The sequence below is a fragment of the Eschscholzia californica genome, unplaced genomic scaffold (assembly GCF_041429995.1).
Source record: "Eschscholzia californica isolate CP2 unplaced genomic scaffold, dmEscCali1.0.p SCAF_3, whole genome shotgun sequence".
Classification (NCBI taxonomy): domain Eukaryota; kingdom Viridiplantae; phylum Streptophyta; class Magnoliopsida; order Ranunculales; family Papaveraceae; genus Eschscholzia; species Eschscholzia californica.
In genome coordinates, this window is record NW_028238420.1 from 57,643,766 (window position 1) to 57,892,915 (window position 249,150).

At 36.6% G+C, this 249,150-nt stretch overlaps 36 protein-coding genes, 1 long non-coding RNA gene, 1 other non-coding gene and 4 pseudogenes across 61 annotated transcripts; 19 read left to right on the top strand and 23 right to left on the bottom strand.

The window, feature by feature from the left end:
• Positions 1-661: 661 nt before the first annotated feature.
• On the bottom strand, positions 662-4,643 carry LOC147552353 (ras-related protein RABA5a-like). Of its 3 annotated transcripts, none has more exons than XM_086672414.1 (4): positions 4,140-4,643; positions 2,349-2,484; positions 1,769-2,203; positions 662-1,322 (listed from the first exon to the last, which is right to left on the bottom strand). In XM_086672414.1, exons 3-4 carry the CDS (start codon positions 2,106-2,108, stop codon positions 985-987), a joined length of 678 nt encoding a protein of 225 aa, XP_086528540.1. In that variant the 5' UTR covers positions 2,109-2,203; positions 2,349-2,484; positions 4,140-4,643; the 3' UTR covers positions 662-984. The 3 variants fall into 3 exon arrangements, with proteins under 3 accessions (XP_086528540.1, XP_086528539.1, XP_086528541.1); XM_086672413.1 differs by having other exon boundaries at positions 1,769-2,212; positions 4,140-4,569; XM_086672415.1 differs by having other exon boundaries at positions 1,769-2,226; positions 4,140-4,435.
• A 1,523-nt stretch (positions 4,644-6,166) lies between these two features.
• LOC147552354 (uncharacterized) lies at positions 6,167-8,166 on the top strand. Of its 2 annotated transcripts, none has more exons than XM_086672416.1 (3): positions 6,167-6,475; positions 6,639-6,934; positions 7,561-8,166. In XM_086672416.1, the coding sequence occupies exons 2-3, from the start codon at positions 6,727-6,729 to the stop codon at positions 8,136-8,138; spliced, it is 786 nt and encodes a 261-aa protein (XP_086528542.1). In that variant the 5' UTR covers positions 6,167-6,475; positions 6,639-6,726; the 3' UTR covers positions 8,139-8,166. The 2 variants fall into 2 exon arrangements, with proteins under 2 accessions (XP_086528542.1, XP_086528543.1); XM_086672417.1 differs by having other exon boundaries at positions 6,327-6,548.
• Positions 8,167-8,300: 134 nt separating this feature from the next.
• On the bottom strand, positions 8,301-16,429 carry LOC147552355 (scarecrow-like protein 21 pseudogene; annotated as a pseudogene). 4 transcript variants are annotated; one of them, XR_015238850.1, is made up of 3 exons: positions 16,393-16,429; positions 11,333-12,695; positions 8,301-10,218 (listed from the first exon to the last, which is right to left on the bottom strand). The product of XR_015238850.1 is annotated as a scarecrow-like protein 21 pseudogene, transcript variant X1 (transcript). The 4 variants fall into 4 exon arrangements; XR_015238851.1 differs by lacking the exon at positions 16,393-16,429 and having other exon boundaries at positions 11,333-11,469; positions 11,562-12,542; XR_015238853.1 differs by lacking the exon at positions 16,393-16,429 and having other exon boundaries at positions 11,164-11,334.
• LOC147552356 (uncharacterized) lies at positions 16,205-18,001 on the bottom strand. The gene is made up of 4 exons (XM_086672419.1): positions 17,679-18,001; positions 17,479-17,528; positions 16,616-16,697; positions 16,205-16,475 (listed from the first exon to the last, which is right to left on the bottom strand). Exons 1-4 carry the CDS (start codon positions 17,899-17,901, stop codon positions 16,429-16,431), a joined length of 402 nt encoding a protein of 133 aa, XP_086528545.1. The 5' UTR covers positions 17,902-18,001; the 3' UTR covers positions 16,205-16,428.
• Positions 18,002-23,302: 5,301 nt separating this feature from the next.
• LOC147552357 (Nucleoporin, Nup133/Nup155-like protein) lies at positions 23,303-30,277 on the top strand. 2 transcript variants are annotated; one of them, XM_086672421.1, is made up of 8 exons: positions 23,303-23,821; positions 24,918-25,042; positions 25,146-26,993; positions 27,396-28,111; positions 28,497-28,649; positions 28,914-29,250; positions 29,333-29,400; positions 29,601-30,277. In XM_086672421.1, the coding sequence occupies exons 1-8, from the start codon at positions 23,622-23,624 to the stop codon at positions 30,156-30,158; spliced, it is 4,005 nt and encodes a 1,334-aa protein (XP_086528547.1). In that variant the 5' UTR covers positions 23,303-23,621; the 3' UTR covers positions 30,159-30,277. The 2 variants fall into 2 exon arrangements, with proteins under 2 accessions (XP_086528547.1, XP_086528546.1); XM_086672420.1 differs by having other exon boundaries at positions 23,344-23,821; positions 29,330-29,400.
• On the bottom strand, positions 29,404-32,341 carry LOC147552358 (pentatricopeptide repeat-containing protein At5g66520 pseudogene; annotated as a pseudogene). Its single transcript, XR_015238854.1, has one exon. The product of XR_015238854.1 is annotated as a pentatricopeptide repeat-containing protein At5g66520 pseudogene (transcript).
• LOC147552359 (pentatricopeptide repeat-containing protein At4g18840 pseudogene) lies at positions 29,404-34,528 on the bottom strand (annotated as a pseudogene). The gene has a single exon (XR_015238855.1). The product of XR_015238855.1 is annotated as a pentatricopeptide repeat-containing protein At4g18840 pseudogene (transcript).
• A 1,058-nt stretch (positions 34,529-35,586) lies between these two features.
• Positions 35,587-35,658, top strand: TRNAW-CCA (transfer RNA tryptophan (anticodon CCA)). The gene has a single exon. It is a non-coding gene; the product is annotated as a tRNA-Trp (tRNA).
• A 1,943-nt stretch (positions 35,659-37,601) lies between these two features.
• Positions 37,602-47,420, bottom strand: LOC147552361 (putative DUF21 domain-containing protein At3g13070, chloroplastic). Its single transcript, XM_086666959.1, has 14 exons — positions 46,136-47,420; positions 43,994-44,091; positions 43,794-43,887; positions 43,436-43,513; positions 43,144-43,247; positions 42,546-42,627; positions 42,186-42,325; positions 42,024-42,102; positions 41,881-41,944; positions 41,692-41,783; positions 41,461-41,526; positions 40,669-40,785; positions 39,905-40,084; positions 37,602-38,590 (listed from the first exon to the last, which is right to left on the bottom strand). The coding sequence occupies exons 1-14, from the start codon at positions 46,709-46,711 to the stop codon at positions 38,291-38,293; spliced, it is 2,070 nt and encodes a 689-aa protein (XP_086523085.1). The 5' UTR covers positions 46,712-47,420; the 3' UTR covers positions 37,602-38,290.
• Positions 37,764-38,168, top strand: LOC147552362 (uncharacterized). The gene has a single exon (XM_086668629.1). The coding sequence runs from the start codon at positions 37,764-37,766 to the stop codon at positions 38,166-38,168; it is 405 nt and encodes a 134-aa protein (XP_086524755.1).
• A 17,893-nt stretch (positions 47,421-65,313) lies between the features above and the next one.
• LOC147552363 (histidine kinase 2-like) lies at positions 65,314-72,928 on the top strand. 6 transcript variants are annotated; one of them, XM_086672426.1, is made up of 15 exons: positions 65,340-66,075; positions 66,535-66,677; positions 67,016-67,294; positions 67,417-67,896; positions 68,395-68,670; positions 68,818-68,987; positions 69,082-69,294; positions 69,420-69,606; positions 69,851-69,902; positions 69,987-70,216; positions 70,355-70,453; positions 70,572-71,236; positions 71,364-71,858; positions 71,961-72,389; positions 72,546-72,928. In XM_086672426.1, exons 3-14 carry the CDS (start codon positions 67,193-67,195, stop codon positions 72,208-72,210), a joined length of 3,219 nt encoding a protein of 1,072 aa, XP_086528552.1. In that variant the 5' UTR covers positions 65,340-66,075; positions 66,535-66,677; positions 67,016-67,192; the 3' UTR covers positions 72,211-72,389; positions 72,546-72,928. The 6 variants fall into 6 exon arrangements, with proteins under 6 accessions (XP_086528550.1, XP_086528552.1, XP_086528554.1 ...); XM_086672427.1 differs by having other exon boundaries at positions 66,069-66,207; XM_086672424.1 differs by lacking the exon at positions 66,535-66,677 and having other exon boundaries at positions 65,314-66,075.
• Positions 72,929-73,384: 456 nt separating this feature from the next.
• On the top strand, positions 73,385-74,321 carry LOC147552364 (PLASMODESMATA CALLOSE-BINDING PROTEIN 5-like). Its single transcript, XM_086672436.1, has 3 exons — positions 73,385-73,564; positions 73,666-73,923; positions 74,058-74,321. Exons 1-3 carry the CDS (start codon positions 73,498-73,500, stop codon positions 74,090-74,092), a joined length of 360 nt encoding a protein of 119 aa, XP_086528562.1. The 5' UTR covers positions 73,385-73,497; the 3' UTR covers positions 74,093-74,321.
• A 1,943-nt stretch (positions 74,322-76,264) lies between these two features.
• LOC147552365 (uncharacterized) lies at positions 76,265-78,490 on the top strand. Its single transcript, XR_015238856.1, has 3 exons — positions 76,265-76,486; positions 77,837-78,091; positions 78,245-78,490. It is a non-coding gene; the product is annotated as an uncharacterized LOC147552365 (long non-coding RNA).
• Positions 78,491-78,721: 231 nt separating this feature from the next.
• LOC147552366 (glucan endo-1,3-beta-glucosidase 4-like) lies at positions 78,722-81,069 on the top strand. The gene is made up of 3 exons (XM_086672437.1): positions 78,722-79,176; positions 79,588-79,842; positions 80,528-81,069. Exons 1-3 carry the CDS (start codon positions 79,110-79,112, stop codon positions 80,560-80,562), a joined length of 357 nt encoding a protein of 118 aa, XP_086528563.1. The 5' UTR covers positions 78,722-79,109; the 3' UTR covers positions 80,563-81,069.
• Positions 81,070-84,597: 3,528 nt separating this feature from the next.
• Positions 84,598-86,679, top strand: LOC147552367 (CASP-like protein 2B1). Its single transcript, XM_086672433.1, has 3 exons — positions 84,598-85,249; positions 85,360-85,492; positions 86,309-86,679. The coding sequence occupies exons 1-3, from the start codon at positions 85,020-85,022 to the stop codon at positions 86,561-86,563; spliced, it is 618 nt and encodes a 205-aa protein (XP_086528559.1). The 5' UTR covers positions 84,598-85,019; the 3' UTR covers positions 86,564-86,679.
• Positions 86,680-88,783: 2,104 nt separating this feature from the next.
• Positions 88,784-91,939, bottom strand: LOC147552368 (uncharacterized). The gene is made up of 2 exons (XM_086672429.1): positions 91,572-91,939; positions 88,784-91,223 (listed from the first exon to the last, which is right to left on the bottom strand). Exon 2 carries the CDS (start codon positions 91,098-91,100, stop codon positions 89,034-89,036), a length of 2,067 nt encoding a protein of 688 aa, XP_086528555.1. The 5' UTR covers positions 91,101-91,223; positions 91,572-91,939; the 3' UTR covers positions 88,784-89,033.
• A 4,079-nt stretch (positions 91,940-96,018) lies between these two features.
• Positions 96,019-97,905, top strand: LOC147552369 (uncharacterized). Of its 2 annotated transcripts, XM_086671701.1 has the most exons (3): positions 96,019-96,168; positions 97,267-97,424; positions 97,615-97,905. In XM_086671701.1, the coding sequence occupies exons 1-3, from the start codon at positions 96,107-96,109 to the stop codon at positions 97,659-97,661; spliced, it is 267 nt and encodes an 88-aa protein (XP_086527827.1). In that variant the 5' UTR covers positions 96,019-96,106; the 3' UTR covers positions 97,662-97,905. The 2 variants fall into 2 exon arrangements, 1 of the variants encoding a protein (XP_086527827.1); XR_015238564.1 differs by lacking the exon at positions 96,019-96,168 and having other exon boundaries at positions 96,178-97,474.
• A 5,046-nt stretch (positions 97,906-102,951) lies between these two features.
• Positions 102,952-105,996, bottom strand: LOC147552370 (structural maintenance of chromosomes protein). Its single transcript, XM_086671554.1, has 5 exons — positions 105,191-105,996; positions 104,049-104,267; positions 103,870-103,959; positions 103,500-103,598; positions 102,952-103,367 (listed from the first exon to the last, which is right to left on the bottom strand). Exons 1-5 carry the CDS (start codon positions 105,782-105,784, stop codon positions 103,137-103,139), a joined length of 1,233 nt encoding a protein of 410 aa, XP_086527680.1. The 5' UTR covers positions 105,785-105,996; the 3' UTR covers positions 102,952-103,136.
• Positions 105,997-107,032: 1,036 nt separating this feature from the next.
• Positions 107,033-109,243, top strand: LOC147552371 (Tetratricopeptide repeat (TPR)-like superfamily protein). Its single transcript, XM_086672430.1, has one exon. It carries the CDS (start codon positions 107,449-107,451, stop codon positions 109,069-109,071), a length of 1,623 nt encoding a protein of 540 aa, XP_086528556.1. The 5' UTR covers positions 107,033-107,448; the 3' UTR covers positions 109,072-109,243.
• Positions 109,244-111,345: 2,102 nt separating this feature from the next.
• Positions 111,346-113,428, bottom strand: LOC147552372 (desmethyl-deoxy-podophyllotoxin synthase-like). The gene is made up of 2 exons (XM_086672431.1): positions 112,307-113,428; positions 111,346-112,133 (listed from the first exon to the last, which is right to left on the bottom strand). Exons 1-2 carry the CDS (start codon positions 113,366-113,368, stop codon positions 111,510-111,512), a joined length of 1,686 nt encoding a protein of 561 aa, XP_086528557.1. The 5' UTR covers positions 113,369-113,428; the 3' UTR covers positions 111,346-111,509.
• A 1,093-nt stretch (positions 113,429-114,521) lies between these two features.
• Positions 114,522-117,092, bottom strand: LOC147552373 (desmethyl-deoxy-podophyllotoxin synthase-like). The gene is made up of 2 exons (XM_086672432.1): positions 116,126-117,092; positions 114,522-115,323 (listed from the first exon to the last, which is right to left on the bottom strand). The coding sequence occupies exons 1-2, from the start codon at positions 117,038-117,040 to the stop codon at positions 114,697-114,699; spliced, it is 1,542 nt and encodes a 513-aa protein (XP_086528558.1). The 5' UTR covers positions 117,041-117,092; the 3' UTR covers positions 114,522-114,696.
• A 3,143-nt stretch (positions 117,093-120,235) lies between these two features.
• LOC147552374 (desmethyl-deoxy-podophyllotoxin synthase-like) lies at positions 120,236-122,228 on the bottom strand. Its single transcript, XM_086672438.1, has 2 exons — positions 121,164-122,228; positions 120,236-121,054 (listed from the first exon to the last, which is right to left on the bottom strand). The coding sequence occupies exons 1-2, from the start codon at positions 122,070-122,072 to the stop codon at positions 120,434-120,436; spliced, it is 1,530 nt and encodes a 509-aa protein (XP_086528564.1). The 5' UTR covers positions 122,073-122,228; the 3' UTR covers positions 120,236-120,433.
• Positions 122,229-122,523: 295 nt separating this feature from the next.
• LOC147552375 (desmethyl-deoxy-podophyllotoxin synthase-like) lies at positions 122,524-124,684 on the bottom strand. Its single transcript, XM_086672440.1, has 2 exons — positions 123,474-124,684; positions 122,524-123,364 (listed from the first exon to the last, which is right to left on the bottom strand). Exons 1-2 carry the CDS (start codon positions 124,380-124,382, stop codon positions 122,744-122,746), a joined length of 1,530 nt encoding a protein of 509 aa, XP_086528566.1. The 5' UTR covers positions 124,383-124,684; the 3' UTR covers positions 122,524-122,743.
• Positions 124,685-125,290: 606 nt separating this feature from the next.
• LOC147552376 (desmethyl-deoxy-podophyllotoxin synthase-like) lies at positions 125,291-127,506 on the bottom strand. The gene is made up of 2 exons (XM_086672439.1): positions 126,243-127,506; positions 125,291-126,166 (listed from the first exon to the last, which is right to left on the bottom strand). The coding sequence occupies exons 1-2, from the start codon at positions 127,152-127,154 to the stop codon at positions 125,543-125,545; spliced, it is 1,536 nt and encodes a 511-aa protein (XP_086528565.1). The 5' UTR covers positions 127,155-127,506; the 3' UTR covers positions 125,291-125,542.
• Positions 127,507-127,616: 110 nt separating this feature from the next.
• On the bottom strand, positions 127,617-130,509 carry LOC147552377 (small ribosomal subunit protein uS10c-like). Its single transcript, XM_086672441.1, has 3 exons — positions 130,202-130,509; positions 130,044-130,103; positions 127,617-128,068 (listed from the first exon to the last, which is right to left on the bottom strand). The coding sequence occupies exons 1-3, from the start codon at positions 130,418-130,420 to the stop codon at positions 127,757-127,759; spliced, it is 591 nt and encodes a 196-aa protein (XP_086528567.1). The 5' UTR covers positions 130,421-130,509; the 3' UTR covers positions 127,617-127,756.
• A 1,070-nt stretch (positions 130,510-131,579) lies between these two features.
• On the top strand, positions 131,580-136,647 carry LOC147552378 (transcriptional adapter ADA2-like). Of its 4 annotated transcripts, none has more exons than XM_086672443.1 (14): positions 131,580-131,754; positions 131,990-132,075; positions 132,666-132,721; positions 132,925-133,103; positions 133,515-133,580; positions 133,663-133,788; positions 133,871-133,946; positions 134,474-134,537; positions 134,619-134,665; positions 134,775-134,891; positions 135,390-135,612; positions 135,683-135,893; positions 135,967-136,287; positions 136,370-136,647. In XM_086672443.1, the coding sequence occupies exons 2-14, from the start codon at positions 132,023-132,025 to the stop codon at positions 136,565-136,567; spliced, it is 1,737 nt and encodes a 578-aa protein (XP_086528569.1). In that variant the 5' UTR covers positions 131,580-131,754; positions 131,990-132,022; the 3' UTR covers positions 136,568-136,647. The 4 variants fall into 4 exon arrangements, 3 of the variants coding, with proteins under 3 accessions (XP_086528569.1, XP_086528571.1, XP_086528570.1); XM_086672445.1 differs by having other exon boundaries at positions 131,620-131,754; positions 133,871-133,931; XR_015238857.1 differs by having other exon boundaries at positions 131,647-131,754; positions 135,971-136,287.
• Positions 136,648-137,568: 921 nt separating this feature from the next.
• On the top strand, positions 137,569-138,210 carry LOC147552379 (uncharacterized). Its single transcript, XM_086666904.1, has one exon. The coding sequence runs from the start codon at positions 137,569-137,571 to the stop codon at positions 137,923-137,925; it is 357 nt and encodes a 118-aa protein (XP_086523030.1). The 3' UTR covers positions 137,926-138,210.
• LOC147552380 (putative protein FAR1-RELATED SEQUENCE 10) lies at positions 138,179-141,136 on the bottom strand. Of its 2 annotated transcripts, none has more exons than XM_086666902.1 (4): positions 140,935-141,136; positions 139,506-140,554; positions 138,986-139,429; positions 138,179-138,903 (listed from the first exon to the last, which is right to left on the bottom strand). In XM_086666902.1, exons 2-4 carry the CDS (start codon positions 140,502-140,504, stop codon positions 138,250-138,252), a joined length of 2,097 nt encoding a protein of 698 aa, XP_086523028.1. In that variant the 5' UTR covers positions 140,505-140,554; positions 140,935-141,136; the 3' UTR covers positions 138,179-138,249. The 2 variants fall into 2 exon arrangements, with proteins under 2 accessions (XP_086523028.1, XP_086523029.1); XM_086666903.1 differs by having other exon boundaries at positions 139,506-140,587; positions 140,935-141,101.
• Positions 141,137-141,313: 177 nt separating this feature from the next.
• Positions 141,314-144,442, bottom strand: LOC147552381 (uncharacterized). Its single transcript, XM_086668630.1, has one exon. It carries the CDS (start codon positions 144,440-144,442, stop codon positions 141,314-141,316), a length of 3,129 nt encoding a protein of 1,042 aa, XP_086524756.1.
• An 8,581-nt stretch (positions 144,443-153,023) lies between these two features.
• LOC147552382 (phytochrome C-like) lies at positions 153,024-158,430 on the bottom strand. Its single transcript, XM_086667229.1, has 4 exons — positions 155,433-158,430; positions 154,451-155,267; positions 154,066-154,362; positions 153,024-153,624 (listed from the first exon to the last, which is right to left on the bottom strand). The coding sequence occupies exons 1-4, from the start codon at positions 157,480-157,482 to the stop codon at positions 153,390-153,392; spliced, it is 3,399 nt and encodes a 1,132-aa protein (XP_086523355.1). The 5' UTR covers positions 157,483-158,430; the 3' UTR covers positions 153,024-153,389.
• Positions 158,431-161,843: 3,413 nt separating this feature from the next.
• LOC147552383 (uncharacterized) lies at positions 161,844-165,222 on the bottom strand. The gene is made up of 5 exons (XM_086669992.1): positions 164,990-165,222; positions 164,738-164,796; positions 164,540-164,626; positions 163,272-164,047; positions 161,844-163,135 (listed from the first exon to the last, which is right to left on the bottom strand). The coding sequence occupies exons 2-5, from the start codon at positions 164,788-164,790 to the stop codon at positions 162,096-162,098; spliced, it is 1,956 nt and encodes a 651-aa protein (XP_086526118.1). The 5' UTR covers positions 164,791-164,796; positions 164,990-165,222; the 3' UTR covers positions 161,844-162,095.
• Positions 165,223-166,584: 1,362 nt separating this feature from the next.
• On the bottom strand, positions 166,585-169,004 carry LOC147552384 (pentatricopeptide repeat-containing protein At4g16390, chloroplastic pseudogene; annotated as a pseudogene). Its single transcript, XR_015236966.1, has one exon. The product of XR_015236966.1 is annotated as a pentatricopeptide repeat-containing protein At4g16390, chloroplastic pseudogene (transcript).
• LOC147552385 (Heavy metal transport/detoxification superfamily protein) lies at positions 166,585-175,270 on the bottom strand. 2 transcript variants are annotated; one of them, XM_086666189.1, is made up of 6 exons: positions 172,102-172,447; positions 171,745-172,000; positions 171,567-171,667; positions 170,808-170,867; positions 170,610-170,694; positions 166,585-170,519 (listed from the first exon to the last, which is right to left on the bottom strand). In XM_086666189.1, exons 4-6 carry the CDS (start codon positions 170,817-170,819, stop codon positions 169,873-169,875), a joined length of 744 nt encoding a protein of 247 aa, XP_086522315.1. In that variant the 5' UTR covers positions 170,820-170,867; positions 171,567-171,667; positions 171,745-172,000; positions 172,102-172,447; the 3' UTR covers positions 166,585-169,872. The 2 variants fall into 2 exon arrangements, with proteins under 2 accessions (XP_086522315.1, XP_086522316.1); XM_086666190.1 differs by lacking the exon at positions 170,808-170,867 and adding an exon at positions 175,187-175,270 and having other exon boundaries at positions 171,745-173,688.
• Positions 175,271-181,658: 6,388 nt separating this feature from the next.
• On the top strand, positions 181,659-184,686 carry LOC147552386 (heavy metal-associated isoprenylated plant protein 7-like). Its single transcript, XM_086666188.1, has 5 exons — positions 181,659-182,108; positions 182,218-182,383; positions 182,980-183,182; positions 183,977-184,067; positions 184,177-184,686. Exons 1-5 carry the CDS (start codon positions 182,100-182,102, stop codon positions 184,527-184,529), a joined length of 822 nt encoding a protein of 273 aa, XP_086522314.1. The 5' UTR covers positions 181,659-182,099; the 3' UTR covers positions 184,530-184,686.
• A 6,179-nt stretch (positions 184,687-190,865) lies between these two features.
• LOC147552387 (uncharacterized) lies at positions 190,866-191,929 on the top strand. Its single transcript, XM_086671868.1, has one exon. It carries the CDS (start codon positions 190,997-190,999, stop codon positions 191,756-191,758), a length of 762 nt encoding a protein of 253 aa, XP_086527994.1. The 5' UTR covers positions 190,866-190,996; the 3' UTR covers positions 191,759-191,929.
• Positions 191,930-194,855: 2,926 nt separating this feature from the next.
• On the bottom strand, positions 194,856-196,518 carry LOC147552388 (Galactose oxidase/kelch repeat superfamily protein). Its single transcript, XM_086671009.1, has 2 exons — positions 196,240-196,518; positions 194,856-195,976 (listed from the first exon to the last, which is right to left on the bottom strand). Exons 1-2 carry the CDS (start codon positions 196,267-196,269, stop codon positions 195,029-195,031), a joined length of 978 nt encoding a protein of 325 aa, XP_086527135.1. The 5' UTR covers positions 196,270-196,518; the 3' UTR covers positions 194,856-195,028.
• A 3,821-nt stretch (positions 196,519-200,339) lies between these two features.
• On the top strand, positions 200,340-208,058 carry LOC147552389 (disease resistance protein RPM1-like). Its single transcript, XM_086668631.1, has 2 exons — positions 200,340-203,020; positions 205,913-208,058. Exons 1-2 carry the CDS (start codon positions 200,340-200,342, stop codon positions 207,954-207,956), a joined length of 4,725 nt encoding a protein of 1,574 aa, XP_086524757.1. The 3' UTR covers positions 207,957-208,058.
• Positions 203,230-204,574, bottom strand: LOC147552390 (glucan endo-1,3-beta-glucosidase-like). Its single transcript, XM_086666905.1, has 2 exons — positions 204,502-204,574; positions 203,230-204,361 (listed from the first exon to the last, which is right to left on the bottom strand). The coding sequence occupies exons 1-2, from the start codon at positions 204,569-204,571 to the stop codon at positions 203,397-203,399; spliced, it is 1,035 nt and encodes a 344-aa protein (XP_086523031.1). The 5' UTR covers positions 204,572-204,574; the 3' UTR covers positions 203,230-203,396.
• A 1,038-nt stretch (positions 208,059-209,096) lies between the features above and the next one.
• On the top strand, positions 209,097-214,727 carry LOC147552391 (acetyl-CoA acetyltransferase 2). Of its 2 annotated transcripts, none has more exons than XM_086666962.1 (15): positions 209,097-209,416; positions 209,959-210,009; positions 210,476-210,574; positions 210,662-210,835; positions 210,921-211,026; positions 211,486-211,624; positions 211,759-211,836; positions 211,921-211,986; positions 212,474-212,559; positions 212,830-212,929; positions 213,339-213,449; positions 213,580-213,621; positions 213,779-213,865; positions 214,139-214,242; positions 214,484-214,727. In XM_086666962.1, exons 2-14 carry the CDS (start codon positions 209,979-209,981, stop codon positions 214,226-214,228), a joined length of 1,209 nt encoding a protein of 402 aa, XP_086523088.1. In that variant the 5' UTR covers positions 209,097-209,416; positions 209,959-209,978; the 3' UTR covers positions 214,229-214,242; positions 214,484-214,727. The 2 variants fall into 2 exon arrangements, with proteins under 2 accessions (XP_086523088.1, XP_086523090.1); XM_086666964.1 differs by having other exon boundaries at positions 209,097-209,409.
• A 2,126-nt stretch (positions 214,728-216,853) lies between these two features.
• LOC147552392 (E3 ubiquitin-protein ligase UPL1-like) lies at positions 216,854-233,182 on the top strand. Its single transcript, XM_086666906.1, has 16 exons — positions 216,854-217,274; positions 219,163-219,258; positions 219,345-219,551; positions 219,803-227,797; positions 227,875-228,192; positions 228,546-228,747; positions 228,836-229,125; positions 229,210-229,502; positions 229,637-230,765; positions 230,870-231,016; positions 231,100-231,180; positions 231,364-231,589; positions 231,692-231,831; positions 231,999-232,105; positions 232,196-232,364; positions 232,762-233,182. The coding sequence occupies exons 1-15, from the start codon at positions 217,242-217,244 to the stop codon at positions 232,296-232,298; spliced, it is 11,367 nt and encodes a 3,788-aa protein (XP_086523032.1). The 5' UTR covers positions 216,854-217,241; the 3' UTR covers positions 232,299-232,364; positions 232,762-233,182.
• Positions 233,183-234,351: 1,169 nt separating this feature from the next.
• On the top strand, positions 234,352-237,446 carry LOC147552393 (protein NOI4-like). Its single transcript, XM_086666909.1, has 3 exons — positions 234,352-234,621; positions 236,555-236,740; positions 237,152-237,446. The coding sequence occupies exons 1-3, from the start codon at positions 234,616-234,618 to the stop codon at positions 237,194-237,196; spliced, it is 237 nt and encodes a 78-aa protein (XP_086523035.1). The 5' UTR covers positions 234,352-234,615; the 3' UTR covers positions 237,197-237,446.
• A 227-nt stretch (positions 237,447-237,673) lies between these two features.
• On the bottom strand, positions 237,674-242,570 carry LOC147552394 (Rubisco methyltransferase family protein). Its single transcript, XM_086666907.1, has 12 exons — positions 241,272-242,570; positions 240,136-240,299; positions 239,938-240,021; positions 239,789-239,846; positions 239,349-239,402; positions 239,160-239,231; positions 238,979-239,059; positions 238,700-238,872; positions 238,509-238,611; positions 238,210-238,341; positions 237,998-238,120; positions 237,674-237,912 (listed from the first exon to the last, which is right to left on the bottom strand). The coding sequence occupies exons 1-12, from the start codon at positions 241,644-241,646 to the stop codon at positions 237,823-237,825; spliced, it is 1,509 nt and encodes a 502-aa protein (XP_086523033.1). The 5' UTR covers positions 241,647-242,570; the 3' UTR covers positions 237,674-237,822.
• Between the last annotated feature and the right edge of the window lie 6,580 nt (positions 242,571-249,150).

Below are 249,150 nucleotides of genomic sequence, written 5' to 3' on the forward strand. Positions count from 1 at the left end.
ATTTGAAGACGAAGGGTCATCTTCAGTGGAGCGGATTTGTTGGTGAGATGGAGACGACCCCTCCTCTTCCGCCCAATAGGTATGTTGCTAGTGCTTTTCATCGCAACAACAATTGCTCTTTTTAACAAAAGAATTTTAGAAAATGGACCGTAAGATTTTGAAACAAGTCTTTTATATTTAACGTATATGTTTTTAACTATCAAAACAAATCTGAACCAGTTAATAATACTTGTATTAGTAAGGTCTCAAACTCTCAATTGATTAGAGAAGTAAACAATATATGACTAAAATACATTATTTATTTTAGATTTCAGATTTAACATCAAAACAAACAGTACTTTGGACTCTCAAAGTTTCCGACTAACGCGACTTTTTTCCAAAACCCGTCCAAGTGAACAATTGGGAGTTTTGTCCATTCCAAACCCGTTTTTCCGCCCTTCCAGTCCAATTACCAGCCATAACTCGCGCAGTTGGCCCGGTGCCTAATGTGCGAAGTTAAGGGAACCAAAATTCACAGACATGGCACAACACACCCGTGCTGTGTCTGGTTGTTTTTTGGGCAACCACTGCCCAATAGCCATCACAAGATTTTAGGTTTACTTGAGTCCGAAATTCAGATAAGGGTAATGTGAGAGAAAAAACAAACACAGCACCAGCGAGATTTAGCCCCAATTGAATTTAGCGAGATTGATCAATAGTTAATTTGCTGCACTATTACTTGATGTCATTTACATTTGCTACTCAAATTTCATCTTCAGCCATCCTTAAGACAATTATCCAACAACTGAATAGCCTCAAAAGCTAAAAAGGACATCAATTTTATCTGACATTTCGTAAACAGTATGAAAAACTCCGGTACATATTCCTTCTTTACATGAAAATACAACCTAGAAGGATCGAAAGGAATAGCAGCGTCAGGTTTTACCGAACAAGTAGTGTGTGAGAGAAGGCCAACTGAAGCTACCAAGGTGCTTGTGAAGCTCTCTAGGATGAACAGCATTTGCCTTTCTCAGCCTGCGACTCTGCTTCTTCATTCGTGTTTCCCTGTAAAACCACTGTCTTCCCATTCCCCATCCATCCAGTATCCTGTTTCTTGTTCCCTTGAGAGAGAATAACTTTCCTGCTTAAGATGTTGTAGATTTCTTTAACAACAGTCCGGAAGGCAGCGGTGACGTTTGATGAGTCGAGAGCTGATGTTTCCATGAAGAACAAACCTTGTGCCTCTGCCAACGTCTTGCCTTCATCTGTAGATACCTCTCTTGCATCTTTCAGATCAGTCTTGTTGCCAACAAGTATTGTAACCACATTCATGTCTGAGTGAGCTGTTTGAAACAAATGTCACTCTTAAATTATTGTTCATAATTATTAAGCAAACAAAAAATTGAAACGATCCCATAAAATATACGGCCATCAACTAGTCGATTTTCTAATTCTACTGAGCATATACAACTTAATCCCATTCTCACTAATTAACATGCAATATGGCTCATTCCAAGAAATCTAATTATTTCAGGAATGTCTCTTGGAGATTTCCCACTCACCATAAAAGCTTAGATGGTTAAAATTTATATACCAATCATTATGGGGATCTTCTATAAGAGCTGACTCTAATTCACCACACAACAGGAGTTCGGGAACACATTCTTTTGTAAATCCTCATCTATCCAGTTCTTCATTCGTAAATTGCATACAATTTCTCATCAGAAAAGTTAGTTTTGGTCAATGTTTTGTTAGGATCAAGATTAAAGAGAGATAAAAAAACACTTACTGTGCAGTTCGTTGAGCCACCGACCGATACTATCAAATGTCTGGCGCCTACTGATGTCGTAAACAAGAAGAGCTCCAACAGCTCCTCTGTAATATGCTGATGTTACAGCTCTGAAGCGCTCTTGGCCTGCTGTGTCCCAAATCTGAGCTTTAACTTCCTTTCCATCAATATCCATCTTCTGAGTTTGGAACTCTACCCCAATGGTGGATTTCGAGTTTGGGTAGAACTCATCCCTCGCAAATCTTGCGAGCAAGTTTGATTTTCCAACGGCAGAATCCCCAATCAATACAACCTTGAAAAGATAATCCTCAGTTTGTTCCTCTTCAGAATAGAAAGCCATTTGGTTTAGTCCCTTTCCTTTATTTACTGGCACTCTTTACCGCAACTTAGGGACCATAGCCAGTATAAATACAGGTTTCTGGCCACTTCAGCAAACTGTTTCCCCTTGTTAAGATAAACTAGTCAGGGAGCAGAAAACAGTCGAGATGAAAGAAAACAAGATAACTAAATAAAGATAGAAAAGATCGAGCATGAAACCAGCCCAATTAATAGATATAATCAGATAAGTTTAAGAAAATACCTCCTAGCTTTGAAATTGTTTAATGTAGCTAGCGTCAATTCGGCGTAAAACTACGAATACCAGCCAGATCGTTGGGGGGATACTCTACAACCTCATGTCAAGCTCCAATTCAGGTCTCAAGAAGAGATCAGGGCTACTGCATAACAAGAAATATTACACTTTCATATAAGAGTGGTTTAAAATTCAACCTCTACAGTAAAACATTAAGAAAATATGTACAAAAATTCTTGTGCCTCGTGCAATTATAAGTACATAAACTGATAAAGATGAGCTATTTTTCAGTTTAAAAATGTGAGTAACATACAGGTAATTAAAGTACCAAACCTGAGATCTGAAAATTCAGAAAGAAACGTATCATCACTAATCACTATACATAAAGAAAGACAGACAGAAAGAAAAGGAATCTTGATATTCTGGAAAAAAGTCACGTTAGTCGGAAACCTTACATTACTGTTGCGTAATGTGATAAAATAAGTCTGTTTTTCTTCTTCTCTTTTTCATGTCCACTGCTTTTATCTCAACTTTTCCTATTTTTCTTGATGACATTTTTGCTCCAGATTGCCAAAACAACTATTCATTTTATTAAATACAGAACACTCCAATCTATACCAACTGCTCTTATATGAGTCAAAGCTATAACACTAAATGATTACTCTTTCGTTCGTTAAAATATTTCAATTTCGTCATGCAACTCATACGACATCCGGGGCACCAGCCCTCACTACCTTAAACATGAACTTCCACATACCGACTTAAGAAGGAAAATAGGAAACTCAAGAAACCATCTCCTATTTCCAGGTTCAACCCATTGCATACAGTCCACACATGAAATGTGTGCTACTTAAACCTAGCCCTCCATAATTAACCACTGAAAACTTTGTTTTGCTGTCAAACAAGTATTTATTCCTAATCTAGCTTATCAAATCCATCCAAATGAATTTCCTATGCAATGACATCGATGGTATCACATTCTTCTAATACCTCTAACCCTATCAAAAGTTGATTCAAAATGAATAGTAAAAGTAAGCCTTCCGAAAGGAAAAAAGGGAGATAATCCTTAGCCCATTGTGTATAACATGATAAAATCACGTTCCATTCTAATTACTAAAACAGTTTTTGTTCCTTGCCAAAAATCCAACAAGAACACCCTAAAAAAAACCACTTCTTAGGTTTATTTAGGAGTACAGTGTTTCAAAATTTTAAGCTTGAGCAGTAATACAGAACAAGAAAGGTGTTTACCTTTTGACCATCTCTTTGAAACATGTAGGTCCCAGGATTGAACCCTAATACACCCTATTATGCTTAAAGATGCAATCTTTTTCAACAGTTTGCACTAGAAACTGACAAACTCTTGTAAAATTGCTTTGGAACTTAAAACTAAAGACCAAAAGTAGAATGGGTAAACTAGATAACTCCTCATTTCTTCCCTAAATAAGGTCTTCATAGTATAAAAAAAAAACCCTAAATAAGGTTCTCTGTCTTAGTAATCTTGCTAGAAATTTTACCAACAAACAACAAAATTGAATCTCAAGATTCAATGAGCTAAAAAGCTGTTGACTTTATTGCTAATCTTTTGGATCAATCCCGATTTCATTTGCATTAGGGATAATTAAACAACAACTAATATAATTTTCCCCATAACTAGTCATTAAAACATCATTCTTTTAATCAAGGTTAATTCATAAGAAGAAAAACCCTAATTTCTTCCACGAGAACAAAAAAAAAAAACAATGGAATCCAGAAATTTTAACTAAAAAATCAGAAATGAAATAGAAATCATGATTTACCAACCTTTTAGTATGTAAAGAATGCTTCTATGATCAAATCACAAAGGGGGTATTTTATTGCCAAGACAAGTAGATCGATTAAGAATCTTAAGATAGAAACAAAGACATTTTCTCAACAATATAGAGAGAGAAAGAGATTAAATCGTATATTTAAGAAGAAGAAAAAAAACAGAAGGAAAGGTTCGCGATTCAAGAAGGGAAGTGATGATTTTAGGGAAACAGACAGAGAGGATAGAGAGAGAGAAAGAGAGATGTGAAATTGGGCTTCAAAATTTACTAAAATTTATCTGCACCCCGTCTTCTTTGAGTATTGATGTTACACTATTTGTACACTCTCCCTCGTACACAAGAAATTGACTTTTCAACTTCTCAAGGAGAGATTCTTAACAAAAAAAAAAAACTTCTCAAGGAGAGAGAGGCACATGGACTTGTATTCTAATTGGTGGTGCATCTTTTCGAAATATCTACAAGTTGTGGGGTCTGAGCCATAGATAGCATAGTTTAGCTCAAGATTTTTCCCCCTATTTTGTAAAGTTCCAACAAGAGATAGAGTATTTTTTTGGTGCACTCGATGGATACTCACTCTATAATTTGGATACTCCAAGTTGGGTGACATGTAAGTGAAAATTTATAATTTAGTGAGTTCGATCACATATAAATGAACAACCTTAATTTATTGAGTTTGAGTTTAAATAAAGTGAGTTGGGATTTTGGCCATTTATGTTGGTTTTTAAGGGTTTAACTCAGACGGTTATCATGCTTATCACATCTTGATGATGTATCAAAGCCTCGTTATGACAATCTCAGTCCATATCTCAAAAATAAAACATTTTACAGTAGTTTGTTTCATGGTCCTCCTCGAGTTCTTTATACTAACTAATCTAGAGTTCTTTCTAATGACTTTCAGGACAACTTTATGTCGATATGTATTTATTTTACCCTCGATATATATCCATGTAATATGATGTAAATCAAGATTGGGTAACATGATGCAATATATCAGTGAAAAACAAACTTCTTTAGGAGAGAATAACTCTGCTATAGTATTAATGTCATTGTCGGTGTACCTAATTTTTAAATCAATACGTGGGCCAGGTGATAAGAGATTATCTTCCAAGTAAGGCTATTATGGAACTACGGTAAAAGAAATAATTTTCGTTTTATAAAGCCATTTGAACAAGCTCAATCACTAGATTTGTTGTACAATTTTGCATACATATCGTTGTCTCATTAAAACACGTAAAATTGACTTGTGCAATTGAAGTGTAGAACCCAACCAAATCTCATTTAGATCCAATAGGTTCCCCTACTTTCTCTAGTTTAATTTAAGAACTAATTAGTTTGTCATTCTCAATCAAATACTTAGTAATATAGTCTTTATAATTTGTAATTGATGTCTAATCTAATAAATAAACTCCAACAACTACCATGAGATATTGAATTTATGATACTTATATTCGACCAAACTTTAATTAGGTTTGGTTGGAATAAGATACGTTGGATGGGTGAACCATATAAAAACCTAAATAAAACATACTACTCATAAGTGGGAACAGAACCAATCAAGGGGTGGGACACCATATTTAAGATGTAACCCGTGATACTACTAAATGACACCAAAATTCATGTCCCATCACTAAATGTTTGTCTACTTAAAGTGATGATGGAGCACCAATCTTTTCCCACAAATATTGTAAGTGTACGGTCACTTTAATTGTCTAACGGGTGTGGAAGCCACGACGGTCTTATTTCAACCGTAACTAGAAAATCTATTGTGAATAAAATCTACATAGTACAAATATGTAGTAATCTAATCGGATTTCTCTGGACTCTTCTTTCTCTATATCTCCGAAATGTCTTTTTCAATTCTTTTGTCTTCAACCGCGCAGTTATGTCTCTATGGATAGAAGTATTATTTTGGTAGGTAAAATAAGTGGATGTAAGGCTCAACACTTTAACCCTAATGGGTTTTTTTTCTCAAGTTGGGGTTTGGACATATAAGCTCACACCTCCAATCAATGTGGAAAATCCGTACATGCTTTTAATTTCCCCGTCTCCGAAATGAAAAATCTAAACATGTTTTTAATTACCAATCACTTTCAATTCTCTCTACAAAGATTTGTTTTAATCACCCTTTGTCTCATTTTCCCTCTCTATACCCCATTTTTTAACGATTCGAAACTAGGTACGTAGTCACCAAAATGTTTATTGAGTCTCATATCACTAAAAACTTCAACAAGTTCACTTTCTCTCTCTCTCTCTCTCATTATCTCTGTTTATTTTCTCCCTCTATCTCTTTCTAGAGTAGATGAACTAAGTTTACTTTATCTACAAAAGCAGGTATATTCAGTTGGTAGCTTTTACTTTTTTTTTCTTGTCATTTCAATTTGACTCAGTTTAAATGCTCTGTTGGGTAGGTATGAGAAAATGATTTTGACATTTTAGTGAATACCCAAGAACATTAATGGTGATATCTACTCATATTGATTTACTTCTTTTACAGGTTTAATGAAGAAGATGTGATGGTTTCCATCTAACAAGGGAAGGTGGGAGAATTATTTAGAGAGAGAAAGAAGAATAGATAGAAAAAGATGTACTCTATATGGTTGTATTTGAAAGAGAGCACTAATTGTTCCTGTAAATTGATGGATATTCATCAATTCTCAGTTGGAAAATTAGATTGGAGTAAGGATAAGAAGGAGAAGAATAATAATGGGAGGGACTTCATTCTGATTAAAAGAGAAAGACTATCAAAGAGCACTAGTTTGAAGAGGAGTTATCCTCACGAGGGGTATTATGGTAAATTCTTCTAAACTCCGTACTAGTTTTCCCTATTATTTGGAAGAGTTTGCCCTCACTCCTAGGGTTACAGAATCCCAACCAGCTTAGGTGGAGAGAGGGAGAGATTTGAACCCCACTTCTCTCTTTAAATCATTCCGGCCGACAGAAGCTAGTGTTTTAGAATCTTGAATATCTTGATTTTTGGTGCTATTGCGTGAAACCCGACAATCACATGTGTAGATTTCATTTCATGTGTTTGGGGTGGTGTAGACTTTTCGCCCCCCCAACCAATTTTGTTTTGTTAATGATGAGTTTCATCAATCTAGACACTTGATTCCTAAGTAATCTAAGTCGATTGCAGTTGTAGAATCTTTGAGCAGGTCGATTTTCTAATACAGATTTAAAAGTTTCCTATCGACCTTGACAATCAAAAATTTGTTAAGAGTAATCTCACATTGATCGAAGGAGGGGGTGGTAGTCAGTTTATAAGCGTGAAAGTTCGGAAGTGAGTGAGGCACTGAGGCCCGACACCGCTGGGGCCAAAGAAGGCCCAAAATCAAACCCACAAGATGCATGTTTATATATTTGAGAGTGAAACTAAATTTTACTTCCCACTAAATCTATGATATAATGATTATAAACAGAGTTGACCACAGGAGACCCATCAAGGAATGTTATAGAGAGGATTTTTCAGAGAGCTTCCACAGTAAAGCAAGCCGGAAGCATCGAAAAAGTTCTCAGAGTGAGAAACTCAGTCGAGACAATCAAAAGATTCGAGGAGTACAGAGAGACGGTGAAGAAAAGAGCTTGTTGCAACTCCCTTATTCACCATCCACGAAGTATCGTCGATGGAAATGAATTGTTAAGGTTTTACTGTACAACTATGACCTGTTGCTCGAAAGAACAAAACATGGTTTCTGAACTTTGTCATAATCTTAAATGTAATGTCTGTCGAATGATTCAAACTGGGTTCGATAACGAAGAAACGAGAAAGATTGGGATTCGATTTAGTGCAGATATCGACATGACTCCAAACAGTAAGGTAGCTTTCGGGGAAAATGGAGATTGTGAGAAAAGGGCAGTGGTAATTTGCAGAGTGATAGCTGGAAGTGATAAAGGATTTGATTCAGTTAAAAATGGAGGATTGTCTTCCAAGTTAGAACCACTATTTGTAATGAACCCTAAAGCTATTCTTCCTTGTTTTGTCATAGTTTGTTCATAAAATTTTACAAGTTTCAAGTTTTGTTCAATCTTAGAACCACCATTGTTAGTTTCAGAGGAACTCTAATTAGTTCTCTGTTATATCATGTAATAATCGAAGTTCATAGGTCAACTTCTATATCGCAAAAGAAAAGAAAAGAAACCAACTGATTCAGTCCATGTATGACAAACAATGATTTATCATTGATGAAGATAGTGATTTAATCCTTCAAATACAGTCTATTTAGGGTTAAGATCTTAAGTTTATTATAGTACCATTTCTGCATTTCACATGCTTATAAACTTCTAACAACACAACCTATAAGAAAGTTACAGGTTTTACCTCTATAAACTGCTGAAACGACTAAGTGAAGCGAGCATTTGCCGCTACCTCTAAATTCAATGCCAGGCACAGGATGCAACTAGAGCTTTATTCATCCAGCCAAGATAAAGAGCTCCGTCTCTCTCTTCAAGTCTATATTTGTTGCAGTAGCTTTCTAGAAGGTTTTTAATGGTGTCATTAAAACCAGAGTTCAAAGGGTACGGGGTGAAACCAGCCATCATAAATCTTGATCGCCATTTCCCTAGTGGCTCATGCCGTTCAACCCTCTCGGCTCCCTCACACGCAATAATGTTAACAACATCCCTGGCTAGGCAGTGTTGCTCAACATTGATCCGTTCTTTATGGTCCCTAGGAAGAGCCTCGTCAATTGACTCAAAAACAGCCGAATAATAGCTCAGTGTCTCGATTACTCGCTGAACAAATGGAGCGGTGTTGGTGTTAGATTCTTGTTCGACGAGAGTTACTACTTTTGGAGACAAGCTCTTCACTAGTCTCAAGAGTCGGTCTCGGTGGTTATGAGTACTTACACTCTCATCGGGCATGTGGTGGAGCATCATTGCGAAGTTCACTGCCAGAGCTTCCCCCGGCCGGATAAGAAGATGTTTGAGCTCTATCTCGTTAGCAGACATTCCACCAATATCAAACTCAAAAGGAACCTTGCATGATTCAGCAAACTTTGATAGCTTTTGTCCCACAAGCTGAAGTCCTCCATTACGAGCATAAGCTGAGACGGAATCATCGATACCAGTGATACGTACATGAGGGGGCCCACCTGGCCGACCAGCCAAAACATGGATAAGGATGAGCCATTGGGTTCCTTGAGCTATTTGGAAATCAATTATGTGGATTCTTTTCTCATCCTTCAAGGCTTCCACTATAGCACCATTAGCAGACATATATCCGAACTTGAAATATGGGCATACTTCGTACAACATGTGCATGTAAGAGAGGAGATCGGCGTTAACAGGTTCTTTGCATCTTAAAGCTTTATAAATAGAACTTCCAGAGGAAGCCAGCCTCGCCACGAGCCCTTCCAATATATATGCACCTAACCTCTGGATTGGTTCCCCTGAAACTGACACCATCTGCTTCAACTCAGTCATCAACCAATTTGTTATCAAAATATCATTGTCTGATATTGCTTTGGCACAAGCAATCAGTGCCTGTTCCAAATTTCCTCTCCGAATCACCTCCATTATATGTTTCCGTTTCTTTTCTTCCAACAAAGATTGGTTTTCTTCACCATTGAAAGTGTTATAAACATCACTCTCTGCATTATCTGATTCACTAAGTATCACTGACTCCAATTCTTTAAATTTGTGAGACAACTCATTGACATCAGTAGTAATGGATGATGCACTAACTGGAGATTCATGGTTATTACTGTCAGGGGAATGACGTTGATTCGAAGGATAAGTCAGAGAATCTTGCTGTGATAAAGGACTTCCATTAGGTGAAACACTGATGGTAGACGGTGATAAGTGGATTTGTTGGCTTCTCTCTTCAAAGGATAGGTATTGCTCTAAACTCTGATGGTCTTCAGTTAAGTAATAGAGCTCATAATCTGGCATAGGCTGATAGTATAATCCATTTGACATACCTGAATTTTCGTGATTCTCCATTTAATAAGAACCTACTGATTAACAGGGTGTGCACATGAAATCGCTGTAAGACTGGTAATGTTTTCGGGTCAAACTAACTTGTGATCTTAAGCTGATAACTCATTTGAAGATATCAAATGGATTATGGGTGATATAATCTGCAAACAAGAATAAAACCGATCAGAACAAAACTGATGATGAAGAAAGAAGACACCACGAAAGAATATAAACACTTAGTAAGATCATAAAATGACAAGGTATGAAATCGAAGGCTAATCCTAGTACTTCCTATATGGATGTTTTAGTACCACAAGAAGAAATCCCGATTTCGTTTCAACCGCTTGAAACCGAGGATCAATAAAATTAGGTTAATATTTCTTTCTTAGTATGTAACATTATATAGGGGCAATTGGTTGATTGTTTTATTTAGAAATACGCAATCCATAGATACCAAAAACTGCATTAAGTAAAGCTCTACAAAAAGAAAATTTTATACTAGTGGAAGAACAAGAAAATACAAGATCATTTTCCTATTTACAGAAATTTACATTTACAACACGAATTCTTCTACTCATTTGTTCTATTTCTTCTCGTGTTCGGCGTGGAAAAGCAACTTCAAGAAAAAAACTAAACAGAGAAGTAAATGAACTAGTTCCTAAAGTAAGCAATTTTAACCAAGTAAACACATAGCTACATCAAATACAACAATCCTAACATTTTCAAACCCTAAATTTCAACTTGGGCAGGTGAAAGAACCCTCCTAAGTGAGCATCACTTTCAAGAGAAAATTTGAAAATTGGGGAAAAAATTGGTGCTCCAAGTACACCATCAACCAATTTCACCCAATTAAGCTTTTTAAGCTTGTAAAATTGAATTCATCCTTCACAAATCACAGAAAACATAAATTGCACAAATCTCACACAAGTAGTCAGATTGGGTAAATCTCAAACCAACTCATTTTCAGAGATCAAGTATTTTTTTAGAGGTAATGAGTTTAAAGTTCACATAATTTGAAACCTTGAAGCTACTAAAAATCGCAAACAAATCTCAGCTCCTGTCTTTTCAGTTTGAAAGACTCAACTTCTGAAAAATCTATCACCTACCCATTTTCAGAAACTATGATTTCTCTCAGAAAACCAGATACCCAAATCTTCAATTTCAATAAAATTGTACTAAAATCACAAACGAATTACCACCCAAAACTCTAATTGAAGAACAAAGTGCAATGAAACATTGAAAAGTAGATATGAAATCAGTAGGTAGTCGACAAACCTTTTTCCAAACAGGGACCTTTTTCTTCTTTGATCAGTGGAGTCTACCTCTGGATTTTAGTACTAGTTTTTTCAGCTTCAAAGTTTGAAACTTTTGAGATAAAGACCAGTGGAAAGTGTACCAGCTAGCAGATATTTCTTGAGAGAGAAAAAAAAACATCAAAAAAAGCGCTTACAGTAAAAAATCATAGCGCCCTGGTCAGATAAATAGATGGTCCATATGAATTAACTTCCGGTGGTCTCTAATCAATTTTAAGGGGAGGAACAAACATACACATATTTTCAAAAAATAAAAATATTTGACCTAATTGTCAATAGACGTTCAAAAACAAAAACTTAAAAGTACAGTCCTCCAAAATAGAAGATAAAGATGAATGAGAAAAAAGAAAATATAGATAAGAGATGGATATCGACCGACTCCTCTCAGCCTCTAAATTTTCTATTTCATATCTTTCTCCTAACTTAGTCAACTTAATAAATTCTATACCAAATTAACAGTATATATCTTGCAAAATATTTATCAGAGAATATCAAAGAATCCAAATCCTTAAACAGTGCTCAGACTTTATACAATAAAAATTGACTATATGGCCAACTACCTGAAAAAAAAAACAATTCTTGTTTGAATTCAACATCTTTGACTTTTGAATCTTTTTGTCTCAATCCTATGCTATGAATTAAATTCTATTAGAGACACTTAGATGGAGAGGTCACCTCTGCTAAGTTATAGCATCTCCCATCCATAACTAAGAAAACTCTCTTTTAATTTTACTTGTCAAACCTCATTAAGATTCTCTTTCTTACGTGACAAATCTTTCATTGATGACAGCTAACTCTGATTCATTTCTAGTATGAACCTCCCATTGATAATAAACCGCAAAGAGAAGATTACAACAATTCACCTCTTTTCCATGACATGTACTCGAATTCAAACAAAAAAATTATGGTAATCTTGGTTGTGAAAGTGAGAAGGGGTAATTTTGACAGTAGTGATAGTGTCTGCCCATCGGCCGGTGTAATTTTAGCCCAACATTGGGGCATACTATCATTTTTTTGATGTGTTTTAATCAAGACAGTTGCTCAATAGACTTTTCTTCTTAATTGGGTACCAAATCCATTCATTAAAACAAATACTTACTGGCTTCACCAATGACCAACCTGGTGGTAGGGTAGGGCTTAGAAGAGGACCTTGACTTGTTAGACTCTGCGTTAAAAAAGGTTTCAACACTGTTCTCTCTCTCTCTCTCATTCATTCTCATTCTACCTTTTGAAAGGATATTTCCTCAAGAAAGAGGTTTCTTTTGCAAATGGAGACCCACTCATTCCATATCTGCAACTCTGCAAGTTTTTTTAATGTTCACATTCTGCATGACCCACAAGAAATGAATGGTATATTAATGTAGAAAACTGCTGCAAGAATTGACAAAAGCTAAGATTACAGTATTTGAATTGAAGAATTATTTCTTGGTTCCCACTTAGCCATCCATATTTGAGGCATCCCGCCTTGTAAACACCCAAGTTAGTAGTAGTAGTAGTAGTAGTTGTAAGTGATGATTATCTGATGCGAAACCGAGGTTTCATGTTCAAGGGAGTTAGTCCAACATTGCCTAGGAAGACCTTCATGACCTAGGGTATAAAACTCGACATTGTCATGTACTCTAATAGATAGGCCTATTGGGTGAATCTGGCACTTAGATTGGTCAGGTGAAGAAGTTTGGGATGGTGCCTAAATCAAAGACAATATGGTTGGTACATAGACAAGTGTTACATCATAATGATACTTACGACTTACGAGTCTTACCTACTGGCTACTAGTGTACATCAGTAGTGTGTGTGTGTATATATATATATTACCCTGGAGCATGCCATATAAGAATGGCTGAAGAAGAATATTTGCATATTATAATGCCATGATGGAATTTGAAACAAATTTATGACTTTTTAAGTGAATAACTTCAGTAAAGGAAGGCTAGTTAGAACATGCAAAATCCTCAAGAAAGTGTTTTGAACTGACAAAATGGTCTCCATTAAACAATTTGCATGCCAAGAGTGAGCCAGACAAGGTTGAATACTTGAGTCTGAAATAAAAAGTTTTAAAAGAAAAAAGTTTTTCTCTTTCCTACTAGGTAGTCATTGTGGGTAGTCAGACAGATAGATGAAGAAAAGATGAGGTTGCACTTTGTAAAAGCTCCAATTAACAAAAAAAAGAAAGAAATTGAACAAGTTGACCGACTCCGACAATGGTATTGAAAGACAAAATTAGGATGGGAAGAAAAAGTCTTCATCTTCTCCTAAAGCCTTTTAGGATAGGTCTTGGGATTTAAAAACTATTCTGGTCTGGGGCAGATGTCAAGACCTCATCCTGGCTTATTTAACTTAACGGATTTCCATCGACAGGTAACACTGACATTTGAGGTATTACTTGTTAGGATAATCCCACATCAGTTGTGAAAGGGCCACGCAGTCAATTTACAAGTGTAAGGTTAAGTTTCACTTCTCGTGCTATATTTTGTGAAAGAGGCAGTGTCAGTTATAGGTATTAGCGGAAGTCTCGCCTATTGAGCTAGCTTTGGAATGAGAGAGGCCTCAACTGCAAACCCTTCACTCCCTGTACGGTCGATCTCCGCCCTAGTGGGTTGCCTGGTCTAAAGTCTATGAAAACGTCTACTTTTAATATAGCACATAAACACTAAATTGTCAAATTAAGTTCATGATTTCATGCTTTTTGGAAAAGTGAAACTATCAAAGTTGAAAGACGTAAACCTGAGCCATATTTCTAAAAAGAAGAAAGAAAGAGAAAAGATGTAAAGTCTCCCATTAATTATGACTTCTTAGGATAGGTTCCTATTACTATATGGAATTGCTATTAGTAGTCCTTAAACTTAATCGATCAATATCTATAGTTTCTCGTTTCAGAAATTTGTATTCTTGTAAGAATAAGGAACATATAAAACAGGGATGTTTACTGCTTTAGCCCCTTGATGGAAAAATTAAACATTAACTTTTTACTACTATATTCTGAAAGTCTAACAAAAGCAGTGTCGAATGGTAGGATAAGATCTTAATCACATTGCCTTGTATAGGACTGTACCACCAGATCAAACTGTTACTCATTTTGTGCATGAATTGTCTAATCTGATTCGGATATATTGTTCTAATACAGATGATTTAAACCAACTATATTATATGACAATTTCATGTCATGTTCAAGGGACTCACTCCCACATTGCTTAGGAAGACCTTCTTGACTACGCCTATTGGGCGGACCTGGCGCCTAGATTGGTTAGGCGAAGAAGCGTCGATCAATGGTGCTTAAATCAAAGACAATGTGGTTGGTACAGAGACAAGTGTAACATCATTACCCTGGTACGTATCAGTGTGTGTGTGTGTATATATATATATATAGGTGTTATCAAAAGGTTTCTTCATGTTCAGATAAACAAAATGGTACAGAACGAAATATAATATATTACCCTGGAGCATGCCATATAAGAATGTCTAAAGAAGAATATTTGCATATTATAATGCCATAATGGAATTTGAAACAAATTTATGACTTTTTAAGTGAATAACTTCAATAAAGGAAGGCCAGTTAGAACATGCAAAATCCTCAAGAAAGTGTTTTGAACTAACAAAAGGTGTCTCCATTAAACAATTTACATGCTAAGAGAAGGCCAGGAGGCATGGTAGACTACTTGAATATGAAATAAAAAGTTTTAAAAGAAAAAGGATGAGGTTGCATATTGTAAAAGCTCCAATTAACAAAAGAAAAAGAAATCGAACAAGTTGACTGACTACAACAATGTTATTGAGAGACAAGTTTAGGATTGAAACGAAGTGTTCTTGGGATCTAAAAAACTATTCTGGTCAAGGGAAGATGTCAATACCTCATCCTGGCTAATTTAACTTCACGGATTTCCATGGACAGGTAACACTTACATTTGAGGTATTACTTGTTAGGATAATCCCACATCAGTTGTGAAAGGGGTAAGTGGTTAGTTTACAAGTGTGAGATTAAGTTTCACTTCTTGAGCTAACTTTTGGAGTGAGAGAGACCCAAGACCACCCAACCCTGATACTAGGGCACATGATACGACAAGTCTCGGCCTAATAGTCTATTGAAGCTAAGAAGTGATATGTCAAAGGGAAATTGTTAAAGTAATCACACATCTTTTCAGGTATGAATGGAAGTCTCACCTATTGAGCTAGCTTTTGGGAGAGGCCCCAATACCACCCAAATCACAGACCCTTCAATCCTTGTAAGGTCGATTTCCTTCCTAGTGTGTTGCCAGGTTTAAAGTCTACGAAAATATCGACTCTTAAAATAGTATATAAACACTATCTTTAACAAATGAAATTGTCATATAATTTCATGATTTCATGCCTTTTGGAAAAGATAAACTATCAAAGTCGAAAGACGTGAACTCGAGCCATCTTTCTAAAAAGAACAAAGAAAGAGAAAGATGTAAAGTCTCCCATTATGACTTTTAGGATAGGTTCCTATTACTATATAGATTTGCTATTAGTAGTCCTTAAACTTAATCAATAAAAATTTGTAGTTTATCATTTCAGAATTCTTATTCTTGTAAGTTTAAGGAACATATAAAACAGGGATCTTTTACTGCATTAGTTCCTTAATGAAAAAATTAAACATTAATTGATTACTACTATATTCCGGAAGTATAACAAAAGCAGTGTCAAATGGTAGGATAAGATCTTAATCACATTGCCCTGTATGGGTCTGTACCACCAGATCAAACTGTTACTCGTTCGGTGATATTAGACTAAATAGAGTGTAAGCTGATCAAGGGTTTGTTCACATTTTGTGCATGAGTTGTCTAATCTGATTCGGATATATTGTTCTAAATACAGATGATTTAAACCAACAAAGTACATTCAAGATTATATGAAAATTTATATGGACTATACTTTGTTTCGCTCTAGTATAAAGTTATAAGATATAAATGGATTTGTATGTCACATATAAAAAACAATACTTCTCAATTAGAAGATATACGAAACTGGAAAAGTAAATATTACAAGGGAAGTGGTCGATCATACTTTTTAGGAGACTATAACAAGACAAATCCGAAGAGGTTAACCAGAGAAGAATCTTTTCCATGATTGCCATGGGAGAAATCCACCTGCAAAACAAGTTCAAGACATGAGTGTGAATCAATTGTGAAACATATTGTACAAGTAATTAGTTGCTAGAATTTTTTTTCTCACAAACACCACATAATACTGACGTCACATTGTAGGATCAAGAAATGTATAAACATACCACAACGGGGACATCGAAAGTAGTATTTTTCCCTTCGAACAAGTCCCGATCCTTTACATGTTACACATCTTTGTTGTGCAACCTACATAGAAATGGTAAGCCTTTGACAATAAATTCAGACATAGAGCAGAACAATAAGCAACGATCAAATCAACGAGCAATCTTTTTGGCATTGATGTTGCTGACTTGATTATTATGCAATTTGCCACTTTTAGGCCATTGCCATCATTATACAAATAATCATTCTAAAAAAGAAATTTATGCTAATGAATTAGGATAGAGATAGACATCTTAAAGGTGTCAACTAAGATAGGCATGAGCTTCGTGATAGACCCATAACAGTAACGATAGATTGAGCCCCCTACTTGACCCTCTGGGTCATCCACTATTGTTTCACTCTTATTCTAGATACGAGAACTTGATGTGAAGTGATCCATATAGAGGGTGAATATAGCAATATTACTCGATCCATAAAGTCTACCAATTCTAGTACTTAGGTTTGCCCAATATATTACATCTCAATCCTCAAGCGATCATTTTAAAGTTACCATCTAATAATTGTTGCCAGGTACAAAAACTTGTGTCTTATGTTAAGTTTGCGAACCTCCAACTCAAAACCAATTGGCACTGACCGGAGGAGAACCTAGATATTATATTCTTAGTTACTAGAGTACCCTTTTTCCATATGGGACTATTCTCACATCTTCATTTGAACATATGAGCATATATACTAGCTTTTTGAAGTTCAGTTAATTAAACTTCAAACTTTTCATACAGAAATTTCAGTAGCATTTCATCTCCAATATCTTAACATTATAAATGCTAATCATTTTTCGCAAATTAAGCATAGATTGTAAACTCACAATTCGTTTGCGAAATTCAATTCCAGCAACCACAAAAGGTATAACTCCAGCTAAACAAATCCAAAAACAAATCAATTGATACTGAATTTAGGTTCAGACTGAAGTTCTTCTATCAGAGACAAACTAAAAACGAGAAACTAAGCAAACTATGAAGATTGTGATGAAATTAAAGATAGATAGAGGAGAAATAAATTTCAAACCTAGTGCACCGATGACGATTTCCCATGTGATTTGTGCCTGAATCGGATCAGCATCAGCAGCAACTTCATTAATTGCCCGTATTCTTACCGGAAAGTTGTGAGCTCCTTTTAGAATCTTACTTGTTTTGTTTATACGAATGAAATTAGGGTTAGGGTTCGCAAGAATTCCTATTCTGCAGGAGTTTCTGAAAAATGGAGCAGTTGAAAGGAACGAAGTTTCCATATCACACAGTAGAGAGAGAGAGAGAGAGAGAGAGATTAAAGCTGGTGTGAGACTCGCACTGCTTTTTCTTACTCTCACTAATCGTTGGATAGTCTTTCCACAAAATGCCGGGAAGGTTTTTTGGCGCCTAAATTATGCCACGTCAGTATTTCTGAGCTGGGAAGTTGAGATGGGAAAAAATGGTATATTTAAAAAAAAAAAAAGATGGTGTACACCACAGACAGGGGTTAGTAAAAATCGAACCAATCGGCGAACCAAATCAAGTCGAACCGGACAGATCGGTTGTTAGGCCGAAACCGAACCTACCGAACAATGAGGGTTTTTATCACAACACAATATTGCTCGAACCAAAATTAAGAAACCCGACCGTTGCTCACCCCTACACACAGACACAAATTACTACACATGGTTATTCATATAACACTGCGTAATTCGTCTTAAAAGAAGAGACTCATTTCACCTCGACTTTTTCCATATCTGATTCTTCATATGAAGTATAAGAGGTAACTTCCGGTTGATGGTTCCTTAACCCTACCAATACGATGTTTCCTTATTCATCGATAGCATCACACGGCTAGGTTTCAGAGATAACTATGGGAGAGCTAGAGATTACAAACAGAGAATCAGAGATAGTTATGGAGAGACAACTAACGCGATTGAGCAAGGGATTAAACGAGAACAACAAAGAGATTAAGCAAGGGATTGAACGAGAGACGACTAAAAATCGATTGCCAGATAAACAGAGAGATCAAGGTTGTGTTTGATTAACCATTTTTTGGGGAAAATAGAAAAAGTTTCTACATTATTAAAAGTTTCCATGTGTTTGATAGGTATTTTGGAGAAAGAAAAATTGAGACTCACGTGACCTAATTTTCTCTTTTTTCCCTAAATTTAGGGGAAACTTTTACCCACGTCCCCCCTAAGAATGTGTTTCTCCAAGAGAGGATCTCTCCACAAATCTCTCAACAAATCACTCATTCTTCTCCCACTTTAAACGACTCTCTCCTCCTATCTTTCTACTATCTCTAATCTTAGATCTAATCCTAGGAATGGAATCTCTTCTCAAACAGTTTGATGAATACTTGTCTTTTAGGGATGAAATCAAATAGCTAAGTTACTTTCTCTCTCTAGAACTTCTTTTTAAATGAACACAGTTCGATGGCTATGATATTACTAGAGAGAGAAAGTGAAAGAGTTAATTTCTACAATTAATCAGTGGTTTAAATGATGCTTCAAACTTGTAAGTAATTGATTCAGATTTCAATTTCCATTCAGTATGTCAATCTGCTTGAAGCTTTGTTTTAGTGTATAAAAATCCCTAAAGAACAGAACAAAATCAATGATGATCTCTTCCATAACCATTATCCCCTCCATCTCTCCATTATAACATGTTTTCTTCTTGCTTCAATCAATATTTCTAACTTACTGTAAATGTCAAATAAATAATGATCTTTTATTAGGGACTTTTTATTATCAGTGTAATAATAATTTTATTCTAGTTTCTTGTGGGTTTTTATGGCACTTTGTGGTGTTCTGAACTTCTGCAAATCAGCTAATTCAACAAAAAAAAGGTATTGACGAGAATTTTGTGTAACCCAACCAATAGGTAGAAATTGTGGAAATGATTTTTGAAGAATCATTTTCTTGAAGAAAATGTTTCTACGAGAAACATTTTCTCTTTATTTTTCCCTTTCCCCCATTTCTTATCAAACACAACCCAAGAGATTGAGCGAGGGAGATAAAGAGATTGAGTGAGAGAGACTGAGAGATTGAGCAAGATACAGAGAAAGATGGTGGTGGTCGTCGGTGTCAAGTTGTCCACCAAATTGGGGAGAAGATGGTGTGTGATAACAGTTAGACTTGGTCCTAGTAAATGGACAGGGTCAAATGGTATGTCTATCTTATTTAAAAAGATTCTGAATCGGCTGACTTGTTTTAAAAGTTAGGCATGTTTTAATTTTTTAATTTAATGATGTGTTTGGATGAAGGAATTATAAATCTACTAATTCACTAGTCCACCGAATTTATAATTCCAAATATTTATATTTATTTGTTTGATAATTAATAAGAATTATTGTACCTTAATCATGAATCTGCTCGACGTAACTTGATGTGGGAGGAAAATGAACCCACACCCAGTATCATAAGTGCAGTTATATTGTGGAGTAAACAAGGCTACAACCCGTTCTCATAAAAAAAATCTGATATGGGTGGATCTTTGTTCCACCTGTTCAGATCTCTAAGTCAATTTATCATGTGGTTAAAATTTTCTTAAATGTGTTGACGTTAGAAAGTGTTTTTTCAGATATCTTTAGAAAATTAACTTTGTAACCTCCAATTTAATTCCTTCTTAATTCCATCTGATATGGGTGGATCTTTGTTCCACCTGTTCAGATCTCTAAGTCAATTTATCATGTGGTTAAAATTTTCTTAAATGTGTTGACGTTAGAAAGTGTTTTTTCAGATATCTTTAGAAAATTAACTTTGTAACCTCCAATTTAATTCCTTCTTAATTCTCATTGTAATGGTGACTTGGTGGTAGCGTGTGTGGTTGGGGGTAGGGGTGTTAGAATACCTGCAAAGATGGGAAATGATAGAGTGCCCAGCAATTTTGCCCATTAAAATGCCCAACTTTCCTTATTTAGAAATAAAAGCGGTCCCCACCGTAGTCAAACTTTGAAAAACTCTTGTCTCTTAGTGATTCCACATCAGCTGGGCAATTTAATGGGCTAAAAACTGGGCACTCTAGCATCTCCCTACAAAGATATTCCGACACTCAAAGCAGTTTAATGCGCATGTTAGACATCAATCGGTCACGAGAGATTAAAGACTGAATCTTTTTTTTCAAGCCAAACATGTGTAATACTTATAGGTTCGGAATTCAGGGGTGGCCCTGGGCCAAAGCGAACAAAGCGTCGCTTCGGGCCACCGGCTTTTAGGGGCCACCGAGACATTAATTTCTGTAAGAAATATATAAGAAGTCCAACTCTCTAACAAAATTATATGGGCCCCATTTAAAAAACGTTAAGTAAAAAGGGCCACCAAATTTGATGATCTTTAAATAGATGGTGGGCCCAATAGTTTAATTGATTTATGTGAAAGTAGAGTAGAAAGTGTTGATTCAAAAACTGGTAGAGACAAGTTATGGTTACGAGAAGCTTATCTAATTTAAAAAATGTTAAGTAAAAAGGGTCACCAAGACATTAGGTTTCAAGTTCCACAATTACGAGAAGCTTTAGAACAATTGGTGGAGACAAGTGATGATTCAAAAACAGTTTATGATGCCAAAAATATATTAAAACAAGACTTTGAAAAATTCCTTTTGAACATAGTTATTTGGCATAATATATTGAATGGAGCCATTCGTTCTCTTGAAGATTATAGAGAAGTGAGATTTGAAGAAGGCATGGTTGAAGCTAAAGAGATTGCCATTAAAATGGGAGTTGAAACAACATTTTGGGAAAAACGTATTATTCAAAGAAAGACACAGTTTGACGAGAATGCGTGTGAAGATCCATCAATGTCACTTGAAGAAGCATTTAGAGTTAATTATTACATATACATATTAGATCAGACTTTTTCTTCACTTAGAGCATATTCGAGCAAACTAGAAATACAAAGAAATATTTAGTTTTCTGTTTGAGTTAAAAAAGTTAAACTCCCAAGATGATGGTAATTTGAGATATTAATGTGTTCGCTTTGAAACCTTTTTCAAGCATAATGAGTCATATAACATAGACGAACTAGACTTAGTTTCTGAACTGAAAATGTTGAAGCGTCTTTTACCAAATGAGATCAAAAGACCAACTGAAGTACTAGATTTTTTGAAAGATATGAAAGGTTGTTAACCGAACACATGAGTTTCTTATAGAATTATGTAAACGATACCAGTTATTGTTGCCTCTGCAGGACGAAGCTTTTCTAAGTTGAAGTTGATTAAGTCTTATATTCGATCTACTATGTCAGAATAAAGGTTAAACTGGTTAGCTATTATATCTATTGAGAATGATATAGCTGACAGTCTTGATTATTCGACGATTATTAGTAACTTTGCATCGAAAAATTTAAGAACAAAATTTCAATGATTGTAATTATCAAAAAAATTATTTTGTTATATAAATATGATGAAAATATTTTGTGGTACTTATCGTTTTCATGTAAATACATTTAGACGTTTTACAATTTGGTAGAAAAGGCCACATTTTCAGACCTCGCTTCGGGCCACCGAAAAGTCAGGGCCGCCCCTAGTTCGGATGATGGTGAAAGATCGACAACTGAAATTTTGCAATGGTAAGACACTGACTTGATGATAGGTATGTGGCACGGTTATCATTAGTGGCTCCAATTAGGAATGTATATTTTCGACTCTATTTGGTCTTTTGTGCGACCACCATTCAGGCTAAGCAGAGCTCAAAGTGTCAAGCTTATTTCAGCAGACCTCCTTCTTCTGTCTCTCTAGTCAGAGTAGGGCTTAGGGTTCGAGTTTACTCGGATCCACCTATCTACTCGCCTTCATGGCTATGACATAGTTTCAGGTGCATGAAAGACTCATACCGACCTCCCTACAATCTCTCTGGTCAGAGTAGGATTAGGTGGTAGAGCTCATTTGGATCTATCTCTCTATTAGCTCTATCAAATGCTCGCTTTTGCACATCTAAGATTTTAACTAAACAAAATGCAGTGCCTATTATAAGGGGGTAGCCACCGCAACGGTAACTTTTAAAGGCCAGTGCTTTGGGGAAAGCTAAATAGTTTCCGGGGTGTGAAATTTTAAAGGGAATATGTAGAATTTTAGAAATTTTCCGGGGAAATAAATTTTAAGGGGAAATAAAAAAGAAACACTCCACCTCACCTCACTCTCTCTCTTCTCCAACAAGGTCGCCGGCCGGAAAATTTTCCGGCCGGCGACCATTAAAAAAAAAAAAAATTCACTCTTTTTCCCTCCTCTCTCTCTCTCTCTCTCTCTTCTTTTTTTTTTTTTTTTTTTTTTTTTTTTCTTCCTTCTCTCTCTCTAGAACAAATCTAGAGAGAGAGAGATCTGTTGAAGGTCCGTTTCGGGACCTTCAACCAGATCTTCTCTCTCTCTAGAACAATCTAGAGAGAGAGAAGAAAAAAAAAAAAAAAAAAAATTTTGAGAGAGAGAGAGGAGGGAAAGGGAGTGATTTTTTTTTTTTTTTGTAATGGTCGCCGGCCGGAAAATTTTCCGGCCGGCGACCTGTCGGAGAAGAGAGAGAGTGGTGGGGAGAGAGAAGATGAGGTGGAGAAAGAGAAGTGAGGTGGAGAGAGAGGGAGCTGAGGTGGAGAAGCTATTTTGCTTTCCCCTAAATAAAATTGTCAACCAAAATTGACTAATTTTTGACTAAGTCTTCACACCCCGGAAACTATTTTGCTTTCCCCAAAGCGCTGGCCCTTTTAAATTGTGAGACAGTAAAGTGTCAAAATAGGACGATCTTCCCATTTCCCAATCATAAAGCAAAAAAAAAAAAATGGAAAACTTAAGCAATAGAGTTTAATGTATAACTACACTACGTTGGTCAAGTGCCTAAAAGGCTCGAACTCTCATTTCCCGCATCATTGACAAGCTCAAACGCTTCCATACATCAAATACACATAGCGCGCCAAAAGTTTTACTTCCCCATTTTCTCATTCCAGTGTTACTCCTCCTTCCATGATATTACCAAAACCCTAAAACCCTAATCTATCATTTCCACTTCTCAGTCATGTTTTCCCCTGCGAATAGGAAACACAATTTCAGTTCTCAGAAACCTCGAAATCTAGGGCACGCAATTTCCGATTCACCTGTTACTCCGGTTACTGAGAATCGAAAAAACTCGTCCTCTCCTCATGATACTTCAATTCCAAATCGACCACAAACAGGAACTCCTGCGCCATGGGCTTCTAGGTTATCTGTTCTTGCGAGGTAAAATTACTCAACCTTTTCAATTTTCAGTTCTTTATTTGAAATGATAATTACTCGTCAAATGCTTAAGCTCAGATCAGTGTGGTTTCGATAACATCAAGTGCTTGTTATGTACTTATAACTTGTTCTGAACTAACTTGAATAAGATCAAAAGATGTTTTAGAATTTTTAGCCAAGTGTTTGTGATTTTGTAGTATCGCCTGGCATTTTTGTGTGATTTCTTTAGATAGAAGCTGGATTACTGAGATCTCTTTAATTTGGAGAATTAATGGTTTACCTTCCATTTTGCATCCTTATAAGTTTCAGTGTTTGAATTCAAGTAATAGAAAAGTTATAGAATGTTGTTTAAGATCTGGTCTTTTTTTTTTGGGTTCATTGTTATGTTGGTGAAAAATAGAAAAACAGAAAAACAATAGAATAACCTAGCTTACTCTGAGCCCGTCCGAGGTTCTTAGGATTTGAACTGCATTGTACAGGAAGATACCTGTGCAAATTTCTTTTTTCCTGACATGTATAGCCTTATTGAATTGAAGCTTACATAAATTTTTTTTGTAAAAGTCGACATGTCGTAAAGAGGACCTAGAAGTTCACCATCAAGGATTAATACCACCCACCCAACCAATTTGGCTTTATCAAATTGGAACATATTTACACAAATGGTTCAAATGTAAAGTTAATCTAGGAGGAGAATTGCCTAAAATTTCATCTAAGCAGGAATTGGGGGCATGTCATAAAAGTCGAGAAGCGTGGTTGAGTGTGTTAGGACAGTAGGATTTAGGAATGTATTATTCAGTTCAACTAATAGTATTGATCAGGCTCTTAAAATTGTCTTGACGTATCCATTGTAGCTTGTATTGCTTGGAAGTGTGAGATTTAGTTTGTTATTGTTGATTGTAATTTGGAAGGGAACCCCAACTGAGCAAATAACTTCTCATTGCTTCGGGGCGGGCACACATTTATCTTAGATCTAGTTTAAAGATTTGAGAACTTCTCTTATATTTATTTATACATATAAATGAAGGGTTTCTTTATTTTGATTTTATTTTCTGATATTCTTCGACCTCATTGATTTCTAATATACTCCGGTATGTGCCAGAATTCCGCAGGTAAAGGAGTCAGAAAAAGGGGCTGATCCAGATCTAACTAAGCCAGTATATGTTGGAGAATTCCCAGAAGTAGTACGTGATGCACAGTCCAGTTTTCCGCACAAAAGTGTTTCTGGTAAGTAGTTAAGTATTCAGTTGTTTGAAATATGGACTAAACTTTTTTGCTTTCCCATGACTAATGTTTCTTAAGGGTTGATCACCTATATTTCATTTGGCAGGAGATGCTGGGATATCAGGTGGAATGGACAAAGAGACAGCCTTGTCTTGGATTATAATTGGAAACCAGCTCTTTGTTTGGAGTTATTTGTCATCTTCCACTTCAAAAAAATGTGTCATACTTGATTTTCCTTCATCTGTATCAGAAAAAGTGGGATCAATTTCTGACCGTGGTAATACATGGATGCTTTCGATTGTCAACTGGGATAGCAAACGTGGGAACACAGGCAAGGTGGCACAGCAGTGCGATTCTGCAGGGATAGTAATGCTCAACCAGAAAACTGGAATTATCATATACTGGCCAGACATTTATTCCAAAGGTGGGGCTTCACCAGTTTATTGTCTCCCTTCCTTTGATGATCCCGATGCATCTTTTTCACCCGGTTATGGAAAAGCTACTCCCAACAGACAACAACAATCTAGCAGGCTAGAAAATGCTTCTTCCGGAGCACCTGTTTCTTTTAACTCGTTAATTGTTTCTGCGATTCCTGGTACATGGCGTATGTCTCTTGCCCTAGCATGTAGTTCCGATGGTGAACTCTGGAAGTTCCACTGCAGCCCGTCTCTTATATCTTGGAAAAAAAATTCTTTGAGCTTAAACAACTTATCCAGTCAAATTATTGAGAATGGTCAACCTCTAACTTGCAAGGGGTATCCAAGGTCACTTATCTGGCGCTTTCAGCTTCTTAACCCAACGGATTCTAATCGTCAGTTCTTTCTGCTGACCGATCATGAGATACAGTGTTTTGATATTAGCTTTTCACCTGATCAGGATGTTTCTAGGCTGTGGTCACATGAAATCATCGGCATTGATAGTGACTTGGGGATTAAGAAGGACCTTGCTGGCCAGAAGCGGATTTGGCCTTTAGATATGCAGGTTGATGAGTGTGGTAAAGAGATAACCATTCTCATTGCTACATTTTGCAAAGATCGAGTGAGCAGTTCTAGCTATACACAGTACTCAATCCTTTCAATGCAGTATAAACTTGGAATGAATAATTATTTCGAAAATAATGAGTTTGTACATGAAAGGGTCTTGGAGAAAAAGTGTCCTGTCCAAGTGGTAATCCCAAAAGCTAGAGTAGAAGATGAGGACTTCTTGTTCTCCATGCGACTCCGTGTAGGAGGCAAGCCTTCTGGATCAGCAATTATACTTTCTGGTGATGGAACTGCAACAGTCTCCAATTATTGGAGAAACTCCACACGACTATACCAATTTGATTTACCCTGGGATGCTGGAAAGGTTCTGGATGCTTCAGTTTTCCCTTCTATAGATGACAACGGAGAAGGTGCATGGGTTGTCCTAACAGAACAAGCAGGAGTATGGGTAATACCTGAGAAGGCTGTTCTAATTGGTGGGGTTGAACCACCAGAGAGAAGTGTCTCACGTAAAGGGAGCTCAAATGAAGATTCTTCTGAAGAAGAGAGAAGAAACCTGATGCTAGGGAGCAACATTACTGCTAGGACAAGCACAGAAGCACGGAATGCTGGTGACGGAGAAAAGATGGTATTCAGTGGAAATGTACGCCGGACTGTTCAGGATGAAGAATCCGAAGCTTTACTTGGTCGTCTATTTCATGATTTTCTTTTGTCGGGGAAGGTTGATGGTTCATTTGAGAAGCTTAGAAATTCTGGGGCTTTTGAGAAAGACGGTGAAACAAATGTTTTTGCTCGAATAAGCAAGTCCATTGTTGACACTCTAGCTAAGCATTGGACCACAACACGAGGAGCTGAGCTTGTGGCGATGGCTGTTATATCATCTCAACTTTTGGATAAAGAGCAGAAGCATAAAAGGTTTCTACAATTTCTTGCTATATCGAAGTGCCATGAGGAGCTTTCTTCTAAACAGAGTAAGAATCTATTGCTCATTTCTTGTCCTTTTATTTGTCAATGACAGTTCGGATTGGACCATCTCTATTCTCTGAAGCTCGTATGATGCTCATGATCAGCATTCCCATCAATTTTTTACTCTTAGTTCCAATAGAATTGATTTTTGACCTTGTCTAATCTGTTGATGTTCATCTTCACTTTTGTGGCCATCCTAACAATTAACTTCAAATGTTTGTTGTTCAATTTAAAATTTGAATTCTAGTCTATCATCTATACTGTGCTATAATTTATAATTAACTAGTTTTTCTGTAACTTCAGACTGAATTTTTAACTAGTTTATGTTGATGAAAACTATTGAAATTTCAGAAATTACTTATACTGTACTACAATTTGAAGCATGTGCCTTGTTTTTTTCAACCCAGGATACACATTGCAAATTATCATGGAACACAGTGAAAAGCTTTCAGGGATGATACAACTGCGAGAATTGCAAAATATGATCAACCAGAAACGTCCTGATGGGATGGGCTCTCCTTATTCCAAGCCTCCTAATGAAATGGCTGGTTCTCTGTGGGACCTGATTCAATTAGTTGGTGAGCAAGCCCGTCGAAATACCGTACTTCTCATGGACAGAGATAACGTTGAAGTATTTTATAGTAAAGTTTCTAATCTTGAACAAGTATTTTACTGCTTATCTCATCATCTACAACATATAATTAGTGAAGAGCATCCGTTGAGCGTTCAGATTCAACGAGCTTGTGAACTCTCGAATGCATGCACAAGTTTAGTTCGGTCTGCCATGCATTACAAGAATGAGAACCCTACTTGGTATCCACCTCCTGAGGGCTTAACACCATGGTATTGTCAACAAGTGGTCCGTAATGGTCTGTGGAGCATTGCTTCTTTCATGCTTCAACTTTTGAACGAAGTAGCAGATTTATCAGCAAAGTCGGATTTATATTCTCATCTAGAAGGGCTGACTGATGTTCTACTTGAGACATTTTCTGGTGCTGTAACAGCAAAAATTGAACGTGGAGAAGAACACAAAGCACTCTTAGATGAGTATTGGAAAAGGAGAGATCTGCTTTTGGAGTGTCTGTATCAACTAATCAAAGGTTTCGCAGAAGCTAGATACCAGGTAAAATTTTGTTCGGATACAATTCTGATAGTTTGGTTATGATGTATCAACGTTATTTTGATTATCTGCGATACTGGTTACTTTACTCTTTGAACTTAATTATTTGACGTTGTGATTATCAATTGAACATCTGAATCTCGTAATTCAATTTAAGGGATGCTTTTGGTGGAAGGGAAATATTGGGGCATAATCTAGGGACAGTCACTGTTCGCAGATGATCTCTGGGCTATCTGCAGATACTCTGCCTGTCTGCCGTTGTTTAGATTCTTTTGTCTTTAGAGAAGCAATGAAATCCTTGCTTTTCTTCTTTTTATCGTTTATATTGTTTTACTCAATCTCTTAAATTCTTCTATGACTGTTTTTCTTAAACTATCGTAACTTGCAGGATTCTTCTGAAGGCCTTGAAGAGCCAATGGAAGTCATTCTTAGGGATCTTTCATCACCTTTGCTTTCAATCGCAAGACGACATGAAAGTTATCTCTCTATGTGGAATCTATGCTGCGACCTCAATGATACGGTGCTTCTGCGAAGTCTTATGGTGCGTAGCTGTTGATCTCTTGGATAAACGTTATCTTCTTTTGCTTTCTGTTATCGCAACATATTATAATTCAAGTAGCTTAAAAGTTATGTTTCTGTTTCTTTGGGTCAACCAGTTGAAGTTTGAAATGCTCATGCCTTCTAGAACCTTTTCTTTATAGCATTTAGCTGAAATTGAAACATGATAATGTTCTTGACGACAATGGTTATTCGATGTATTTGCTTTCTAACTTTGTTTACTGTATTGAAAAACTTTATTATGCAGCACGAGAGCATGGGTCCCAGGGGAGGGTTTAGTTACTTCGTCTTTGAAAAATTGTATCAGAGCCGCCAGTTTGGAAAGCTATTAAGGCTTGGAGAAGAGTTCCAGGAGGAGCTATCAATTTTCTTAAAGCAACATAAGGATCTCCTATGGCTTCATGAGATGTTCCTGAACCAGTTTTCTTCAGCTTCTGAAAATCTTCATGTGTTAGCACTTTCTCAGGATGATAATTCCGCTTCAGCATCTGAGGAAGTTTCAGATGATTACAGTATCAGATCAGAACCTTCTTTGTCTGATCGAAAGCGCTTGTTACATCTCTCTAAAATTGCTGCGATGGCAGGTTTATTACTTACCTAGTCACTTGTATTATTTGATTAGTTTATATCATCTATGTAACTGTTTGCTCTCTCTCTCTCTAGCAGGTAGGGATGCTGATTTTGAGATGAAGGTAAAGCGTATAGAGGCTGATTTGAGGATTCTGAAGTTGCAGGTGTGTTATAATACTTGTACGCCAAAAGGTTTATTAGTAAAAATGAGTTACAGTCCATTAACTGCATCTAGAAATTATACATGTTCCCGTTTCGATTGAAAAAATGGACCGAGAAGATTAGAGATTACTTTTCTAAATAGAAAACTACAACATCAATTATTATTCTTTGCCTTTAAATGTGACTTGTTTCTCTCTTTCAGGAAGAAATAAAAATGCTCCTTTCCAACAATGCCGAGATACCAGAAATAGGAAATCAGCTTCTCCCTCCTGGAGAACTGATCGAGCTCTGCCTTCAGGCTCAAACCCCAGAACTATCATTACGAGCTTTCGACGTATTTGCCTGGACCAGTTCTTCTTTCAGGAAATCCAACAGAAGTCTTCTGGAGGAATGTTGGAAAAATGCAGCTGATCAGGATAACTGGGGAAAACTATATGAAGCATCCATAACAGAAGGATGGACTGAAGAAGAAACGTTACGGAATCTGAAAGAAACTGTACTCTTCCAAGCTTCAAGCAGATGTTATGGGCCAGGGGCAGAAACTTATGAAAGTGGGTTTTATGAAGTAATGCCACTTGAAAAAGGCGAAGAGTTATCAAAGCCAAAGGAATCAGGATTGACTGTAGATGGGCTCTTAATGCAGCACAAAAGTTTCCCAGAGGCAGGCAAACTTATGGTGACTGCTATTATGCTAGGTAGACAGGGAATGCCTGAAATTCCAGTTGAAGAAGAAGAAGAAGGCCCTACTTCTATGGAATGACATTGTATTCTGAGTTCGCTCTCGATGTTTGTAGGTTCACTGATCAAAGTGTTCTTTTTTACTTAACATTTGATCTACATTAAACTGTTTCAGATCAATACAAGAAGTTTAGAAACAAATCAGAGCAATCACCAAAAATCGCCACACGAACAAGACCCATTTCTGAAATGATGAAATCTGCTATTATCTCTCACAATAATTTCCCGCTCATAAATTTTTGATAACAACTTGGTAACAGAGTGACAATCGTTACAGACACGAAGGTTCTTCACAATACGAATAGGTTTTCCTTGCTTCACATTAATCAAACCAAAAGCAGTTGCTAATCTCTCGCTATGGTTAGCCAATTCAGCTTCCTTTTCCTTCTTTCCTTCAACACATAACAGAACTTGGCTTAGGTCAGGAACGTATCCTGCGCATTTAAGTCTTTCTTCCATCTCCCTCAACTTGGATTGGATTCCTTCTTGTTGAGGATGAGATTTATCTGCCACGACGAAGTCATGAAATTTACCATTATACTCTATCGAACTGCAACCTGGGTCTTTCCTAACTCCTAGCTTCTTCATTGTCTCTCTCACTCTAGAAACCTCGTTCCACCGCCCTGCTACTGCGTATATGTTAGAGAGAAGAACATAGCACCCAATTGCTTGAGGATCCATCTCAATAATGTGCTTAGCTGCATATTCCCCAATCTCTATATTCCCATGGTTTCGGCTACCGCTAAGTAAACTCATCCAAACAACCGTATTTGGCTTCTCGTTCATATTCTCTATAACATTCTTTGCCTTTTCAAGATATCCAGCTCGACAAAAAAGATCTACTAAACAACCGTAATGCTCGATTGTGGGTTTTATCCCATATTCGTTTCTCATAAGTTCGAAAATTTTGTAACCTTCATCAATTTTACCAGCATGACTACAAGCATTCAACAACCCAATGAAAGTTATAGGATGAGGTTTCAGTTGATTTCTTCTCATTTCTTTGAACAACTCAATAGCTTCATCTGCCATACCATGCATCCCTAACCCAACAACTATGGCAGTCCAATGCCCTAACTTCCTCTCCGATATTGCTCGGAAAACTTCCAAAGCACTCTCTATGCTTCCACATTTTGAGTACATTTCTATAACTGAAGTTCCCAAGACACCGTCTAATTTAAACCCATTGCTATCAATATAGGAATGAATCCATTTTCCTTTGTCAAGAAGAGCTAAGCCTGAAACTGCAGAAAGGACGCTAACTAATGTTGCATAGTTCGGTTTCGGGCCCAATTTTAACATGATCTCAAAGAATTCCAGAGATTTCATAAACTTCCCGGTACATTCATATCCTGAGATTATCGAATTCCATGTTATGGCATTTTTTGTGGGCATTGAGTCGAACAATTGATGAGCAGCACTATAATCCCCTGATTTCATATACCCATTGATCATTGCATTCCAAGAGACTAAACTTCTATTTGGCATCTGATCAAAAAGTTTACGAGCAATCTGAAGCATCCCACATTTTGAGTATCCATCAATCAAAGCAGTCCAAGAAAAAGAATCCTTATCAGGCATTTCATCGAATAGTTTCTGCGCATGTTCAATTTCACCACATTTCACGTACCCATCAATCAAAGAATTCCAAGAAACTAAATCCTTATCTTCCATTCTATCAAAAACTTTTCTAGCAGAAACAACATCATTGCATTTTGAATATAAACTAACCATACTACTTTGAACATATAGATCAATTTGAAACCCTAATTTCAAATTCAATCCATGGATTTGTTTTCCTTCTTGAAGTGCACATAATCTAGCACAACCTTTAATAACAGTAGGCAATGTGAAATTATCAGGGGCGAATTTCGATTCACGAAGTAATTCACAAAACAGAATGATCCCATCATTAGAATGATGGGTTTCTATATAACATTTAATAATGCTGTTCCATGAGAATGAATTGGGTTCTTCCATTTGATCAAATACAGATCTAGCATACTCAAGATTTCCATTTTTTGGTTCTGAATATAAAGCTAAAATTCGAGAAGAAATCGAAATATGTTTGAATATACCTGTTTTGATTGTTGAAGCATGTATTTGCTTAGATTCATCAGTGGTTTTGCAGGATTGGAGAAGATAAAGATGGGTTTTGTGAGGAAGATATGGTTGAAATGATTGAAAAGCTGAAAGCTTCAGCATTTCTGAAGGGTGTCACAAAGTGAAGAAGTAACTAACAATAACTGTCAAATGGAATGGTGAGTATTGTTTGGCTTTTGTCCCTCTATCTAAATACAGACTCAAAATCTGAATTAACTCGAGCCAGATTTCATAATGTTTATTTTCCAGTTTAGAACTCCTACTCCCGAACTCTTTGTTATTTTTGCCTCCACTTATATCACAAAAAAACCATTATCTGAAAGTCCGAAAATGACGATTTTGCACCTAACATTAAGGGCGGGTGGTGTTTGGAGTAAACAAAAAATTGCTACATTTTTTTTGGTTTCCACCCAAAAATTTGTGCTGGGGAAAATTTCTTTGTTTCCCATTAACAAACACAACCTAAATTATTCGAAAAGTTCCACTTATACTAGATAGGTTGGTGAAAGGTGATAATATGCTACAACAAAATTTGGTGCTTCCTTGAGCCATCCACCATTGAATTTAAAATTGAAGGTCAATAAGTTCACCCAAATCTTCCACTTCTGGACACATTAATGGTTCATCTTTTTTGAAACTTATTTGATCTCTAAGCTCAGCCAGTATTTCATAGATTTCCAAAGACTTAGGGTTTGACTCATCACCTGAAATGAACTCATAAACTCCATTATCAACTTCAATTGAACTACCCCCAGGAACAACTTTCTGAATACTCCCATTTCTCATCATCTTCCTCACATTCATCACCTTCTCCCAGTTTTTGGATTCATAATATACATTCGACAAGAGAACGTAATTCCCGTCTACTTGAGGTTCTAGTTTCAAAAGATTCAGAGCAGCTTCTTCTGCCAATTCTACATTCTTGTGAATTCGACAACCACCAAGGAAAGCTCTCCAAACAACTGCATCTGGTGAAAATGGCATACTTTTAATGAGTTCTTTTGCTTCTTCGAGTCGTCCCGCTCGGCCTAAAAGATCAACCATACATCCATAATGCTCAACCTTAGGTTCAATTCCATGAATTTCACTCATGGATTTGAAGTACTTCCAACCCATATCGACTAAACCAACATGACTACATGCACTTAAAACTCCTATGAAGGTAATATCATTTGGTTTATATCCGCTTGATATCATCTTTGAGAAATGATCAAGTGCTACCTCTGCAAATCCATGGTTGGCAAGTCCTATAATCATCGAACTCCAAGTCAAGACATCTCTAGAATCCATTTTATTGAAAACTTCAAGAGACTTTGTGATATCCCCACATTTAGCATACATATCAACAAGAGAGGTCCCAAGTTTTATATCTACTTCTATTCGATTCCGCTCTATAAATTCATGGATCATCTTCCCCATGTTTAAAGCACCCATATCGCCACAAGCCGATAATACACTAACCATTGTTACTTTATCAGGCTTAATATTTGCTAACTGCATTTCATGAAACAATCTTAGTGCCTCGTCGGATTGTCTGTTTTTCGCATAAGCGGAGATTATGGAGCTCCACGAAACCAAATCTCGTTCATCACTTCTATCAAATAACTGTCTTGCTTCTCGTAATTTCCCGTTTGTAGAATACCCATGAATCAATGTATTCCATGAAACCAAGTCTTTCTCCGGCATTTTATCAAATAACTGATGTGCAAAATCGATTTCACCAGCCCTTACATATTCAGCAAGCATAACATTACAAGAAACTAAATCAGGTTTAGGCATTTCCTCAAATATCTTCCGTGCAACATTCAAGCTACCAATTCTAGCATAAAACTCAATAAGAGCAGTTTGTACAAACAAATCTAAAACAAACCCTAGTTTCCAAACATGGGTATGTACCCTTCTACCATTTTGATCATTTATAGATCGTCCACAAGCTTGAAGAACAAGAGAAAGACTAAAACTATCCAAAAAAACACCTTCTTGAAGCCTCATTTGGAAAAAAAGAGAGATGGATTCTTGTGGGTTTTGAGCATTTAAGTAACCACGGATCATAGAGTTCCAAATGAAAGTATCAGGTGAAAGAATTTGATCGAAAATTGAACGTGTATATAATAAGTTTTTTGATGAAAAACAAGAAAACGATTGGTTCAAAAATTTTGCCAATATGAAGTTATTTTGATCAAGAGATGTTTTTAGGATAAAAGAATGGATCTGAAGAAGATGATTGAGTTTGGTTGAATTGTGGATGAGGGAAATAATTTTTTGATCTAAGGATTTGATGAATCGCATAGTGGAAGAAATCACACATTTCTTGTCCAAAATTTGAAATTAAATGTTAGTTGGCAACGGCTATGTTTATTTGGCCCAAAATGGAAAGAAATTTTGTTTTGCTCAAGCTATATTACGAGAAATCCACGTTAGTCGTTATACAAACATTCATACGTGATGAAAGAAACCTAAAACGATAAAATCCAATAACATAAAAGAAGCTTAAAACCCGACAAACTTAGTTGGGCTTTAGGCCTGGTCCAGTAAGAGTTTGAACTTGGCGGGATTATCACATCTCATTTGATTTATCATGTCATTGTAATGACAATGGTAGTCACTTTCTAAAAAATAATACTACTTATATTTGACATAGGACATCTTTATTTTGGATCTAAAAGTTGACTAATATTTTTCTCTTCATGTTTTTCTCTCTCCTCTTTGTCTCTCACTCTTCCTTTCTCTGTCATATCACTCTCGTTCTCTCTTACTGCCTCGTTCTCTTTCTCTGTCTTACTGTATTTCTCTCTCTCACACACACACACAGTTTCGGCGAATGAAAGTATTCACTTCGCCAGAACTAGACCTCGATGAGGGTTTTGAGGCTGGTTGGCCACGAAATGTTTCGTAGTCGACCAACCACAAACCTTTCGTACGCCACGACGTCTGAAACTCTCGAGTAGGGTTTCGAAAACCCTCCTCAAGGTTTAGGATGTAGGGAGGGGGAGAGACAAAGTAACAGAGAGGGGGAGACTGAGTGAGAGAGGATTTGTCCCTCACTGATGAATCAGAAGAAATCATTGAGGATGGGATTTTAAGTTATAACCACCGACGTCCTCCGAGAGTAAAGGTCTGGGTAGCCAACAAGCTCATGTACGACCTCACTATATTGCGTAACAAAACTTTCTCGTGTCGTTGTTATTGTGCCTGAATTTCTTAATCTACTTTCACGATTAGATATACATTTGCCATTAAGATCATACATTTTGAGACCGCACACAGTATTTTATTCTGTTTTAAATTGCACACAACAATGAAGTTGGTTTCAAATAATATCATTACAACAACACAGACATCCAATTGGATCTGTGGCGCAATGGTAGCGCGTCTGACTCCAGATCAGAAGGTTGCGTGTTCGATTCACGTCAGGTTCATATTTTTTTTTTATCTCCCTCTGGAAAAAAAACCCTTTATGTGTCATTCAAAGATTTTCATGGCATTGTAAAGTTTTCAAAAACCAGTAAGAAAAGAGTCAATGATTCTGAGAGTCAGGATTATCTGATCACTCAACAATTAATAATCTAAGAGTCCTATACCCACTTTCTCTCTCTATAATCCTTCCTTCTCTCTTCCCACCTTTCAAAGTTCAAACTTGAAAAGAAAAAAGAATAATGGAGGGCGCCTTGTGTTGCAAAAAAGAGAAGAATCTCTCTCTCACACAATAACAAGCAACTTCAGCTTTCACAAATACATGCCATTACCATCCAACTTACTCCAAGACAAAAGAGAAAGTGCAAACAAAGTGATTTACTAGACATCTAGAGAGAGAGAAAAAGTAAGGGAGATTTGGACATACACCCCCATGATTATATGAATATTAGGACTACTCTCCACTTTCTGAAAACTTTTGATATACACCCCCACGCGAACGGAAACCATCAACTCAGAGTTAAGTTAGGTGTGTGCGACACACACGCGCCAATCATGACGATTTTACCCTTTTGTAATTGTTGAAATATTTGAGAGATTTTGATATACTCCACCACTATTCTATAAATTTTTTGACTGCATCCCAATATTTTGAAAAAACAAAATTCCACCTAATTTAGTCTTTAAGCCAACCAAGTACAAGTCAAGGAAACCGAGTACCAAATAAAAAAAACATAGCTCTTCTGTTGAGATTATTATAAACTAGAAATCTTTTTGTTTAGTTAGTCTATTTTGCTTCCTGTTGTTATGGATTGGGAATGGAAATATCTTTTTGTTCTTCTTTTGAATCTTAAATGTTCATGGAGTTCTTTTGTTCTTCTTTTGAATCTTAAATGTTCATGGAGCTCTTTTGTGGATAATAAACATATGGTACTTATCTCATCGAAAAAAAACATATGGTACTGTAATTTGATATTATGAAACTTGAATTGTTATCCGTTTAGTCTCATTTACTTTCTTTGTCTAAGTTTTGCTCGTTTGCTTCTTTCATAGGAGACACGTTATAATACAAGAAATTTTCTCGAGGTGTTTGGACACCATTACTTTTCAAATTTATATAAAAGGACATTTGAAGGCCAAAGGTGTCTCTGATTTGCAAATTTGGCAACATATTTCCTGCACAAAAAAAAAACGGGTGTGTAGTCCAAAAATTTATATGATAGTGAGGGTATATGTCAAAATATCTCAAAATATTTCAAAACCTACAAAAGGGTAAAATCGCCATGGTTGGCGCATGTGTGTCGCACACGCCTAATTTAACTTTGAGTTGACGGTTTCCGTCCACGTGGGGGTATATATCAAAAGTTTTCAAAAAGTGAGGGTGTAGTCCTAATATTTATATAATAGTGGGAGTGTATGTCAATCTCCCAAAAAGTTATATATAACACTAGTGCTTTCTCTCTCATCAATTTGTGATTTCAATCTAAACATCATCAACTCCTAAAATTATTCTCTCTTTCTCTTACTCTTCCAACTCTTTGTCTAAGCAAAACAACTCCATCCCCACCCATTTTGTCCTTTCATCAACAAAATGAAATGAGAAAGAAAAATAATGAAATAAAAAGCCCACCAAATATGCAAAAGCATCTCCTCTAAAGCCACAAGGGTTCCCTGGAAACAAGCAGACAAAACAATCACCCAACCTTTTATTCCCCACAAAGAATCACTTCCAAACACTAAATTCCACCTTCATTTGGACTCTCTCTCTCAACCTTTTCTTCCTTACTAGTACTTTTTTGCCATCCTTCTCACATCCACCAACCTAACCCCTCTCTTCTCCCTTCCCTTACATTAGCTACCCAACCATTACCTTCTTGGATTTTGCACTTTTACTGCTGATTCTCCCCAATATTTGATCATTAACCAGAGGACCCAATTTTAAGATAAATTTAACAGAAAGGAAACAAAACACACTTCCTATATATACTTCATTCCACCAGTTCATTCCTTCCTAGACCAGACCCTCTCTCTCTCTCTCACTACATTTTTTACTTTCAATACAAAGTTTTCTACAACTACTACTACTACTACTATTACTACCAACACAAAAATGGGTAGAGAGAATAAGGATCACCCTGTTGTTCATTCTTCTATTGCTCTCCTTCAAGAAAGGTTCAGACAATTGCAGAGAGTGAAAGAGATGAGAGAGGAAAGAGAGCTTCTTAGATTCTTCTCAGAGTCTGAAAGGATCAAACCGATAACGACAACACTTGATGATGGTGTGCCACCGTCTAAGCTGTTCTTCCATCCTGACTTGATTATTCCTCCTGGACCGAATCAACAAGATTCTTCTTCTCACTTCTTTAGAACTGAATCACATGAAAAGTGTGTTGAATTTCTTGCTGTTGATACTCCACTTTTGATGAGCCTGTGGCCGAATAATAAAAACAGAAGCATCGTTCTCGCCTCGAATAACTTCGAAGACTCAGATGTTGATACTTCTCTTCATCTGTAATCAGAACAAAACAAGTCCTAAATGTTTAGTTTCCCATTAGTCTTTCTTCTTCTTTTTTCCTTTTTTTTTCTCTGTTCTACTTCTAGATGTAGTACGAATGGAAATAGTGGGGAACGAGGTAGCTACTGTTTAATATTATTAATATTATCATTATTATCATCATGGCAATCTTCATGTTCACCATTTACATATCGATCACAGATACTGTCCTCTAGTCTCTCTTGGCCTTCAGTTTCATCCTTGCCGTTCGTATCATGTTCCATATCAGAGTCACTTTTATATAAATCCTCATTTACACTCGACTTCCTTTTCATGATCCTCGGAACCAATCGAGCAACCTCCTTGGTTTCCAATTTAACATCGTCTCGGTTTATGTGTTCAAATCTGATAGCACTAACCTTTCTTGCATTTCCGGCCAATACCTGGACCAAATAACAAAATGAAATGAACTCTGTTCATACTACACAGAAAACAATCGTTCAAAATAACCAGATTCTATCTGCCGTTAGCACTCGAATAAGAAATGTTAAAGCTGCAAAAATATGGCTTGAAGCTACGAAAATCTTTCACTAACAAGTCAAAAAGTTTAATATGCATTCTAACATTTCCCTGATAAACCCAGAGAATGCTCCAATGACTAACTTGAAAACATATATGATAAAGAAGCAGGTGTAAAAATGTTCCTAGGCAACAAAAGAATAGAAGATGCTTGGGTAATTTCCTAGTTTATTCAACAGAATATTGTCTGGTTCTTCAAAATTTGAGCTGAAGAAAGTTTACTGATTTTTTATTGCATCAAAACCAATAAAGTAACAAACATCTTAGAATAAGAATTCTCCAAATGCTGTTTTCAAGTAAAAACAAAGGAATGACTGCATCCACTAAGTTGGAAAACCAATCCTGGGTATTAATTAAAAAAATGAGAAATGGTTAACCATAAGCAAAGTATTTTATCTTTTTTCTTTTTGAGAATCCATTAGCCATAGAGAGAGAAACCCCTTAAGCATAAACAAAGAAGGGACAACCAACATGTGAATTCATAACTCTTGTGTTGAGAGTTGAGACTGTTTTTTCTAAGTCCATACTTTTTCGTAGTTTATATGAAAGATGGTTTAAGGTCGATTGTGGTGGCCAACCACTACAATTCCATATGAGATTATAAGTTAAGAATCATAGAATAGAGGTAAGATCTAAGAAAATATGCAAAAGTACTTAATAGTCAACAACCTATCTTGGGAAAGCTAATTAACTATAGAAACGAACTTCATCATAGTTCATGAAACATCTAAGGTCTTCTTTATAGTTACATAGATTAAAATACAAACATTATCTTTAAATGCATGACCTATTTTTTCACTAATTGAGGTTGGATAACTAAAACTCGTACCTACAGCCTGAAAAGTTCTTGTTAGCATGACAATTTTTTGCCTAGATATTTAGAAGATTTGATGCTGTATTTGGGTATTAGGTGCAATTTTATCCTGACTAGGTACTTCCAGTTGAGGATAAGAAAGTTAAAAAGAAAACGTGTGATCTTATGTGAGTTTTGCTATAATTTATTTGAGAATCCAACATGCTACTATATGTTTATATATGAATATATGATAAGTTAACTTTGACAAAATCGGTAATGAAGATATGGTAGTTATATGTGAAATCTCTAAACAAGGTCAATATCAATATGAACTTTGTTCTTATCTTTTCGGAATGGAGCTATATCAACATGACAACATTACCTCAAGTTTATAAATTTGATGCTTTTCCTTTGGAGTCTTCCGCTCTTTTTCTTCTTCAGCGTGGTCATCATTGTTATCTCTGTTCGCTTTTTCAAGTACAACCTTGATACTTTCACCTGTCCTCGGGATATATCCAAATGCCTCACAGACAAAACCTGATACAGTCTCGTACTGTTGACCCTGGAACAGGGCAAACGAAAAGCAAATGGATTTCAATATGTTCACCAAAAACTACCATATGTAGTTATGCTCCCTCCACGAGAAAAAAATAAGACTGCGGTAATTTTGTTTTCCTCTCTTGGTCACATCCAAAATCTGATTCAAGATTTGAATTGACTCGAGTGATTCAGAATGTCTGTTTTTGTCTCACTCATGATGTCTGACTTGTCTGGATAAATGATTTGGGTTGATTTTGGGTCCACTTGAGTGAGACGACTCACTTTCAGAAGAGTTAAACAAATCAGATTCAGCGAGAAAAACGCACCTATGACTAGTAATGGTAAAATTCGACAATCATATATCGCGTGGAAAATTGTGAGACATAAACCCCAGCGTAGTTAGACATGACCCGAAGTTCAGATGTCTAATCAGACGAAAATAAAATTATACACAGGAAAAAAGAGACTCGAATAGGACAACGATTAAAGGTACGACTATCAGTAAGTTGCACCAGCACAATCGTAGTACTCTTTTGTATGTCAAACTCATAAACCAACCGAACTATAGAACCATCTATCTATAGTTAAGGATGAAAAATGACAAACCTCAGGCATTTTGACATTTAGATCTTCTGAAAGTTGATCAATTGATGTATTTGCGTCTACATCAAATATACCCTCTGCTCGCATCACAACGTTCCCAGTTTTTCTCTGGATCTCTTCCTAGACAATGATGAATAAAAATGATATCAGAACTGAAACCAACAACATCAAATAAGTGCTATAACACGTGGCAAGAACCAAGCATTCTGGAAAACAAGTGGGCTATAATGTCTTTAAGCATTCATGGTAATGACTACCTTCTCCAGTGTAAAGGTTGATTTCTGCCTTAATAAGTTACCAAAATATATAGACAGAGATTATACATGAACGAATGCATCCATGGTTCAAAAACATGCGGACACCATGTTAACTCCCTATAAACTACTTTTTGTGTACAAAGCAAAGGTTTCCCCTTACCATAAGGACAGGTAGGAAAAGTCAAGGCATCTTGTCTCGTTTGTACGGACAGGGCTTTCTGTGACATCGTATGTTGTTACTTACCAACAAGGAGGCTTATCCTAAAGGATGAAGCAATGATTGAGGGAGATTGGCTAAAAATCAAAGTAAAACTATATATTCTTTAGCCGTCAATATTTAGCCTCGGACTGTCAATCTTTGCACCAAGGGAAAACTGCAAAATACTATAGCACGCAAACAATAAGCAATACAGTGTCATTTTTTTCGTTATTTGCTCACAATTTCATTGTTAACATGATATTTGCATAGTGATTGCAAAGTCATTTCTTATTAAATTCAATTATTAATTATGGGAGACATAGGTTCATGTTTATTTACCTTCGAGTCGTTCTCATCAAAGATTTCTCCAACAATTTCTTCAACAACATCTTCCAAAGTAACTATCTGCTTCAGCAACAAAAGATTGTATAAGACTAGACCACTGGAGTGACCCATGTACACCAATTTCACTAGTGCAAGGATGCCAAAGAAAACCTAATGGATATAAGTACGAAGATGAAAAACAGGAGTACCGCAAAATGGGGGTAAATTACAAAGGATATTACATACACCAACAGTTCCACCATATTCATTGAGAACGACAGCCATGTGAACTTTCCGGATGCGAAATTCTCTGAGTAGATTCCAGACTAACATTGAATCTACAGTAAATTAGTAAACAAGCTCAGGTACAGAACCTTAAGAGAATTTGAAAACGAAGGTACAGTATATAGGATCAAAACTACAATTAAATATTACCAGGCACAAAATACGCAGGCTTGTGTGCCATGTGTCCCACTTTAGAACTCTCTAGCAACTCACCCTTCAGAAGAGAGCACATAATTCAATGCGACACACAGTAATTAGAGAACTTAGTTTCAAGGAGTAAAAAATCAACGAACCCTTTGAGCAATATCCAGCATATCCATTGCATACGCTATACCAACGATATTGTCAATACGTTGCTCAAAAACAGGCACCCTGCAAATATAAACATGCACATATTAGCATATAATATGAATATGGAGTTAAAACTTTTGTAACTACTTAAGAATTTTAAGTACCTGGAATATTGATGAGTCACCCATAGGTTATGGAAGTCAACTAGTGTCGCACTAGCGTCAATTGCAACTACATCAACCAGAGGTGTCATCACCTCCCGTACATGTGTGTCTTTTATCTCTAATACATTTTCGATCATATCCTGGAAGTCAATGATTGAAAGTATCAGCGCAGGGAATCTCATGCAGGAGCTAACACTAGAAGTTGGAGGACATTAGATTGCAGAGAAACCAGACACATTTAAGAAATTCTAGATGAGGGAGAGCAATATCATTATCATCTCTGATGTAATTCCCTGGGATATTTGTTTCAATTTTCTTATCAGATGAACCACCATATCTTTGAGAAGCATAGCATGTTACCTGCTCTTCCTCCTCTATTGCCCCACTCAACTCTGCTCCTCGCAGCATCAACTTCAACTCCTCTTCAGTAACATATGGTTCACTACAAGATAAATTGATGTATGAAAATGTTAGTTGTAAATAGCCTCCTAAGAGCATCTCAATAATGTCATCTAGGAAAGAGGACCTCAATTGAGATTTGACATAGAACAATTAGAGTTTTCTTTTTGAGTTTTGCATTGGAGATGCTCCAAGGAAAGCGTTCCAAATGGTTATTTAGGATCCCCAAACCTCTACTTCAGAAAATATTTAAATGTTATCATTTTTTCCATTAGGGAATATAGCTGTGAAGGTGCATATTACCCTACAGATTGTAGTAATGCTATCTCAATTCGAGGGTTTAAATGAAACTTGTTCATTCACAGTTTCCTCGATGATGCACAAGAATAGCAAATCTCCAAATGAAAAATAAGAAGTCACACCAATGGAACCGACTAAGCTGTGAGGTCATCAGACAATAGAAAAACAAAAGGTCAAGAGTACATCCCACATTTGAATGTCAAATATCTCCTCCACAAAACTAAACCAACTAATAGATCTCACAGTAACAAGAATGTACCTTCTCCCTTTCAGACCAAGCATTTTCAGCATCCCCATTGACAGAAAGGTAACCACTCTTCCCACAGGATACAATATCAAGGAAAGCCATGCAACTGGCCTGACCTAGAGATATGGAAGGAAAACTTTGGCAAGTAAGTACATGAACACAATACATCCACTAGTTAAACTCCGTACAGCTAAAAGCAAAAGAAAAAAAAGCCAAAACACGAATTAGATGTCGCAATCATACATCTTAATGTTATTTGTATAAGCATTTTACAATTACAAGAAGCAGCAGCTATCAATCTTACCACAATCCGAGCAACCTCTGTTGCATGGTGAACAGCTATACTTTTTGGAGTAATTTCCGTGAAGAGCAAAAGCACAACCTGAATCATTTGCATTGGATATGGTCTCATATTTTCAACAGCGGAGGAAAGCAATAAAAATAAAATTGACATTTCAGATGAAATATAGTAGAACATATACATATGTGTGTGTCTGATATTTTCAGCGACCACTAATTTCGGTATCTTATTATTATCAGAGTTAGGCTCCAATATTCCCGTCTTTGAGCTTCAAAGACAGTAATGTTACAGATCTAAATCTCGAAAGCATGTCTTAGAACTTTAAGCATCTTCCAATCAAAAGGAAAGAACTCTAACGTACAGTCATAACTCCAGTGGCGGCGCTAACACCAGCTTCACCAAAAATTGCTGTTGCAGCATCTGTGACCAGTGCAGTTGCCCCGATATTGACAACACTGAGTAGATAAATCAAAATACGAGTAAATTCCACTGATGTTGAACGAGAGCATTTACGACTAAAACGTTTGGAAACTAAAGTTAAAATATGTATAAAAACAGTACGTTGTGCCAATGAGAATGGTTGTAAGAAACCGAGTAACATCAGTTCGAAGCATTCTAAAGACACCACCCTCTGCCTCTTTTTCAGCCAACTCACGTATCTGATAAGAAGCAGTATACATGATTAATAACTGTATCATCATTGACCCTCCATAGTATCAATTAGGGTGAGAACTGAGAAGAACAAACTTTTTCAACTAAATGCACATATAACTCAAGAAACATATCAGCAGAAACTCCGAGATATATTTCTAGTGGTTGCATCTTAATATCTTCATTTCTTTTTCCACTATTTTATTCTGTTATTTCACTACTTGAGGATAGCCAAATTGAAATAGAAGAGAATATTAGAAAGCAAGCTATCCAAACCCTGCACACTAAGCTGTTAAACTCGGACTCTGCTCTGGACCGGCTCAGTCAGGCCAGAGCCGAGTCAAGTGCAAGTGAGATAAAAATTCTGATGTTTTACTATATCATGACATAAATCTGTTTCTTATCTTAATTCTATGCATGAAACTCAAAGTTAGTGATCATACCTTCAACGTAAACTACATCACTACGAATGATTTAGGGAACAATAAAATAAACTATAAATTAAAATATTCATATCATAACATAATCAACTATTAGAAACTCAATACGTAAGCCAATAACCAACTATTTAGTAATAAACTAATAACTAGATAATAAGTAATAAACTAAAAACTACTAATAAGTAACCTAAACGGTTAAACATCCACATCATCATCATCATCTCTTTCATCACCGTCACCATCGATGTCATCACCAATTTCTTCTATGTTGACTCCACTTAATGGTACATGTAGTTCAAAGTCATCAAAATGTCATCATCTTCGTCTACGAATTGATATGTAGAAGAATGAATACATGATTGCCTTGTTTGTGCTCTTGTTCTTGGGCCAAACTCACTAGCTCCAGTTGCATCACGAACTTGCGAACAAGTTAAGTCGTCACCCGATATAACATAATTACTGTCCTTCGTTGGCTTGATCCATTCGTCATCATCATCCCGATCCGACAAGAAAATGGGGCCGTCTGCCCCTTCAATATCATACTTTATCTTATTAGTATATCTATGTTATAGTCTTTTGCTGTATTCCACACATTGAATATCTACTATAACTAGTAGTTTCCAAAATTTTAATGAGTAAACTGGTAGTTTCCAAATTTTAGATGTCTTTACATGTTTCAAGAATTCAAAACAGCATACAGTATAATATGTATCAAGTCAGATTTAATTCCAGAATACTTTTAAGATTCCGAGTCAGACCAAAACTCGGCCGAGTCAGATGGCAAAACCTAGATTCAGGAACTCGGACGAGCTCGGCTCGGACAGTTAAACTGTATAGCCTGCAAAGAAAGTACAAACATATAAACCACCGTCAAGACGGAGATCTAATGCAAGATTTGCATCTGACCATGAAGTCTATAAAAGCTAGGACCGTATAACTTCAGCCAATCGAATCCAACCAAGAGCGAAGAGGTCTTCAAAATCATACTCATCAATCATCTTATATTCATTTAACACGTCAAAGTATGAAATCCAATAAAAATAACATCTATCTCTTCCAAAATCAAGACTACTCGATTTTCATGGCTAACATCTTTCTTATACCTAGTCATTTGGTAGCTAACAGAAATTCTAACCTTGAGTTCATCCACTCCATGCATAAATGTTAATTCCAACATACCATGACTTTTCCAATTCTTCTTCACAACGTCAAGCCATGTTTTTCTCGAAAGTCGCCTTCCATCTTTCTAGCCCCATAGCTACACCACAACGTAGCGGCCACACATTTGTGAAACTCCTAACACAAGTTTCTAACCGAATCAAAATTCGAAAACATGTGTTTCTAGGCTATGCTCGGTAGGATGCAATCTGAAGTTAAATGAAGTTAACGAAATGTTTAATCATATTCTCTTCACTTTAACAAAAAAACTCATACTCTTCGTCATTATCAATGATAATTAACAATTCTCAAGGTGGTATAGTATCTACATTATAGTCATTAACAAATGCAAATGCAAATGCAATTACAATTCATAAGTGCTAGCTAGAGAAGAACCTTACTCAAAAGTATTATGAAAATAAAATGAGATTAATTTTTATCAGAATTTCCATACCTTCCAAGGCCATAAGGTAGTAATAGAGGTCTCTGCCATGGAGAAAAATGCAGAAAGACCCAAAAGCAAAACCAATATCAAACCTTGCTCTTTAAAAACAGCTAAAACCTGCAAAATTTTCGGCCAAGCAGCCTTAAGAACCAACCCACTCTGCCCTAAAACTCGATCAACAAGCACTCCTTCCATCGCCAAAACCTTTCTACACTCAAACACTAAAACCCCACAAACCATTGCTCCCAATAAGAAACAACCCTTAAACAAAACCATTAAAAATTCCATCTTTTTATCCCCAATTGAGTAACAAACCCTTCCATTGTCCTCTTTTCCTAACTCTAAGTTCAAATAAACCCTACTAGCAGACAATCTTCTTTCACGAAACTTCTTTCCGAACAAATTTCTTGGATTACAACATGGATTACAGTAATTGTTCGTAATTGGAGTTGTATAACGAAGAATTTTAGGGTAAGTCTTAACTGAGAGTTTCAATTGACGATTATAGAGAGAGAAAGTTGAAAACTTGGATTCACGGATTAAGCTCGAAGTGGGTAAAATCAAAGTTTCTGCTGCTAAATCCATGAAGTTTTATCTATGAATTGAAAATCAAATACCCTTTTGAAAAGAGGAAAACAAATTGACTGGGGCGGGAATTTCGAGCAATTAAATCCTATATGGAGTAAATGAAGGAGGTTTTTATGGGTTGGGATTTAAGTGTGATTACTGATGGATGATCTTCGTCATCTTCTCGGACTAACCATTTATTTCTTTTTGCTCGGTAGGAAACCCAAAAGCCTGAAAGCCCGTTATCGGACAAGTTCATCCGAGTCTAAAGAGGCTGGCCGAAGCCCGAATCCAATCACGAGTAGGACCCGCCCGACTAGCTAAAACTACAATCTACGTTAGTCATTACATGATATTGATACATAACGAGATGTGATAAGGACGATAACCACCTAATTTAAACCGACAGAAACTACATATTAGAGGTTAATCTAACTCCCACGCAAACTTCAGCCCAAATTATTTGATCATTTGTCTACCCATATCTTTATTATATTTTGACATATCTATACAATTTGATATGTAAAGGAGAAGGAGGAGAAGGGGAAGGAGAAGGAGAAGGAGAATGAGAAGGAGAAGCAGATGAAGACGGGGAAGATGGTGGTGGTTAGTGGCGGAGGTTGGTTGTTGATGGGCCGTGGTTATAGGTGGTTAAATGTTGATTTTATTCTCACTGTTTGCTAAAATAAATGATTTCATTCAAGATATAAAATCTCACATTAACTTCAACAAAAAAATGTACTGCCTCGGGCGCTTTTATATGGCGAATGTTCGTGGGGTTCACATAGGAGGAGAACACTTTTAGGAATGGGGCCGCCAACTCGAGTAAAGTTTCTGAGGCACAAACTATAAACCCATCTCACTCACTTGAAGCAAAATTGCTCCACAAAATATCAAACAGTTGGGCCGTAACTTGGGCCAAATGAAAATTGATAGGAAGTTGGCGCCCTCTATTGTTGTTGCTAAATGCGCCCTTTACCACATGATTCCCCTGAGAAATATTTGGCTGTAGAGATGTGATCATGACCTAGGTTTTTTAGGGCATTCTAAATTTAACTCTTTTTTTTTGTGTGTTGAACTAAATTTAACTCTCTTCATTCTTCATTAAGCTCTTCATTCTTCATTAAGCTTACTGCACAAAAGTTAGGTTAGAACCTATTAAAATAGAAGTGAGACCACAACTTAGCTTAACTTTGAACTAGAGACATGCTTTTAGTTAATATAAAACAAAATCTTAGGGGTATGGTATTAAGTTTGTATTTCCTTCATTTTAAAGACAAATTAAATGTGTTTATGGAATAGAATTGAAATGAGATTTTTTTTCTAAAAGTCCAAAATTTCTTCAATAGGAACACAAAAATTTCAATTCATTTATTGGTGTCTTTGACATGCTCAAGAAGGTCATGACGTTTGTCTTGACAAGTTAAAGAAGGTATATACCAAATAAAAAAGCAACCAAAAATGAAGTAAAATCGAGCAAAGCCAAATCATTTACTCTGTTTGCAGACATATGATACTCCTAATATTGTCAAGGAGAGCTTCTTGTGTTGTTGTTGTTGTTTTAATAACAAAGATAACTAGACTTCTTCACAAAAGAGCATTAGGTTCCACAAAGCATAATGATTTTGTAACCAACTACCATCAATTATTGTGTGAAAAATAATTCAATGAGCTTGAGTTCATATGAAACTCTAGCTAGATCTTAACCTAAGATAATAAATATTCTCAACAAAAAAAAAGAAAAAAAAAAAGAAAAAGAAAAGCTAATATAATAAATATAGGAATATTCTAAATCTTGGAACATTCAAGCTCTTAATTAATGAGCCATAAAGCCTCAAAGAAGGGAGGCAGAAAATGACTCGCTAACATATTGTTTTTGACAAATGCTAAACGAAGCTGCATAATTGCTTCACATAGCTATTTGCTAGACACAACCATTTCTTTTTTATTAAATTGCTAAACAACACCAAAATTAGTTTATTGGTTTTATCTAACAAAGTGTTTTTTTGAATCTTAAATTGCTAAATACAACTAAGTTGTAACTCTCCAAAATTACTTACTAGACACAACTTTTTTTTTATTAAATTATTAAACAAAATAGAATTTATTTTATTAGTGTTATTTAGCAAATATTATATTGAGAATCTAAAAAACAAACATTACAAAAATTTAGACCCGATATATAATAAATATAAAATAGATCGAATATTTTTTAAAGAATTACTAATTTGACACTAACACAATATATTTTGTTCTATATAACCTTAACATTACACGAAAACCTTAACATTATGTATGATTTTATGTATAAATCAAACTTCTAATTTATAAATACCCGTTTGATATAATGAAATATACACTTTTAAGGTTTAAACCAAGCTTGACTAAGTCATAATCCTCTCTTCACCAAAAGAAAAAGAGTCATATAGCCGTTTTTTTTTTAATTAGTCGTATAGCCGTTTGATTTAATGAAATATATACTATTAAGGTTTAAATCAAGCTTGACTAAGTCATAGTAGTTAGGATTATTTTCTCAAAAAAAAGTAGTTCGGTCATATTTGATTTTTTTTTTCTTGTAGTGATGGGTTTAGCAATTTAAGACAATATTCAATTAATTTTATTTAGTTATTTTGTATAATAATTTTTTTAGAGTTTTGTATAGAAAGAGGAGAAATTCAGTTACACTTGATTTTTGGTGTTGGTGTTGATTAGCAATTTAAGACATTATTTTAATTAGTTGTATTTAGTTATTTTTGTCTAATAGTTGTCCTTAGCAAAACTGAAGTTGCATATAGTAGCATCCTTGTTTTTATACTACTATAATTTAAGATGGTATTTAAATGGTCAAACATATATGTTACTTTATTGAATAAAACACTGATTTCAAGCACAAGTTATGACAAGAAAAAAAAAATCATGTGCCTTAAAATTAATCATGGAAAGAATTGTAAACTTCATTAATACAGAGAAAAAAAAATTGTTGAAAAGTCATTAATATAGAATTTGAGAAAGTGTGGGTTTGTGAAGATATATGTACTGTAGTGGTGGCCAACGGGCCGTGTCGTGGCGACACGGCCCGTTAGACAGTCGTGGCGTGTTAGACACGCCACAGTCACGCCAGGCACGGCTTTGAGCCGTGCCGTGTCGTGCCTAGATTACAAGGTCTTGGCACAGAAACGCCCCATGACAACGACCCAGCCGTTGTCGTGCCGTTTCCGTAGCGGTCTTATTCGTTTCCGTGTCGGGTCGTGGCTAATGGGTCAGCTGTTGCCAAACGTAACAAAAGAAAGAACTAAATAATTTTCAAGTGAAACGTTGTGCTATTTGTTTAAAGTCTAGAATCTATATTTATTTTATTACTTAATAATTTTATTAACTATTAATTTTATCAATTAACAACTACTTTTAACAAAATAACAATAATGTTTTGTAAATTAAGTACCCGTTTCTAACGGGTTAGCGTGTCGTGGCGGGTTAGGAACGTCATGGGCCGTGGCGTGTCATGTTTCCGTTCCTAATGTGTCGTGGTTGACGGGTCTAGGAGCTTAAAATCTCAGACCCGCCACGACCTGCTTGACCCGTGACGGGTCGGCACGACACGGCACGCGACATTCCGTACCGTGTCGTGTTGTCTTATAAACGGGTTGTGCCAGTCCATTTCTTTGCCGACACGATCCATTGGCCACCACTAATGTACTGTAAGTCTATAGTAGAAATTCAATAATTTAATATTATTCTGCTCATTACAACTATGAGCTTATTAAACTTGATCACCGTTAAATTAAATAGTTGTCAATAATATATATTGTATGTCACAGTCACAATTTAAATTAACTATTTAAAACATTCTGTAATTCAAAAGTCTGTTCAATTCTGCAACATTATAGACTAATAACAAATTTTTTATTGTTCTTTGATCACTTCAAACATACACCCCTGTTATATTACGAACACAAAAAATGAATGAATTTACAACCTTAAGATATTGAAAAGGAATAATATGTCACTTGAATGTGCAATTAAGACCATCAACTAATATAAATGAAATAAATGTTATCACCCTAACAACATTTGGTTGAAGCGTTAGAGGTTTAGGCTTCCGCTTTCTAGGTCATGGATTCGAAGCATGCTGACAATACAAAAAAAACAGAAGCGGAACTATGTGGAGACGGGGCAGTTGCCCCGCCTGATCTCCACATATAAAAGCTAAGCTACCAATATTCACCATAGTTTATTTTAGCTCTAGTAGTGGAGTCTGTATGCTTCCAACCCAAATACACGGGTTCAAATCCCTTTGTGTGCCTCAACCTTAAATTAAGTGATCAATTGCTAGACAAAATCTTGTTTGTGTTTGGGTACACTCTTGGTTCTGTGTTTTTTCTACTTCAAGTGTCATTGAGTAATTATAACACGAAGACCTTAGATTAATGATTAATAAAGTTATGTGTCCTTTTTGTTCTTTAAGATGGTAGAATAATTGATAAAGATCTATCGATATTTTGGTACTCAATTGAGTTATCCAATATTACGTTAATTTGTAAATTTAAGTCAAAAGATTACTTCTATCGTTTTATTTAGATTATTAAGACAAATGTAAGAACCATGATGTGAAAAGATGTTATTAAAAAAAATTGTCTTGTGTTGTATCTTGTAAGGCCATACGTATTATATGTCGAAGTTTACTTTATAAATTTTAGACTTGCCCTGTCTAGTATGAAATTCTGGTCCCGCCCGTGTGAAAAATAATGTTATTACTGTTTTGCTTTCTAATTCGTGACCAAGATAGATATAATGTTAAAAAATGTTAAAACTTTAGTATCACATTATCTCCTTTTCTCTCCTCCACTTCATCCCACCTCTCCTCTTCTTCATCTGGTGACTTCCTCATTTGCTTTTCTAGGTGTCGTTCCTCAGAATCTATGACTTGAACACCACACCATGTTTTTTTTCTCTTACCGTTATACAAAACCCTAAATCACTGTCTCTACTTCACTTTCTTTTTCAGGGAAATGTTGCAGGCAAAAAGTCATCGGGTGACAACCTTTAACTCTATAAAAAAAAGTTATTATGTTTTTTTTTCGTTCTCCTCTCTCACTTCACTCCCACATTTTAATCCAACGAATGGGGAGAAGGGCGTCATCCTTTGGAAGAATAAAGAGCTGGAGTGGATCGAGAAAAGATCAAAGAAATTGGTTCAAAGTTGTTGGCCCACAACTTTCTGACGGTGAAGATGAATTAAGTGGAGAGAGTGACAGATGAAGGGGGGGTAGTGGTTGGGGATTTGGAGGGACATGGCAATGTCCCTCAAAGTCTGTGTTATTGGTTGGGGACATTTTAAATGTCCCCAAATGTCTGTGTTATTGGTTGGGGACATTTAAAATGTCTCAAAATGTCCGTGTTATTCGTTTGAGACATTTCAAATGTCTTGAAATGTCTGTGGTATTCGTTAGAGACACGAAATTAAGGACATTTCAAGACAAATTGGTTTTGGAGACATGTGAGGACATTTTAGTGTAAATTTGGAGAGCTTTTGGAGAGAAAATGTCTCTCAAAATATGGAAGACACTTGTGGACATTTCATTAAGAAAGATAAAAATAATTATTATTATCAAATTAGATTAAATAATTTATAATAAATAATATATAAAAATATGAATTATTATAATACTTTATTATAGTAATAATGATATTATTGCCATTACTATATTATACTATTATTATTTCATATGATTAAACGAAAGCGGAAAAATATATTTTTGAAATAGTGGTACAAATATATTATTTCATATGATTAAACGATAATGATAAAATTAAATAAATAAATGTCCACCAATTGTCCATAAATGTCCTCAGATATTCACAGACGTCCACAAAACTCGAAAAATATATTTTTAAAATATGAGTACAAATATATTATTTTGTATGGTTAGACAATAATGATAATACTAAAATAATAAATGCCTACCAATTGTCATCCATGATGAGATAATAATAATAATAATAATAATAATAATAATAAAGTAACAATATAATATCCACTACACATTTTGTCCATGGATTCAATATGTTGAAATGTCTCCAAAACATTTTGTCTATAAACCAAATGTCTTAAAATGTCCATAAAGACATTTTGTCCATGAATCAAATGTCTTGAAATGTCTATAAAGACATTTTGTCTACAGACAAATGTCTCGAAATGTCTTAAAATGTCTACGAGACATTTTGTCCATGAATGTCCTTCTAAATCCCTATCCACCCCATGGAACAAATTGAACTCTAGGATGCTTATGGGGGTCATGTCAGTCAGTTTGTCAAGTGTTGGGAACTAAAGCAGAATTGATCCATGAAATACTCATTCAAATACTTAGGGATGTCAACGGGGCGGGTTTGGGACGGTTCATCCCCTTCCCAATTCCATCCCGTCAGTAAACGGGTTTTACCATTACCGTCCCAATAATTAATCGGGGTGGATATTCAATTACCATAACCGTCCCAATTAAAAATTGCTAAACCATTACCGACCCGTCCCGCCCCGTTTAATATAAAATGAGTCGGGTCAGGTTGGGTTCAAAGTATTTTGTTTCACAAAAGTTATTTTAGTTTGAAGTAACATAACAATTGTTAACAAAATTTTGTAAGACTTTGAGTTTATCAATCGTAAACACTACAACTACTTAATAATATAAAACATAAAATAATTAAATTGATAATATAAGATTAAAGTTTTAGAAACATAACCTTAAATAAAACAAATATTTAATATATAACATACTAATCGGTTCGGGGCGGAGTTTACTATCTAATACCAAACCCGCCCCGAACCCGATTAGTTTTTTTAACTTCATACCAAACCCGAACCGTTTAATTAACGGGGCGATAAAACCCGTCCCATTAGGGGCGGGTTTGGGAAAAAACCCGCCGGTTCGGGCCAAATTGCCACCCCTACAAATACTAGTCTAATCTCCGAGTAGTGAGAACGTCAAAAATGCAAATAGCAAAAATGAAGAAGAAAGTGAACATCCAACCTCCAATTTGATAAGTGACAATAATAACCACTTTTTATGAAGAGAATTTATGGGACAATTATTTTCTTATATAGTGGATTAATTAAAAATATAAATCATATATAATTGATGATTAAAATTTTAAGCCCTATAATAGTAGTCAATTTTAGTAAATCTGGTAAGGAGTCAGGATCAGAACTACTCGAATAAAGACGAATTCTCTGGTTGGATTCATCCAAATGAGATATTATATGTTCTTCCTCTCACTTATTTTTCAAAGTTGGAAAATAGGGTCTCCTTAAAACCATAATAACAAATATTTTATATCACAGCCAAAAGCTACAGAGAAAGAAAAGGTCATCTCATTCAACATATAATTTTTACTTATTTGTTTTTATATAGTAACTTAATTGTTCAAACAAATTATTTGTAATTAGATTGTAATCATCGCAATTCACGGTTAGTCATAGTCTAACTTGATGAGAGTGTTGCTATGGCATATAGAGATCATTGGCTTGAACGACCTATAAATGTGTTTTTACAATTCACTCTTATAACTCGTTTTGGTAGAGTTTCGCGATGAAACTCGACAATTCGTCATTTGTGATGGTACTCGTTTTTTAATATAATTAAATGTGCCCCCACAAAAAAGAATTTCTGGGTACGCCACAACGCGAGACGCTTATTTATCCGGTCAACCACGAGACCCAAGAAACCCCTTCTAGCTATCTTTCATTTTTCTATTGTTGCTTAGTCGCATTTAAGTAGATTTAAATTTGTAATCAATTATTAGTTGTAATAAATGTTGTTTAATCGAACTTATTTAGTAAATTGAGAAATTCAAATTTTCGGCCTCAAGAGAGACTGGAGGTGGAGCTGAATTTTTGAGGCTGAGTCGAGGTTGGAAATTTTGAGTGAAAAAATTGTTTTTTTCGACCCCAGACATGCTGAGGTTGGAGATGCTCGCACAACTCTCTCTCTCGCACTCTCTTTCCCTCGGGCACTCAAAGGTAACTCTCCATAGTTTTTTTCTCTTTAGCTTGGATTTGTGGGAGATTGGCCCAATACTACCCAGTACTACATGATAAGAGCATCTCCAATGCAACACTCAATCTTAGAAATTCCGAGTGCCACTTAGGATTTTTAGAGTTTTTTCTTAAAAACCATCTCCAATGCAACACTCTATTTGGATCTCTAAGATGACCTGTCGAGTGTGGAATAGAGATATCTCAAGAGGACACTCTATTTCTAGAGTGTCCTCTTGAGATATCTCTAATTGTCCACATCATCAATATTTAATTTTCAACCAATAGAAATCGAGTCTTCTATATTTTCTAAAATAACTAATTATTTATTTACAAAAATAACTATGACACATAAGTAAATAAGATAAGTTTAGAGTTTTGCATTGGAGACACAAAAAATTTGAAGATCTCTATTGACGCCACCTAAGAGTGAGAATCTCAATTGGAACTTGATACATAAAATGAATAGAGATTTTTTTGAGTTTTGCATTGGAGATGCTCTAATCTGGAAAGAAGTGCTTCATCCTAAATTTAAGCATTCTAATGAAGTTAATGAAGACTTTAAGTTCCTTAAAAACAAATTTGAAGAATATACTTCAAATTTAATATAATAACATGAAGATAGATAACTAAAACAAGATTATGAACCATTTCTTTCAACAAAAACAACAACAAAAAAAAAAGATTATGAACCATTCCAATTGCCTATTTTTTCACACAATAATTTAAGATACAGTCAAGACTCAACCAACAAACTTTTAATAACATATTATAAGATTTCCTACTAAAAGTAAAGTGTGAACTTGTTCATCAAAAAAAAAAGGTGTGAACTAATAAGTGAATTTTCTTTTCGTTTCTAAATCGGTAGGGTCTTCTTAGTATGACAAAAAGTCCGTATAAAACAACATTATAGACGTCGATTCTTACGTCAAATCTTAAAACAATTAAGTATAAATATCTGCCATGTTCAAGTAAGCTATATCTATATCCTATTATAAAATTATGTTCCTTTAAGAACATATATCCGGAAAACATGATCGAGTGGTTTAGGTGAGATTTAACGTAAATCCAAGTTAATATTTTTATGGGTAATACTAATACATGGACCTATTATCAAATAAATTTGGATTAGTTAGGAGTAATTAATGGTTAGCACAATAGAAGAATTAGAAAGTCCCCGTATGATTCTTGGATCCGAATATTGTATCCAACAAATCCTTAGAATATATCCATTTGGATGAATGATATTAAAATTTAATCAAATTATTAGATAATATATTACCAAAGTGCAGTGATTTATAGGTAATAAATGACCTCAGAAAAATAAAAAATTAAAAAATAAACCCTATAATTTTATATTTTATACTTCGGTACATCCCTAGAATGTTTGGCCTAGTTTCTCCTGAATTAACGTGGATAAATGAGCTTATGTTATCCAAAAAAGGAGAAATTTCAAAAAGAATTTTGGATTTGGGAACCCTAGGATTAATGTCTTAAACAAACAAATTTAGTATTAACAAAGTGATTACTGGTGTAACTTTTAATTATTAAAGAGAATAAAAACTTATTATAAATTAAACTTTAAAATATCTAATAGAGAGGACTATAAAATTATTCGCTTTTATTTACACATGCTGCAAGAGTCATTACAAGGCATTGATACAACACGACGAGATAATATAAAGATACATCGAAATTCATTATTTGAATAAACATTATAATATCTTGATTTTAAGACATCCGAGGTCGTAAAAGACCATAAATTTTGAAGGTCATCTCAAGGAGCCTAAAACCCATCTAATGTGTATTACATCATTTGTGTTTGAGTTCGATAAACCATGAATATCTACTTATATGAGATCGAATTTGGACAACCAGTTTACGGAGTGAGTGCCCAACCACTACACCAATAGGTGGTTGACGAAATTATTCATCATTTAAGTCTCAAATGATACAAATATCAATTAGCATACTCCCACTCTCAACAAAAAAAAAATTGCGTACTCCCACCGTCTCAAATTAAAAGTCTCATTTTAAAAATGTAATTTTTCTCACAAATTTTACTTTTTAATTTTTATCAATATTAACTTTTAGCATCTATTTTGGAATTATCTCAATTCACTTACTATAAGCAAGCAATTGTTGACAATCAAAGTTTATTACGATACCGATTCGTTACTTTTAAACAAATTTAGTGTGAGGAAAGCGAACTAAGGTAATTTTCTAAACTACTAGTTCATCATTATTAGTTTGGCATTAGATCCAGACAACCTAATGTTAAATGTATAGACGTTTAAAATTCTGATTAGAACATTAAGGGACACCATAGTCCAACTTTACGTGTCTATAACGGAATCGGGCAATCAAGCTACACCAGACTTTCCCACTTATTTTCTCGTGGTGATTAAGGTAGTGCATTCTCCATTTCCATCGCCCTTTATCCTTAGAGAGAGAAAGAAAAAGAAAACAGAAACCCCTAAACTAAGGGTTCGACTGAAATCCTTGATAGAGGGAGACCACTAGAATCCTTGATTGAGGACTTCAGTTGTCTATCTCTCTGTACGATTGAGAGAGATAAAAAAAAAGATAGGAGAGAAAGAGAGCATAAATATAATACGGTAAAGAAGATGCTGGAAAAAATCGAGAATGTGGTGGAAGCATAAGAGAGGAAAAAGACAAATGACTTATGAAGGTGTCGGCAGTTGTTCGCTCGATCAACCCACGATGACTACATCTGAAATGACGAAGGAAACAAATATGTAGAGAATTGTTTTTCATGATCGAGCTAAAAATGAAATAGAAAATCAACTACAGGAACAGTAAAAAAAAAAAAAAAAAAAAAATTGAAAATTTTGAAACCTTGAGGGCAAAAAACTACAACCGTTTTTATTTCAGGAAATTAGGTCGGAGGCTCAATTTCATGTTTTTTTTTGTCAAAAAGACAAGTTATCTTTTTGTCCTTTTAGGTCCTAAATATAGTTGGGAAATAGGCTTGAAGGACAATTCTAAAAGCACTCCCATTTCTAATGCCGAAATTGCCCTTGAAATCTTAGCTTGCGAAGCTTTGCAAACTGGTTTGCAGTGCTTTGCAATCTGGTTTACAGAGGTTTGCAAACTGGTTTGCAATCTGATTTACAGAGCTTTGCAAGCTGGTTTGCAGAGCTTTGCAATCCCGTTTGCATTGCAATCTGGTTTGCCTTGCAATGACTTTGCACACACTTTGCAATCTGGTTTGCAGAGTTTTGCAAACTAGTTTGCACTACTTTGCAATTTGATTTGTCTTGCAATGCTTTGCAAACTGGTTTGCAATCTGGTTTGCTAACTAGTTTGCACTCTCGTTTGCAAACTGGTTTGCAATCTGGTTTGCAATAAGGTCAGTTTCGTCTTTTCCATATATTAAATTATTTACAAAAATGTTATAGGGAGCTGAAGCCTATAAAAAGTTGATAAATTTTTTTTAACCAAAACTCAATTTTTTTTAGGAAGTTTCCGTCAAATTTCCATTTTTATTTTGATGAGGCGGGAACGTCTTTCACAATTATTGGTGGTGAATGTAAGCAAAAAGTAAGGGTATTTTGGTCACCGTACAAGTAGGGTGCGTAAAGTAATAGCTCGATTCTGCCGTATATGATAGGGCAGGAAAGTAGGGGTGTAGACTGCATGAGGTGAAGTCCTCGATTTATTACTTTTTTATATTCGAGGCTTGTCACATCATTGGGATAGGATAGGTAATTTCCTTAAAATTCATGTGGTTTTAGGTATTTAAAGAGTGAGTTCATACATTGCCGAGTTTTTTACGAGGAATTGGGAGGTAAACGGGAGACGAGGAGAAATAATATCACGTGAAGGTCAGGTACGGATAGGTGATAGGACTGGTCCTACCGTTGTTAATAGTCTCTTTCATCATGATCTTCATCATGGTTCAACCATAGGAGGGGCTAAAGGCCCCGCCAAAGTGTTCCACGCACACAGATTACACATTAGACCTCTCACAATTTTTGTTTGAACTGGAAGCTTACAACAGTTTGATGGAGGCCTTTAGCCGCACCCGAATCATATTACTATGTTGTTTAGTCAACGGCTATGATCTATCACCCGTTCTTGATCTAGAAATTGTTTCCGGGTGCCCCATCATATTGGGTTTTATGATTTGCCCTCAAATTTGACTAGCTTCCCACCAAAATGTAATGATCAGAATTCTATTCATAATTTTATAAAAGACAAACTGGTTAGTCTGGAAAGACGAATAAATGAGTTTTTCTAGTTTGTTTACCTTGTTGTGTTCGGACAGAGAAATCATGTATCTACGTATTCACGAGTCTAAATGAATTTTCTGGGTTGTTTGCCTGTTTGGTAACTAATTACTGATAAAAATCTCCAGATTTGTAAAGAATTGATTTTTTTTTGGAGGGCTTATTTAAACTTTTATTTTGAAGAAATCACCTTTTCGCAATTGTTTGTTCTTTTAAAAAATCTTTCTCTACGAAAAATGTTTCTTTTGTAAACTCTTCCCCCAAAATAATTTTTACGAAAACTGCTTTTTTATTTAGAAAAGAAGGTTTTCGTAAAAAAAACTTTTACTAAGAAAAAGAAAATCGTTTGTGAAAAAAGTGTATTTTTAAGAGAAATACTTTTTGGGTGGATTTTAAATAAGTTTGATAATCCAGAATCCTATCAAATTTTAAGGAGTAAGGTAAGATTTTGTCTAATACAAATGTTAGATTTAGGAATTCTTGATATTCAAGAGTCTAAGGATTTTTGGTAGCCAAAAAGATCGAGGAATCTTGTTTCTACCAAATCCTATTTTAAGTAGGTATCCTTAGAAATTCTGCATCCAACCACACCATTATAGAAAAAGAACGGTATCATAATTGGTATCATAATGGGCAAAAAGAAAAAAATGATCTAGTTTGAAATTCTATCTAAGATTTACCCTTAAACCATTTTGGATATTATCTGGGCCCACACAATCCATTGGCCCTTATACATAAGAACGTTTATTGGCTTCTAACAATACCGAAATGAAGAAACACATACAAAATTCTTTTCTCTATAAGTTTTCTCCATCATGAATCTTCAATAGTTATAGCTTTCTGAACATTTGAGAATGGATAAAAGACCAACTCCAAATACAAACAAAGAAACTAAATATGTCGATACCCCCACCATTTTGCAACTAATGAAGAAACATATATCAAGGTCTCCTCGAGCATGGCTAGCAAAAAGTTAAAACAAAGAAGCAAATGAGTCATCCAATCAAAGAAAATAACTGACAACTTATTAATCAACTCTTCAACTCTTGACGGCATATAAGAAACTAACATTTATACATATGATAAAGACCTCCATAATATGAAAAGTGGAACCAAAAACCTCTTGGTACCCTACCAAAATTTTCTTGAAGTTTTTGTAATATCCTTCCAAGGATAATGCTTTCTAGGGGTAAATTTATCCCCTACAAAAACACAACAAACACTCCCGTTCACGATCTCTCTAGATTTTCCAATATGTCTAGTTCTTTGAAACCTAAGAGGTCACTGACTCGATTCATGAGAATGATTTTCATTACCCTTACGTAATACATCTATAAAATTTATGATATAAATAAAGTAGAGATTTTGTTGTATCTTATCAAGACCTTCAAGGGTCTTGTTATGATCATTAGGACATTACATAGACACTTAGAAGTCCGAGTACATGTACTTATGGCTTAAAAAAACATTATTTTAAGGTCAGCGCTTTGGGGAAAGCAAAATAGTTTCCGGAGTGTGAAGACTTGGTCAAAAATTGGTCAATTTTGTTTGACAATTTTATTTAGGGGGAAAGCAAAATAGCTTCTCCACCTCACTTCTCTCTCTGCCACCTCATGTATTCGCCTCATCATCGTCTTCACCGGTGAAGGTCGCCGGCCGGCGACCTTCAACCATAAAAAAAAAAATATATATATATTTCCTTCTCCTCTCTCTCTAGATCAGATCTAGAGAGAGAGGAGACCTCCATTGGAGGTCCGAGCAGACCTTCAATGGGTCTGTTCGGACCTCAAATGGAGGTCTGCGAACAGACTTTCAAAAGAATGGAGGTCCGAACAGACCCATTGAAGGTCTGCTCGGACCTTTAATGGAGGTCTCCTCTCTCTAGATCAGATCTAGAGAGAGAGGAGAAGAAAAAAAAAATTATGGTTGAAGGAGCCGGCCGGCGACCTTCACCGGTGAAGATAATGAGGTGGCGAATACATGAGGTGTTAGAAAATATTCCCTATAAAATATGTTTCTCGGAAAATTTTCAAAATTCTACATATTCTTTTTAAAATTTTATACTCCGGAAATTATTTAGCTTTCTCCAAAACGCTGGTCTATTTTAATCATTATGGTATAATCAAAACCATGTAATGTGTTTAAACAAATAAATGTAAAAGCCAAACAGGAGGCCAAAGTGCAAATTTCCCGGCAGTTTCATGTGGTTGGACTGAATCAATGTCCCACCACTTTCATGTCTTTTCCAATTGACAAGGCTCTAGTGACCATATGTACGATATATCACTTCAATTGACACAATCAATTATATTACTACTTACTTTAAAAGTACACATGGACCGTCCCTCCTCTTAAACCACACACTTGCTAATTATTGGGCTAATCCTCCAGTAATGTATTTGGCGAGGAGGTTAGTTTGGGGTAGTAGGTAGAATCATCTTTTAAGCCCAATTTTTTTAGACGATCAGATCGTAAGCAGACCGAATGGTGGTGCTGCCGACTACAATTGGTCGGCCCATATAGAGATGGAAGTGAGACAGGCAATTGGAGTCTGTCATCATTCAACCCGTGGTCTGACTCTAAAATTCGGGCCAAATAACATTATTCTAGAGACATTACCAACATTCATACACTAAGGGGGGGTAGTGGAGCAAGACTTTCGCGGACTCTTGAGAGTCCGCGAAAGTCTGAGGCATTCAAATCTAGACATTTGAGAGTCCACGAAAGTCTGAGGCATTCAAATCCAGACATTTGAGAGTCCACGAAAGTCTGAGGCATTCAAATCCAGACATTTGAGAGTCTATGAAAGTCCGAGGCATTCGATTGTAGACAAAATATGTCCCAGACTTTGGTGGACTTCATAGTTTGATGAATTTGTGAAGGATTTGGGACAAATTTGGAAGCCAAAATGTCTTTCAAAAAACAAGAGACATTTGAAGTCCATCATGTGATCAAAAAACAATAATAATATTAAAATAATAAATGTCTACCAAATGTCCACAAATATTCACAGATGTTTACAAAAGTCGAAAAATATATTTTTGAAATGTTAGTAAAAATATATTATTTCATGTGATTAAACAATAATAATAATATTAAAATAATAAATGTCTACCAAATGTCCATCAATGTCCACAAATATTCACAGATGTCTACGAAAGTCGAAAAATATATTTTTGAAATGTTAGTATAAACATATTATTTCATGTGATTAAACAATAATAATAATATTAAAATAGTAAATGTCTACCAAATGTCCATCAATGTCCACAATATTTACAGATGTCTACGAAAGTCGAAAAATATATTTTTGAAATGTTAGTATAAATATATTATTTCATGTAATTAAAAAATAATAATAATATTAAAATAATAAATATCTACCAAATGTCCATCAATGTCCACAAATATTCACAGATGTTTACGAAAGTCGAAAAATATATTTTTGAAATGTTAGTATTAATATATTATTTCATGTGATTAAATAATAATAATAATAATAATATTAAAATAATAAATGTCTACCAAATATCCATCAATGTCCACAAATATTCACAGATGTCTACAAAAGTCGAAAAATATATTTTTGATTAGCACAAATATAATATGCATTACACATTTTGTCAATGGACTCAAGATCTTAAAATGTCCCCAGGACATTTTGTCTATGGGTCAAATGTCTTGAAATGTCTATAAAGACATTTTGTCTACAAACTCTCAATGTCTTGAAAATGTCTATGAACACATGTTGTCTATAATAACTCATCCGAAATGTCTTGAAATGTCTACGGGACATTTTGTCTATGAAAGTCTGTGAAAGTCCCGCTCCACTACCCCCCCCTAAGTGTGTGCAGACATTTGTGAAGACATTGATGCCATAACATAATTATTCCTTGAGTTTTGGTTAATTTTAGGGTTATTTAGTGTATAGACCCCAGTTATTTACCTATATTAGGGATCCACCCCCAAAACGATAATGCTTTAGGGGTTACCCCTCATTCTCTATTTTTTCGTCAAAAGCCCGTTAAGTTGCGAGCGTGCCAATCACGTGAGCTTCCTTTGACAAATTTGCCCTCTCCATCAGCTTTATTGTTGGGGGTCTTTCCCTAAATAGTTGTTTTACAGTGGGGGTCATTCACCATTTTAATACTACTTCCTATTTTTTCATAAGAAAGTTGTGATTTTAGTGAAAACAAAGTTCAACTCTCTTTCAAGTGAGTAACTAGGTCGAGGTTTAACCTGGGTTTTGGAGTTCAGCTATAATGGAGTTCTTTCTAGAAAAGAAGGTTTCAGATAAATGACAGCTAAAATTCAGAAGTTTTTCAATTTTTTTCTCAAATCAGACTGTTTTTCGTGTAATGTAGTTGGTATTTCAATCTGTTCAAGATCAAGATCAAGAGAGAAAGATTAAAATACCAACTACATTACATGAATAACAGTCTGATCTTGAGAAAAAGAGAAAAAGATTTTTAAATTTTTTCAAAAGCAAAGAACTTTTGCTTAATTGCTTCAAATTCAAGATCAAGTACTAAATTGAAGAACACAAATTTACAAAGAAAACATTAAAATTGAACATAATGACTCAAACCTAACAATTATCTCCAATTTTAGTTAGCATTTATCTGAAACCTTCTTTTCTAAACTCCATTATAACTGAGCTCCAAAACCCAAGTTAAACCTCGACTTAGTTACTCACTTGGAAGAGAGTTGAACTTTGTTTTCACTAAAATCACAGCTTTCTTACGAAAAGATAGGAAGTAGTATTAAAATGGTGAAGGACCCCCACTGTAAAACAACTATTTAGGGAAAGATCCCCAACAGTAAAGCTGATGGAGAGGGCAAATTTGTCAAAGAAAGCTCACGTGACTGGCACGCTCGCAACTTAACGGGCTTTTGACGGAAAAATAGAGAATGGGGGGTAACCCCTAAAGCATTATCGTTTTGGGAGTAGATCCCTAATATAGGTAAATAACTGGGGTCTATACACTAAATAACCCTTAATTTTACTAACATAGTTTTCTATAGGACAGTAGATCAAATCAAAATATCATTATATTAGAGTTCTCTTCATCTAGACAAAATATTGGACTGACACCAATACTTAGAAGCATTATGTCTCCAGAACGGGGTAGCCAACTTGGCTGATGATACAGAGGATCTATTTACATAATTAAAAGTACAAAATACAGAAGAAGCACGTAAAGATTTAATATTCTTCAAAATGTAAATAGATGTCCAGTTGCTTGGGAACGACCATTCGCTTAGCCTTTGACGCGAGCTAAGATATTTGTTGTCACCCAAAAAAAGCTACCTTGTTTATGTTTTCAACAATGGCCCACTCGACTGGTTCTACGCCATTGCTTCTCCTTTTTCTACTCTTATGCATTTTAGTTGATGCACTGGTGACAGTACAGTTTTTGGTGGAACATAGTGATGCTTGCCAAAGTTCTAAATCAAAGCAACACTTCAAACAAATATCTTTCGATGATCCTAGTATTTGAACCATAATTTTGACCCAACCATTTTATGTTATGTTTGTGCTAGTTTTATACATAACCAACGACGAGGTATCCTAGTTTTTGGTTCGCGAGGAACGGAAGTGATAGGATTTTAGTGGCGTACATAAACTAATACTAAATCGTTTGATTAATTATGTTATCTTTTTCTTCATACATTGAAATCATTTTTGTATTCTGACATAACATGCATTTGCTTAGGTTTGTTTAATAAATGATACAAAAAATATACTCAATCCACTTCCAGGGACTCCCACTTGAACCGCATGCGGGATACACCCTTGTTTTGTTTCCTCTCATATGTCCAGTCACGTGGAGAGAAAAATCTTCCTTTCTCTCACATGTGGTTCAAGTGGGAGTCCAAGAGGCGGGTTGTGTAGCCTTGTTGTAAACGATGCATGAAGTTTCTGGAAGGCTAGCCTAGTATTTTAACTTGTGATATACAAAATGATGCTATGCTCGACCACTTTCTCGGCTGAATCCCGGTCGAGTGATGTGGTCGGGCCAGATTTAGAGAGAGAAAGCGAAAAGCTCTCTCTCTCTAAATCTGGACCGTCCACATCACCTGATCGAGAAAGTGGCCGGGCATAGCATCAACTCTGTGTGACATATGCTAACATTCACGAGAAATTTATGTAATCTTGTTCTTCATCTTTCCTATCATCTTTATAACTCTGATAGAATATTATTGCTTTTAAAATGAAGAGCAAGTACGGTGGTCTATTGGTATGTCAGTTAAGCGTGTCCCACTGAAGGTGCATGTTAGCAAGCAACCACCCATTATTTCACCGATTAGTCGGCGATCCTTTTCACGATCTTTTTGGGGGTAAAAAATCTGTATCCATTTTGATTCTCACAGATTTCTGAACTCAACTTTTTCAACTCTCAATATCTCATTCATCATCCTACTAGAGTCCTATATTATAGACTAGAGAGAGAGAGAGAGAGAAAAAACAAAAAAGAAAAACACATCTTTAAACGAGAATGGAATTATAGAGTGGTCACTTTCATCTCACTTAAAAGCAAAAGTTTATTCATAAAAAAAAAAAAAAAGAGTTAAAAACCCAAGAAATATTTTGGATGCTCTTGAGTTTTGATAGGTTTGTTTTTTTCCTCTCACCCATTAAACCCTTTCTCTCTCTCTCTCTCTCTCTATAGTCTCTAGAGATGATGAGATAATGATGTACCCTAAAATAAACTCAAATAATATACAGCTTGAGATATCAATCTTCAAGTCAGACATAATAGAGATACAGTGAGTGAGTGAGTCTAGGAGAGATAAAGAGGGAAGAACATCTTTTTATCTCACTATCTCATCATATTTTCCAGTTGGGTGGGTAATCAGAAAACAAACTGGGTTTCATTTCATTCAAGCTTTTTTGTACTGAATCAATTTGAAGTGGGTTTTTCTTTATTTCTTCAATAAAGAATAAGGGTATTCTTGATAATTGTTGTTTGGGGGACCTTTGGGTGGTGGGTTATTTGTAGTGAGAGGTTTTTAGAGAGAGAGAGAGAGAGAGAGAGAGAGAGAGTACAAGAAAACGTGCAAGAGAAAAGCAGAACAGTCTACTGTATTTCTTCCAGGTACTTCATTGACAGAGCTTCTTATGTGAAATTTCACACAGAAAAAAAGTATAGTTTTGATGGGTTTTTTTGGACAGGACAGACTTTAATTTACATGAGAATGGAAAGATTTGAAAGATTGTGTCTATTTTGGTGGGCTAAGATCACTATCTTTTCTACTCTCTGATGAGTAATTCCTGTTTTAGTGGTCTAAATTTCAAAATCATCTAATTACCTATTGGGTCAAGTTTGTAACTAGGTTTTCTTATAAATTCATTGCAACTTGATATGGAGTTTTTCATCCATTGTTAGTTGTTATCTCAATCTTAAAAGTCTCTTTCTTGATTATATGTTTGTGGGTTTTAGTTATGATGGCTTTAAATTGCTTCTCTAAGGGTAGGTTTAATGATGGTTGGAAGTGGTGGAAAAAGCATCTGATCTTGTTTGTTCTGATTGAACATGCTTTGTTCTTGCCATTAGGTTTAGCCATTGTCCGGGGTTCTAGTGGAAAACCCAAAACTTCAGATTTCTTGAATGATAAAGTTAGAAGCTTTCATAAGAACTTCAATGTCTATCAGAACCAAGTTCAAACCCTGCCCCTTCTCTTCAAGAAATCAGATAAGGTTTCCCAACATTCTTCTTCTTGTCTTTGTTTTTTTCTCCTAGTTTTGGTCATATAATCTATTTTTATAGACTTAAGTTGAGACCATGAATGAAGAATGAAAGTTAACCAGAGAAAACCCAATTCTTTGTGTTCAAAAATCTATTATTCTAGCTCCATATGCTTTCTTGTCATTGAGTCCATTTTTGTTCTTTACTGTTAGATTGCTTCTTATTACAAATTCTTTACTGAAGTTCTGTGTATGGGGTAGAAAAGGGTTCCTTAATTTGGGTATTTTTATCTAATCATATTTGTAATCTTATTAAATTTGCTAATTAGTATGTGTATCTTTCTTCACAGGAGAAATCATTTGAGTGTATAGAGCAACAACCATTCTCAATTTCACCAAAAAATGGCTTTACGTGTTCTCTGAAGGTAGTGTGTTCAGAGAGAGAGGCAATCGTTAGTCACGATGGGTTGGCGGAAAGCATAGAAGAGAAAGATCAATGCCTTGTACGAGACGACTATACTCCGAAGATGTCTAGCCAACAACAACCATTCTCAGAGGATGAAAATTTGGCTAGTGGGTTCTCTGAAGCTACCATTTCTTCTTTACCTAATGATTGGATATGCGGAAAGGTAACCCCATGAATTGTTTGTTATCAAATTCGACTTTTGGTTTTTGATCATCTATATACTATTCTACTCTCTAGTAGGTAGAGAGATTGAAACTTATTTGCATATGTTTAATCTTTAACCAGAACTTATCGTATACAAAAGCGAATGAGACCTTCAAAGAAGATAATTGCATTAGTCGTGCTACATATTGGATAACTTTAGTTTTGGGCTTCCTTGTTGGTGTAATGCTGGGATTTAAGGTTCCTTACTTTGTTAAAGCATTGTGGGTTAATCAAAAGCAGAGGTCATCTCAGAAGGAAAAACAGTCTCAGAGGTCTCCGCCACCGAAGCATATTTCTCTATATTCTGTAAGAGGTACTGGAAAATTGAGGAAGAAGCTACTTGTTCTGTATATGGTGTGTGGGACAATTGGGTCTTTTTGGTTGTATTGCAACATGAATAACAATGTAATGTTGTTGAGGAAAGAAATGCTTGCTAACATGTGTGATGAGCGAGCCCGAATGTTGCAAGATCAATTCAATGTGAGCATGAACCATGTCCATTCCTTGGCCGTTCTCGTATCCACGTTTCACCATGGGAAAGATCCTTCTGCACTTGACCAAGTAAAATTTATTTCTTTATCTTCATTTTTTTTGTTTCAATGCACATAAATACTCGGTGTATTGGTTTTGCTCCTCTAAGTGGCATGTTCGGTCGAGTAAATTTCGTTGTCAGTTGTTTCCCTCAATGCACATAAATTCTAGACTCCATGTTATGCCCCGCCAGCCCTTTAAATGTATGGGCTTAACTAGCCAATATCGGTTAGATGGTTTCTAATGAGGACCTATCGTTATATTATATCCATGTGATTATTAAATAAGGGGATTTGTAAGGGTTCCACCATAATGATGTAACTGTAGTTTCAAGTACATAGTTAAAAACCATTTTCCGCATGCTTGACCTCATACATTTGAGATAATGTCGGTCAGCTTCATATAGAAGACCACATGGATGAATTATTTAGACTGATATGGAATTTGGGACCTTTGGGTTAATGTTTGGCTAGAGTGACGTTTTGATGTTAATGCCACTTAACTTTGACAAATCTCTTGCGTTCACAGCAAACATTTGCGCAGTATACAGAAAGAACGGCTTTTGAAAGGCCACTTACTAGTGGTGTTGCCTATGCTAAAAGAGTTCTTCATTCCGAGAGAGAGATGTTCGAGAAGGAGCAAGGATGGACAATAAAGAAAATGCATACAGAGGACCCATCTCGAGTTCAAGATTATCTACCCGAGAAGCCCGACGCTGCACCAATCCAAGATGAATATGCACCGGTTATATTGTGTCAGGAAACAGTCTCCCATCTTGTCTCCATTGACATGATGTCTGGAAAGGTATGTTTATAGTTTATACTATACATGCAATACCCATGTAGTATGAAGTTGATGTACCGACCAATTTGACGCAAGCAGTTGCCTATGCGCTGACTTGACCATAAAATCTTACCCCTTTTCTTTGAATTACAACCGCTTTCTTTGCAGGAAGACCGTGAGAACATCTTGCGAGCAAGGGCAACTGGCAAGGGTGTCCTGACTTCTCCTTTCCCGCTACTAAAGTCTAATCACCTTGGCGTGGTACTCACGTTTGCCGTGTATGATACCAGTCTCCCAGCAAATGCTACACCAGAGCAACGAATTGCAGCAACTGAGGGGTGAGTTGTGAAACACTTACATTGTTGCACATAAGCTCATGTTGCATGCTAAATGTCGAGTTTAGTTCTATTCTGAGAATCATTTATTAAACAGATATCTTGGTGCATCTTATGACGTCCCGTCATTGGTGGAAAAGCTTCTCCACCAACTTGCTAGCAAACAAACAATAGTGGTCAATGTCTATGACACTACTGATAGCTCCGAACCCATCAACATGTATGGTCCAGATGTTACTGATACAGGTTTGTTCCACGTTAGCAGCCTTGATTTTGGGGATCCAACACGAAAACACGAGATGCACTGCAGGTTAGACTTCGAAATTTGAAGATTATATAAATAGACACTCATACATACACGATTGGTTTGTTAGTGAAATTAGGAACTGTTGGATCGTAAATTGTCTGATTTTCTGTTTATTGGTGTTATTGTAGATTCAAGCAGAAAGCTCCCCCATCTTGGACGGCATTATTCGCATCTCTTGGGACTTTAATAATTCTATCACTGATAGGCCATATCTTCCATGCAGCTATAAACAGAATAGCAAAGGTGGAGGATGATTATCAAGAGATATTGGAACTCAAAGTCCGGGCAGAAGCTGCTGATGTGGCTAAGTCGCAGGTTTTTTATTTTTCAATCAACTCAGATGGAATTCTTTGTTTGGTTTTTATCGGGTTGATTTAGCGGGTCATACCGATATTACCTAATCTTATCCCATGTTCTCACTTGATTTCATGCCAAGGGCCACACAATTATATCAAAGTCCTGGTTATGTCGATTGTTGACTATTATGTTCCTTTTGTTGGCTTACTTGTCTTAACTCCTCTCCTAATGTTTAAACAAATCTTTGTCTTGTCTTTTGTAGTTCCTCGCAACCGTTTCTCATGAAATCAGGACTCCTATGAATGGTGTTCTAGGTCTGTGAGAGAGTTCTGAGATGTGTTTCTTTTGTTACTTCTTAAAGTATCTACAACTTCTAACTAGAGCTTTTAAATATTCAGGAATGCTGCAAATGTTGATGAATACAGATCTCAGTGACACTCAACATGATTATGCACAGACTGCTTATTCTAGTGGAAGAGACCTCATAGCACTAATAAATGAGGTTCTTGATCAAGCTAAGATAGAATCAGGCAAGCTTGAACTTGAGGCAGTGCAATTTGATCTCCGAACTGTCCTGGATAATGTATTATCGCTTTTTGCTGGAAAGTCACATGACAAGGGCATTGAGGTACAGGCCAATATTTTTTCACCTTGATCGATTTTCCAGAATATTATTGGTATTGGATATATATATATTTTTTGTTATTTTATTTACTCTCTCATAAAACGATGTTAATGGGTATTTTCTTGAATTTGTGGGGGTAAGTTGGCTGTTTATGTTTCGGATAGCGTGCCTCAAGTACTCTGTGGAGATCCTGGACGATTTCGCCAGATAGTTACCAATTTAGTCGGGAACTCCATCAAGGTGGGTTAAGTTCATTGTTATCTAGTGGCTTCACAAGTATATTGGATCCTTATTTAAAAGCTTATTTGTTGCTCTTTATAGTTCTAACTCCAGAAGTTTCGACTTTTTTAAATTGCAGTTCACTGAGGAAGGACATATATTCATCTCGGTGCATCTTGCTGATGAAGTGAAGAACAAAATGGAAGTTGGGGACAAAATGTTGAAACAACAGTTGAAGCTGGTCCAAGAGGAAGTAGAAGCATCTTATACGACTTTAAGTGGGTTTCCTGTGGTCGATAGATGGAAAAGCTGGGAGAACTTCAAGAATTTTAGTAATGGGAGTTCATCCGATGAAAATAAGACAATCAGATTAATTGTCTCGGTTGAGGATACTGGTATAGGAATACCCGAAGGATCACAGGGTCGCATATTCATGCCATATATGCAGGGTGGTAGTTCTACTTCAAGAACTCATGGAGGCACTGGTATAGGCTTGAGTATTAGTAAGTGTTTGGTGGATATGATGGAAGGGGAGATTGGATTTGTAAGTGAAGTTGGACGTGGTAGTACCTTTACATTTTCTGCAACTTTTACTGAAGGACAAACACAATCTCTTACTACAAACGAAACCCAGTCTGAATCGTCTATTTCGCAATATAGGGGATTGAAAGTATTGGTGATTGATGGAAAAAGTATACGTGCTCAAGTTACAAGTTATTATCTTCAAAGACTTGGCATTTCTGTCGAGATAGCAGTGAGTCTGGAAGTGGCACGTTCTATTACATCAGATGTTTCTGATTCAAGGTATGATTTCTTGTCCCTTTGGTTCCATGACCACAAGGAAATTAGGTCTTCGGCTTCTTGTTAGTTAGAAAACATTCTATTTGTGCTCAAGCTGACCAAAATTTATTTAATTTCATGTGATGATCAGTAATAAAACAGGTTTTGATATGGTACTAATTGAAGAAGACAGTTTTAGCAAAGCCACAGCCCTTGTTTCGTGCCATTTGCTTAAAGAGCATTTCCGATTTACAAGTCTAAAAGCCTCCCGTCCAAAGATAATTCTCTTGGCTTCCTCAAGCTCTGAATTATACAAGTACAAATCAACTGGATGCGTCGATGACATATTTCTGAAGCCTCTCCGACTTAGTATGATGGCCACGTCTTTCCAGCAAGCCCTTGGTTCAGGATCCAAGAGGCACGAACTTAAAAGAAAGCCATCGAACCTTCAAACTTTACTACGTGGAAAGCGTATACTGGTTGTGGATGATAATATTGTTAACCGGAGGGTGGCAGCTGGTGCTCTAAAAAAATACGGGGCGGAAGTTATATGTGTCGAGAGTGGAAAAGCTGCTGTTCAGAAACTCCAGCCACCTCACAACTTCGATGCTTGCTTTATGGATCTTCAAATGCCAGTAATGGATGGGTATATCATCAGACACCCTTTTTGGCTCTTTGAGATATACACGTATTAATTCTATGTATATGTGTGTGTGTTTATGCTAAACTTGTGAAATTATTTCTTCAGGTTTGAGGCTACAAGACATATACGTAATTTAGAGAGTAAGATTAATGAACAAATTGAACTTGGGGAAGCATCCAACGAGACGGTTGGGAATGTGACACACTGGCATACACCGATACTAGCCATGACGGCTGATGTAATCCTATCTACTCAAGAAAAATGCATGGAATGTGGAATGGATGATTATGTATCGAAGCCTTTCGAAGAAGAACAACTTTACACAGCAGTCGTGCGTTTCTTTAAGTCAGACTAATATATCATGCTACGTCGTAGCAGAGCTATCCAGTTAGTTCCAACCATTAAATTTTGGATGAATAGTCTCTGATCAACCTGAAACCTGATCTGGGTCAGTGTTCGATGAACTGGAATTCCTGCTACGAGATGCAATGCTCATCCGGTAGCAATCATATTCTTGTGAGCTTTCATTAGAAGGTAATTTCTTTTACCATTTTAATAGTCTGTCTGTCTTCGTACACTGATCTTCTGCTATGAAGTTGTTCACCGATTGCCCATAATTTTGCATGAATTCGTTAAACGATCAGTTATATAGTAGTTGAAACACACATCAAAGCTGCATTTTTTCAACAGGGTTGAATTAGCGAGTAATAGCTACTCATATTCCATCGACTATCATAAGGAAGAAGCCTCGCTTTGGCTGCTGGAAGATTGCTATTGGAACAGGTGTGGATTGTTCTCTCGTTCATCTTTGTATAGTTAACTCGAATCGGAAACATCAATTTGCTGCTGTTGCTGCTTTTCATGATCGCCCTTCCTCTCCAAGATGCTTCCTCATACTACCAAGTAGATATAGTTTGTTAGGTTTAAGATGTGAAGCTTTGAGTTGTGATGTTTGCATTTTTCTAGTGTCTCTAAAAATCAATGTCTGATGTAGTCTGGCTAGTTGAAGTGGTTTATATTTTAACTGTTTGTAATATACATCGAAGGTATATATACTAGTTTAGCTTTGTGTATCTACCTCTTTTTTTCCAATTTAAAAACTTGCTTCAAGGTTCCATAAATTGGGTCACTCCAGCACCCATATTTCGTTGAGAGCTTTACCTTTTAGAGCGAAGGAAGAGCCCTAATTGTCCCTATCACTATAGATTCTTTCTCCGTGCTGCCAAAAACACCTGCCCGAAATGCTATTGGTATTAGATAGTTAGATTTCAACTTGTTCGTTTTAATTTGCTTCGTGTAAATGATTCATTTGAATGACTATTTTCGGTTAGATTGTGAAATCATTTGAGTTAGATAGTATGATTTAGAAAACGAAAAGAAAGAAACATCGCCACGAGTTGTGGAATCAAAATGTCTCCTCTTTCTCTCTATCATCACATGCTTGATTTGCCCTAATTGAGCCGGTGATCTAATGTGGGACTAAAAAAAAGATATACTCATAAAATTAGTACTACACTCTAAAAAATGACAAACAGGATAATGTTTTCTATTTCATGTATAAAAAGTGAAGTGTTTGTAATAGTGGTGAAAGCCTTGATAGTCATATACAAAATACATCTGCAATTGAACAGAGGAGATAAGTATGTCATCTGTCATGCTAAGATTTCTTCTAGGGTTTCTTTTCTTTCTGATAATCCAACAAAACTCAGGTAAAACTAATCAACACCCATTTAGTTTCTCAATCTCTTTTGCTTAACTTCATGAGTAGCTCCTGAAATTCTAACAAAATCACTTGATCTCCATGATATAGTTGATGGACAAGCAGAGGACTATTGGTGCATAGCCGATGAGCAAACACCGGACGAAGTTCTCGAAGGCACAATAAGATGGGCCTGTACCGAGGGAGGTGCTGATTGCACTAATATACAAGAAGGCCAGCCTTGTTATCTCCCAAACACATTGAAGGACCATGCATCTTATGTCTTCAATAACTACTATCAAAAGTTCAAGCATGAAGGAGCTACTTGTTTCTTCTATAATGCTGCCATGCTCGACGAGCGTGACCCGAGTATGTTCTAAATCCTATATTTGTTTCTCTAAATACCCGTCTCAAATAGTTCTCGATTGATTAGCCTTAATCTTTGACATAATTTTATACTTAATGGGGATCATTAACTTTAAGTTATTAATGTTTCACTGCAGGTCATGGATCATGCAAGTTTGAGCTTCTTCCTTGATTTCAAAGCATATAATGGTGGATGGGGTCTATTTTTGGTCTTCTACTTGTGAGAATGCTTTGAAACTTTCACTTTCTCTCTCTTTCCTCCAAGTGGAATTCAAATGTTATTTACCTTCTAGTTAGTTTTCTTTTTAAATTTTTTTTCTTGAGTTAACTTGATCTATTGTGTAAGTTGTTGGAATCGAATATTGTTAATGAAACTTACTGAATCGGTTTTAAATGTAAAATCTAATTGTTAATTATACATATTAAATCCCAAACCTTTTACTTCAACAACCAAATGAAAAAGAATTATGGTCATACTTCATACTGTTCCAAGTTTTTTTTTTTTCTTCCAAAAGACCCATCATCTTATTCTTATGGGAACCCATAACATAGCTTATTGCCTCATTGTGAGGTTTAATCTCTTAACAATATAAAAATCATTCATTATTTGTGGCCCTGTGGGAGAAGCTTAAGGCCCAGAGTTTTGCCATGTGAATATATCAGTTTCTTGCATTGGAGCTTAATTTGTCCTCTCTCTCTCTCTCTCATCACGTGATTCTTATTCATCTACTCAGAGCAGGAGGTGATTTGATGTCTGAATTTTCTTTTGAATAATATTTATGTGTTTCTTGTTAAATCTATTAAGCCATTAAACGACATTCTAATAGAAGACAAAATGATTTGAATTTGAAAATTAAAGATTTCTAAATTTCCTTCAATAGCATGCATTTCTCTCAAAAGACCTAAAAAGATGACCAAAAATTTAAAACCATTAACAATGTTTTCTAATGGGAAAGGTAGGAAGAATGCCAGTGGTTATGTGTTACAACAGACAACTTATAACAAAAATGAGTACGAATACTATTTTTTTTTTAATAAAGAAGAAGAACGATGTGCAAATGAAAGGCCCCAAAACCAAATTACGTTATGATTAATGTTGATGACTCACTTCGTAAAGATAGAGGATGACGAAGGTAATACTATCAGTGCAGGAATAGGGACAACGACTCCTTCACCTATCACATATTGTAAGAGGCAGTTTCCATGTTGGCTGGTTTCCAAATTGAGAAAGACGGTTTTGGGTCAATTGGCGGTTTCCAATTGATGAGAGGCGGTTTGTTTTGGATACAGGCGGTTTCCAATTTTGGCACCAAAATTTAGAAACCTAAGTAATTTAGAAACCAAAGTTCTTTTTTATGGGGCTTGTTATGACGGTGGATATCCTATATAAATAGGGGTTTGAGTGCTTGTAATTCACAACACAACTACTCAACAACAACTCTTCTTTAGAGAGCTAGAGAGAGAGAGAGAGCAAGAGCGAGAGAAATTTTTCATAGGTTTTGAGCGGTGTTAAATTTCTCGGTCGTCGAAGATTTAGTATAGAAGGTTATTACTATACGGTACCATCTTGGGACGAACTTGCGGGTTGTGTTAGTCGTCTTCATCTATCCTTCAATAAAGATTTCTTGTTCGCCCGAGGACGTAGGCTTTAAGGCCGAACCTTGTTAATTTCTGTTTGCATATTTGATTTTCGCTTAGCTTTTTCGATTAATCTTCATAGTTGGATCAATTTCTAGGTAGGTTCGATAGCTTCCGCGACTTTCAGTTATAACACATATTATGAGCTCCAACGCATTGAGGCAGGCATAAATTGGCTAACGCCTTTCACTTAAGTCGGGTGCAACTCAATTCTGATTCGCTGATAGTCAAATCTTTCTTCAAGGCACAAAGACCTAAACTACCATAACATTGTTGGAACATTTGAAGAAGGATTTTGCGCCTTACTTAGGGATTACAAAAACTTGAGCCCTCTCTCAGTGTACCGTTTAAAAAGAAGAAACTCTATCTAATATTAAATAACAGTATAAATATTGAATAATATTTTTATCGGAAATGATACAAGTACATAGAATTTTTTACTTCATCTTCGACATGCTGACTCACTTTCACTAAAAAACAAACTTTTTTAAAATTTGACTACGATTTGGAACGTTGAGTCAACAAGACAAAGATTAAGTAAAAAAGTTATATGACTTATAACATTTTTACATTCTTATTCAATAACATACTACATGAAAATAGCAGAATCCTTCAGACCTCTGAAACCCCTAGGATGTGATAAGATGACATTGAGGTGCACATTGAGGTGCTCAATGACTATGTCGACAAATATCTCATTGTTCTCGTAAAACAAATCAAAAGTAACTCATTAAAATATTATAAGTAAGAAAAACGATAAAAGGAAAAAAAAACATTATAAGTATATAATTAACTACTAAATGGTAATGAAGACTTCATAGTTAATCTAAAAACTACTGCAAGTGAACAGAGGAGATAGAAATGTCACATGTTATGCTAACACTCGTGCTTGCTCTTCTTCTCTTTCTGATAATCCCACAAATTTCAGGTAACATTAATCCATACATACCCCATTTGATTTCTCAATCTGTTTTGATTTGGGTTTTCATTTTCTAGATTCAAATGCTCTTTTTTTTTCCATTGATTGTTGAATTTGAAGATATACATCTCTCTGCATTTTAAGAGAATCTTATCTGCACCCAACCTGCCTGCATTTTGACATACAACTATTACATCTTGAGCTCATACTTCATTGATATACAGAAAAGAAACTAGTAATACTCCATTCAAAAGATTTATCTGATTGAATCTGAATCAAATGAACCTAAAACCGACTACAATCACCCATTCGAAAGAGTCAGACATCACGAGTCAGAGTCGGAAGTAGCAGACACTCTGATATCTGACTCAAGTCAATCAAACATCAAGTCAGATGTTAGATTTAACTTAGAAAAAAGAAACACTACCTCTAGCATTGAGTAATCTTAGGCCTCTCTGGTCTCAAAATCTAGCCCAAGACATAAGGCAGCCTCTTACACTTATGATGTAGCCCAAGTTTGTTACTACTCCGGACGATAGCAGCCATGTCATTTTTGTTACTCGAAAGGTGTTACTCACTCCTTGGATTCATGATATCAATTAAATAATAAATTTATTGTTACTAGAAGAATAATTGCAGGGAAGGTTTGTGTGATCATAATGTACAGTGGTTGTGCTATGGATGACTCCCTCATCATTCTAGGTCTCCCTTGACAATCTAATGAGGACGTTGTCGCGTTAATACTTACAAGTAATGCTGAAATGATTGATTATTTGTAATTTTGCCAATTATGGATGGTAATGCAGAACTCAATTCTCTATTACAACGGCCCAGACAAATCGTTTGCAAAGGGGGGCAGCTAATGTAGCCAATTGACCATCTCTATTAGCCCACATCCCTCGACCCATCAACCAAAGTCAATTGGCCCAAACCCTCAAAGGGGCGCCCTGGTCTTTTACTTGTTCTCTAGATTTAGGAATAGTCTAGATTTTATTTTAATTGTTGCTTTATTTTGATGTTCTAATTATCATTTTAGTAGTGAGGTTAGATGTAGGATTTCTGAAAGCTGTGGAAAGGCATCTTTTACTTGTTATTAGACACCATTGAGTATCAACTCATCTCTTGATTAATCAAATTACATTACTTTTGCTTTATCTTTGTTTTCACCGTTAATTGTTCTTTCATTTTCACTGCGTCTACATTAACATATAAACTGACCACCCACCCTTTTCCGCAGTCGACGTGGGATTATGCTAACAAAAAGCAAGTATAGAATGTATAGTTACATGAATTTGGTCATGTCATCTTCTAATATTCCTTGTATTGTTTTTTTTTTACATTTGTTTGATGAAATATTAGACGGGCGATCAGAGAACCTATGGTGCATTGCTGATACCCAGGCCTCCGACGATGTTCTTGAGGGTGTAGTAAGATGGGTTTGTAAGGAAGGAGGTGTTGATTGCAGTGACATACAAAAAGGAAAACCTTGCTACTTCCCAAACACATGGAAGGCTCATGCATCATATGTCTTCAATAAGTACTACCAAAAATTCAAGAATCGAGGGGCCTTTTGCTTCTTCAATGGGGCCGGCCTAATCGAGGTTCTTGACCCGAGTAAGAGCTCCATTTGATCTTACTTTTACCAAATCTCTTTTGACCATAGCATAGGAGAAGATTCATTCTTTAGTGTTTTATTAATGTAATTATGTTGTATTTTGGATGATGAAATTTGAGCCTTAACCACTCTTTTTAATCTTTTGATGGCAGGTCATGGCTTATGCAAGTTTGAGCTTCTACCCTAATTTCAGGGTACAAGGAATTGCAATGGTCCGAGTATTTTGGAAGTTTTTTCTTGTGTTCTTTTTCTTGGTAGATTGCTTAATTGTTCCTATGGTTGAAAAGAAACACCAAATGTTTCATCAAATCCTTACAAACGGGCTCTTCTTGTTGTTATCAAGTACATTCTTTTTAGTGTCTCAATGTGAAGGGTAATTTGGGTATCGGAACGAAAAAGCCTCTTCATTTGTCGTAATTGTTTGTTTTTAGTTTCGTATGGAGTTTATTTTCCATATACTTGTAGAGAGAGAGACTTTTGTTGCGAAAAATGGTTGAGAATAGTTACACATGGATCAAACAAATCAAACAACTATGTAAAATAGTAGAACCAATTCACTACTCACTACTTGCAACAAAGTTGTTTTGAATTTGAACCCCACTAACTTAATAAAGACAAGCATCTCTTTTGAAACTCATAGACATTGCATGTGAGTATGATTAGTCTTTTACCTCTCTTGGAAGCATTCCAATTATAGCTTCATACTCTCTCTCTCTCTCTCTCACTCTCTATTGAGCCGGTGATCCAATTTTGGATTAAACTATATAATAGTAAAAGACAGATGAAATCCACAAAAGAATGTGTGAACACAATCACCCACTCAAAAAACCTCTTTTTATGCTTTTTCTTGACATTTCTTCATGAAGGTGTTAAGAGTTCCCATTACTCACTTCCATGAAAGCCCAAATCAACCCATTTATACAATTTTCTTATATATAGAGGTCATCCATTGGTGTGGTGAAGAATACTAATTCCTATTCAGAAACTTTCTGCTAGAGTGAAAGAAAGAAGGAAGAAATGTCATCTGTTGTGCTAAGATTTCTGGTTGCTGTTCTTCTTTTTGTCATAATCCCAAAAAATTCAGGTAAATTAATCAATACCCATTTGCTTTCTCAATCTATTTTATGTGAATTCTCATGTTTTAGATTAGTATCTACCCAAAGAAATCATGAATTATAGTTAGAAGATGGTGAATTTTACTCAACTCTCACATATCTGTAACAGTAAGGTGGTTTTTGTGTTTTTTTTTCCATTGTCTGAATCTATCTGACTCATCTTATTCGTATGAATTTGGATAGTCTGACTCAAATGTATCTAAAATTAACCCAAATCAGCCATCTGTAGTCCTTTACTAGTCAAATCTCAAAAACAAGTCAGACAAAAATAAACCTTCATAAATCCGACTCAATTCAGGTATAGAGTCAGATTTCAGATCTGACTCAGAAGAAAACAAACTCAATTTTTATCTTGTTTATGTGGTTTTTGGTGTTGTCAGATGGGCAAACAGAGGTACAATATTGTGTTGTAGATGAACAGACACCAGATGATGTTCTTAAAGACGCTATCAATTGGGCTTGTGGACCAGGAGGAGCTGATTGTAGTAAAATTCAACAAGGCCAACCTTGTTATCTTCCAAATACTTACAAAGATCATGCCTCTTATGCCTTCAATAACTATTATCAGAAAAATAAGAACAAAGGAGCTAGCTGCTACTTTAATGGTGCCGCAATGCTCGACGAGCGTAACCCAAGTAAGAATTCTTAACTATATTTGTTAGAATAATCCCACATCAGTCGTAAGAGACAAATAGTCGGTTCGTAAGTGGGGAACCCCTTTAGCTACATTTTGAAGTGAAAATAGTCCTACAATCCTATAGGACCTATATTAATATCAAAGCCCAAGATACACTAAGGTAGTGGGTAGGGGTTGTTTTTTTTCATATGTTGCCTGCCTGTAAAGTGTTGAAAATCCTAGGTTTTGATTAGCTTGCCATTATCTTGGTTTTGTTTTAATGAATGACAGGTGAACTTTGATGGGAAATAAAAATAAAAATAGAATCCAGTATTTGTCAATTCACCTATCTTTGAACTTTCTAAAACATTGGATGCCTTTCTTTTTCTTCAACAAGGAATGAAGATAAAAATGAAGATAAAAATAAAAATAGAAAAAGAACTATAGAGCAAATTTTAAATAATAATAAGGGAAAAATCTTGATGGCTCGAAAAATGTCGAGCATGGCCCAAATGGTAGCGTGGGTATCTGAGAGTCGAAGATGAGCATGCCAGGCCTTCATTCCGACATTCTTAGAAAAAAAAAAAGACTCAGACCATGTAGTATTGCTTAACAATAAATTGACTTGACAAATGATGTATCATGTCTAATATAGTTATATAGAGACTGATTTATATATTTTTTTCCAAAATTTGTGGTTGCAGGTCATGATTCCTGCAAGTTTGATCCTCTGTCTTGATCTCAATGAATAAAGATCTCTAGTGAGGAGTTTCTAAGTTTTTTGTTTAAATTGGTTGTATCAGTTTCTTCGTTTCCTTGTGATTTTTTTTTTAAAAAAAAGAGATAATCTATTGATTAATGTGCCAAGAGAGCACTTAAAGTTTCGAACTTACATATTAGATAACAACGACTTCCAAAAAAATAAAAAGACTGAGAAAGATACCCCTAGAAAAATTGTAGTTTTCTTGTGAGATTGCTTCTTCAAATTAAGTTCATGGCAGACACTATTTATTCGGTTGCACAAAGTAAAAGCTATTAATAAAAAGAAGTATGGGTCAAGAGAACATGGGTCATCTTAGGATTATTTGTGGCATTGAATTCAACTGTTTTTTTTTTTATTCTTTGTTGTGTTTCTAGAATGCCTAAAATGCATTGGAAATATATATGAGAGGTATTTTTACCCTAGTAATGTATTGAACTACAACTACTCATCATTAATATAAGATATACTTGGGTGTTGTTTGTCTTTTTGAATCTAAATCTGAATCCCACGGACCAATCTAATTGTAATTTATAGGTATGGTTTGAGTATTTGCATTTGTTTACTTCTCTAGTAAATTCAGACCTTACAACAATTCTTCTTCATCAAATTCAGACTTGTTTTACAAGTTGAAAATACATTTCATCAAAAAAAAAAGTTGAAAATACACAAGTTAGTTAGACATATTTGTTTCTAAGGTCTTAAGATAAAACATGCAAAACAACTAAAATTATCTCATCGAAAAAAAAACTAAAATTACACATAAAAACTAAAATTTAGATTTTCGATTCTGATTTGAAAAAAAAATGGCACCTTAGGTAGTTCACTTGCATGAGTAATTGGAAGAGGGAAGTTTAAAAGGCAATATGTTTTGCTCCCAATACTCAGTCAAAACAAATTGACCAAGTATCGTTAGAGGCAGAACAACTAAAATTACACATATGAAGGAGGAGGGGGAGGACTAAGGAGTAAGGAGTAAGGAGGAAGAAGGAAGAAGAACAAAAACAAAGAAGAACAAGAAGACAAAAAGATTGTGGGTTGAAGGTTGCCTTCCCTCCAAATGCCGCCTTTGACAGATCCAAATCTAAGTATCTCCGGTCCGAATAAGTTAATGTCTTTAGGAAGGAGATCGCTCGGCCACAATTTTATCAAAATTCTTTTCTGTTCTCTACCCTCTAACTTTGTATTTTATTTGGAATATACTTCGTATTTAGTTTTCAAACCAAAATATTACATATAGTAATCCAATCAATTTATCTCTGCTTAATTTTAGAAGGATACAAAGAATTTAACTTTGCTTTAAAGAAACAGTGAGATAATATAGTTGACCAGTATACAATAACAACAATTCACTGATGGATTCTAAGGGGAATGGTGGATAGTTTTTTTTAGATGGATGGATTCAATGGGTGCTGGTGGACAGCCGTTAAGGTATCTAGGATATGAGATTAGGTTTGGTGTTTGGGATGTGGCTAATAGAAAAAGGGAACTGAGACTTAAGGGATGGGAGGTGGAATAGTGGATAGGGTTAGGGTTTGGGGAAAACAGTGAAGGGAGGTTAGTACATGTGGCTGAACAGCCGTGTTGCTATGGCCGACCCGTCTCCCGACTGACTCGCTGGGAATAGTGTTATTTTCGGTGGGCGAAATGGATGATTGTCCTGTGGAAGAAGAGAAAATATCAAGAGAGTGGGAGATGAGTGGATAAAGATGAGAAAAACCAACTTTTTTTTAATCAAAATCTTCATTGAAACCCCGCACCCATCCGCCCTATATGCAGTGGCGGACCCAGGAATTGTTGCTTGTGGGGGCACATTTTAGCAGTGATAAATAAAAATTAAAGTTGGACTATAGTGAGTTTTCATTTCCGGACAAAAAATTACATAAAAAGTTCTAAATTTTTTAAAATTTAGAATAATTTTGTAATTATTCTAATGTGATACGAAAAATACTAATTCGCGACAAGAATATGAAAGAAAAGTAAGAAAATATGAATAAAAAAAATAAACAAAATGAAAACTAAAACTTATACCAAATATTTTTTTTGTTGATTAAAGAAATGTGAGTGTGATACGACAAAATATTTTTTAATTTAAGCTATTGTAAATACCATATTCTTACTTTTCTTTCATACACTTACTAAAATTACTTTATCGTTGTTCTCTGATATGTTTAAATTAAAAAAAATAAAAAAATTTAGACCTTGATCACATAAATTCGCAAATTTTATTAATGATAGAGTATAATAGAAACGCATAAAACTAACCATAATGTTTTTTGGCTATATAGAGAAATAATAGAAGTCATAGATAATTTTCGGATAAAAATATGGTATTTACAATAGCTTATATGGAGTCTAACAAAATGGAAGTCAAAATTGAATTGGCAAAAAAATGACCAAAAAGAGTTCTTGTCAAGAGTAGGGGGCATATATTGATGCCAAAAGTTAAAATACACAAATATAGAGGACTAACACCAAATTAGTTCAAGAAATGAAAGTGAAAAAAAGTAAGGGTGCTAAGTAGATTCGAACCTAAGACCCTGATAACATAAGGCTAGCTAATGAACCACTAAGCTATCGCTTATTAATGTTATTTCTTTTAGTTATCCAACTTAAAAACTGAGTAGAAACGAGTTTACATGCACCTTTGCTCTTTGAAAGTCACCTTTGGGCTGTGGGGGCCCGTGACCCCACGGGTCCCTTGGTGGGTCCGCCCCTGCCTATATGTGTCTACAATCTACATCAGTGCGCTTGTTACAGATGTTACATTTACTTCTACAACCCCCTTATAATCATTTTTCAAAAAACAAGGAGTAGCGGGCCTACGAATAAGCTAAATCATCTTAAAATAATAAGGGTTATTTTCTTAATGGCCCCCAACTTTGTGACCAGCTTTCCGCCTGACCCCCTACTTTACGAAAAATATCCATATGGCTTTCTTCCGTTATAACACCGTCACTCTCTCTCCTCCATCATGTTTTCTCTCTCTGCCAAGTCACGCCACATCATCTGTTACGCCACCTCATCATCTTCTCCGGCATGGGTCGCCGGCCGTCCAAAGACCTTCAAAATTTTTTTTTTCTCTCTCTGTCTCTAAATTTTTTTTTTATTTATTTTTTATTCTCACCTCTCTAAACTCCGGCGAAGGGAAACCCTTCGCCGGAGTTTAGAGAGAGAAAAAAAAATTTGAAGGTCGTCGGCCGGCGACCCATGCCGGAGAAGATGATGAGGTGGCGTAACAGATGATGTGGCGTGACTTGGCAGAGAGAGAAACACATGTGTTATAACGGAAGGGGGTCATATGGGTATTTTTCGTAAAGTAGGGGGCCAAGCGGGAAGCTGGTCACAAAGTTGGGGGTCATTAGGGAAATAACCCAAATAATACTCACATATAAGAAGCAGAGACTGCTATATACTTTCTCCCTATACCATATTAGGTATTTCTCACGCCCTGCGGGCGCGGTATATACGAGGAGTGACATATAATGATCTTCCACTCATCTTTTTTTTGTTGTTGCAGGGTTCCACTCACCTAAACTACTACTAATATTCATTTTCCCATAAAAGATGTTAATAAGTTTATTATGTGCTTTACAAATGGGAAATGCTAAATGTACAAAGAATCTTTGACGAAATTCTTGACAAAATGTCATTTCAACGGTCCCGATCAAAGTCAAACTTTGAAAAGTTTTGATCAATTTTTGTCTTTTAGTGAAAAAGAGTCATTAAGTCACAAATTTTGTCAAGGATCTTGTACATGTAGCAATCCCGTTTACAAATTGTCACTTTGATAAGTATGTAAAAGTGATCCTTCCAAGTTCCAATAACAAAAAAAAGTTAAATCTGAAATTCAATGAGAAATTAAGAATGAGCTCAATTAGTTACTTGTTCTTTTCCCTGGTCTATCTTCCATTAATGTTGTTGAGTCTAATTAGTGAATACTATAAAAAAAGAGATAGAATCAGGAAATGGGTCTCATTAAATTCACTCCTACAGAGAGATAACCCTTTCTTCAATGACAAATTTATGATACCCTTTCCTCTTTTCTTGGGCCTGTTAATAACATCATTTATTCTTCCCTTCATAAGGATCAGTCTCATCTCATCTCATTTCTCTATCTCTCTCTACTCTGTCAATTAGTACTTGAATGCAAAGAGTAAGAAGATTGGGTTTCTCTCATTAATGCAAACCAAGAAATCAGGGTGAGGCGTGGCTATTGTCTGTGTGTTTCTAGGGCCACTTGGCAGGTACTAGAAACAACCTGCATTTTCCATTCAACCCAAAATGCATGTTCAAATTTGTCTATAAATAGTGAAGTTTTGTGGGTCTTGTTCATTTGTAGTAGTTTTCCTTTAATTTGAGGGTTAATTGGATCATTCTGTAAATCTTTTTCTTTTTTGGTATTTTTCCACCCCAAGAAATAAAAAAAAAGAAGTATGAGTTCATCAGTGGGTGTATTTGGAGTAAGTCCAGGAAATGTACCAGTTTATCATGGGAGTGATTTGAAAGTTGTTGATAAGAAAGTGAGAATTACAGAGTTGGTATTGAGGTGTGTGATATTAGGGTTTGGTATTCTTGCTTCTTGTCTTGTGGGTTTTGATGTACAGGTCAAAGAGATCTTTGGTATTAGTAAATCAGCCAAGTTTACAGATATGAGAGCTCTTGTGTAAGTGTCATCACTACTTCTCTCTCTCTCTCTCTCTCTCTCTCTCTCTATCTTGACTCTCTAGATTGTGATCTAATGAAGATAATGGGGGGTATTTGTAATTAAAACAGGTTTTTGGTGATAGCAAATGTGATAGTTGCTTCATATTCCCTAATTCATGTGTTGAGGTGTATTGTGAGTATGGTAAGGGGGAGTTTGCTCTTCAACAAGCCTTTAGCTTGGGCTATCTTCTCTTGTGATCAGGTACTTACTATCTTCAAGGAGGACTAGTTTGTATATAAAACTACCTATGGTACTTAAACTATATGAAAAAATAAATTAGAAGTACATCTTGGAATGACAACTTTTCAGCTTTTGATGAATTAACTCATTTGAGTTTGATTCATGTACTTTAGCTTGTGTCCTCAGTGTGAACAAAATGATGTTAGTAGAAGAAACTGTAAAGTTTATGTTCATATAGGGTTTGGTCCAAGTGGGATCCACCAATTGGACCCATCCCCAAATTCCAAAATCCTTTGTATGTCTGAGACATGGGATCTAAAACCATGAGTTTAGGGATGGGATACCCCTCAAGTATGGTTCCTCCATTAATGTTTCAAATGTGAGGTCTAAAAACCTTTGCATGGCTAAAACATGGCATCACAAGTCAAAGAGATCGGAAGCATATAGTGGGCCAGGGTCTTTCAACTTGCAAAAGGTTAGGTGATGGTTATGGGCCTTATTTAATGCCCAATGGTTTTAGGGTTAGGGCATATGATTACACATGATTTTCTATTCATTTTGAAGTGGAAATCTTAGAAATAATACAATCAGTTAAGAAAGTTGAACCTTGACTTTTTAAAAGATTACTTAAAATGTGTCATAAGAGCGCATCGTACAAAGACCCATAATTTTATTCTCCTCTCTGTAGGAGAGAGACACATGTTACGATATAATAGACTTACTAAATTCAAAAGAAAATATCAATATTTTTCTTTCTTTATTGATTTCGAAAAACAAATAAAAGGGGATAAGTGATTTCAACCTAGCTTCTAATTAATAATGTACTAATGGAAACAGGTAATGGCTTACTTCACATTTACGGCTGTGGCAGCGGCGGCACAGTCGGCGGTGTTGGCAGAACTTGGACAACCAGAGTTACAATGGATGAAGATATGCAATATGTATGGGAAATTTTGTACTCAAGTGGGAGAAGGAATAGCAAGTTCACTAGTGGTTAGTCTAAGTATGGTGACAATCTCTTGTATATCAGCTTTTAACCTCTTTCGATTGTATGGAGCTAACAAGCAGGGCAAAGCCAATGGAAGGTGGTAGTAACTTATTCTAACAATGTAACTCTTCTCATATATATGATCAAAGATGCCAACTTATGTCCCTACTTTGAGTGTACTACTACTACTAATAATAATAAATCTAATCTTTCGGTGTTACATAATTCTTTTTCAATATCTTCATACGATTTTGCTTCTTAGGTATTAGCTATCTAACAAGAAAACCAATCAGAGTATCTGTATGATATTGCATGAACTATGAAGCCGCCGTTCATTCCTGGGCCTCGTCTATTCATGCCTAGGCGTGACCCCGTGACTGTGCTTAGTAGCTATTTATCAAGAACATTAGTAATACTATCAGGATAATGTTGTATGAGGCACTACGTGAGATGGGGCCTCGGGGGGCTCGTGGGGAGTCCAATGTTGTATGAGGCGCCGTGCGAGATGGGTCCTCCAGCCTATTGCCTCATCTCGAGCCTAGTTTCAAATGTTGTATGATGGGGTAGGTCCTCACACAAAGCGAGATGGGTCCTCATAGGCATATGATGGGGTAGGTCCTCACACAAAGCGAGATGGGTCCTCATAGGCAATAGTGCATTACCTATAGTGTCTAATGTTGTATGAGGTGCTATTCGAGATAGGTGTTTAGAGCCTATTGCCTCATCTCAAACTTATTGCGTTGCCAAGTGTCCAATGTTGTATGAGGCGCTACGCGAGAAGGGTCCTCAAAAGCAATTTTGCCTCCTTTATTGTCCAATGTTGTATGGGGCGCTATGCGATATAAGTCCTCGAAGCTAATAATTGCCTGATCTTGAGACTAGCTATTGCCTAGCCAGGTGCCCAATGTTGTATGAGACCCTATGCAAGATGGATCCCTAGAGGTCGTATCCCTCACCTAGTGTCCAATGTTGTGTGAGTGAGGCACTATCGCCTCATCTCATGTCTATCACAGGTTGGGAGGCAATATCTCCTCTCCTAGTGTGTCCATTGTTGTATGAGGCGCTACGCCAGATAGGTCGTCATAATGTATTGTCTCGCCAAGTGACCGATGTTAAATGAAGCATTATGCAAGATGAGCCCTCAGACACAATGTTGCCTCGCCTTGTGTCAAATGTTGTATGAGCCGACATACGAATGGTTCCTTGAGCCCATTGCCTCATCTCGAGCCTATTGCTGGCTCAGATATTGCCACACATCAAGCCTATTGCCTTGCCAAGTGTCTGATGTTGTATGAGACGCTATTCAAGAGGGTCCTCTGTTTGGTACGATCGAACCAATTTTGGTTCACGATATTGGTCTGGCTCCACCGATTTCTTCCAGTATTCTAGGGTTCAAATCGATCTGGCCAAGTCGGTTTTGTAAACAGAATTGGATTTGAACCCACTTACCCACCAACTTTTTATTTATTTAAAAGGGTTGTTGTTGCTATGGCTTCTAGAACTGAAGATCTCAACAAAAAAGAAAAGAAGCCAGCCAAATTCACATCTTACCCTTTAATCAAACAAACTGTCATTTAGGTGACTCACAACTTAATCTTCTTTCTGAACAACCAGTCAAACCCATGATCTTCCTCTTTTACTTCAGTCATTTAGATAAGGTCTGATTTTATTGTTTGGTCAGTAGAGAATTAAAGTCAAAGAAGAAAATAGGGAAGTGTTTCGGGTCTACTGGGAATCGGTAGGGTTGAACCCACTTGAGAATATACTTGTTTGAGAGGGGGCACTTTATAAGAAATTCTGAGAATTGGGGTGTGGGGGTGCCAATAACGTGGAGGCACTAATAACATAAATGGGGCGCTAAAACGTGCGATAGTACTTGAGGTTGTCTGAGGCACTATGTGAGGCAGATGCTCGAGCCTGTCGCCTCTCCTAGTCAGGGGTGGGAGCTTGGTAGTATTTGAGGTTGTCTAAGGCGCTATGTGAGCAGGTGCTCGAGCCGGTCTCTTCTCCTAGTCTGGCGTGGGAGCTTGGTAGCATACGAGGTTGTCTGAGGCACTATGTGAGGCAGGTGCTCGGACCTGTCGCCTCTCCTAGTCGGGTGTGGGCACAACCAGGCATCAGAGCATGAGAGTGAAGTGTTATTGTCTCAGCTCTCCATCTCTCTGCTCAAGGTATTTTCATTATTCTTTTCCATACTTTTCTTGCTGCTCCGTGATCAAGTAATAAATGATGAAGATAAAGAAGATTAAGTCACAAGATTGGCAGTTATCATCTGAATCAAGCTGATTTTTACCACTAAAGATCAAATGATTAGAACAAATGCATTAGTTCCAATCTGAAATCTTATTTCCACCAAAGAACAAAGTACAATTAGAGCTAATCATCAAATAAAAATATCTGAATGATCATTACTTGCCCAGTACTAGGACCAAAGTCAGATTAATCAAACTTCTGAGCATCCTAAAACCATGTATTTTGTATTTGTACACTTCAGTACCCAGACTGTCTAATTATATGCTACGAATAGGATGACCTTTAAAATGATCTTATCTCTCTGATAATTGAATTAAAATCTCAGTTCTTTGCTTCAGTTATAGCTTGAAGCAGATCTTCAGGAGTTGCTGCTGGATCAAGATCACAGCACCCATCAGGCAACTTAGCTTCTCCTTTGATCACCCAAGAAGGTACCTGATGTGAAAATCGCAACATTTCTTTAGTCGGAATCCACCGAATACTATTTTTTTCCGTCTTTGTTTGATACACTGTCCTATATCCGTTTACCTTTACGAGGGGCTTAACACAAACCCCAAGCTTTTCCGTAAAATCATCAAGAACCTCAACCATTTCATACTCGTTCTTCATACATTCTTCTTCGTTTCTCGGGTTCCTGTCAGGTGACCAATTCCTATACATAGCCCAGATATCGCCTTTCTTAGGAAAAATCTGGAGGACTCCCCCCTTCCCAGCCTTCTTCTCCCCACATATAATATGAGAGAAAATATTCACTCGATCAATCACGTCTGAGTTTCCGGCTCTGAAATACCCACACGATTTGGTTTTCGACCCAAATTCAGAATCAGTTTTGGAGTTCAAGTGACTAATACGAATCTTGAATGGTTTTGCGGATATTATCTGACGAATTATACAATACAATCGAGGCATACCATCTTCCTCATCATACAGAGCCCATATCTGTTTTGGCTTGAAGCATTCCTCGGACCTTTCCATATCAAAATCGTGAAAGTCAGAGTCGGGAACAACTATTGAAATCGATCTTGGTTCAGTTGGCTTTGCTTCATCAACTGATAAAAACAAGTCAGTTCTAGTTCTTATCTCTTCAGACTTGCAAACTTCATTTTGAGCCTTCGCTTTCTCCTCAGCTGCAGCTAACTTCATCTCTTCCAACTTCTCCCGGATTACCTTTCTTGCTTTGTCAATGAATATCTGACGAGCATCGAATGCAGGTGCCATGGAGAAATGCCTATTCGGAAGCTCATTAACACGTTTTTGCTTTGTCACTGCCCCAACTGTTCCATCTCCATTAGCCATTTTGACTTCTCTTGTACTTTTTGGAACCAATTCTGCATACCCATTTCTAGACACATAATTCTCATCAACCTTCCTTCTCTTCTCAGGTCTTTGAACCTTGGAGACTGGAGGTTTAGTCGATTTGAAAGACTTGGTGGATGCTACATTAGAAATAGTGTCTATGCCCTTGGTTAAAGTCTTCACTTTCTCACTCCTACCCTTTCCCCTCTCTCTAGCTTTATGAACATCACAAGATGTAACTACAGACCGATGATTGCCTATAACTCTGGCAGACGATCCAGGAACTGTGCTATACTGAAACGATATGTTTTGATACTCAGAAGTGAAATCAGGATGAAAACCCGGGACTCCATTACCTGTAACAAAGACAGTATCTGCTGGAAGATAAGTAACCTGGTTTCCATGTCCATATTCCTGGTAAACAGGACAAGAGCGAAGATGAACTGACCCATTCAAAGGAGGGGTCTCAATTTCTGAAGCGAGAAACGTTTTCCGACAGTTCTTACAAGACAATCTCATATTCACGTATTTTCGAAGATACTCATACTGAACTTTACAAGAACTGCAAATTGTCCAAAAAGTAGCAGACTTTGGTAGATTATGAAGATTCAATGGCTTAGAACAGGTACTCGAACAATCATAAACAGGAGTTTGAACTGTATAATAAGCCGGATTAGAAGCTTGGGTTAATATTGTTTTGCTTCTTCTAAGATCATAAGCAACTCTTTTATTACTATCTGATAACAAAGCCCAAGCTTCAGATACAAGTTTGAATGCCCCATCTGCTCCAACAGTTTTATTCTTATCAGGGTGAAGTATCAAAGCCAGTTTCTTGAAATGTTTCTTGATAGTTTCTTCGTTCGCCAATGGGTTTAATCCAAGAACTGAATAGAAATCAATCTCTCCATCAATTTGAACTGTGGATGCTAAATAAACGTCGAATGTCGCTAACATTTGAGAAATACCCTCCATTTCTGGGTATAGTTTTTGAGCTTTGAATGCATATTTTCTTGCACCAATGAAATCTTTCTTTGTGAATCTTCTCTCTGCAATTTCTTTTGCCCTAAAACTATCCTCTTTGTTGCTCTCCATACATAAATTAACTCAAAACAAAGCAACAATCAACCTTGAATATCTATCTAGCCCTAGAAACAAAAATCTTCCAGGTCTTTTAGGGCTTCTAAAGGTGAAACTTACCTACTATAGGTCTGAATTCTGCAGGAAAAAATTGCCTATAAAATTCATTCAACTGGTTAAAAATTTTCAGTGAGAGAAATGTGGAAGATCAAAAGCATAAAAAAGAAGAAGAGGGAAATTCAAGTACAACAGAATTTGACTATAATCAAAAGCCCTAATTTTAACTGGGAAAGCTAAAACATCATAAAATGAAAAATTAAAACCCAAATTAATTAGAAATGAGTGAAACTCAAATACCCAAAACTTCAAATACTTGAAAAATCTAAACTTTGATCACAAATTTCCATCCTAAACCCTAACAACAACCAAAACATAACCTAATTTTTTTTTTTAACAAAAGATAACTGTAACTAAAGAAACACTTACGGTAACTTCAGTTGATAAATTCGGGAAGATAAAAACCCAGATCTTCAAACTTTCATCCGATCTTGGGGTAGCTTTGTTTAATTCTTTTCTTGATTTGAGGCTCTGTAAACTGAAAGAAATTAACTATTTTCTTTCTCTCTCTACTTTCTCTCACTACATTCTACAAATGTCGTAGGAGAGACAAGATGAGAAAGCTTTTACCATGTCAAACACAAAAAAGGGAAACAAAAGGACATTTGGTTATACGTCAGATTCCGATGACTGACTTCCGTTGAAGATTCTGGTTAATACATTTTCCGGTGACAAAGTGAAGACCGAGTAAGTAAGAATATTATGTTAGTAGTATAATCAATCAAATATGGTTGAATACCTCATCAAAAAAAATATGGTTGAATAAAAATCAGACGTGCAAGAGGTGGTGTGACATGACTCATGCCCATACTCCACTTATTTTTCTTTCTTTATTATTCTTCTCGTAACAAAAGGTCTCCGCCCAGTGGTTCAAAATGGGTCGTGATGGAATATTTTCGTATGTTTTTGGGTTGCAATGACTTGTTTTCTGGGCCATTGTGAAGTTTTGTAAAGGAGAGACAACAAGTCAACAACTACACTCGTAATTGTAGGAGAACATTTTTTTGCGTTTTCATAGGACGAGAGTCATTGGTTCAAATCCAATACTAAGTACAACCAACTGATATCTTTACTTTAGCCAACAAGAAAACAAGCATAGACTGACAAAAAAGAGTCTGACTCGAGCATAGGTTGTTTATACTTGTGTTCTTCTTCGATCAACGGAGAAGGAACCGCACTTATTTTCTTCATGTATGTAGATTGACATCCATCAGATCAACGAGCATGAATAGGATGAACAAAAGCACAAAACTTTTGTAACATCTATTATAGAGTTGGTTGTTTTTTCTTTCCATATTTCACTAGATAATGATAATTGACATTTCTTATATTTCATTCTAAAATAGAATCCAAGACGAGGTTGGTTTTTTTTCCTTATGAAATTTGATTTGATGTTAACAATCTAAGATAAATTTTGTCTCAAATTTGAAGTTTCTTTGCGTTTTTCTTTAAATTTGTGACTAATTGAATATAACTAAAGGACTTCATTGTCTCATAGATTGAAATAGTTCATCTTTGAGTAAATATGTCCATGAGTTATATTATCACATAGTCATATTTAGATGTTGAAAATAAATGATACTACCCTCAATTTGAAGAATCCAACAATCATTTGGAGTCCAAGGATATATCTTTGGAGCCATGGATTATGAAACTAAAAAGGATGGTCCAAAAGAAGGGCCCAACAAAAAATAGGTTTAAAATTCATCTTCAATGAACAAATAGAATATTCACTGAAAAATTTAATATTTACTTTATAAAAGAAGAACCAAAAGATTAATGGAGTCTACTTTTATTCTCATTGATCCTCAAATTGATAAAAGAAGAATCTACCAATTGTTCCTCTTCTCTGTGGAGCTCATTGTAAGCAACTTTAATTGCTTTTTTATGGTGGGAAATGGCAAGAATAAAAATCTGAAAATAAGATACTCTTTTTTTGTTAAGATGAAAATAAGATACTTGGGAAGTTATTTTTTATGAAAATTTCTACCAGGCCGACTTCCTTTATAGGTATGTTTATGTTGCCATAATCTATAAAAGGCTGTTATCAGAGTGTTGTTTTGTAATTTGGATTTAGGAAGAGATCGCACAAACGCAAAATGCTACAATTTGTACTTATTTATAATGTCATTTCTTGATTGACCTTTAAAATATGATTAGTGTTCCTGAATGATGCTCCAAGTTGGAAAAAATGTTGGGAAAAATGCGGATGATAGAAAAACGACAAACGGTCGTCTTGGCATTTCTCCTTATTTAGAGGACCAGACGGGGGTGGTAGTTTATTTTAGGAGGTCAAAAAGACAATTTTGTATAAAAAAGTCCGACATATACATTAATCATTACAAGGATCCAAGTTCAATTTTGGACCTCCGTATTGCAGAGCATATGCACTTACCAACTGGGTTACAAGTTGTTGGCGTAATTTTGTTTCTAATGGACCGAACAACCATTTTGAGGTTATTATAGGTTTTCTATCATTCTTGAAATATTTTCTTGACGTCCACCACTCTTTGGTGTAACAGTTGGACACCCCTCTTAAGCCAATGAGGTCGCGGGATAGTGGAAGCGGTTAGTGGTGGCCAACGGGCCGTGCCGTGCCGTGCCGTTCCGTGCCGTGCCGTTCCGTGCCGTGCCCAAACCACAAAGGTCTGGGCACAGAAACGGCCCAGGGGAACGGCCCAGCCGAGCCGTTCCCGTGGCGTTTCCGTTGCGTTTCTGGCCGTTTTTGTGGCCGTTCCGTGGCGTTCCCGTAGTCGTTCCCGTGGCCGTTCCGTGGCGTTCCCGTAGTCGCTCCCGTGGCTCGGACCCATTCATAAATATTTTTTTACTTGTCCAAAAAAAGTAATAAAAGAAATATTATATTTTTTTTCAAGTAAAAAATTGTGATTTACAAAAACTTTAGAGTCTATGTCATATCTTTGTTTATTTTAGGGTTAATTCCGTTTTGGCCCCCGATTTGTGACCAACTGGCCGTTTTAGCCCCCATAAGTGTCCGGCAGTTCGTTTTGGCCCCAAAAAATTCCTAAATGGCCCCAAATGTTTTCCAACCTCCCAATTATACCCCCATGGCATTTCTGTAATTTATTTTTTTTCTTTTTCTTTGTCCACCTCATCTAACAATTGACACATCACTCTGTCCACCTCACCCTTCTTCTCCGGCGAAAGGTTGCCGGCCGGAATAAAAAATTCCGGCCGGCCACCTTTACCAAAATAAATTTTTTTTTTTTTTATTTCTCTCTCTTCTTCATCTCCTTCTTTCTCTCTCTTCTTCATCTCCTTCTTTCTCTCTCTTCTTCATCTCCTTCTTTCTTTCTTCTTCTTTCTTTACCTCTCTCTCTCTCTAACCCTTCTATTTCTCTCTCTCTAACCCCTCTTTCTCTCTCCCTATAACTCCGGCGAAGGGGCGGTACCAGATTCCGATCTGGTTTCAAACCAGACCGGGATCTGGTTGTAGAAACCAGACCTTCAAGGTCTGGTTCTCCGGCGAAGGGGCTCCGCCCCTTCGCCGGAGTTATAGGGAGAGAGAGAGAGGGGTTAGAGAGAGAGAAATAGAAGGGTTAGAGAGAGAGAGAGGTAAAGAAAGAAGAAGAAAGAAAGAAGAAGAAAGAAAGAAGGAGATGAGGAAGAGAGAGAAAGAAGGAGATGAAGAAGAGAGAGAAATAAAAAAAAAAAAAAAAATTTATTTTGGTAAAGGTGGCCGGCCGGAATTTTTTATTCCGGCCGGCAACCTTTCGCCGGAGAAGAAGGGTGAGGTGGACAGAGTGATGTGTCAATTGTTAGATGAGGTGGACAAAGAAAAAGAAAAAAATAAATTACAGAAATGTCATGGGGGTATAATTGGGAGGTTGGAAAACATTTGGGGCCATTTAGGAATTTTTTGGGGCCAAAACGAACTGCCGGACACTTATGGGGGCTAAAACGGCCAGTTGGTCACAAATCGGGGGCCAAAACGGAATTAACCCTTTATTTTATTGGAAAAGAGTTGTATAAAGACTCTCCACATTTACTTTATATTTTGTGGTTTAGGTGTGGGACTATCTTTACCACTTTATTTGTTTATTTTTTTGAAAAAACTTTTAGTTTGTTTCAACAAAAAAAAAATCTAAGTAAAAAAAAATAAAGTAAAACCTTATTGGGAGATTTTATAGGGCCTCCTCATTTTTGTTAAAAGGCCTCCCCTCAATGATAATTTAGCAAGTAAAATGATTCATGGGGAGGCCTTTTAACAAAATTGGGGAGGCCTTATAAAACTTCCCAACCTCTTTTGTTAAATTCAAGTATTACTTTTTTTTTTAAGTATTACTTTTTTTTTAATTCAAGTATTACGTTTTTTTTAATGTTTTTTCTTTTTGTAATATAAAGTAGTTGTCATGAAAATCTAACAATTTGTAAACACATTAGAATATTAAATGAATGAAGTAGAACTATAAACAAATTAAAAGTGTTTTGAGGATGTTAGTACACCCTAGGTAATGCTTAAAAATTCAAATAACTAAATTGGGCCGTTGCTAACGTGTCGTTGTTGCCGTTTCCGTTCCGTGCCCACGGGTCGTGCCGTGTACGATCCGTTCCGTGTCGTTCCCGCGTGTCTAATGGGCCATGTTTAACGGGTCTGGGGCTCTAAAATCCCAGCCCCGACACGACACGCCAGACCCGTGACGGGTCGGCACGACACGAAACGGACCGTTCCGTGTCGTCAAATAAACGGGCCATGCCGGTCCGTTTCCGTGTCGGCACGGCCTGTTGGCCACCACTAGAAGCGGTTGTCATCAAGATTTATCCTATGGTAGATTGTAGACGTTTGATCGTAGTCGTTTTTGACTAAAGCTGTCGTAACCCAAATTATGTTAGAACGGAAATTACTAGAAGAGCAAGGAATGAGTGAGGGCAATGAGATTATCTGAATGCTCGAAGCTTCAATTTCATTCGCAACCATATTCTCCCAAGTTTCTCTACTCTTAAAAACGGTAAAAAATTCATCTTTTTTCTCCGTCCTGAATTTCCTCTCTCTTTAGATTCTTTCACTTGGCTCAATTCTCTATCTTTGTTGTTTTGACGTTGAAATCACATTCTCTTGTTTTCCTGATCAAATCGAATTCATTATTGTATGTCCAATTTTAATACTAGATCACATAAGTAGTATTCAACTATTGTGTAGTTTGCATCTTCATCCATTTATCTATACAGTAATTAGGGTTTCTGGCTTTGAAACATGATCTAGTTACGAGTTCCAATGGTGTCTTAGGGTAACCCTTGAACACATCAAGACAGGAAATTATGTATCACAATTTTGTGTCAAGTCAAAACACCCTACTTCTATGAGATTTTTATAGGAAATTAAGTAATTAGGGTTTTGCAGTAACAAATGTTCCTTTAAACAATTGGAATTTTGTGAAGAAACATGTTCGCAAAAGATATTATAGTCATAGATTTCCACTTCTATTGGAATCGAGTCTGGGACCTTCGGGGCTGCAGAGTGATGTCCAACCACTACACCAAAGTGGTGGTAGATAAATGGACATAAATTATGTGATAAGCACATCATACGCAAAAATTTCGCCTAATTAGCGTTACAGTAATTGTACTTGGAGTAAATGCCGTTAACATTTATTCTAACTAAATACGTAACTATACAAAGTATTTTTTTTGTACGAAATAGCAAAGTCCGTGAAAATTGGATCCAATACCATTAAACGCTACTCTTATACGACTAACATATTGTGATTTTTGATATAATTGAATTGTATCAAGGGGTGACCATGCTTTTGTTTCTAAACACTTTGCTAGTAGTGTCGAAGCATGACCAGAATAATTGTGCCTTGTGAAACTCACTTTGGTCGAGTAGTAGCAGGTGTATCTGTCTGATGTTGAGAATAGGATACGACTCTTGAGTCTTGGCCATGGATGTATTATTGTCCTCCCATTAGAAAAAATGTCTTTGTTATATAAAACGCAATAGTTTCTTATTATATTTGCATTTCTTTTGATTACGTTATTCATTACGGATGTTTTCTTTCGGAGTGTCTTTCTGATAAGGAAATAGCAAAATTGATGTACTGACACGGACGACTTCAAAGCGCCTTGCTGATAAGAAAATAGCAAATTTTCAAAAGAACATTACAAAAAGGGGATCAGTTCCTGAAACCTCAGTGACGAAGGGCTCTGACTATCCAGTTGGGCCAATTGTACTAGGCTTCTTCATTTTCGTAGTCATCGGTTCTTGTATGTTCTTTCTTCCTTTTAGCATCCCTATCTGATGTTTCTACTTCGTCGTAAGTTTCCTGCATTCCTGATGAAGTTTACTGCACTCAAACTACCTAGAGGAAACTCTGGACTTGGTTCTATACAAACATGCATCAATTGCTTGTTTTTCTGAATGTGGTTGATTTTCTTTTATCTTTTTTGATGGCAGCTCTGTTTCAGATAATTAGAACAGCAACAAGTGGTGGGATGGGTTGAAACAATGAAGATAGTTTCTCACAGTAATGGTCTATCGAATGGTCAGTGTTGTTCTCTACTGTGTTACTAAGAGAGAAACAAGACGAATAGCTTAGATGATACTTGTAATGTGAGTATATAATGACTTGCTTCTTAGCGATGACATGTTTATTGTAGTATGAAATGTAAAATGCAGTTGAACCTCCTTTGTATCTCAATGTTGTGAGAATAACTATTTTTAGGGTTATAAAAATGTTGAGCTACACATCCATCTCTGTCCTATTGTATTTCCATATCTTCACACACATCGTAAGGTGCCGTACCAGCTCATGACATGCCCGGGCCGTGTCACTGATTGAGCCCAATTTGGGCCCCGGCTCGTTCCGAATAGAAATTTTCGTTAATCTAAATGTGACCCATAACTCAATCAAACTTAAACTTTGTTGACTTCGATACTTGATGGATGAAAGGAACTACACGTATCGTGATTGTATTCGGAGAACCTAACCCTAGGTTGAAAGAACTACTTAGAGACAATAATCTCCTACACAAAAGGACCACAAATAAAACAGAGTTTTCCCAAAGTTCCAATAATTTAAAATATTGAATAACAAAAACATTGAACCTTCACTTTCATAGACAGCTGGGTATTTTAGTCTAAGCATCTAACAGGATTGAAACCAGACCCAAGTTTGAATATAGAACAAAACTAAACTGCTAAACCAAACCAAACTTACATGGTTTCTTTATAATTACTCTTTTTTTTTTCTTCAACAACAAGAATTCAATACAAAAAATGAAGTTAATAATCTTCTTAGACATTGACAGGATTGCAGAGGAACATAAGAGAGGAGGGTTCTCCAAGCCTATCATCTCCTAACCTTCTCTCATAGTAATCTATTGAGAATAGAGAGAGAGATAGTTGAAGTTCTTGCCGAGTCCTAATAGACTCGATAACCCTTTTAGAATCACCATGGCCATCTCTGAAGTCAATGCGACTAAGCAGAGGACGTAAACAAACCATATAAAGTTTTCTATAACCACCCAATGCTAAAACGACAGGACGAATATCCGATGGAGGTGGGTTTATATGGCGTAAACAGAGGTTTTCCCAGAGAGAATCGTTGCGAGAAATGGTGCACCAGATACGGCAAACACAGGCGGCAACACCAAGTGAACTACCGTCTAGTCGTTTAAGTATTTCTATGAGAATGTCTTGGTTGTCATTGATGTTGTAGCTCTTGCTGTTTGATTTCTTCTCTCTGGGGAGGAGATGTGTCATCATCACTTGTCCCTAATAATGAGAAGGTGGTATTGGTAGTGGGTTTAGGTGGTATTGACTATTGAGAAGGTGGTGGTTGTGGTTGCAGGTGATACTGGGATAGTGGTGGTGGTGGTTTTAGGTGGTATGAGATGGTGGTGGGACTGGTTCTTGTTGGTATTAAGAAGGTGGTGGTGGTTATAGGTGGTGTTGAGAAGGTTTGTTGTGAACTTGTGAGGGTATCTTCAAAGACTTGAATTAAGAAATAATGAGAACAAGGAGGAGTATTTGTAGTAGGAGGTGAAGTACTAGGAGATTTGACTTGAGTTAAATGTAGAGAGAGAGAGAGAGAGAGAGAGAGAGAGAGAGAGAGAGAGAGAGAGAGAGAGAGAGAGAGAGAGGTGGGTATCAAGAGAGGGAGAGAAGGAGCCAAAGGGAAAAGGTCCAAGGCAAAAGAACTGGAACCAATGCACATTTGGAGATACATATTTATTGACTTTTAGTTGAAGTGCTTTTCAATGTTAATTTGTACTACTAAACTTCTTGGGTGAAGCAGATTACTATTGTTTGTTGTTGTTTATTATTTGAGGTGGTAGATGAGAGGATTGACTACTCAAGCAAGCTAGTATATCTATAACCTAGACTCCTTTCCTAAACCCTAGCTAAATGACCTACCTTTCTTGTATGTTTCTGTGCTCTTGGATTCTGGTTTCTTGGGTCGGTAATTCTAGAAAGTAAAAAATTGTTTTTCATTTTATGTGGTAAAGTTCTATATCCACTTCAAAGATTCCATCAATGACTTAGCTGGTAAGAAATTAGGGTTTACCACTTTTTTTTTTTATGAAATAGGGTTTACCACTTAGATAACAGTACATATTAAAATCAAACTTTAGATTGTTTTCTGAACTATTTGATTCATGTTTGTTTTAGGAGATTAAAATCTCCCCATAGAAGAAGTACGTGTTAAACAGATTTAGGTGAAATAAAGCATTAAAAAAAACAGTTGAGAAAACAAATGGGGATTTCGACATTACATCTAAAAGGGTTTGGTGTTAATGGTCGGGCTTACCCGACCCGTAAAGTTTGGTGTTAATGGTCGGGATATGAATAGGCCCTGTACTTGAGTCCAGACTCGAAAAATCCAGACAACAATCTATTTGCTATACTCAGCTAACTTACGTCAGTATTATACCTAAATTTTAGAGGTGATCTCAATTACTAGGTGCCTGACTTGTTTCATATTCATAAGAATCAAGTGGATATGGTTTCTTTATTTAGAAATATTGGCGGGATAACTTAGAACTAACTTCCAGTTCATTCCAGGTAGGCATCCTCGACTCCTTTAGGAGTTTGGGAGGTCTGCTATATCCATCTTCACTGCTACAAGAAACTAGGTTTGAGTCTAATATATCATTCAACTAGGCGGAATTCTATGATCGAAATTCAGATCAGTTTCATGACAATTTGTTAGAGTTGCACGCTTTGGAGGGAAGAATACTTCAAGAAACGAAGATATTTTATGTAGTTCTTTATTATTGTAATTTTGCTTTTAACAATTTTCATTCTTGTAATTTTCATTTGTGTTATTTTCATTTCTGTTATACTTTAGTGGTTTTAATGCAATTCCATTTTAACAAAAAGAGAGAGAGAGAATGTCATGAGGTGAGTGTCAGGTGGGGTTGCTTATTTCAGTGTTGGATTTGTTTGTTGGACAGATATGAAATGAATTTGGGTGATGATTCTCTTTGTGAAATCACAAGATTACAATCACAACCAAGCAAAGATTCTAGCAATGCCAGTGTACTTCTCTAAATATCTCATTTCCCACATCCCTCTCCATATTACTCCTTCCAAGGAGCTAGCAACATTCTTGTCCCAATCCAACTTCTTGTATGGTATACTTACTCACATGTGAGGTCTCTCACATAGGGGTGGGAATGGGTGTGGCTCGGAGTCGTCCATGGGTACTTTACCCTTAACGGTGGGCCGGTAGGGCAGAATATATATAGATATATGCTTCTGTCCAAGGCCGTCTAAGAACTGAGTTTCACAAATGACGATTTTGTGTCACTTAAGTCATCTTGTATTGATTTGGTTTTGAAACTATATCTGATGAGTCTTCCTTTCGCCATTTTGAGTGGATGTACTTACATTACCTCCACTTCCTCTTCGAAAGCATTTGATCTCTCGTGAGAAAATCCTTGTTTGGATAAACCACCGTGAAACAAAACCTTATTTGAATAATTTTATTGTAAATGTTAATGTCTTTTATTTTTGTTCTTTTTTTAACTTTTTTTGAAACGCATTATATTATTGTCAATATTCAACTATGGTTTAAAATATTCACATTGTAGTTGAATCTTGTTCAAACATGGAAATTTCATTAATGGTTTTATGAATTGAAGGAATATGGTTAATGGGTTTCTCCCAGTACAAAATTTGGAGCACATTTTAAATCTAGTGAGAGAGAGAGAGGGAGAGAGAGAGAGAGAGAGAGAGAGAGAGAGAGAGAGAGAGAGAGAGAGAGAGAGAGAGAGACAGACAGAAGAAGCACTTTGATGTAGTGTCTCTCATAAAGTATTAATAATTGTTATAATAATTAATATGTTTTAGTGCCATAAAAGTCAAGGAGATTAAACAAAACTTAATTAGTTTCCAAGTCTTAAGGGGACATTGATGATAATCTCTCTAATTTAGCACATCTACTTGCTCAACCATATAAATATATATTGGTAAGGTATATAAGAAAGATTAGAATAAAACAAATAAAGAAACAAACAAGTAGATAAAAAGTAAGAGAAAAGAACAGTGACAAGAGACCAGGAGCCAGAGGTTAGGGCTTCTGCATTAACAAGAGTCAAGAGAGAGAGGGAATCAAAGTCACTTCCCCAACTACTCTCTTAGCTAGAAGTGATGGTATTTGGAATCCAAGAGGGTGTATGGTCTCATCATCTTTGATTTACTTTCTTAGCTAGAAATGGTTTGTAGTATTTGATTGAGAGGTTTCTTTTGGTCTCTATATTTCCTGCTACTGTGTTCTTTGTTACCTTGTTCTTGTACAGATCTATATATATATATATATATATATAAAATAGAGAGAGATTTAACATCAAGTTGTTTCATAGTGTACTACCTCTAAAGTCCAAATAGTCTTGATCATGAGAATATTGACGTATAAGTGCTCCTCTCACCTCAAAAGCTAGCTCAAGAGGTAAAAATTTTCTTACGCTTTTAAATTCATCGCTTGTCCATTCCACAACCAATGTAGGATAACCCAACAATCTCTCCTTAATACATTGACTCTTAACTTCAATAATTTGTGGGCTGGAACTTGTTGTACCCGGGCTTTGATATCAATGTTAGGTGGTCTTCAGTACTTCTCAACCCAAAAGCTAGCTCAGGAAGTAAGGCTTTCTATACACTTGTAAATTCACCCACGCCCCTTCGACAACTAATGTAGAATTATTTCAACAGATTGACCCTAGCATGAATTGTTGGCTAAACTGAGTTAAGCTATGCATTGTTACATTTTAGTCATGCTTAAGATTGGGACCCACTCAAGTTTCATTTCTTCTCGAACAATCACCAACACTTTTTTGATTATACGAGGTAGGAGACTATAAAGCAAGGGATAAATGTTCAAAAAAAGCTGGGATAAATGGTCATGGATCTGCTATCCTTGTTATGACTGGAGCCTAAGGGGCAGATCCATCAGCTCGAACGAGTCCTTTACTCAAGGTTAGGTTTGATGGGCTGGGCTTAATCCTCATGGCATGTATTTAGTACATTATTGGGAGAGAAGGTCACATTCAATAGGTCATGTCTTATAGCTCTAAAAAGCCTCTTTAATAACTTCAATCAGAGATTTTTTTCTTACTAATTTGGGTCATACAAGCAACATCTAGGGTCCCTCTCAACTATACCCAACAAGAGCTCTTCACTGTCTTCTCAACCTATTCTTCTAACATGGGCTGCAAATTATTTTCATCGGTGAAGCCCACTTTGACTCGATAATGACGTACTAACATATATGATATGTCTCTCCACTACTGAGGATAGAGGTGATGTATCTATTATTGAAAGTACCTCCCCCATACATATATCGTTGACGAAATAACAGACAACGATCTCTTGCACAATATCTTTGTTCTTCCATAATGCAAAGGATAAAAGTTCGAGAAAACTTGATGAGAACTCAAATTCAGTAAAACTTAATGACATTGACTAGTTTTGTTTTAGAAGAGCTTATGATGCATTGGCTTCCCATGGGTGCACTTGTTCTCCTCTGATCTTCGAGTTGCACGTACATTAGTACCTCCTAAGCTTGGCCCGCTACCCCAATGCTCAGAACTCTTGAACATTTTACCACCATAAGAGTCAAAACTGTGGTTTCCACTTTCTAGGGTATCAGTCCCAAACAAACCTTCCTGAATGGGCGAATTATAATCCATCGTCTCATCAAAGTCCTACAAATGGAAGGGAACGAATTGTTTTTTAATTAGAAACTCAGTGGAAAGAAATATAGGATTCTGGAAAAGGAAGAAAACTGTAACTAAGATGATTAATATTCAAGAACATGAGAGAAGTTGAGAGGGCACCTTGTACTTGGCAGTGTAAGGAGTCAAACAAGGATTCAAATCCTTAAGGAACATATCATCTGGACTACCCGGGGTCGTTGGATCCCCGGAACTGTACTCCTGATCAATGTGAAAGAAAACAAAAAGGATCAGCAAGGTGCATTATCGGATTTAATGCCATACATTCACCTCAAATGATGATTCAAACTCTCTAATGGCGCGCTCTCACGCACATGGACACACACACACATCGCAAACATGATAGTTGCCTTATTTTGGACACCATATATAACTTCGCATAATTATCTTGATATTTGACATTGAAATGGGTACAACTACATTCATTTCTTCTCGGCATTGAGATGATCAATCAAAGTTAGATTTTGCTTACCAGAGAATTATTAGCTTCTTGTAATGCTGGTGTTGTTGGAGAACTAATATGGCCTTCATATGACCTTGCTGCATATTTATCTGATTTGACCTATGAATATGATATGTTCTTTCAGCAATCATGGCGCAAAATGACAGTTCTGAAATGCTAAAATTATATAAGGTAGAAGTAAAAGATACCTCAGCAAGATCAACTGCTAGACATTGGAGTTGTCCTGTAAGAGACGTTACTTGTCGTTGTAAAGTTGGGATGACTTGTTTTGCTTGGTTTAGTTCCGACCCTTGCTTTTCTAGAAGCTCTTGTAGGTGTGAATTCATAACATCGGGAAATAGAATAGCACTTTTTAGTGCTTTTATTTCTTCCCTTTGATTCAAGCACAAATCCTTCAACTTCTCCACCTAAAAATAAATAAATTCATGAGATCAGTTGCACATTAAGCCGATTAAAGAACAACAGAAAGAGGTTGTAGAGGATCAATTTGTTGATCATTCCTGGAAGTATGAATTATATCTTCTTTATTTGTTCTAAGTACTCTATTCCATGAAAACTACAATTTATTGGGAAATTTTCTAGACAATATATGTAATTTATATTAAAATAAGAGGATGACAAACATTAACATCAATGAAGTAGTTAAGAAACACATTGTGAATCGTCCCAGTATGTGGATTACATCTAGTTTCTGCTAAATATAGTTAATGATGAAGAACGATAAAAGTAGAAACGCATCAACAATCATAAGCAATGATACGCGCACACAAAAGATTTACGTGGTTCGATCGTAAAACCTACTCCACGACGAACAATGGCACAATGACATTGGATCATTCCAGAAATTGAATTACCCATAGTTTCTCAATATGTAACTCACTAACCATAGCATTCAGTGTCTGCACAAACTTTCCCCGAAACCGAAAAACGGAATCATTGCCCTCACATAATGTAAATGGGCCAGGCCAAAATTTTGGCCATTAAATGGTTTTTCGGGTTTCATATCGAGCTATATTCAACGCACTTTTCGACAATTATGAAAAGTTTTTCTTTGTGAGGAATTGAATCCCAATGAAAATGTTCAGGTATTCATCATCATTCGGAAATTCTTCTTACATAATATACACAGATTAATCAAAACAGAATTTTCAGATACTTAAGGAAATCTACATCTTCCACTTGTAAAATCCCTAATGTTATCTTCTTTATTATCTGTTTTATACTATACCCATTACCCATATAAGATAATCATCAAGCAAAAAGATTTGAATTTTGAAATTAAAGAACATTCAAGATCAAGAAATGAAGTAGTATTAAAGCATGAAATTACTTCTCTATTTTTCCCTTCAATGATCAGCTTAAGCTCAGTGATTTCAGCTTCATAATCTTGATTCTGATTCAGAAGTTCTCTCTCACTCCTCAACACCATAGCTAATGTTCTCGTATTCGATTTCACCTCCGTCAATGCCTTTCTCTCAGTACCTGAAGAACTCCCCTTCTGAAACAATTTCTTCTGAAAACTCGAAAATTTTGAACCTTTACTAGCAGCTGCCGTCTTCTTCAAATCCTCAGCAATGAAATCTGCCGGTATAACAAGAGTATGCCCCTTTGGTTTCGATCTCTTATCCATGAATTTCTTCACTAAAGAGGTCAAATTTTGTTCTTGCTTGATTTTAGTTGGAGCTGCTACTTCTGTTAATTTCGATTTAACTAAAGCTCGAGAAGAAGAATTGTCAACCACTGATATCAGATCTGAGGATTTACCATTACTGTTTGGTTTTCCGACAAATCGTTTGAGTGTTGATTGGTTTCTGCTAGGGTTTCTGAACTCAGAAGAGGAAGATGGATCTGATACTTGAGAAGAAGCTGAAGATCTAGAATCAAATGATGAAGGGTAACGAGAAGAAGGCTTGATCGAAGCCATTTGGAGAAGAATTACAAGGTATTCGTTAGAAATTTGAATGAGATTTTGAGAGCATTTCAGTTTTGAAAAGGTGAGATTTTTAGGGTTTTTTTAAGTGAGCGTTAAAATCAGCGAGCAAAACGAGTTATCTCTGGGCTCTGGCGCTTGTCTGAATTCAAATTTGTAACGTGAGAGGCGGGAGATGTTTTATTGTTTTTTCTTTTTGAACGTACGAATTGATACCCGAAATTTTAATGGCTATTAAGGTAAGCGGGTGGGCAATTTTGAAATTCGCCTTGCTCATTACCCGCCCAAGTCCATTAAGAAGTTCGGGTAATTCGGGTATGGGCGGGCGGGTAGTGGGTAAGCTCATTACTTGAAAAAATTCACTTTTTCATCTCCTTTTGTAAAGTCTCCATACACCTTTCCTAATTCTAAAGAGACAATTTGGGATCAAAATTAGACATTATTTGTATTGTTCTTTTTAGAAATTTAATCTCACATTAATAACTAATGAAGAATTTTCATGAGATATAATATAAATTTATCCCTCTCCTTGCTCCTTCAAAGCCAAACACACTACTTCAGTAACCTACTAGGAATTCTCTTGGGTCATTGCAAGACAATGCATTGGTTCGTATGGTTGCCCTTAAATATATTGTTTACCATCTTAACTAGGCATAGCAACATGAAATGTTAGGCTTCATCAACCCAAAAAGTTGATGTAATTTGGTTTGTTATCATTGGGCGACGTTAAGTGGGTGCGGGCATGGACGGGTGCGCGGGTAGAGGTTTTAACCCATACCCGTCCACCAAAACTTGGCGGGCTGGACGAGTTATGCCCGAGACAGACATGAACGTCCATGGTCCTCGTTGGGCTCGGGTGCCCGTGGACAGGTGCGGGCCCACGGGCAAAATTCCCACCCCTAAGTTAGACCAATAAGTTGCTTGGTTGTAGTGTTTAGCTCTCTAGATTCATTTTTAATTTGCAATAACTTGCAACAACTTTGCAGTACTTAGCGACGCCTTGCGACAACTTTGCAACAACTTGTAATAGTTTTGCAACACTTTGCGAGTTGCGACAACTTTCAACAACTTTGCAAAAATTATTGAATTTTTATCCAAATAAAATATAAATATTTGAATATTTAGTCAAAAAAAAAATTTAACTTTTTGGGGTTTTGACTTAAAAAAAAAAAAAGGGTTTAAAATCGGTCTTCAGTCCAATTTCGGGTTTAAATAAACTCTTTTACCTCCCAGTATAAATTAATTCGTTGGACGCTTCTCAATTTCGGTAGTGAAGCAGGAAAGCTAAGTAGAACAAAATATTTGCTTCATATACAGAGAACAATTTTCTCTTGTCTTCTAAATCCGGAAAATTTGGGCTTTTTAATCAGAAATTTTCTTCAACCTGGTTAGTGAAGCTCGTCAACTCTTGCAATTTTATCTTACTTCTGTCTAATTTTCCTATCCGTCCTGAAGAACAAGTTATGAATTTCGTTTATCAAATCTCAAATTGATGAATACCCACTTCTTTATTCGTAGTATTTGATTGATTATTTCAATACCCATTTCACAAATTTATTTAGAAACTCTAATAGTACTGAATAAATACTTGTTTGGAACTGCGGATATTGCTTGGAAAGTTTCAGCTATTGAAAAACCCTAATTTTGTGTAAAAGGGAATGAATTACTTGCAGCTTCGTCGATTTTCGAGTTTAATTGACTTGCCAAAGCAAAACCCTAGCTCAAATTTGACAAATTCAGGTGTTTTGGGTAGAAGGTTCTGGATTCCTCTTCCAATACCTCATAGAACGATTCCTGAACCAAAAGGACAAGATCTTGACTTTGTGAATGTTGCTTATAGTCATCTTCTTCACACCGATTGGGTTAAGCTCAATTCATTGGCATTGGGTTTAACTCCATTTAGAATCAAACACATCCTTTTGAAGATCCAAAAAGATCATGTTCTTTCACTTGAATTCTTTAATTGGGTTGAAAAGCAAAGACCAAACTCTCACACACTCGAAAGCCACTCCATAATGCTCCATATTCTCACCAAAGCGAATAGATTCAAAGCCGCAGAATCTCTTCTGAAGAGTACAATCATCCCGAAAAATAGTGATTCTTCGACAAGGTTATTTGAGTCCATCCTCTCTTCGTACCGCTTATGTGATTCCTCTTCTCGTGTTTTCGATTCTCTCTTCAAAACCTATGCTCACATGAAGAAGTTTAGGAATGCCACTGATACTTTTTGTCGAATGAAAGATTACGGGTTTCTCCCAAACATTGAATCTTGCAATGCATATCTGAGTTCATTGCTAGATTTAAATCGGTCAGATATTGCTTTGGCGTTCTATAGGGAAATGGGTCGGTCTCGGATTTCTCCAAATTCGTATACTCTCAATATGCTTATATGTGCTCTTTGTAGATCAGGGAAATTGGAAAAGGCTATTGAAACATTTAAGGATATGGAGAACCTGGGTTTTAGACCCACAGTTGCATCTTTCAATACATTGATTACCGGGCATTGCAACCAGGGCCTTTTAAGTGCAGCAGTCAAGCTCAAAAACTCGATGGGGAAGAATGGGTGTGATCCAAATGTTATTACTTATAATACCCTTATCCATGGATTCTGCAGGGAAGGGAAATTGAACGAGGCAAATCGGATTTTCAATGAGATGAAAACCACGGATATATCTCCAAATACTATAACTTATAATACTTTGATCAATGGATATAGCAAACTTGGGAATAGTGAGATGAGTAGTACAATTTATGAGGAGATGTTAATGAAAGGGGTTAAGGCTGATATCCTGACTTATAATGGCTTGATATTGGGACTATGTAAGGAGGGAAAGACAAAGAAAGCCGCATATCTTGTTAAAGAACTTGATAAGGAGAATTTATTTCCGAATGCTTCCACATTTTCTGCTCTTATTACCGGGCAGTGTGTGAGACAGAGCTCTGAACGTGCTTTTCAGATCTACAAGACCATGAAAAGAACAGGATGTAGTCCAAATACCGATACCTTTAAAATATTGGTATCTACTTTTTGTAAGAACGAAGATTTCGAAGGCGCTGTCCAGGTCTATAAGGAAATGGTAGATAGATCCATGGCTTCTGAGCCGGGCCTTCTACTTGAGATTTGTGAGGGACTATGTAGGTTAGGGAAATCAGATTTGGCTACAAGCTTGTGCAATTGGTTGGACTCAAGAGACAGTTTGCCAAAAGGTTTTGATAGGACCAAATTTGTCGACAGGGAAGTAGAAATCAAGAGCAAAGAAGATGGAGATAATGTACTGTAAGAATTTGCATACGTGTGCTTGTAATTTTCAGATTTTGGCAGACTACAATTTTGTTTAGTGGTCATTCGTTGATTTTAATTTATTGGTTATTTTTTCCTTTAATATTGAGTCTGTATACTTTATTGCTTCAGCATATAGCCATATCTTTATCAATGAAAACCTGAGTTTTCTAGTTCTAATTTACACTTTCTGTGTTTAGACTCCCTTTGTGGTTCGAACTTATTGCTTTCTTATTAGATGATCATTATTGTGGTAATATTTTACAAAAATGCTGTAAACACGTAGATTTAACTACTCTTGCTTAAACAGAAGGAGAATGGCGGTAAGTGGATGGGAATCAGGTATAAATCGCCTTTCCTTTTGACGGTTCTCAATAGTCTTGGACATGTCTAGATCTTCTTGTTCTGTTCCATTTGGGAGCAGAACTTCACCATTTGCTATACTAAAAGCAATGTCAGGACACATTGGCCATTTGTTCCACCAGCCCCTAATGGAATATACTCAAAGTTACTCTTCTTATAATCAATAGAACAACCATTAGACCTCTCTGGACCGTCTTGGGAGTAAGAGGGGCTTTCCTTTTCTATTGAAAATTTGTCTGACCTCAGCTTATTCCTTCTTCATCAGTCTTCGGCTTTTCTGCATTTCTGACATTGCCCATTCTTCTACTGCTGATGCAGTAGAACGCCCTGCAGAGAAAATGTCTTGAAGATAACAAATAAACATTAAAGACACATATTCTGATAGGTATTTTCATAAGAAATTTTAAGTTTAAGTGTATACTAACCAAGATTACCGCTTTCAGGTTGTTGCATGTAATTGAAAAATTCAAGTCCTCTTCTCTCTAGGATCATATTTGTTGGCTAAATCTCTGAGAGAGAAATGAGATAAGCCCAGTTGCCTATGAATGGTACTTTTCTTGGTCCTGCTGGGGATTTGGAGTATGGGTTTTTAATCTTTTATCTCTGATACCCTTGATTTTCCATTAACCCGTCTTGCTTTGTGTATTTTCGCAGTTGGTTGATGTATTATTACTAAAGTGAAGAATGAAGATGGAGTAAGCAAATAGATAACGTAAGGCACTAGGTTAGCGGAACATCCTCTTCACAATCTGAAATTAGGTTGTTATTGAAAGTAATGATTAAAGTTTAAGCAGGAAAAGAACACCTATAACGACATTGCTTTGTCCCACAACAATAATACGGGATTCTGTTAAGACTCGTCTTTCTCTCTATTTACAATTCAATTCGAACACTTTGACATAGACATTGCAAGTGGCCCAAGTGGCATTTAATTTTGAGTTTTTCTCTTTCTTTCAAATGACAGAGATTGTATGTGTCTCAAAGTCATACAAAAATAAACAGACTAAAATATTTTCAAGGTGGATAGTTATTTTATTATCTATCGGCTTTTTATGAAAGTAAAAATTATTTCCATCTCTAATTCATATCCTAATATTGGTTAGACCTTTTGATACTCACTAGCATAATTTTATGATAAAGCTAAGCATTGGTGACTTAATAACGGAAACTTAAGCTTCATAAAATGTGAGATGTGCGTACAGGAAATCTCAAAATAAAGTCAAAAGCATGGTATTTACCACACTAAACTACCATTATTCAATTCTATTCCGCGATAGGTATCATATATGTTATTCCATTTGTTTACCTACCATTTCATTGCAAACAAGTTTCTTGATCCTTGCCAATTCGAATGGATTTAGCGACAGTTTATCTGAAAACCGTAGCTGAAAGAAAATTATTTTGAAGTGAGTAAGAGTTTTACCTTGGGAGCAGCAGGTTGAATACACATAAGAAACTTTATAAAACCTGAATTTTTCCCTTTCAAGAATCCCTCTAGTATAAAGAAAAGGACACCTTCCATGACCACATAAAAACTGTCTCTGTTTTTTTATGTTATTCGAAAATATCACTTCTTTCCATTTGTGGATAGGACTATTAGACAGTTTCAACCTATTTCTTTTTGAAAATGGCAATAATTGATTATATAAATATATCATTGACTTTCTGAGTATCTTCATATTTTTGTTTATCTTTATTATTGTAAAAGTTGCTCTCTATGCTTATGTCAAAACTGTGTGGGCAGATCACATTTCTATCCCTAATCTGTATTTTAGATGTGGTTGGACTTTTTAGTTGAGTGATGCAAAGTCACTCGACAAACCTCATTGGTGTGTATGACGCCTAGGGTTCCCTCTTCCCAACTTATGAAAGATTTGTTGCGAATCCAGGGTCGTCTTCGATGTCTAAATTGTTTTGTCACCCAAAAACATAACTATATCACATAAACATTAACACATAATACATGCACTCAACCCCTGAAAGGAAAACAAAAGAAATATGCCTCAAAGTTCACATTTTTTGGTCTTTGGCACAAGAACAAGATTTATACATATGTTTTTTCTTGCAATAATAATGTCACTCAGCAAGTAAAGGACCATAAAGGATAGGAATCAAATTTAAGTTGTTTTTTCTTGTGACAGTCATACCGAAGGTCTCGGACATGTCAAGATCTTCGGGCTTAATTCCATCGGGAAGCTTCCAATCGAAGTGATATAGTAGTTGAGCAAGAACAAGCTCCATATTTGCTACAGCGAAATCAATACCAGGACAAATCCTTCTACCCGCTCCAAATGGTATGTATTCTAAGTTAGTCCCTTTATAATCATTAGAACTATTCTCAAACCTCTCTGGTTTGAAGCTTTCAGGATCACTCCAGTATTCCGGATCTCTTTCAATTGCCCAAGCATTGACAATGACTTTCGTATTTATCGGTATTATGTACCCGTCGATCTCACACTTCTCTCTAGATTGTCGTGGGAGTAATAGTGGAAGTGGAGGGTGTAGTCTTAGAGTTTCTTTGATAACTAGTTTTATGTAACTTAGCTCTTTTACCTCATTTTCGTCGACTCTTCCATTTCTGTTGAGTACTTGTCTTACCTCGGTTTGTGCCTTCTTCATAACTCTCGGGTCTTTCAGCATCTCTGCCATTGCCCACTCTATTGTACTTGATGAAGTTTCAGTTCCTCCACTGAAAATGTCCTGAAATAACAAATATACTGGTATTTAGATTATACATATATCTAGGTCATCATTCACGGCGGTGATTTTGAAAAGGTACTCGAGTTATGATAGTTCTATGATCTCTAATTGCATAGGGATATCGAATAATGCAACGATCTTTAAATGTTTAGCCTAATAGGAGTTAGTATTACCAAGATAACAGCTTTCAGGTTGTTTGTAGTGATAGGGAATTCAAGTTCACTACTTTCTTGAATTCGAATTAGAACGTCAACGAGATCTTCCTCCAAATCACCCGTGCTATCTTTAGTCCTCGTCAGATTCCCTCTATGGTCTTTGAGGATTTCGTCAAGAACCCTGTCGATCTTGTGATGCAATTTCTCTAATCTAGGCTTCAGACCACTTATGACATGAAGGAATTTTTTCGAAGGGAATATATCAGCAATGTCGAAACCACCACCCATCTGTAATGCCTCCTTCATGGACGATAAAAATATCTCTTTATCTTTGCATTTCTGACCAAAGGCTGCTCGGGTAGTTATATCACTTGTTAGTGAGAAAATTTTCTCAGTAAGATTGATTTCTGATCCAGTCTTCAAAGAGATATGTTTAATGAGATTTGACACTTCTTCTTCTCTTAAAGACCGGAAGGACAAGACGTTCTTAGCACTTAAGACCTCTAAAGCAAAAATCTTCCGCATATACCTCCAATAATCACCATAAGGAGCGAAAGCTACATCCGAATAATTGTAAGTTATGATTTTACCGGCAAGAACTTCACCTCTATCTGCAAAAATGAGGTCATGGGTATTCATTATCTTCTTGGCAACCTTAGAGGAAGAGACTACAATGGCAGAAACTTCGCCGAGTTTTAGGTGCATAAGAGGACCATGTTTCTTGGCCAAATCTCTGAGGGAATGATGTGGTAGGCCTAACAATTGGTGCAGGTTTCCAATTATAGGTAGTTTCTTCGGCCCTGGAGGTAATTTTGAGTTTTGGTTTTCGATGTTGGATTTCTTCATTGCTTTCTTTGTTAGTACCGTGAATGATAAGACCAAGGTGAAAGCTAAGAACAAAGAAAAGAAGGAAAGTTGGAGCTTCATGGTGAGATGATTACTGAGAGCAGGTAATGCAACAAAATTTGGTCTTAAAAGCTTGATCTCAATAAATGTTTTCATCAATTTTGATGTCTTTCTTATTATATGCCGAATAGATGCTTTGTGTGATATTTCTATGACTTTCTGAGGTGCATGCATCTCGAGAGAGTCGAAAGACAAGTAGTATTATCTTATTCCTTATTATAAATACATTGGGATTCATATCTCAATCAGGAAAATTTTATTATATTATACAAATTTATTAGAAAAGTAGCATTGTCTATAAGTCGATTACATCTTGTAATTCACTCTCATCAATCTTTCCTTTTCTATTTAAAACCTGCCTGACCTCGGCTCGCGCCTGACCTCGGCTCGTGCCTGACCTCGGCTCGTGCCTGACCTCGGCTCGTGCCTTCTTCATCACTTTTGGGCGATCTTAGTGCATTTGAATTAATGGGGCAAAATTTGGGAAACATGGTCTCAACAATGAATATGAAATAAGAGTTATCTCTTCTCTCTAATTTTATCTTAGATAGTCTTCTTACCTAATAAAGTGACTATGAGACTCCATATATATTTTGGTTGTAATCAACAATGAGTATAGAATAAGAATTATCTCTTCTCTCTAATTCTGTCAAGTTTTTTTTTAGAACTTATGATTTTTAATGACAGTTTTGTGGTTTTAACTATTAGGTTAATCCCACATTGGTTGTGGAAGGGGCAGAGGGTGTGTTAATAAGTGTGGGAGGAGCCTTACCTCTTGAGCTAGCTTTTGGGATAAGAGAGGCCCAAGACCACCCAACATTAACAACAGTTCAAATTTTAAAGTAAAGAGTTGTCGCTAATTTAAATTCTCTAGAAGTGTGATACTATTAGTATTACCTAGGGGCTCCTGGTTGAGTATTTCATGATATTATGGTAGGTTTCGACATGGACATGATTATTATCCTGCATCAGTGCAACTAATAAACATTAAAGACCCGGTGGTAAAAGGGACGGCTAGAAATCATCTTTAAAAGCCTTATCTCTTCTGAAACATAATTTTGGGACAGCTTGATATGTGTCAACTAAGACAGCTACTAGTGGAACCTAAAAAATTGACAACAGATAAGAGCTGGAGCTTTATCTGTGGCAAATAAGTGTCTAAGACAATTTTATGTTGTCAAAACTTGTTCATATTTGTGACGGGTTTAATGGTCCCAAATTCAAGTAGTTCGATCTAGCCAAAACCTTATCTTTAAGTGACCAAATGCCACATGATTTCCCCGTGAAAGTATCAGACTTTATCATGGCAAACTTGACAACATCAAACTAGAGAGGACATAATTTGCTCATTTTTTTTTTCAAACAGAGTAAGGTCGTTATCACATAAAATGAACCATAAGTTCCCTAAAAGTAAAACAAGATACGAAATCAAACTTAATTACTTATAACTCTCCTGCTTTTGATCGATCACTTGAACCAGAATAAGTATCATGTCAGACGAACTATCTTATGTTTGTCGGAGGACTATATGGGATAGGTATAAGGTAAAGATTGTTCTTTCGTCGAAGAGCCATTCCAAAGGATTCAGACATGTCTATATCATTTGGGGTGGTCTCAGAGGGGAGTTTCCAATCGAAATGGTATAATAGTTGAGCAAGTTGAAGCTCAAGATTAGCTATACCAAATGAAATACCAGGACACATCCTTCTACCTGCTCCAAATGGTATATATTCAAAGTTAGTCCCTTTATAATCAATAGAACTATTCTCAAACCTCTCTGGTTCAAAGCTCTCAGCATTACTCCAATATTTTGGATCTCTTCCGATTGCCCAAGCGTTAATAATGACTTTCGTTTTTAATGGTATTGGATACCCATCAATCTCACAGTTCTCTCTACATTGTCTAGGGAGTAAAAGTGGAACAGGTGGGTGTAATCTTAGGGTTTCTTTGATAACTAGTTTAAAGTAGTTTAATCCATGTAGTTCACTCTCGTCGATCTTCTCTTTTCGGTTTAGAACATGTCTAATTTCAGCTTGTGCCTTCTTCATGACTCTTGGGTTTTTCATTAGTTCGGTCATTGCCCATTCCACTGTTGTCGATGACGATTCAGTCCCAGCATTGAATACATCCTGTTCAGAGTGCTGATTTGTGTTAAAATGTCCTTTGGACAACATCATATAGATAAATAGATAAGGATTTTTGTCTCAATTTTTTTATGGGAAATCTAGCTGGAGATCTGAATGACTCGAGTCAAATTTCAAAATGTTTGTGTCTTATCTGACTTGTATGTCTAATTCATCTGGATGGCTGACTCAGATGGGATGTGTATGCAATTAAGTTGGACATAAAATATGTCTACATTAGAAGCCCATTGTCTCCGAAAGACACTGATCAAAACTAGCTAAACTTAAATGAGTCAGATTCAGACGAATCAAACTTAAGCGAGTCAGTTTCAGACATTGAAAAGGGAAATTAGGCCAAAACTCCCTAAAAAATTTGGATTTTGGTTAAAAAGGATCAGTCAATTTTTCTAGTCTTCAGCTCCCTGAGTACTTTTTTAATTTGCAACACCTTGTGACAGCTTTGCAACGCCTTGCTACAACTTTGCAACGCCTGACGATAGCTTTGCAACGTCTGGTGACAAATTTGCAACGCCTTGCGATAACTTTACAACTGCTTTGGAGCGCCTTGCGAAACCTTACAATAGCTTTGAAACGCATTGCAATACCTTACAACACCTTTGTAAAAAATATTTTGTTTTTAACCAAACAAAACGCAAGTATTTGGATTTTTAACAAAATATATAAAATTTGCGTCTTCAACAAAAAAAATATAACTCGTCATTTTAACTAAAAAAAAGAAAAGTTTAAAATTGGGTCTTCGGATCACTTTCCTGAAAAATAAAAAAAACACATGAAACTATGTTCTTACCAAGATAACTGCTTTGACATTGTTGATGGTAATTGGAACATCAAGTTCATTGCTCTCTTGAATCCTTAAAAGAACACTTAGTAAATCTTCACTCACCATAGCAGTCTTATTCTCTCTTTGATAGTGATCTTTGACAATATTGTCTAGTATCCTATCAACTTTTTTATATATCTTCTCCAATTTACGCGTAACTCCGCTGATTAAATGAAGAAACTTATATGAAGGAAATAAATCACCAATCGTAAACCCACCCGCCATTTGGGTCGCGTCGATCATTAATGATAAAAACTCATCTTTATCTTCACATTTGTTACCAAAAGCAGCTCTACAAGTTATATCCCCAGTAGATGAGTAAACCATTTCAGTAAGATTTATAAGAGACCCATTAGCCATTAGAGAAATGTTTCGAATAAGATTCAAAACTTCTTCTTCCCTAATTGACTTGAAAAATTGTACTCGTTTAGTACTTAAGAGTTCCAATATGAAAATCTTCTTCATTTGTCTCCAATAATCACCATAAGGACAGAAACCCACATCTGTATAATTGTATGTTAAAATTTTTGCAGCAAGAACTTCACCTCTATCGGCGAAATGAAGATCATTTGTGTTCATAATCATTTTAGCTATCTTTGGAGAAGAAACTACGATAACAGAAACCTCGCCGAGTTTTAGGTGCATAAGAGGACCATACTTGTTGGCTAAATCTCTGAGAGAAGAATGAGGTAGGCCTAATATTTGGTGCAAGTTACCTATAAATGGTAGTTTTCTTGGTCCTGGTGGGGATTTTAAGTATGGGTTTTTGGTTTTTGATCTCTGCTTTTTTGCTTTGATCTTGATCATCACCTTGAAGAAGAAGAAGATGAAGATCATGAAACTTGAGAGTAGGTAAGTGAAGGTGGGGAAATGGTGTTCCATGATGGATTATAGAATTGATGTTAGTTATTTGCATGGTTGATGAGAACTTGGGTGCATTTTATAGAGCTTGATGATTAATTAATAATTAATCAGTAGAGTTTAAAGAAATGGAACCGGGTTTTAATATATTTTGAAGGTCTACTTAAAAATTTGGACTTTGGTTTTTATCTTTTTCTTTTATCGGGAAATAGATAACAACTCCAGAAAATTTTAAACTAATTCTTATTTTTGTTTAATGTTAATTAATTTTTAAGTCATTTCTTTCTGACGACCAACGTACTATTAAAATGTTATTGAGACTAATGACAACGTAAGGTTCTTTGAAATTATTATTAACAAGAATCAAGTTTAAGCAGAAAAGAACAATCAAATACGACATTGGCACTACAAAATTTGCATCAGGATTTTCCACTTGGGGAAAGAAATGAGAAGTTTTTGTTAATGTGTTTTAATCGGTGACAACTTGATCCGATTTCCCTATCTTTCATTGATCATTATATTGAATTGATAATTAAGTTCAAAGACTTTGAACTAATAGGTCTTTATTATCTAATTAATTAGTTAATAATGGTAGACACACCAATTTTGCTGATCACTACCAAGTGACTGCATTCCTATCACATCACTTTTGCTAATCATAGTGTCACCTACAGAGTGATGATGCTTATTGAACTTCTCTAAGGTGAGGTTATGTATGATACAACTTTATACTAGTAGTTAACAACTAGTATAAAGTTTCGTAGATTTATTGAACTTAGGTTATTGTTGAAGTATAAATAATAAAGTTTCGTAGTCAATTTAAAAAAAAAAAAAAAAATTTATACTGGTTAAAGCATGCATCACCTGTCTCATAATTCCTTGGTAGTTCATAATAGGTGATGTTTTTGTTATCTGAATACTAGACACAAAAGGAATGAAAGAGAAGCGGCCTGGTTACTGCAATTCAGTGAGTCTCTATCTCTGGATTTCAGTGTTAGGGGGTGCGAAATTATATATCAATTTTTTTTTTGCAGACACAGAAATTAACAAAATACTTATATTCATTAATAATATTAATACATCGAGGATTACAAACGCAGTTGACATACACGAGAATTCATGTTTTGAAATATTCTCATAATCGACTCGTTGTCGATTTGACTAAAAACTTCTTTTTCAATAAAGACTATTAAACTACCATTCAACCACAGGTCAGCCATCTTGTTTCTTAAGTCTGTCTTAACTAACTTCATAGTTGAAAAAACACTTCCAACAGATGCAGTTGCAACAGGCAAAGTTGTATACACGACATAGATAAAGCCATTTGCGACGTCGCTATTGGTTACAGGTTATTTGTCATTGATAAAGTGCTACAGGTTTTTTTGTCATAGTTAAAGCTCGTTTGCTACGGGTTATTTGTCATTGCGACTACTACTAAATTTTAAGTAGTTTAATCTATGAAGCCCACTCTTGTCGATCTTCTCTTTTTGGTTTAGAATATGTCCGCTTTCAGCTTGTGCCTTCTTCATGACTATTGGGCTTTTCATTAGTCCTGTCATTGCCCATTCTACTGTTGTTGACGATTATTCAGTCCCAACATTGAATATATTCTGTTCAAAGTGCAAATTTGTGTTCAAACGTCTTTCGGATAAGATCATATAGATAACTAATAAGACTTCTTTTTTCAATTTTTGATGGGAAATCTAACTGGAGATCTGAAATGACTCAGAGTCAGATTCAAAATGTTTGTGTTTATATGATTCGTGAGTCTAACTCGTCTGCGTAGCTGATTCAGATGGGATTGGAGTTCATTTCAGTAAGATTTATAAGAGATACATCAGCCATTAGAGAAATGTTTCAAATAAGATTCAAAACTTCTTCCCTAATTGACTTGAAAAACTGTACTCATTTAGTACTTAAGAGTTCCAAGATGAAAGTCTTTTTCGTTTGTCTCCAATAATCACCATAAGGACAGAAATCCATATCGGTATAGTTGTATGTTAAAATTTTAGCAGCAAGAACTTCGCCTCTACCGGCGAAATGAAAACCATATGTGTTGGTAACTAAGCCTTCTATTTTTGGATAAGAAACGACGGTAGCAGAAACCTGGCCGAGTTTTAGGCGCAGAAGTAATGAATTAATGACAAAATCTCATGAAAATCTTGTTGCAATTGGCTTCATACTATTCTTGTAATGACATCCTTTTTTATCACATTATTATATGAAAAATCGGATATCTTTATTGTGGCTAAAAGTAATGAATTAGTGACAAAGTCTCATATTAAAGTAAAAAATGTGGTACTTACCATGCTAAATACTGCAATTATTCAATTCTCTATAGGTATCGTCTATGCTCTACTGATGGTTTACCCACCATTCCAAATTTGTTTCTAACAATTTCTTGATCCTATCAATTCAAACGGATTTGCTACATGTACTGGTTTTGTGGTTTATCGACAGTTTTACCTAAGAACCGTAGCTAAAAGTAAGCTATTCGGAAGTGGGTAGTAACTCTAACTTGGGAGAGAGCAGGTTGATTACACATTGGAGCCTTAACAAAACCTGATTTTTTTTTTCTTTCAAGAACACCTTCCAAAGTGACATCTTCCACGGCCACGTATAGACAGTAAGTGTTTTCCTCTTACTCAAAAAATATCACCTTCATCGACTATTCGATTTGTTGATAAGACCATTAAACAGTTTCTACCGTTTTGCTTTCGTAAACTGCAAGAATTGGTTATAGTAATTTATCATTGACTTGGTGAGTATCTTTATTTTGTTTGTTTATATTTGATGGTAAAACTTGCTTTCTATCAATGTGTCATAGACTTCTGTATAATGTGTGGGCAAATCCCTTTTTTATCTATAATATGTATTCTATATTTGGTTGAACTTTTAGGATGGTTACCTTCTATCATTTTCATCTATATAAAAAAAGCTCACTATGATCCAATGACAATGAAAGCTAAAGAAAACAGGATGAGATGAGAGAAATTGAAGTTGCCTAAAAATGTGATATTTTTAGTATGTACATTTGTCTATATTTGTGCAAACCCGTGTTAGACACGTAAAACGTTACTTTAAGTTAACATGTTTCTTCATCGCTTTTCGTAGTATCGCCATGAACGATAAGACGGTGATGAAAGTTAAGAACAGAGAAAAGAGGGGAAGCTGGAATCCATTGAGAGAAAATCAGTAGGAGGGTAGTACTATAAATTTGGCTAACAAGAAAAGGTTTTCACAACATTACTATTTCTTTCATATGAACAGTTTTATGGAAACGTAGCACTCACACACATAACAGACTCACTCATACTCTGAAAGTAAATCGAAAGAAGTATATATACATCAAACTTCTCTGCTTTGGATCTTCAAACACAAGAATATTATGTATACATAATGCAATTTCTAATACTAAGCAGATGAAGGACTGTAGAGGATTGGAATCAAATTTAAGTTGTTTTTTCTTCTGACAGTTATACCGAAGGACTCGGACATGTCGAGATTCTCGGGCGTAATTCCGTCGGGAAGCTTCCAATCAAAGTGATATAGTAACTGAGCAAGAAGAAGCTCTATATCTGCTATACCGAAATCAGCACCAGGACAAATCCTTCTACCAGATCCAAAAGGTATGTAATTGAAGTTAGTCCCCTTATAATCAATTGAGCTATTTTCGAACCTTTCGGGTTTAAAACTCTCAGGTTCACTCCAGTATTCAGGATCTCTTCCAATAGCCCAAGCATTGACAATGACTTTTGTACTTATCGGTATCACATACCCATCAATCTCACACTTCTCTCTAGACTGTTTTGGAGCTAAGAGTGGAAGAGGAGGATGTAGTCTTAGAGTTTCTCTGATAACTAGTTTTAAGTAGTTAAGCTCTTGCACCTCACTTTCGTCGATTCGTCCGTTTTTGTTGAGTACTTGTCTGACCTCTTTTTGTGCCTTCTTCATAATCCTTGGGTGTTTTAGCATTTCTGCAATTGCCCAATCTGTTGCACTTGATGAAGTTTCAGTCCCTCCACTAAAAATATCCTGAAATATCAAACGTTGTTGTTTTAATCACCATACATGTATATGCACCTATATGCCAAATAAATCAATGATCTATGATTTCTATGTCAGAGCCTAATGGAAGTATTACCCAGGTAACGGCTTTAAGGTTGTTTGTGGTGATAGGGAATTCGAGTCCACCACTCTCTTGTAGTCGAATAAGTACATCAACCAAATCTTCCTCCAACTCACTCGTATCATCTTGAGTTCTCGTTCTATCCTCTCTATGGTCTTTGAGGATGTTATCTAGGATCCTGTCGACTTTCTGATGCAGCTTCTCTAATTTAGGCTTCATACCACTAATGACATGAAGAAATTTTTTCGAAGGGAATATATCAGCAACAGCGAAACCACTAGCCATCTCTAGTACCTCCCTCATAGACGTTATGAATGTTTCTTTGTCTTTGCATTTCTTACCAAAGGCGGCCCGGCTCACTATATCACTTGTTATTGAGAAAATTTTCTCAGTAAGATTAATCTCTGATCCAGTCTTCAGAGAAACATGTTTAATGAGATTTGAGACCTCTTCTTCTCTTACTGATCGAAACTTTAGAATGTTCTTAGCACTTAAGAGCTCCAAAGCGAAAACCTTTCTCATATACCTCCAATAATCACCATAAGGAGCAAAACTTGCATCTGAATAATCGTACGTAATGATTTTAACAGCAAGAGCTTCACCTCTATCAGCAAAAATGAGGTCATGGGTACACATAATCTCCTTTGCAACCTTAGAGGAAGAGACAACAATGGTAGAAACCTCGCCGAGTTGTAGGTGCATAAGGGGTCCATGTTTGTTGGCCAAATTTCTTAAGGAATGGTGTGGTAGGCCTAACAATTGGTGCAAGTTTCCAATCAGTGGTAGTTTTCTAGGCCCAGGAGGTAATTTTGAGTTTTGGTTTTCGATGTTGGATTTCTTAATCGCTTTCTTTATCATCATAATGAACGATAAGGCGAAGACGAAAGCTAAAAACATCGGAAAGAAGGGAGGTTGGAGCTCCATGGAGAGATGATCAGTGGTAGGTAATACAGCAAATGTTGGTCTGAAAAGCTTGATCTAAATAGAGGTTTTCTTCAAGTCCTTATCGTTGACACTTTCAATTTTGATATGTTGCTCATTAAATACTAAATAGATGCCTTGTGTGACTTGTATGATTTTGAGAGGTGTTCTGAAATATTCAAAAGAGAAATAGTAATATCTTGTTCTTTGTTATAAATTGATGGATTTCAAATGTCAACAGGATAACATTTTTATCTTCTTATTTGTATAACCATGATTGCAATCTACAAAATAGTGTTGCAGGCTCAATACATACCTCCAACTTAATGGTTCACAACGGGCCGTGTCGGTCTAGAAACGGCCCAATGCGATCCCTTTAATGTCCGGTAGCCCATACCTTAACAATGACTTTCTATTTCATGGGTATCTAACACAACAATTTCACATCTCCATATTTGCAAATCTTAAGAAGACTTCAGATATAGTTCACATACACATTGTTATATTGGTTTTGTAGGCACACACATAGACCTGAACATAGTAATGTCAATCGCACACATAATACATTCACTCATACTCTGAAAGTAAATCGAAAGAAATATATAACCATCAAACTTCTTTGCTTTGAATCTTCAAACACAAGAACAAGATATATTCATATTTCATTTCTAACACTAAGCAGATGAAGGACTGTAGAGGATAGGAATCAAATTTAAGTTGTTTTTTCTTCTGACGGTTATACCGAAGGACTCGGACATGTCGAGATTCTCGGGCGTAATTCCGCCGGGAAGCTTCCAATCAAAGTGATATAGTAACTGAGCAAGAAGAAGCTCTATATCTGCTATACCGAAATCAGCACCAGGACAAATCCTTCTACCAGATCCAAAAGGTATGTAATCGAAGTTAGTCCCCTTATAATCAATAGAGCTATTTTCAAACCTTTCGGGTTTAAAACTGTCAGGTTCACTCCAGCATTCAGGATCTCTTCCAATAGCCCAGGTATTGACAATGACTTTTGTATTTATCGGTATCACATACCCATCAATCTCACACTTCTCTCTAGACTGTCTTGGAAGTAAGAGTGGAAGAGGAGGATGTAGTCTTAGAGTTTCTTTGATAACTAGTTTTATGTAGTTAAGCTCTTTTACCTCACTTTCGTCGATTCGTCCGTTTTTGTTGAGTACTTGTCTGACCTCTTTTTGTGCCTTCTTCATAACACTAGGGTGTTTTAGCATTTCTGCAATTGCCCACTCTGTTGCACTTGATGAAGTTTCAGTCCCTCCACTAAAAATATCCTGAAATAACAAACATTGTTGTTTTAATCACCACACATGTATATGCACATATATGCCAAATACATCAATGATATATGATTTTTAAGTCATAGGCTAATGGGAGTATTACCAAGATAACAGCTTTAAGTTTGTTTGTGGTGATAGGGAACTCGAGTCCACCACTCTCTTGTAGTCGAATAAGTACGTCAACCAAATCTTCCTCCAATTCACCCGTATTATCTTGAGTCCTCGTCCTATCCCCTCTATGGTCTTTGAGGATATTATCTAGGATCCTGTCGACTTTCTGATGCAGCTTCTCTAATTTAGGCTTCATACCACTAATGACATGAAGAAATTTTTTCGAAGGGAATATATCAGCAACAGCGAAACCACTACCCATCTCTATTACCTCCCTCATAGACGTTACGAATGTCTCTCCGTCTTTGCATTTCTTACCAAAGGCAGCCCGGGTCACTATATCACTTGTTATTGAGAAAATTTTCTCAGTAAGATTAATCTCTGATCCAGTCTTCAGAGAAACATGTTTAATGAGATTTGAGACCTCTTCTTCTCTTACTGATCGAAACTTGAGAACGTTCTTAGCACTTAAGAGCTCCAAAGCGAAAACCTTTCTCATATGCCTCCAATAATCACCATACGGAGCGAATGCTACATCTAAATAATCATAGGTAATGATTTTAACAGCAAGAGCTTCACCTCTATCAGCAAAAATGAGGTCATGGGTACTCATGATTTTCTTCGCAACCTTAGAGGAAGAAACAACAATGGTAGAAACCTCGCCGAGTTGTAGGTGCATAAGGGGTCCATGTTTGTTGGCCAAATTTCTTAACGAATGATGTGGTAGGCCTAACAATTGGTGCAAGTTTCCAATCAGAGGTAGTTTTCTTGGTACAGGAGGTAATTTTGAGTTTTTGTTTTCGATGTTGGATTTCTTAATCGCTTTCTTTATCATCACCATGAATGATAAGACGACAACGATAGCTAAGAACATCGGAAAGAAGGGAAGTTGGAGCTCCATGGAGAGATTATCGGTGGGAGGTAATACAACAAATTTGGTCTGAAAAGCTTGATCTAAATGGAGGTTTTCTTTAAGTCCTTATCATTGACATTATTTTGATATGTTGCTTATTAAATACTCCTAAACAGATGCCTTGTGTGATGATATACTTGTAAGATTTTCATAGCTGGAGAGCATTTCTGAAAGATTCGAAAGAGAAATAGTAATATCTTATTCTTTGTTATAAATTGATTGGATTTTAGATGTCAATCAGCAAAGTTTTATTGTATTATATTAAAGGTACTTAAGAATTTTTCAATCTATAAAAGGATAACATTTTTATCTCCTTATTATATGACATGGTTGCAATCTACAAAATAATGCTGCAGGCTACAAGCATACCTCCCACTCAATGGTTCACAACGGGCCGTGTCGGCCTAGAAATGGCCCAATGCGGTCCGTTTAATGGCTCCTAATGACTTTCTATTTCATGGGTATCTAACAGAATGTTACCTGGAGCGTGGTTCGCTCCCTTACGTAGTACGGGTACCGGTATGCAGTACGTTATTATGTGAGTCTAGTACGCTCGGGGTATACCTCATCGCTACGCTATTTTTGTTCCGGTATGTTTTGGACTATTTTCCTAGGCAACGAATAGTCTCTATGGTGCATATATGATATTTACACCTGCACTTAAACATTCTATTTCCAACTAATTTGAAGTCTTTAACTAGTTAACCAAAAAATCTTAGACTTGACTAGTTGAAATAGATGAGCTTATAGATCTTTACAAAGCAAATAGGTTAATTAAGCCTGGAAACTCCGGTGCGCCAAATTTGGAGTACTGGATAACAAATCCACCCGAAAACTGTACAGTGAATCCAGTATGCAATGTGCAGGGATAGGTAAAGTATCTGGAAACTTTGATCTAACACCCAACAATTTCACATCTCTATACTTGCAAATCTTAAGAGCATTTCAGATATAGTTCACATACAAGTTGTTATGCTGTTTCTGTAGCCACATACATAGTCGGTCGGACAAGCCTGGCCCCCCTAAGGCGGACCACATCTTGGCAGGGCTCAGGTAGTCCACCCAGTTTACACCACTACCTAAACACATAAAGCTATATCTGAACATAAATGTATTCTCCTCACAAGAGAGCATATATGACCATGATCTTACGGAGTCGATGAAGGAAATAACGGGGTCGGGATTAAGATGAGATCTTTTCTTCTTCTGAGACTAATTCCAAAAGACTCGGACGAGTCGAGATCATCTGGGTTGACCCCATTGGGAAGCTTCCAATCAAAATGGTATAGTAATTGAGCAAGAGGTAATTCAACATTAGCTATACCAAATGAAACCCCTGGACACATTCTCCTACCAGCTCCAAATGGTATGTATTCAAAATTAGTTCCTTTATAATCAATAGAACTGCCATTAAACCTCTCTGGTTCAAAGCTTTCTGCATTATTCCAGTATTCCAGGTCTCTACCAATCGCCCAAGCGTTCACAATAACTTTTGCTTTAGTTGGTATTTCATATTCTTCAATCTCAACCCTCTCTCCACATTCTCTTGGAAGTAACAACGGAACGGCTGGGTGTAATCTTAAAGTTTCTTTTACAACTAACTTTAGGTAATCTAGTTTTTGAATGTCTTCTTCATTGATTCCTCTCTTTCCATTGAAGGTACTTCTGACCTCATCTTGTACTTTCTTCATTACATTCGGGTTTTTCATGATCTCAAACATCGCCCAATCTAATGTAGTCGATGAAGTTTCAGTACCTGCAGAAAAGATTTCCTGAAGAGAATACACAAACTACATTAACTTCAGAATCGATATAGATAAGAAATGAACTTCAGAGTGTTATACTGACCAAGATGATTGCTTTAAGATTGTCGTTTGTGATTGAGGATTCAAGTTCACCACTTTCTTGAACTCGAAGAAGTACATCTACCAAATCATCGTCATCTTCCAATTCATTACCCTTATCAGTTCTAATCATTTTCGATCTGTTTTCTTTGTGATCATTGATAATTTCATTAAGAATTTTATCTACCTTATGATGTAATCTTTCAAGTTTAGGCCTCATACCAGAAATGAAATGAATGAACTTTAGTGAAGGAAATATATCAGCTAACCCAAAACCTCCTGCCAATTTAACTACATCCTTCATACATATCAAAAATCCTTCTTTATCCTTGCATTTCTTGCCGAATGCCGCTCTTGAGGTTATATCGTTCGTTAATGAGAAAATTCTTTCACTTAGATTAACGGGTGAACCAGCCATTGAAGAAAGATCTCGAACGAGATTTGAAACTTCCTCTTCTCTTATGTATCGAAATGCCTGTACACGCTTAGCACCTAGGAGCTCCAATACGAAGATCTTTCGGAGTTGTCTCAAGTAATTACCATATGGAGAGAATGCTATACCAGCACAATTATATGACATAATCTCTGCAGCAAGAATTCTGGGCCTATTCAAAAAAACAAGATCGTGGGTCTTCATGAACTGTTCGGCTATCTTCGGCGAAGATACAACAATAGCAGAAATCTCACCAAGTTGTAGATGCATTAATGGTCCATATATCTTAGACAAATCTCTGAGACTTTGATGTGGTAGACCTAACATATTATGTAAATTTCCTATAAGAGGTAGTTTTCTTGGTCCTGGAGGTAATTTTGAATTTGGGTCTTGGTTTTTGAATCCTTTTCCTTTCTTTATCACCATGAACAAGAAGATGAAGAAACCTAAGATCACAGGGAAGGAAGGGATGTGAACCTCCATCAGTGGGAAATGGTCTGAACTGCTAAAGATTTATGTTTTTGAGAACTTGATCTTAAAAGATGGAAGCAAAGGATGCTTGATCTCGATTCAGAATAGCTATCTAGTTGCAGAAAGATAAGAACTCAATAACCAGAGGCATTAGAACGTGGAGACGACAAATAACTGGGTCTATGAAGGGAAGGAGATCACCCAAATTTTAATTTAGGGTTCCTCTAATATATTATTTCTTCGTGGAGGTTCACATTCACCTTTAAAAAATATATTTTACTGCAAATTGATTGGACATATTTCGTTTGGCTAATATTATATAATGATTCCACGTGATTCATTGACTATTTTAAAGTTTTAAAGTTTTGTTCGACATAAATAATGGCGTATTTGCTGGGATTATTTATGAGATAGATATGAAACTCAAACATATTTCTTATATTTCAGTCATCATAGAAAAGCACAAGAAACATGTAGAGAAACATTTAATCTATTCCAACAGCTGTTGTTTGAAAGTAATGATACAAGTTACAAAAATTAGGAAAGGGAAAATGCAACTTTAAACAAGAAATTCCTCAGATCAGAAAGCTCATCTAAGCTGAAACAATTTTGACTTACAGTTTGACCTCTACGTCTACACCAGCTGGGAGATCGAGTTGCATCAGAGAATCTATTGTTTGGGCAGTTGGGTAGAGAATATCGATGAGTCTTTGATGAGTACGAATCTCAAAGTGGAATCTTGCATCTTTGTGAACATGAGGGGATTTGAGAACACAATAGATACGTTTTTTCGTTGGTAGAGGTACAGGGCCCATTATCTTCGCATTGCTACTCTTTGCTGCATCCATTATTTGCTTGCACGAATCTTCTATTAGGGGCACCCAGTATGATCTCAGCTTAATCCTGATTTTCTGTTTAGGTGCCATCTATAAACAGAAAGAAAACTCCATGGATTAGTATACCAACAACAGTGATTCATTTCGAAGGTTTTAATTATCAGTAATTCTGCATTAGGTCTCTACTTGACTCTTTTGGATCTCATCTGATAATTTCATGGAGATGTATCTTTAAGATATCGACAACAGTAAAAGCAACATATACATGACAGAAAAGGACCAAAGGGTAGAGTAGAGGCTGAATCTAGCTGAACTGTTGATTTATACTTGCGTAGAGAAAACGACAAGCATGTCTATGAGCCACACCGTGATAATTGAAGTTGTGGAGAATATCAAACACTAGAGCAATAACCAACATCTATATCTACCGATAATTATATTCTATTGTTTTTGGATGTTCATTTGTTCGTTCAACAATATTCTATTGGTTGATAAAAACTATTACATTTGAAGAATCGAACCCTTGCGCCTCATTTATATGGTGATGCCTAACTGCATTATACGTACCAGCAACCTTGACAGGAGGGAATGGCCCCTTTGGACGCCTCTTTTTTCTGGATTAATTCATGTTACATAACCTGTTCAAGATTCCGACTGCTGACAGTCTCCGGAATCAAGGTTCTCATACCCCAAACAGGTGTTTTTTTTTTGTAAAAATGATGCAGAGACAACAAATCACATACTGATCCACTGTACAGTACCCACCAATACCTGGGACATCTGCTTAATCTCTTTTCACACTTCATGGATAACGTCGTATTATGTGGACGATGTATCTCTTCTGTGGGTAAGGTGCATAGACAGTGAAAGGAAGATATCTCTAGAGAAGCACACAACACACAATTTTTTGGAGGATTTGGATCAAGAAACAAAATGAAGTGCAAGAATAGGAGGATCAATATTTCTACTTTCATCCATTTGATCCAACAAACACTTTTGCTAGGTCCAGGGTAAATGGTTGGGCTAAATTCCTTTCGGTGAAATATCTTGGGAGGCTACGTTGAGACGATTGTACTTTTGTTATCCTCAATTACGGTGTTGTCTAAGGGGAAGTACACCATCATAGGACCACGGTGTAAAAATGGTCCGACACGGAGAAAGGGCATTCTCATGGCCAAGAATATAATATGTAAACTCTTTGCCACTCCCAGCCAATTAGTTTTTGAGTGGGACATCCACAAACTTAACATGGTACCAGAGCTAGGCCCACGCATAATTAAGGTTGCACGTGCTCCACATCACCCAATAAACGACACATTTTAAGCTAACAAGAATGTCGCACGTGATGGGGCGTGTGAGCATAATCTTACATGTAGAAAGGGTACTCTCATGATGCAGGTCCTCTCCACTCATCGCCAACTTGTTTTACAGACTTAACACAATTTTGTAGTCTTTTTTGGTGTTCGCTTTTTAGCTTAACTTGGGATTCCCAATTTTGTAGTGTTTTTTGGTATTTCAATGAACTTCCACTGACATTTAAAACAAGGTTAGGATAGTCTGGTTAGATTAAGTACACAAACTCGATAGTCACACTTAGCCGCTTTCCATCTCATTACATGTTCAACACCTTACTTCCTAAAGTCTTGCTTACAAATTGTCTAGATAATAAACTCAAATGGAGTTGAGACTTGAGAGATTAAGAAATTACTGAAGTTCAAAACTAGAATAGCCTCAGTAACCTGACATTAGGCATCTGAACTCTTTCATTAATTCTGGCCAAATTTACCAACATGTAAAAACTTATAGTTGGCCCCTTTGAAAATAAAATTTAAGCTAATCCTAATGATATAACAATTCGAATTTAACCAAAAAAAAAAAACCCCATTTTATTTCTAATCAAAAGTTCCAACCCTAATTTTGATGTCATCATGTAGCACATTACCAGCTAAAAAAAAATCAAATCAACTTCAGAGTTCAGATGATAAACTAGTATCCACAAGTAAAATAACCCCAATATCAAAAAACCACTAAAGAAATTAAAGAGGAATAAGGAGAAATTTAATACCTTATCAACATCAGCACCTATGGCGATTCGAGAAGTACCCGCAGTTTCAGAGCTACCAACCTAACAAAAGCCCAGACAAAAAATGAAAATGAATTCAACAATTCATTCTAATCTACTATCAAGTAATGTGAAATAGAAGTTTCAGTAAGATTACAAACCTCAGAGGTGATAGAATCAGGAAGACCTTCCACAGTTTCTTGAGCTTCAAGTAGCTCAGGTGCAGCGAAAACCTTAGGAGACTGCCTCGTCTTTAAAGATGGGACCTTTGAGAGATTTGAAGGTACACAGGAAACTGAAGCTCTAGGTTTTCGCAATGAACTTTTAGGGTTGAAAGATGGAAGAAGATGAAGAGCTGTTGTTATGGAAGAAGTAGCCATTTCTCTCTCTCTCTCTCTTTTTTTCTCTTTCTCTCTCTATATGACAGTGAGCTCGTTATCCGAATTGGTTTTCATTCGAGGGAAAAGAAACCCCAGTCTCTGAATGTTTGGGTGTAGGATAAAATCTGTTCCAGAAACAAAACAGGAATAAACCAAAACCAGAACTAGAATTAGAACCAGAACCAGAACCAGAACCAGAACCAGAACCAGAACCAGAACCAGAACCAGAACCAGAACCAGAACCAGACATTTTACAGGTGATGAATTTTGAACTCTAGTCTGCCCCTTGGAACTTTTTTTTTTGTTAAGGCTGCCCCTTGGAACTTGGAAGGACATACATGTTGTCACTCGACTGAAGTGGAAATATTGTCATGCCTCATATCCCCCTGGTCAAGCATTAATTTTCCTACTTAAAGTAAATGGAAGATTTTATTTGGTTGGTCTTCAAATCTTTCATGTATAATGTCTATAAATATAATATAATGATCGAATCATTAGATACATTCGGTAATTAAATTGAATCGTCAGATATGTTAATTATACTAGTGATACTCTCTAAATCTATTTCTTTATTTAACGCACCAGTAAATAAAAGACAAAGAATCAAAATGTGTTACGTCTTCTATTTAGTTAGAGAAGACTATTTATTATAAGCAACTATAGAAATTTTGTAACACAATGAGATTTTTCTTTTAGTTGTCTAAACAATTATATTCTTCTTCAATAAAAAAAAAAAAAAACAATTATATTCTTGTCAAACATGTTTTTCAATTGGTTTAATTATACACATAACGCTTTCTTCCCAATGGTCAGACGTCAAAGGCCACATAGTTAGACCTACTATAGACCTAAATATGTCTCAACCGTTTATTGAGAGTGAAAAATTGACCGAGAGGAATAAAATTGACTCAAAAATAGAGACGGTTGATTTCATATAGAAATAGAGTGGTCTTTAACTTGTAACCTCTTCACTAGCACCGTTCTTCTAAAAATATCGAGAGGATGTGAGTCGTGAGTGTTGGGAGTCTAGATCTGTCTCTTGTAATTTATACTCATACCTACTTGTCTATCTATTTCATCTTGGACCAAACCGATTTGGTCATAATCACCGGACCTCACTCAAAACCAATTTTAACCCTAATCTAAAATAGTTCTACTTAACCTTAATCTAAAAGCCAAACAACCCTCTTTTCTCTTTCACGAACATATATATATATGACTATAAAATATTCCCTCGCTTAATCAATTTTCTCCCCTCATTCGAACTTTTACCTCGATTTTGATTTCTAATTCTCAATTAACCTTTCGTTAATTCTCACTGTTCTGCCCTCTGAGTAAGTCATGATAAATTCTTTCTCTTTCTAAATTATTTAGGCAAAAATCATGCAAAATCAGAAACAAATTTCACAGAATCCAAACGACGGAATTCAATTCTAATCCCTACCCATTCTCACAATTATTCTAAGTGTTAGATTTTTTTCATAAATTTCATTAATTGTGTGATTAAACGATAAACCTGTAGTTTTATACAGTTTTTGTTAACCATTTAATTCTTTTTACCCTACACAGGCATTGTCTGAACTCTCTCAACTACAAAGTTCAATGGGTCGTTCTCGTGGTCCTCGTGCTTCTGCTAGTGAAGATTTTGGCCAAAAGTATGTGATTTTCCCCTATTTGAATCTACTTATACTAGTTCTTATTTGGTTAGAATCATGGGTATCATTTTTCAGCAGGATTTAGCTTGAAATGGTGATATTTCCATTGATTCCATGAGAATTTGATACTCTTAATGTTGGGTTTTGCTTTTTTTTTTTACTGCAGATATTAGTGTGAATTATAACTTGTTCATGCATTTCGATTTTCTATCTGTTTAATCAAGTTTCTAAATTGTTAATCTTTGAAAGTGGGAATCTTTGTTTTTACTGTGAGATTGGTCATGGTTTTGATATGTTCGATACTGTCAAAAGACTCAAAACTTGACATGGAGTCGGAGATGCATATAATAGAATTGGACACGAGTATTATTATCCATGTAGGAGCTTACTCGTGCTAGTATTCTCGCTTTTCAATTCCTTTTTCCCGTTTCGTTGCTTTTGTTATTATTTAGCATTGTGAAGACCACTCTGGGTTGGTGGTATAATGCATGGTTCTCTACTGGAGAGACCAGAGTTTGAATCTTACTGTTTCCGAAAACAATAATAATTCAGGGCATTGTCTGAAGATCGTTTGATCATTTATTCTATAGATCAAAGAGGAAAAAGACTACTTCAAGTGGAGAAAATTTGGAGGTGAATGCTACAGGTATATTCTCCTTACCCTCCATAGATATGGTGAAATGAAAATATGGGCTAGAACTAGTCTAATTATGGTGAAGTGTTGAATTTGTAGCACATCTAGTCTCATCTTCTAGACAATAAAATATTTGATTATTCAGAATTATAAAGCTCGATGGTCTTATAATATTCTTTCTTTTGTAACTTGTTTATTTCCTTTCAACGAAACAGGTCAAGAAAAGAATGAAGGGAAAAAGGCCTTATACCATTGCAATTATTGCAACAAAGACATTTCGGAGAAAGTTCGTATCAAGTGTGTAAGATGTCCTGATTTTGACCTGTGTGTGGAATGCTTCTCTGTCGGAGCCGAGATTACACCTCACAAAAGTAATCACCCATACAGAGTCATGGTAAGTAGAAGTAGCTCATTAAGCTCTTTCTTCTTAATACCTTGCTGACCTTAAAAATTCTAAACCAGGTTATTGTCTTTTTTATTGAATATAATTTCAGGTTCATTTTTTCAATGTGTACCCTTTGTCCCTGTCTAAGTCGTAAATTTTTCAAAATAGCTAGCTCGTATTTTTCAAAATACCCTTTGTCCCTAAACACACTCACACCATATGATTTTATTTTTTTAAATAATTGAGTAGGGTAACCTTCAATATCTCTGTCATGGAAGGCTACAGCATAAGATGAGCTAAATGAACTTGTAACATATGCCTTTTAACATCTTTTAGTCTATTCTGTTAAATAAAAAAGTGTTGCTCCTTTCTATTGATATATATACAGAGAATTAAATCACGGACTATTTCATTGACCAGGACAATTTGTCGTTCCCCATCATTTGTCCAGACTGGAATGCTGATGAAGAGACACTCCTTTTAGAGGTATTTCGTATTATATATGCTAAAAACTAACAAGAAGTGAATTTCATTCTTGCTGCATTTGTCTCTAAACATTCTATGTTAGGGAATCGAAATGTGTGGAATGGGCAACTGGACAGAAGTTGCCGAGCATGTCACTACAAAGAGCAAAGCTCAATGTATGGACCATTACTATAGTGCCTACATGAATTCCCCGTGTTTTCCTCTTCCGGTATTACTTCTGTTTTTATCTCATAGTAAAGTTCCTTGTGTTAAAATGCTGCAGATTCATACTTATCCATTTGAGTTTGTAGGATATGTCTCAGTTTGCGGGAAGGAATAGAGAGGAACTTCTTGCCATGGCTAAAGCACCTGGTAATGGCAAGACGGGTTAGTTGTAGTGTTGAAACCGTATTTTTATCTTTCTTCTCTTTTTCGCTAACAATGCTCAAGTTCAACTAACGATCAAAGACAACTTATTGTCAGAAGAATCATATTGTTCTTGTCTTCTAGTACTAAGTTAAAGCTCTATGGAGTCTCAAGAAACTTTGGTACAGATGTTGCACGAGGAACAGCTGTTTCTCTGTAATGCAGAATGTGACTAGGCCCTTCTACATTAAAAGTTTGTTTATTTAGTTTGGCAGATTTCACAAGCTTTAGCAGTTAATTCTTGAGTTGAATCAGTATTTCCCTATTTATAGTGAAATTGATGCTAAGTGAAGGGTTATATGGTGGCAATTTAACTTCACTTTTCTGAAATTTTAGGATTTCTAGTTAGTTTTGACAACTGACTGACAAACTCGTTATAAGCAAATAACATAATAACCTTTAGTTTTATGGCAGGCACCTTACTGAGATATTCTCAAATCTTGGTAGAAATAGGGTTCTAAATTCTTACATATTCTTGACTACTACAGGATTTCCTCCTCTTGGGAAGCTCACAGTGAAGGAAGAGCCTGTATTTTCTCCTTCAAGTGTGAAGTATGACTTCAGTTTCCTCTGTGATTGTTCAACTCTGATTTGCTTAGATTCATCGGGTAATAATTTCTATGTTTTGATCAGGATTGAAGAAGCAACAGTAGGCCGATCACCATCAAAGTCATCTGCAGGTATCGTAATTGAAATTATTGATTGGGTGTGTTTGCTTTATCGGGCTTTTAGAATAATTTAATGGGTACAATGGAAATATGCATAAAGATATACTTCTTTCTGCACCAGATGAAGAGTCTGGGGTTGGGGCCAGCAGCTCATATGCATCAGCAACAACAGCTGCAGTTAAGAAAGCATCAAACAAGGATCAGGCCAAAGATGATCCTAATGTAATCAAAGTAGAAGGTTTGCTTTCTGACTATTTTTTTGTTTTTTTGAAACTTTGAATAAATATATTGAAATGAAGAAATCTCAAGACACAGGTTAATTAGGTTATATGTCTATATGTCACGACATGATGTTCTTCCAATTAAAAACGAAGTCATGGAACGATATAGTTCTCGCCCATTTTATGTTCCTACCCCAGTGGTACAGTAATCCTTTTCACATTGTCAGCCTGCAGGGTACTCTCATGATCATTTTCCTTGAGAATCTTGTTGCTCTCTGACTTCTATTATGGGTCGTAAAGAGATCCTTTCCGGAGATTGGCTCCATATAAACAACCCAAGCCTCAAAAGTCATCGATATTGTCGCCGCTTCTGCCACCTAGGCATAAGCCTAGTGGGTACAGGTTTTTGTTCTTGGTGAACGCTCCTCGAGCCCACTGAAAAAGTTTTGATGCTTCCTAGGCTTGACCTCAAACTTATAGCAAACTGGCTCATTTGTGCTTTGTATTGCTTACAGATTCTTTACCAGACAGAAGTATCGGAGGAAAGAAACCCATATCTTCCGGGACCGAGGGTCCTTCCATGGCTGAATTGAGTGGCTATAATTCCAAGAGGCAGGAGTTTGACCCTGAATATGACAACGATGCGGAACAGTTACTCGCTGACATGGAATTCAATGATACCGATACTCAAGCTGAGCGAGAATTGAAACTCAGAGTGTTGCATATCTATAACAAGAGGTATTATTATCTTCCTTTCTTCATTTGTAAGTCACCTGCTTCTTTGCACTTACTGAAAACTTTGTGACAGACTTGACGAGCGAAAACGGAGAAAGAACTTCATATTAGAAAGAAATTTACTCGCCCAAGATCCATGGGAGAAGGATCTTTCTCATGAAGAGAGAGAAATATACAATCGGTACAAGGTTTTCATGCGTTTCTTACCGAAAGAAGAGTATGATGGATTGACAAAAGCTGTCATTGGACAGTATAGAGCTCGGAAAAGAATTCAAGAACTTCAGGTGATCTTGTAGAGCCAGACCTCTAAATGACCTCAGATACTGTGATATGGAACCTAACATTTTTATTGGCCAGGAAGCTCGAGCTGCTGGTTGCCGTACATCGGCTGACGTAGATAGATATCATGAACATAAGAGGAAGAAGGAAGCTGAAGAAAGTGCGTTGAGAGCGAAAGTAAGCACTCAGGTTGGTCCAAGTGGTAAATTAACGCAAAAGACAAGTCGACTAAAAGTAGAACCCAATCTGATTAGTCCTCGAGGAGGTGTTCGTGGGTCTACTAGTTCTGAGTTTGGTGGCAAGGATTATCAACCTTCGACCACTGCTCCATCTGCTTCAAGTTATTTGGAGGTTTGGGATATTACAGGACTTCCTGGATCGGATCTACTCTCTGAATGTGTAAGCGTCGTCTCCCAAATCATTGGGTTATATATATATATACACTGTATTCAGGCTTTTGACTCTGAACATTTATGCACAGGAAAAGCGTCTGTGCGAGGAGATGAGGATGCTTCCATCTCAATATCTGAAAATGTTGGAAGTAATGTCGAAAGAGATATTCAAAGGAAGTCTTAGTAAGAAATCCGATGCTCATGGCCTGTTCAGGGTTGATTCAAGCAAAGTAGATAGAGTTTTCGACATGCTTGTAAGCAAGGGAATTGTTCCCCCTGGATCATAATGCAGTTTAATTTATCATTCTTTTTGTACTATAAACTTTTTCTTCAATCTTTTCAGAAATGGGTATTCATAATTTGGAAATGCTTCTTCTTCTTCTTTGATGATTTGGCTATTAGTTTTGACTGACCAGGAAAACACCAATATTATATCAGAGAAGGAAAAAACATGTGTTGATTTTTCATGCAGAAGAGCCAAATATCTCTTGTCCCAAGCTCTTCAATTCCTGTCCACAGTTTTACTTTTAGAGAGGGAAAGAGAGGAAGAAGAAAACTCTGGTAACCAAGACCACAGTTTCTATACTTCTTCCTTAAGATTCATTGTTTCACACGAAAACTATTTTTATTACTATTTGGTTGTATCTGAATTGCTTGAGTCAGACTTGTTTAGACGTAAACCAGTCAGTCGGACGCGTAAGTCAAATAAAACTAAAATATTTTGAATGGAACTTTGGGTAAATTTGGATGTCTAAGTCAAATTTCATATCTAAATAGAAAACAACAAACACCATGAATACCATTTTTGTATCTTGAAAATGAAATAGTAGCAATTTAAGAAGAGTAGGTATGGGTAGTAGTAGTAGTAATGGGATGAACACACATTTACATTTGTATCAACATCTGTTGAAAAGTGACACACACGTAGTACTAGTAGTAGGAGTAGTTTTCTTCTTTTGTTATTATAGCACGTAAAGTAACAAACAAACCCTCCATCCATACTTTTTGTTGAAAAACAAGAACCCTAAAACTAGCAAAACTCACAAACCAATTCACACCTAAAAGCAAATGCAAAGCTAGTATTTCTAACTCATAATTAAGAGATTCCTTCACACAATCTTTATAATCCCTCATTAAATGATACCATGGGCGCTACCAGCTTCTCTTCCTCTCTCTCTATAAATATCAGTTTTTCACCAGTCTCAAGGCATGCTCAACTAAGCAACCTTCTTCTCTTCCTCTGTTTTTTCTTCATCTCTCTCTCTCTCTCAAAATAAGTTATATTTTAATGGAGACATATGGGGTATTGAGATGGGTTATGAATTCTGTAATTAGGAAGAAGGGATCAACTGGGTTCTCATCATCATCATCAGCAACATCAATGGTGAATAATAAATGTGGGGATGATTATTTTTATACTACTGGTGATTATCAGAAGAATAAGAAGAAGGAGAAGGTGATGAAGACAACAACATCATTTCAGATGCCACTTCATTACCCTCGTTACAAAAAAGCTGATTATGAGAAAATGGAAGAGTGGAAGTTGGATATCCTCTTCACTCAATATGGCCTTAATTTCAAGGGTACCCTTGATGAGAAAAGGTCTTTTGCTATGGGTGCTTTCCTCTGGCCTGATCAACTCTAAACTCTCTCTCTCTCTCTCTCTCTCTCTCTCTCTCTCTCTCTCTCTCTCTCTCTCTAGAGTCTAGTAGATATATATAATATAGTTGAAAGAAGTTTCACAAGTACTGTTTCATCATTATGTGTTTTCTATGTGCTAATAGTGTAGTTTCATCAGTGTGGGCATGGTCTAGGTCTAGTTTCATGGTTACAATCCAGTTTTAGAATTTGGATACTGACTGTTTGGTTTTTACTCAAACAGCCTATTATTATAATACTTAGTAATAAAATTTTCATATTACTATATAAACTTTATATATGTTCCATCAAGAAACACATTATCCTCATATTAAAGAGAGTTCCAAGTAGAATTGCAATCACTACTATTTACAACGATATCGTCGATTCTACCATCAATGGGTGGAGTAGATTCCAAGTTCAAAGAAACTCCATCACTAGTGGGCATTGGCATAATATTTCTAACATGATTAAGAACCTTTGTGAGTTCGCTTCGAACATAATCAATGCGTTCTTTTGTGAGAGACGATTCTGCATATAGAGCTGAACTAATTGAATGAAAAGTTTGACACCATTCATCATTGTTGCTTTCAATCAATGAGCTTTTTCTTCTCCATCGAATTGGCAAGTACTTCTCTGGAAGATGAAAATAGTTCTTTAGAGCAAGTACCCGAAGAATGTGTCGACATAATATCCCTGATACTTCAAACATTTTGCAAGAACAACAAATCTTTTCTTCTTTTTGAATCCAACTTACGAGAAACCCTCCATCGATCTCCTTGTGGTGTCGAACAAGATATGATCCGTTCGATGTTTCAAATGCTGCACATTGCATTGATAATACTATTTCATCTTGTAACAAGTTGAAAGCATAAGGTGTAAGAATAGTAGAAGCATGTTCTTCGATGGGCATCGACGTTTTAATTTGGGTATTTTCGATTTCTTGCTCTCCTGATTGTGTTCTAAAATTGGCAACAATACCTACCTGTAAGGATCTTGAATAACTATTAATGAGGTAAAAGTAAACTCAGAAAGTAATAGCAAAAGTGACATCTTTAGCCAAGTACCTGCTCAAAGAAGCTACCTAGACAAGTTTGTGCACTCAAGATCCCTTTCAAAAATGCATCGACGGATTTTGAATATTCTGTTGTTGTCATTTGAGCAAGAAAGTAACCTCTTAGATACGGTAAAGCCCATGACGTTCGATGAGCGAAGAGTAAAGAGATGTGTTTATTTGAACCAACTCCAAACCTTGTAATCAACTGGTTCCATTCTCCCTCGAAATCCTTCTCATTTTCTAGATTATACAACTTATCAAACTCTGACTTGAATCCTTCATATTCTGATCCAAGTTGAAAAGAGAACCAACTCGAAAGTTTGGAAACAATGTGGAAGATAGAAAAGACATGTTTAGTACTTGGCAAAACAGTTGATATAGCGTCCCCAAGACCTAAATCGATATCAGTTACAATAGTCTGGGGATTCCTTCCTTGCATAAATCGAAGAAAGGCCTGAAAAAATGTAAACTTGTAAGAAAAAGATACTCGAAGACATAGAACGATAGAAATGGGGAGTAAAAGTAACAACCTGTAAAGCCCAGACAAACGAATGAAATGTTTCATCACGCAATAAAACGCAACCAAAGAATATGATTTTTCCATGGTTGTCTATTCCAAACCATACTCCAAGAAGCCTATCATATGTGATTTCCCGATACGTGGCATCAAAGACAACCACATCTCCAAATGCTCTATATGCATGGAGAGAGTGCCTATATGCCCATGCAATATTCGCAAGCTTACCATTCTCATCCATTATGAAATCATAAACAAAGTCCGAGTCTCTTTCCTTTACTGTCTTGCACATATTAAGAAGCTCTGAAACATCATTATCTCGATCGACTTTCTTGCAAGACTGAACGAAGTTTCTCACATCTCTCTCTATAAATGGTAATTGTTCATCCTCACCCTTTTCTACTTGAAGCACCTTCATTATATGACGAACAGAGCACCCAGCTTTATGGAGTAACAAAATCCGTTCTCGGTCTGCATCTGGAATCCTTCGATATGCAGGAAGAAGACGCACTTGATCATCTTTCAACAAGTCATGGTTATGTTCATTAACAAATTGCTTAATAGCCCATCGAGGAACACCTCCGATAATCTTCTTTAGGATATACATTTTAGCTTCACATCCACATACGGTCGTTTTCCTATCCCTTTTTCGCTCAGCTTTAGCTGATTTTCTATGCCTTTCGGGTCCATAACGATGACAAACAAACACTCTTGAATAAACACCTCTATCTTGGTTACTCCTAGAACTTTCTCTCCTAATTGCGAACCCATTTTTTCTAGCGAAATTCGTATAATGTTCGAAAGCTTCTTCGTCGGTTTCAAATGTTTGCCCAATATAAGGTGTAACAACATCAACACAATTAACAACATGTTGTTCTAAAGATGATGATGATGATGATGCCTCATCATTCTTTTCATCTTCAAATCTAATATAACACTTTCTCTCTCCACATGGGCATTGTTGTCTTCTAATCCAACAGTTAATGCTAGTTTGGGATTTTGATGTTATCATCTTCACTTAAACTAAAATGATCAAATCATCGTAATGAGGTATTCCCAAAGCTGGATTTTGAAACCAAAAAAATATAAATTGAACTGTATGAACAGAAAGTAAGTCAAAATTAAACAAAGTATGCATTAACAGGGGTAAATACAGTAAACCTAATTTGATTTACTACTAAATTCATGAAACTAGGTTTTCATTTGAACCACTTAATTGGGGAGTTATGGAAATAATATGAATTTTGTACAAGGGTTTTATAAAATCCACTCAATTAACTACTATGGATTGTTTAATTGGATATTTTATGAACATTGATAGAGACTCTTTGGTAACCCAATTACAGTAATGACACCCAATCTTACAGAGAATTGAAGGAAATTTTGAAAATTAGAGAGAGAAAGAAGGAGGAGGTAGGAAGTAGAGAGAGAGGGTAGAGTACCTCAGCTTCGTTTTTCTTCATCTTGCTTGCTTGGCATCCATAGTTTCAGGCGTTGTGTTTTCTGGCAATGGAAGAACTTGCGTCTGGAGATAACACTGATTTGTGTTACTTTCACCTTGTCAGAAAGCCTGGTTTTATCACTTACCCTCAATTAAGAAAGGTTTTTTTTTTTTTTTTTTTTTTGGGGGGAAAAGAAAATCTCATAAATGAATCATAAGTTTACAACAAGTATAAAACCTATGAAAGTTAACCGAGAAAGGACTAAACACGTAAAGTATCAAAGTTAGGGGACTAAGTTGCCCTTGGCCAAAATATGGGCCACTTGATTGCAATTTCTAGGAGTAAAGATGACTTCAACGTGTCTTTCATGCGTCTGACTTCAAATCCACTCGATCTCATCCCTTAATTTCCATGGGGCTTCTGAATCGACGGTGTTGATGATCTCAACTAACACCTTACAATCGCTTTCGAGTATAAAGTCCCAAATCCCTAATTCCTCCGCCAGCTCGCATCCCACCCGAAACCCTAGAGTTTCGCTGTGAAGAGGAGAAATTGGTCGGAAGCAGACCCTCTTAGTTTCGATGATCTCTCCCTTAAAATCACGAGCAACAGCTGCCGCCGAAGCTTGGTCTTCGGTATACGCTCCATCACAGTTGATTTTTATTCGATTTTGTTGAGGAGGTATCCAGTTATCTACATCAGACATATTAATCGAACGATTAGTAGTAAGAGATGGGGGTGCATACCTTAGTAACTCTTTTATATTCCACCAACAACGAAATAGATCTGGATCTCTGTTGTGAAAATGCTTTTCGTTCCTCATCTTCCACCACTCCCAGATCAATGAGGTAAATAATATCCATACGTCCTCTTTTTGCTTCTGTTCCAATAAAATCTTTAGATTCGTAACTAACTCATTTCCCAACTGTTGGAGGTCGATGTTGCCTGTGATTTGGAGTAAGTCTCTGAATTTTGGACAAGATCCAAATAGATGATCCCTTGTCTCCACTTCTTCCAAGTTGCATAAGGAGCAAATAAGAGGTATACCCTGTACCCTTTTACCTATTTCCCCTAATGTTGCTATACCATTATGGATGAGCTTCCAAATAAATTGTTGTATCTTAGGCTGAACTCCTTTGATTTTCCAGAATCTTTTCCAAGGAAAAGAATGAGCCTCATGACTTAGACTAGGGTTTATCATATTTTCAGAGTAATATGATTTTGTATTAAACTTGCCATTATCAGTAGGACACCAAACCAGTTTGTCATTCCGAATAGTCCCAGAGATGTTTATCTCCATGATAGCCTGTACACTTGATTGATCAAAGTATATGTTTAAAAGATCTAAATCCCAATTGTTAGTGTCATTTGATATAAGATCAGACACCCAAAAAATGTTATCAGGCAGCCTAGCTGTACAAGTAGGGGTTTTTTCAGGAAGATTAGGGACCCAAGGGTCCGACCTAATTTTAACATTCGACCTATCTCCTATAAGCCAAAGTAAATTAGTAAACATGATTGGTTTTGTTTTCAGAATGGATTGCCAAAAAGGGGATATTGAATTGGGTCTGTAAGATGACCAAAAGTCATCATTCTTCACATATTTCGACTTTAAGAGTCGAACCCAAATTGCATTTGAATTTGTTAACAGTCTCCATGTCATTTTGGCAATTAAAGACTCATTCACTAGTTGTAGATTTCTGATGCCTAAACCCCCCTTACTTTTTGGAGAGCAAATGATTTCCCATTTAATAAAGTGCATCTTCTTGGCTTCATTAGAATGATCCCACCAGAAACTCTTTTCTGCTCTTTCAAGTTTCTTAATTGTATCATGAGGGATCATTTGGAAACTAAAGGGATACGTACAAAAGGAAGACAAGATAGATTTTATTAAAACAGTTCTACCTGTTTGTGAAATGAGTTTCTGTTTCCAACCTGAGAGGTTCTTGTTGAATTTGTCCACTAACCATTGGTAACTTTGTATCCTGTTTCCTGGTTTGAGAATCAATGCTCCCAAGTACTTCGATTCGTCTGTCATGATAGGAGCATGGAGTTGGGAGATAAATGTTGTCTTTGTGGATTGGGGCACCCCACTACTAAAATACAGAGAAGATTTGTCGAAATTTACTTTTTGACCTGAAAAAGCTGCATATTCATTCATCATTTGTAATATAGCTTGTAAATTCTGGTTAGTAGCATTACCAAAGATGATCAAGTCATCAGCAAAAAGCAAGTGTGAAATGCTAGGGCTGGACTGATTGATCTTATAACTTGTAAACCTATTCTGTATTTCATAATGAGAAATGAGGAGAGAGAGTGATTGGGAGGTTAGGATGAAAAGGTAGGGGGAGAGGGGACATCCCTGCCTCAGGCCTCTCGAGGCCTGAAAATCCCCCACTAAATGACCATTTAGCTTGATCTTAAATCTCGAGGTAGTCACACAAGACATGATTAATTCAAGAATATTACCACTTAGACCTATGTGATGCAGGACACTACGAAGGAAGTCCCAATTGACTCTATCGTATGCCTTAGCCATGTCCATTTTAAGGGCAAAAGCCCCTTTCTTTGCTTTGGAGTTCCTCATAGAGTGCAACAATTCCTGAGTAACTATAATATTGTCCATTATCTGTCTATTTGGGACAAACGCATTTTGTGTCCACATGATGGTCTCCTCAAGACAAGGCCGAAATCTATTTGCGATTATTTTAGTGATGAATTTATAAATTGAGTTGCAAAGAGAAATCGGTCTGTAATCAGAGGCCAAACTCGGGTTTCTGCACTTAGGAATTAAGGCAAGTGTAGTGAGATTGAGAGAAGGATCGATTGAACCTGTTTGGAAAGTCGATTGGATGTAGCTGACTAGTTCGGTTCCGACTATGTCCCAGTGTTTCTGAAAAATAAAAGTTGGCAATCCATCTGGCCCCGGGCTTTTGATCGGTCCCATTTCCATCACTACCTCCTTTATTTCTTCGAATGTGGGAACCCTTGAGATGTGGTCCAAATCCGTGGCCGATATTATCTTATATGCCTTCAAAATCTCAATTGGTGGTTGACTAACTTGTTCGACCCTGAATAAATTCTGAAAAAACTCTACCAATTCCTTTGCTATGTCTTCTTCATTTGTTAGATTCTGACCGTTTGCCGATAATAAATTATTGATTTGGTTTTTCTGTTTTCTCATTGCCGCCGCCAAATGGAACGCCTTAGTGTTCCTGTCTCCATTTTTAACCCAATTTGTTTTGGCTCGTTGCTCAGCCTTCGTTCTCTGGACCTCTTCAAGAAAAATGATCTGCTCCTGAAAAGTACTTTCAAAAGACAACGACTCCTCTGTGGGGTTAATTTTTTGAATGTCTTCTAATCTTTTCCTCAAGATTTTTAATCTATTCTTGATAAAACCGAATGCCCTTTTACTCCAAAATTGTATTGAGTTTTTGACCGATTGAAGTTTATCTATTAGAACACCTTCACTTTTCTCATTCTGATTTGAAAGTCGCCTCGTAGTCATCGTGTTTGGTCCAAAAAAGTTCGTACTTCGAAATTGTATGGAGGACCTGACCTTGTACTTTCATTTTAAGTAAAATTGGTGCATGATCACTGTTATACCTTGGTAAATGAAACACTCCGGATTCAGGATAGTCGAGCAGCCAATTATCATTACAGAGTACCCTGTCCAATCGTTCTCTAGTTAAGTGATGAATAGATTTACTATTCGTCCAAGTGAACGCCGGACCGTTGTAACCAAGGTCCAGTAGATTAGCATCTCTTATAAAATTCTGAAAATTTGACAAAAAAGGTATATTAGAAGAGCCACCCGACTTTTCAGATCTAGAGGAAATAGCATTCATGTCACCAATTAAACAAAATGGATTAGTAATATTATTAATTCGTTCTAGAATAGAATTCCAAAAGGCCAAACGATCCTGAACTCTAGGAGGACCGTAAATACACAACATATCCCACTGATTTGGGTTATCAAGAGTTGCAATAGAGAGATGAATTAAATTATTGTTGTGGAATAAAATAGATACGTCCCAATCAGGGGACCAATGTAAGAGGAGGCCTCCACTACGGCCAATAGAGGGAACATGATGAAAATTAGTAAGGTTATTTTTAGAAAATAAAAATAAAGGATTATAATTTATAATTCTGGTTTCAGAGAGGAAGACCATAGACGGTCGAGTAGCACCAAGGAACTGAGATAAAGTATCCTTTGTCGAGGTGTTCCCAAGTCCCCGACAATTCCAAGCCAAAACACTCATGGCTCCTCCGGCATTTGGGTTGCCGTGACCCTTACTTTCTGCTGTTCTGACTGTGCAATTTTGGATGATCTTTTGAATTGTTTTCTTGTTCTGACTTCCGCTAGAGGCAAATCTTCGTCTGAACATCCTCTTGATATATTATCATCTGGCCCACTCGGTATCGTTATTGATTGATCATCATTGTACAGAATGTTAGAGACTACCGAGGTTATTCCATTGTCAGTTTGAATTTTACTTCTCTTTGCCTGAAAAAGACTAGAAATCAAATTACCATAGTTAGTCCTTATTCGTGGATGTTTAGCACATACTGATTCCACCATATTTTCGGAATCCAATTCAATATTTAAATCATTAAATTTAGGAATTAACTCATGACCAAAAGATCCTAATTCTTTTAAAGGATTCCTAGTCGAGAAGGGAACTTTAAAAGATTCCGGATATTTAGGTGACATCTCTTTAAGAATTTTGGACCTCATCGAGTCAGACAAATTCTGTTTCAGAAGATCACCAAATGCCAATATGGTAGGACAGAATTTAAGATTATGGCCAATCATCCCACAATAAAGACAGAATCTAGGTAATTTCTCAACTCTTATCTCTATGGAGATTAATTTAGAGTTAGACAATTTTAGATTAACCCTTGGCATTAAAGCCCGAGTAATACAAAGTTGAACTCGGACTCGACCAAAGAGGCTCCATTTCGAAGCATCTTCCTGAGTGGTCGGAATGTAGGGACCTATAGAAACCTGCAAGTCTATTAACAATAGTACAATTTAAATGACTAGGGAGGATCCCATGGAGTTGAATCCAAAACCAAACATGGTCAAAGGAGTGATCCTGAGGCGACACCATAGATTCACAAGGTTGTAATACTATAAGTTCCTCTTGAATAATCCAAGGAGAGCTTTCCACCGCTAAGTCCAATTCTGAAGCCGTTTGGAATTTAATGAGAAATAGATTATCCTTCACTTCAGAAATAGTGAATTTGTTCGGACCATGAAGGAGTCTAGAGAGGCGATACATGGCTTGACTGATATCGATTTTTTTCGGGCTTTGGAACCATGTAATTCCTTGTTTTATTAATTCGATGTCACCCGTGTTCATATCCCCCCCTTCCACTGTCGGTGGGATTAATTCCTCCATAGTTAAAGCTTCAAATTGGTGAATGACTTGATTTTCCGAAGCATCCATCAACAATAACAAGAATAGAAGGCAAAGAAACAAATAAAAGAGACTAGATCTCGACTATGAAAAGCCCCTATAGAGCGAGAATGAGAAGATTTAAGACTTTTTTCAAAGTCCAAATCGAGAAAACAGGTATATAAGGCGGAGAACCGCCTAGATTCCGATCTCAAACTGCTAAAAACGGTTAAAGAACTGCCTATTTAAAAGGAAAAACTGCCTAAAATGGTGGCGCCGGTAAGGAGAAAATAGGAGAGAGAAAAACTCCGCCCGAGAGCAAAATTTAATTAAGAAAGGTTAATTCCGTTTTTTCCCCTCACTTGTGAGTTGTGACGAGGGGTGGGAAAAAGATCCGGAAGACCGCTATCCGACCCGTTCGACCGAGATAAAAAGTGTCCATGGACACCCGATGGTCATAACGGTCAGTGTCCGACCGGCCCGAAAGAATTGGCAGACGGTCACGGTCAAAATTTTATGTCGAAGGACCGACCGTTGACCGACCGGTACGAGTGATCGAATAGGTTGACCGACTAAACTGTCCTCATTTTTACAAGTTGACCGTTGAATTTTATAGACATATAAATATATGATGATCGTCAGCTATAGTCATATAGTCCTCTGGAAGACCAAACATTAGTGAATGGCTTAATTATATCTTGTCAAATGATGATCAACTGTGTTTTTTCTTTTTTATATTTACTTTTGATTTCTTGGCTAAACATCTTCATTTGTAAGTAATTTTGTTTGTGGTAATAAAAATAAAGTTCTGAATTAAGTAAATTTATTGGAAAGTCCGGACCGAGACCGTCCGGTGTCCGACTGGACCGGTAAAATAAACGGTCTTGGACGGTCAATGGACAAAGAATTCTTGAGAGTGACCGTCCGAGTCCGCCCGAGTAAATAGGTGGTCACCAACAGTTTATGTCCGAGTCGACCGGTTCGATGAAGTTAGAGTCTGATACCGACCGGTCCGGACCGATTCCCACCCCTACTTGTGACCAACTCACTATTTTAATCCCCATGCTTTAGTGTCTGACAACTCGATTTGATCCCCAAGGCCTATGATCCCCAAGGCCTATAAAATTTGAACTGTTTAAGAATATTAAAGGCAACATCATCTCCTCTTCTTTCTTCTACTTCATCCTATCTCACCTCCAACTCATCTCCCTCTCTCCACCTCACTTTTCTTCTCTGTCAAAAAGTCACACTGGTTGGTGCCTTCTGTTAAATTTGTGGTCATCCAACTCAAAATCAATTGACAACGAGTGAAGAGGACCAAGACATTATATTCTTGGTTGCTAGATACCATTTCGGGGTGACGTTCAACACGTGTAGCTTCTAAGCCTATCACGTGTTGGCATAACACTGATACCATGTTAAGTTAGTGGTCATCCAACTCAAAACCAATTGACAATAAGTAGAGAAGACCTAGACATTATATTTTTTATTGCCAATGACAATTTTTTTCCACTTTTATTGTCATTGACAAGGGGCGTTGGGCGGCCATATGCGGTATGCGGGCAAGTATCTCTCTTCCCTTTCTCTTTCTCCCTTTCTCTTTCTCCCTTTCTCTCCACCACCATATACAACCCTCCTCTCTCCATCCCCAATTGGAGGAACTCCTCCAGGTCTTAGAAGAACATCGTTTTTTTGTTAATACACAATCTAGATTTTGTGACAAAAACTAATTTGTGAGAACGCTCTGAATTGGCTTCTCTGTTGATTTGGAGACGGATTTCTTTTGTCCATTATGTAGAGAGATGAGAAGAGGTGCATACTGTGATAGTGGATGAAGTAGTGATGGAGAGAGAAAGTCGTCTGACAAAAAGGCAGTTAATGACCGTAGAAGTGGAGGAAGGAGGTAGATGAAATGGAGGAGAGACAAGAGAGTTAGATATAGCAAAGAAGAGAGGAAAAAAAAAAAAAAAAATTGATGTCATGTACTACTTAAGACTCTAATGGAATTAAACACAAAAAATGGGAGCCTAACGGAAACACAAACAAAATTGGAAGGCAAAGCAGCGAGTTTGTTACAAACTGAACTAATAAAGAATGAACCTTTTGTTTTTGTTATAGAGTACCTATATATATTATCATAACCGTTTCATGGTATTCGCCTAATAAGTTTTACTTGGCGAGCTTGTATTATTTCAAAATTGATAATGATTTCAACATACTTTCATTCTCCATCAACTAGGAATTTTGAGATGTTGGTGAACACTAAACCATAAAACCTTGAACAAGAATACAAGTCACATTTTATGTGCTACAACTATGCAAGCAAATCCAAAATTCATGATATTCACAAACAACACTCTAAATTTGGCTAAATTTTAGACTTAATAAAGAGTTCTACCTTTGTTTAATGAGTCGTAGATGCAATTAACTTGTAAAATTTGAAGTAGGTTAGTGAGAGGAAGAGATGGATATGAGATTTTTTTTGGATTTTAGAGAGAGAAATTCAGGAGGAGATAGAGCGCAACTTTAGTGGGCGAAAAAGTGGGAAAATTTATCAAATTTTTTTCTCATTTTCTTTTACCATGGGAAAGCCATTTTTTCATGTTTTTTGTTGAATCAAACAATGGAAAATCAAATTTCTTATGGAAATCGATTTTCTAACACCATTTTGTAACGTAACAAACAAACCCTATGTATAATTTTCTCTTCCATGAACCCATATTAGTATGAGTTAATTCCTATATGGCCCCCTACTTTGTGACCAGCTTCCTTTATGGCCCCCAAATTTCTGTAAATTCAAATATGGCCCCCTATTTTCATGGAAATGTCATAACTACCCTTCACATTAATATATTTTCAAAATAAAATTAAAAATAAAAACCTAAATTCCACCTCACTTCCCTCTCCACCACTCATCTCTCTCCACGTCACCTCTCTCCAACTCACCTCTCTCACATTAATATATTGGAGAGAGAGAGGTGAGTGAAAAAAAAAATTTTATTTTTATTTTTTTTTAAGTTTGAAGGTCGCCGGCCGGAAAATTTTCCGGCCGGCGACCTTCATGAGAGTGCTGATTGGAGAGAGAGAGAGAGAGAGGTGAGTGAAAAAAAATTTTTTTTTTTTTTTTTAAGTTTGAAGGTCGCCGGCCGGAAAATTTTCCGGCCGGCGACCTTCATGAGAGTGCTGACTTGGAGAGAGAGAGAGGTGACGTGGAGAGGGAAGTGAGGTGGAATTTAGGTTTTTGTTTTTAATTTTATTTTGAAAATATATTAATGTGAAGGGTAGTTATGACATTTCCATGAAAATAGGGGACCATATTTGAATTTACAAAAATTTGGGGGCCATAAAGGAAGCTGGTCACAAAGTAGGGGGCCATATAGGAATTAACTCTATTAGTATATGATTTACTAAATTTTAAGAGATAAAAATGAACATTAAAGCATTTTATTTTATTTGGAGACTTATCAGAACACTACTCTTTTTTGTCTATTTTTGTTGTCAATTTTTAATATCAATCCAAAAAGATAAAAATGAACATCTTCGTGTATCATTTGGGAGTACTGTTCATACCCTAGAGTCAGGGGTTACACTAGTCCTTTTGTTTACTCAGGTATTCTCTCAATTCATCATCTTTATCTTTATATGATTGATTACCATCAATAATAACTCATTAAAAAAATGACATCTTGGTGTTATTACTTATTACTAGGGGTGTGATAGTGATTGTGGTGTTGCAAAAAGGAAAGGGGACTTTTTTTTTTTTAAGTGTAAACATCGTATTATTTATATAACAAGGTTTACATCAAGAGAAGCAAAGTTACATCGTTAGAGTGAAAAACAGAAAAACAAAACTCAAAGCATATACTCCAACTTTTAACTTTCACGGTTATAGTCAAAACCGTCATATAAAACTTCTCAGAACTTGCAGTCTCCCAACTAACTTGAGACCAAATCCACGATCGTTCGAAAGAAACATAGTAGTATATTGATGCGCTACCGCCAAAACACAACTTCAACCGATTCCACCCCTTAAAAACCTGTAATAGTTCAATCCACACCAGTAGAAGTATATGGAAAAGGAAATACCTAGCTTCAAAGAAGCCGAGTAAATTCTTCAGAGCGGAACCCGAAGATTCCAGAGTACCCAACCAGTATTCTCTCGAAGGAGAAAGAATGCTCCACCACAATCTAAAGAAATTGTAACGAACCACCTGGGAATATGGGTTGCTGACGAAGCCCGAACTGAAAAGCTCGACTATGCCAGTAGGAAGGTGTAGATAAACCACACATGGTGAGAGGTGGGAGAAAGAACTAAAATCGGTTAAAAGCACGAACAAGGTTGAGGCCGAATTAGAGGTGCTAACATGAGTTGAAGCCCATATCGTTTCCAAAAGCATCGAAACTGTCTTATCAAGATTATAAGGCCAGTCCAGAGGAAATAAGGATGGTATCATTCTTTGCTCCCCTGGATCGAAAGGAGTGCCCAAAAGGTAAAGTGACTGGGCCCATAAGAAAATATAATTTAGCCATGAAATAAGAAGATGGGCCCAGTGAAGTAATGACCCAATGTTGGGGCCCAAAGAACAGGCCAACTCATTAGAAAGAGTGAAACTAGGATCAACACTTGTACAAAACATAAATACATGAAAGGCAAGTGTCTCTCTTCTTAGAATTGACTTGACCATGCACAAGTCAAACAAAAGATGACCGGCAGAATATGGGAATTTTCCGGCAAGATGTTCCGGCCTTAAGAAGTGCCGGTGGAGATGTCCAGAGTGGTTTGCGTAAGAAGCAAACCACCCTCCTGGATCATATGGCCAAGTAATAGGTCTTAAAGACCATAACTTATCTATTGGAGGACAAACCTCAAGACTGAAAATTCCCATATGGCCAAGTAATAGTTTTTTTTTTTGTTGAAAGATGGCCAAGTAATAGTTAGATTATTAGAAACCCAATTATTTTTTTTTTCTTTTTTTTTTTGTTGAACAAGAAACCCAATTCTTAACTTTCAACAAAAAAAAAAAAAAAAGAAACCCAATTCTTGTGAATATGCTTTTCTTTACATTGGCTTTAGCAATTTACAGGGACATTTGTTTAACCAAAAACAATAAATTTTAAGTGGACTTAAAATTAACAAGGTAATTAGCTAAAAGCTAGTTGCTGGTTCTTTTTTTTTTTTTTGTTGAACTCTAGTTGCTGGTTCTTACAAGCTATAGTCCAAACCGGTCACCAATTTTTTTTAGTTTTGATTTAATATTTAGCTGTGGTTTTTATGTAACAAAATAGCTACTGTAGGGCATATATAAGGGTCTAAATGTTAGGTTATAGATTTCAAAAGTTAAACTAACATTGGACACTCTTCAACAAAAAAAAACTAACATTCGACGTAGGTTGAATTCTCTTATCTAAATTTTGAAAAATGTATTATTGATCATATAATATTGGATATCTGATTGAAAAAAAAGCTCATCATCCACTTTTTTTTTTTATTGATAATACAAATATCTGTTTTCAGCATAATAAAAACTTATCTAATCACTTCAAAAAAAAACAAACTTATCTAAGCCTTTGATTGATAAAAATACACGACATGTTCTGAATGTGTGATTTCAAATCCAAATTAACTCATAAATCTTTTATGAAGGAATCACCTGGAACGTGTAGGATAATTACGGAAATACATTGTTCTAACTTCTGGAAACGGATCCTATATAAATATGATAATGTTATTGAGTTTGCCTACCTAAAGTGTAAACTACAAAAGTTCATTTTTTTTTTGTGCTTAGATTTAAGAACTGTTAAGGGTGATGTTAATTTCTATTTACATTTAAAAACTTTGAGGAGTTGGGGAGAACTAAAACATTGTGAGAGTTTTTTGGGTGAAAACATTGTGAGAGTTGAAGTTCCATATGGGAGAGGGTTCTCTATAAAGGGAAATTTTTTGACAAATCCCAGAAAAGTATAAAAATCATGAGCTCAAGCTCATATGGACAATTATGAACTGGAACTCGTTGTCCCTTGATGAACAAAGCAAACACGGGTGATTGTTATTTTCAATATACATTTAAATCTAACAGAACATAATGTAAAAAGTAATTATAACAAAAATGTTGATTTGTAAAAATCTATAATCAAAACGTGGTAGATTTGTGTAATTCTTCCTTTTTCAATTCCAAAATGTTGCTCAAGCTCTTAGTCCATGAGAAAAAACAATGCCTCACCTTCCTTCTCAAGTTATTTTCACGCATATAAGTTTTTATTTAGTTTTGCTGCCTTCTTTTTGAAACGCTTGGTTTCCTGATTTCCTAGACAAAGAAAATTTTTAATGTTAGTATTTGTTTTCTCTTTCTTCAAGTTCTGTTTTGACTTTAGCAAATTTTAATTTAAAATGAACAAAGACCATTATGTGTTTTCCTTCATTTCAATAAGGGTCCTAGTAATCTTCATTCTTGATTTTTTATGACACATAGATGAGGATGTCCTAATTCTCGTGTTTTTAAAAAAAAAAAATTAATTGAATGTTAGTTTCTTAAAACATTGAAGCTTCATTATGTTCAAATGGTATATGGCTAAGCATCATCATTTGCCAACCAAGTGACAATTATCAATTCTTAAAAGGGACTCCTGATCATGGTATTCTCCTCTTTGACAAATGAATGAAGAACTTAAAATTTAGAACTAATCCTCTGAGCAGAAAAAAAAAATCCACTACAAATATTGCAGTTATAATGAATCTAGTAGAAAAAAGAAAGAAAGGAGTTTAATTTAAGACATGACCTTCAAATCATTTATTTCAACTCACAAACTTTCTCAACTCTGCCCAACCTTTTGTGCATATCTATGGTTACAACAATCACACAGTCTACTGAGTTATGTTAAACCCACTCTTTCATTTCACTTATCTGAACCCTTTCGTGTCCATCCGATGAATAAAACATCCCCCCCCCCCCCCCCCCCCGAAGCTATTAGAAGGCACCTACAAACACAGAAACATATTTACATACATAACTCGGCCGAGCGTCGAAGGGTGGTCGTAGACATCGTGTTGGTTAGTTATTGTATAACCATTCTTAATCGCTTGGGTTCACTCTGTCGAGCCAGAGGAAACTCGAAGGAAATGATGAAGGAAGAAGTTTTCGCCTCTCTTAGATACTGTGTAGTTCCCTTCATGATCTTAACAAGCTTTTGACTTATATACAACCCAAGACCTTCTCTCGAAACACCCTGACTATAGTGAAACATCTCTTGAATCAAAGCCTCAGGAATACCTGGTGCTGAGTGTGCAATCCTGCCAAAGAGAGGAAAACACGTAAATGTAGTACTTACACAAATTTTTCTGCTGCCTTGTGCCTAAGGTGGGTTTTTTTTTATTCTCTGAATATGACTCGCCTGAGACTGACGTGTCTGGATATATTTTCTTCTGGCCAGTGGCAAAATAGTTTCAGGTTATTCTAAACAATGAGCTCTTTATTTAACTTCGACTTAAACGGAGCCAAAATCAGCCCGACTTAACCACATCTAGTGTCGTCTAAAAGATATGTGATGAAGTTGACAGACCTCAAAGGTTTTCTTCTTTGGATGACTCCGAGATATATTGACAGAACAAAAAAAAAAATTTGTTTAGTACAGGAAAAACAACGCGTTCTTGTTCTTGCCCGCCAAATACGGGATATCTTTTGCTGCAAATATCTAACATACCAGAACATGAGTTAATAAAGAAGGAAATTACCGAAATTCAAGATGCACGATTTGTATTCCAGTCCCTAAAGATTGCTTTGTCTGAATGACTCTGAAATATATTGATGAATCTCCAGATATTGGACTGAACATGATTGCATTTGTCAAGAAGTTAGATAAGACTTGTTGAAGCCTCAAGTTGTCACCATATAAATACATGGAGAAGATTTCTGCAGGTAGATCACGGATAATCCGCAAATGTCTCTCCTGACTTAAAGGTGTCCCTTGAGTTATTACTGCCTCCAGGACTTCACCGAGATTAAATTCGATAATGTTCATCTCCAAGTAGCTGCACAGAATGAAAACGACCCAAAATTTGCGTCAAATATCCGCTCCAAAAAAAGACATAAGAGAACAGTGTCAACAGAGATGTGTACCTCTCTTCAATGCTCTCTAAATTAACATCACTTAAAATCCTTGCTAATTGCTCCTGACAAAGAGTACTCTTTCTCAGAATCTGATTCTGTTCTTCTGTTAATTCAGAAGTCACCATTAAACTATGAGTGAACATTATCCCATGAAGTGAGTTTCTGATTTCTTGACGAACATAAGACAATTCCTTTAGGCTGTTTGTTGAAGCAAACTCTGACATGTTTTGTAGTTGTAAAGCATTTTGAAGTTCAGAACTAGCCAAACGGAAAAAGCCGAGAACTCCGGTGATCCTACCCTTTTCGTCCATCCTCTTACTTGTCGACAATAATACATCTACAAATTTACCCTTCCTGTCGAAGAACCCAAACAACAATTTATCACTTTCTTGACCTGAAATTACACCATTTAGTAATATCCTAAGCTTGGTTAATGTGTCTTGGTCTTTTACTCGACAACCAAAATTATGAAGACCAAATATCTCCCCTACAAGTATTTTACCAATGGTTTCTTCTCTTTTCATACCAGTTAGTTTCTTCATGGAACCGTTCCACTCAAAACAAGTTCCTAACTCATCTATCATAAAAATTGGAGGAATGAGTGTGGAGGGGTTCTGAACAATAGTGACATAGTCACCTTGAATACGGGTATATTTGTCCATTATGATCTTGTGGCCTGTTATATCTTGTCCAATAAAGCAGACACCTATGACATTTTTCTTTGTATCCCTGCTGCAACATGCATTGACTACCAAATATACAGGACCATTTTTCTCTTGATCTCCATAAGTTTTTAGTTTGATTTCGATGTTCTTATCTTCTTTGCCTGCCAAATAAATCATATTAAACGGAGAACGTTAATACTTTGAGAACATGGAAAGATAAAATGAGATACATATTCATGTAAAACTGTAAGACAATCAAAACAAATACTGGTGACTCTAGAGACTATAATAAAAATTGGTTGACGAAGAGTAAATCGAAGTATTACCTTGCAGAGATGAGTTGAGCATTTTCTTGACAACTTCAACGGAATCATCCTCAACCAGATGAATTAATGGCTTCCCAATAGCTTGCTGCACATACAATTCAGTTAACTCTGCCGCTTTAGTGTTCCACCCATTTACATTACCAAAAGAATCAACAGCTAAAATAGGGACCGAAGCTGTCTCAATAAGGCGAACCATCTCATTAGTGACGGTACAAAGTTCATTCATACCACGAACCGTTTCATCGACCTCTTGCGCAGTTACAATTGTCCGAACATCATTTTCAATCTCATTTTTCAACGATTCGCGTAATATCAACTGCAATGAATGAATAGCATCCATTTCGACATCTTCCCATGGTAAGCTTCGCCACTTAACAACCTCCAAGAAAGCATTAAATGAAGATCTAGGATGCATCTTTCCCGAATCATCTTTATCCACGGGGTCATGTTTTGCTCCACCCCATTTGAGTTCTTTAGCCGTTTGAGATCGAAACCAGAAGAGGAAGTCTTTTGTAGTAATATTAATGGCAGCCATTCCACAAACTTCGTTGGCAAGAACTGAGGCACCCCGATAACCAGCTTCCATGAGACTATCTGTACTCAAACCTGTAGACCCGTCATGGTAATCAAGAATCCATCTAGCTACATCTCTTATTTGTGATTCGCTTGGAGTTACCCCAAGTAACCAAAACTTATTCTTGTAAAATAAGGCTGCTCCATCGCATTTAACAAGATCCATCACATTTGGAGACTGCGTAATAATGCCTACAGGAGCATCTCTAAGGAGCATATCGCAAAGCATAGACTGTGTTCGCAAAATATGTTTCTCTCTCATCTGAACCGCCATCTCTACTTCCTTGTTAAGTTGTATGCCCGACACTTGAACCAAGAATTCGCAAGCATACCTTAATGGAAAAGGAATAAATCTAGGACTTAAATGATGGCAAACTACCAACCCCCACAATTTTTTCCCTTTTTTCTTCTCAGTGATCTCGATCTCATCGTCATCATCATTCTCGTTTATTGTCATAGACATCACGAGAGATGCAACCGTACCCATATTTTCCATGTATTGTACATGACACCCATGAGGAGCTCGGAGTGTAGAAGCACAGAGATTCATTTGCTGTCCTAATTTCTTATCCTCGATTACTTTAACAGGAGGAGCGGAACAATCACAAATCATCCTAACCTTATTCTTCAAGAAAAAGAATCTTGAAGCTTGTGGTATATCAGTAGCTGGATAATGCAAACCAAGATAAGGTTCTAAATTCGATTTCTTACACTCAGACACTACTTCCCCATGTTCATCTTCATGAAATTTATACACCATTACTCTATCATAACCTGTCAATTCACTAACTTCCCTAGCTAATACATCGCATAAAAGTGAGATATTGCCACTAGGCAGAGACTGTAATCTAGAAATGGCTTTGGCCGCTAGCTTATAAGACTTTAAAGCCCCAGCTGCAGTTATCGGCACATCGGCAGGATCCACAGGCTCTAAATCTATAAGGAAACCAACATTTATCCTATGCATAATAGCATAAAAAGGCTTACCAGAACTCCTAGAATGAACCAGTATCGGATTGAGAAGATTAAGCTCCACAAATGTGGTGGCTTTTTGCAAAGCTGACGAACTTGAAGATCGAAAAAGTGTTCTAGCATCTGTTCCAATTCCAAGAGCTTCTTTCTGTTCGATATTCGGAACAGCATGGGGTGTCAAGTCCATTAGCTCAGGAGCATTCTCACTATAAGCAAGAACAGTGAAGTTTTCTTCATCAATTACAATCAAACAACCAAATGGTTGAATGAGCTTATTTCTCTGCATTTTTTGAAGGTATGAAGAAACATTGGAATTGGGTATATTGTTTTCATCATTTGAGATGTTTACATCAATGGAAGATGAGTAATTGAATTGTCTTTGAGATTGTTCATAATCTGTTTGAAGTTTTGCATCAGCACTTGTCTGAGCAGCTATTCTGGCAGTATGTCTTGATTGAGTTGAACCAATTCTAGAACTACTTGGTCTATTAGATCTAGAAGACATCTCTCATATCTCTATAAAAGAAAAATCAGATATTCAGATCATATCAAGAATTTTAGGCCTACTCAAGCAAAAATATCAACCTGAAATGATATTCCTTTCATTTATTGAGTTAGCCAAAATCAACATCATCATCTATAAAGAGAGTCCATTTAACTAATGGAATCAAAGAAAAATGGGAAAACCCACCATTTTAAGCAATAGATTTACAGTTTTAAGATAATAACAAATTAGTAAGCTTAGAGAAGAAGATGATGATAATCACCCATGACTTGATTCTTCATGACAACCTCAAAATTGAGAAAAGGAAAACAAAAAAAGATTAAAGTTCTACAGTGACTTCATTCTTGTGAAGTGGATTATGGGTAGTCTCTCTTTCTACTTGAAAACCTTACTAGAGCAGTATAATTACCCGTGGTGAAATCCTGGAAAATGGGTATGATTGTATAAGCATATATGGTTTAGGAAGAACAACCTAAACCCAGAGAAGGATTTGAAGTAGGTGATGACACTCCATGATCAAGTATTAATATTCAAATCAGTTGAGAGATGAAATTAAAATCCCAAACAACAAAAGAAAAGAAAGAGAGGAACAAAAATTCTTAGAAAAGGACATGAGGAGATGGACCATTAAAGTTGCAGGAAATGGGCTCACTAAATAGCTACACGTGAACTAACAGCTCCTCAAGTTTATGAAAATGGAAATTAATTTTCTCACCTATGGAAATTTAGGTTGGATTATTTCTTTTTTAGCCATTAATTTATGACCAACTCCCTTTTTAGACCTCTAATCTTTATAAATTTAAACATGACCCCATTCTTATAAAACGGAAGACTCAAGGGCAGAGCCAAGCATCGGCTATACTTGACTACAGTCAGGGGGTGAAAAACAGATGGTAACTAATTAGACAAAGCAACTTAAGCAGGCTAGCTTTGCCAATTTAGTTGATTGCTCATTTGCTTGGATGTCCACTTTCACGTCTTCGTTCAAATCCCGACCAAAGCATCTTCATTTTTTGTTTTTGTCTAACTAGTTTATCTTTCCTTTCTCTATCATTTCACATTTGTCTTTTCAAGTGATCTCAATTTCAACTCCTAAACTTGCCCTTTATTTTGTGATCAAATTCTTTTTTAGGCTTCTATCTTTTTTCTTTTTTGAGCTAGTCCACCTTGATTTGAAGTCCTGGCTCCACCTACGGTAGGACATAGTAGGATAACATCCTGACTCTTGCAAGCATTTGGAGATGCTCAATACACCAATTCATTGACTAATTACTTTTTCTTTTTTTTTGTTGAAAATTCATTGGCTAGTTAGAAAGGTAATAGTAATTAGGAGGGTGGTGGGTACCCACTCTTTTCTTTTCAGTATGCAAGGCACGTGGATGTGCATATGTGGCCGCAAGAGAGCCACAAATATGACCCAAAGGAACGTTTAGGGCACGTGTAGACCATGCCCCCTTCTGATAAATGTGGGAGCGGGACCCAGCTTTTTTACTCTCTACCCTCCAAAAGCCATGGGAAAGTATGTCATCACTACTTGGATGTTGAATGCGAATCCTGGTAGCAATTCAATTAGCCCACACTTGGTTGCCCCCTAGTTCATAGTCTTGACAAAGTCCACAACCTTTCGGTTCAGCCGTTGGACATCCGTTTTAAGTCTTTGAGATCGTGGGATCGAATTTTGGTGCAAGCAGTTTGTCATCAAAATTTATCTTATGTAATTTAGGCAATATAATAAATTTGTCGAGCTTTAAGCCTCTTTCATGTTGTCGGATTTTAGGCATCTTTCATTATGATTTAAATTAGGCAGTTATCGTACTCATCACATCTTCATGATGTATCAATGCATTGTAACTAACGTAGATCGTAATCGATTTCTCAAAAGAAAAGATAGTGTTGGCAAATACTCTAAAATTTTAGAAGTCTCATTCGATTACCAGAAGAAGTGGAACGCATCGTTATTGAATTTGAGTTATTAAAAATGTACATAATAAATTTGTTGGACTTTAAGTTATGGGGGATTGGGCTGGACGTCCAAAAAGAGGCCCAAAATGGGCTGGGCGTCCACGGTTGCCCATAAATAAACGAGAGGTCCAAAATGTCAGGCCGGGACTTAAAATGACGGAAACAGCCCCCAAGTTCATCGAATTTACGCCCCGTGCCATTGAAAATTAACCGGGATTTGGCGAATTTTTTGGCGCGATTTCTGACTGATTCGAGGGACGGAAGTGACGTTTTCTGCAAACGGTCACTTCCACATTAACTTCTTCCCACGCCGAGTCCCTCTTCCCAGGTAACTTTGCTCCTTCTCAAGAAATTTCTTTCTCCAACTTTTACTTCATCCTTCATCTTCCTCCTGCATCTTCCTCCTTCAACTTTTACTTCTGAAGGGATTCAAGTTTTTTTGAAGAAAAGGAAGAGATTCAAGTCTGTTTGGAGAAAGAATCTACAAGTTTGTGAAGGGATTCAAGTAGGTTTTACTTCTATCTCATCCCCCTAAACTTGTTTGATAAAAGTTTCTTTGATAAAAGTTTTTTGAAACCTTTAAAATTTGTGAAAAACTTAACTTTCTGACGCAGATATGGTGATTGATCTTTCTTTTTGGACGAAAGATTTTAGAAACCATAAAAGTTTTTAGAAATGATCTCTTATTGTTTGTTTGAAACCCTAGAAGATTTTAGAAACCCTAGAAGTTTTTAGAAACCATAAAATTTGTGTATAATCTTTCATTTCTTTGACGCAGATATGGTGAAAAGTAAAGATACAAACAAGAAATCAAAGGGTGTGACTATCATAGAACCAACTTCCGGTAGAGATATATCAGTAAAGGAAAGACCTATAGCAGAAATTCTGGCTAGAAGAACTAGTCCAAGAAAGAAGAAGGTATGAAACTGAAAAAAAATCATTTGTTCTTGAAAATGTTTCTGGTAAATGTTTTTTATTCTGGTAAATGTTTCATATTCTGGTAAAAAAATTTTTGTTGTTGAAAATATTCCTGGTAAATAAATGAAATTCTGGTAAATGTTTTTTATTCTTGAAAATATTTTGTTTTACTGTGATTTGGATTTGTCTAGTGTTCATGGGAATAATATTTTGCACTGTAAATTGTTTTATTCCTGGTAAATAATTTTGTTTACTGTAAAATGTTTTGTTCCTTGAAAATATTTTATTGTACTGGAATTATTTTGTTCCAAGTGATATGGATTTCTTCATGCGAATAATGTTTTGTTCAGTAAATTGTTTTATTCCTGGTAAATCATTTTGTGTACGGTCAATATCCATTGTAAATGTTTTGTTCCTTGAAAATGTTTTTTGGTTCCTGGTAAAGATGACCATGCATTTCAAGTGTTTGTTGTAATGTGTGACACAACAGTCTTTCCTGGTTGTTAAATTAGATTCCTTACTTCAGTAGTTATTAAGTTTCTTTAAACTCACATTTTATTTTTGAATCAAACAGTCCAGACTGTGGACTCTACGTAATGCTCCAGTTGGAGGATATCTTCAACATAAGCAACCAGTCCAATTTCCTGGGGTCCTGCTCGCAGCTGGAAACTTATGCAGACAAAGCAAGAAGAAAGAGGGTAGAAGTAACTTTCAAAATTTTGGAGGAATCAAAGGAGGTATGGAGAAGGATGATAAATGAAGGGTCATAAATAGTTGTTTATGTGAAAATTATGTTTGTGTTTTTTAACTGTTACTAAGTACTGGAAAAAACTTGGAAAGTTTTGTTATTGTGAAAATTTTAAAGTTTTACTAAGTACTGGAAAAAAATATGTTTTCACTGGAAAAAACTTGTTAATTTTCCATAAAATATGCTGGGAAAACAAAGAATTTCCGGTAAACAAAGAATTTCCGGTAAACAAAGAATTTCCGGTAAACAAAAATATGTACTTGACATAACTTAGGAAAAAATATTCTAAAATCCGGGAAATATTTAACTTTCCGGTAAATAAAAATATGTACTCGACCAAACTTAGAATTTTTCCGAAATATATTCAGTACATATTTTTACTCAAAAACATAACATGCCGAAGCTTGGGCAGAAGATTGTTTTTCCCAAAAACTTAGAAATTTTTTACGGAAAATCCACATGTACTGGACAAAACTTAGAAATTTTGTCCCAAAAAAACACGGGAAACAAAATAATTTCCGGTAAATAAAAAAATGTTCTAGACAAAACTTAGAAAAAATCCCTTCGAGAAAATATATTCTCAAAACATAAAATAATTTTCCGTAAATAAAAATATGTACTCGACTTGACTTAGAAAAAAATATATTCTGAACACTGGAAAAACTTAAACTTTCCAGTAAATAAAAAAAATTACTGGACAAAACTTAAACTTTCTGGTAAATAGAAAAATGTACTGGACAAAACTAAAAGTTTCATATAATGCATTATGTTCGGGCACAATACACACTAACAAAATATAAGATAATACATTGACTTTAAACACAAATACATTAAGTTCGACAAAAGATACAAAAAAAATCCAAGCAGCACAAGGCTAAAATATGACTCTCTTCAAAAATTTGAAAAGCTCCCAACACTGTAAATGCTTTTCAAAGTTGTAGAGTGCCCCTAGTTTTTGCTGCTGATATAAAAACGATTTCAATCACTATATCGCTTCGTTGCACGAAGCACGGTTGTGATAAGAGAGTTTTTTACACCTACCGCATATCCGCTGCCTCTTTCTAAAGTTTCCAGAACTTTCAATTCTTACAGAACGTGGTCTGCCCGGACGTTTCTTGGTTAAAGGAGGAAGTATCTTGCTGGCTTCCTCAAACGTTGTTGGTTGATCGAAAGATGGGACAGGGTTTATGGAATGACTATAAGTCTTACAGTATGCATCCGTTGTAACAGCGGGATCAAAAAAGGATGATGAATCACCTCCATGCACTTTAATACACAATATGGCATGCTCACAAGGGATACCTTGGACTTGCCACTTACGACATGTGCATGTAAGAGCCCCAAGGTCCACAGAGTGACTCGGCATGGACATTACTTCATACACAAATTTACCTGATTGTATGCACTTCCAGCTACAGGCAACGTTGAATCTAGACTGCATTTTTTCGTTGACCTTAGGGCACAAGAAAGAGTCCCAAGTTGCCGACTCAGTTCTTCTGGCATTCATCATGTTCATAATTTTGATCCTCAACATATCTAGCATTACGGTTATTGGAAGAACTCTCTCATCCCTTATCCACGAATTGAAGGATTCCGAGAGCGAAGAACATATTAAACCGTACCTTTTTCCTGGAAAGAAAACATCAGCCCAATGTTCCGGATTTACAGAGTGAAGAAATGCATCCACGGCATTTCCACCCATGACTACGAGTTCAGAAGTGTACTTCTGAAAATCTGATATAGTAAGGGCTCTTGCCGCCTTAAACATGAGGGATTGGAAATAGTCCGACTTCTTCGCACCATTCTTTACACGTACATTCAAATTGTTTCTTAGATGCCAAACGCAGAATGAATGGTGCGCGGTTGGGAAAATGTTCGAAACTGCATTTATAATACCATTGTGCCTGTCCGACATAAAAGTCAAAGACTCACTAATATCAACCATTTTCGCCAAGTTACAAAAAAACCAGGTCCAGTTTTGATCATTTTCTACATCAACGACAGCATAGGCGAGAACAAAAAAACCTGCAAAGTACATATTGCAGTAGGAAGAACAAGAAATTAATTAATATTTCAGCCTAAATCTTTAGGTTAGGAAATAAAAAAAAAATCCAGTAAATAAAATTGTGTACCGGACGGAAAATATTGGTAAAATACTTACCATCATTGCCATTCTTCGCTACAGCTGCAAGAATGCACCCATTGTATTTCGTTTTCGCAAAAGTACCATCAACAAATATCAATGGGCGACAGTGCTTGAAACCTTGGATGCATGCTCCAAGAGCAATAAATATTCGAACAAAACGGTGGGAATCTTTATCAACTTGAAGATCAATTACACTATTAGGGTTAGAACGTGATAGGGCATCAACATACCAGTTGAGTTTGGCATAAGAATCAACTTCCTCCCCATAGGCCAAAGAAATACTCCTGTTTCGAGCCTTATATGAATAGTAGTAGCTGAGTTGAATTCCATAGTCTTTCTTGAAAGATCTGACAGTGTCTTTAGTACTTTTGGTCGGATTCTCCCTAATGTCATCGACTATTAATAAGCTAACAGTTTCGGTTGATAATCTTGGCTTATTCTCTGACATTATAAAGTCTTGACATGTGTGCAGAGGGTTGTAAGCTTTTAGAACAAACATTGACCTTGACTTCAGAGGAGCCACAGCGTGAATGGTCCAAGAACATTTTGGGGATTTGCATACGCAAGTAATACGATCAAGATCATTCTTCAAATAATTAAAATTGTACCCGTGCTTTATTGAATATGGTCCAAGTGCATTTCGAAAGGCGTTGGCGCCTCCAGGGAATTCCTGCCCCAAATGTGTAAACACCTCAGGCCAGCTAGCAGACCTTAGAGGTTCAGCCCTGACAATGGCAGTACATGCATCCTCAACCAAGAGAGAGGAATTTCTTGAAAAATCCCGTGGGAGACTGCACAAAACAAAACTCTTTACTCAGAAAAAAATTGTTTTCGGATAAATCAGAACAAGAAAAACATATCATTGGCAGGAGAAAATTTAATTTAGGTAAGGAAACAGTTTTGTTTTCGGTAAACATAAATATTTACTGACCATATTATTGTTCACGGTAAACATAAATATGTACTCAGCAAAATTTTAAGTATTCATGTATACTGAACCAGAAAACTTTTTTATTTACCGTAAAGTAAGAGATGGTTATAAGTACACAACAAACAACAATATGTAATGACTTCCACACATACTTATTAGACATTTGTTACTGGTTCATATAAATGCCACAGGTAAATTATTATTAGGTAAGGAAACAGTTTTGTTCCTGGTAAATGAAAATATGTACTCACCAGAGTTTGGATTCCGGTAAATTAAAATGTGTACTCACCAAATTATAATTTTAAGTAAAACAATAACGAAACAGTAAAGTTCAAATTAGTTTCAAACTTACTTATTACATACGTGATTGTGGTTCATCATTTCAGATGATGTTGCAGCAGAAGTAGATGAAGTATACCCGAAAAAATCACGCTCCAACCTGGATAGAGAGAGAAAATAAAGAAGGTATGAAACGATAATTTAAAGAAAAGAAAAAACAAAATTCAATATCCATTGTATACTGTTACAACTAAGTTGAAGTTTGTTTCACCAGAGAGGACGTCGTGCAACAATGTCCCCAGAAAGCATTCCTTCAATATCCATTGTATACTGTAGGGAAAAGAAAAATAAAGAAGGTATGAAAAGATAATGTACAGAAACGAAAAAAAAAACAAATGGAATATTCAGCTTCTTCATTTACAAAAGGCATTATCATCTTCCTTAAAAGAACAAATGGAATATTCAGCTTCCTTAAAGTCTATCATTGAAGACAAATAGGATTTGCTCATTTAAGAGGCATTACCTGAAAAGGTTGGAAGATAAGAGCAGATTCTGGTTGGAAGATATTAAGACAGTGGGTGGTATAAATAGGTTGGAAGATGAAATTTGAAAACTTTTCAAAGATTTTGAAAGTGATCAATAAAGAAAGAGCGGGATCCAAAAAATTTCGCCAAAAAATATGGCAAAATGGGGGGAAAACTCAGGATTAATGGAGGATAATTTAGAGAGAAAAAGAAAAGGAAAGAAGGAAGAAGCAGTTGGCGCGAAATGGAAGGGAGGAAGGATGTGATTGCCTGTGAGATAGGGACGGGTATTTAATGATCCCTCAAAAAACGTGGGAGAGAGAAGGGTTGGGTCAAGTCGAGGGGCAAGAAAGGAAGAAAAAAAAAAAAAAAAAAAGGTAAACAAATATTTTCCCTGACATTATGACCTGCACCTCATTTTTAGGCAACTTAGGATTTTTTTTCATTTTACCCCCCACTTTTTGGACCCCTATCTCAAAAATCCTTAAGTTATTTAGTATGTTGTTATAATAAGTTTGAGTTTACATCTCTCAATAATATATAATTTGTTTTTTTTCAAATGTTTTCCAAACGTCAACATTTGGTTGCACATATGGTTGAAAGACGTCTCAAGTTTGATATTACAAGATGTGGAATCATTAATTATTGAATTTGAGTTATTAAGGTATAAATAAAATAAAATAGTTGGATTTTTAGCTCTTTACTGTGTTTTCCCCTAACAAAGAGAATTCAAAAGTTCGGTTTTTTCAAAATTTTCTTGCAAAACTTTTCGAAAACGATATCTTTAAAAGCCTTGTATTCCTAAATTATTCTTTTAGAAAGAAAAAATACCATAATTTTTTTAAATAATAATCATGAATTGATTGTTACCAAATCGACCAAGCAACATGAATGGGTTCATGAATCATAGGATTCAGGAGTCAATAGAAATCAAGAATTCTAAAAGTTAATGATTTCTTCAACCAAACACACCAGTAGTTTAGTACCATCTTTCAAAGTTTATAACTTATTTTGAGATGCTTAAATAAAGTAGATTTTGTCTGAGTCTGTGACTTCTCAAGGGATCTTTACCACAGTTCTTATTGTGTCTGTTCCATCTATGATAGTACTGACTGAAGTTTCATATTAGATTGCCACACCTAAATACTTTTTTTTTTTTAATTTTCCACACCTAAATACTATCACACTCAAAGGACAAAGGAGATTCTAGGTTCACTAGGTAAACCAATAAAATTAAGGTGCAAGAATCACAAAGAATAAATCGTTTATGCAGGCTAGTCATGTATAAACTCTTCAACAAAAAAAAAAAAAAAAATGTATAAACTCTTCAAACAAATCATCCTTCAAAAATACAATTTTTCAAACATCACTTTGAAGACCTATTTTCCTAATTTACATGTACTACTATTACACATTCAACAAACTTACTATCCATTTCAATATCAGGTATATCAAAAAATTTCAGATACTGCAATATCCGCTCCATTAAGCATCTATTTGCCTCCAAGTAAAGAACCCGTCGAAAAAACGAGGTATAACTTTCAGAAAGCCAACTACAGTAAATAAAGCTCCAAATATTAAACATAGAAGGGAGTCAGTCAACTAGAATAGCTCTAATTCAACTATTTCTTAACAATTTGTAACAAAATTTCATACATAGCTCACAACAGAGTTCATATAGTAGATTACCCCCAACTCCCAAGGTCACAACTTGCATATCAGATTTACCAGACATCTGATAAAGGCAATCGGTAAGGGATTCCCCGGTTTACAAGTAAAAGAACAAACAGTAGTTATAGTTTGAGAGAGAAACCACACACCATTTTGTTGATGTTTTTGGTAGAATTAAGAAGCACCCTTGTTGACAAAGCCCGTAAGCTTAGAAAAGTTCTAATCATCTGGGACTGGTTCATATGATTTCCTAGACTCCAACCAAGACATAGCTGCAACTTTTGTGGTACTAAACCAACCGAGTCTATCGGGAGCCTCATGAAATGGAGCACCCAATTCCCTTAAATGGCTCGCAAAAACGCCCGCCAACCCGTTTTCTGAATTGTGTTTTCCATGACCAGTATTGATCCCGAGCAATGGTGGAAGCTCTTCCCCGTTATCTAGTGTTTTCGATAAGTCACTCATCCATATGTGCAATGCAGTAAGCGCTGCTCCAAGTGAGAGACTCTTTAAATTTAGTGACCATTGTGTTGGAGATTTGGATTGAATAGCCGGGTAAATCTCTAGCCTCAACCCTAGTTCTAATAGCTCACAAGCTTTATCTAATCGATTAAGGTTAACACAAAGATCAATCAAGCTATTGCAGTAAGCTTTCTTCACGTCTACACTAATGGTGTTAATGAGATCAAAAGCTTCTTGATTAAAAGCACTTTCATTACCTTCCTCCACCAATAACTTCACCACGCAACCAAGTTTCGGATTAGCCTTCTCGATGCACGTAATCAAGTCCCCGAGTTCTTCTTTTGGAGTTTGGTTCATTACATTGAGGAGACAACCACAAAATCTATCATCAGGAGTTATACCCAACTCCAAAACACTATCAAATGTCTTGAGAACTTTATCCATTTGATTTACTTTGCCATAACATTGAATAAGTGATGTTAACACAAAGATATTAGGCTCAAAACCAGCTTCCAACATCTCATTCAACATTTTCTCTGCCTCCAAAACGTTTCCATTACTCGAATATATAGTAATCATAGATGAATAAGTCCAACTATCAGGCTGACATGTTCCGGACTTTTTTAAGTCTTCGAAAATCTCAATAGCTTCAGAAGTATAACCAATATCTGCACACATAGCTAAGAGTGTATTGTGAAGCACTACACTCAATTCCAAACCCTTTTCCTTTGTCTCTCTATAAACAATTAGCGCATCTTCTGCATAACGGGCTTTACCATAAGCTCGTAGAAGTGCAGCATAAGTGGGAAAGGTCGGTGCAATTCCGTTTCTTGCCATTTCTCTAGAAACAGTTTTTACCTGCCACGGTCTCTTTGCTTTCCCCATAGCATCCAAGACTATGTTATAAACTGCCAAGTTGGGTTTCATCCCAAGAGACTTCATCTCTTCAAACACCTTAAATGCTCCATGAAAATCTTCTAATGAACTATAAATTTTTATCAAAGTTGAGAAGGTAACCACATCGATACGCCACTTTTCTCTCTTTGCTTGCTCATACAAGCTTAAGGCCTTATCCACATTCCCTAACCTACCATAAGCATCAATCATGGCTGACCTTATAGCATCATCAGGTACACACCCAAACTCTGTCATCTTTTCAAACCATTCTAAAGCTTTATCTGGTAAAGAACATAACCTAGCACAACTAATTATAGTGGAAAATGTTATCTTGTCTGGTTTAACACCTCTCTCAAGCATTTCATCAAACAACATTTCTACCCCATCAAAGTTCCTTACTTTTCTAAACACCTTCAAAGTCACATTATACAGAATTACTTCTCTCTTGGCTTTCAATTTCTGTAAAAAGAACTTAAGTGTAAGAAGTGCTGTTTCTGGGTTTCTCATGTTATTGATAATAATAACAGCATCTTGTTCTAATGGGTTATCTCTCAAACTACTTAAAACCCTAGAAACATCAATCTCAGTTGGGTTAGATGAATCTAGAGATTCTGCAATTTTGGTTAGAAAAGAGTACCTTCCATCATAAGATTGTTGTCGAAGCTCTGAAGCTCTTGAACTTTTGGGATTAACCCAAGCATAGTTTTTAGTTGCAGATGTAGTTTCTTCATCTGGGTAGGAAGATTTTGTAGAAATTGAGTCTTGAAGAGAGACAGGTGAAGATACAGAAAGTGAAAATTTTGGTTTAGTTGTGAGAGAGTTAAGTTTTGAGGGATGGTTGAAGCTTTTGGGTGTCCATGAAAATGGGGTTGGAGTGAATTGGAGAATATAGTGAAGAGAGTTGCAGAGAGGGTGGTGGTGGTGGTGGTGGTGGTGGTCATGGCCGATGAGAGAGTGAGAAGAAGAAGAAAGGTGGAAAGCCATTTCTCTTCAACTCTCCAAGGTCTCTAGAATCTAGATAAATGGACAAACATCTTATCTAGATTCATTTGAAAGAGGAAATTTTTTGCAAATAGCCTCCTCATTTATGACTAGTAGACTTTTCAGCCCCTAAGTTTGCTCTAGTAGTGTTAAGTTTTAATAGTTTCATCCATGAAAGTTTAAGTATCATTTTTCGTATTCCAAAATTGTCACTTCAATTTTTTTTGTCAACCACTATACCAACAGATTGCAGACGCCCTCACCTTCACTTGTTATTTATTACTCTCTTCCTCTTTTTCTCTTGCACTTCTCTCTAGTTAATCTCTCTCTTCGTTACTCACAATGAATCTTCGTAAACCATTTATGGAGGTCTAGTTATTTCAAAAGTTCACTGTTTTCTCGTTTTTATTTCAACAAATATGAAAGCGCTTTGCAATTACATAAACCTCCTTGAATGAAGGTCTATTAAACCTAAGGGAGGTGAGAGAAGTTATGCAGCGATCTAGCCCCCATACAAGTGTACCATGGAGTTTTGCTCTTAGCCAGAACTCTTGCAAGCCTACCTAAAATGTGTCGACATCCCAAAGTACTTGCGTTAGGGACGGAGAACTCAACCTAAATGATGTAGAAGTTGTTCTCTTGTATGACTTTGGTAACTTCCGTCTATTAGACGATAAGATTTTAGTTTCTATTTGGAAATTAAAAAATATATCTTATGGATATTGGATGGGTGTGTTATTTCCACTAATTATACATAAACAAAGTCTCCTTTTAGGAAACAGACAACTCTTTGATGGTACAAGTTTTGTCTTGAAGAGAGGAAAGAAACAAATCTTGTTGAATAGAAGAATGAGATGGTAAAAATGTGATATCACATGATGGTGCATCCATTAGGGTTTTCCTCACTAAAATAATCAGAAGAAACATAACAAACCTTATTGGTTCTTCCATAACCACCACCAGCCCCACCACCATAACATGGACGATGTGCTGGCTCACCATTACCATAACCATGGTAGCATGGTCCCCCACCATAACCTTGTCCACAACAACCCCCAAAAACTGGTGGATATTCTGGTACTGGTTCAAATGTAATTGGAACATAAACTGGCTCTGGTTGCTTCGGTTTCGGTGCTGGTTCTGGTTGCTTCGGTTTTGGTGCTGGTTCTGGTTGCTTTGGCTCTGGTTGCTTTGGCTCTGGTTGCTTCGGTGCTGGTTCCTTGGGTGCTGGTGCTGGTTCCTTGGGCGTCGGTTTTGGTTCCTTAGCTGCGGGTTCTGGTTCTTTTGCTTTAGGTGCTGGTTCTTTAGGTGCTGGTTCGGGTTGCTTCGGTGCAGGTGCTGGAGCTGGTTCGGATTGCTTCGCTGCTGGTGGTTTGGGTGGGTCGGGTTTGACGATCTCGATGCTTTTGATGGTCTTACCACCCTTACAGCAGAGCTTCTTGGAAAAGCATTTAGGATCAAAGGGACCAGAGATTGTCACTGTATTCTGCTTCTCATCAATTACTTGGTTCTGAATATCTATTGTTCTCAAATTTCACAAAGAAAACCCAATTTTCAGTTCCCCTATGTGCAAAAGAGAGAGAGAGAGATAGACAGAGAGGAACTGACCAGAACTGAATTTAGAGAGAATTTTCTTGATCTTCTTGAAGCATTGTGGGCAATCAAGATCAACCTTTAATACCAATGTTGAAATCTATAATCCAAAAAAAAAAGAACTACTCAAACAACATATTGATGAACTACTTAACTAATGATGATATGAAATCAAATTAAGAAATGGGTTATAAAGTAATAGAAATTGTATACCTTTTCTGACATGGTTGATGTGAATAATATGCAACTTCTAGATGCAAGAATTAGTACCTACTGAGAGAGACAGATAGAAGAGAGAGAGAAAGCGATGAGGAAGAAATAAGAGCAAGGGGGTGAATAGAGGGAAGGTTGAATCTCAAGAAAGAGTTTGTGTTTAAAATTGCTCAAACCATAATGAGGCATGTGTTAGCAACTGACTCACCTAATTAATTTCATCCATTTACTACTTGAAATAAATAAATTCCGATAATATCGGTGGACTCATGTTTATGCCACTCACGATCACATGACTTTCGATATATGTGTTACCATTAGAATCTTCCATTCGAGGTATCAACTACTTAGTCCAATATTTGGAACCATTTCATGATTCAAGATTTTGCGTTCATGTATAAAACGTCGAGTAGTGCCAGTACTATTAGTACTACTAATGATAATAATAATATTATTAAAATCACTACCATTGAATACGGTGTCGTGTTAGTGACAAAGAAAATCATGATAAACCAAAATTTAATACAAAAATAATAAATGAATGAACCTCCAAATTGATTAGTTCAAGTTGGGTTGGGGAGAGTGAAGACAATTTTGTGGTGGGAAGTCACTATTTTGCTAGGAATATTTAATGGCTTGCCAACTTCCTAATGAGGTCAGACTAAGAAACAAATCTTCATTATAATATAGAATTATCTTATTAATAAGATCATCATTCAAGTTCACACAACTAGAAAAAAAAAAATGAAGAGATCTTACCTTCATCTATTGAGGAGTTTTAGATCTCTCTTAAGGCTTCGAGCCATCGTCCCTCGACGACTCTCATTGGAGAGTCTAGATGGAAAGTCCTCTTCAAGAAACTGAAATGAATGGTGATTGCAATTAAAGACTTCATAAATCAGAACGAATTTTTTTTTTAACTTAGTAAGAATAAGACCTTTCAAAGTGAGCCTCGTGGCTGTGCCGCTTGCCCATTTGGGTAAAGCTGAAGAAGACAAGAACTTATGGACATAGTTATGCTACTTGCCGATTTCGAAGATTTTTTGTAGGTTTTCTACTTTATTTTCTCTCTTGATTCTGCTGTGAACTTCAAATTTAGTTTCCTTCATTTTCAGCTTGAATTCTAATGTTTATGTCTGGCGGCCTTCGTGTTCAACTCAGCACAAGTAGATCTTCATTTCCGCTTTGACAACCTGTGGAGATTTGCATGCACTATACATATCCAGTTATAAACTACACAATTTTCCTACTAACAGAACATCAAGGAAGAAACTAAAACTGATTAGAACATTACCCGAGCTCCGATTGTCTTTGGAAAAGGTAATATATTAACCGAAGTACTTAAAGGGCACCGAGAAGAAGATTACATAGAAGAACAACAAGAAACAACAGAGAAAGACGCACACACATAACCAGAACCATAGGAGAAACACTACAAACTCCAAATTATGTTCTAATTACAGAAGACAGTTTTTTTTCTGCAAACTCATTTTTTGAACTCACCTAGTGGGTTTCTAGTCCATTACTTAAAACCCATTAGTATATGCGGGAGAGAAGCTTAGATTAATCATATTCCATGAAATCCCTAACATGTTTAACTGATAGTTAATCGTTTTAATCATCTGATCCTCTTCGGTTTTACAACAGAGTCCGTGGCAAAGAAAGAATGAAGATGTAAAACAGAAAGGCTCGAGCGCTAAGTTGACCTTTATCTCTAGACTCTCTCATTTAATTTTCCCGAGAGGGTCACCGACTTGAGAAAGAGGCTTTTAGCTACATGCTGTCTAGATTGCAGTCGAATCTTCTAAAACGAAAAGGTTTCCTTCCTTTCGCGATGCTCGAAATGCAATCAAATAGAATGAACCTTCCGAAAGATGACAAGTTGCAATTCTAGCATCAGAATAAGAAGGATTAGCCATTCAAGACTTGAAAGTTGCCTTTACACAAAACACTATTTGTGATTGGCATTCGTCTACTTTTTACGCGGTCCAGCGATCAGGAGCACCACTTAAAAAAGAAACACCTTGGACAAGATAGAAGAGATTCTTAGGGCCTGTTATTCGTTAGCATGAAAATAAGATGACTCATTGAATAGACGGCACGAAAAAGTATCTAAACCCGAAATGCGCCTAACCTGATTCCATAATCACGCTTTAAATAGCATGAATAAGTCAGAGTCATTGCCGCGAAATTCCTGTATCAAATTATTTTTCCAAACTCAATATTTTTTCTTAAGCCCATACAATTCCTCTATGGGTTCGTGAATATGGACCACCTCCACGGACTGTAGAGAATAAAGAATCTCTCGTGGTATTGCTCGATATAACCATCTCCACATACATTTAGAAAACTTAAACGGGTGGAGCCTGGGGCCTTATATCACTGTTGGATTATTCTGCAAAAAATCAAAAGAAGAATGACGCAGAATTACTGGTTACTGCCAATCCTTTGGCAATGTTTGGTGGTGCCTGCTTTCTCATTGGATGAATCGGAATCGTCTGAGTCAGATGGACCCAAAATATGCCCTATTCGGCCATTACACGATTAGACAAAAACAAATATTTTAAGATTTTACTCTAAACAATTGAGAGTTTGAGACCTCTATCAGATTTCAGATCTGACCTTATGGAAAAACAAAGACTAGCTTCACATGATTACGGGGCAAGACCCAAGAAACACTACCAACTTAGAAACAAACAAGTAAAGAAAGTGGAAGGAATAACAAACAGGCAGTAGTAAATCCAGTTCCTTTTTAATCGAACCAGAGTCCAACTTTACCAGATACTCTAACCCCCCTTGTGTACCGCGTACCGGATTCCCCTCTCTTTTGGGGTGGGTTTGCGATCCAGTACCCCAAATTAACCCAATTTCTTTGTAAAACCTATAAGACCCACCAGTAAGATAGTTACTTACAAGATTATTCAACTAGTTAAGATTTTAAGTTTTATGGAGATGGGATATTTGAGTGTCGGTGTATTGCGTAGTGGTAACCGTACCACGTAAGGAAGCAATCCGCGTATCAGGTAACATTGAACCAGACTACATCTATTAGCTAGCACCCTAACACTATCTCCCACAGAGCAAGAAGTACCTATTGGGATACATACTCATGCTTGGCCTCATCTTTGCTAGTAAATCAACAACCCAAATCCTAATGATTTTGACATTATAATTCTATATTCATGAAAGGTTTTCCTAAGGTAAAGTTGTTCTTTTTTTTTTCTTTCTAAATCAGACCTGAAATCTGACTCGAGGTTTGATTTGACTCGAGACAAATTTTAAAATGTTCGTTTTTGTGGGACTCCTAAATTTTGCACCCTTTGGACTAACATATCCATGAACATAGAAGTAAAATAGAGGATTCCTGATTAATTTTTTCCATTAAAGAATCAATATTTAATGGCTTCTAACCATCAGTTATTTCATGATCAAAATTTAATGATTCCTCACAAGTTTTATTGTTTAACAACAAAATAAAAAAGGGCGCCTCTATAGGCGCCTCCCCGAATTGCTATAGGGGCCTCCCGTAGCTGTTTGACCAGCAGTCAACACCCGACACCTATAGGCGCCCCCCATTCGGGCAGACCAGTCCGAGGCCCACAACTTTGTCTCGGACTGGCCCAGCCCGAAACAAATCGGACTGGAGAGTCCGACAGTCGTCAACTTTCAAAAACTTGTTTCTAATATCAAAAAGCATTTTGATTCATCACCAATCAGTTTAGGTTAAGATCAATCAAAATCCACATTTTTTTTTACACTTTCAAATATAGAGATTTGGTTATTTCTTATTGTTGGTTTGATCTTTTTTATAGATTAATGGATTTATTTTTAAATTTTGTTTTAAATCTTCACATTTTTGAAATTGGACAACATATCTAGGGTTTTTTTCACCAAATTTTCGAAATTGGATGGTCAATCTAGGGTTCAGTTTTGTGTTTAAGATGGTTTTAGATAGAGAGAGGAAGTAGAGAGAGAAAGAAACCAAAGGAGATAGAAAATGGATTATCGTTTTGTGTTTAATCTTTTGTGTTAAATCTTTTTGAAGATGAATGAGTTTTAGTCGGTTGATTTTCAAATTTGGGATTAATTTTCAGATTGAAAGTAGAGAGAGATGACGAGAAAAACAAAGAAGAGGAGGAGAAGAGGGAGGTGCTCGGGAGGCCCCTATAGTCGGTTAGGGAGGCGCCTACAGAGGGGAGGCCCCTACAGTAGTTTTGGGAGGCGCCTATAGACGCACCCGATAAAAAAACACTATGATCATGATTTTTCTTAAATCAGTTGTTAAAGCAAGAGGATGATTTAGATGTCTGGGTTGTTCTGAAAAATTGAAATTTTGATCGGAGACTTTACAGCATAAGAGAATAGAAATAATTAGTTACCCAACTTGTCTTCGGATGTTGATCGAGTGGAAGGAAATTAAATCTATGATCTCCAGAAAACGCACGCAGAATGAAATTAAATCTAGATACAGTAATCTCCAGAGGGTGGTAATCAAGAACTTTTCTTGGGGCGCCGGAATTTAGGCGGATGGCTCTTGGCACCCAAATACCCTTTACAAATGGCCATGTCTACCTAGGGGTGGGAATGTTGCCCGCGAGCCCGAAACCGCCCATGGGTACCCGAGCCCATGACTGACCACGGGCACCCGCTACCCGTTGCGGGCGGATCCCGCCCGACCCAATGAAATTTGGTGGGCGGGCGCGGATAAAACCCCTTGTCCGACCTCCCGCCCACACCCGAGTCCGACCTCCTGCCCACACCCGAATCCGATAGGGCAAGTCCGATTGGTGCCTATATATACCCGCCCATTTGTGGTCCATTAGGAAGTCTAAAAGAAGAAATCCACTTCAAATCTTCAATAAGGTGGAGAGAAATATGTCGTTAGATGAGGGGTCTCTAAGATATCGCTCATCCGTTAGATCTAGGGTTAATAACTCCACCATTGCCCTATTATATATAATACCCCATGTTCCCCCTAAACTTCTGCCTTTTCCACTTCTCTTTCTGTCGTTCTGGTACTCTGCTAGTGTTTCTCTTTTTGTCGTTCTGGTACTCTGCTAGTGTTTCTCTTTCTTTTATTTCTTTATCTCTAGTTAATCTTTGTCTCTCTATCTCATTCATTTATGAGTTTCTGATTATCTATACAAGATCTATAACTAAGACTAATACGAATCCGTAAACAAGATCTATAACTAAGACCAAATACAAGCATATATATATATATAACATAACAATCTACTGAAATATGAAAGGAGAAATGAATTGATTCCCTAAACAAACAAATAAAAAAAAATATTTAGACTTGGACGAAGAACTATGCCCGATACCCGAGCCGCCCATTGTCCGACAACCCGACTCCTTTAGCGGGTGCGGGCGGGCTTTGGACAGAGGAAAATTAAAAATTACCCGCCCGATCTACCCGACTACCCTAATAGCCAAAGAAAAGATCTGCCCGACCCGCCCGAGCCCAAAGTGTTTTTACCCGTGGACGCCCATACCCGCCCGATTCCCTCTCCTACTGTCTACCCAAGTGGTTGATACTGTTGAGATAAACTCTAAAATCCTCGAGGTCCCAAATGAAATCCACGATTTATTGAACTTGGTTTGTTAAAGGTCTAAATAATAATAAATTTATCGAGATTGAGGCTCTATGTTGTTGGACTTTAGGTCCCACTAATTATTGGTTTAACTTATGCGGTTATCGTGTTTATGTATCAATGGCTTGTAATTACTGACGTGGGTCGCAGTTTTTTTTTTTGGAATCAAACTTCATTTAAAGGCCAAACGGCTAATGAGAATTACATCATGAAGTTGAAAAACAAAGAAACAACAAATACAGACAAACAAGGGGTGCCTCTAGAGCTGCCTGATCCAACTAGTGGGATGCTTTTCTGGTGCAGCCACCACGCGCCGTCTATGGGTGGTTTTCTAACCGCTGCTTCCTCCACCTTCTTCTCTTCTCGCCGTCATCGTCGCTGCCAACCATCAACGGTCAGCGTGTAAATCGAGTCCCCACCTCCCTGAATGGAAAAGTACAAACTCAATTTGTATTGTGGTTGTTCCTTGCCAACTATGAGTTTTTTTCTAGCATTGTCGGTGGTTTCTTCCATTAATTGCAACAACTTTAGTCTTCTACTATAATATGTTATGAAGAGAACCAAAACCACAACGTGTATAGTTTACGGATTGAAACTTCGTGGGATGAATTTTGGGCTATGACTGGTTCCGGTGCATCTGTAGAGAGAGCTGTAAGTTGTTGAAGAGCCTTCGCCGGAGAAGCAAAAACTACTTTACATCTCTGTTGAGGGTTATGGCCTTATGGGGGAGAGAGAGAGAGGGGGGAGCGGTTTGAAAAGTAGTTATACAACGTGGGTCGTAGTTGATTTCTTAAAAAAAAAACACTTTCTTCTAAAATTTATAAAAATTCGATTGATACCTGTAGAAATATTCGATGTGTTGAAATACAAATTTAAGCGTTTCGTATAATCCAATTGGTACCTGTAGAAATATTTGATGTGTTGAAATACAAATTTAAGCGTTTGGTATAACCTTAGATTTTTCTGAAAAATTGAGATTCAAGTATTTGGTAGGATTTAGAAGTTTGAGAAAGTGGAAAAATCTAACGTTTCCACTATCACGCAACATGGGTTGATTTTGTAAATCTAGCAATCCCACTCTGATTAGTTTGTTTAAAAAACTCGAAGAAAGGGCTAAAGAAGACCATCATATCGGATTCTAAGGTCAATACCAAAAATCGTTACTTTCTTATTTACACACATCTGTTGAAATGGTAAATATGGTAGATGTAACCTAATTTTTTCAGTTTGTCTAGAGAGAGATAAAGAGATAGAGCCCGCACAGGATACACAATTGGTGGTGGTTGTCTGTGATTTGTCAGCCAAATTTAAAAAGAAGGGGTTTGTGAAACTAAAAATAAAATAAAATAGAGGGGTCTTCGAGGTATAAAGACTTAGTCAATCAAGATAGACTTAGGGGCATATCTTTTTTGAACCCAAAAAATTATTTTATTGAACTTTGCCCCCTTAACTTCATCTTCTCTCTCTCTCCTCTATCTCACATTATATCTCTTTCGGTCTCACTTTGTATATCTTTGTCGTTCTCTCCCTAGGTCTCTTTCTCTATTTTGTTGTAGATCTTTCTCATCTCTTTCAATGTAGACATATCTCTATGCACATTTGATTCTCTCTCTTCCTCTATCTCATCTATTTCACATTATCTCTCTTTCGCTCTCACTTTATATCTCTTTGTCGTTCTCTCCCTAGGTCTCCCTCTCTATTTTGTTATAGATTTTTCTCATCTCTTTCGATGTAGACATAACTTTATGTACATTTGATTTTCTCTCTCTCTCTCTCTCTCTCTCTCTCTCTCTCTTGCAGTCTCTGTAGAGATCTCAAATTTCGTGTCAACGAAATGCTCATAGCCACGAAAAGTCTCGTGGCCACAAAATCCTCGAGGAGGCTTTCGCCAAAAACCCTCTTCGAGGTCTGGTTCCGGCTAAGGGAACACTTCCCTTCGCCAGAACTGTGTCTATGTGAGAGAGGGCGAGAGAGACAGTAACAGTAAAAGATCTAGAGAGAGATAGTGAGAGCGATAAAGAGAGATGGACAATGAAAAATTGAGAGAAAGTAAGAGAATGAGAGAGAAACAATAAGAGAACAAGAGAGAGAGAGAGAGAGAGAGAGAGAGAGGGAGAGAGAGGGAGAGTTTTCAATCAAGTAAGTTTTTGGACTAAAAGACAAATGCGTAACGTTGATTTTTAGAGGCACGGAAGAATGGAGCATGGCACCTCACGGTCCCCAACTCATATTCTATTTTCTGGAAACTATACATTTGGTTGTAAATTCTTCGAGTATAAAAACGGAAAATGACGTCTATGTCCAGGTCCAACTTTGAAGAATATCATTCTCAGACATGTTGATTCATTTTCTTCTTGTATTTCAATTTTGGTGGGGAAGAAGGATTCTCTAACTTTTTGAAATGAAGAAGATTAGAGGCTGGAAGCCAGAAGCCTGCCATTTTCACGTGCCCACATCTTCTTTTCTCTTTATTCTCGTTTTCAATTCTGCCATTCACAATACACCCCCCCCACTCGCTCTGACCACAATATCTCTCAGCTTTCACAAAACTGCCCTCATATTCTCATTCTTTACCTAGACTTTTCTTCTTAGAGGGAGGAAAGACTAGAAATTGGTTGGTCGATTCAGTTTGATTAAGGGGTGTTTTGTGTTGAATAATACATTACATCAATCATCTTATCATAAAACCATAATTTACGTGATCGTATGACCTTAAACCTGTTTGAAAAGCCATTAAAATTTAGAATGAACTTTAGATATATTTTTGGTCTCAGGCATCAGAGTTCGAATCTTAACCTTGTCAAAAAAACTCAAACCACGAAATTTGGGTATTTGAAAGTGATGCATACCTAATTGGATTACCTATGCGAAAGAAATGTTCCTTTGGAGTACCCAAGGATAGACAAAGGAAATATGGCATCCGCTCGAACCATTACTATTTTCGTCTTTATTCGGAAATCCAAAATAAATATTTAAAGAGCTAAATCAACAGAGAGATATGCAGAGAGAGCTGTGTACTTCAGAGAGAAATGAAAAGACAAGATTTGAGGATTCTTAATGTCTTATTTGCAATAGATACTATATCAACCGTTTTTTTTTTTTTTTTGATGAAAGAGCTTCTTGATCTCTTACAAAAAAAACTGAAATTAACGATGAAATTTGAAACCTGGACCACTCACACCAAATTCATAAAATTTACCAATTGACTTGCCACTATCTTGCTACTTTACAACATTTTGTCTAATTATATGTAAACTAAGACTAAAATGAGAAAAAAAAAAAAACATTTTGCACGCAAAACTTGTAAGTGGGTTGGGCAAACAATGGAAGGAACTAGTCCTGCCAAAATGTATATCGTTTGACTCTGAAAAAAAAGGGGGAAAAGAACTCCAACTAATTCTTTGGCATTGGACACAATATTCCTTTAGTTTCCTGCACTAGTTTTTTGCTTGGATATTTATTAAATTTCCCGTTCCTGTTTTTATCAATTTCTTTTTAAGTTTAGCTTTTGATTTTCTTCTATAAGAAAATGGCAAATTATTGTACAACGAGCACAACTATTTACAAAACGTCAAATAAGATATTGCAAGCAATACAAGAACACGGAAAAGTAAACAAAAATTCAATCAATAAAAGATCACGTAACAAGTAAAACATTGCAACTCATATCAAGACGACCTCTTGACATAAAGTTGGTTTACGTATGATTGTTTTCCACATCGGATCAATAATTGTGTTCAAATGATTGAGATTTTTTTTTTCCTTTTGTCCACTTGGGGTTAACCCCAATTTCTCCTAGATTGTAGATAATGCTTAGAGCATCTGCAATGCAAAATTCAAAAATAATTTTGTTAAGTTTGTGGTCATCCAACTCAAAACCAATTGGCAATGAGTGGAGAGGACCTATTCTTTATATTCTTGGTTGCTAGTTACCCATTCTCCTATGTGGGACTATTCTCACACGCCCCCTCACGTGTGGCGTTCTTTGAGCCTAACACGTGTGTTTTTTTCCTTTACGGGTGACGTGGAACACGTGTGGCTTTTAAGCCTATCACATGTGGGCCTAGCTCTGATACCATGTTAAGTTTGTGGCCATCCAACTCAAAACCAATTGGCAATGAGTGGAGAGGACCTATTCTTTATATTCTTGGTTGCTAGTTATCCATTCTCCCATGTGGGACTATTCTCACAAATTTAAATTGTCCTATGCGTCAAGTCTTAATTAAGATTATCTTTCTTAGATGATACAATTGAGATATTCAATTCAAATGACATCTCCAACAACACTCTACAAAGTTAAGAATTACTGAAGTGCTATTTTCTAGATAGATGCCTTTGTTTTTAATATTGAGTGGACAACTGGGATCTTAAAAAAACAATCCCAAAAATATTAAATTTCTTCTTGAGACATCTCAAAAGTAAATGATGTTACATCTTCTTAAGATCGAAATTGAGTTTTCCATTAAGAATATTTTTTTAAAAAAAATACTCAAAAAATCATAGGTAGTATCTATCGTTTGTAATTGAATAATGCTGAATAACAAGAAAAAACTAAACAGACTTTGGACAGAAATTTTATGTGACTTGCCGTGATTCGATGCTAGATAGATCTGAATCTTCGAAAGTACGAACTACGACGCATATAAGATTTCTACGTAAAGTCTGTCTGGTTTTTCTTGTGCCCTGTCTACAATTTTCTTTTTCGATTTAGGTCTTCCATTGAAGATGCTATTGTAGTACTTGTAAATTGTAATCAAGACAATAGATAATTTGAATTTCTCTCTTTGGAGGGAAGTGAGAAGATAAAGATTCTCTCAATGACAATTTGCTTACGTAAAGACAGAAATCTATCAATCACCTTTCTTTCTTTCTTCTCTCAATTCTTGCCTTCATGCTTCCTTTTCTTTCATATATCATTGAAGTGCGTTTTTTGGTAGATAATGTTTATCAATCCACTTGTCACTCAACTAGTGGGTTATCACAAGATCTGTACCTCTCTATCTTTCCATCTTTTCTTGAAGATTAGGCCACCAATTCACTCCTTCATTCATTTTGTTCTGTGGGCTTTCTCCTAATTCCCTTTCTTTAGTTATCCCTCTTAATTCTTAGAATCAAATTTTGGGGTCCATGGAACAAATAATGTAGCTAGCCACCTCCTTTGATGAAAAGTAAATGATTCTTTTTTTATCTTATATTCCTCGCCTATAATCTAAAACGACTTTTATAAAACTCTAACATCGTCATGATTAGTACTGTTTTATAACGTTCAAATTTGATGTTAAATAGATTTCAAACCAGTATACCGACCAATCGTAAATAGGACAAAAATGACAATTTTGCCCTTCTTGTTTTGTCTAATAGCCTCTAGAGTTGGGAGGTGAGTAGGACATGCAAGTCATTATATACCACTTGTGGGTGGAAATTAATTCTAACACCTGGTTGTGCTGCTCCTTAAGTCATGTGACTACTTTTCTGTCTCAAATAGTAATTTCCACATTTGCTCTTCTCTCCTTGTGTGCTTACTTAAAGTTTCTTCCTCACACACACAAGTGAGAGTCAGAGTAAGAGCTAGAGTTAGAGAGAGACAAAGAGTGCTAAGAGAAAGAGAGAGAGCTCCATATAAATCTTGTTTTAGGCCAGAGAACCATAGTTGTTTGAACTTTGAATTGCATTGTAATTTATAACCTTCTTAGAAATGGGTGAAGTAAGTGTACATATTTCTTTCTCATTATCAATCTTTACATTTTTTTTAAATGTTATATCCTATTTCATTTTTGAGACTAACTTTAGATTTGTTTTGTGTGGTGATAAAGGAGAAGAAGGAAGAGGAGAAAAAGGAAGAAGAACCCAAGAAGGAAGAAGGGGAGAAGAAGGAAGAAGAGAAGAAAGAGGAAGAACCTCAAGAGATTGTGCTCAAGGTTGATATGCATTGTGAGGCTTGTGCTAAGAAAATTGCAAAATCCCTTAGAGGTTTCCAAGGTGCATATAAATGCATGACCATATAACTAATCATTAAGCAATTAACATAGTCTTACCTAATTATATATTTATTTCTATAAGGATGCTATATCAACTCCAACTATGACTTTCGACTCGAAGTCATTCAACCATCTCTCCATATATTGGGCGCATTTAATCGTCTCATTGTTCATTTCTCTTCATTTTATAGTCTTATGCGTATTATAAATCTCAATAGAGGGTCGAACTAAAAGTTGATATCGCTCTATTAATTAATTGAATTTACTATTATATATTCATCCTAATCTTTCAAATAAGCTACGGTACATGTTTAATACTAACAAGGTTTTCTATAATGATATTACGTTCCGAACTTTTGTTAATAATATAAAATAAGATTTGATATCTACAAACGGGATTGTATTAGCGTGTGACTAATCACTGCAATGTACGTATGTAATATACAATACAGAATCCGAATTCATACACTACTTCTTCAATCCTCTTGGATTGTTTAAGTGTTCATAATCATCAAATTACATATATTATAAAACTATCTCCAACTAATTAATTTAACAATTCTAAAATAATGGTTCTTAATTGTGATAATTGTGTAGGTGTGGAGGATGTAAAAGCAGACTGTAAATCACATACAGTGGTGATCAAAGGAAAAACTGCAGACCCTATAAAGGTTTGTGAGAGAGTCCAAAAGAAAAGTGGAAGAAAAGTTGAGATAGTTTCGCCTTTGCCCAAACCCCCAGAGGAGGAAAAGAAAGAGGAAGATAATAAAGACAATAAGCCTGAAGAAAAGAAAGATGAGGTATCTATGTGTACAACTGTACATACTCTAAATCTTAGTCAAAATTGAGGTTGAAAAAATATCAATCATAAACTAGTTTGAATTAAACATTTTGACCCCTGGATTGTTTAATACTCCACAAAAGAATGATCTCTCTCTACTAGGAGGGCGGTTGAGTTTCTGGTCATCTAACTTAAAACTAATTGGTAATAAGTAATTTTTAAGCCTACCGCCGTCGCGTTTTTTGAACATAACACATGTTTTGTTCTGGTGACGTGGAGCACATGTGACTTTTAAACCTATCACGTGTAGACCTACCTCTAATATCATGTTAAGTTTGTGGTAATCCAACTCCAAACCAATTAGTAATGAGTGGAGTAGACCTTGGTTGCTAAATCACCCTCTTCCATGTGGGACTATCCCCAATTATCACAGGGGTTAACTAATCAATGAAAACATAATTTATGCAATGATTTCAACGGTCATATGTTTAATCGTCGTATTAGAACAATTTATATTTGCATGTTATGTCACATATGCAACAATTTCAAACATTATTTACTGTTTTAGTAGTTTGGGACGGTTTCAAGTTTCAACCATCATATTTTCATATTAACAAAAGTGCCATTGTTCATCAAAAAAAAAAACATATTTTCATATTAACAAAAGTACCATTGTTCATCAAAAAAAAAAAGTACCACACTTTTCTCTGTTTTACATAAATGGTAACAATTTCTTCAACATGACTGTGGCTAAACGAATATAAACTGTGGTTATTATGATTTTCTCATCGATTATATCTCTTTAATTTGCAGCCTCCTCCAGTAATTACAACAATACTGAATGTACGAATGCATTGTGAAGCCTGTGCTCAAGTTTTGCATAAACGAATCCGTAAAATTGAAGGTACAAAATTCTATATCAAATACCGACATAGACATATGCCACTCACACACACATAAATTGATTATTGATATTTAATTTTTTACAAACATAATTTTTTAAAAAATATTAGGTGTCGAATCGGTAGAGACGGATCAAACAAATGGCAAGGTAATTGTAAAAGGCGTGATTGACCCCGCAAAGTTAGTGGAAACCGTGTACAAGAAAACAAAGAAGCAAGCATCGATAGTCCCCGTCGAGGAAGAGAAGAAAGAAGAAGAGAAAAAGGAAGAAGAGAAGAAGGAAGAAGAGAAAAAAGAAGAAGAGAAGAAGGAAGAAGAGAAAAAAGAGGAAAATGAAGATGAAAAAATTAGTGATATGATAAAGAAGAGTCAATATTGGTCTAGGAAGTACTACATAGACTACTATTCTCCTCCTCCACAAATATTTAGTGATGAAAATCCTAATGCTTGCTCTGTTATGTAATACCTAAGTTAAAAAAAAAAAAACTAGTATAACCAATTTTCATTGTATGTCTCCATACATATCTATAGATAGTATGTATAGTGTATCGATCTCAATGTTTTGTACTTTCGAAGATCTTATGCTATAAATAAATGGATTTGATTCGGGTTCTTAGCTATACCTATTTTTGTTTTATGTAAAAGCTAACAGCAGTGTTACATGGCTCGAAAATTTTGTTCCAAAGTGACCCGAGTGATAGACATGACATGTTCTACAATCATTCAGACTATACTCACTCAACATTTTTAGGTTATCTAGACTTTCAGAAGCGTTGAGCAGAGTAGCAGAATAATGCTTAATTTCAAGGGAACAACTCATAAGGTACGACTGAGACTGTTAGGTGGAGTTAGTCAAGCATCAAATAGATCGGTTAAATTAACAAGAAATTGGACTGAAGATCCAATTTAATAAATTTTAGTTAAAAAAAGACAAGTTATATTTTTTTGCATGGGATTATAGTTCAACCATTTTTTTTAGTTACATAATTAGTTAATTACACCAAAGCTTATCAACCATTTGATTAGAAACATTCAACTAGACAACTATCATAAGTCAAGGGTTTCTTGTGCATGGGATTGTAGCTCAAGTAGTTGTACATCCCTGCAAAGACCCGAAGGCCGTGGATTGATACTTTGTGTGGTTTTAACCATTATTATTCTATGTAATTTATAGACATAAAGAAAGTAGTTACCTCGGTCTCTAGAGTTAGTTTTTATTGCACAAAATTGAACCCAAGGAATTACATATCTTCGTAAACATCATCACCATAAAAAAAAACTAAAAAGTCATTTTCATAAAACACTCTGAACTATTTATGATCTTAATGTTTAGTTAAACAACAAAATAATTAGTTAGGTTGGCCAATTATTGATAAGGGCGCCCATTTCAAGTCGAACCACCCAAAAATAAATTTGGTCGTAGAGAGGGAGAAACCTTAGCAATAACGGGATGCCTAAAAAGTTTCCATTTTCTGTGAGGATAGTCGCCATAACAGTACATGCGAGTGTGGTTTTGACTGTCTTAACCCAAGGGGTCTTGTGGCTTATTGCATTCGGAAAACTAGCTCACAAGGTAAGATTTGCTTAACCTAATACCTAATTCGATATTGTTCTTCATGATGTGATTTGTATCTAATGGTGTAATACATCTGAAACATGGTATTATACTGGTGACATTTATATCAATATGTCGATTTGAAATATCTTGAGGACCCAAGAAAAAAGGAGGAAAGAAAATTGTAGAGAGCTTGTGTAACTATAATGTTTATTTTATAAGAGTAAAATATTTTGTGACCTTTGATGTTGATATAAGGTTAATATCGAGTAGGTAAGAACATATAATTTAATCCAAAATTATGCAATTTGAACGTGTGTCACTACTATAGGGACGCGGAATTAGTATGATTTTATCATTAATTACATTGAATATATCGTTCCCACCCACCGACCTATTTCATATTTTCTTAATGTATCGAGATTTTTTCTAAAATTAATAATATTAAGTTTAAATCATCTCGATTAAATCATATATATTAGTGATATTTGTAAAAAAAGAATTATGTAAAAGGATCATGCACCAGAAAAAGGTCCAAAGAAAAAAAAACTTATAAAAGATATTTTGTTCGATATAAATCATCTGTTTTCTTTTTAATTTGGGTGTCAATTAATTTCCAATATGAATTTAAACACCTTTAAATTTATAGAATAATAAGGTTGCAAACTTTTACTTCATAAACACAACATTAAAAGTAAAAGACCTATAATTTTCTTGATCAATTTAAACTATGAATTAGAAAACACTCCCAAGACAAAGATATGGTCCCCCCATCTTTAGATGAATCAAATTTACATAGAAGCAATTGAAAACATTCCAAACTAGGCCCCAAAGCTACAATTTCCAACTTTGCCTGGGTATTACTAAAAATTATCTTATTCATGTGCTTCTTGAAGCACCAAAAATAGTAATTAACTAAAACTAATCTAAAGTTAATCTAACTTTGTAGTTAATACATCTTTTTATCATTGTTGAAATATTTCAATCGTATGTACTTTAGTGGCCTATTTGACTCAACTTTTTACATGTAAAAAAAGATACATATGTAACATATCAGACTGAAAAAAAAAAGTTACAAGTCGGGCCATGTGTGAGACTATTGTATTAAAGAAAAAAAAACTAGTCCTTCCTCCCTCCTTGTGATCCTGAAATGTTAGTTTTTTCGGTTCTTTTGTCAGGTGAAAATTTAGATTTTATTTCGAGCGTTAAAATTTGTACATCTTTTTTAGAACTTTTAATCACATAACGATAACGTGAGTGAATAGTGTATACGAAATAATTAGTGGTGACCTACCTTTTCTCTTAATTATTAAAGGGAAAAATTCTGTATCAATACCTAAACAAAATAAAATAAGGAAATCTTGAATAAAATTTCTAAACTTTGTAGCTAGCTATAATGGTCAGGTTATTCATAATGTGTATCACTATGTACACATTATTAAATAATTAAGTTAAAATTTGAAAAGTGATTCTTTACTAATCCTACTTTACTTATTTTAGTTTTTAAAATTGTTTTTTTCCTTTAAGTATTTTATATGATCTTTTCAAGAATCAATGTCATTTTTTTTTTTACGAAAAAAAGATAATCAATGTCAATAACACATTAGGTCAATGTGTGGGCAATTTTAATTTAACGCTTCGTAATTAGTATAACATATATATGTCATTTAACAAACGTTAGCAGTACTAAAAGTATCAAACAAAAATAAAGAAAAAATGAAAATGAAGAATGTACGTGCCAAGTACGGGGAAGTCAAATCCTTATTTTAAATTCTCCAACTAAAATATAAAGCTAAAGCATAAATTTAATAAGTGTTATATGAACATGTATCATTTTTGTTTCCGAAATGAACATGTATAATTAGTGAATGATGTTGGACTATTAAATTATTCTTTCATTAATAGTAATTGGTATACAAAGAATCCCATTTTGGCCAAAAAGATGAAGTTATCAATAAGGCTATCATTAAGAGGAACAAACTTTGGTCCATGTAAAGATTATTTAAACTAAATCATCATTTAAAAGTTGTTTATATGGATGGACCCCAACCCACTAATTGGCCTTACACGAACGGAGGGGCTAATCCTTAAACAGGGCATGGCAAGCGCCCTCTACCCTAGCCCGTTCAAGTGTCACGTGCATATTCTTAAGCATGCATATGACGTGACGAGTGCTAGGAGAGGACGTCGACATGAAGACTGTGTAGTTTGCACGGAGGTGCGGTATGCCGAAGACATGAAGGTGCAGTGGTAGCATCGGAGTTGAGGCAGAAGATTGAAGTACTCCAAACTTAGTCGACGAGGACGTCGACATTACAAGTGGGGGAGTATGTCACGTGCATATTCTTGAGCATGCATATGACGTGACGAGTGCTAGGAGAGCTCGTACGAGCATATAGGCCGGAGGGCCGAATACGAGGTCGAAGTAGGGCAAGAGTGCCAGCAAGCTTCCTTAGGCCATGCACGGAGACATCCGTGGCATTCAAGACTTTGTCAATGATACAAAGGGTCATTTGGACGAGAGTATGCCTGGTTAAAAGGATTGATGTTTCCTTGTGGAAATAGGCAAAACAAAAAGTTTGCACCTTAGGAGGGGGTGGTCTCCCTTCCTCATATGCATCCAGCATATGTCAAGACCTCGTGGATGGGAGCTCGCCCATCTTAGCATGGTATGCACGAAAGTGAGCATCCTCGTGGCGCAACCCATGAGGCCGGCCTAGCGTATGCGAGAGAAGCATATTGCACGGGTTCCCTTGTCATAGAAAATGGCTCGGGACAGTACCTGGAGATAGTTTACTGCGGGTTCCTTTGGAAGACGTGTTACATGTTCTCATGTCATTGCGAGGCGTGCGTCGTGCTAGCATATTCCATAAGGAGGATTGAGCTATTCAAGGGGTCAAACCTTGATGTGCTATGTTGGGCATGAGGTAGCTTATTAGAGATGGATGCTCCTATGCCCAATGTCCGGATGGTAGCCAAAATGTAAGGTGCCGGATGCTTGAGACTAGATGGCAAGATCTGCATATGCGGCTTGGTGTGCTCCGCACATATGTTGGTATCCTTTATAGTGGGCGAGAGTCTATGATTCAAGGAAGCGTTATACGGGACGGCTCGAGCTATGCTCGTAGGTTGGGACACATTGGTGTCATACCGCATTATTGGTTGGGAACCAAGGTGACTTGATAGTCGAGATGCTCCGAATATGTTCGGGAAGGCTGGTTATGTACTAGGAGGGAGTACATGACGCCGCACGGCACGTTAGGATATGATATTCCGCACTATCGACCCGTGTCTTGGAGCATAATATGTCGGGTCGACCTAACGGGACAAAAAGACCGTGACACAAGGCCAATCCTTGTGGCTGGCTTGGCTCATGGCTTAAGTCAGACACACTTCAGGTGGTCAAGCAGGGACAGGTTCAGGATTTCAACTTATGAGTGAGAATTGTATAATCAAAATTATTTCTTTTGCAAACACAGAAATTAACAAAATATTTATATTCAATAATTATATTAATACATCAAGGATTGCAAACGCAATTGACTTCTAAGAGGGTAGTTCATGTTTCAAAATGTTCACTTAATCGAGTCACTGCCAATTTCACTAAATATCACTAAATTGTATTGATATATGGTCTTTTGCTACGACCAAAGCCATAACCAAAGAGTTTCTTCTTAAGTTACGTGAACTACTCCATAACCGAAAGTTTGTAGCTAAAGCAATTTGCGACGTAACTATTGGTTCCAGTCTAGACGTCATAGCTAAAGATCATTTACTAAGGATTTTTGTTCATTTAAATGTCAGTCGTAGCAAAAGCACTTCAATTTTCTAAAAAAGAATTTGGGAGGATCCAGGGGACTCACACCCTCGCACCCCCTTGGATCCATCCCTGTAGTCAAGCATCACTGCTTGGCTCTTTTTAAAAAAGAATTTGGGAGGATCCACGCGACTCACACCCTCGCACCCCCTTGGATCCATCCTTGTAGTCAAGCATCGCTGCTTGGCTCGAGCGGCCCGACCTAGGTGACATCACTATTTCATAAAAAAATGTTCACTAAATTAACATTCAGCAACGATGCTAAACGGCTTGAAAATGGCTCGATTACAGGCCGAAATCCAACGTGACTGACTCCTATTCGATGGTCCATTTCTTTCTCAACACGGCCTGTCCAATGGGAGCCGGGCCCGTCGACGACTTTGGGCATGTGGTTGCCCCATTTTTAGGTGGTTTAGCATTTTTCATCAGCATTTCATCCCACCAGCTTCACAAGTGCAGTATATTTGCTTACTGAGATGTTAATAAATAGGGATTTAATTCTGACATTTAAACATCTCTGAATTGATGGGTTATGGGTTTCCATCAATTTCTGAGATAAATTGCAGAAGGAGTTCTGATAAACAAAAATTGCAGGTAATTGTCAAATTTTCTTCAACAAATTTAAATGGGGTTCAATGGTTTCTGAAGAAAAGTTCAGTCTTTATTGTTTCAGAGAAGAACCCTCAATAGGGAACAAGTTTCTGTAAAATGGGTTTCCTTTGATTTTGCAGAAAAGTGAGAATTAAGAAAAGAAATAAGAACCAATTCTAGATTAAAATTAGGTCTTATCCAGAACCCATATATGATGGAAAGCTAAAGGATTGATTTCTTTTCTTGAACTTGAAGAGAGATTATTATTGTCTAACTTTAATGAGGTAAAAATGAAATTAGGTTTGTTTAATGGGGAAATTAGGAAGGAAATTGCCCAGTGTCAAGCTCAGATGTTAGCACATGGCTTTTCCATTTTCCAAGTTTAGTTTCTGAAAACCAATACAGAGAAAACCATAATTTTTGGTTCTTCCAAGAAGAACCAGTTTCAGTGGAAGAAGACCTCCCTCCTATTGATGTATTTGGATGAAAAAAGATAATTCCAGTTTTTTAGGAGCCAAGGGAAATGTGAAGTGTGAAATGTGAATTAAGAGAGAGAAACAAATTTCTAATTTCAGATTGCTAAATCTGATTAAAAACAGCTCCTTTTTCCTCTACTTGATTCATATTCAGGTATACTTCTTCCTATATTACTTATATAAAAGGCTCTGTTTTTTATCCTAATCTCTCAGTCCTTTTCTTCTCTCTCTCTCTCTCTTTCTCACTTTCTCTCTCTTCTCACTTTCTCTCTCTTCTCACTTTTGCTCTCTAACTGTTCTTTTTTCTGTGCTTCAGGTATACTTCAATTGCCCATTGATTTTACCTGCAACTACAGTTCTATTATACAAACCCTAAAAAGTGCCCATCAAGTATCTTTTGCTTTTGTCTCTTCCTCTTTTTCTCTAATATCAGTGATTTAAATCTTCTCACCTACCCATCTCTCTCTTTCTCTTTCTAGGTGAATTTGGGTATGAAAGGTTTTGATTTTTGTTTCAATTCTTCTGAACAGAGCATGAGAGAAAACTCTGAGAATCAAATATGTTCTTCTCTCTCTTCTTTACTCTGTTCAATTTTTTCAAGTTTACCCTCACCAGTTTTGTTTTCATTAACTATTATGCTTCTATCTACTACTTTACTCTACAAATTCACAAAGAAAAAATCAACTGGTTTTGAAAGAGAACAAGAAGAAGAAGAAGAAGAAGAAGAAGAACAAGTTGATGAAAATTTCCACAACCCAGAGCTAGAAAATGAGATTTTCAAACCCCAAAATGTGATTAAATTTGATCAAATCAATGACTATATGTTACCCAAATTATCAGATTTATCATCAGAAACAGAAAGTGGGGATACTTCATTTAGTAGTGAAGATTCTGATAGAGATTGGTCATTTAGGAATGATTTGGGTCAGTTTCAGATGTTCTCAGATGATTCAATTTCTGATGATGATAGTCTAATTGAGATTGAATTACCAGGAGGTCATTATATTGGTGCCACAGAAGAACCTGATTTTAAATTTGGGAACCATTATATTGGTTCTAAAGAACAACAACAACAACAACAACTGAAACCAAAGTTCAAGTTCCAAGATTTATTTCAAGAACCAATATTTGGGGAAGAAGATTTACTAGAGCTATTAAGAGATATTAATGAGATGAATGAAGAAGAAAATTTGATTGAGATTGATATATCTATGGGGTTAATTAAATGTTCAAGGTTAGAAATTGCAGCTTGAAGTTTTAGTCCTTCAAAAGGTTTTTAGTCCACTAAGGATTTTATGTTTGAAAAACAAAAAAAAATTAGGGTTAGGGTTTTCTTTTTTTGGAGTGGAATCTTTTTTCCTTTTGTTTGTTTGGTGAGTGCCATATAGTGTTGTGAAGTAACCTTACTTCTTCATTGACCCTCACTTTTTTTTTTTTTTTTTTTTTTTTTTTTTTGTTGAACTCTCACTTTTTTCTTCTAGATCTTAAATTTTTTTAAAGCTTTGCTTGTGTGTTCTTTTAATATTTGTATACATTTTAAATGAAAGTTTTACTCCTTTGTAATTCTATAACTATGTGATCATATGGTTTGTTAATATATTTCATATTTTCTTTTTAAGGTATTGTGATAAGAAAGTGTTATAGGCAAAGAAGGTTGGTGGTGCCCAACGGGCCGTCCGGGTCCAAATATAGACCGGAAATGGCTCGTGTCGTGCTGACTCACTACAGGTCAATCAGGTCGTGATGGGTCTGAAATTTTAAGTCTCCAGACACGTCAACCACGACTCATTAGGAACAGCAACACGGTCAGTAGTAATCTGCATCGTTCCTAACCGCCACAACCACAATAACCCATTAGTTCCGTCTATAAGATCATTGTCACACGTGTTGGCCCATATCTGACTGCTCATGTACCCTTTCAACAAAAAAAAAATGGTATATGTACCTAGGGGTGGGAATTGGGCGGGTACGGGCGTCCATGGGCACTTGAGGCATCGAGTTGGGCGGGTCGGGCACAAAATTTCAATGGCTATTAGGGTAAGCGGGTTAATTGGGCGGGCAATTTTGAAATTCGCCTTGCCTATTACCCGCCCAAGCCCATTAAGAAGTTCGGGTAATTCGGGTATGGGCGGGCGGATAATCTCATGACTTGAAAAAAATCACTTTTTCCTCTTTTTTTATAGAATCTGCAAACACCTTTCCTGATTCTAAAGAGACAATGTGGGATTAAAACTAGACGTTATTTGTGTTGTTCCTTTTAGGAATTTAATCTCACATTGAAAACTAATGAAGAATTCTCATGAGATATAGTATAAACTTACCCCACTCTTTGTTCCCTCAAAGCCAAAGACTACTTCAGTATTCTAATAGAAATTCTCTTGGGCCATTGCAAAGCAATGTATTGGGTTCGTGTGATTGCCCTTAAACATATTGTTTACCATCTCAACTAAGCCTATCAACATAGACAGCTGGGGCTTCATCAACCCATAAAGTTGATGTAATTTGGTTGGTTATCATTGGGTGAGGCATGGGCGGGTGCGGGCATGGGCGGGTGCGTGAGTAGAGGTTTTAACCCATGCCCACCCACCAAAAATTGGCGGGCTGGGCGGGTTGTGCCCGAGACGGGCGCAAGCGTCCATGGTCCTCGTTAGGCTCGGGTGCCCGTGGGCGGGTTCGGGCTCATGGGCAAAATTCCCACCCCTATATGTACCAGCCTGTACAGTTACCTACACATTGAAGTGGTTGAATGGAAGCAGGTAGATCTTGTGTTTTAGATGGAGCTCTCAAAATTGAAGCTTCATATTTTGGAGTATTGAAAAAAAAACTCACTTTCACTAAAAGAAAAAGTTTTTTCAAAATTCGAGTACGATCTAGACCGTTCTTTTACCTAGATGAGTCAGCATGTCATCCTCTAAGTAAGAAATTCTAAAGAATTGTAACATTTTCTATTGAAATAATCATACAGCGAATAGGTTATCTATTGTCCACGGCACCAACTGAGTATACACACGTTGCATATGGTCTACATGGAGTTGCTCTTCTTTGTGTTTTTTTGTTGAGAGTGTGGAGTTGCTCTTGACTTCAAAAAAGTAGTAGTATTTACTAATTATTAGGATCTACCAATCCATGGACCATCGGTCCACTTCGAGTATCCACATACCCAATCAACATAGATCTAGTTAGATAATTATTGTTACAGATTATGTATATCTTAGATAACTATACTTTTAACTTATGTAATTTACCTATAAATACCTGTACCCACCTCTACATGAAATATCAAGAGAATTAATAATTTTTCTCCCCCTCTCTTCTACTCGATCTCTGTCTGGGTTATCATATAAAGAGGGTAGCACCTCCTCACACTAATCAACTGCAAAATATATAACTATTTCACTGTAGAAAAGTATATTGTGCTCAAACTAGATTTCCAATTTGGGTGAGAATTGATCCAATGGCTTCCTATGGAACTGGTTGTTGTGTTATTATATTCATGAGTAAGGGTGGGAAACAGGCGGGTATGGACGTCCACGGGTACTTGAAGCATCGGGTCGGACTCCAAACTTAAATGGCTATTAGGGCAAGCGGGTTAATCGGGCGAGTAATTTTGAAATTCGCCTGATCCATTGCCCCCCCCCCCCCCCCCCCAAGCCCATTAAGAAGCTCAGGTAATTTAGGTATGGGTATGGGCGGTCGGGTAAGCCCATAACTTGAAAAAGCTCACTTCTTCCTCTCCCTTTATGAAGTCTCCAAACACTTTTCTAATCCTAAAGAGGCATTGTGCGACTAAAACTAAAAGTTATTTGTGTTGTTCTTTTTAGGAATATAATCCCACATTGAAATCTAACGAAGAATTCTATTGGATTGTGATAATATAAACTTATCCACTCCCTCAAAGCCAAACAATACTTTACAACCCACTAGGAATTCTCTTGGCCCATTGCAATGCATTGAGTTCGTGTAATCGTCTTTAAACATATTGTTTACCATCTTAACTAGGCCTAGCAACATAGATGGTTGGGCTTTACTAAGCCAAAAAGTTGATGTAATTTCGTTGGTTGTTTGAGTAATGTTAAGTGAGTGCGTACGTGGGTGAGTGTGCAGGTAGAGGTTTTAACCCATACCTGCCCACCAAAACTTAACGGCTGGGCAGGTTGTGCTCTAGACAGACGCGGGCGTCTATTGTCCTCAATTGGACTCGGGTGCCCGTGAACGGATTCGGGCTCATGGACATATTCCCACATCTATGATCTATCCGTGGGACATGCTAAAAAGATGGAAAAAAAAAGTTTGCCATTAAATCGGTTATGACAATCTATGTAGAAATTTTCTCAACAAAAAAAATCTACCTAGAAATTATGTTTTATTAAATCATCCACAAATCACACATACATACCACACATAACACATTTCATCACACACCCCTAAATCTAAAGCAAGATTAACGACTGGATAACTAGATTGACTATGAACCACTCTTATTCCAATTCACACATGATTATGATCACTTCCTCCTGATCTTCTCATACAGAAACTGGAGTCAAAAAGTAAATATCATCAAGTCTATCGTTACTCGGTGAATTCCCACCGTACACCAACAACCCATCTTTCTCATCCAACCGTCCATTTGAAAACGCACACCACCCTCTTGGTCCTGGATGATCACAGGAATCTGACACATCTTCCCACTTTTTCCACACTCCGGTCTCAGTATCCAACACATACCCATCACCGGCAAATTTCCCTGCACCTAGATGACCCAAATCGCTTGGGTCAATTTCTCCACCGTACACGTATATATATCCTCCAATCCCCACAGTTGAAAACACGCTTCTTGGAGTTGGTTTCTCACCCTTTGTCTCTACTTCGGCCCACTTTTCATGGACCGGGTCGAAACAGTGAACATCATCCACTTCTTTACCCGCAAACCCATATACGACCCAGATTTTTCCACCCGAAACCGCAAATCCTGGTCCACCTCTACCCGGACATCTCTCCCCCGGTGACGGAAAACGGACCCACTTTTCATCTCTAACGTCGTAAGCCCAAAGATCGTTTAACCGGCCGGCGACTCCACAACCACCGAAGATATATACACGGTGGTCGTCAGTAGTCATGGAGTGGTAACTCCGATTTGGGGGACCCACATCACCGGAGGAGATTAGGGTCCATTTGTTAGTACACGTGTCAAAGGAGTAGAACTCATTGAGTTCTTTATGTTCAGTGTCCCTACCACCAAATACGTAGATGGTGGTACCTACGGCAGCCATTGTGACACCGACACGTGGAGGAGGGAGATCACCAGTTGCATCAGCGATGGACCATGTAAGAGTCTGGATGTCGAACACGTGTACCTTGTTGTCGACTGGGAGACGTGGCTTGAATTCACCACCGAAGACGTACGCTTTTTGTCCAACCACTGCTACTGCGTGTGAGCTTCTTGCACCTGGTGTAGTCCCTTTCTGCTCAAGCTGAAGAAAACAAAAGGGGAAAATGAAATCGAAGGAAAACTTTTTCTCAAGAAATTGATTCTCTTAATAACAGAAGATGAAAGTTTTCCTCAATAATTTTTCAATAAAATGATAAAATCTACTAAAAAAAACTTAGGGTTTCATAAAGTTAAACCCAGAAAAAAAGAACAAATTCATCTAATCAAAGATTCATGAAATATAATCCCTATTGGTAAAACTGTTTTTATTGTAGAGAGAGACAGAGAGAGAGAAGGGAAGCAAACCTTAACCCATTTGGCATGGAAGGTGGCCATGGAGATTGGAGATCTGGTGGTGGGGATTCAGGTGAGGAGAAGTTACCAAAAGTTCTGATGTTTGATGGAGGTTGTTCTCTCTTTATATTTAAGCTAGGTCTGGTTGAAAGTGAAATGTTCTTGTAGCTTGTCTGTGGGGATGAGATTATATGGGGAAGGCTTACTTACCTATCTGAGTGGTGAGTACGTATTTAACCCTATCCAATAGTTACAATATATAAAGATGGTTTCGCCCAACTAATATAGTACGTATTAGGAAATAGATTTCAATCCGTTTTTATTTTGTATACTCCGTATTAACCAGAGAAATTTTATAGGAGCCTCCCATTCTTGTTAAAAGAGTCTCTCTTGTGAATTCTTTAAGAGTCCACCGAATTCACATTTCAATACCAGTGCACTGAATTCAATAATCTATTTTTGTGAATCCAGTAATCCTGTTTTTGTTAAAAGGGACCCTCTTTGTGAAATCTGTGCGAGCTCACCGAATTCACAAGAGATCATTCGGTACGAGTCCACCGGATTCACAAGAGATCATTCTTTACGAGTCCACCGAAATTCACTCCAGTAATCTATTCGGTACGAGATCATTCGAGAAGCTCCTATAAAAATTCACATTTCGGTACCAGTACACTGAATTCACGAAAATAGATTACTGGAGTGAATTTCGGTGGACTCTTACCGAATAATCTCTTGTGAATTCGGTAGGCTAGTACCGGTTTTACAAAGAGAGTCCCTATTAACAAAAACGAGAAGCCCCTGTAAAAACTTCCCTATTAACAATTAGCTAACAAGAATTCCCAATAAACTTAATTATATAATTATTTTAACATTATTATGTTAGTCTCTTTTTGTTTGGAAAAGTTTTAAATTTAACCATGAACTTCAAATCTGGACTAAAAAAATTAGTTTTTAGACCAAGTAGTAGAATAAATCAACTACAAGAAAGTGGAGACGAAGCTCATACCTTTTAATATCCATTATTTTACAAGTGATACAAAGGGCGTGCTTTTGGTCGTTCCCAAAGATAGTGATTAATGTGGGCTTCATGTTTTCAATATTTTTGGTCCTAAATTTGTGGCCATCTGATTAATGTGGGCTTCATGTTTTCAATATTTTTGTTTTTAGGATTATAATTTCGTTAGTCAAGCTTAATTGTTGATAAATTCTTTCCCATCTTAATGATTGATTTTTAGTTATGCTTCTCATGATTTTTATGCGTTTACTCACCCGAATTGGTCGTTGGAAAGGATCGCCAGCAACGACCGGTCAGTCATCTTGACGACATTCACCAATTTTTTTATTGTCCCTCTTCTTCCTCTTAGCACCACCACCGTCGTCATCATCGTCATCTCCATTTCTCTCCCCATATTCCTTCCCTCCACTCTCTACGAAACTAGATTGGCTTGCAAGGGAAAAACCCTCAATCTGGGGTTCAAAGAAGAAATCTCAGTTATTTTGTGTTTAATTTGACTAACAAAATTGTAATCACAAAACCTAAATTAAAGCGTTGGACACATATAGAGTGTTGTGCAAGCCACAAAACTTGTCTATTAGATTGAAATAGAAGAAATGTCACGCCCGGTTTGGTTTCGCTTTAAAAAAAGCTAAAAGTTAATTTTTAGCATATTTTAAGTGTTTATTGAAAACTTTGCGCGTTTGGTTCAAAAAAGTTGTAGCTTATTTCAAAATAGAAAAGCTCATTTTTTTTTTTCCAAAAAGCAGAAGCTACGATCTTGTGGCTTTTTTATAACTTCGTTTTAAAAGCTAGCTGTGCAAATAAAATAAACTATTTATCTTTTTTGTTAACATCAATAGACATTCACCACCATCACAATCACCCCACCACCTCCGCCACCACAATCACTCCACCACCTCTGACCATCACCTCACCACCTCTGCCACCATTACACAACCATCACCAACACGTCACCACTTCCATACCACCTCCACTGCAACTCCATCACCACCACTCCACCATTCTACAACCATCAATTTTTTTTACAACCACTCCACCACCACTCTACCATCATCACCGATGCTTCACCATCTCCCCCGCAACTCCACGATCTCCGACGTAACTTCACCTTCGGAGCAACTCCATCATCACCACTACGGTTTCGCCTCAACTCCACTACCACCACAACCACTTCACCACCATGGCCACAAATCGACAACTCCACCACCACACTATACCATCAACAACATCTCACTACCGTCGTTACAACTTTGCCCCCAACCACCAACACCCCCTCCATTCTACCACCACAAAGACTATCATAACTCCGCCACCATTAAGCACCACCACAACACGCCTCCCCCCGCCCCGCCCCCACCATTGAGCACCATCGCCACTACATAGTGTTCAAATTTCTCAAATTTTGATTTTTATGTGTTTATGTAAAATAAAAACTTATATTATTTTATTTTAGTTTTTAATATTTATATATGTTATTTATTAATATAATGATATAAGCATATTGTTTAGTAACGACAATACGAATATTACATTTTTTTTACCAAATGTCACATCCTAGCTTTTTTTAAGATATAAAAACACTTTTTGTGTAGCGTACCTAAGCCCGTCAACGGATATCTGAATATTCGACATCCGAGCCGTATCCGTATTCGAATTTTACAAAAATATTCAAAATTTCAGATATCGAATCAGATATTTCTTATTGGATATGCTTATCGGATATCGTATACGGATACACGAATATTCGATCCGACAAGTAATATAAAAAAAAATATATTTTTTTATTTATTCATAATAACATATAAAATTTATGGTTGAGATTTATAATTTAGATCTAATGGTTAACATTTGAAAGAAAAAAAATTAAAGTTTTGTTAAAGTTTCGGATATCGGATATATCCGTTAATATTATCCAATCCGATAAGCTACCGTTTACAGGCCTAAGCATACCAAACGACTCAGAATTCAAAATGGTAGACCTAGAGATACCAGTAGTATTATCACTTTCATTTTTTTTTATGTAGACCCGAAAACCCTAGAATTAAAGGAATTAATTAACCTCTTCCGGTCAAAGTTCAAACCAGCATAATGGCTAAAATGGTGTGTAGAATACTTATGATATGAATAATATAACTTTCCATTTCAGATCATTAGGCTTCAAAACAGATGATTTGGTAATCAAATCTGATGATCTATAACTGCAAACCTAGTAGTAACAGAAAAGAGAGACCAAATGAGAACGTTGCACAATATAGAGCCCAACAGAACAGTTGGTCACATTACTAAGCATATCTTAGGCATTTGTCTTGTTTGGTGATATGGAAGTTCAACCATGATTTCAATGAATACAAAACCTCCTGTCATTAGCTGAGATGGGATTCCTAATCAAACACTCGAGGTACCTTTTCGATTAAAGTAGTTTTTTGATGAGACGATTAAAGTAGTTGTTAATTGAAATTTGAACACACAGAGACAAAGAATGTCACTCAGACTCGAAAAAGGTGACTCGACCACATGTCCACATCAGTCATTGGCCCGTGATTGGTCCCAAGCCGAATATCATGAATGCAAGTTGTTAATTAAATAAGACCCGCTTACAAAATAAGATGGGCCTTGAATGATAGTTTAGTTGCCTTCACTGAAAGAGATAATTTTTAGCAAAATTGGCAACGAGTCCGCCACGACTACATTTCACTCAAAATATGTAGTAGAAGTCAATTAAGTTCATAATGTTTAATATATTAATGTATTTATCAGCTAAAATTAGTGTTAACCATCACAAATCTTAGTAATGGATGTCATTATTGTTAAAGGTACCGACGAAATGCTGGATCCGTATTAACCATCACAAATCTTACTCATGGATGTCATTATTGTTAATGGTCCCGGCCGCCTCAGGACTTGTTCAAACTTTGAACCGAGTAGAAAATGTGTTTGGTGGGTCTGATACTTGACTTTTGAAAGCTTCACAGAGACTTCCTAGCAAGAAATGGAATTGAATTTTCTAAGTCTAAAAGTCACTCAACACTAATTTTGGTCTGTAATTTTACACCTCAAATCCATCATCTCAGATCAAATTTCAAGGGTATTAAAGATGGCAGATGGTGCTGTTAATTTCTTGCTTGAGAAACTAACCACTCTAATACTCCAACACTCATCCTTGTTAGGATCAGATGGACTCGAAGGATTAGAAGAAATTAAGTTAGAGTTTGAGAGTATGAAAGCATTCTTGAAAGATGCAGATAGAAGAGAAGAAAGCGACGAAGGAGTTGGGAGTTGGGTGAGACAAGTAAGAGATGTTGCTTATGAGGTTGAAGATGTCATTGATGAAATTATTCACCACCAAGATAGATGGCGAAGGCGAAAAGGGGTTAATGGCATAAAAAATTACACTATCTACCTCCCAAAGATCATTTTTGGACGCCAAAAGATAGCTTCAAAGTTGCAAAAGATTAAGGTTAAGGTCCATGAGGTATCCGAAAGAAGCAAACGTTATGGGTTTGACAAGATAGATAATAGTAGGAGTTCGAATAAGGTCAATGGAAGATGGCACACTCATGGAGAGACTTCTTTATTTGTTGATGAGGATGAAATCGTCGGAATGGAAGGAAGCAAAAGCAAGCTACTTTTATGGTTATCAGAGGAAGAACCAAGAAGAACAATTATCTCAATTTTGGGAATGGGTGGTCTTGGAAAAACTACTCTTGTCACAAAAGTCTATAATGAACAAATTGTCAAGTGCAAATTCGACTGTTGGGCATGGGTTTCCGTTTCCCCGACTTATGGAATTCAAGAGTTGTTGCTAAGCTTGATCAAAGAGTTCATGGATAGAGATCAAGTGACTGCTCCGAGAAGCTTAGGCTCGATGAATTACAGACAACTTATCGATTTGCTCATTAGCTATCTTCGTGATAAAAGATATGTTATTGTCTTGGATGATGTTTGGAGTATAAATCTTTGGAGTGTAATAAGAGGAGCATTTCCGAATAACAGATTGGGAAGTAGGATAATACTAACTACAAGAAATGAGAATGTAGCTTCTTCTCCGGGAGTGGGAAGCCGACTTCATCGACTCAAGCCTCTTCCATACGATGATGCTTGGACTCTCTTTTGTAAAAAGTCATTTTGGAGAAACCAAGATCAAACGTGTCCTCCGGAGTTGAAAGAAATTGCCCAAGTTATACTAAAGAAATGTGAAGGTTTGCCACTTGCAATTGTGTCTATAGGAGGTCTCCTTTCATCCAAAGATCAGACGATCACAGAATGGAAAAGAGTACATGAAAGCCTAAGTTGGCAACTAAACAACAACGAGATTTTGGAACGACGAGTAAAGCCCATCTTGTCATTAAGCTTCAATGACTTACCATTCTATTTAAAACATTGTTTCTTATATTGCAGTGCTTTTCAAAATGGGTATTTGATTAAGCGAAAAAAACTAATTCGTCTATGGGTAGCCGAAGGTTTTGTGGAAGAAAGAAAAGGAATGACAATGGAGGAAGTTGCAGAAGACTACATTAAAGAACTCATCTTTCGAAGCATGATTCAAATTGTAGATACTAATGAAGATGGGAGAGTGAAAACATGTAGGTTGCACGACTATATGCGTGAAATGGCATTAACAACATCCGAGAAGATGAATTTTTGTACAACGTTTGATGGAAGAGAGTCAACGCTCAGTGGAAAAATTCGACGTTTATCAATCTATAATAGTGGCGAAAACATTCGTTTGAGTAAGACAACTTTACATCATCTTCGCTCGTTATTTCTTTTTAAAATAGAGATGTCTCCATCTTCTTTATATGATATTTTAGAAAAGTTCAATCTTCTAAGGGTCTTAGATCTAGAAGGAGCCGTACTTGAAACCGTACCAAATGCGCTAGTTGGACTAACCAATCTAAGGTACTTGAACTTGAGAGATACTAAGTTAAAGAAGCTTCCAAAATCAATAGGAAAGTTAAAGAACCTACAAACTTTGGATATCAGGAATACCCAAGTCGAAAGATTACCTATTGGACTAACAAAGCTATCGCATTTGCGGCATTTATACGTCTACCGTTATTACAATCCGGACAACAGTTACACTTGTCTAAGAACATTACCAACTCCTGAAGGAATTTGGAATTTGCTTAACTTGCAAACTCTAGCATGGATTGAAGCAGGGGAAGGTCTAATAAAACAAGTTGGGAATTTGTCAGAACTTAGAAGATTTGAAGTTACAAAGCTAAGAGCTAAAGACGGACCAAATTTGTGTTTTTCGGTTGCAAAAATGAGTAGTCTTCTCCACTTGGGTATAATGGCAACTAATGAGGAAGAACTACTTCAACTAGAACTGTTATCTCCTCCCACCTTTCTTCAGAAGCTCACATTGGTAGGTCGCTTACAAAGGTTACCTCCTTGGGTTGGCTCTCTCAATAACCTAACACATTTGTATTTGGGTTGGTCTGGACTCGGAGAAGAAATGCTTCATTCTCTTCAAGTACTATCGAATTTACTTTTTCTTGAACTTAAGAAGGCATATGAAGGGAAGATGCTTCATTTCCACACGAGTTTCTTTCCTAGACTTACTAGACTGAACTTATGCCAATTGACAAGATTGAATTGCATTATCGTTGAAGATGGAGCTTTGCCTAGTATAAGATTCTTGTCTTTAGTTTGTTGTTCTGAGTTGAAGGTGTTGCCTATAGGTATTGAACGCCTCACTGGACTAGAAGATCTCCATTTGGATGAAATGCCAGAGGAGTTTGTTCATCAACTTCAAGCTTATAGTGCGACTTAGTGAAGAATGTTGAAACTAATTTTTTTCTATACTCGAACATGTTCGTTCTTTTTTTTTTTCTTTTTACCAAAATTGTTACAATTTTAGCTTGTATATAAACACATTGTCACATTGATATATTGTATAGTGAAGATTGTCGAAATTTTCGACTAAAAACGGATCAAGGTTGAATTATCTACATAATGAGTAGAATAGATATAAGAAATTATTTTGTAACCCAATAGTATGAAATAAAGCATAATTTTGTACAACGTAGTAATACTAGATCAATGTGAAACAACGACTTTATCTGAAAGCTCGAAGTAGTATAGAATATTTATTTTAGTTTTTTGCAGAAATGGGCGACAACCCAACTATCCCTGATAAGGAGGTCACCTAAACGAAATTAATCGGATAAACTGGAGTCATATCCGATTCGAACAGTCCAAAATAATCCCCATCATGACTTGTGAACCTCATTCCTTCTTCTTCATCAAACATAGAAAACAAGTAGGTTTCTATTGGAGCCCCTGGCCTTCTTGGAGTACCTTGAGATGACAAAACATGTTTCACTATCTTTGAATTGTATAACCAAGCTATCCAATTCTTAGCCGCATCATTGTTTCCAGACGATGGCCACCCTGTCTCAGCAACCACCACTGTTACTTCTGGGGCACCCACTTTTTCTAACGAAGCATACAACGCGTCAACAGTGGCATCGAATAAGTTTCGATAGCCTAATCCCTCGTCAGTAAACACATTCGAGTTCTCTAGGAACAAAGCATAGGGCAGCCATATCCCTTGAGGATCTTGTACATAACTATAGTATGGGTACACATTGGCTAGAAGTGGTGCACCTATATTATGCAAATATTTAGATATTGCTTCCAAGTATGATATAGTTTCTTCAGAGAAAGTTGCTGACGAAGGCGGGTAAGATTGAGACATAACCGATGTTGAAACTGCAGTAGACACCTTAATTCGCTGCCAAAGTTCGCCTCCTCTGAGAGCATTGTGAAGGTTTTTCATGGCAGGAAGGACATACTGTGCATATTGTCCGGGAATAGCTTGGTTTCCGACGGCTATATATTGAAAAATAACGTCAGGCCAAAACGGGCGAATGTTGATATTAACCCATATTTCAGCTGCAAGATAAGAAACAGCAAGCGCTTCTATAGCTTCATTAGGTATCCCAACTATGACATGAATTCCTGACTTACGTAGAGCTTCAAAAGCAAAAAAGTTCGGTTCGTAGAGCCTCATTCGCCCTATTTGTTTCGATTTATACAAATCCACAACCTGGGATGGAAGAGGAAGGTTGTCGCCCAACATACCATAACACACTCCGATGGATGACGCCCCTACAAAGACGATGAAATATTACTAACTAATCTCAAATTTTAACCTTTTAGCTTATGTTTCATGTATTTATACATATACAGGCGCGAACACACAGACACACCCACACATATATATACATGATCAAAGACATTAGACATACCTTCTGTTGTTGGGGCAAGGGTGAGAAGAAGAACGGAAGAAGTGAGTAGTAGAATGAAGCTAGAAGCCATAATCTCTCAGAGGATGTTTACTTGTACAAGCTTGAAGCTTCTCCTGGTCAGTGGGGATAAATAAGACCCCTAAGGGTTAGAGAGGCTTGTTTTCTTAGGAGATGCTCTTTGCCTATTTCATTCATGCATGATACATGAAGGAGGAAGTTATGGCAGGTATATACTGCGTGTGTTCAAAATTTTTTTCTTTTCTAAATTTGTTCATACGGTAGAGAGGAACCGATACGTGCGTATCGAACATTGTCTATTGTTCTAACCTACTTGGTGTATGTAAGCTTCAAATGAAGTCCTTGGAGCATCTTTGCCAATTTTTTGGTAAACTGGCAAGACTCACTTCAAAGGTTATTTCAAAAAAAATCTTTGTTTTACTATTCAATTCACCAAATTTTAATTTTTTTTCCATTACTAAAATATCATTTGTGAAGTCATTTTAATCCAAATTTAGTCATTGTCTTTAAACTAAAATATCATTACGAAATAAAAATAATATATGAATATCATTAGTAAAATTCTAGCTATGCCCATTTTTAGTGATAAGAAAATAGATATGTTTTACTTTTTTTTTTGTTGAAGATATATGTTTTACTTATAGGTTGAAATACATAATAAGTGCAATGAATATCAATCTCATAAAACACAAAATGTAGGATATGAATATCATTTTAGTAAAAGAAGTTAGGACATAGGTGACATTCTAGGCAAAAGAATGAGGGTATAGTTGTCATATATCATTTTGCCAAAATTCGACAAACCCATTTACCAAACAGCCGTGATAGTATGCCCGACACTTCTCCCGGCCCAATCCCGGCCGGCTGACGTGTTGGGCATACATTTAGAGAGAGAAAGTTTAAAGTTTTCTATCTCTAAATGTATGCCTGACACATCAGCCGCCCGAGATTGGGTCGGGAGAAGTGCCGGGCATACTATCATAAGACTTCACCAAAAGAATGGCAAAATGCCAACTCCTTGGAGTGCCATGGCGCATCTCTAGCTGCAAGACCTTCTTTCAATACTTAAAAGCCAAATTTGACTCATCTTTCTCTATTAGTCCTAAAATTAACGTAATCATCAATTTATACGAAACAAACATCATGAATCAGATAAAAATAGATAATATGAAGATTGACAACTCCGACTTGGGAAGAAAACAAACACTACCCAAGGGCCAAGGAGGGAACTAGATATTTTGCCCCACAATGTAGTGGGTCTAAATTCCTAACCGTTTAATGCCCCCACTTAACTTCCCATTACTCAACTCGTAAGCCCTCTCTCTCTCTATAAACCCTCCTTAGGAATCTTGATTAGTTAACATTTACTATTTCTTTCAAGTTCTTGTTAACTTAAAACTGTTTCCATGAATTCGTTAATAAAGCTTCTTCTTTTCTTCTTCTCCCTCTTCATCTTCTTTGGGTTCCCCTGTTCTTCATCCACAGTTTCAAAGAACTTAAGCTTTGATTTCCCTTCTTTCAATTCTCAGAATTTCACTTTACTTGGTGATTCCTATCTCAGGAATGGTGTTATTGGATTAACTCAAGAACTTGGTGTCCCTGCTTCAAGTTCTGGCTCTGTTATCTTCAATACCCCAATACCCTTTTTCGATCTCCAAACAAATGTTTCAGCTTCATTTTCAACAAGATTTTCTTTCTCAATTACTAATATTAATGCTGGTTCTTATGGTGATGGGTTAACTTTCTTTATCTCCCCTGATAACAAAACTCTTGGAAGTCCAGGTGGGTATTTGGGTCTTGTTAATTCATCTCAATTGATGAAGAACAAATTCGTAGCTATCGAATTTGATACCCGTTTGGATTCGTTATTCGATGATCCTAATGATAACCACATTGGGCTAGATGTTGATAGTCTCAAATCGATCAAAACAGAAGACGTCTCTGTTCGAGGAATTGATCTGAGAAGTGGGAATTTGATTACAACATGGATTGAATACAAGAATGATGAAAAGATTTTGAATGTCTGGATAAGTTACTCAGGTTTCAAGCCTGAAAAATGGATCTTTTCGATGAATATTGATCTTTCAATCTATTTCAAAGAGTTTATGTTTGTGGGTTTTTCGGCATCAACTGAGGGGAGTACTCAGCTTCATTTGATTTCAGATTGGACTTTTCAGACTTTTGGATTTTACCCGATGAAGTCACGATCGAATCCTCATAATGTCTCTGATCACACGGTTCCGGTAATTCCTATACTTCCTGTTTCAAATTCTAGCAATCATACCAGAAAGAAACTTGGTTTAGGCCTTGGAATTGGTATCCCAAGCTTTATTTGCATAACTTTAATGGTTTTCGGTTTGATCTTGGTCAAGAAATTAAAGGAAAACAGAATATCTGAGAGTTTCAAACAAGATCTTTTGAACAGTCCTAGACAATTTCGATATTTCGATCTGAAATTTGCTACAAAAGGGTTTCATTCTAGCAGAATTATAGGTCGTGGGGCGTTCGGAACTGTTTATAAAGCTATTTTACCTGTATCTGGAACTACTTTCGCTGTCAAAAGAACGAAACAAACCCATGAAACTAAAACCGAATTCCTTGCAGAACTTTCGATTATAGCTTGCTTAAGACACAAGAATCTGGTTCAACTTCAAGGATGGTGTAGTGAGAAAGGTGAATTACTTCTTGTTTATGAGTTCATGTCGAATGGTAGTCTTGATTCGGTTCTTTATCGAGAACCCGAAGAGGGTATCCTGCTAAATTGGTGTCAAAGGTATAAAATAGCAGAGGGGATAGCTTCTGTCCTTACATACTTGCATGAAGAATGTGAACATCAAGTAATTCACAGAGACATCAAAACCAGTAATATAATGCTAGATCAGAATTTTAATCCGAGGTTGGGTGATTTCGGTCTAGCGAGGATCATGGAGCATAATTCAAGTCCGAAATCGACTCTAACGGCTGGAACAATGGGGTACCTCGCACCTGAATATCTTCAATATGGGACAGCAACCGAAAGAACAGATGTTTTCAGCTTTGGTGTGGTTTTACTTGAACTAGCTTGTGGAAAGAGGCCTATTGAGAAAGAACCAAGTAGTCAAAAGATGGTTAATTTGGTAGATTGGGTTTGGGGATTACACTCTGAAGGAAAGATAATGGAAGCAGCTGATGGAAGATTGAATGGGGAGTTTAACGAAGACGAAATGAGAAAACTTTTGGTTGTGGGTTTGAGTTGTGCGAACCCATCTAGCGAAGAAAGACCTCGGATGAGAAGAGTGCTTCAAATTCTTAATAATGAGGAAGAGGTTTTAGTAGTACCTAAGAAGAAACCAAGTCTTACTTTCTCTTCTAGCTTACCTTTAAGCCTTGAAGATATTGTGTCTGAATATGAAAGGAGTGAGAATTCCAGCCCATTGCGTGAGATTAGCATTAGTTAATGAAGCAATTAGCTCCATTTGTTTCTTGTAATTCGCTTAAGTATATTTAGTGAATGTGAATGAAGTGAAAGATAGATCAAACATGAGGAATTGGGTTTGGGATTTCTTTGTTTCTTTTCACTTTCTGTTCTTTTATTCATTTTATCGTGTAGATCTCTTGTACAAGTTTAAGTTTCAATGAATTAAAACTTCATGAGGCATCTCTGATGAGTTTCTCTTTTAGATTACTTTCCAAGTCAGATGACTCGAATGTGTCTTCTATGATTTCTTTGGGTATAAGATCTGACAATGCCATCGAATAAGCTTTCATGACAATTTGGGTCTTCCTTCCTTGGAAAAGGTTGTGGTTGGCTATTGCAGAAGCATGACAAATAAGTATCATTTTCTACTATCATTATGGGTAGAACTAAAAATGCAGATGCAACCAAAATGTCTTGTACCGAGCTTAGAATACTTGACAAATAAGATGGTACACATTTATCTCTAGGGGTAGGAAGCTGACGGGGTTGGGTGACCACGAGTTTATTCTCTCATCGAGCCAGACCGGACAAGCTCTGAAACTTGATGTCTATTAAGAATATCAGATGTGCTTGGGTGGATAATATATCAAAAGTTGGTGTCCAAGTTCTATCCAAGCGTACACTCTTTCGCATTTTTCAATTTTCCAATAGTGTGGGTCTCAAACAAAACTCAAGGAACACTTAGTGGTAGACCTTTATGTCATCCAAATTAAGCGCTCCAAAACCCAATAAGGCGCAAGACAAGTATGAATCGTGACCGTCAAGAATAAAAAAGGAAAATAATGTGCAATTCATTAAACACGTAAAAGAACGTGAGACACTAAGACTGTGACCACATATGTTTGTAGGTCATTTTGGCTAGATTTGGATCAAACTAGTCTATCTTTTAATTCAAAATTAGTTATATTTAGGATTTCTTGGCTTTATATTAATTTTAGGTTAAAGTTGAAAAAAGCTCTAATTCACTTTTATCTTAGAGTACGATTTTTCTCATTAAGTGCATAAAAATATGTAATACACTCCTTCAAATTAACAAATTGGTATCGTCGAGAACTAACGGGTCAGAATCACACAAAATGTCTGATACCACTACAAAACCCGACTCAATTTTCATCAGCATGGTCGAATTAAATCTATCAATTTTAGGTGTCCATATACTCTAACAGACTTGGGGGGTTCATGGGGGTATTTTTTTAGAATTGAAAGAGGTATTTTAGTATTTAGGGATCCCTAAAAATCACTAGATGCACACCTGGAATACCATATTGATTCCTTTTTTTTTTTGTGAAAAACAAGGGGAAAAGAAGATGTTTCCAAGGTGTGCCAACATTCAAGCATTAGTCCTCCTCTATATATATAAATGCACATTGTTTGCTGCTAAACCAACACCTACCCTCTTCATCTTCGAGAGATCTCAGATTCCCCTTGTAAAGGTTTAAGGTTACCTCTCTCTCTCTCTCTCTCTAAAAAAAAAAAAAGTTCATCTTTGACAACTCTAATGTATTGTGATCTGTTACCTTAATCTCCTATTCATTATTTCACATGTAAAAATGAGTCAATTTGATCTCATTTATTGATGTAAATTCTTAGATTTCCATTTCCATGTCTTTATAATTTGAATACCCATTATTATATCTATAATAATATGATTAATTAGATCTTCTTCTCTAACTAATCTGTTTCTTCACTCTCATAGATCTTAATCACCTCTAATATGATATTAGCTTCATTCCCATTTGATCTTTTTTGTTCGGATTTAACTTTGATGTCAACTAGTACGAAGGAAAGTTTCCATTTCTGTAGATTCATATGATTTGAAACTCATATAGAGTAAGTAGTACTGATTAAAGAATAGAACTTTTCAAGCAAAAACAAATGTTCTCTCCTATTTTTTGTGTAAATTGGATCAAATTTGGCTTTGGGTTTGGATCATATATGGTTTGTTTCTACATAAATTTAACTAATAGAATGACCCTTTTCAGATCTCATTTTAGATATTACCATGGCTGCTGCGGATTCACCAAAACCTCGAGGTATATCATTCATATTGATTTCTTTTAGATTTGGTGTTAACAATCTGATTTTGGCCGAATTTCTTAGTACTTGATTTTGAAGTTATTGTTAGATTCGTCGTTACTTGTCGGAGTTTGTTGATCTATTCAATTACGACCGTAGCCTAGTTCGTTTTGTTTTGTTTTCTGAAAAGAAATAGAGATTCGAGAGTGGAAATATAAACAAATTGACTTGAAAATGATTTTATACTTTTGTTTCATTTTAGTCAGAGACTCTAGTTTTGCCGTTTACTTGCCAACAACAGATCTCATCATTTAATTCTTTCTTTTGTTCAATTACCTATATGAAGTGTTTATAGTTGCTGATTTCATGTTGTTTTCCGTTCTTTATAGAAAAGAAAATTTGTTTGAGTTCTGAATTTAGTTAGTGAGCTAGTGTTTGTAGAAGTCTATTGCCTGATTTTTTTTCTTGGTATATTTGGGCCAGATGTTTGTATTGTTGGTATTGCCCGTACACCAATGGGTGGATTTCTTGGTACGCTTTCATCCGTACCAGCCACCAAGCTTGGTGCCATAGCTATCCAGAGTAAGCTTATATTGGATTCAGTATCATTTTTTTTTAATCTGCGAGTACATCCAACAGAACTCTGAAATGGTCACTTTTAATCTGTAGGTGCTCTTAAGAGGGCAACCATTGATCCATCTCTTGTGCAAGAGGTCTTCTTTGGTAACGTCCTGAGTGCAAATTTGGGCCAAGCTCCAGCTCGACAAGCTGCGATTGGGGCAGGGATACCTAATACAGTTGTCTGCACCACAATTAACAAAGTTTGCGCATCAGGGATGAAAGGTAAGGTTCCTATCTTCTGGGAACTATATTTTCTTGTCTTACATGTGAATAAAATGCACATAACATTTTTGTCTTGGTCATACAGCAACGATGCTTGCAGCACAGAGTATTCAGCTGGGTATCAACGATGTCGTTGTGGCTGGTGGCATGGAAAGCATGTCTAATGTTCCTAAATATCTAGCAGAAGCAAGGTTGGTTTCCTAATGTTTCATGATCAGTTCGTAATCCATTACTCTGTTTTACTTTATGTGGGTCCGAATCAGGGCTGTGTTTAGCAAGGAAAATTATCATTAGGTAGGTTTTGTATAGTGAAGTTGCACTCACCCTAGATAAGTTGACTACTGAGTGCTATTCTTTAGAAAGTGTTTGCATATGACATAATAGTGTATATCTAGTTTAGATAACTATCCATTTCCATTTGCTTTTCCATTTAATAGACACATCATGATCCAAAAATGCTATGATAAAAAGAAAAAGTGAAAGAGCAATGGCATTTTTAAGAGATCATTCGTCAAATTCTCATTCCTCCTAGTTCCTAAAAAGTATGGCTGTTTGTTACCATCTATATTATTGTATTGGCTTTCTGCTGAAGAAAGTATTATAAAAAAAATAAAATCATTAATGAAGCATCATCTCTTATATGTTAACAGGAAAGGATCTCGACTTGGGCATGATACACTTGTTGATGGCATGCTTAAAGATGGTCTATGGGATGTTTATAATGATTATGGAATGGGTGTGTGTGCAGAGTTGTGTGCAGACCAACATACAGTGACAAGAGAAGAGCAGGTAATGTCTCTTAAAATTTGATATGTTTTCGCGGACATTTCTTCTACTAGTTGAAATGTAAGATACAGAAAAATTTCTCACAATTCATCATGGCATAAATTGTGACTTTTAGACATTCTACGTGACTCTTGCAGGACAATTATGCTATTCAGAGCTTTGAGCGCGGAATTGCTGCCCGAGATTGTGGTGCATTTGCATGGGAAATAACTCCGGTTGGATTTTTCAGTTCTATTTGAATAGAAGCAAATTTTACGTGTAGTCAGTTTCCATGAGTAATTGGGTTTTGTCTCATGCAGGTTGAAGTTTCTGGAGGAAGAGGAAGGCCTTCCACAGTTGTTGACAAGGATGAAGGTCTAGATAAGGTGAACAGATCATATCGCTATACACTTGTTGAATGCTTTTAAGTTATATGTGTTGCTATATATTGGTCTGAAGTTATCCAAATCTATTGTGCTTAAGGTGCTTCTGGGTTTGTATTTGTTCAATTATGTCAACTTTCCTTAACAGCAGAAGGCACACCATTTCTGGTTAAAAGGCCACTTTTTGGTGTTGATTGGAACGTCAGATTTATTTATTTGTTCAATTACATCTGATCTCTCTTTCTCTCTCTTAATTTTGTCTATCTGTTCATTTTGTCAGATGTGAACACCGTTTTTTGGTGTCTATGGTAATTACAATTGGTTGGAACCAAAACCATAGATTCCAATTGCCCACATCCTCTCTTATTTCCTGCGTATTTATGTCTTATTAGTCTCCGAACTTTTGCTCCTTCATAGATTGACGGCTTGATGCCTTTTTGGATTTGATCCGTTATTAATAGACTTATCCTTTGCTTCTGTTACCTTGCAGTTTGATCCCGCAAAACTGAGGAAACTAAGACCCAGTTTCAAGGAGAGTGGAGGTTCTGTTACTGCAGGCAATGCTTCTAGTATAAGGTCTGATGCTGTCTACTTGTACTATAAATTAATTTCGAGTTTAAACACTGACTTGATTTTACATACTAAAACTGAGACTTCAATAGCCTGAATGAATGGATGTGTCTGCCGAGTGTCAAAACTGCTTCAACTTGCTCATTCCAGAAATTGGATTGTAAAACCTCTTTAAATACGATTATTATTATTAACACGTGACATTACTATTTGTTTGATCATTTTGAGACCCTTGTATGAATCTGATCTCTTCGCCGAATAAATTCTCATAAACAGTGATGGAGCGGCTGCACTAGTTCTGGTTAGTGGAGAAACGGCCATTAAACTCGGACTGCAAGTGATTGCAAAGATATCAGGATATGCTGATGCTGCTCAGGTAAGAAAATTATTGACCTTTTCAGCTCTGCGAAGGTTTTTACTTCAAAGTTGTTTATTTCTAAGTTAGATCTGAAATCTGACTCAAGTTAGATTGCAGATGGTTTGTTTTTGTCTGACTAGTGATCTCAGCCTTGTTTGAAGGGTGAATTTTTTCCATTTCGGTTGGTTTTGGGTTCATTTGATTTAGACGAGTCAGAGTCAGACAGTGAGAAAGAAACAAACACAACCTTAATCTCTCTCTCTCTCTCTCTCTCTCTCTCTCTCTCTCTCAATCTTATATTACTTTGTCCCCAGAATCGGAACAATTTTTTCTTTGCCGTTGACACTTTATCACTAATTATCAGTAAAATCTTGCCTTTCTCAAAATAATCAACAGAATCCAATTCTAATATGAGATGGTTGTGCAGGCACCCGAGTTATTTACAACTGCCCCAGCCCTTGCAATTCCGAAAGCTATATCAAACGCTGGCCTGGAAGCTTCTCAAATCGATTACTATGAAATAAATGAAGCCTTCGCTGTAAGATATAGTTCTTCAGTTTTGAATAATAAAAGCATCTTATTTTAAGCTATATTTGGCCAGCCTTTTTCATTTTCGATAAGAAAGTTCACTCAAGTAACTCATCCGATCTTACTTTCTATATTTCCAGGTTGTAGCTCTTGCAAATCAGAAGTTGCTTGGGCTTAATCCTGTAAGTCCATGCATTTCGGTTACTAGTTTCTTGTTACGAGCTCCATATCATTTTTGTTTCCCAAAAAAATGTTGCATCTACGATATAATATCCGATTTGTGCATTCATGTACGAGTTCTAGCCTCGTTTACACCCAATTTTTCTTTGACAAATGCAGGAAAAAGTGAATGTGCATGGTGGAGCTGTATCTCTGGGACATCCTTTAGGTTGTAGTGGTGCTCGTATTTTGGTCACGTTGTTGGGGGTAATATTTCTGATGAGTAAACTCTACTTGAATAATAATTACCCAAATATCGGGCTCATATCTTTATTCTGATATGATTCAAACGAGAATTGACATATAAGTTGTAGGATGAAACGCGAATTGACATATAAAAGCAGCTGAATTTTTTTGCTAATCTGGTTAATTTGGGTTCCTAAAGGTCCATTTACGAGGGAATATTATGAAATTATATTAGATTTAAGGTGAACCAGTCGCTTTATTTCATTCAATAGTAAAAAGTGGTCTCGTTTGCAGGTTCTAAGACAGAAAAATGGGAAATATGGGGTTGGAGGTGTTTGCAATGGTGGAGGAGGAGCATCTGCTCTTGTTCTAGAGCTCGTCTAAACTTTCTACAATGGGTAAGATCTGTACGCCGAATATAATCTATCTACTCTAATCACGATTCTCATTATGAACAGAACCGTTATACCAAAGTCTCTCATTATCTCTTTGCAAGAGAACTTTATGAATCTTTTGACTTTCGCATCAATTGTTTCGGAAAATCCCAAGCTCAAATCTTCAAAATCTGGCAAAATCATGTATATTTTAGTATTTAGCTACTTAGCCTCAACTGAAGCTGCTTCTTTTCGATTCTTGCAGGTTGATTAAGAAGGCTAGTTGGTTTCAGTGTGGTAGTTAGATTACCTTTCTTTCCTTCTGTTTTTTTTTTTTTTTTTTTCATTTTCTGAATCAGAAACCTGAGATCTAGGTTTAGCTGATTGTATTGTTATTTTTCTAACTTGTCCAACTAAAAGTTTAGTTATTGAATTATTGAATGAAAGTTGAAGAATAGGATGAAGCTTTCCATGAGTAGAATTTAATGACTAAAAGCATTTTTCTTCAACTTTTGATATTTGAATTGAATAGCTTTGATCCATATGTTTATTTGTTTACAAAATAAAAGTGCTGACTCGAAGATGTAAACACATTTATGGTATTTGCAGCAGAGAAGTGCCATAGCTACTCGGTCGACTATTTTGCCTGTAAAAGTGATTAATATATTTTTTTTTATTGTCAGCGTGCCTCGAATCTTTGACCTATTAAGTGGAAGCCTAAATCTCTTACGACTCCAACCAAGTTACCAAGGGTTGTTGGCAAAGTGATTAGTATTCGACTAGGATGCCCGCAATTTTTACTTAAGAAACATCAAAATCGAATATGCTAATATTTTAGAGACAATTTGAGAGCAGTTGTGACTTGGGTGGGTGACTCCTTGAGCAAGTAACTAACTACGAGGCTTCAAGATTGCTTAGGAACCAAGTTTGGCTGTGTATTCTCTTTCCACATAAAACCATGAGAAAGTAAGAAAAAGAAACACAAGATCCCCTTTTAATCAGTCCCCTCCTCTATACTCACCTTTTAAACCTAACTTTTTGTTATAAGGGTAGCCTTTTTTTTCTTATTATCAAGAACAACTATTTTCGAAAAAAAAAAAAAACTAATTAGACCTATTAATATAGGATGGTTTAGGATACATGGTATCGGAATCAATACAATTAGTAAAAAAATCAAACTTTTAGTGGTTAAAATTAAAAAGAATATAGAGTCCGACCTGAATGACCGGATTGATTTATTTTCATGCATAAGGATAATAGATTACGCAGTAGAAAGTATTTCAAAATCACTACAAACTCCCTTTTTATTTTATGTTGCAATTTCTCGATTATTATATGATGATTTCCTAGCTCATGTGATTCGAATGAATACATATAAATGAGCACGAAGTTGAATCATATCACTTCTTATTATCTTTTCTTTCAATGCAGTGAAAGGCAGTGAAAGGGAAAAGAAAATAAAAAATAGTAGACTCAAATATGCATATGAATGATTATTTAATCACCTCGAAAGGATATTCACTATTTATAATTTACCATGTGGCATAAGTAAAACTTATAAATGTATCCATATTAAAATACCATTAGCGAAGTGATATAAAGTCACTTAACAAAACTTATAAATATATTCATATTAAAACACTAGCCAAGTTAAATCTTGAAACAAATGGACTTAAAGTCGAATTAAACTATTGACCTAAAGGCCAACGAAATAAACGACCTAAAGCCTATCTAACTACACTATTTATGCCTTAAACAACTCAACTTTAATAAATCATAGATTCCACCTTTTCTAAGAATTGAACTTGTGACCTCCAGAATTTTGGAGTTTATGTCAACCCTTGCAAACGTGTACAACCAATGCATAGGGAAAAAGAAAGGGTTATTTCCCTATCTTTGTGACCAGCTTCCTGCCTAACCCCTAACTTTATAAAAAATTCCTAAATGACCCCTTTTGTTAGTTACTGTTAGAACACCGTTAACCAGTCATCAACTCTCTCTCCTACGTCTCATCGCCTCTCTCTGCCACTTCATCTTCTCGCCACCTCATCTTCTCGCCACCTCATCGTCTTCTCCGGCGAAGGTCGCCGGCCGACCAATATCCGGCCGACGACCTTCAAACATAAAAAAAGGAAAAAATGTTTTTTTTTCTAAAAATCTCCTCTCTCTCTAAAAAAAGTTCTTTTTGTTCCTCCCTTTCTCTCTAAACAAATCTAGAGAGAGTGAGGTGGTTTACCAGATCAAAAGATCTGTTCAACTAGAAGGAAGCTACGGTCGAACAGATCTTCTGTTCGAGCAGAAGGAAGCTCTGTTCGAACATTTTTTTTAGAGAGAGAGGAGAGTTTTATTAAAAAAACATTTTTTTTTTTTTTTTTTTTATGTTCGGCCGACGACCTTCGCCGGAGAAGACGATGAGGTGGCGAGAAGATGAAGTGGCAGAGAGAGTTGATGACTGGTTAACGGTGTTCTAACAATAACTAACAAAAGGGGCCATCTCAGAATTTTTGATAAAGTTAGGGGCTATTAGGGATATAACCTAAAAAGAAATAGGTTGAGGTGTTGGGTGTGCTTTAGAAAAAAAGGGTGTGCCCAAATAACTTCCGTATACTTTTCCTTTTAACTTTATCTCTCTGCCGTGCTTCTCTTTTATTTCTGATTCTATTAAAACCGGATACTCTCTCTCTCTCTCTCTCTCTTATTTGCTTCTTCTTCTTCTTCCCCTTCTCTTTCATGTCAATTGGACTCTTTCTCTCTCTCTCTAGATCTGATTGACAATCAAAACCCTTAAATTTCTTCTCAAAAAGGTTTCGTCTTGTCTCTCACTCTCTCTTTCTTGCCTCTTCCTTCTCATATTTCATATCAACTACCCGATATCTTGGCCGAGAAAGAAGACAAATCCCTTCGTCACTCGATCAGTTTTAATTACCTTCGTACTCGAATTCTGATTGATCGTTAATCGACGATCGATTCTTTTAGGTTTTATTTTTTAAACATTCAGGCAATGCTTCTTCTGTAAATTCACCATGAAGTCCAAGAAAAGGAGGGTTTTTGAAGTGGTAAGTGGGTTTTTGTTTCATTATTTGGTTTTTATCTTTTCCCAATTTTTGAGTTCCGTTAAAAAGTTTTGATTCTAGCGGAATTTGTTTTAGGGTTTATGTTGTTTTCATGATTGATTGCTAGCTTAACTTACTTCTCATGCCTGCTTGTTGTGATTTTGATTTCTTAAGTACTTAACCAACCGGCTATCTATTGAAGAATTCTATTGTGCAAAATCGTTCCTTTTTGTCAATCGATATTAATTTTCTTATAGAACAAGTCGTCTAATATCTGAATTTTGGAATCCTGAGTATAGAGAATATGATATTATTACTATTGGAGTGTGGATTTTCTTAGGGTGAATTTTATTGCTTGTTAATTTTTTAAGTAACACGAGTTACTTTTTGAAATTAAACCAACTGGTTAAAAGACGACGATAATTAGATGAAGTCCTCAGTTCAATCAAAGGGCATCTTCTACTTGACACAGAATACTGTCCAATGCACTCAACGATAATTAGAGGAAGCTATAGCGTATGAATTGCGGTATTAGAAGTCTAATCAGAACAATGTCATGGAGCATGAGATTTTAGATCGATTAGGGTTTCATGGTTATACAAATTTAATATAACCCGAGCCGAGAGGAGAGGAGAGCTGCTAGAAAAGAGCAGGATATCGGAATTGAATCTCTTAACAAGTGAAGCAAAATAGCAAATTATGTGGTTTTCTTTTATATTTCGTTAAGCAAAATTCTGTAGAAGATGTTCGGTCAAATGAACGCTAATTTGATACAATTTGTTAGGGTAATCATTTCTTTTGTCTTTGTTTATACAATTTGATTTACTGTAAGTACCAACCTGTACTCCTTTTTGTTGTATCTAGTTAGACCTAACGTAGTGACATTAGTCAGGCGAAACAATTTGATTTACTGTAAGTACCAACCTGTACTCCTTTTTGTTGTATCTAGTTAGACCTAACGTAGTGACATTAGTCAGGCGAAGATTTATATCTTCTGCTTCAGGCATCTATTTCTTATTTGATATCTCGGTGGCAGGACGAGTGACATGATAAGGTATTCCTAGGAATAATCCTTCAACCATCTAATAATCAGGCTCCATTTTGTGTATCTTAGCCCATTAGTTTATGCCTATGTTTGACTTTTTTTTGGGATAAGGAGTGTTAGAGGCTTAGAGCTAATCTTCCCATAGCATTGACTAACTTCCACAGAACCGAAGAAAGGTAATCTCGACTGGCAAACACTTAACAAGAGGAAGAGTTCATATTAATTAATAGAAAGTATAATAGCCATAGAGCCCGAAAAACCAAACAAAAACACTAAAGATTATAATGATGCAACTAATGCCTCCAATTCATGGTAAGCCCTAACAGAAAATTTTGTGTCAAATTCTTTGCTTTTACCTAAATGATTAATGAATCTTTCACCTCCTTTTGGACCCTCCCAGCCATCCTATTCAACCACTTTTGAGATCACATATATCGTGTTTAGTTACTGGAAAAGATTTGTAAAGTTTAACTATCTGCAGGTTCCCTACTACTGACATGCCTGATTTTTTTGAGGAGCAAAGATGCTTGATATTGTTCTCATTGTGTATGTTTTCGATTGATTTTTTGATGCTAATGGTTTCTTTATAAAATGCAGCTCCTCTTTATATATTCACTTGACCAGTTGCGCTTTAGAAAATTTACTTCTTATTGTTCCGTATAGTTTTCTTATCAAGTTTTATAATTTCTTTTATCTAAGATTGCTATATTTGTTTTAGGCACTAAATGTCAGGGATTGAGTTAAAGGATACTAGTTTTGTGATTCAGTCATCTTCACTTACCCGAGGAGTATAATTTTCTAATATAATTTTTCACGCAATTCCTAAAATCTTTTGTTTGGTTTCAGCCTCCTAAAATCAGAACTTTCATCGACAGCGTTACTGCTATTCCACTTGAGAATATAGAGGAAAAGCTTAAAGGTTTTGTATGGGAGTTCGACAAGGTAGGATTTAAGCTTCACATTCCCTTATGTAATTATTTAAGACTTTTAGCATCAATTTAGCGAACTCGTTTCCTGTTTCTTGTCAGGGGGATTTTCATCACTGGGTTGATCTTTTTAATCATTTTGATTCATACTTCGAGAAGCACATAAAATCAAGGAAGGATTTGCATCTTGAGGATAATTTTTTGGCGGTTGATCCTCCCTTCCCTAGAGGACCTGTTCTTAGCATTCTCCATGTTATAAGAATAATTTTGGAGAATTGCACAAACAAGCACTTCTACAGTTCTTATGAAGTAAGTTTCCTTTTGTTAGTATGTTCTCTTCTTTTCTTTTTACTATTAAAGATTAGTAGGTAAATTTGTTGGACTATTTTTTTTTCTTGTGTGTAAGTTCAGTAGTTTACGGGTGGCACTTGCTTCACAACACTTGGTAATCTGCCAGTTCAAATCTTAAGTGTATTTAGCTACAATCTTAACTAAGATGTAATATTATCCACTTTTAGTCTTGCTCCTAATAAATGTTCTTCCTGCTTCTATATGTATAGCAACATCTTTCTACTCTACTTGCTTCAACTGATGTGGACGTGGTTGAGGCAAGTCTACAGACCTTGGTTGCATTCTTGAAGAAAACAATTGGGAAGTGCTCTATACGAGATGTAACTCTGAGTTCAAAGTTATTTGCTTTTTCCCAAGGTTGGGGATGCAAGGATGAAGGGCTTGGAATAGTTGCGTGCTCTATAGAGAATGGTTGTGATCCAGTTGCATGTGAGTTAGGTAGCACCCTCCATTTTGAATTCTATGCAGTTGACGATACATCAGAGGAGGCTACAACTACAAGCCAGACCGAAGGTTTGCAAGTCATTCATTTGCCTAACATCAACACTCGAGAAGGTAGTGATCTTGAGCTTCTTCATAGCCTTGTAGCAGAGTGGAATGTGCCTCCTAGTTTGAGATTTTCTCTTTTGACGAGATTGCGCTTTGCGAGGGCATTTGGATCTTTAGCTGCAAGACAGCAGTTTGTCCGTATCCGCCTCCTTGCCTTTGTAGTACTTGTTCAAGCAAGTCATGCTGCTGATGACTTGGTTGCTTTTTTCAGTAATGAGCCGGAGTTTGTCAATGAACTAGTAACCTTATTAAGCTATGAAGAGACAGTTCCTGAAAGAATTTGCAATCTTGGAATTCAAGCATTGGTTGCTCTTTGTCAAGACCGTTCACGCCAACCTACTGTTTTGAGTGCCGTGACATCAGGTGGACATCGTGGAATCCTAGCCAGTCTTATGCAGAAGACTATTGATTCTATTACCAGTGATAACTCAAAATGGTCTCTTGCTTTTGCTGAATCTTTGTTATCGCTTGTCACCGTATTGGTTTCATCGTCTTCTGGTTGTTCGGCTCTGCGTGAAGCAGGATTTATACCTACACTTCTTCCCCTTCTCAAAGATATGAACCCCCAACATTTACACTTGGTTAGTACAGCAGTTCATGTTCTGGAAGCCTTTATGGATTATAGTAACCCAGCTGCTGCATTATTCAGAGATTTAGGGGGTTTAGATGATACTATTACACGTTTGAAGATCGAAGTTTCTCACGTGGAGGAGCTGGGTTCAAAAAAACATTGTGAAGCTTCCCAATGTAGTAGGAAGGGGAAAGAAATAGTTGTGGATACATCAGGACAGGAGCTAGATAGTATGCAGCATCTATGTTCTGATGCGTTGGTTTCTTATCACCGAAGACTACTTATGAAAGCTTTACTGCGTGCTATATCTCTTGGAACATATGCCCCTGGAAGTGCTGCTCGAGTTTATGGCTCTGAGGAGAGTTTGTTACCTCATTGCTTGTGTATAATTTTCAAAAGAGCAAAAGATTTTGGTGGTGGTGTATTTTCTCTTGCAGCGACCGTCATGAGTGATCTCATTCACAAAGACCCAACTTGCTTTCCTGTCTTGGATGCTGCCAATCTGCCTTCGGCTTTTCTGGATGCTATTATGGATGGGATTCTTTGCTCTGCTGAAGCTATAACATGCATACCGCAGTGCTTAGATGCATTGTGTTTAAACAACAACGGTCTCCAGGCTGTGAAGGATCGCAATGCTTTGAGGTGTTTTGTTAAAATATTTACTTCCAGAATATACTTGCATGCCCTTAATGGTGATACTCCAGGATCTCTGTCTACTGGGTTGGATGAATTGATGCGTCATGCTTCATCTTTACGGGGTCCAGGAGTTGATATGTTAATTGAGATCTTGAGTACCATTTCAAAGATGGGAAGCGTGATGGGAGCTCCTTCTCAAACGATTGATTCTATGTGTTCTTCAACTCCAGTTCTTATGGAAACTGATGCAGATGAGAGCAGTCTGGTTTCAGTAGACAACGGAGAATCCTCTAAGATGAAGAGCTCTGACCAAACTACTGAGGCATCTTCTGATGGCCCGTTGGTGAATGTGGAGTCTACCCTTCCAGAATATATAAGTAATGTTGGTCGGCTTTTGGAAACTGTTCTCCAGAATGCTGACACATGTCGTATCTTTATTGAGAAGAAGGGTGTTGAAGCTGTGTTGCACCTGTTTACTCTGCCATTAAAGCCGCTCTCTGCTTCGATTGGTCAGAGTTTATCTGTTGCTTTTAAGAACTTCTCACCTCCACATTCCGCAGCTCTAGCTAGGAGTGTTTGCTCGTTTTTAAAGGAACATCTGAAGTTAACAAATGAATTATTATGTTCTCTTGCGGGATCACATGTAGCTAAGGTGGAGCCTGTGAAGCAAATGGAAGTGCTGAGATGTATTTCTAGTCTGGAAGGTCTCCTGTCTCTTTCCAATTTTCTGTTGAAGGTATCTAGTAGCATGATGTCTGAATTGGGTTCCGCTGATGCTGATATTGTGAAGGATCTCGGGAGGGCTTACAAGGAAATACAATGGCAAATGTCACTATCCAGTGACTCCAAGGTGGAAGAGGGGAGAGGTAATCAAGAGGTAGGAATCAAAGATGCTTCTTCATCGGGTGCTGCTGGAAGTGATGATGATGGAAACATTCCTCCAATGGTAAGATACATGAATAGTAGCAGTTCGCAGAATGGTTCTCGCCCACCCTGGAGCGGAGACCAGGAGTTGTTGTCTGTTGTTCGTTCAGGAGAAGGTATACACCGTCATGGTCGACACGGGCTGGCAAGGGTACGGGGTGGAAGGGTTGTTCGACGAATGGAGTCTTCAGATTTTGACTTAGAAGGTCCTAGAAATGCATCTGAGTATTCTTCTGTCCAAGATATTAAACTAAAAAGCCCTGATGATATTGTATTGGAGAATCTGAGCAAGGCTGCTCTCTCAATTCGTTCTTTTTACGCAACTTTAGTTAAAGGATTCATCAGTTCGAACCGCCGCAGACCTGACTCTGGTTCCCTGAGTTCTGCTGCTAAAAGCCTCGCTACTGCCCTTTCTAAAATCTTTCACGACGCCCTGAGTTTCTCTGGACATTCTACCTCTGCCGACCTTGACATGTTACTGTCAGTGAAGTGTCGTTATCTCGGGAAGGTCGTGGATGACATGGTAGCTCTAACTTTTGATAGCAGGCGGCGCTCATGCAATAATGTCCTGATCAATAACTTTTATGTCCATGGTACCTTCAAGGAGCTTTTAACTACATTTGAGGCTACAAGCCAATTGCTTTGGACTTTACCTTATTCTGTTCCTTTATCTGGGGTTTGTGAAGAAAAGGTGCGTGAAGAAGACAAATCTGATCGATCTTCTTGGTTGCTCGGTACATTACAGAGTTATTGTCGCATGCTTGAATACTTTGTTGATTCTGCTCTACTTTTGTCTCCGACATCTTCACATCAAGCTCAGCTGCTGGTTCAGCCTTTTGCAGCCGGATTATCGATTGGGTTGTTTCCTGTTCCAAGAGATCCAGAAGTGTTTGTTCGCATGTTACAGTCTCAGGTTCTTGATGTTGTCCTTCCTGTATGGAACAACCCCATGTTTCCTAGTTGCAGCCCAACTCTCATCATTTCCATGATTTCTATCATTACTCGTATATATTCTGGTGTGGGAGATGTTAAGCAGGGAAGAAATGGTATCCCAGGAAGCACAGTTCAAAGGTTCATGGCTCCTCCTCCTGATGAATCTACTGTTGCTACTATAGTTGAGATGGGGTTTTCTAGGGGCAGAGCGGTGGAGGCTCTGAGAAGAGTGGAAACAAACAGTGTGGAGATGGCCATGGAGTGGTTGTTTACCCATGCCGAGGATCCAGTACAGGAAGATGATGACCTCGCTCAGGCACTTGCTTTGTCACTTGGAAGTTCTTCGGAAACTTCGAAAGAGGATAATGCCGATAAGATGAAAGATGTGCTCACAGAGGAGAAAGCAACAGAAGCACCTCCAGTTGAGGATATTCTTTCTTCGACTTTGAAGTTATTTCAGAGTGGTGAATCTATAGCGTTCTCATTAACAGATTTGCTCGTGACACTTTCCAATCAGAACAACGGTAAAGATCGTCCAAGAGTTGTAACCTATCTGAGTCAGCAACTAAAACTTTGTCCCTCTGATTTTTCAAAGGATACAAGTCTATTATGTACACTATCACATATTTTAGCTCTACTTCTTTCTGAAGATAGCAGTACGCGAGAAGTTGCTGCTGAGAATGGTATAGTCTCTGCTGCAATAGGTATCTTGACAAGCTTCAATGCGAGAAATGATTTAGGAGAAGAGGTGCCAGTTCCTAAATGTATAAGCGCTCTGTTGCTCATCCTGGACATCATGTTGCAATCGAAGCACAAAGGTTTCTCCGGGTCCCCCGAGGGACCTGTAGCTGATTCAGATGAAAAACATGCTTCACTATCAGTTCTACCAGATGCGAAAGAAAGCAAGTGTGCTTCAGATGCCAATGAAAAAGAGTGCGGTAACGTATTTGAGAAAATATTAGGGAAGTCAACAGGTTACTTGACTTTTGAGGAGAGCCAGAGGGTGTTAGCAATTGCTTGTGAGTTTATAAAACAGCATGTCCCGGCCATGGTCATGCAGGCTGTTCTGCAATTATGTGCTCGATTGACCAAAACCCATGCTTTAGCTATAAAATTTCTGGAAAATGGTGGTTTGATTGCTCTTTTGAGCCTTCCAAGTAGTTGCTTCTTTCCTGGATATGACAGTGTATCATCTGCCATAGTTCGGCACCTGCTTGAGGATCCTCAAACCCTACAAGTAGCTATGGAGTTGGAGATTCGGCAAACTCTTACTGGCACCCTTAGTCGTCATGCAGGTCGCCTTTCGCCTAGGACATTTTTGACAGCGGTTGCACCTGTTATATCCAGAGATCCCGTGGTCTTCATGAGAGCTGCAGCTGCAGTTTGTCAATTGGAGTCATCAGGAAGCAGGATAAATGTGGTGTTATTGAAGGACAAAGAGAAGGACATAGATAAGGAAAAAGACAAATCAAAAACTTCTTTTGGTGAAGTTGGAGTATCTTCTAGTGATGGTGTTCGGTTTTCTGATAAGCAACATGATGGACTTGGTAAATGTTCCAAAGGGCACAAGAAGGTTCCACCAAATCTTATTCAAGTAATTGACCAGCTTCTGGAAATAGTAACAAGCTATCCTTCAGCTGAAAACCAGGAAGAGTATAAAAGTTTGTCAATCCCTATGGAAGTAGATGAACCTGCTAGGAGAAAAAAGGGTAAATCAAAAATTGAGGACACGAAGAAGGCGGAGAGCAATAGTGTTTCTGAAAAATCAGCTGGAATAGCAAAAGTCACGTTTGTCCTCAAGTTGTTGAGTGAAATTCTTCTTATGTATTTGCATGCAGTTGGGGTAATCCTGAAACGGGATCTGGAGAGTTCTCAAAGATCCTGTCAGATAGATGGTCCTGGACATGGTGGGGTACTGTATCATGTTTTACATCGATTACTTCCATTATCTTCTCAAAAAATTGCTAATGTAGCTGATGAATGGGTTTCAAAGTTGTCTGAAAAAGCATCATGGTTTTTGGTGGTGCTATCTGGTCGTTCTAGTGAAGGGCGCAGGCGGGTAATTAATGAAATTGCGAGGGCCTTGCGTACATTCTCAAACATGAAGAACAATTCGTCAAAGCACATTTTGTTACCAAATAAAAGTGTTTTAGCTATTGCTGATTTAGTTAATTCCATTCTGTCGAAAAATTCATCCTCCAGCAACTTGCCCGGTCCTGGTTGCTCGCCGGATGTAGCGAAGACCATGATTGATGCTGGGATGGTTCAATCTCTTACTAGTATTCTTCAGATAATTGATTTGGACCATCCTGATGCTCCAAAAGTTGTGAATCTTATACTCAAGGCCTTGGAAAGCTTAACGAGGGCAGCTAATGCTAGCGACCAGATGTTTAGGTCTGATGGGTCCAAGAAAAAAATTACTGGTACAAATGGGAGAAATGGAGATCAAACAAATGCATCTTCAGCCAATGCAATGGTGGACACTAATGAGAACCAGAGCGGTCAAAATGAAGGCAATGATGCACTGCCAATTGATCAGCAGCTTCATAGTACATCTCACAGTGGTGGCGACCATGGGGCAATCCCAAATCAGTCTATGGATCATGATATGACAATGGAAGTGGCAGATACCATAACCACCAATCCCCCAGTGGAACAGAGGAGAGAGTTCATCCTGGAGGAAATGGAAGAAGGTGGTTCGCTGCAGAATGTTGACGGAGTTGAGATGACTTTCCGGGTGGAGCACCGGGCAGATGATGATATGGGGATTGAAGATGACGACGACATGGGAGATGACGATGAAGAGGATGATGAAGACGAGGAAGAAGATATAGCGGAAGATGGTACTGCACTAATGTCACTAGCAGACACTGATGTAGAGGACCGTGATGATAATGAACTTGGGGATGATTACAATGACGAGTTAATTGACGAAGAAGAAGATGATTTCCATGAAAACCGTGTAATAGAAGTAAGGTGGAGAGAAGGCGTTGATGGTTTAGATCATCTGCAGGTTCTTGGGCGACCTGGAGCTGCAGGTGGCCTCATCGATGTTTCTTCAGAACCTTTTCAGGGGTTAAATGCTGATGACATATTTGGTTTTCAGAGGCCTTCAGGTGCTGATAGACGTCGTCAAACTGGTAATAGAACTCTCCTTGAGCGATCTGGTCTAGATGGAGGTGGTTTTCAGCATCCACTCCTCCTGAGACCATCTCAATCAGGGGATCCAGTTGCGTCAATGTGGTCTTCGTCTGCGAACACATCCAGAGATACTACAGAAAACTTACATGTTGGAAGTTTTGATGCTACTCACTTCTATTCGTTTGATGCTCCTGTTCTTCCATCAGAACATGCATCGACTCTTTTCGGTGAACGGTCAGTTGGTGCGCCACCACCTCTCATTGATTTTTCTCTAGGGATGGATCCATTACATTTAGGAGGTCGACGGGGACCTGGTGATGGGCGTTGGACTGACGATGGTCGCCCTCAGGGTGGTGGTCAAGCTGCTGCTATCGCGTATGCGGTAGAAGAAAATTTTGTATCTCAGTTGCGCAGTGTGACTGCTGTGAATAATCCACCTCAAAGGCAGTTAGGGAGCTCAGGAGCCGAGGAAAATACACAATCAGGTGTCCCACCATCCGACATCGTTAGCCAACTACCGGTAGCAGGTAACAACATTGACAGTCAACAAAGTGCAGCTCAAAATCCAGAAGTTAGCACTGACTCCACACAAAATCAAGAGGTAGAAAGAGAATCTCACTTTCCTGAATCATCCTGTGAACCAGTTATTGCTGAGTCATTTGGCAGGGAGGCAGGTGAGAGATTAGAAGTGAATGAATGCATGCCAAGACATCAGAATGAATCAAACATTATAGAAAATGGAAGTGAAAGCATGGCTATTGGTGACGGTGATGATGCTTCCAGCGTAGCAGTCATCGAGTTAGCTACACCATTAATTGACACACACATTTTAGACGCTGAGAGTCTAGGTGGTCCTTTAGATCAGCATGTTCCATCGGTTGGTGATGGAGTTACTGTTGGACCTTTCAGGACGGATAGCCAGTCCAGTAATTATGCACGTCTAGATTCTGGGTCAGAAATGCTCGACGCAGGTGATGGTCAAGCTTCATCGGTTCATCTAGATGCTGATGTTGATGGTGCAGCCACTGAAGATATTCAAGCTGAGCATGTGATGCCCGACTCTGATGCTGGAATGCATGAGTCACCCGCTGGACCTAGTCCTCCAGTGGCACAAGATGCTAATCAGGCTGATCAAACCAGTATGAACAATGAAGCTTCCAGTACAAATACTATTGATCCAACATTCTTGGAGGCATTGCCCGAAGATTTGCGGGCTGAAGTACTTGCTTCCCAGTTAGCCCAACCTGTTCAAGCCCCAACTTACACACCACCCTTAGCAGAGGAAATTGACCCTGAGTTCTTAGCTGCTTTACCTCCAGATATCCAAACAGAAGTTTTAGCACAGCAACATGCACAAAGGGTTATGCAGTCTCGGCAAGCTGAAGGTCAAGCAGCTGACATGGATAACGCTTCAATTATAGCTACATTCCCTGATGATCTGCGTGAAGAGGTCTATATTTTGAACACTGCATTTGTTTGTTTCTTAATTGAATTCTAGTAATTTTTTGTCTTCTGCTTCTCTTCCAGGTTCTGTTGACTTCTTCAGAAGCAGTTATATCTGCTCTGCCTTCTCCTTTGCTTGCTGAAGCCCAGATGCTAAGAGACAGGGCAATGAGTCATTATCAGGCTCGCAGCCTTTTTGGAGGCGGTCACAGACTTAGTAGTAGGAGGAATATTATAGGCTTTGATAGGCAGGCTGTGATGGACAGGGGTGTAGGAATTACAATAGGTCGAAGAGCAGTTTCAGCCCTTGCAGATAGCTTGAAGGTGAAGGAAATTGAAGGTGCACCTCTTATGGATACAGATGCTCTGAGAGCTCTGATTCGGCTCCTAAGGTTAGCACAGGTAATGTTCTACTTGATCAAAAGCTTTTGCGTTAGGAAATTTTACTTCCTACTGACCAAAAACATATCTGCAGATACATTATGTTGATTAAGCTTTGTAGTTTGTATGTATGTGGTAGTGTCTTCCATGCCTCCAATGGTTAGATGCACTAATGATAAAAGAAGGGTAAAATTTGGGTTTACATTCCATAAGAGTCATAATGCTTTTCAGTGGAGTTTATTCACTATCGGCAGTTTGGACTAACCTCTTGTCGTAGTTGGGACTTTCTTTTCATCATTTTCTTTTATTGTACTGCGTAACTGACCTGAACTTTGTTTTCTTTCTTTTTCCCTTTTTCGCCTCTGCATGAGAAGCCCCTTGGAAAAGGCCTTCTTCAAAGACTCTTTTTAAACCTGTGTTCACATAGTGTTACAAGGGCAATTCTACTTCGCCTTTTGCTTGATATGATTGCACCTGAAGCTGAAGGTGTGACTCGCGGATCAGCAATAGTTAGTTCTCAGAGACTTTATGGATGTCAGTGGAATGTCGTATATGGTCGATCACAACTTTCAGATGGTACTTTTTCTTGATTGACCATTAGATATGCTTTCAGGTAATCTATAGTCTAGACTCATTAGCTTGTGTTTTTCTTGTTTATATGAAGGTCTTCCACCCTTGGTGTCCCGTCGCATTCTTGAGACACTGACATATCTTGCAGCAAGTCATCCGGAAGTGGCACATATCCTTTTCTATTTTGATTCTCCTTCGATCCCTGAGTCTCCAACTGCAGTACATTCAGACACTAAGAAGGGGAAAGGTAAAGAGAAAATACTTGAAGGAGCTCCATCATCCAACCCCCTGCAGAACTCCCACAAAGGGAATATACCCTTAATATTACTGCTGAAGCTCTTGAGTCGACCTCTATTTCTACGCAGTAATGCTCATCTTGAACAGGTGCCTTTTGACATCTTGATTGAAGTATTTTCATCTCATTAAGAGTAGATTGTGAGATTTCTTATCCTAGAGCTGGCTCTGCAGGTTATGGGGCTGCTTCAGGTAGTTGTTTATAAAGCAGCTTTGAAGGTCGAATGCCAGCCTCATTCCAGACAACCTGCACCAGATTCCCAAGCTCAACCTGGCAATGGCGGATTGGAGGATATTCAACAAGATCCTCCTACTTCTGAACCTAATTCCAATCAAGAGATGAATAAAGATAGCAGCTGTGAGGTATCCACATCGGACGTCAGGAGCACTATTAATCCATATGATGTTTTCTTGCAGCTACCTGAGGCTGACCTGCGGAACCTATGTGGCCTTCTTGCTCACGAGGGGTAACTTTCATTAGATACTCTTAATTTTGAAATGCTACAAGAAATTTTGTTACATCATATGTTAGTTTCCTGGTCGTTTTCTTATGTTGTGGAAAAGCTTGGTTACTAATATGAACTGGTTCTTCATGAATTAGGCTTTCAGACAAGGTCTATTCACTGGCTGCTGAGGTAACAAAGAAATTAGCGTTCATTGCTGGCCCACATCGGAAGTTATTTACGTCAGAGTTAGCAGGTTTAGCTCAGGCTTTGAGTAGTTCAGCTGTGAATGAACTTGTTACTCTGAGGAGCACAAACATGTTAGGTCTGAGTACTGGTTCCTTGGCTGGGGCTGCAATTTTACGCGTTCTACAAGCGCTGCATACTCTAACTTCACTGACTTTGGAGACAAATAAGGGTCAAGAGAATGATGGACAGCAGGAAGAGCAAACCATCATGTGGAAGTTAAATGTAACACTTGAGCCTCTTTGGCAAGAACTAAGTGATTGCATAAGCATGACCGAGACGAAGCTGGGGCAGAGCCTTATTACTTCTCCTATATCAAATCCAAATGGTAGGGATCCTGTTGGAAGTGCATCTTCTATGTCGCCTCCTCTTCCTCCTGGCACTCAGCGACTCTTGCCATTTATTGAGGCTTTCTTTGTGTTGTGTGAGAAGCTGCAAGCAAACCCTGCTACCGTGCAGCAAGAACAAGTGAACATCACTGCTACAGAAGTCAAAGAGAGTGCAGGAACTTCATTGGGTTTAGAGAAATGTGGCGCTTCTGTTCAGAGGCGAGCTGATGGTTCTGTTACATTTGCAAGGTTTTCTGAGAAGCATAGACGGCTTTTGAATGCTTTTATCAGACAGAATCCAGGCTTGCTGGAGAAATCATTATCTATGATATTGAAGGCACCACGGCTGATTGATTTTGACAACAAGAGAGCGTATTTTCGCTCAAGAATCAGGCAGCAGCACGCGCAGCACCCTTCTGCCCCAGTGCGCGTAAATGTTCGGCGTGCCTATGTTCTTGAAGATTCCTATAATCAGTTGCGGATGCGGCCAGCTCAGGATTTGAAGGGGCGGTTGACTATCCAGTTTCAGGGTGAGGAGGGCATTGATGCTGGTGGTTTGACTAGAGAATGGTATCAATTGTTGTCTCGGGTAATATTTGATAAAGGAGCTTTGCTTTTCACCACTGTGGGGAACAATGCAACTTTCCAACCAAACCCCAATTCCGTGTATCAAACTGAACATCTTTCTTACTTCAAATTTGTTGGGCGTGTGGTAATTCTCCTTAGACACTTCATAGTTCTTAGTAGATATCTTTGCTCGAGTCTAATTGTCATTTGGAAGCTTTTGTCTAGTGTCTCTGATGATGACCCTTACAGGTTGCCAAGGCGCTCTTTGATGGCCAACTTTTGGATGTTTATTTTACTCGGTCCTTCTACAAGCACATTCTTGGTGTAAAAGTGACTTACCATGATATAGAGGCTGTTGACCCTGATTACTACAAGAATTTGAAGTGGATGCTGGAGGTTTGTGTTTTCATTAATCCTAAATCTAGTTATTCTTCTATACAAGCATCTCAAATGGGCTATAATTTGTGTTTTCTCTCCAGAATGACGTTAGTGACATACCTGACTTGACATTTAGCATGGATGCTGATGAGGAGAAACATATTCTCTACGAGAAAACTGAGGTATGAAAATGGTAATTGATAGACAGTAGAAGTATTTTTGGCCTTGAAAGTAAGCTGTCGGATCCTGGTGAACTGGTGACGCTTCTGATTTTCCAGACCTGTAGTATCATCTCCATTATCTAAGTTAAGATCTTCATCTTAGCATTTGCTGATTCTGTGAAAATTCGTCTTTTGTTGGATAAGGTGACCGACTATGAACTTATACCCGGAGGAAGAAATATCAGGGTCACGGAAGAAACAAAGCATGAGTATGTAGATCTTGTGGCTGGACACATCTTGACTAATGCTATTCGTCCTCAAATCAATTCCTTCCTAGAAGGTTTTGAGGAATTGGTTCCGAGAGAGCTTATTTCAATTTTTAATGATAAAGAGCTTGAACTGCTAATAAGTGGGCTTCCTGAAATCGACTGTGAGTTGTCTTGTCTTATTATCCTGACACATTTTCTCCTTGGCCACAGTTTTCTTTACCTTTCTGTTTTCCTTCTTTAATAATATATTGTCTATTCCTCAGTGGATGATCTGGTGGCGAATACTGAGTACACTGGGTATACAGCTGCATCTAGTGTTGTTCAGTGGTTCTGGGAAGTTGTCAAAGCATTCAGTAAGGAAGACATGGCAAGATTGCTTCAGTTCGTCACCGGGACATCAAAGGTAGATGCGATGGGTCACTTAGAACTTCTCATGGATAAAAATCACTTTTGACAAAGTGTTCCCTTTCTGTTCTTTAGATTTTTCGAAAATAAGCAAAAGTTGCAACTACATGAATATAAGCAGAATTGTAGAAATTGTAAGATAAACACTAGTGCTGGTCCTTTCAGGTACCCTTGGATGGTTTCAAAGCTCTACAGGGTATCTCCGGCCCTCAACGGTTTCAGATTCACAAAGCATATGGAGCACCAGAAAGGTTGCCATCAGCTCATACATGGTTAGTGTTGAAAATTCTACTCTTGCTCTTAAGCCGGACAGTTGCTAGCATTTACCGCGTTCAAGCTCTGACACTTTCCTCGTCTTTCAGCTTCAACCAACTAGACCTTCCTGAGTATTCCTCTAAGGAACAGCTTGAAGAACGATTACTGCTCGCTATTCATGAAGCTAGTGAAGGTTTTGGCTTCGGTTAACAAAGTTCCTTGAGATGACTTTATGACAGAGAAGCGCCCAAGCTCTGTGGGAGTTGCCATGTACAGGTATATCCATCTACTCAATGCTCAGTTAATACATCAATGATGTTTATCATTGAAGGATTTCGTATGATGTATCCGTATAATTTATTCTTGAGAAATTCAAAAACATTATTAGATGAGCCGCTTGGCAAGAAATCCTAATACTTAATCAACTGTCAGCATTGCTAAACTATGATTAAAACTGTAAATGAATCACTGCTCCGTTGCAAACCATATTTGACCTTTGCTGTTTCATTGATTGACGCGGAGTACACTCACATCCATGTTTCCGCATATGTATTTATATATATATGTGTGTGTGTGTGTGTGTATTATGTACATATAATGCGTGTAATATGTTCAACTCAGTGAACATTGGGAGATTATGTTTGAAGTCAAAGGTGTCTGTGGTTTCTTACAGATACAGATGCGACCGTTTAAGGTTGACAAAGAAAATCATGACTTGGGCAAAGATTGGAATTCAGAGGCGAAAGTGTTAAATGGGGGGTCAATTTCATCTCATAGTGGAAATTTCTTACAGACAGTCGGCATCATACAAGTACCGTTAATCTGCTTCCGAGTCGACGAGATAGTAACTGCAGCAGTAGTTTGGCAGCTATATTCAAATTTAGATTCTTACTTTAGTTATTTGTTTTTTTAGGTATTGGGCTCATCAGTATCACCCAACAGTAGAGTCTCCCTCTCCCTCTTATATGGTGGCAAAATTCACACATTGTTGCCTGTTATGGGGTTTCTGGATACCTTTTGTTATGAATCTTGTTGGTCTCTGATATTAAGTATTGAATAAAAAATACAGATCTAAATGGTTTTTTGGGGCTTAATTTCTTCCATCATCTTCTTCTGTCTGTTGATTTTGGTATTTTTTTTGCATGGAAGTTGTTTCTTAATATTCATATGCAGATCACAAATCTCAACATGGAGAACCCACATTGGAACTACAAAAGAAAACATAAAGAAACAAACAAGGTGGTGTGTCCGGCACTTCCTGCGATGTTTTGTTCTGTTAACCACCTTATTATATGCCGCTAATGAAGGCGCTACTATAGTAGTTTGTTCTTATGGCCTCGAGGGCATAGTGACCAACCAAATATATATATATATATATATATATATATATATATATATATATATATATAGTTGTTGGGTTGGTTAGGCAATGGCAGAGACAGAATATAGCAGCTGATGATTGTAGTATACACAATAATTGAAGAGACAGACTGGGGGAGGTGTTTCCCTTAGGTTTTCTTTTATTATAATACATTCACCACAAGCACAACTCTAAGGTGTAGTAGTAAGTCAGATCTGAAATCTGATTCAAGATCTGAATTCACTTGAGTCAGTTTTCAGAATGTTCTTCTTAAAATAATAATAGTATAGTTTTAAAGTTTGTAAGAGCTACAAATTGAATCAGGCAATTTGCTGATCAAATGGTGGACATTCCTATTGATACTTGATAGCCTTGTTTAACTGGCCTCCCTCAGGTATAAAATGAAAATTTTACCTCTAGATGCAATTGGAAACTTTAGAATGTTGGACAGAGACATAATATTGCATTATCGATTATCCCATTAAAATTTGTTCCAAAACAACTATGCAAAATGAAATATCAGCCTGCGCCACTAACGTAATGTCCTTATCATTGGGCTCATCGTAATACGTAAAAGGTCAAGGTCGTCCATTTGAAAATGGTTGAACTTTCTCTTCTTCTCCCCATCTTTCACTCTATATCATAACTAAATAGAGATTATTCTCAACCTTTTTTTTTTTTTTGATGAAAGGATTATTCTCAACCTTGATGCAACAAAAAAAAAAACAAAGTGATGGATGGTGCTATCATCAAAAAAAAAGTGATGGATGGTGGGAAGAGATATAGATAGCTAATAATGTTGACTTAAGGTCTGGATGATTTTACATTGGGGCAAGGGGCCAAGGGGGTCACATTTAGACAACAGTCACGTGGTTTTGTGGGCTCCAAAGAATATTGAAAGGTAGGCATAAGAGTTTGTGACAAGAAAATTAACAAGTCGTACTAATACTTTTTTAGACTTCTTTCTTGGGTTGAGAAGAAGAAGAAGAACATCAAGGAAAGACCTCATAGCAAGAATCCAAAAGACCTTATAAATTTTGAGCCTTTTTGTTCCAAATCATCTTCACACTACTCCATATCTTTTGGGTATTTTTCATTTTTGTTTGGGGAGGTCTACTTTTAAGTAATTTCTCTATCTAAACTCTCAAACAAAGCCAACCAGTATTCATGTCGGTATGATTGTCAATAACTCTATAATCTGTTTTTTTTTTCTTATTTGAGTTTTCGTATGTTTTAATATAGTTGGTTTTGATTCTAACAGATGAAGCTAGCTGCTAGTCTTGATCTTTCTTTTGTTGTTTGACTCAATTTAAAATTTTTTTTTCTCTTACCCCTTTTTGTATCTGTTTTTCTTGTTCAATCTTGCTATATTGTTGGTAAAGTTTACTGGTTTTCTAGTTTCCTTGCTTTCATTTCAATTCCCCTTCGGTTCTTCTTTGTGTACTTTTGATGGATGAATGATTTTTTATGTTTATACCCAAATGGAGATACATAAATGAACCCTATGTTTTAGGGTCTCCTCTTTGTCTTGGTTTGAGGTTATTGTTTATGTTTAAGTGGGTGCCTCAATCTGTGCAGATAGAAACTATAGAGCTTCACTTTTCCTTGTAACATGATGATATTCATATGCATATTCTGATCTTCCCATCTAGTTTTTAACCTCATAGCGAAAAAAAAATAGACCCAAAGATAATGGCTTTAACTACTTGAAACATGGAGATAGATGATGGAATACTGTAGTGATTATGCTTATGATACTTCGGTATATATGCGCAGTTATCGGAGATGCATCCAGTGTATTTTATTAGTATTAAGAGTTGTGATAATTAGCTTTATACCGTACATGTCGATGTAGTATCCATCTTTCGAGCTTACGTTTAAGGGAGTTGGTCTTGAATTGGTAAGTCCGTCGTCTTGACCATAAACAGACGATGGAGTTTGTTCTAGATTCCAGACCTTGCTGAATTCAAGAGATTATGAGAGATATTATCATTTGAATGGTAGACATATTCTTAGATATCTGTGTTTCATGGGATGGTATCTGCTAGATGAGTGTTTTACTTTGAGTCTGGATCTGTGATTATGTAGTCCTATTGTATGAGATAAATCCTGTAGCAGTACTATATCCTGTTGAAACACCAACCAGTTTCCTGGTTTCACGGAGAAATATGTCCTGAAGTAGTCTACAGATGTTGGATATCAGTTTGCATGAAATGCTTTATATGCAGATGTTTAATACTACTTATTTTACAGACAATGTTTTTAAAAACTTTGGTGGTCACATGATGCCTCAAGGCACACATATTTGCACTCAAGAACAAAATGTGCGCATCTGAACTCACTTGTTATTTCTGAGTTGTTGGGCATCACATAGTATTTTTGTTTATTAAAAACTTGGGACTTTATATCGTGGTAGTAAAGTAGAAAAACTATATTATGTGTTTAAATAACTTGTATCGTTTTCCTTACAAAAAAAAGTTTACGTCTTTTATGCATCAAGGTGTAGGCCTTGAGGCGTAAAACGTATTTTAAAACATTGTTTGTAGAGTTTGGTTTTTCAGCTACTGATGTTCGTTCTTCGTCAAGTAAAATGAACTCTGAAGTGTGAACACGGTTTTGTTTCCTTGATCTTATTAAGCAGTCTTGGCTATTCTATGTTGGATAATGTTTGCTGAATTAGAATTATGAGTATTAGATTTATGAGTAATATCAGACCAGCTTGAGAATACAAATGTTGTAGTCCCGGCTTAATCCTTGCTTTTGGGTCCTTATTTTTCCTTCGGAAAAACGATTAGATCAATCAATCATTGGAAATGAATATGTTCAAGTTGCCCAAAAAGTAGGCATCTTCAAAAAGAATAAGCAATCCCGTTTTTAGGTGCTTAGACTGAGGTTCCAAGTACAATATGACTTGTAATTATACCGTAAGAATGACTTTACCTAAATATACTGGTTTACCTTTATTCCTAAAAATCGTTGTTACATTTATTCCAACACCTCATAAAATGGCAAATTGAATATATTCTGTTTATTCTAATTTCTTGTTGTTCTCACCTCACAAGTAGTTATCAGACTCTAAATAGCTGTAAAATTTGGATTCCAACAGGACAAGGGACGACCATTGCCCAAGTTTGGGGAGTGGGATGTTAACGATCCTGCTTCAGCTGAGGGATTCAGTGTGATATTCAACAAGGCCAGGGATGAGAGGAAGGCGGGGAACAAACCTGACTCACCAGGAAAGGATGACGCTCCTGTCAATAAACCAAGAGCACAAACTGGCAAATCCCAGTCTGTAAGTTACTTACTGCTTATTCATCCTTCAATTTTTCGAGCTACGTAAAGTGGATGCTCTCTTTTTAAGAGCTTTCCCTACAAATAGTAACCTTAGCACAAATCCAAGCTCTACCCTTCCCTAACTGTTTGGATAGATGAAATTTTCTCGAGTGGTATGTTTAGGGGTTCAGAATGAGCCGCACTGGGGCGTTATAGCCCGTTATTGGCCTGTGGCATGTCTGGCACACCACGAGGCCGTTAGTCTCGACCTATAAACGAGTCATATCATGCTGTTGTGTTGGCTCAATCCGAAATCTTTTCTTCTTGAGAATTTCTCTTATTGATGTGATTTATCTCACCAAATTACGAGTTCCCTTTCGTGCTTCATGCTGACATTGAGAGTGGTTTTTGTTAATCACTTGATTTGCAGAAGAAATGGTTTTGCTGCGTACAACCTGCTTACGCGGAGTCCTGAAATTCGGTCGACCGGCGGGACGAATCAAAGAATGTCCATCTATATCTATAATACCTCTTTCTCTCATACTTTTCCATGAGACTGAAGCTTGTGATGAGGCATGTCATGATCTGTTTGGTGTGCTGTTGTGTTCTGAGTTGCATGAGAAGGATAGGGTAAAATGAGAGATGAACCTTTTGTTGTATTTATATTTACTGACTTTGTGTTGTTGACATCATTATAAATTTATAAAGCTGACTCACTTGTTCTATTTTTCTTTTTCTTGTTTGGGTTTGTGACGAATTCTTTTAATTTGGTTTATAATTGGAGTTGATATGTTTCCTATTAGTATTGATATAGAAATTTGTTCTTCTCCTTCTGTTTTTTCCGAAATGGTTTCCTGCTAATTTATTTGTCAAAATAGTGAAAAACAGTGTCTTTCATGAGAGAAATGTTCGATCGTATATGCTTATTGATTGTTAGATTTTTGGCTGCGCCTGCTTCGAATACCTTAATGTCATAAATGCTTACATCTAAACAACATCCTTATTCTGTATAACACTTCAATAGTTAAAGAAATTACAAGGAATTACTGCACACCGAATTCTTCGTTTCTACATACATATATATATATATAGAGATATCTCTCATTTGGTAAAAAACTTCCTGAAACCGTTCAGTATAGTAAGAGCTCTCAACTCGCCGCTTCTCATGTCCCTCAACCGTCTCCGCAGTATCTGTTCATTCCAACTTTACCATTAAATATTGGATCATAAGGTCACAAAATAGATTGAATACAGAGATAAGGATGTATAATCTTACATATTGTGCACGAAACAAGATACGTCTCTCACTGGTACACAGATCTATAGCTAGTTGTTTTAGAAATAACTTTCGGTTGATTTGCTTCGGTGATGTAACATCCAAATCAAGCGACCCACTTCCCTGAAAAGTTAAAGAAACGTGAAACAAAGAACTTAGTGTATTTAGTCAAATATTGATAAATCATATGATTTTTGTCAAATATTCCTAACCTGCAGGAATTTAGTGTACTTGGATATGCTCGATTCGCAACTATCCAGAATAAATTGTAGAGCATCCTCCTCTATTTCTGTGTATTTAGTGCTCTTGTTCGATGTTGCCTTATTTGATGCTGCAGCGGCCATCTGGTTTTAATGAACTTATTAAAACGAATTGGAGAAAGCATAATGTGGTTGTGGTATTCTGTTTTTCGGCAACATATTCTCTTTTGACTCTTTATGTTAAAAGTGTATATTATAAAGTAGTACAGACGATTGTAGAACCACAGAAACATAGAGTTCAACTAGCTAACCTCTTCGAACTGTTTACTCATACTTGGCGGGCTGACAGCTAGATAAGCAAATTGCATCAACTCCAGAGGCCAACCAGTTATTTGCAAAGGAAACCTCTGAGATCTGCCCTAGACAAGGAGGAACAATTCCAGGATTCAGAGTAACTCGAACTAAAATTTAAGAAGAATCGTTCTATTAGTTGGGTACTCACGCAGACAAACCATGCCGTCTCAAAGCTTCCAACTTCTCCTTGTAGCATTCGTCAGATTTGTCAAGTGATAGTAACATTTCAACTGAATCACTTGGGTTTGTGCCTTCCCTCGGAACAAAACCATATGACAGCAATAGCTCTCCGTTAGATTTCTTCCCGTATGATATAAAAACCTAAAATAACACCGTAAAGATTGTGACAAAAAAAGATATCAACTCTCATTTATAAATTTGATAAAAGAGATAAATCGGAAAGGAAGAAGGCTTGGAAATTACGTACCTGCTCACCTAGTTCATATGGACGATCAGTGGTGAAAACAATTCCTTTTGATGATTTATCGAAGTCCAAAAACGTTTCCACCTAGAGAAACCAAGGTCCAGAGTAGATGTATCTAGTTAACGTCTAAATTACATTATAGAACGAAAAGCACTACAAATTAAAACTTATGATGGAATTGTACATCACAGCTGTGGTTAAGCATATCTGCCCAAGGGACTAACGCAATATTTCCATCCATTGAGGGCAAACGAACCTATAATGCAGGAAATAACCAAACGTTTAATGAACCCTTATAGCATTTACCCAGAATTTCAGTGTAAAGGAGAGCGACAATAGCATAATCATGAAATTTACTTTAAAGCTTACTTACTAAACGTGAGAAAAGGATACCGAAAGACCATTTGAAAGTTTCCATGTTGAACACCTGAAAATAAATATACATTTAAAGTCAAGACTCGCAAAAAAATTCTTTAGTGAATCAGCAGTAAAAAGAAAAATATTCACAAAGTCCTCTTGTTGAATTAAAGGACTAAATATTTCAGCACTTCGTACTCGAATACTAAGGAGGATCTTTTCGTCTTCCCTGTACCTTGATCATAAGAAAGATTTACACATATAGAACATTGAAGGTAAGAATGGCACAAGAATTTGAGGTTGGTGACTAACAAAATAACTGTAAAACTGGAGGAGATACTAGTATATGTGATGTCATGAGTTGACCCTATTCTATTGTATACTGATCTGACTAGAGTTTGAAACCTAGAGCTACAGTTCAAGATAAAATGAGTTAACTAGTCGTTTAATATATACCTTCTCAGGAAATAAATCAGGATACTTTGAGAATATTCGGACCCGTAAATCTTGGTACCTGTAGAAGCAGTTAGAGATCATTTCAGTGATAGACAATTAGGCCCAAGAAGAAGAAGAGGAAGAAGAAGAGAGAGAGAGAGAGGGCATACGTTCCAGTTACATCATTTATCCTTTCAATTGCTCGGTCTCTGATTTGGGATGCTACTAAATATGTATCCAACTCTGTCTGAGTCCTGAAATCATATTCAGAAGCTGTAGGAGGAAAACTGAGAGTATACCCTTCCATAACCAGAATCAATGAAATGTAAAGGTACCGATTTAACTAGTTTAAGAGGAAGATAGTTTACCAATACAATAGTGAGTAAGGTTGTCGAGGCAAGGCCGAGATATAATTCGACCATCTTGACGACTTCATGAAGCTCGCTTCACTAATCAAGTAAGTAGCAAGCAGTGGCCAGTCCGGCACCAAATTTCTTTTTAACACTTCTCCAGCTTCTGGGCAGCTCCACTCCTAAAATATAAACGCCAAAGCTGCATAAATTAGTTCAAGCGTTTATATATCGCTTTCACCATCGCATTTGACTCTTTTCCTAAAGACAGTATATAGAGATAACTAGTTCTGTAACTAATGCCAGCTTCAAGCTCACTCCTTATATTTGCCCATAACCACATCAATTCAGACATTGTTAACAGTTGCCCATTTTAACGCAGCCGAGCTGTATTTACTTGCGTATATGGGTTAGGTGTTTGACCTTTTTGTTTGCCGTCAAGTGGCTTGGGTCTCTCTCACCCCAAGAGTTAGCTCAGGAGGTAAGAATTTCTCTCACACTTATACATCCACACCCGAAAGGCTATCTTCCCCCTCCACAATGGGACCTGAAAGACTTTAGTAAACCCGCGCTATGATACTGTGTGCCATATGGCTGGACATTCCTTGCCCCCGTGTAGTCTTGGGCTCCTCTCACCCAAACTCGAACTCAAGAAGTAAGGCTTTCCCTCACACTTATAAAGAAACACCACCCACTCCACCACGAATGTGGGACTAACTCCAACGCGTCCAATCCACAAAAGTTTCTAGTTAATCCGAAACCAAATTTGGTACAAATTTTCAACTCATTGCTAATCGTAAAAGATTAGTATCTAATTATTGCTTCTCCACTTTTAATAAACAAAAAACACATTAACTTTGGGTTTTGCACTATATGTCTTAAATTGCTAACAAGAACCAAAAGCATGGCTACAATTTAACTTTAAATTTTGTGTCTACAATCTCAGACTCTAAATCTACTCAACATCAACAGTTAATCTAATTAACTCATTAACACCAAATAAACATCAATTTAACAAATATTATACCAAATCAACAAATTACCTAAGTAATGAAATTCAAACTCAATGATCTTTCTACAACAAAACTAAACCACCCAGAATCAAGATAAAAGAGAAATCTTTCAGAATTTAATAGTTATGAAAAAAATCTTACTGAATCTGCAGAAATAACAAGAGATGGAGGAACAAACAACAATTTTTCCCCCTTCCTTATATTCTTCAAAGCAACAAGTCCTCTTTCTCCAACCTCAACTCTTTGAATACCCATTTTTTGAGGTGGAAGACCTGATTCAGATAACCATGACTGTAAAGATGAAGCATTTTCCAATGAATCAACATCACAACCCCAAGGAATTTTCTGGTTAACTGTGGAAGTGGTGGTTTGATTTGAAGTGGTTGATAAAGAGGAACCAATCCAATTTGGTTTTTTCTGTGAAATATAGAGAGGGTTTGAAGTTCTTCTAAATGGGGAGAGATTGTTTGGGAAATTGGGGAGGACAGAGTAAAAGCTTATAGAAGCTTCAGCCATGGTTGCCCTGAGACTGAAGGAGGAGCTCAGAAAAATCCCTTATCCACTTTTGTAAGGTGTCCGAACGGTTAGTATAATATTAGAAGATATTTCAACCCTTGGGGTGGAAGCAGAATTAATGAATTCTTGATTAATATTCGAGTGGCATGAGCTAACAAAAGTAGATATGTTGTCTTAGCGGCTAGTGATGTTGTTTGTTTTGGCACTTTCAGATCTCACGGTTTTAAAAGCCTTGATAGAGAAGGACGTTTAACCTCTTAAAAGGAGCACCGCACTCCGTCTCACTACTGATGCAGAATTGCTTTACAACAAGATCTATTGAAATCTACCATAGATCACATTCTCAGATTAAATTGCAATGTTTAAATTCATTCAATCCCTCAAATTGTACGTACAAACAAAACCTTGAGTTTCTTTTTTGTATTTGCATTACTGAGTTTTATATTTAGGTTAATTCTAATTTAGATTTCAATTTGTGACGAACCAAAAAGTTTGACTTCTGTATTTGTTCAGCGCTCTAATTTGGTTTTCAAGCCATATTTCTTGTAGTAAAATTTAATAATTAATGGTTAAACTTTTTCTTTTGTTATCCAGAAAGTTTTCGTGATGGAACCCCATAAAACTTCCAGACGAATCTAAAACTCATCGATGAGAACCAGGAACCTCATCGATGAGTTTCAAGTTTCGGAAACCCATCTATGGGGTTTCATTTTGAAAAACCCAACCGTGGGTTCGGCCAAGAAACATGAACAAGGACTGTCAGAGAATTCCAAATTACAAACCTAGAAGGACAAAACTAAAGTCTAAAATAAGACTGAGTAGCTTCCACTTGCCCCGTAATGAAAATTCCTTATTACTGTAATAAATATTTGGGTTTGTAACTTTCTTGCTATCATTCATCTAATCTTTAGATAGGGGTTTCTCAGATGGAAACAGTTAAAATAGTTGGAGAAATAAGCAAAAATCAAAAGAAAAAAAAATTGTATGTAAGGAGATTTTGGGGTGTTGTGTTCTCACATCTAACATGTTGAAGTTGTTTGAACTTCTTGAAATGTACGTCACATGATATTCTTTCATATAGTTGTTTTTTTTTTTATTTATCGGTCCTCGGAAGTGTTGCTTTCTCTTTCTTTAGCCTTGTAATAAAATCAATTTAATAGTCAAATAAACAAAATGATTCCTCTTTGTAAGAATTTCACAAACCCTATTTTATTTCAATCAAACTCTAAAATGTGATTACATCTTATATTTATACTAGAAATGAAGAAGAAGATGAAGAAAGAGAAGATCTGTTATTATAACAGATTTGGTTATAATAACAGATTCAGTTATTAACAAACTAAACAGTTTAGTAACTAATTCTTATTGTTTATTATTTCAGCTAGCTGACTCAGGAGTGCTTTCAGATAAATGGATTTGCTGACTTGTGGCTGCCTTCAGACATGAACTGACTTTGACCAAGAGACCCAAGAGGACCACGACCAGGACTTGACTTAAAGTCAAGATGTATTGACTGGTCCACATATAAAAGATGAGTTAGGAAACCCTAACTCATTTCTCATCTATTCGAAACCCTAGCCTCTTGTCTGGCGAACCTTCTCTTCTCTTCTGTTCAAAACCCTAGCTTCTTCTTCATGTAATAGCTACAGTTAACAGCCCCCCTCAAACTCATGGTGAAGATGAAAGATGATCCATGAGTTTGCTTCGTAATCGAGCAAAGGTTTCAAACGATAACCCTTTTGTGAAGATATCTGCGAGCTGTTCTGTTGTGGAAACATGAAGTACTTGAACCGAACCATCAGCCACCAGATCTCTAACATAATGAAAGTCGACCTCAATATGTTTGGTTCGAGCATGGAAAATGGGGTTCGAGGCGAGGTATTTTGCACTGATGTTGTCACAGAACAACTGAAAGGGCTTTTGTAATGAACACTTGAGTTCATTCATCAGGTATGAAACCCAAACTAATTCTGTGGCTGTGGTAGATAAAGATTTATACTCTGCTTCTGTAGATGACTTCGCAACAGTTGCCTGTTTCTTAGAGCTCCATGATATTAGATTAGAACCTAGAAAAACACAGAAACCCCCTGTAGACTTTCGAGAATCTGGACAACCAGCCCAGTCCGAGTCTGAATAAGCAATAAGTTGAGTAATATTGCTAGGAGATAGTCGAATACCAGAACCCACAGACCCTTTTAAGTATCTCAAAATCTTTTTGACTAGAACCAGATGAGAAGATGTGGGTTTATGCATAAACTGAGCTGTATAGTTTACTGCATATGAAATATCTGGTCTGGTTAAAGTTAGATACTGAAGAGCACCAACTAAACTCCTATATTCAGTAGGGCTAGGTAGCTCATCACCATCTGTAATTGAGAGTCTTTGACCACTAGAAACAGGAAGCTTAGATGGTTTGGAGTCTAGTAAAGAGGCCTTTTGAAGAAGTTGTAGAGTATATTTTTGCTGAGTGAGTAGTATACCTGGTTTAGCAGACCCTTGGGAGACCTCAATACCCAAAAAATAAGCCAGAGGTCCTAAGTCCTTCATCTTGAATGTACCACTAAGATCATTGATTAGTTTGTTGATGAGAGGCAGTGAGCTGCCTGTGAGAATAATGTCATCAACATACAATAATAGGACTATCATATCTGAATCCTTATGAAGTATGAACATGGAATGGTCTGTTCTACTCTTGTGAAATCCATAATGATAAAGGAAGGTGGCAAACCTATTGAACCATGCCCTAGGAGCCTGTTTAAGGCCATATAAGGCTTTATGAAGGTGACAAACATGAGACTCTTTATCTGGTTGCACAAATCCAGGAGGCTGAACCATAAATACTGCCTCATCTAGAATTCCATGAAGGAATGCATTTGACACATCTAGCTGTCTTATATGCCATGATTTTGTTACTGCCAATGATAGAATCAACCTAATAGTAGTAGCTTTGACAACAGGACTAAAAGTCTCTGAAAAATCCACACCCTCTTGTTGATGGAATCCTTTTGCTACTAACCTTGCTTTATACCTTTCTATAGTACCATCACTTTTCTGTTTGAGCTTGAATACCCATTTGCAGCCTAATACATTCATTGAACTTTGATATGGAACTAGTGACCAAGTTTTATTTTCCTGCAATGCCATGTATTCTTCTTGCATAGCCTGACACCATTCTTTCTGTTTTGCTGCCTCTTTATATGTTGTTGGTTCAGTGGGTAGTTTTAGAATGGAAAGATAGGCTACATTTAGAGTGTGAGATGATGAGTAGTGAGCCACAAAGTCAGTGGGTAGACTTTTATTTTTGATAATACCATTTCTACCTCTAGTTATCATTTGCTCAGTTTGTGGTTGAACTTGAGAGATAGCTGGTGTACTAACAGGATTGTTAGGTGTCCCTATCTCATGAGCAGACAACTCCCTTGAGTTTGAATTGGCTGGTGAGCTAGTACTAGGACTAGATGTACCTAATTCAGGCTGTAAGGACTGAGTAGTGATAAGAGTGGGCAGAGGTAATGAAATGAAAGGCTCTGAACTCTGATCACAACTAGACTTGTTCTTGTGGATGTTGGTGTATGGAAAACTACCTTCATCAAAAGTAACATGTCTAGAAATATATAGTCTTTTGGTGGTAGGATCAAAGCATCTATATCCCTTGTGCTCATTACTATACCCCAAAAAGACACATTTAACACTTTTAGGACTGAGCTTATCTTTCCTAAGCTCTCCTAAGTGAGGATAACAAGCACACCCAAAGATCCTCAAGTTGGAATAATCAGGAACAACATGAAACAATACTTCAAAAGGTGACATACCTTGAAGAGTTGGAGTAGGCAGTCTGTTAATAATATAGACAGCAGTGTTGAATGCATCAAACCAAAGAGATTTAGGTAAAGAGCAGTGAAAGGAGAGAGTATTTCCTAACTCTGTTATGTGCCTATGTTTTCTTTCTGCCTTCCCATTCTGTTGAGGAGTGTATGGACAAGAACTCCTAAAGATGATGCCATTAGAGTCTAAAAAGGATCTGAAATCCCCTTTCTGTAATTCAGGAGCTCCATCAGATTGAAAATAAACTATCTTTACCTTGAGTAGATTCTCATTAGTGGATTTGAAGTGTTGAAAACATTTGATGCTATCAGACCTTAACTTCATAGCATAAATCCAACTATACTTGCTAAAATCATCTAAGAATAAGATATAATATCTAGCACCATTTGGAGTAGTAATAGGAGAAGGCCCCCATATATCACAGTGAACTAAATGAAGAGGTGTATTAGTGGTGGTATGAGATGTGTCAAAAGGTAAACACTTACTCTTACCTAACTCACATGAGTTGCAAAATGACTTGTCACTGTTTGTAGATAGCTGAATTTTGTTTTCTTTATGAAGTTGCTTCACAATACCATGATGGGAATGACCTAATCTAGCATGCCAGGTATCAAATGTTGTTGCAATCTGTGTCATATTTGCTTCTATTGTTCTATGTGAAATCAGACTCTGTTTTACTTCTATAGGGTATAGACTGTTTTTTACTGGCCCTTCAGCTAGGATCTTTTTGGACCAAATATCCTTAATGCTATATCCCCAAGGCATGAATTCTACTGAAACAGAGTTATCCTTAGTGAATTTTGAGATGGATAATAGGTTCCTCTTGAGATTAGGCACACATAAGACTTTATTGAGATCAAAGACACAATTAGAAGTTGATAATTTTGAAGTACCTGTACTTTCAATTGGTAGAAATTTACCACTTCCCACCATGACTGCTTCAGTTCCTTGATAAAGTTGGGGAGATAGTATATTTGCAGAAGTATGAGTCATGTGACTGCTGGCTCCTGTGTCAGCCAGCCAAGACTGTTCTTTGATAGCAGTTGTATTGGACAGATTACTAGTTGTATAGCATTTTTCAGTGGATACTTCCATGTCTATATCAAAGTTTTCACAGTCATAGAATTCATCTGCATTCTCATCAGACACTATAGCTGTATGACATTCTTGGAACTCATCATCATCATCACTAAAAGTATGATTTTGAACTGCTGCATTGTTACATTCTAGCAATGATTCTTCCTCATATGGGTATGATTTAGAATCATGTTGTATATTCTCAGCATCTTGAGTTAATTGTTGAACATCTTCAGTATGATATCCATTCTGATTTTTATGTTGTCTATACCTAAAATAGCACACTCCAGCAGCATGTCCCCATCTTTTACAGATCCCACAGGGTACTGTAGAGAAATCAAAGTCTTCTGCTTTCTGATTTCTATATTGATTACTTGAAGTATTTAAGACAGTACCTTCTTTCTTTATAAGTGCTTGATTCTTATAGAAAGTAGGAGATGGTTTTTGTTTCTGCCCTTGTCTATATCCTGATCTATTGACATAATAGACTTCATGAGCAGAATCTTTGGTAGATAACCATTGTTCATGCTGACCAAGCCTAGATTTAAGTTGGGCTAAAGAGAGAGATTCATTATTAGCCCTTAAGGCTATAACAAATTGGTCATATTCTGAAGACAGACCATGAATAGCTATTCTAACTAGCTCAGACTCAGTTACTCTATCATGAACAGATAAAAGTGAATCAGAAATATGCTTAATTTCTCTAAGATACTCAGCTATAGAAGCATCACCTTTTTTAATGGTTTGAAGTTTTCTTCTAAGCTGATCTTTCCTTGATTCTAAGCCTTCATTGTTGGTGAGATCAAGATAATTCCAAATTTCTTGAGCTGATTGAAGACCATAGATATCAAAATAAACTGATTTGGACAGTGTGCTTTTGAGATAAGATTTGACAAAACTTTCTTTTGTCCTCCATTGCTGATAATCTGGATTCACCTGTTCAACTCCATGAATAACTTTCAACTGAGGAGGTTCTTCAATGGAACCATTAACAAAACCTATGAGTTCATAGGTATTAAGCATTGTTTCGATTTGATCTCTCCACATGAGATAGTTGGAATCATCCAACTTTTCAGTGATGAAGCTGGTTACTGCTGATATTGGTGGAAGGTTGCTTTGAGTTGCGGAAGCCATGAAAAGGCCTGAAAAAACAGTAAGTTTTCTGTGATAATCACTAAGATTTTGATGATTTTGGTATTGTAGTAACGAATTTTAACTTTGAAATGTTTGATTTTGCGAGATGTTTGATCTTAATATTGAGATTGTTGTTGAGTTTGAAGAAAAACTTGAAGATGATCTAGCCTGAAGCTGATACCATGTAAGAATTTCACAAACCCTATTTTATTTCAATCAAACTCTAAAATGTGATTACATCTTATATTTATACTAGAAATGAAGAAGAAGATGAAGAAAGAGAAGATCTGTTATTATAACAGATTTGGTTATAATAACAGATTCAGTTATTAACAAACTAAACAGTTTAGTAACTAATTCTTATTGTTTATTATTTCAGCTAGCTGACTCAGGAGTGCTTTCAGATAAATGGATTTGCTGACTTGTGGCTGCCTTCAGACATGAACTGACTTTGACCAAGAGACCCAAGAGGACCACGACCAGGACTTGACTTAAAGTCAAGATGTATTGACTGGTCCACATATAAAAGATGAGTTAGGAAACCCTAACTCATTTCTCATCTATTCGAAACCCTAGCCTCTTGTCTGGCGAACCTTCTCTTCTCTTCTGTTCAAAACCCTAGCTTCTTCTTCATGTAATAGCTACAGTTAACACTCTTGATCATGGTGGAGGTTGTTTCAAAGTTGATATTAAATGTCTCAATTTCGTTTTATCTTATCTTTGTTCCATGTTAGATTGAACAAAAAATGTATATTTAAAGGGTAACGCCGTTCATCCCAATGATATTTTTCTTTCATGCTTTGTTGTATGACGTGGTAACATCACATCATTCAGAATATTATTACTTTGATTATAACTCATCTTATAACTCATCATGTATATAAGAATACAAAAAAAAACCAATAATTTTTGGCAAAATAGAAAATATTACTTTTTTAACCAACAACAAAAGAAAGTAACTAAAATAAAATCTATTATTCTATTAAACACTGTATATCTAATGAAGGAGATCCCACACTCCATGGTGGTGCATGTTAGTTACTCTGGCCACCCATAAGCATGGCCTTTTGGATTTTCTTTCTTCTTTTTTTTGTTGAACTAACATGGCCTTTTGGATAGTTCTTTGTGTTTAGTGATTTGATTTTAATATTGACATATTGAAACCAATGCTTCGACAAAAAAAAAGGGCATATAGAAACCAAGAAAATAAACAAATAATTCCGTTAAATGAATGAATAGAGTTTTACTTTTGAAGGCGGACGTGATTGATTCATGCACGCTTAACACCAAATTATCTCACCAAAATAATTGTGCTTAAAGTTTCTTAATGTATATGTAGGTAACATACATATCCCTAAAATGTTGTCATGTTGATTGTCAAAAGCCTTAGTTTGACACTAAAAGTAAGTTAGTAATTTAGATAAGGATTAGTTTTCAAATTATCATTTCCTTAGAATATTTATGATAT

What these genes read in the sequence shown, in the direction of transcription:
- LOC147552369 (XM_086671701.1), top strand. Translation starts at nt 96,107, where the DNA reads ATGCTCGAAGCTTCAATTTCATTCGCAACCATATTCTCCCAAGTTTCT. An exon ending in GTTTCTCTACTCTTAAAAAC is followed by an intron (nt 96,169 to 97,266) that starts GGTAAAAAATTC and finishes TGTACTGACACG; the next exon opens with GACGACTTCAAAGCGCCTTG. An exon ending in TTTCGTAGTCATCGGTTCTT is followed by an intron (nt 97,425 to 97,614) that starts GTATGTTCTTTC and finishes TTTTGATGGCAG; the next exon opens with CTCTGTTTCAGATAATTAGA.
- LOC147552377 (XM_086672441.1), bottom strand. Translation starts at nt 130,420, where the DNA reads ATGGCTACTTCTTCCATAACAACAGCTCTTCATCTTCTTCCATCTTTC. An exon ending in CTGATTCTATCACCTCTGAG is followed by an intron (nt 130,104 to 130,201) that starts GTTTGTAATCTT and finishes GGCTTTTGTTAG; the next exon opens with GTTGGTAGCTCTGAAACTGC. An exon ending in TAGGTGCTGATGTTGATAAG is followed by an intron (nt 128,069 to 130,043) that starts GTATTAAATTTC and finishes TTCTGTTTATAG; the next exon opens with ATGGCACCTAAACAGAAAAT.
- LOC147552372 (XM_086672431.1), bottom strand. Translation starts at nt 113,368, where the DNA reads ATGCATGCACCTCAGAAAGTCATAGAAATATCACACAAAGCATCTATT. An exon ending in ACCTGAAAGCTGTTATCTTG is followed by an intron (nt 112,134 to 112,306) that starts GTAATACTAACT and finishes TTGTTATTTCAG; the next exon opens with GACATTTTCAGTGGAGGAAC.
- LOC147552356 (XM_086672419.1), bottom strand. Translation starts at nt 17,901, where the DNA reads ATGGAAACTTCGTTCCTTTCAACTGCTCCATTTTTCAGAAACTCCTGC. An exon ending in AATCGTCATCGGTGCACTAG is followed by an intron (nt 17,529 to 17,678) that starts GTTTGAAATTTA and finishes GGATTTGTTTAG; the next exon opens with CTGGAGTTATACCTTTTGTG. An exon ending in TTGAATTTCGCAAACGAATT is followed by an intron (nt 16,698 to 17,478) that starts GTGAGTTTACAA and finishes ATTTCTATGTAG; the next exon opens with GTTGCACAACAAAGATGTGT.
- LOC147552373 (XM_086672432.1), bottom strand. Translation starts at nt 117,040, where the DNA reads ATGGAACACCATTTCCCCACCTTCACTTACCTACTCTCAAGTTTCATG. An exon ending in ATGTCAAAGCAGTTATCTTG is followed by an intron (nt 115,324 to 116,125) that starts GTAAGAACATAG and finishes CACTCTGAACAG; the next exon opens with GATGTATTCAATGCTGGGAC.
- LOC147552388 (XM_086671009.1), bottom strand. Translation starts at nt 196,269, where the DNA reads ATGGCCACCTTCCATGCCAAATGGGTTAAG. An exon ending in TCCATGCCAAATGGGTTAAG is followed by an intron (nt 195,977 to 196,239) that starts GTTTGCTTCCCT and finishes TGTTTTCTTCAG; the next exon opens with CTTGAGCAGAAAGGGACTAC.
- LOC147552368 (XM_086672429.1), bottom strand. Translation starts at nt 91,100, where the DNA reads ATGGAGAGCAACAAAGAGGATAGTTTTAGGGCAAAAGAAATTGCAGAG.
- LOC147552374 (XM_086672438.1), bottom strand. Translation starts at nt 122,072, where the DNA reads ATGGAGCTCCAACCTCCCTTCTTTCCGATGTTTTTAGCTTTCGTCTTC. An exon ending in ACCTTAAAGCCGTTACCTGG is followed by an intron (nt 121,055 to 121,163) that starts GTAATACTTCCA and finishes TTGATATTTCAG; the next exon opens with GATATTTTTAGTGGAGGGAC.
- LOC147552389 (XM_086668631.1), top strand. Translation starts at nt 200,340, where the DNA reads ATGGCAGATGGTGCTGTTAATTTCTTGCTTGAGAAACTAACCACTCTA. An exon ending in CAAGCTTATAGTGCGACTTA is followed by an intron (nt 203,021 to 205,912) that starts GTGAAGAATGTT and finishes TTCTTGTTAACT; the next exon opens with TAAAACTGTTTCCATGAATT.
- LOC147552392 (XM_086666906.1), top strand. Translation starts at nt 217,242, where the DNA reads ATGAAGTCCAAGAAAAGGAGGGTTTTTGAAGTG. An exon ending in TCGATCACAACTTTCAGATG is followed by an intron (nt 228,748 to 228,835) that starts GTACTTTTTCTT and finishes GTTTATATGAAG; the next exon opens with GTCTTCCACCCTTGGTGTCC. An exon ending in TGGGCTTCCTGAAATCGACT is followed by an intron (nt 231,590 to 231,691) that starts GTGAGTTGTCTT and finishes TCTATTCCTCAG; the next exon opens with TGGATGATCTGGTGGCGAAT.
- LOC147552385 (XM_086666189.1), bottom strand. An exon ending in TCTCTCTAAATTCAGTTCTG is followed by an intron (nt 170,520 to 170,609) that starts GTCAGTTCCTCT and finishes TGAGAACAATAG; the next exon opens with ATATTCAGAACCAAGTAATT.
- LOC147552394 (XM_086666907.1), bottom strand. Translation starts at nt 241,646, where the DNA reads ATGGCTGAAGCTTCTATAAGCTTTTACTCTGTCCTCCCCAATTTCCCA. An exon ending in TTGTTATTTCTGCAGATTCA is followed by an intron (nt 240,300 to 241,271) that starts GTAAGATTTTTT and finishes TTTATATTTTAG; the next exon opens with GAGTGGAGCTGCCCAGAAGC. An exon ending in AGACGGCATGGTTTGTCTGC is followed by an intron (nt 238,612 to 238,699) that starts GTGAGTACCCAA and finishes TGTCTAGGGCAG; the next exon opens with ATCTCAGAGGTTTCCTTTGC.
- LOC147552379 (XM_086666904.1), top strand. Translation starts at nt 137,569, where the DNA reads ATGGAGACATATGGGGTATTGAGATGGGTTATGAATTCTGTAATTAGG.
- LOC147552363 (XM_086672422.1), top strand. Translation starts at nt 66,423, where the DNA reads ATGATGGCTTTAAATTGCTTCTCTAAGGGTAGGTTTAATGATGGTTGG. An exon ending in CTGATGTGGCTAAGTCGCAG is followed by an intron (nt 69,607 to 69,850) that starts GTTTTTTATTTT and finishes TGTCTTTTGTAG; the next exon opens with TTCCTCGCAACCGTTTCTCA. An exon ending in CAAATGCCAGTAATGGATGG is followed by an intron (nt 71,859 to 71,960) that starts GTATATCATCAG and finishes TTATTTCTTCAG; the next exon opens with GTTTGAGGCTACAAGACATA.
- LOC147552354 (XM_086672416.1), top strand. Translation starts at nt 6,727, where the DNA reads ATGTACTCTATATGGTTGTATTTGAAAGAGAGCACTAATTGTTCCTGT. An exon ending in TCCTCACGAGGGGTATTATG is followed by an intron (nt 6,935 to 7,560) that starts GTAAATTCTTCT and finishes GATTATAAACAG; the next exon opens with AGTTGACCACAGGAGACCCA.
- LOC147552367 (XM_086672433.1), top strand. Translation starts at nt 85,020, where the DNA reads ATGAGTTCATCAGTGGGTGTATTTGGAGTAAGTCCAGGAAATGTACCA. An exon ending in ACAGATATGAGAGCTCTTGT is followed by an intron (nt 85,250 to 85,359) that starts GTAAGTGTCATC and finishes TAATTAAAACAG; the next exon opens with GTTTTTGGTGATAGCAAATG. An exon ending in CTATCTTCTCTTGTGATCAG is followed by an intron (nt 85,493 to 86,308) that starts GTACTTACTATC and finishes TAATGGAAACAG; the next exon opens with GTAATGGCTTACTTCACATT.
- LOC147552378 (XM_086672443.1), top strand. Translation starts at nt 132,023, where the DNA reads ATGGGTCGTTCTCGTGGTCCTCGTGCTTCTGCTAGTGAAGATTTTGGC. An exon ending in AGTGAAGATTTTGGCCAAAA is followed by an intron (nt 132,076 to 132,665) that starts GTATGTGATTTT and finishes TTTATTCTATAG; the next exon opens with ATCAAAGAGGAAAAAGACTA. An exon ending in AAAGAATTCAAGAACTTCAG is followed by an intron (nt 135,894 to 135,966) that starts GTGATCTTGTAG and finishes TTTATTGGCCAG; the next exon opens with GAAGCTCGAGCTGCTGGTTG.
- LOC147552376 (XM_086672439.1), bottom strand. Translation starts at nt 127,154, where the DNA reads ATGGAGGTTCACATCCCTTCCTTCCCTGTGATCTTAGGTTTCTTCATC. An exon ending in ATCTTAAAGCAATCATCTTG is followed by an intron (nt 126,167 to 126,242) that starts GTCAGTATAACA and finishes TATTCTCTTCAG; the next exon opens with GAAATCTTTTCTGCAGGTAC.
- LOC147552383 (XM_086669992.1), bottom strand. Translation starts at nt 164,790, where the DNA reads ATGGATATTGAAGGAATGCTTTCTGGGGACATTGTTGCACGACGTCCT. An exon ending in GTTGCACGACGTCCTCTCTG is followed by an intron (nt 164,627 to 164,737) that starts GTGAAACAAACT and finishes CTCTCTATCCAG; the next exon opens with GTTGGAGCGTGATTTTTTCG. An exon ending in CACAATCACGTATGTAATAA is followed by an intron (nt 164,048 to 164,539) that starts GTAAGTTTGAAA and finishes TGTTTTGTGCAG; the next exon opens with TCTCCCACGGGATTTTTCAA.
- LOC147552370 (XM_086671554.1), bottom strand. Translation starts at nt 105,784, where the DNA reads ATGGCTTCGATCAAGCCTTCTTCTCGTTACCCTTCATCATTTGATTCT. An exon ending in TTGAAGGGAAAAATAGAGAA is followed by an intron (nt 104,268 to 105,190) that starts GTAATTTCATGC and finishes ATTTATTTTTAG; the next exon opens with GTGGAGAAGTTGAAGGATTT. An exon ending in AAGAAGCTAATAATTCTCTG is followed by an intron (nt 103,599 to 103,869) that starts GTAAGCAAAATC and finishes CACATTGATCAG; the next exon opens with GAGTACAGTTCCGGGGATCC.
- LOC147552381 (XM_086668630.1), bottom strand. Translation starts at nt 144,442, where the DNA reads ATGACTACGAGGCGACTTTCAAATCAGAATGAGAAAAGTGAAGGTGTT.
- LOC147552375 (XM_086672440.1), bottom strand. Translation starts at nt 124,382, where the DNA reads ATGGAGCTCCAACTTCCCTTCTTTCCGATGTTCTTAGCTATCGTTGTC. An exon ending in AACTTAAAGCTGTTATCTTG is followed by an intron (nt 123,365 to 123,473) that starts GTAATACTCCCA and finishes TTGTTATTTCAG; the next exon opens with GATATTTTTAGTGGAGGGAC.
- LOC147552393 (XM_086666909.1), top strand. An exon ending in AAACTGGCAAATCCCAGTCT is followed by an intron (nt 236,741 to 237,151) that starts GTAAGTTACTTA and finishes CTTGATTTGCAG; the next exon opens with AAGAAATGGTTTTGCTGCGT.
- LOC147552357 (XM_086672420.1), top strand. Translation starts at nt 23,622, where the DNA reads ATGTTTTCCCCTGCGAATAGGAAACACAATTTCAGTTCTCAGAAACCT. An exon ending in TGCTTCTGCGAAGTCTTATG is followed by an intron (nt 28,650 to 28,913) that starts GTGCGTAGCTGT and finishes TTTATTATGCAG; the next exon opens with CACGAGAGCATGGGTCCCAG. An exon ending in TGAGGATTCTGAAGTTGCAG is followed by an intron (nt 29,401 to 29,600) that starts GTGTGTTATAAT and finishes TCTCTCTTTCAG; the next exon opens with GAAGAAATAAAAATGCTCCT.
- LOC147552364 (XM_086672436.1), top strand. Translation starts at nt 73,498, where the DNA reads ATGTCATCTGTCATGCTAAGATTTCTTCTAGGGTTTCTTTTCTTTCTG. An exon ending in GATAATCCAACAAAACTCAG is followed by an intron (nt 73,565 to 73,665) that starts GTAAAACTAATC and finishes TCCATGATATAG; the next exon opens with TTGATGGACAAGCAGAGGAC. An exon ending in GCTCGACGAGCGTGACCCGA is followed by an intron (nt 73,924 to 74,057) that starts GTATGTTCTAAA and finishes GTTTCACTGCAG; the next exon opens with GTCATGGATCATGCAAGTTT.
- LOC147552387 (XM_086671868.1), top strand. Translation starts at nt 190,997, where the DNA reads ATGAAAGGTTTTGATTTTTGTTTCAATTCTTCTGAACAGAGCATGAGA.
- LOC147552362 (XM_086668629.1), top strand. Translation starts at nt 37,764, where the DNA reads ATGGGTAGAGAGAATAAGGATCACCCTGTTGTTCATTCTTCTATTGCT.
- LOC147552380 (XM_086666902.1), bottom strand. Translation starts at nt 140,504, where the DNA reads ATGATAACATCAAAATCCCAAACTAGCATTAACTGTTGGATTAGAAGA. An exon ending in CGTTTGTCTGGGCTTTACAG is followed by an intron (nt 139,430 to 139,505) that starts GTTGTTACTTTT and finishes ACATTTTTTCAG; the next exon opens with GCCTTTCTTCGATTTATGCA. An exon ending in TAGGTAGCTTCTTTGAGCAG is followed by an intron (nt 138,904 to 138,985) that starts GTACTTGGCTAA and finishes AGATCCTTACAG; the next exon opens with GTAGGTATTGTTGCCAATTT.
- LOC147552390 (XM_086666905.1), bottom strand. Translation starts at nt 204,571, where the DNA reads ATGGCTTCTAGCTTCATTCTACTACTCACTTCTTCCGTTCTTCTTCTC. An exon ending in CCTTGCCCCAACAACAGAAG is followed by an intron (nt 204,362 to 204,501) that starts GTATGTCTAATG and finishes TCGTCTTTGTAG; the next exon opens with GGGCGTCATCCATCGGAGTG.
- LOC147552382 (XM_086667229.1), bottom strand. Translation starts at nt 157,482, where the DNA reads ATGTCTTCTAGATCTAATAGACCAAGTAGTTCTAGAATTGGTTCAACT. An exon ending in GCTCAACTCATCTCTGCAAG is followed by an intron (nt 155,268 to 155,432) that starts GTAATACTTCGA and finishes TTTATTTGGCAG; the next exon opens with GCAAAGAAGATAAGAACATC. An exon ending in ATCGTGCATCTTGAATTTCG is followed by an intron (nt 153,625 to 154,065) that starts GTAATTTCCTTC and finishes TCTCTTTGGCAG; the next exon opens with GATTGCACACTCAGCACCAG.
- LOC147552361 (XM_086666959.1), bottom strand. Translation starts at nt 46,711, where the DNA reads ATGGATTTAGCAGCAGAAACTTTGATTTTACCCACTTCGAGCTTAATC. An exon ending in CAATAGAGGAGGAAGAGCAG is followed by an intron (nt 42,326 to 42,545) that starts GTAACATGCTAT and finishes ATTGACTTCCAG; the next exon opens with GATATGATCGAAAATGTATT. An exon ending in ATCAAATTTATAAACTTGAG is followed by an intron (nt 38,591 to 39,904) that starts GTAATGTTGTCA and finishes TATTTGGTCCAG; the next exon opens with GTATTGGCCGGAAATGCAAG.
- LOC147552353 (XM_086672414.1), bottom strand. Translation starts at nt 2,108, where the DNA reads ATGGCTTTCTATTCTGAAGAGGAACAAACTGAGGATTATCTTTTCAAG. An exon ending in GTGGCTCAACGAACTGCACA is followed by an intron (nt 1,323 to 1,768) that starts GTAAGTGTTTTT and finishes TGTTTCAAACAG; the next exon opens with CTCACTCAGACATGAATGTG.
- LOC147552391 (XM_086666962.1), top strand. Translation starts at nt 209,979, where the DNA reads ATGGCTGCTGCGGATTCACCAAAACCTCGAG. An exon ending in TGGTGCCATAGCTATCCAGA is followed by an intron (nt 210,575 to 210,661) that starts GTAAGCTTATAT and finishes TTTAATCTGTAG; the next exon opens with GTGCTCTTAAGAGGGCAACC. An exon ending in AGGATGAAGGTCTAGATAAG is followed by an intron (nt 211,987 to 212,473) that starts GTGAACAGATCA and finishes GTTACCTTGCAG; the next exon opens with TTTGATCCCGCAAAACTGAG.
- LOC147552386 (XM_086666188.1), top strand. An exon ending in ATCCCTTAGAGGTTTCCAAG is followed by an intron (nt 182,384 to 182,979) that starts GTGCATATAAAT and finishes ATAATTGTGTAG; the next exon opens with GTGTGGAGGATGTAAAAGCA. An exon ending in CTGAAGAAAAGAAAGATGAG is followed by an intron (nt 183,183 to 183,976) that starts GTATCTATGTGT and finishes TTTAATTTGCAG; the next exon opens with CCTCCTCCAGTAATTACAAC.
- LOC147552371 (XM_086672430.1), top strand. Translation starts at nt 107,449, where the DNA reads ATGAATTACTTGCAGCTTCGTCGATTTTCGAGTTTAATTGACTTGCCA.
- LOC147552366 (XM_086672437.1), top strand. Translation starts at nt 79,110, where the DNA reads ATGTCATCTGTTGTGCTAAGATTTCTGGTTGCTGTTCTTCTTTTTGTC. An exon ending in CATAATCCCAAAAAATTCAG is followed by an intron (nt 79,177 to 79,587) that starts GTAAATTAATCA and finishes TGGTGTTGTCAG; the next exon opens with ATGGGCAAACAGAGGTACAA. An exon ending in GCTCGACGAGCGTAACCCAA is followed by an intron (nt 79,843 to 80,527) that starts GTAAGAATTCTT and finishes TTGTGGTTGCAG; the next exon opens with GTCATGATTCCTGCAAGTTT.